This window comes from Curcuma longa, chromosome 15 (genome assembly GCF_044706935.1).
Source record: "Curcuma longa cultivar G26 ecotype Majalengka, Jawa Barat chromosome 15, ITB_CL_G26_1.1, whole genome shotgun sequence".
Taxonomy (NCBI): domain Eukaryota; kingdom Viridiplantae; phylum Streptophyta; class Magnoliopsida; order Zingiberales; family Zingiberaceae; genus Curcuma; species Curcuma longa.
This window is the reverse complement of record NC_133875.1, coordinates 4,312,441-4,570,802: the sequence shown is the minus strand read 5'-3', so window position 1 is coordinate 4,570,802 and position 258,362 is coordinate 4,312,441. Positions and strand designations below refer to the sequence as shown.

General features: G+C 38.6%; 47 protein-coding genes, 1 long non-coding RNA gene, 5 other non-coding genes and 2 pseudogenes across 69 annotated transcripts; 33 read left to right on the top strand and 22 right to left on the bottom strand.

Annotated features, from left to right (window-relative positions):
- Positions 1–2,661: 2,661 nt before the first annotated feature.
- On the bottom strand, positions 2,662–6,695 carry LOC141846202 (ruBisCO large subunit-binding protein subunit alpha-like). The gene is made up of 8 exons (XM_074734199.1): positions 6,527–6,695; positions 6,237–6,399; positions 5,755–5,876; positions 5,217–5,424; positions 4,910–5,055; positions 4,517–4,823; positions 3,827–4,278; positions 2,662–3,242 (listed from the first exon to the last, which is right to left on the bottom strand). Exons 1-8 carry the CDS (start codon positions 6,578–6,580, stop codon positions 2,964–2,966), a joined length of 1,731 nt encoding a protein of 576 aa, XP_074590300.1. The 5' UTR covers positions 6,581–6,695; the 3' UTR covers positions 2,662–2,963.
- A 405-nt stretch (positions 6,696–7,100) lies between these two features.
- Positions 7,101–12,820, top strand: LOC141846347 (uncharacterized). Its single transcript, XM_074734366.1, is given in 9 exon segments — positions 7,101–7,333; positions 8,033–8,301; positions 8,303–8,336; positions 9,152–9,351; positions 9,880–10,230; positions 10,371–10,571; positions 10,682–10,752; positions 11,642–11,781; positions 12,149–12,820. Coding segments are annotated over 9 exon segments (1,674 nt in total). The 5' UTR covers positions 7,101–7,269; the 3' UTR covers positions 12,493–12,820.
- A 2,569-nt stretch (positions 12,821–15,389) lies between these two features.
- Positions 15,390–16,375, top strand: LOC141846660 (LOB domain-containing protein 16-like). Its single transcript, XM_074734701.1, has 2 exons — positions 15,390–15,668; positions 15,965–16,375. Exons 1-2 carry the CDS (start codon positions 15,390–15,392, stop codon positions 16,373–16,375), a joined length of 690 nt encoding a protein of 229 aa, XP_074590802.1.
- A 1,955-nt stretch (positions 16,376–18,330) lies between these two features.
- Positions 18,331–19,186, top strand: LOC141845764 (zinc finger protein ZAT5-like). The gene has a single exon (XM_074733764.1). The coding sequence runs from the start codon at positions 18,334–18,336 to the stop codon at positions 19,108–19,110; it is 777 nt and encodes a 258-aa protein (XP_074589865.1). The 5' UTR covers positions 18,331–18,333; the 3' UTR covers positions 19,111–19,186.
- Positions 19,187–21,619: 2,433 nt separating this feature from the next.
- Positions 21,620–24,092, bottom strand: LOC141846348 (serine carboxypeptidase-like 51). Its single transcript, XM_074734367.1, has 13 exons — positions 23,969–24,092; positions 23,798–23,892; positions 23,589–23,696; positions 23,243–23,489; positions 23,095–23,138; positions 22,942–23,009; positions 22,734–22,839; positions 22,481–22,653; positions 22,342–22,411; positions 22,233–22,283; positions 22,102–22,154; positions 21,878–22,016; positions 21,620–21,810 (listed from the first exon to the last, which is right to left on the bottom strand). Exons 1-13 carry the CDS (start codon positions 24,090–24,092, stop codon positions 21,736–21,738), a joined length of 1,353 nt encoding a protein of 450 aa, XP_074590468.1. The 3' UTR covers positions 21,620–21,735.
- Positions 24,093–28,584: 4,492 nt separating this feature from the next.
- Positions 28,585–30,698, bottom strand: LOC141846349 (aquaporin PIP1-1). Its single transcript, XM_074734368.1, has 4 exons — positions 30,338–30,698; positions 29,568–29,863; positions 28,987–29,127; positions 28,585–28,854 (listed from the first exon to the last, which is right to left on the bottom strand). The coding sequence occupies exons 1-4, from the start codon at positions 30,660–30,662 to the stop codon at positions 28,759–28,761; spliced, it is 858 nt and encodes a 285-aa protein (XP_074590469.1). The 5' UTR covers positions 30,663–30,698; the 3' UTR covers positions 28,585–28,758.
- A 2,063-nt stretch (positions 30,699–32,761) lies between these two features.
- Positions 32,762–43,426, bottom strand: LOC141846153 (K(+) efflux antiporter 2, chloroplastic-like). Its single transcript, XM_074734154.1, has 21 exons — positions 43,280–43,426; positions 41,557–43,146; positions 40,473–40,638; positions 40,253–40,343; positions 39,894–40,030; positions 39,729–39,788; positions 39,526–39,645; positions 39,270–39,338; positions 38,929–38,994; positions 37,972–38,061; positions 37,281–37,385; positions 37,075–37,203; positions 35,827–36,036; positions 35,503–35,652; positions 34,794–34,847; positions 34,605–34,663; positions 34,458–34,524; positions 34,205–34,381; positions 33,973–34,029; positions 33,786–33,860; positions 32,762–33,259 (listed from the first exon to the last, which is right to left on the bottom strand). Exons 2-21 carry the CDS (start codon positions 43,107–43,109, stop codon positions 33,140–33,142), a joined length of 3,555 nt encoding a protein of 1,184 aa, XP_074590255.1. The 5' UTR covers positions 43,110–43,146; positions 43,280–43,426; the 3' UTR covers positions 32,762–33,139.
- A 1,194-nt stretch (positions 43,427–44,620) lies between these two features.
- LOC141846342 (stem-specific protein TSJT1-like) lies at positions 44,621–46,043 on the bottom strand. 2 transcript variants are annotated; one of them, XR_012603332.1, is made up of 4 exons: positions 45,772–46,043; positions 45,439–45,682; positions 44,968–45,337; positions 44,621–44,756 (listed from the first exon to the last, which is right to left on the bottom strand). XR_012603332.1 is itself a non-coding variant. In XM_074734360.1 (3 exons), exons 1-3 carry the CDS (start codon positions 45,987–45,989, stop codon positions 45,026–45,028), a joined length of 774 nt encoding a protein of 257 aa, XP_074590461.1. In that variant the 5' UTR covers positions 45,990–46,043; the 3' UTR covers positions 44,945–45,025. The 2 variants fall into 2 exon arrangements, 1 of the variants encoding a protein (XP_074590461.1); XM_074734360.1 differs by lacking the exon at positions 44,621–44,756 and having other exon boundaries at positions 44,945–45,337.
- Positions 46,044–50,076: 4,033 nt separating this feature from the next.
- On the top strand, positions 50,077–51,662 carry LOC141846156 (NAC transcription factor NAM-B2-like; annotated as a pseudogene).
- A 1,418-nt stretch (positions 51,663–53,080) lies between these two features.
- On the top strand, positions 53,081–58,709 carry LOC141846155 (4-hydroxy-3-methylbut-2-en-1-yl diphosphate synthase (ferredoxin), chloroplastic-like). Its single transcript, XM_074734155.1, has 20 exons — positions 53,081–53,231; positions 53,489–53,751; positions 54,118–54,275; positions 54,762–54,868; positions 54,973–55,073; positions 55,163–55,239; positions 55,489–55,608; positions 55,693–55,923; positions 56,029–56,145; positions 56,242–56,316; positions 56,395–56,472; positions 56,618–56,677; positions 56,759–56,821; positions 56,980–57,124; positions 57,206–57,347; positions 57,438–57,515; positions 57,600–57,759; positions 57,859–57,957; positions 58,046–58,150; positions 58,378–58,709. The coding sequence occupies exons 2-20, from the start codon at positions 53,523–53,525 to the stop codon at positions 58,477–58,479; spliced, it is 2,247 nt and encodes a 748-aa protein (XP_074590256.1). The 5' UTR covers positions 53,081–53,231; positions 53,489–53,522; the 3' UTR covers positions 58,480–58,709.
- Positions 58,710–59,832: 1,123 nt separating this feature from the next.
- LOC141846357 (protein TRIGALACTOSYLDIACYLGLYCEROL 3, chloroplastic) lies at positions 59,833–64,498 on the top strand. The gene is made up of 10 exons (XM_074734378.1): positions 59,833–60,168; positions 61,248–61,376; positions 61,695–61,790; positions 61,947–62,024; positions 63,028–63,089; positions 63,173–63,248; positions 63,532–63,639; positions 63,840–64,015; positions 64,094–64,178; positions 64,278–64,498. Exons 1-10 carry the CDS (start codon positions 59,983–59,985, stop codon positions 64,314–64,316), a joined length of 1,035 nt encoding a protein of 344 aa, XP_074590479.1. The 5' UTR covers positions 59,833–59,982; the 3' UTR covers positions 64,317–64,498.
- A 277-nt stretch (positions 64,499–64,775) lies between these two features.
- Positions 64,776–68,226, top strand: LOC141846587 (GCN5-related N-acetyltransferase 4, chloroplastic-like). 2 transcript variants are annotated; one of them, XM_074734623.1, is made up of 4 exons: positions 64,776–64,967; positions 66,675–66,844; positions 66,947–67,062; positions 67,668–68,226. In XM_074734623.1, the coding sequence occupies exons 1-4, from the start codon at positions 64,835–64,837 to the stop codon at positions 67,954–67,956; spliced, it is 708 nt and encodes a 235-aa protein (XP_074590724.1). In that variant the 5' UTR covers positions 64,776–64,834; the 3' UTR covers positions 67,957–68,226. The 2 variants fall into 2 exon arrangements, with proteins under 2 accessions (XP_074590724.1, XP_074590723.1); XM_074734622.1 differs by having other exon boundaries at positions 66,675–67,062.
- A 4,565-nt stretch (positions 68,227–72,791) lies between these two features.
- On the top strand, positions 72,792–73,818 carry LOC141845762 (GATA transcription factor 11-like). The gene is made up of 2 exons (XM_074733761.1): positions 72,792–73,051; positions 73,114–73,818. The coding sequence occupies exons 1-2, from the start codon at positions 72,815–72,817 to the stop codon at positions 73,816–73,818; spliced, it is 942 nt and encodes a 313-aa protein (XP_074589862.1). The 5' UTR covers positions 72,792–72,814.
- A 1,255-nt stretch (positions 73,819–75,073) lies between these two features.
- On the bottom strand, positions 75,074–81,088 carry LOC141846238 (dolichyl-diphosphooligosaccharide--protein glycosyltransferase subunit 1B). Its single transcript, XM_074734243.1, has 8 exons — positions 80,929–81,088; positions 80,724–80,768; positions 79,943–80,574; positions 78,848–78,989; positions 78,183–78,362; positions 76,477–76,545; positions 75,607–75,696; positions 75,074–75,437 (listed from the first exon to the last, which is right to left on the bottom strand). Exons 1-8 carry the CDS (start codon positions 81,052–81,054, stop codon positions 75,297–75,299), a joined length of 1,425 nt encoding a protein of 474 aa, XP_074590344.1. The 5' UTR covers positions 81,055–81,088; the 3' UTR covers positions 75,074–75,296.
- Positions 81,089–81,688: 600 nt separating this feature from the next.
- LOC141846212 (clathrin interactor EPSIN 2-like) lies at positions 81,689–87,500 on the bottom strand. Of its 2 annotated transcripts, XM_074734209.1 has the most exons (14): positions 87,277–87,500; positions 86,484–86,555; positions 86,333–86,384; positions 86,030–86,109; positions 85,876–85,954; positions 85,631–85,714; positions 85,376–85,521; positions 84,989–85,303; positions 84,702–84,743; positions 84,518–84,613; positions 84,229–84,449; positions 83,223–83,413; positions 82,466–83,087; positions 81,689–82,305 (listed from the first exon to the last, which is right to left on the bottom strand). In XM_074734209.1, the coding sequence occupies exons 2-14, from the start codon at positions 86,516–86,518 to the stop codon at positions 81,935–81,937; spliced, it is 2,334 nt and encodes a 777-aa protein (XP_074590310.1). In that variant the 5' UTR covers positions 86,519–86,555; positions 87,277–87,500; the 3' UTR covers positions 81,689–81,934. The 2 variants fall into 2 exon arrangements, with proteins under 2 accessions (XP_074590310.1, XP_074590309.1); XM_074734208.1 differs by lacking the exon at positions 87,277–87,500 and having other exon boundaries at positions 86,484–86,586.
- Positions 87,501–93,279: 5,779 nt separating this feature from the next.
- On the bottom strand, positions 93,280–95,282 carry LOC141846380 (3-ketoacyl-CoA synthase 12-like). The gene is made up of 2 exons (XM_074734410.1): positions 94,357–95,282; positions 93,280–94,129 (listed from the first exon to the last, which is right to left on the bottom strand). Exons 1-2 carry the CDS (start codon positions 95,203–95,205, stop codon positions 93,605–93,607), a joined length of 1,374 nt encoding a protein of 457 aa, XP_074590511.1. The 5' UTR covers positions 95,206–95,282; the 3' UTR covers positions 93,280–93,604.
- Positions 95,283–99,165: 3,883 nt separating this feature from the next.
- LOC141846071 (uncharacterized) lies at positions 99,166–101,909 on the top strand. Of its 3 annotated transcripts, XR_012603317.1 has the most exons (4): positions 99,166–99,770; positions 99,869–99,907; positions 100,514–100,700; positions 101,749–101,909. It is a non-coding gene; the product is annotated as an uncharacterized LOC141846071 (long non-coding RNA). The 3 variants fall into 3 exon arrangements; XR_012603316.1 differs by lacking the exon at positions 99,869–99,907 and having other exon boundaries at positions 99,166–99,801; XR_012603315.1 differs by lacking the exons at positions 99,869–99,907; positions 100,514–100,700 and having other exon boundaries at positions 99,166–99,801.
- On the top strand, positions 100,905–101,039 carry LOC141846833 (small nucleolar RNA snoR137). The gene has a single exon (XR_012603370.1). It is a non-coding gene; the product is annotated as a small nucleolar RNA snoR137 (small nucleolar RNA).
- Positions 101,186–101,320, top strand: LOC141846834 (small nucleolar RNA snoR137). The gene has a single exon (XR_012603371.1). It is a non-coding gene; the product is annotated as a small nucleolar RNA snoR137 (small nucleolar RNA).
- LOC141846831 (small nucleolar RNA snoR137) lies at positions 101,514–101,645 on the top strand. Its single transcript, XR_012603369.1, has one exon. It is a non-coding gene; the product is annotated as a small nucleolar RNA snoR137 (small nucleolar RNA).
- Positions 101,910–102,622: 713 nt separating the features above from the next.
- Positions 102,623–104,970, top strand: LOC141846070 (protein neprosin-like). Its single transcript, XM_074734057.1, has 7 exons — positions 102,623–102,829; positions 102,912–102,998; positions 103,087–103,332; positions 103,625–103,795; positions 103,989–104,042; positions 104,127–104,273; positions 104,551–104,970. Exons 1-7 carry the CDS (start codon positions 102,623–102,625, stop codon positions 104,968–104,970), a joined length of 1,332 nt encoding a protein of 443 aa, XP_074590158.1.
- A 1,118-nt stretch (positions 104,971–106,088) lies between these two features.
- LOC141846494 (GDSL esterase/lipase At5g33370-like) lies at positions 106,089–107,940 on the bottom strand. Its single transcript, XM_074734533.1, has 5 exons — positions 107,679–107,940; positions 107,464–107,591; positions 107,110–107,352; positions 106,778–107,030; positions 106,089–106,321 (listed from the first exon to the last, which is right to left on the bottom strand). Exons 1-5 carry the CDS (start codon positions 107,938–107,940, stop codon positions 106,089–106,091), a joined length of 1,119 nt encoding a protein of 372 aa, XP_074590634.1.
- Positions 107,941–110,425: 2,485 nt separating this feature from the next.
- Positions 110,426–110,964, top strand: LOC141846571 (uncharacterized; annotated as a pseudogene).
- A 1,523-nt stretch (positions 110,965–112,487) lies between these two features.
- Positions 112,488–117,390, bottom strand: LOC141846460 (uncharacterized). The gene is made up of 3 exons (XM_074734509.1): positions 117,070–117,390; positions 114,340–116,027; positions 112,488–112,836 (listed from the first exon to the last, which is right to left on the bottom strand). Exons 1-3 carry the CDS (start codon positions 117,388–117,390, stop codon positions 112,635–112,637), a joined length of 2,211 nt encoding a protein of 736 aa, XP_074590610.1. The 3' UTR covers positions 112,488–112,634.
- A 527-nt stretch (positions 117,391–117,917) lies between these two features.
- On the top strand, positions 117,918–118,008 carry LOC141846838 (small nucleolar RNA snoR128). Its single transcript, XR_012603374.1, has one exon. It is a non-coding gene; the product is annotated as a small nucleolar RNA snoR128 (small nucleolar RNA).
- Positions 118,009–120,088: 2,080 nt separating this feature from the next.
- On the bottom strand, positions 120,089–123,007 carry LOC141846570 (U-box domain-containing protein 52-like). The gene is made up of 9 exons (XM_074734607.1): positions 122,836–123,007; positions 122,677–122,762; positions 122,478–122,599; positions 122,167–122,372; positions 122,027–122,084; positions 121,672–121,945; positions 121,503–121,604; positions 120,254–121,420; positions 120,089–120,163 (listed from the first exon to the last, which is right to left on the bottom strand). The coding sequence occupies exons 1-9, from the start codon at positions 123,005–123,007 to the stop codon at positions 120,089–120,091; spliced, it is 2,262 nt and encodes a 753-aa protein (XP_074590708.1).
- A 912-nt stretch (positions 123,008–123,919) lies between these two features.
- On the top strand, positions 123,920–126,205 carry LOC141846391 (uncharacterized). The gene is made up of 4 exons (XM_074734423.1): positions 123,920–124,035; positions 124,515–124,751; positions 125,291–125,390; positions 125,695–126,205. The coding sequence occupies exons 2-4, from the start codon at positions 124,572–124,574 to the stop codon at positions 125,949–125,951; spliced, it is 537 nt and encodes a 178-aa protein (XP_074590524.1). The 5' UTR covers positions 123,920–124,035; positions 124,515–124,571; the 3' UTR covers positions 125,952–126,205.
- Positions 126,206–126,739: 534 nt separating this feature from the next.
- On the top strand, positions 126,740–141,982 carry LOC141846803 (uncharacterized). Of its 2 annotated transcripts, none has more exons than XM_074734864.1 (25): positions 126,740–126,882; positions 127,125–127,248; positions 127,416–127,487; positions 128,545–128,646; positions 128,728–128,896; positions 128,994–129,092; positions 129,910–130,056; positions 131,560–131,599; positions 132,205–132,262; positions 134,886–134,968; positions 135,726–135,824; positions 135,907–136,022; positions 136,102–136,220; positions 136,603–136,673; positions 136,894–136,996; positions 137,381–137,520; positions 137,723–137,881; positions 137,951–138,054; positions 138,169–138,344; positions 138,752–138,941; positions 139,521–139,620; positions 140,555–140,723; positions 140,968–141,050; positions 141,128–141,204; positions 141,537–141,982. In XM_074734864.1, exons 1-25 carry the CDS (start codon positions 126,799–126,801, stop codon positions 141,706–141,708), a joined length of 2,856 nt encoding a protein of 951 aa, XP_074590965.1. In that variant the 5' UTR covers positions 126,740–126,798; the 3' UTR covers positions 141,709–141,982. The 2 variants fall into 2 exon arrangements, with proteins under 2 accessions (XP_074590965.1, XP_074590964.1); XM_074734863.1 differs by having other exon boundaries at positions 137,720–137,881.
- A 1,635-nt stretch (positions 141,983–143,617) lies between these two features.
- Positions 143,618–148,728, top strand: LOC141846504 (protein APEM9). 3 transcript variants are annotated; one of them, XM_074734546.1, is made up of 8 exons: positions 143,618–143,911; positions 144,767–144,856; positions 145,698–145,862; positions 146,791–146,868; positions 147,101–147,383; positions 147,868–148,205; positions 148,383–148,512; positions 148,630–148,728. In XM_074734546.1, exons 2-7 carry the CDS (start codon positions 144,804–144,806, stop codon positions 148,501–148,503), a joined length of 1,038 nt encoding a protein of 345 aa, XP_074590647.1. In that variant the 5' UTR covers positions 143,618–143,911; positions 144,767–144,803; the 3' UTR covers positions 148,504–148,512; positions 148,630–148,728. The 3 variants fall into 3 exon arrangements, with proteins under 3 accessions (XP_074590647.1, XP_074590648.1, XP_074590645.1); XM_074734547.1 differs by having other exon boundaries at positions 148,642–148,660; XM_074734544.1 differs by lacking the exon at positions 148,630–148,728 and having other exon boundaries at positions 148,383–148,623.
- Positions 148,729–151,155: 2,427 nt separating this feature from the next.
- On the top strand, positions 151,156–152,112 carry LOC141846808 (uncharacterized). The gene has a single exon (XM_074734870.1). The coding sequence runs from the start codon at positions 151,156–151,158 to the stop codon at positions 151,897–151,899; it is 744 nt and encodes a 247-aa protein (XP_074590971.1). The 3' UTR covers positions 151,900–152,112.
- Positions 152,113–152,681: 569 nt separating this feature from the next.
- On the top strand, positions 152,682–155,181 carry LOC141846101 (protein ENHANCED DISEASE RESISTANCE 2-like). 3 transcript variants are annotated; one of them, XM_074734086.1, is made up of 3 exons: positions 152,682–152,894; positions 153,528–154,496; positions 154,770–155,181. In XM_074734086.1, coding segments are annotated over exons 1-3 (1,182 nt in total). In that variant the 5' UTR covers position 152,682; the 3' UTR covers positions 154,771–155,181. The 3 variants fall into 3 exon arrangements, with proteins under 3 accessions (XP_074590187.1, XP_074590188.1, XP_074590189.1); XM_074734087.1 differs by having other exon boundaries at positions 152,762–152,860; XM_074734088.1 differs by having other exon boundaries at positions 152,796–152,881.
- LOC141846102 (lipase-like) lies at positions 155,121–160,298 on the bottom strand. Of its 3 annotated transcripts, none has more exons than XM_074734089.1 (11): positions 160,160–160,298; positions 159,975–160,044; positions 159,143–159,222; positions 158,293–158,358; positions 158,098–158,145; positions 157,941–158,008; positions 157,401–157,473; positions 157,127–157,288; positions 155,645–155,839; positions 155,437–155,528; positions 155,121–155,351 (listed from the first exon to the last, which is right to left on the bottom strand). In XM_074734089.1, exons 2-11 carry the CDS (start codon positions 160,039–160,041, stop codon positions 155,198–155,200), a joined length of 1,005 nt encoding a protein of 334 aa, XP_074590190.1. In that variant the 5' UTR covers positions 160,042–160,044; positions 160,160–160,298; the 3' UTR covers positions 155,121–155,197. The 3 variants fall into 3 exon arrangements, with proteins under 3 accessions (XP_074590190.1, XP_074590191.1, XP_074590192.1); XM_074734090.1 differs by having other exon boundaries at positions 158,098–158,136; XM_074734091.1 differs by lacking the exons at positions 157,401–157,473; positions 157,941–158,008.
- An 8,446-nt stretch (positions 160,299–168,744) lies between these two features.
- LOC141846030 (nudix hydrolase 17, mitochondrial-like) lies at positions 168,745–169,926 on the top strand. Its single transcript, XM_074734015.1, has 5 exons — positions 168,745–168,827; positions 169,026–169,137; positions 169,234–169,317; positions 169,403–169,522; positions 169,612–169,926. Exons 1-5 carry the CDS (start codon positions 168,757–168,759, stop codon positions 169,756–169,758), a joined length of 534 nt encoding a protein of 177 aa, XP_074590116.1. The 5' UTR covers positions 168,745–168,756; the 3' UTR covers positions 169,759–169,926.
- Positions 169,927–169,949: 23 nt separating this feature from the next.
- Positions 169,950–173,620, top strand: LOC141846029 (ankyrin repeat-containing protein At2g01680-like). Of its 2 annotated transcripts, XM_074734014.1 has the most exons (4): positions 169,950–170,291; positions 171,513–171,922; positions 172,465–172,846; positions 172,972–173,620. In XM_074734014.1, the coding sequence occupies exons 1-4, from the start codon at positions 170,003–170,005 to the stop codon at positions 173,229–173,231; spliced, it is 1,341 nt and encodes a 446-aa protein (XP_074590115.1). In that variant the 5' UTR covers positions 169,950–170,002; the 3' UTR covers positions 173,232–173,620. The 2 variants fall into 2 exon arrangements, with proteins under 2 accessions (XP_074590115.1, XP_074590114.1); XM_074734013.1 differs by having other exon boundaries at positions 172,465–173,620.
- An 842-nt stretch (positions 173,621–174,462) lies between these two features.
- On the top strand, positions 174,463–175,514 carry LOC141846028 (transcription factor MYB20-like). Its single transcript, XM_074734012.1, has 3 exons — positions 174,463–174,631; positions 174,725–174,854; positions 174,936–175,514. The coding sequence occupies exons 1-3, from the start codon at positions 174,493–174,495 to the stop codon at positions 175,258–175,260; spliced, it is 594 nt and encodes a 197-aa protein (XP_074590113.1). The 5' UTR covers positions 174,463–174,492; the 3' UTR covers positions 175,261–175,514.
- Positions 175,515–177,330: 1,816 nt separating this feature from the next.
- LOC141846027 (protein TIFY 6B-like) lies at positions 177,331–178,953 on the bottom strand. Of its 2 annotated transcripts, none has more exons than XM_074734009.1 (7): positions 178,764–178,953; positions 178,466–178,668; positions 178,208–178,386; positions 178,049–178,139; positions 177,813–177,978; positions 177,681–177,738; positions 177,331–177,612 (listed from the first exon to the last, which is right to left on the bottom strand). In XM_074734009.1, the coding sequence occupies exons 1-7, from the start codon at positions 178,849–178,851 to the stop codon at positions 177,423–177,425; spliced, it is 975 nt and encodes a 324-aa protein (XP_074590110.1). In that variant the 5' UTR covers positions 178,852–178,953; the 3' UTR covers positions 177,331–177,422. The 2 variants fall into 2 exon arrangements, with proteins under 2 accessions (XP_074590110.1, XP_074590111.1); XM_074734010.1 differs by having other exon boundaries at positions 178,466–178,656.
- A 4,188-nt stretch (positions 178,954–183,141) lies between these two features.
- Positions 183,142–185,084, top strand: LOC141846404 (uncharacterized protein At1g66480-like). The gene is made up of 2 exons (XM_074734437.1): positions 183,142–183,854; positions 184,777–185,084. Exons 1-2 carry the CDS (start codon positions 183,249–183,251, stop codon positions 184,819–184,821), a joined length of 651 nt encoding a protein of 216 aa, XP_074590538.1. The 5' UTR covers positions 183,142–183,248; the 3' UTR covers positions 184,822–185,084.
- Positions 185,085–187,882: 2,798 nt separating this feature from the next.
- LOC141846337 (protein CPR-5-like) lies at positions 187,883–191,521 on the top strand. The gene is made up of 5 exons (XM_074734355.1): positions 187,883–188,265; positions 189,634–189,690; positions 189,772–189,807; positions 189,914–190,684; positions 190,768–191,521. Exons 1-5 carry the CDS (start codon positions 187,897–187,899, stop codon positions 191,296–191,298), a joined length of 1,764 nt encoding a protein of 587 aa, XP_074590456.1. The 5' UTR covers positions 187,883–187,896; the 3' UTR covers positions 191,299–191,521.
- Positions 191,522–192,279: 758 nt separating this feature from the next.
- Positions 192,280–197,502, top strand: LOC141846772 (uncharacterized). 2 transcript variants are annotated; one of them, XM_074734817.1, is made up of 6 exons: positions 192,280–193,269; positions 193,390–193,494; positions 193,687–194,087; positions 194,173–194,262; positions 196,361–197,092; positions 197,269–197,502. In XM_074734817.1, the coding sequence occupies exons 1-6, from the start codon at positions 193,170–193,172 to the stop codon at positions 197,341–197,343; spliced, it is 1,503 nt and encodes a 500-aa protein (XP_074590918.1). In that variant the 5' UTR covers positions 192,280–193,169; the 3' UTR covers positions 197,344–197,502. The 2 variants fall into 2 exon arrangements, with proteins under 2 accessions (XP_074590918.1, XP_074590917.1); XM_074734816.1 differs by having other exon boundaries at positions 193,390–194,087.
- Positions 197,503–198,626: 1,124 nt separating this feature from the next.
- LOC141846616 (alpha carbonic anhydrase 7-like) lies at positions 198,627–199,978 on the bottom strand. Its single transcript, XM_074734651.1, has 7 exons — positions 199,882–199,978; positions 199,567–199,784; positions 199,354–199,460; positions 199,182–199,284; positions 198,921–199,088; positions 198,786–198,839; positions 198,627–198,710 (listed from the first exon to the last, which is right to left on the bottom strand). Exons 1-7 carry the CDS (start codon positions 199,976–199,978, stop codon positions 198,627–198,629), a joined length of 831 nt encoding a protein of 276 aa, XP_074590752.1.
- Positions 199,979–200,426: 448 nt separating this feature from the next.
- On the bottom strand, positions 200,427–203,222 carry LOC141846390 (galactoside 2-alpha-L-fucosyltransferase-like). The gene is made up of 2 exons (XM_074734422.1): positions 202,997–203,222; positions 200,427–202,077 (listed from the first exon to the last, which is right to left on the bottom strand). The coding sequence occupies exons 1-2, from the start codon at positions 203,178–203,180 to the stop codon at positions 200,657–200,659; spliced, it is 1,605 nt and encodes a 534-aa protein (XP_074590523.1). The 5' UTR covers positions 203,181–203,222; the 3' UTR covers positions 200,427–200,656.
- A 1,678-nt stretch (positions 203,223–204,900) lies between these two features.
- LOC141846667 (BRI1 kinase inhibitor 1-like) lies at positions 204,901–205,928 on the bottom strand. The gene has a single exon (XM_074734707.1). It carries the CDS (start codon positions 205,922–205,924, stop codon positions 205,040–205,042), a length of 885 nt encoding a protein of 294 aa, XP_074590808.1. The 5' UTR covers positions 205,925–205,928; the 3' UTR covers positions 204,901–205,039.
- Positions 205,929–210,823: 4,895 nt separating this feature from the next.
- On the top strand, positions 210,824–211,690 carry LOC141846707 (protein MIZU-KUSSEI 1-like). Its single transcript, XM_074734744.1, has one exon. It carries the CDS (start codon positions 210,865–210,867, stop codon positions 211,579–211,581), a length of 717 nt encoding a protein of 238 aa, XP_074590845.1. The 5' UTR covers positions 210,824–210,864; the 3' UTR covers positions 211,582–211,690.
- A 4,283-nt stretch (positions 211,691–215,973) lies between these two features.
- Positions 215,974–218,718, top strand: LOC141846604 (peptidyl-prolyl cis-trans isomerase FKBP12). Its single transcript, XM_074734640.1, has 5 exons — positions 215,974–216,114; positions 216,722–216,755; positions 216,844–216,905; positions 218,072–218,124; positions 218,403–218,718. The coding sequence occupies exons 1-5, from the start codon at positions 216,027–216,029 to the stop codon at positions 218,502–218,504; spliced, it is 339 nt and encodes a 112-aa protein (XP_074590741.1). The 5' UTR covers positions 215,974–216,026; the 3' UTR covers positions 218,505–218,718.
- Positions 218,719–219,608: 890 nt separating this feature from the next.
- LOC141846261 (uncharacterized) lies at positions 219,609–221,566 on the top strand. Its single transcript, XM_074734272.1, has one exon. It carries the CDS (start codon positions 219,609–219,611, stop codon positions 221,184–221,186), a length of 1,578 nt encoding a protein of 525 aa, XP_074590373.1. The 3' UTR covers positions 221,187–221,566.
- Positions 221,567–224,918: 3,352 nt separating this feature from the next.
- LOC141846262 (zinc-finger homeodomain protein 1-like) lies at positions 224,919–225,796 on the bottom strand. The gene has a single exon (XM_074734273.1). It carries the CDS (start codon positions 225,794–225,796, stop codon positions 224,972–224,974), a length of 825 nt encoding a protein of 274 aa, XP_074590374.1. The 3' UTR covers positions 224,919–224,971.
- A 3,702-nt stretch (positions 225,797–229,498) lies between these two features.
- LOC141846745 (uncharacterized) lies at positions 229,499–235,732 on the top strand. The gene is made up of 8 exons (XM_074734784.1): positions 229,499–229,650; positions 229,770–229,883; positions 231,013–231,239; positions 231,374–231,585; positions 231,696–231,798; positions 231,888–232,258; positions 233,453–233,960; positions 234,587–235,732. Exons 1-8 carry the CDS (start codon positions 229,527–229,529, stop codon positions 235,730–235,732), a joined length of 2,805 nt encoding a protein of 934 aa, XP_074590885.1. The 5' UTR covers positions 229,499–229,526.
- Positions 235,733–237,317: 1,585 nt separating this feature from the next.
- Positions 237,318–238,896, top strand: LOC141846296 (EPIDERMAL PATTERNING FACTOR-like protein 1). 2 transcript variants are annotated; one of them, XM_074734306.1, is made up of 3 exons: positions 237,318–238,161; positions 238,261–238,581; positions 238,659–238,896. In XM_074734306.1, exons 1-2 carry the CDS (start codon positions 238,069–238,071, stop codon positions 238,501–238,503), a joined length of 336 nt encoding a protein of 111 aa, XP_074590407.1. In that variant the 5' UTR covers positions 237,318–238,068; the 3' UTR covers positions 238,504–238,581; positions 238,659–238,896. The 2 variants fall into 2 exon arrangements, with proteins under 2 accessions (XP_074590407.1, XP_074590408.1); XM_074734307.1 differs by having other exon boundaries at positions 238,653–238,896.
- Positions 238,897–239,033: 137 nt separating this feature from the next.
- LOC141846569 (protein CYPRO4-like) lies at positions 239,034–243,853 on the bottom strand. Its single transcript, XM_074734606.1, has 3 exons — positions 243,771–243,853; positions 241,987–243,718; positions 239,034–239,457 (listed from the first exon to the last, which is right to left on the bottom strand). Exons 1-3 carry the CDS (start codon positions 243,851–243,853, stop codon positions 239,176–239,178), a joined length of 2,097 nt encoding a protein of 698 aa, XP_074590707.1. The 3' UTR covers positions 239,034–239,175.
- Positions 243,854–244,327: 474 nt separating this feature from the next.
- On the top strand, positions 244,328–247,914 carry LOC141846131 (cyclic nucleotide-gated ion channel 17-like). Its single transcript, XM_074734126.1, has 7 exons — positions 244,328–244,601; positions 244,874–245,375; positions 245,646–245,849; positions 245,987–246,297; positions 246,412–246,523; positions 246,810–247,046; positions 247,130–247,914. The coding sequence occupies exons 1-7, from the start codon at positions 244,543–244,545 to the stop codon at positions 247,805–247,807; spliced, it is 2,103 nt and encodes a 700-aa protein (XP_074590227.1). The 5' UTR covers positions 244,328–244,542; the 3' UTR covers positions 247,808–247,914.
- Positions 247,915–248,022: 108 nt separating this feature from the next.
- On the bottom strand, positions 248,023–248,949 carry LOC141846567 (tetraspanin-8-like). The gene is made up of 2 exons (XM_074734601.1): positions 248,440–248,949; positions 248,023–248,331 (listed from the first exon to the last, which is right to left on the bottom strand). The coding sequence occupies exons 1-2, from the start codon at positions 248,947–248,949 to the stop codon at positions 248,023–248,025; spliced, it is 819 nt and encodes a 272-aa protein (XP_074590702.1).
- Positions 248,950–249,248: 299 nt separating this feature from the next.
- Positions 249,249–249,321, bottom strand: TRNAK-CUU (transfer RNA lysine (anticodon CUU)). The gene has a single exon. It is a non-coding gene; the product is annotated as a tRNA-Lys (tRNA).
- Positions 249,322–249,566: 245 nt separating this feature from the next.
- Positions 249,567–254,188, bottom strand: LOC141846656 (mitochondrial pyruvate carrier 1-like). Its single transcript, XM_074734698.1, has 5 exons — positions 254,063–254,188; positions 250,711–250,825; positions 250,175–250,229; positions 249,952–250,087; positions 249,567–249,817 (listed from the first exon to the last, which is right to left on the bottom strand). Exons 2-5 carry the CDS (start codon positions 250,801–250,803, stop codon positions 249,781–249,783), a joined length of 321 nt encoding a protein of 106 aa, XP_074590799.1. The 5' UTR covers positions 250,804–250,825; positions 254,063–254,188; the 3' UTR covers positions 249,567–249,780.
- A 377-nt stretch (positions 254,189–254,565) lies between these two features.
- Positions 254,566–255,692, bottom strand: LOC141846140 (uncharacterized). The gene has a single exon (XM_074734133.1). The coding sequence runs from the start codon at positions 255,652–255,654 to the stop codon at positions 254,695–254,697; it is 960 nt and encodes a 319-aa protein (XP_074590234.1). The 5' UTR covers positions 255,655–255,692; the 3' UTR covers positions 254,566–254,694.
- Positions 255,693–256,354: 662 nt separating this feature from the next.
- On the top strand, positions 256,355–258,084 carry LOC141846138 (RING-H2 finger protein ATL13-like). The gene has a single exon (XM_074734131.1). The coding sequence runs from the start codon at positions 256,633–256,635 to the stop codon at positions 257,920–257,922; it is 1,290 nt and encodes a 429-aa protein (XP_074590232.1). The 5' UTR covers positions 256,355–256,632; the 3' UTR covers positions 257,923–258,084.
- The last annotated feature ends 278 nt before the right edge of the window (positions 258,085–258,362 follow it).

Here is a 258,362-nt window from a genome sequence, read left to right as displayed (position 1 = left end):
GAAATGAATATATCGTTTTTCGCATTCGTATGTTCTTCTTACCACTCAGTAGCCATGTTCATTGCTAGTCACAGTTTTCATGCACAACATGTCAACTCCTATACGATAGTTTGCTTCCTTAATCCAGGATGCATCTCAAGGATGCTTCAGGCCAGTTCCGAAAGGAAAAGGAAAAGGAAAGGTGAAAGTGAAACTTTTTGGTGTCACTTGTGAAGTGGAACAGCTTGAACAGGTCTCGAATGTCGTCTCTCAAGGATTTCCAGTGCCCCTTGAAGCATGTTCAATTTTTGAGAACAAAGGCTATGTAGAAAGGAAAACTCTGCAGCACTGCTTTGGAGAAGGCTCATCTTCGTCGCGTTCCTTGTTCGAAAACTTGCCTGAAAACTTTCAGAGGGACCCAACTGAGTGGCAGGAAGAAGAACTGGACTGTCTTTGGGTTGGAGTGAGAAGGCACGGCCAACAAAACTGGAACACTCTGTTAGCTGATCCACACCTTTCCTTCAAGAGGTTCAGGGTCGCTGAGGATTTCAGCAAGCAATGGGAGGTGGAATTGGCAAAGATTCTTAACGGTATGCTTTTCGATCCAAGAATCTTTCAACTGCACTTTTTCTGAATCTAACACAAACATAGAATCTCAACTGCACTTTTTCTGAATCTAACAGGCAGAATGATCCCCCATCCTATTAGTACTGAACAAGAATCTTTCTTTTTTTGTCAACAAACATAGAATCTCAACTGCACTTTTTCTGAATCTAACAGGCATAATGATCCCCCATCCTATTAGTACTGAACAAGAATCTTTCTTTTTTTGTCAACAAACATAGAATCTCAACTGCACTTTTTCTGAATCTAACAGGCATAATGATGCCCCAACCTATTAGTACTAAACCTCCTATAGCTCCTCCATTCGGCCGAGCTCTAGTGAGAACTGCCTGCCCGAGCAACCGACAGCTGAACTCATCCCATGCCCGAATCCAGACGTCTCAATTGGGTTCTTCTTCTCCACATCAAACTTCAACAGGACCTCCGAAGAGCACTCTTCCACATTGGCTCGTCGATGCATTGAAGGCGAAGAAGAACTCAGAGCCTTCACCTTCATCTTCTACTCCAAATGCTGGTGCAGATCAAGGCCGTGGAGACAATAGAAGGAAGCGACCGGTCTCTGATGACCGCAAGGGCAGCAGCTACAACAAATAGAACTAGCCCGGTGAGGCCGCCGGCGACGACAACGGCCGGCCGCAACAGGTCTCTGTTCTAAGTAATTTAAATTTACCATGCTGGATGATGATTGATAGCTTTGACAATTTGTGTTGGAACCTTTGACATTCTGAACTTAGAAATTGTGTGAATTCAACTGCTCCTGAATAAATCATGAACTTTATTTATAACCTCTAAGGTTTCTGGAACTGTGATTCTGACCTGCAACTAGTTCTGCTGGCCTCTGTTCATAAGATCTAGTGTTAATTTCTGAATTTAGCATGAGATTTTACTTACATCTGATGAAGTATATTCTCAGTATATTCTCCCCATTGATGATCCCCTCCAAGCCTTACTCTAAGCGAGCAAGCAATTCACCAATCATCGCTCACATTGCTTGTAACTACAACCTATAAATAACGTCCTCTTCCTGATCCTCCTCATCGCCGCCGCCGCCTCCCTCTCGTCGGAGCATCCGGAGAACAAGAGGCGCATCCCCACCGACGACCCCTCCTCTTCGCCGTGAGTCTACATCCCGCGCCTTCCCCTCCTCCTCCTCCTCCTCTATCTGGTTTTCCTGGATCACTGGCGCCGATCGCCCCTTTCGAAGCTCTCGTCGCCTATTTGGGAGTTCGCTGCCGATTAGGTCTGGATGCGATCATCCGCCCGCTGGCGGACCCGTCGGCGGTGGCGAGCGAGGTGTCAAGGTCCTCTTGAATTGCACCTCGGACATCATCCATCATGCTAGGCATCAAGGTGAGATCATTCATATGCCTTCGATTTTGCGCTTTTGGTATTACAGAGCTGTAGGCGTTTCTGAGAGCAATCACACACCAATTCAACTGCAAATCATCTATACGATAAAAACGCATTTAATGCTGGTGGAGTTTTTCATATCTGTTTCAAGATCTGCTTCGGATCAATCTCCAAGTCACACAATCAAGAATTTGAATGCAAGAGCTTTCTATATTCAAGATTAGTTGAATGATAAAATCCAAAATAAAAAATCAGATGCATGATATTAAGAATCGCATGCACTTCTCTGCGAGTTCAGTGTAGATGTAGTGTTTCTAGAATTAGCGAGCTCTTTACTATCTTTAATTGCAGTAATTGTTTAGGTTTAATAGTTCATTCTCAATGTTGATCAAAGCCTTAAATAGTAGGGGTTATCGATGTTTTTTCTTTTTGGAATAAGAGAAATGTGCCTCCAAAATATGTTTAAATTGATTATTATAAAACAGACTTATTGAAGTAGATAAAAATCGATTTTCGACAAAGTCAAAATAATATCCATGAGACAGATTTATTGAAATAGACAAAAATCAAATCTTAACGAAGTCAAAATAATATTTTCTCCATAGTAGTAACTGTACATTTCTAATTTAACTCTTTATATATTATTATGAAATCGATCGTGTAGGATCACTATGATGACAAATTCCACCTTTAAATGCTGAAGAAGTATAAGAGAAGTGCAAATCAAATTTAAAACAAACTCATCTCATAAGACAACAGTTGGCTAGTGCTAATCAAAATTATGATACCATAACAACCAAGAGGAGACTGATGAAACTTGTACTTCCAGAGCAACAACAGTCGGCAAGTGTTAACCAAATTTATGATCCACGATAACTAAAGGAGACGAAAGAAACTTATGCCATCAAAGGAATAACAGTGGGAAAGTATTAACTGAGCTTATGATCCTCGACAACTGAAGGAGGAAAGACAGATGAAGAAGAAAGACAGAAGTCGAAATGCTTGAGCAATCAGACAGCGGCTTGTGACTTGGCAGAAGGCTTCTTTTTGGGTTTCTCCACCACAATCGCCTGTGTTGTCAGAACCATTCCGGCCACTGAGGCAGCATTCTGGAGTGCACACCTGGTGACTTTTGCGGGGTCGATTACCCCGGACTCGAGCAAATTTTCATACTTGTCTTCCATTGCATTGTAGCCAATCTCCCAGTTGCTATCAAGGATCTTCTCGACCACCACTTCTCCTTCTACTCCTGCATTTTGGGCAATCAGAGCTGCAGGTGCCACTAGTGCCTGGTCGTTCAGGGCAGAACATATCTTATTAGCAATTATCCTACAAATAAGCTGCTAACTCTAACATGATAACAACGTTTATGTTGTACGTTCAAATGACAAGAATATTTACAGGAACAAACATCAGTGGATAGCATCGCAAGCATAGTACTGTTAATTATGGAAGAATATAGGAGATGAATCATGGTGTGTTTATATAAACAACTTCGATAAACCGGAAAATGAACATGGATGAAAACTAAACAATTTTCATAACAATATCTGGAAGATGCACACAAGATTACTTACGATAGATATAAGCATATTTATTACTTGCTAGTATAACTGTGTTTCCTTGAGCAAATGTTATTAGTTAAGTAACTTGTATAAACTAGAGTTCAACCAATTCACTGGCAAATAGGAGAGAAATTAGCCAATCTAAGAAGGTGGGAAATCATTTCGTGCATGCATTTCAAATTGACAAAGATAGAATGTAGAACATGTTATCAAAAGCTACCATGCACGAAAGCTACCAGCTAAAAATTCAAATCACATTCTTGAAGAATGAATTTATAATGTTGTTGTTAGGATATTCAATATCTCACCTTCTGTACAATGTCAGCACCTAAGCGTTCATCATGATCTTCCAGACTGTCCTTGATGCCAGGAACAATTGTTGACAGGTGAACATATGTAGCACCACCTCCAGGTACAATACCTTCCTCTATAGCTGCAAAAGTGGCATTCTTAGCATCCTCTATCCTAAGTTTGCGGTCCTCAAGCTCGGTCTCTGTTGCAGCACCTACTTTTATGACCGCCACTCCGCCAGATAATTTTGCAATTCTTTCAGCTAGCTTCTCAGAATCATAAACAGAGTTTGACTCAGAAAGCTCCTTCTTCAGTTGAGCAATTCTGGTCTGAATCTCATCTTTGGTAGCAGCATCCGAAATTATTGTCGTAGAGTTCTGGGAAATAGTTACTTTTCTTGCTGTGCCAAGCTGCTCAACAGATACATCTTCTATCAATAAACCTAGATCTTTGGCCTGCAATTCAGCACCTACACCAATAGTTGACAGAAGAACTTTCATGTAGAGGAAAGATAAAGTTTGCTAAAGTTTACATGGCTATTTGATTTCCAGACCATATATGTGCTAATAACTGTTGCCTGAAGCTGTATTTTCTAAGCTAATTTAAAATATCCCTAATGAAATAAGTAGCTTCTACAGTTGAAAAAAAAGAAAAATAGACTAACTCATCCTAAATCATTAAGTTGTAAAAGAAACAAATTAGCCTACCTGTCAAAATTGCCAAGTCCTGCAGGATAGCCTTTCTGCGCTCGCCAAAACCAGGTGCTTTAATAGCAGCAACATTTAGAATACCCCTCAACTTGTTTACAACAAGTGTGGCCAAAGCCTCACCAGTTACATCCTCAGCAATGATGAGGAGAGGAGCTCTTAGCTGTGTTACCTTCTCTAACAATGGAATTATTTCCTTAACAGTCGAGATCTTCTGATCAGTAACAAGAACCTTTGCATTTTCAAATTCGACTAGCAGCTTCTCAAGATTCGTGACGAATTGTGGGGAAATGTAACCCCTGTCTATCTGCAAAAGATACATTCTCACTTGAACAACAAAGCATTGAATGAAAAGATAAAACAAGAGGATCAAATATGCCTGAGATGACAGACCTCCATCCCCTCCTCAACATCAACTGTTGTTTCAAATGATGATGATGATTCGATAGAGAGAACTCCATCAGGCCCAACTTTATCGATAGCATCAGCAATCATATCACCTATAAACTCATCATTGCCAGATGAAACAGAGGCAACGGCTGCCCAAGAAAAAAGCAACTCATCAATAATACAAGAGTGAAGCTTACAAACTTGTTCCACTGCATAGATGTTTCTTTGCTGGCTGAACCATATATTATATGAAAACATAAAAACACATACTGGTACGAACACTTTAAATTTGGTAGTAAATAGCCAATACCTTTGATATCTGCACGTCCTTTCACAGGCCTTGCCTTCTTCTCGAGCTCCTCAACTAACTTCTGCACAGTTTTGTCAATTCCCTTCTTAACAGAAACAGGATTTGCTCCAGAGGTAACACTTAGCAAACCTAACTTAATTATCTCCCGAGCAAGAACAGATGCAGTTGTTGTGCCATCGCCAGCTGAGTCATTGGTCTTGCTAGCCACCTTTCACACAAAGTAACAACCATTGAAAATCAGTGCATTTTGATTATGGCACTTGATGTGTTTCCTTGGAAGGAAATAGGATTGAAAAGAAAAAAAAATGTGCTTCTCAATTGCTTCTGTTTTACTTAGTAAGAAGATGAAAGGAGGAAAAATTAATTCCATTCAATTCCTTGATATTATTTCTGCCCAAATCAGGTGAAAATGAAGGGAAAGAAAGTTCAGGAAAGGATGATGTAATTTTGTTGTTCTCATTCCTCTCACTTAAACTACTACTTATCTCTCCTACTTTCTACCCTCCAAGTGAATGAAAAGGCAAAGAAGTTCTATTACCTCTCTAATAAGAGCTGCACCAGCATTCTCCATGGGATCAGCCAGCTCGATAGCCCGAGCAATTGTAACACCATCATTAACCACTTTGGGATTCCCAAACTCGTCCAGAACAACATTCCTCCCTTTGTTTTTGGTACAAAATTGGAGGAAAGAAAAACAAATAGTTGATTAGGAAGTGTAGGACATGAGTAAAAGAAAAGCATGTGTGATATTCAATCTTTAAATGACATCAAAATGACGACTTTGTTCTAGCTAAAAAATAGCCTTCTAATATATATCATAAACATTCTGATTATCTAACTGGTCGCAACAAGATTGATTTTTTTTGTCTTAGATAAAATGTAATTTTTATGATCAAAGCACGAAAATAGAAGTTATTTGCTCTCTTCTTGACATGGAAAGAGCTGTGCCTGCAGAATCCGCGAAACCAACAACCTAATAGTTTCTCAATGGATGACAGACACACGAAGAAGCCGAAATACCTCTAGGGCCCAAGGTGACTCCCACAGCGTCCGCGAGCTTCTCGACACCGGCCTGCAAGGAAGACCTGGATTCCTGATCGAAAGCGATATCCTTTGCCTTCGCCCGAACAACCATCGGCCCGAAGCCGCGGCCGCCACTTGTCCTTCTCCTCATGCTCGATCCCTGCGCCGCCCAAGACCAAACCCAATCACAAAACCAACACCGTGCAAATCGAAGCAAAACACGAAAATCCCAGATCCTTCAGGAGCAAAACAAGAACATGATCGAGACGGGGAAAGTGCAGCCAGACCTGACGAGGGGAGGCGACGAAAGGAGCGACCGAGATCGCGTTAGCCGCCGCCATTCAGCTGAAGTAGAGATCGAACTCGCGTCTTCTCTTGCGATCGCGTCCGAGAGAGAGAGATAGAGAGAGAGAGAGAGAGAGAGAGCAGGGTGGTGGCGGCCTCGACAAGGTACGAGAAGCTTCGAGGCGTCGGCTTTTCAATCCCAAGTTAAAAAAAGCGTCAGTGTGGTTTTTAGGGTTTGGCGCACGCGAGAGAGAACATGAGAGACTGAGCTAACTTGAGCCGCCAGCTGCACATCACGTGACTAATAAAATAATCCAAAACTCTCTATATATTTTGATAATTTCATCCGATTAATTAAAATTATTCTTTTATTATTCTTTTTGACTAAAATTATCAATTTACTTTGACAACATTATTTTAAAATGGTACCATTTTAATTAAAATATTATTTTAAAGTGTAATAAAAAATTTTTTTATTTTTTTTTTTTTTATTTTTGAAAGAAGAGTGTTATATAGATAATTAGAGGTATTCTTTTAATTTTTAATTTGAATAAATTCTGACTGATTAATGATGGTTCTAGAGACATTGCATCATCCCCCTTTTCTCCCATTTCCTACGACACGATGAACTGCTGAAGGATCGCGTTGCCAAATCTCTTGCCTCCACAGTTGTCTCCGCCGCCGTCCTCTCTCTCTCTGTCTCTCGCTCGATCGATCGCTCGCCGCCAGTCGGTTGTATTGCCACATGCGCGATCCCCGGTGCTCGGCGTCGCACCTGGAAATGGCGAAGCGGCTGCTCCTCCAGCTCAGTACGCGCTTCTCTCCTTGCATCCTCTAAAATTTACAATTTTTCGAACCCTAAGATGAAGAATTGGGCTTGTTGTTCTTGTGGGATGTCCTTCCCTTTCAAAATCAGTTTTCAGTTTCTTTTCGAGGGAAATTGATGCGCGATGCGATTAATCGCCAGGCCAGGGTGAAGAAATAAATAAAATTTGTTATTTTCTTCTTCGAAGCTGTGTTTGCTTAGGCTGCGAGTTACAGCCACATTTATCTTGGTGTTGTATCATTTGTGCCACAGGGAGTGAAGTGGGGAGCAGGGCTTACATTCATTATTAAATCATGTATTCAACTCGCAAGTGGCCGATAAATTTTGACCAGGCTCGTGTTAGGTTTTGATGAGGCCGAGGATGCTTCAATTTATATTCTTAATGAGGAAAATGAGCTTTCTTTTTTGAACAAGAAAGCAAAACTCATGGATTTGTTCTAAGTTGTAATTTGAATTAACAAGCTCTAATGTTCACTTAATATGGACTCCATGAACTTATGATACTTTGGAAATGAGTGTAATCTTTGTTTGGTAATCACATTTTGGAAAAGCTAATGAGAATAAGGGAAGTCTACTGCTGTAGATCAACCTTGATTAGGATTCCATATTGGTTGTACCAAGTATATATTTAGCGTCTTCCTTTTCTGGAACTTACAGTCTGCATCCCATTGATTGTCTATAGATTCTGGCATCCGTTCAATGAGAAAAGAAGAATCGTATCTACAATATGTAGCCAGCATTATGAATCGATGCCTTTCACAACATCCTAAAGTGGAGAGAGAGGATAAAGTGTTCGACTCTAATTTGAGCAAAGCTGAAACTTCACCTGTTATCAGTGATGTGAAATTGCATGAGCCTCACGTCTATGATAATGGTAGTGATAAATCTGACAATTTTGCTGGATGGAAGCAGAAACTTGAAGTTGCATGGCTTTCCAAAGCTCTTGAGCCAGGCAATGCAGTTGTACAAGTGGGCATCCTTGGCAGGTGATTTTTTTGCTTGATTACTTTGTTTCAATTATGCATGCAGTATTCATGCTATAATATCTCTGATATTTCCAAACCAGACAACTGTGGTTGTTATTGATATTTGGTTATTGTATTATCTTCTCTACTTAATTTTTGAAAAATCTTTAAATTGTTCTTTTTCCACTGCAAAACAGCCTTTTATAACTTCCAATAGACTCCAGGATCTCTTCAAAATCATTTGCAATTGAATTTCCAATATTTGCATATTCAAAGCTAACTTTACAATCTTTTGTATATGCTTTAAAGGAATTCTTTTTTGTTTTCCATCAAATGTCTGGAATTGTGATCAGGATTGCTTTCAGAAATATTCATGTCAGAGTTGTTTCTTTTGTTTCTCAAAACTCATATTTATGATCCTTGTTTAAGAACAAATCATAGAATATCCATTCGTATACATATTGTGTTTTGATATGACCTTGAATAGTTGTTTTTGTAGTAGTAGTTGTTGTTGTTGTATCTGTGAGGACTTTTACTCACTTTACTAGTTTAAGCTTTTGGGATGAATGTTCATCCAATCATTATAGCAATAGGTTAGATGTTCAAATCCTGCTAGCTCCAATAGCTGTAGAAAATATACTCCGATGTAATTCAATTTACTGCTGGGTTTAGGCTTTTTGTTCGTAGTTAAAATTAGTATTTCTGGGTTTTTTCCTAATATCCCAAGCTTTTATGATAAATTGTCATAAAATCAAACTTAAGACCTTTCAATTGGCCACAATAAGAACTATTTTGCTTTCTATTTGACCTATGGCTTGATTGACAAAATTTTGCAGGCAGTGATGAGAAGCATAATGCACCCTCTAGCAGTAGATCATTGTCTGAAATTTTTACGAGTATACAGAAAAGTAAAATTGGCATCCAGGATTGGAGTTTGAGTGACTTAACAGTTGGTTTATATCTTATATATATCAGTCAAGCTTCAACTAAGAAGGCTGAGGAGTTTGAGGGTGTTCAAATTTTCTCAGATGCTATCGTAATTTCTTCTCTGATTCTCTCATCAAAAGCATTCATATTTGGTACCACATATATTTTAGAAAGCATTTGAATCAGAATTATTGAAATATATGGCTTCATTTGCACTGCCTGGTGGGGATTATTGCATGTACTGCCTTATGTAATCTATGTTGTTTGAAACTTTTTTTTTGTGTAATGTATTTTTGTGTGATAAACATAAACTTTATTTTGATTGTTCTTTTTTGCCAACTCGGTTGATACCATATATATATACTAATTGTAGGGGCCATCAGTTATTTATATTTTTGTGTGGATTATATGGTTGAATTGACCTAAAGTTGTTGATTTCTCATATTCCAATTGACCTATTACCTTCTTTTAACTGAGAATTTGAATCATTCTGTTATTGATCTCCATAAGCACCTGTATATAAATGAAATATTTTAATCTTGATTTCCGAACATGTAAAACATTATATTTTTCTTTGAAGAAATAGTTCTAGTAAAAATTTTATCATTACTAACTCCCATAATCTAACATTTTCCAGGTCCAAGATCTTATCTATTACGTTGAGCTAGCAAAGGGGGCTTATAAAAACAATGCAACTGTTCTTTCACGGATAAGCATGCTCCGAGAAAGGAACATTTTGAAGTTTATTAAAGATTCAAGCTTGCTAAGGCCAGGCTACTATATTGGGATCGATAGACGCAATAAACTAGTTATCTTTGGGATACGTGGAACACATAATATCTATGACCTCATAACCGATATTGTTACTTCAAGTGATAATGAAGTGTCATTTGAAGGTTTCACGACACACTTTGGAACAGCTGAAGCTGCTCGTTGGTTCCTTGATCATGAGTTAAAAACTATTAGGAAATGCCTGGAAAAACACAAGGCAAGTTAAACACTTCTGCAAATACAATGTTACACCTTATATATAGCTTTCAAATAATAACTAGATAGAAAGATTCTGTTTGTTGTTTTATCAATGTCGTTTAATACACTTATCACAGTGGAAAGATTTTTCTCATACAGGGTTACAAGTTAAGGCTAGTAGGTCATTCCCTTGGTGGTGCAGCTGCTGCTTTATTTGCTGTGATCTTGCGGAAACAATCAGCAGATAAGTTGGGCTTTGATCCTGACATTGTATCATCTGTGGGATTTGGAACTCCACCTTGTGTTTCAAAAGAACTAGCTGAAAGCTGTGCCAGCTATGTTACTACAGTTGTTTTACAGGTTAGATTTGGATAACAACATTTATGTGTTGTATATTTTTATTTGGTTTTGTAGTTTGATTTTGTTGCATTGTCTTTTTCAATTTTTGCTTCCCTGACTCTTTTTTACAGGATGATGTGATTCCTAGATTAAGTGTCATTGCATTGGCAAAATTGCGAAATCAAATTTTGGAAACCGACTGGTAAGCATTGAAAAGGGGCATTATTCTAAATACATCAAAGTTGAAGCAGCAGACCTTGCATAGCTGTGGTCGTTGGATAAAAGATATGAGTGCTGAACACATTTGTAGGATATATGCATTGTTTCTATCTACGATAATTCCATAATTTCTATTTGCTTTTGCCCATTGCTCAATACTCAATTGGCACATGGCTATAGTCCAATGTGCATTCGTGAAGGTGCCAATTTAGGTCTGTTTTTCTTCTTTTTTCTAGTATAAATTAATCAATAGGTTTAAGCAAGTTCTCCACTATGTCATCTTCAACCCTGTTATTCATAGGTTTAGATGTCCTTTTATACAATAATGCACCAAATTGAACATTAAGCTAAAAATGCTCTAGTTGAACTTTTGTGTTGACAGATGGTAATACACACACACACACACATATAGTAACGCGTGGAGAACGAAGTCTGTAAATAGGTTGAGCAAGAATGGATGTTATCGACAATAGTTCTTGTGATCTGGTTTTCATGCCTGGCCATTACAACATTCTATTTCTTACTAAATGGAAGCATGTGTTGATCATCCTGTTTACAAGTTTCATGTCATATTTCAGTGAGCTAATTGAATAAGGGAAGACCAAAAGAAACTTATTATCCTTTTTACACTCGAGCGATCACTTCACAGTTCTTTCTTGTTTTTTGTGTGTGAACTTTAAAAAAATTGATTCCACTACGAGCAAGAATTTAATCCTCGACGTTCCTATATTCCTTGTCACTTTGTGGTTTGGGTTTTATTTTGTCGATTGGGTATTCCACGAATCTTACTTAAGGCTCAACATTTTGTTTCATATAACTTTGTATGATGTTTTTAGATGCTCATTTATTTTTCTCTGCCTGAAAACTTGCAGGATGAGTGTTCTAGGGAAGGAAGATTGGAAGGGAATGTTTGATTTGGTAACAAATGCTAAGCAAGTTGTTTCTTCTGTTCAAGATGCGGCTCGGAAGCTTACTTCTTACACCAAGCTTAGGGACGCATCAACTGTTTCTGGTATGCCTTTTGAAGGTATTTTTGTCTCAGCAATCTATACGGCTTTTTAGCGATTAAAGACAACATCATACAATGACAACAACAATCAAGCCATAAGTAGGATTGTCTATATAAATCCTCCTTCGTCATTGGGTTCTATATTAAAGGCAACATATAAACATATAATCATATTCTCTTTATTGTAGTCACTTTGCAAATCCCAACAATCAATCATTGAATACATGAAAGATTCAACAGGACTATAGTTCGTTGACTGTAGCTAAATTTTCATCTTTTTTAGTGTCTTTTGATGGTGAAAATTTTAGGAAGAACTTGATCTCATGTAAACTTATTATCTGAATACTACTTGATATTGTTTTTGCTGCAGAAGCAAAACAACACGAAGATTCAGCTACTTCAACTAAACCCAACACAGATTCCCTATCCATTACAAAACTTGAGGAACAGCTTCCTGAGGAGCTTTATGTACCTGGAACAATTTATTACCTTAAACGCGATATCGACAATATCGACGGCCACAAATGCGGAGAATCATATTCGCTCTGGAAGCGGAACCCAGATCAGGATTTCCGCAGCATAGCAATATCCGGCAAGTTTATCTCAGATCATAGATGTGATAGTCATTACTATGCTTTAAGGGAAGTGCTCAAGAGCCTGGCAATCTCTGAAGGTGGAAGAACAGTTTCAGATCTGAGAGATTTGAAAACTTAGTGATTACATACTGAAACTTTTGGCGTATGGAACCTTCAAATTGTTTTTATTGACCAGGGTGTCGACTGAACTGAACGAGCAAGACACTTGGATTGGCATCCTCCTTCGAAGAACTCATATTTGGTTTGGCATTCAAAGTTTCTTGGATAGACCTCAGGATTTGTAGCATAATGTAATCGGCAAAAATAAAATGGTGCTCCTTATTAAAAGGGTGACCCATCATATTTTGTTATCCTATATCTTTTTTAGCGTTGTTACAGCAGTATAATCATAGTTGCTACAACTTGTAATAGTTACAATCATTACGTGTTAAGTAAATTAATAATATTTTTTTCTAATTACTACACATGATTTAATTGTTCATGTAAAGTTATGTTTCCTTGTGAAATATAACATGGCATGAGTTTTGTGAGATGATTTGTGTATAGAAAGAAATGTTTTCGATTATCGCAGCTACTCTGAGTCCCTTCACTTGCATATACCTCATGGAAGAAAACTCTCATCCTACCACAATTCAACCACTCAAAAAGAACACAAAGTTGTAACTCTCATCCTCAATCATCAAACAATTAATTTTCTTCGTTTGTTCATTCGTTCGTTTGTTCGTTCAATCTCCTCTTGTTTGAGCAAACAAACAATGGCAAACACCTCCATCAATCATCAGTCTGTCTATACCTTCGAAGGTTGCAAGTGTGCAACACTTTTTTGTCTTTCTGGTCCAACATCAAAATCAAATAGCAGAGACATGATTAATTCTTGGTCAAGGCTTCAAGGGTTGGAAGATCTGTCTCCAAATAAGACAGTGAGTCCACATCCCACCCAACTATAAACCACCAAAACCTAAACAAAAGGAACAAAAAGCTTTCTGCATGGAGAAGACCTTGAAAGCAGTCATGTGTTGTATGACCATCAGGCAAGAGGGCCACCATTGTCCCCCCTACCTCAATATCTGATCGAATTGTGCTTCAGAGGAGTGTGTTTTGATTTGTCCTACAAGAATTCAAGATCTTCGATACTAAAAAAAAGGTTCTTGGATGCTCATCTAAGCACAAGGATGAGAGTTTTCAGAGATTTTTTGTTTTCCTTCTTCTTCCTCTTCTTCTTCTTCTTCTTCTTCTGTTAGATTTGGCTTGAAGAAAAGCATTGCAATCCATTTGAACTTTTGAGGCATAAGAGAACCACATCTCTTCTTTTACCGGTTACTCATTCGATTACAATTGATAGGGAGTCTACTAATGATCCCATTACTATATCGAATTTGAACTTTGAGGCATGCACCACTATACAATTGGTCATTTCAATTTAATTAGGTCAACTTGTTCTCCTTTGTTCTTTTCATAAGAACTTCTCTAATCAATGTGCAAGCTAACCTAAGAAATCAATGTGAAGTACAAGCTGATAAGAACTGCAGCTTAACCTAGCTAATCAATGTGCTTGTACATGCATGTTCTTCATGATATCATACAATATTACAAAGTCATTTCAAGGTCAAACCTAAGAAAGTGAGGAAAAGTTTGAACATCACAACACTTTATGTATCTATCAGATCAATTTTTTAAGTAGATTCTGTATCCTACTGCCATTGACTATTATTTCTCAGCATGTGGTTTCCACATACAGCCAAAAACCTAACTAGGGTTTTGTCTCTTGAAGCTCATAAGTTGGCTTTTTGGAGAAAGACAAACAATGGTTAAACCCTAGAATTATTGTGAATCAATCTTGACCAGTCTTTGGAGACTTCATGCTTTTGCTAAGTTGTTAATTAGTTTGCTTAAGCTTAAGCCTCACAAGTTTGGCCACCTAATTAATGATTAGGGTTTGGGTTATTTGTATGCATGAGAAGAAGGTAGCTCTGTTTAGTAAGGTGTTCATTTGGTCCGATCGAATCAAACTAAACTAGATTAAATTTGACATGTAGAAATGATTCATATATATAATAAAGATATAATCCTCCTACCTATAGTTCAATCATTCCTTGTAAGAGTAAGCAACAAGACTTTGATGGCCCTTGTAATTAGTTCTAGTTTCATTCTTTCTTTCTTTTTTCTTCTTCTTTAAAACATAAGACTCAATATGTTACAACATGAAACAACTAACACAATTTCATGAATGATAATCTAATATTATATCTTTCATGATTAAAGACAAAAGTGGGCACAAATCTTTCTTCTCAGTGGTAGCCATTTTGAATAGATTACCATTTTTTTATTTATTCAAGTGCTTTCGGTATGCTCCCCCCTCTACTTCTTTAACTTTCCAATTGTCTTCACCTAAAAATAAACAATTTTGTGAGCCATTTCTTCATGGTTAAGTGTCAAACATCTACAGTTGAAAATAATCACAATTATATATATATATATATCAAGAAATAAATCAAAGAGCCTAAGTTTTCCAAATGATATAGAAGAAGATGAAATACTACAAAGTTAATTCTATATTTCAAATGATCACCTTCTTTTAATGCCTCGAGAAACAAAAACACTAGTACAAGACAATCTAGAAGCCAAAAAGAAAAAAAAAAAACTCTCAATTTAGATCACGAGGAACACACTTACCACCCTTTTCATTCATAGAGTTGAGAATCGAAAAGGGAGGCAGAAAAGGAGCAAGCAAAATGCTGAAGCAAACTGAAATGGGTTGGGTTGTTTCTATCTTCTTTTGTCATCACTCTCTGTGAATTGGCCTTTCGAATTGAGAAGAAGATGATTCTTCTTTTAAAAAATGGCTAATGTAGGCCATTAAGGAGACCAACTCTTGTAAATTATTCCCCAAAGCATGATCTCCACCTCCCCTTCTAAATGTTTATAATGCCATGGTGATTCACCACAAGGCCTAAGATAAGAATTGAATCGAATCGTCGGCCGTGTGGAGTTGAGTAGTAGTAGTAGTAGCTCAACATGACAGGCTTTGGCTCTCCTTGTGGTGCATGCAAGTTCTTGAGGAGGAAGTGTGTGAGAGGATGTGTGTTTGCTCCCTACTTCTGCCATGAGCAGGGGGCTGCACATTTTGCAGCCATTCACAGGGTCTTCGGGGCGAGCAATGTCTCGAAGCTCCTCCTCCACCTCCCGGTTTCCCACAGGTCCGAGGCTGCCCTCACCATTTCCTATGAGGCTCAAGCCAGGCTGCAAGATCCTATTTACGGCTGCGTGGCACATATCTTTGCATTGCAACAGCAAGTGAGTACTATTTTAGTCCAAAGAAGTGATGTTGATACTAAGTATGCAGTATCAGTTTGATTCACTTTCGATCTCGTGCCAAAGAATGTGGAGGTTCGAGTCATCTAGTGAGATGTTCAGGAACATAGTTCTGGACTAATCAGTATCGATGTATCGAATTTCTTAACTTTTGATACAATTTGTATCAGAGTTGATACATTAGTACATGAATCAGAGTTGATCAAAGAAATGAAATGTCAATGCTTTACCATCACTTCATGATACTTGGCACTGATTTCTTACCTTGTTTTGTGCAGGTTGTGACTTTGGAAGCGCAAATTGCTTCGTTAAAAGCTCAAACAGCTCAAAGTTACTCTTCGGCATCAAGAATTGAGGAAGAGGAGTCGACTAACAAGTTCGCGGAGTATGAAATAGGAGAGGACTATTTCTTGCCCCGCGAAGTGAGCATGACCCAATCTTCAGTTTCAGATGCCAATATGAACCCTGAAGTGATGTTGTACCATGACAATGGGCTTCTCAGTTCGAATACTTTCCGATCTTCTCAGCATTCGTATATGAGCCACACCGATCAGTCCTCATTCACCATGGATGACAATTCGTCGTGTGCCATGACCTCACTTGACCTACAAGCAAATGCAATGAGATCAACATATCATGATATGGATGACCTTCACTCAGTAGCATTTGGCCATCTTAATTGTGCATGACAAGCTTATAAGTTGCATAAGTTCAAAGAAGAGTGATTTCTTGGTCAAATATGACAATCCATGAACGATAAATGAAAATGAAACGATAAAGCTGAATCGAATCGAACTTATTGTCCTCATAATGGGAGTGTATAGACCTCATTGTCACAGTTAGCACTCCAATTGAGCAATTTGAATAGTATGTTGCTTAATACAGAAGAAAATTGTTGTTCATAAAACCTTCTTTTCTCAGTATTTTCTCATCAAACACGATCCAAAACTTGTAAAACAAATATTACATTCGATAAACAACGCGATAATCAAACACCTAAAGAACAAATTGTCCCTGGTGCCTCTTTCTTTCTGCATCTTTTTCAGATACCTGATCACTTAGAACATTATACATACACATTTCAGTCAATCCATTTCTGTCCTGAAAACATGTTCATGGACTAAGCACAATAAGATGATACTAGTGAATGCTCAAATTGTCGACACAAAAAAACATATTTTTCTTGCTTGCAACTCTAAATTCAAACAACTAAAGCCATGAAGTACCAGTCAAACAATGGATTAAAGAAAGAGCAAAGCAACTCTAATCATTATTGAGATAAAGAACAAGAAGGTGATCAAATGAGAGTGGCACATTAAAAGTGAGGCTTAAAGAAGTGAGAGTCAATTAAATGGAGTTTAGCTGCTTTAATGATTGCATTACCAACTCATCTGAAAGTTAAGGGCTTCCTGACATTAGAATTAGACAGCCATTAATTTAGCACACTGTTAGCATCATATTAATCTAATCCAAAAAGATCAGAGTCATTAAAAGATTGTTGGGCTCACCAAACATATTAAGCTCAGTTATGCTTGGCCCAAGTCATAAGATTTCGAAAAACTTATGACAGTTTTCTTTAGTACTGAGCCTTCATATAAAAGCATCTGCAACAATGACCTTAAGCATCTAAATGAAGGATGATAAGAACAGTGGTTATGAAGTCTTTTTCCTTTTTCCCCTTTGGCTTGATTATTTGAAAATAAATAGCAGTGTTTATTAAATTATTTGGATATTTGAGTTTGCAATTCATTAATTACATAATTCTGATGCAGAAGAAAAAAGAAATAGCAGCTCAGATGTATTTTTCTCATGAACTGTGGAAATAGCAGACAGGGACAGCAAGAGATGCTTCCTATTTAATGCTGGATGTCAACTAGCACCATCACCTCCACCACTTACTCCACACTTTTTTTTTAAAAAAAAATTCTTTTTTTTATTTTTAAATAAGTTCTATAATTAATTATTTTATTTATTTTATAAAAGATCAAACTCTTTTTAACTCATTCTAGCATTCAGAAGAAGATGAATGCCCCCGGGACATGATTAAATTGGTTATTATGGAACAAATTTATTAAAGTGGACAAAGGTTGAATCTCAGTAAAGCCAAGGCAATGTCTTCCCTTGTAGTAGTCAACTATAGCTTTTTGATTTACCTCCTCAACGAAGCCAAGGCACGATCGTGAGACCGACCGTGAGAGACCGTTGGGAGTGCAGATTCCACTTTTTATTGAAGTAGTATTCAAAGGATGAAATACTATATACTCTTTCTTGTCAAGAATAAAAAAAATAAAAATTGAACTCTAAATGATTAAGATAGAATTGATCAACATGTCTCATTTGTTAGATTTAGATTCAAATTATAATGTGATTAGAATGAATACAAGTCTCGTGAGTATATATAATTGGAGAAGGATTAACAAAATTAATGCAATATTTAATATATAAACACAAATAAGTAATAAAGAGATCACGATGATTAGTTGACGGTTAATTACGTTTTCTACTTCATTTTTACAAATAAACCCCTTGATTTTTACGTCGGGCGTTGGAACAAGTCAAGGCAGATTCGTTCTCCACTCCCTGTAAGTCTATATAATTCCATAACCGCCCTCGCTGTTCCTATGTTTTGGCTGCGGCAGAGAAAGCCATGGAGCTGAGCACCGGCGGCAACATGGAGAAGAGCCATGAAGTCTTCTCGCCGGCGGTACTCAGGCGCAAGCGGACGAAGCGTCTGCGTGCGGAGGCGGAGTCGGCGGCTGCTTCCTCCTCGTCGGCGGCGGAGCCCTGCAGCAGCGCCACGGGCCGAGAGGAGGAGGCCACGGCTCGCTGCCTCATCTTCCTCGCGCAGGGATGGGATTCTTCTCCGCCTCCGGATTCCTCCGAGTGGAAGTCCTTCGTCGCCGCCGCCGCCAGCGGCGGCGGTCGCAGGTTCCCCGGCGGGGAGTGCGCGTACGACTGCAAGACATGCGGCAAGAGCTTCCCCTCCTTCCAGGCCCTCGGCGGCCACCGCACCAGCCACACGAAGAACAAGGACGCGGCCCCGCCTCCCGGCGAGGCGAAGCGAGTTCCGGCGAAGGAGGAGGACGTAGGGCAAGTCTGCAATTCGCCGAAGCCGCTTCGGGTGCATGAGTGCGTCATCTGCCGGATGGCGTTCTCCTCCGGCCAGGCCCTCGGAGGCCACATGCGCAAGCACCGCCCGATAACCGCCGCCGCCGACGAGGCGGCGCTGCCGGGAGTAAAGAATGAAGTGATCAAGAACGCCTTCGTTTTGGACCTCAATCTACCTGCGCCGCCGGAGGACGAAGGCGCCTCCGAGGATCATCATATGGTCTCGCCGCCGCCGTCAACTGTCGCCTTCCCCTTCGAGAACCAGCAACCACTCGTCTTCCCGGCGCCGCCAGCATTGGTGGATTGCCATTATTAACCAAAACAAATCCATGCCACGAAAAAAAAACAGTACCATTTTTTATCGCCTCTTTATGCACATAGAAAATATTGGAATTTTATGGACTTTCTTGCAAATTACATCTATTTTATCAAATTATAATTTATTCCTTTTTATTCTTTTATGCATAATATCATGATCAAATAGACTATACTAAAAGTATAATAATAATTATTGAACTTGACATGAACAAGAATGTTTAAGCAATCTAGCCAAATGGGGAACGCAATCAAAGGATGTTGGGCATTCGGATTGGCCGTCGTATGCACTTCTCGATTTACCTTCTTGGTCGGTGGAAAACTTCTGTGGGACCGGGCCGACCACCCCCAGAGATGTGGCTACTGGGATTATCATTTTTTTTTAAGCAATCTAGCGAGTAGAGCGAACAAGCGAATGGGAGTGATCGAGGGAATGTTTGAGCAATTGAGCTAAAAGTATACCAGTAGTTTAGTCCACACCTTTCTTATTTGTTTTTGTCACATACGCTGATGGTTAAATCATTAGTCAACGAACGATCCGATATGTACTATTTTCGTAAAAACCCTAGCTACTGGAGAAGATGAAGATACACTTCGATAAAGAAATTAGATTGATGCCGAGGAATCCACAAAAGGAAAAGAAGAGACCTCGAATAAACCTTCTTTAGATTTTATATCGCCGTCGGAGAGCATTTCCACGTCGATTAGAATGGTATCATTGTGGGAGCGTACGAAGAGACCACATCCGACAGTCGTTGAACGTTTTCATTTATTTGGCATTATGTGCAAAAAAAGAGATATTCGAGGAAACTAAATTCAACTTCATAACTACTCTTTTATTTTTATGTTGTCGAATGTCTCAGAAATATTCACAATTCTTGTTCATGGACCCATGAAGGTCAGGGAGTTAGGGACTCATACTTACGATATAGAATAAACTTGAGGGTATGTAGAATTGGAACCCGAGGTCGAGATGACATATAAAATCGAGATAATGTCTAGGACCGAGTTGGCTTTGGGATCGGAGCTCGTCAGAGCCGAAATAGCTTCTAGGGCCGAAATGACATATGAGTCGAGATGGCATCGAAAGCCAAGATGATGTATGGGGCCGAGATAACATCTAAGGCTAGGATGGCTTCGCATCCAAGATGATGTCTGAGGCCAAGATGGGTTCGCATCTAAGATGATGTACAAGGCCAAGATAGCGTCTAGAGCCGAGGTAGCATCCGGTCTCGCCTAAATTTCACTGGGATGAAGTCATTTTCTCTTAGGTTATATTGACTCGTGTTGTTAAGTCGGTATGAGTTTTGACCTTCGTCTGACCCTTGACTATCAAGACGTAGTTTATCAAAGAGGCCACCGCATCACATGTCGCATATGCATCAGTACTCAAAGTCCAGTCCATCTCTAATTCTGAACCCGTCTTTTGGTTGGGTTGGGCAATGTTAAACATTAGCTTCTCCAGCACGAAAGCAAAAGGTATGGATGAGGTTTTTGGAGGTTGATTTGTTTGCAAGTATGAAGTAGCCATCTCCCTTTTCGAATTCTTAAATGTGAAAACGAAAAAGGAACAAATTTAAACAAATATCGAGGGAAGAAGACAAGTTTTACGATACCTCCTCTTCCTCTTCCTTCCAAAGAAACAAAGCAATGGAGTGGAGTATATATAACAAGGAAGGAAGGGAAGGACTCTACTTCACTCCATGCTACGAGCCAATGCTCATCTCCTACATCGCTTTCCTTAAAATTAATTGCATGCGACGAGATTACGGAATGTATGGGCCTCCTCCGTTCCTCCATTTAGTTGAGTTGTCCATATGGAGAGAGGTACGAGTTAGAAATTTCATATTGAGAAGACGAAAAATGTATATTTATATCGAAAGAGTTGGATTTCGTTGTTGTCCTAATTTGACAATTATCTCATAGTTAATGTCACATGGTGAGCCTGTCATTAATCCATTATTAATCATATCTAATCATAAAAAGGATTGTAAATGAATCAAACATTCGTGAACAAATTTGATGTTTGACTTTGTAAAAGTTTGTTTATGTTAGTTCAATATATTTGAACACATATGTGTTTAATTTATTGATGTTCGTAAATTATATTCATCAATAAAATTTTTATCAATATATTAAATGTTAAAAAATAAATAAAATTTATATTATCAAACTCAATAATTAACTAAATAAATTTAAAATGTAAAAATTAAAATAATTAAACTTGAATTGAATAATATTTATAAATCAAATTTAAGTTCAATAATGAACAGTTTAATTCATTTTAAATTTGATTTAAAATTATCTTATGAAGAAAGGGAGTTCATTAAGTGGATGTTCAAGTAAATAAATTATAATATCTTTTTGGATAGTTTTCATTTTTTGAGCTCAATATTTTATATGTTTTAAAATAGTTGACTAACATTGGGTTGACCAACTCAGTTTTAAAATATATGTATTAAATATAATAAATTAACGGAGAAAGGGATTATTTCTCTTTGATAATACAGACAAATTAACTACACTCCAAAGCATCAATCTGATTGGAATTGTAAAGTAAATTTTGTACCAGGCACTTTATTCCTGCAATAATCATCATCATCTTCTTCTTCTTCCTCCTCCTCCTCTAGGCGGAAGCAGCAGGAGATTGCGTGAGGTTGGCGATCATCTGCAGGGCAACACAAGGCTGGTCTACTGGAACCTGCACAATTTAAGAAGATTTTTTCAGCTTCAGTTCCATGATCTGTTTGCCTCGTTGAGATCCTTACGAAGTGCCCAGCTCTCAGGATCCAGTAGAACTGCAGGTTCTGATAGGACTTGAAGAAGCCCTTGGTGACCCCTGCTTCCTCGGAAGTGCAATGCAGAGGGCTACGCAGGGTGTTGGTGAATTTCTTCAACCCCTTCCATCTGAGGATTCACAGTCGAAAAGAGAACGTGGTTATTGCACAACAAGTAGCTAGCATTGAAACGTGGTGATGCTTTTCGTGCTCACTTCAGCTTTTGCACCCATGCATGTGTTCCTTTAGTCGAGCAAATCAGATCGAGCTGGGCATGGAAGGAATTCTCTGTCACAATGAGTGAAGGATTCGCCCAAATGTGCTAATTTTGGTGCTGAATTCATACCTGTCCGTTGTAAATAGCCACGGTGATTCCTAGGGAAAGAAGCCTGTCGACCTGTGAAGGAAGGTCATGGCGATTATACATATACACAACAAGAAACAGGATCTACTACCTCTTTGATTCTTGGCTGCATGAAGTCATTCGAAAAGTACTCGAAGACGAGATCAGACTGCTCCTGCCACCTGCAAGAGAAGGCACGCAGCTGCAAGAAAGTTTATGTGGAAGAATTTCAGACAATGAATGGAACATACTTTACATGCTCTGGAATGATCTTCAACTTCTCCCTGATCACACCGTTCATGAACCTGGGGAGGTCGACGGAGGTGGAGAAAGCTTGGGAGCTCAGGTATGATGAATATGTCTTCGTCATCAGCATTTGACTGATGGGTTCCATCCCGGCATCCAACAAGAAATTGTAGAAACTCTGCAAATGTTCATCGTTACTGCTGCATTTGTTACTGAGTTGCATGTTTTGAATTTCAGGTTAGAGGGCATAGCTCTCACGACGCGGTTGCTTCTAGCAGAAATGAAATACTCGAGCTCCCGCCAGGTGTTCGTGGCATTGACGAGCTCACCCTTGTCGATCTCTTCTTTGATCCTTCGAGCCATACTGACAGAGTTAGAGTTAGCATGCAGATTAGATGAGGAGGCGAGAGTCGAGCATAAAGAAGAAGGTTTGTTCTTGTGCAGGTAAAGCGATCGAAGGCTCTACGTGTTTGATTTTTCTGCATCGTTTGCGTCGAGCCTCGACATGTCTCGGAGCAGAGGCCCCCATGAGAGCTGCATATATGGCGATTTGAGGTTCTTTCGTTGCTCAGTTGAGAGGCGGGAAAGAAGAAGAAAGAAAAGCTCTCGAGATGCTCACCACGTAGTCCTCCGGTGACATCCAGCTATTCCCCAGTGCAACACCTGCTCGATCGTATGCAGGAAATCTGCTGAATCATTGCGATCTTTTTGCAATCCTTTTTCTTCAACGAGAAGCAGAGCAGATGAAGAAGAACAATTTCAATTACCTCCGAGCTTGAGCTTCAGTTTTCCAGCTCTGATAGCGCGGACAACTGACAAGGCGGTCGTCACGGCAAACCGGCCGCCGTAAGACTCCGCCACGACGAAGAGGGGGCTGTTCTTCTGCTGCATGGCGGCGTTCCCGTTGTAGAGCTTCTTGAGAAGCGCAGTCAAGTCTGCCGCCGCCTCCCGGTCGCTCTTCGCCAGCAGGCTCTCTTCCTCCACGAAGCTGAACCCTGTGCCCACTGGATTCTCCTGGGTAATTCCCATTTCAGTGGAGGAGCAAGTAGTCAACGGAGGTGCTCCCCCTTTTTCATTCAGCACAGATCGAAAGAGATTGACATGGAAGCTTACCACGAAGAGGAGGTCGGCCTTTTGCAGCCATGTCGAGCTGCGAGGCTTGAGGTTGGTGTCCAGCGGCCCAATCTCTTGGAAATTGCCGATCCCAACTCCGGACGCACTCTGTTTTGTGCACAGATTCCTTCTTTAATTGATAATTCATCTCACTGATTCATAATTCTTGCAACACATAGAACAGTTTATCGAAAGAGAAAGGGACTTACAGGTCCACCCTGCAGCCACAGGATAGTTGGCCATGGAGTCGAACCATCGTCCACTCTTTGAGGACTCCTGTAGAGCCACCAGAACATGTGTGCTCCTGCACCACCACAGCTCCATCAAACAAAGCAATTAGGGTTGCAGAAACCAGAGAGAGAGAGAGCGACATAAATTACCTGGCCTTACTTCAACATAACCCCATTCCTCTGCTCCATCCGAAGTTCCAATGCTACTCGCAACCTCAACAAAAACAGAAGCGAAGCAGAACAGAAGAGGGAGGAAGAACTGAAACGCCTTCATTTCCCTGGTCTGAGAGTCGAGTGAATGAGATCGCTTGGCAGGTCTATTTATGTAACGACCCGGCCCCTCGGCCCCTTGGGACTGCGGCCCAATTGGCGACCTCTTATGTCGACGACCCTTGACCGTGCCGTTATTCACTAGGTCTTTCCACTTCTCACTTGGCTACCAGGATTCATAAACTCTAGTTTTTAACCTGGAGGTCTAGAGTTCGAATCCTGGGAAAGGCAAAAATCCACTGGCCAGGGGTGGAAAGACCTAGTGAGTAACGACACGGCCAAGGGTCGTCGGTTGACAACATAAGGGGTCGTCAGTTGGGCCGCCCAAGGGACCGCTAAGGGGTCGCCAGTTGGGCCGCCCAAGGGGCCGAGGGGCCGGGTCGTTACAATAAAAAAAACCGCTCACTTGGCTACCAGGATTCATAAACTCTAGTACTTAACCTGGATGTCTAGAGTTCGAATCCTGGGGAAGGCAAAAATCCACTGGCTAGGAGTGGAAAGACCTAGTGAGTAACAACACGGCCAAGGGTCGTCGGTTGACAACATAAGGAGTCGCCAGTTGGGCCGCCCAAGGGACCGCCAAGGGGCCGCCAATTGGGCCGCCCAAGGGGCCGGTCGTTACAATAAAAAAAACCGCTTACTTGGCTACCAGGATTCATAAACTCTAGTACTTAACCTGGAGGTCTAGAGTTCGAATCCTGGGGAAGGCAAAAATCCACTGGCCAGGGGTGGAAAGACCTAGTGAGTAACGACACGGCCAAGGGTCGTCGGTTGACGACATAAGGGGTCGCCAATTGGGCCGCCAGTTGGGCCGCCCAAGGGACCGCCAAGGAGCCGCCAGTTGGGCCGCCAGTTGAGCCGCTCAAGGGGCCGAGGGTCCGGGTCGTTACAATTTATCGAAGTGAGAAGCAACAGGAGAGGAAAATTAATGTAGCAGGACAGAGGGAGGTTGATTGCTTGACGTGCATGCAGAGTCTTGGTCCTTTTTCATCAGAACAAACAATTCCATAATTGAGCTGCTCCTGATTCATATTTCTTTGAAGAAAAACAACAAACAAGAACTGGAGATGTCAGTGACCTGTTTTTGCTTCCTCTGGGACGAAGAAACTGAGCAGCTGGAGATGGATAGAGGAGTGAAACACAAGGTTCGCCCCCACTGCCTCCTGCACACAGAAAGAGCTCATCCTGCAACCTCCAAATTTGTGTCCTTGCGTGGTGTTTAGAGTTTCTGATAGACGATCACTGATAAATTAATGTTGGACAAACTGCTGGTCCAGTGCAGCTTTCTTTGTGCACGAAATTAGGCTTTTTTATAGGGCAAGAGAATCATGGATGATGGGAAGAAGAGAGCAAGAAGAAAACGTCAGATTGCTTAAAGCTGCAAGGAAAAACCATGATTAGTCTATCGACTTGCAGACTACTTTAATTTGTCAGTTAAGAGTTGAAGGACAAAGAGATCAATATAATTGAACGTATCTTTTTTAATTAAAGAGCGTTCTATTTAATACGAATTATTTAAAATATTTTTATATTATATGATCATTAACTTTTATAAATTATAGAAGTTAATTATTAAGTTTTACAATAATGATTTTATATCATTTTAATTTTTTCCTAATTATTAACCTGATTAAAATTATATTTCAATAAGTAAAACAAGCGATGAAAACTCTATAATACTCATTACATTTTAAATAAATATTATTTGGGTAGAAGGTAGTATATAGCTTCTATAATGTATAGAAATTAATTGTTAATTTCTACAATGATAATTTTATATCATTTTTATTTTACTTGAGTGATAATCTAATTAAAATAATATTTTAATTAGTAAAATAAATGATCAAACTCCATAACATTCACTATATTTCAAATAATATAATCTAACCGTGATCAAACATATAGAAACTAATATGTAACTTATACCGCGTATAGCAACTACCTGTTAGTTTTTACTGCTATATGAGAGTAAAAGTAAAAATAATTTAGATAATTTCATATTAGATGAGTGTCTATTTGACTTTAATCGAAAATAGAATGTTCATCTAAATTGGTGACTTTCTCTATTAGTTTATATTGAGATTTGAATTCTGATCTTCTTATTTATTTTATTATTGTATAGTATATGTGTTATTATTAATCATCTAGAGGTTCTTAAGGCATCATATTGTTCTTGAACATAGAATTTTTAGGTCTAATCGCGTTTGGGTGAGTGTCTCATGTTAAATTCCTCTTGATCATCCTAATGTAATATTATAATAGACAAGAATTTTAACACTTGATGATATTAATTATGCATAATTTTGGAATGTCTTTCCTTGTCAAAGTCCACTACTATGGATTGTTGTACATCGCCTTCAAGTGTTTATAATTTAAATTTTAGAATATTTTTGGAGATATAAGAAGCAAAATTATATTGCTATATATTTTGTTGAAGTGCATCATTCATAAATAATTCCAACTGCTTTAAGCAAATCAATATTATAATATGACAAGATTAAAATTTTTCATAATATATTTGTGTTTAATATTTTCATTTTGATTCAAAATTATATATATATATATATATATATAAAGGATTAAAAGTTTTTATTTTTATAATTATAAAATAATGCAATTCTTGGTCTGAAATTACACGAGCAATCGCGATCAGTCATCCTTCTTCTTCTTCTTCTTCTTCTTCTCCGACGCCGCTGGTGGAAGCTTTCCGTCGTTTCCGCCGATCGAGCTTCATGTATTTGTCCTTAATTCCTGGTGAGCTCAGTGAAGGTGAAGACGAGCGCTCCGGCGATGAGTGTTTGCACGTGGTTCAGAAATAATATATTACATTAATAAAAAAAATAAATATTTAAAATAATTACATAAATACTAACCATCCAATTATTTTAGAGATAAAAATATTTATCAAATATGCATAATTTAATTGTCAGATTATTTCTTTCCCAATCGATAATATTATATTGTTAGCCTATTTAATCTTTCTTGTGATATTATTGATCGAAAATAATTCTTGATTAATTTCAACTTCGAAAAATTTCTTTCTGTCGATGTAACTGTTACTTATACGGTTAATAAAATCTTATAGACAATATAAGCATTTACGAATAAATAGTTTAGTTTTATCCGACATTGTAGCATATCAATTGCTTTTTTTTCAATTGTTAAATAGCATTGAGTGACCATCAACTAAAAAATTGTTGAAGTTTTATACAAGACTTCATCAAGCTAATTAAAAGCTCACTCTTTAACTTCTCCAAATTTAATAAAAATCAAAAAATATGAAGAAAAGATCCAATTTGATCAATTATAAATAGAAAATATTGAACTCTAAAAAAATTTTCACCTTATTGTATCACATAATCATTGTCACTTTCATCAAATTATTTCTTTCTTCGAATGATGTATTTTTCTTAAAATTTAGGTTCAATTCTCATTTCACTTGTCATTTGTATAGTTTCATTCATGGCACTAGCAAATCCCTCTTCTCTAAACTCATCGAGAAATTGATCAAGTCCTTATATGAGGTTGATCACAATATCAATACCTATATTTTTAGATTGAATAAATTTACTCACAATATTTATTGCTCATAACAAGTTATACCAAATTATTACCATTCCAAACAAGAACTCAAAATTCTCAAGATCATATAGTACTAAGTTCTCAACATCTCTCTTTGTTTTAGAATCTTCAGCAACTTCTCGTCAAGTAAAACATCTCTTATATGTACAATTTGCTCTTTTATGACTTTTATACTTTCAACATGACTTTCCCAATTGGTGTGTGACAATGGCTTAACATTCAAACCAAACACCTTATCTTTAAAAAATTTCAATCTTTTGTAGGGGAAGAAAATAATGTGTAGATGCATTGCACCACTCCAAAAAAGGAATTGGCTTTAGGACAACATTCCATTATATCAACTAAGGTCAAATTAAGATTATTGACAACCACAAAATGTGTAAAAAGCTCTATGATTTATTTCAAACGATCCTTTTTGTACATCTTTGTGTCTTCTACTTATATTAGATTCATTGTCATACTTGTGCCCTCTTATGTCATCAATGTCAAGCCCAACTCTAATTAATGCATTTTAGAAGTTTAGTTGACAACCCAAGACATGATGTATCATCCACTTTCAAAAACTCAACCCAATATTCTTTTAATCTTCTACTTTTAACATGTTTGTTGGATTATCCAAACATCGTAGCATTAGAAACATTTATTCTTGATGACTCGCATCTAAAGTACAATTAAGTATTATTGAAAAATATTTTACAAGTTTAACTTTTACAATGATTACCCTTTTCACTTCATTTGCCAAATTCTCTATCAATTCATTCTGAATTTTGAGAATCTCAATATACATATTTTGCAATAGTTTCTTTTTTTACTTATACACCCTTGTAGTTTATTGGCATACTAGATTGTCCTCTAGTTTTCAAAAATCTCAACTTTAGCTCATTAAATGAGACATCTAATGGTAATGGTAATGGTAATGGTAATGGAGGATTCATTACATGAACACCTCCTATAATTTAATTTATTCAACCATATCTTGCAATACACATGACCATGGATGATCAAAGGACAGAGGAAAGATTAGGAGGATTGCTACAAACAACAACAAAGGCCAAGAGAGTTTTTACTTTGGGGAAGAAGAAGCAAGCTCAAGGCCTGCTCTTGAATGGAATTGCCCTGATGACAACTTGGTGGTACAAGGCAGCAAGAGCAGCTCCAATGAAAGGGCCAACCCAGAAAATCCACTGACAAACAAGATTGAAATAATTGAAATTAACTTCAATTAACAGTTTAAGATTTGAAGGAAAAAAAATGGTTGAATCTCTTGATAAATAAACAAAATTTTCAGAGAAGGATCATCTTGTATCTGGACTTACATGGTCGTCCCATGCGTGCTTCTTGTTGTAGATGATCGCGGCCCCAAGGCTCCTTGCAGGGTTGATGCCGGTGCCCGTGATGGGGATGGTGGCCAGGTGAACGAGGAAGACAGCGAAACCAATTGGTAAGGGAGCAAGGATCTGCACAAATCAACAAAACACATAGATATTAATCGAGCTCAATCAATCCTCCTCAGAATGAATCATCACTTCAAACTGCTTCAAATGAACACTTTTTTATCAAGCATTCAAGTGATCATCATCCAATCAAAACTTTAGCAAACAGCTATAGATCATAAGACTACTTATAGCTAGATTGAGGCTTGATTTAGATCAACCGTAAGGATGGTAGAATCTTAGCTTATTAGACCATAATGTTAAGATATCAGAATCTTCCATGAAAATTTTGATAAAGATAGACAAATAACAAAGCTTATTAGGCCACAAACACAAACAAGATCTTTATCTCATAGTTTAAGCTTTCAAAAATATGTGACCATTGATCGAACTTTTAACAAACTTAGACGAAAAAAAACCAAGACAAAGGAAGATGGAATGGTAGTTCATAGATCAGTACTCACAGGCACATGAGAGTCCCTGGCATTTCTCTTGGCATCAGTGGCAGAGAAGACAGTGTAGACGAGGATGAAGGTGCCGACAATCTCAGCCCCTAAGCCATCCCCTTTGGTGTAGCCAGCCGCCACTACATTTGCACCCCCTCCATTGCTCTCATACACCCCCTTCTGAAAACCCTTCACAACCCCTGCCCCACAGATGGCCCCTAAGCACTGCATCACCATGTAGAACACTGCCCTAGTAAAGGACAACTTCCTTGCCAAGAACAACCCAAAGGTCACTGCTGGGTTTATATGGCCACCTAAAAAACAGTTGAAATGCAAGTTTAGATCACATCGTGTTGATTCACATCTAAGTTTACCAAAAAAGAGCTTTTTGAATTCATTTCTGAAACTTTGATCTTTCAATATGAATCAGACATTTTCAAACAGGATGGCATCAAGCTTTTCAAAGAAGATTGAACTGAGTTGAAACTAAGTTAATACTAATTCAAACTGAACTGAAACTAATTCCCTTTGTGCCAACATAAACATTGAATCAAACAGATTAGGGCAAAGATCATGTCCCCCAAAGAGCTTTTTTGACTAAAAAACACTGAACCAAATCGAAATTTTGAGTGCAAATTTTCAGACTGGATTGAATGAAACTTTTCAAAGAAGATTTGAACTGAACTGATACCTTATTCGTACTAATTCAAACTAACATAAACCTGGAATCAGAAAGAAAGAACTTGTTTCGTCAAATTTAACTCCAAAAAGAAGATTTTTCTAATTACCTGAAATTCCTGCAGTGCAGTAAACTAGGGCAAAGATCATGCCCCCAAAGGCCCAGGCGATGCCCTGGATGCCGACGGTGGAGCACCTGGAGCTGGACTTGACGACGCCCATGACGGTGAGCACGGTGATGTAGAGGAAGAGGAAGGTGGCCATGAACTCGGCGATCCCTGCCCGGTAGAAGGACCAGGAACTGAGCTCGCCAGGCTCGAAGAACGGCGCGGGGGGTTGCTCCTTGTAGTCCTTGTCCTGCGCTGCGGTGCCGATCGGCTGCCTCTCCGAGAACCTGTTCGCCCCAACCCTCACATCCTCCTCCTTCCCCTCCATTTCCAACCTCTCCCTCCGACCTTTGAGCAGAGCAAAGTAAAGTTGGCGAGTGGAAGAAGGCAAGGCGGCACCCTTTTATAGTGTGAAAATAGACAGAATTATATTATTATTATTATTATTAAATTAAGGAAATTGTTTTTTTTTCGAAATTATCCTCAAAACTTTTAAATCATTTCCCCCAAAAGGTGAAGGAGGTAAGAAAAAAATAAAGGGACAAAAATGAGTTCTTTTATTTTTAAATCATTTCTCCGAAATTATTTTATTTTACTGTTTAATTATATATAATTATTTAAATATATTCCAATACTATTCTATATTATTCTATATTTATCTCCCATCTAATTTTTAAATCAATCTGATACATTATAATAGTTATGATTTTATATTTATTATACCATAAATTTATATTTATGTTATAGTAATTATAATTTTATAATTATTATAATGTATTTGATTATTTAGAAATTAGATGAGAGATAACAATACTGAATAATATTGAAGAACTAATTATATATGATTGAATAGTAGAATAGGATATTTCTTGTTGATTTAAAAAAATAGAAGGGCTTCTATGTAATTTTTCTTTGAGAGGAAAAGGAGGTAAAAAAAATTGACGTGGATGATGTGAGAGATAAGACAAGAGATTTAGATTCCCTCGTGGATTAATTCATTGGTTAGATTTGGACAAGATCTAACACTAGTAACGTTGACTAGTTCGATTACACGACATCCTACACCTAATTCAAGCCGCCCCACTTAAAAATAAAATAAAATAAAATCTAAGATAGGAAAAATTCATTTCATATCTTTAAATTTTACAATTTTCAAAATGCATTTTAGGACTGGAAAATATCAGGGGATTGAAAATTTAGAGAAATCACTGTTAAGGTGTTGTTTAAATAAAATAAATGTAAAAGTTTAGTGGAGCATGCGCGAAATGATGACTTGTATTTATATCCTATCTTTGTGGTAAAGCAACCTAGTGATATGTTTCATAATTTATTTAAAAGGCCTCTTGCACCCGATCCTAAAAGATCTCCTCCATCAAAGACAACAAACAAACCCATCATTTCATCACTACTTCTTGATCAATGACTTATTTATTTATTTGTTAAATTTTAAAACAAAAAGTCGGCAATTTAGGGGAACATTTTGCGTGAGAAATAAATAAATAATATCGTTTTAGCTTTGTTTTTAGTGGTGAATTTTGTGAAGTCGTAATCAAGGAAATAGCAAACTCACCGTCCAAGAGAGGAACAGCAATAGACTATGGCATGCTTTTCATAAAATCACCGTCTGGCCAATGGGCAGTTGACGGGTGTAAGGTTTGTAATTGCCATGGGAATAATAATTTGGAAGGGAGCCGTTGGATTTTTGTTTTCAGGGAATTACAAATTTGGAAGGCTGTTGTTTAATTCAGGGCTGAGGTTTACTCTCTTATAATTTTTTTATTTAAAAAAACAAATATTAATCATCTTTAATAGTATATCTTTTAAATAAGATTGATTTCAATATGATAGATTTGTAACAATGATGTAAGATTCAAATCCCTATGGATGCATATTTTAGTAGAATTAATTCCTCTCATCTAGAAGGTACTTCGATATCGTAATTTATCTCTCTTTCACAAAACTTTGAGATAAATAACAAAGGCACCTGAGATGAACACTATCACCTATTTACAACTATGATAAGATGAAAGAGTTTGGTGCATAGACAAAGTAAAGCAATAAGATGTCAAAGTTTGAATCTTAACGAAATCGAGACAATACTTTTCTCTGTCGTGATCAATTGCAACTTCTTAATTTATCTTCTCACAGATGATTATGTAGCCGACCGTGTGAAACCGCTGGAATAATGGATTCCACCTTTCACAGAAGAATTCTAAATAGGATGCATATTCTTAAAATTAATTTCTAAATGTGCATAAATGGTATTTTGAGTTTATCTGATAGATGAATCAAAAATGAAAATCATCTATCCCAGGATTAGATTATCAAACCGTCAGGCGAACTCTAACCATACAGATGATAAAAAATTATAATAATAAGATGAAAGGGAATAGAATGAAATGAGAATACAACAAGTAAATAGACATGTAAAACACAGTTAAACATGGATTTGTAGGCATCCTTTTATTCAATTCTAAACACCTTTCAAATGACAGTTTTTGGAAACTGATAAGAACATTACAAGTGAACGAAAACAACAGAAATTGACTAAGAGGAAGCAAATTGCTCATGTCAAAGTCCAATAAAAAAGGGGCAGACCAATGTACCAAGCTCCAGCTAATCCGGATCCCAAGAAAGGGTTGAGCCACATTAGCTCGTGTCAAAGCCCAATGAATGAGTAAAACTTGGGGGTTTTCTGGGTTCTCCCCTTTTCTTTAGATTTACAATTGGGAAATTTCCCAATGAAAAACTATCATCTATACATTTGTTGAAAATTCTGCTCCTGTAAAATCTGTTGTACGATGACTATATTGCCAATGTTCCTTCGATAACTTCATTCTCGTCGGAATCAGAACTTGGAGGCTTTGGCTTGGACAAAGCCCGTGAAAATCCATATCCAAGAGAGTTTCCGCTTGCTTCAAGTAACTAGAAGAAAAAACAAAAGAAAAGAACGGTGTGAAGCTCACAACCTTCCTGAAGCATAAGAAATGAGTCAGTTCTCACTTTTGAACATATTTTCTGTTATAACATTAATGATATCAAACTATACCTTACCCTTTAATTTCCTTCTAACAACCTACAAATACAAAAAGCTACAAGCAAAGATGAAGACATCGTTTGTTGGGTCTCATAAAGCGCCAGCTGAGAATTTGGGGTCTTGATTGAGCGACAAATTCTAATTTGGTACCAAAAGGAAAATTATGAGCTATGACGAGGAGAGTTTATGAGGTTTAAATAAGTGAACTAAGATTAGCCAGAATTCTGAACTCCTACATTTCACTTGTTTGCTACTCATACACTAATTTCTGAACGATATTTTTGCAGATTGTTAAATTTATATGGATATTAAGAGGTTGCAGGTATTTTATGATCATATTGAGGTATGATTTTAATGAGAATTAAGCAATCTCACCAGGAATCTCTAGGAGGAATATTAAAAAAAAAGACAGACCTCAGTAAGCTCTGAGAGATGACGAGATCTAAACTCATTGATTGTGGCAGCAATCTCTGAAGTTGGCAATTTGGCCTGAGAGGAACCACAAGTTCACTGTTAATACTGCAGGTAGCTAGTTTTTTTATCAAACCTAAGTACCAATTGCTCGGAGATATGAAAGTTCGATCATAATGCACCAATTCACCTGTGCAAGAACAGCAGCTGCTAATTGGAGACTTGGTTCCAAAGTCTCTGGTACAACCTTACAATCCATAACACAACACATGGTTAGAAAGGCAGGCAGGAGGATCTTCTTCCATGAAAATATAATATATCTATAAAAGAAATTGTTCAAGGAAAAACAATAATGCTCAACATGTTTTGTATATTTTACCATGATTTGCAAAAGGAAAGGTGTAAATTATATGATCACTCACCGCACTAGCACCGGCCTTCTCTAAGTTGATGCCATGATCAACATCATGCGCTCGAACAAATGTCTTAACATTTGGAAAATATTTGCTCAGGGCCCAAACTGTTCTATAATTTGCACCAGGAGTATCTAAAGCTATTGCAGCAGCACAAGCTCTATCGGCCCCTACTTTATGAAGAACCTAAAGTTTCATACTTCAAAAATGTCACTTTATTACATACGATATGATCAAATACACATGGTGGAGAAACTCTAACCTCTTTGCTTCCTGCATCACCAAAATATACAGGAAGGCCGAGTGCCCGACCAACAGCTACCCGATCACTGATAATACAAACTACAAGGTTAAAACATGAAACATGGCAAAAAAATGCATTATGCAATGAAGTGCAAGGGAAATTTACCTTCTGACATCAAGAGCAACGAATGGGATTAACCGCTCAGAAAGAAGTTGCGCTATGATCTAAATGGCAAAAAAAGGGGGGAAAAGAGTTTAACTATTCTACATTTAGATCCAAACAAAAACTTCATGATTCAAGAATCCATCAGCTTCATGGCAAATAAGTTAATAAAACAGAGTGCAACAAGAGTACCTGCCCAACACGTCCAAATCCACAAATGATTATATGGTCTTGCAAATCATCAGTCTATACAAGATAAAGATGACAACCGAGATTAAAAGTTGGACTAGACATAATAAATGCAACTAGAAAAGGAAATAGCAAGATTTGATAAACAATGGTGTTAAGTACTGATTTTTATAAAGAAAACAAAAACTAATAAATAAATTTGATGAATTTCTTAATTATCCTGTTTATATGGTTCCTAGATTTCTTTTATTATACTGTCACCGAGTGGGGTACCTCTTGGTGAGTGAGAATTACACCCTCGGAGCATGACAGATGACTTCTAGTTTACTTCAAGACCTCAAGTATAGGGGAGAGAGAGCTAATCAGTTTCTAACAGTAAGGTTCTAAGCTATAACCTTCTTAGTAAAGAATGACTGTAGTTTTCCCTCTTAATAGAGTTGATATGGCATATATCAAGGGAAAGCATGACTGTAGTTTTCCCTCTTGAATACATGTCTTTTTCCAACCACATAATTCATTGTTCCAAATATAAAGGCAAAGCAGATGGAACGAGGTTGAAGATAGATACCATAATGCCAGTTCATGACTATTAATAAAATACAAGACATACAAAATTTTAATCTGTGACCAGTTTTTGGAGGAAAAAATGGATAATGCGATAGCCATGAAAAAGGAATAACCTGCAAAATATCACAGATTAAAAACGTTTTACCTCAGATTCAACAGGCAACAGACTTCTGACATCATGCTGCTCAAATCTAGAAGCAAGCAACTGGCCTCCAGCAGCCAGCCACGGTGTAAGAGCCATTGAAATACCAACAACCAGAAACAGTAATGATGAAAGTTGAGAAGATAAGATGCCCTGCAAAAAAAAAAAAGGAAAGATTAAGTTTCATCTAGCGGTCAAAATTGTGAAACTGTGCAATATAGGAATTTATGCAGTGTTTAAAACCTAAATCCAGATTCCAGAAAGAGTAAAATAAGTCAGTAAATCTTTTGAGAAAATAATGGAACAGGGAAGCTGTCAATAGATCACCTGGTTTACAGCTTCACCAAAGGCAACAAATGCAAATTCTCCACCAGGAGCAAGTAAAAGACCAACTCTTATCGCTGCTATTGTTGAAATACCAAATAATCTACCTAATAGAACAACCACCAGAGTCTTTCCCGCAATTAAAAGACCCAACGCCCCCATAATAACTGGAAAATTTGCAAGAAGAAGCTTTGGATCGATAGACATACCAACCTGAAAAGATGTGATGGTAAGAGAGGGCATGAAGATTGTAAGGATTATATTATCAACAATCACAAAGGAACTCTAGCAAACTATATCTATAATACAATCTAGAAACATCTTTGCAAGAATATTTCAAAATACAATGCGCCTATTTGAATTATTAGTTTCATCATCATCAAGAAATTTTTGACCCAACTTTTTGAGTTCAGCTGCACGAATTATATCCCTTGCTTAGCCACCTTGTGAAAATTAAGATTAACATGATGCACGATTTGAGTAGAAATGATATGTACAACTTTTCATTGCATTTCTTGGTCATCCTTAGTGGCATAAAATGTATATAGAAACAATATCTCCACACACCATGACCACCATTCATCTATCACCAAATAGCCTAAATGCATATAGAAACAATATCCATGCCATGACTACCATTCATCTATCACCAATAGCCTTCTATTTGGCTCAGATTTTCAAAAAAGTAGTTGGCTTTGTTCAGTTTCAAGTCAAGAATACAACAAATATCAGCTAGACTAAGTTCAGAGACTTAATATTGGAGAGTTTAAGTGACCCTTTCTAGATGTTAATCCATATTGCTGATCTGCTTGCCCAATCTGTGCAATACCATTTCTTCAAAGAAGTCAATAGCTTGCAGATTAATATGCAAAAGTTGTGCTTTCTTACTTGAACTGTCAAATCTGAGCTGCCAACTTTCAAAGTGATTTACAGGCCTTAGCAAGGAAAGGAGAAGATTTATCAACCAAATTTTTTGGGTAGTTTTGAACTAGTTAAGGGGAGCAGTATTTTTTCCCTCTTTCAGATCACTTATTACACAAGGAAATTGACAATGTGCATCCTTCATTTAATCAACCTCTACTGGACAATTGTGCATGCTGCAGAATACCATGCCAGCCCTGCTTTTAATGTACCGCAAGATGCCCATGAATACTGATCAAAGGGCATGCCATAGCCCACTTTCTACATTGACCATTTATTTCATTCACTTGCATAACGAAAATATTGAAAGATGAGAACTGATGTACTTACTGTCATGAAAAAGAGGCCCAACAGAAGGCCACGATAAGGAGCAATATCTGATTCAACCTGTAAGGAAAACTCAGTCTCTGCTAGGAGGAGACCCGCTAGAAAAGCTCCCAACGCCATAGAAAGTCCAGCCTGTACAGCAAATTTCATTTGTCATCATTTCAAAATCCAAAGGTTTGTTGGAAATCATGGTAAACAGTTGTACATACCCGTGCTGTAAGAAGACTTGTTCCTAGGATAACAAGGAGTGTATTTGCAGAAAATATCTCAGCATTTTGGTTTTCTGCAATTTGCTTATAAATTGGCCGAAGAAGCTGCCAGTTCATAATACCCAAAAGACAATAAGTACCAACACTGACACTAAAGAATATTTATTCTAGAAGTACAATCCCTATATCCAATGAAAATTTTTAAAAAATGGTATGGACTTTCAGAATATGAGCATAGAAAAAGTTGGTGATCCTATTGCATGGAAGTGAATAAAAATTTGAGAGAAAACAACAATTTATGGTTAAATCACTTAATTCATTGCAAATTTATCATTTAGTCTCCATATACCCTGATACCTTCAGCTCCAATTGATTCAAGTTGTCCGACTATAGAATCTATTGATCTCTTTGAAGATTTCTATACTGTGTTAACTTATTTTTTCTCATTTAATGGAGCTACATGCAATTACTCCCAGATAATAGTACTTTTTATTTAATCCTTTTTAATAACACCATACATCTTAGCATAGTGTTAACAAAAGATACTATTAAATGCAAAAATAAGCAGGCTAGAGAATATGATAACTTTGCTTGTCTTAGGAAGATGGCACCCAATAGAAAGGTCGTAATATGTTTGTTGGTCATCCATTATACAATACAATCAATTTGATTATTATAAGATTAACTATACCAGGCGTCCTCCAGCAATTATGGCAGTAATAGCAACTATTGCTTTTACAGCAGCCAACCCAAGAGCCTCTGCTATTGCTTGAAATCCCACCTATGAAAAGAAACAGTAATCACAGAGATTGTACAAAAACTGCAAACAAAACATATCCACAACAAACTGCCTTATGATGTTTGAAGGGTGTAGAAGTCCCTCAAGTAATAATAAATACAAGGGGTCTGGGGCTAAGAATCACTTGCGATGCAATAATAACTCAAAACAGAAGTTGGATAAGCATAGCATGTAAGGGCACAAACAATAATAAAGGAAATCCATGTCATTTGCTTGCAGATGCCCAGCAAGATGGTCCAGAACAGGCAAAGAAAACCTAAGTTACACTGTGATAACAAACTTCACACTAAACGAATCAGTATATCCACAAGATTTGGCATAACAACACAAAGAAGATTGGCCGTAATTTCTCTACAAAGTGATTGTACAAACTCTTATTAGTCAATACTTGCAGATGATGTCAGTAACAAACAGATGAAGGGCCTCATGATAATTTTTAACCCTTCAAATGCAAATATAATCAATTTTAGACTAATGGACACCAGTATAAACAACTTCTTGTCAATGTTTTATTAGGATTGAAGGAAAAAATTGTTTGCCTTGGAAAATCATGAAATCAAGAGCATAAAGAAAATTGTGACAAGATGACAAAAGATATTGTAGTTTTACCAGCAGACAATAGGAAAGCTTGAGTTGTTAGGAAAGGGACTTTTCGACTATTTGATATATTTATATTCTTAACAGAAACAACTAAAGATCCAGATCTGCTTGTAAAAATCCCTATTTATACTATAGCTTAAAAAGTTGACCATGCAATTAAAAGGTAAATTCTGATCACACTATTACTAAGATTTAAGAATACAAATTCTGCAACATGTGAGATATGTGAAATATGTTATAGAAGACTACCCCTCCTTTTGACGAGTTTGGCGAAATGAGAGGTATCAAAATCAATAGAACCACCACTGCTAGGTCCTGCAAATGAATAAATCATAAACTTACAGATCGAGAGATATAGACAGAAGCACTAAAAATAGACAATTACAAGCCGCATAAACAAGTTTCCTCAGGTGTTGAGAATCTCCTATGTGAAACTACCCTGCTAAATTAGCACTGCAATAGCAGGGCAAGTGTATATACTACAGCATAACTGAAGAGCCTAATATCTCACCTAAGTGGTACTATGACCAGGATAGTGTCATGTTCTTCAAGCCAAATATGAAAGTTAGACCTAAAGAGGAGAGCTATACCTGGAAGAGCAGCACAGAGAAAGTAGCACGTCCATGGCGTGATGTGCTCTCCCCTCGTTCTTGCAACACCTAGAAATATGTGCATGATAAATCTAGTTGAATTGTACAAAATAAATATGGAAAAATATATAAAAATGAAAAAGAATGAGGTGAGGTAAAATAATGGCATTAAAATCACAAAACGTTTAAACAAAGAAGTAAAATAATGAGGTGAGGTGAGGTGAGGTGAGGCGAGGCAAAATGGAAAAAAGAATACCTGCAACACAACTGCTGTAGATGAAAGAGCCAGGCCATTGCCAATAACAATTGCTGCTGGACCCAGTAGCCCAGAGAAAAAATAAGCTACCAACCCAACAACTACAGCAGTGACTAGAACCTTCAAAATTCCAAGAGAAATCACATCTGATAACAGAGTTCTTTGCAACATTCCACTACATTTCAACAGTACAATAGACTCACCTGAGAAGAACCTAATCCAAAGACATATTTCTTCATCGAGCTTAGTCTTTCAACAGAAAGCTGCAATATAAATAAGAAAAAAAATAATGTATGCCCCTTAAACATGACAGATAATCAACCATTAGAATATTCATAATTGATGACAAAAACAAATTGAGACACTACCTCGAGCCCAATATTGAACAGCAAAAAAACAACTCCAAATTCAGCAATGGCCTTTGTCCCATGAACATGATGAATGATAGACAACCCATAAGGGCCAATCAAGATGCCTGCTGCAAGATAACCTAGTACTGGACTACCTAGAAGATGCAAGTGAAAATAGGTAAATCATGAAGGCACACAAAGAAAGCATTTCCACTATTTATGAGGGACCAATTTGATACTAGGCATTAGGCAGAAGATACTTTTCCTCGAAACAACCACCATTAGTAGGCTTTTATGTGTGAGAGAGAGAGAAAAAAAGAGCATGAGAAAAAGAGTAAATTAATCAAATACTGTAAACAGGATGGTGTTGAGCTTACCTCCAGGTATTTTCTGGAATGCTGGTACAAAGATAACACTAGCTAGCAATAACCACAGCATGTCAAAGAGGGAGGCTTCTTCTTCATTTATCTAAAAACATAAGTTAAAAATAAATTTTTACTCAAAAGCTTTATTTATCATTGTTTAATGTTTTTAATGAACACCTAAAAAAATTAAATCAAATTTAATTAGATTTTATCTGCAGTCAAAATGGCATACCTCTTGCTGAGGTAAGTGTTGAATAAGTTTCTTTAATTTTTTAGGGATCTTCCTTATTGCCCGAACCATAGGCTTGGAAGATGAGGCAACTTCCTCAATGGTGATTATATCCGGCTGCTGAAACAGTTGTGAGGTCCTTTCTGCTCGATTACTTATAAAGAATGCCCTGATGCAGTAATGAGAAGAAAATCACTTAACTCCTGACAAAATATTTGTTCATATGAAAAGAGTAGGAAGTAGTATTACAAGCCATATCACATTCTCCAGGATAAATAAGTAATCAAGAAGAAAATCCAATCACTTTAAGAAGAAACAGTTATTAACTAACCCTTCCATAAGCATAATAGCATAATAAATGGTTCAAATTTCACATTAATTTAATGAAATGATGTGTCTGTAAACCCTTCCATAAGCATAATAGCATAGTAACTAGTTCAAGTTTAATAGTAATTTAATGAAATGATGTGTTTGTAAAGTTGCACCATCCACACCAAACAATTCTACTTTCAAGATCAAGAATGGAAACATAATCTTCTACATAATGCAACATTTTAACAAAGAAATGATAACAACATACATATGAAATAGTTGATTTACGATGATCACATGCAAACCTAGCTATTCAATAGGCAACTTCCAAAATCATGCACTTCCTAGGCCTTAGGTGATGTTACAAAATAAAGATAAATGAGTGAACGTCTAACATAGAGGAGCATCACAACCACAGCTGGTGTTAGTATAATCTACACCATCCTATTTGTTTGTAATAACAATCATGTTTAATTTTATAAGATAGATGATTGTCTTCCAAGGAAAATTATTGGTAGTACGATCACATCACTCTTTCCATGTGTAGAGTTCTCAAATATGTCCCACGTGATTCAAAAGCAATAGCCAAAAAAAATGTCATGTTGAAGCTCTATGTTCTTTAGTGTTGATACAAGATCCCCATAGCAACAGGGTACTCTGCATTGAAGAAATCAGAAATGAAGATAGTGACATATTCAATAGCACGTATAACTTGTCAATGTCAATACATATATTTATTAGGATGCGGTGAATGGATTACCATGATAAAACTCACCCCAGCCCAGCAAAAAGTATCCCAATAACCAACTTGGGTGCTTGCTTCTTTGCAAAGTTAACAAGGCCATGGAAGACAGAGGTAGGTGTGAATTTTTCATCTTCTACATGAAAAGAAAAAAATGATGCAGAAAAAAATCTTGATGACTTCTTCAACAATGTCTTGGGGGAATAAAGAGATGGAGGGCTATCCTTAATCAAGTCCTTCTGTTGTTCCTGCTTCTTTGCCTTCGACTTTTCCACCTCCACAGCATCTTTGACAGAATCCAAAATTAACTTTCCATTCTCTTTATCACTCATTTCATCATATGATTTAACCACTTCAATGCTTTTAGCAGTTACATCACCAAGAAAAACATCATCTATTTCAGAAGTTCCAGCATCAATACTAGCTCCTGCTAACTCCACAAAACTTGTCTCTTCCTTAACGAACTGGTCTTCAGAAGGTTGTGGTTGCTGTTCTGAAGCATCAGTAGAAGTGATGGCTTTCTCAGCTCTCTGTAATGCCAGCTCTGCATCATTAACACGTTGAGTAGCCTCAACTTCAAAAGCAACTGCTTTTTCAGCGAGAAGCATAATGTTCGACACATCCTCCTCAGCCTTTAATGATTCCAACTGAGCTTTCTCAGCAATTTCACGTAGCGTCTCTACTTCTTTCTGAAGTTCCTCTTTCCTTATTTGGATATGTTTAAATGTTTCGTTGCAGCTTTCCAAGGTTTCCTTACAGCTCCTGATCTCTTCATGAGCAGATAAAAGTGTTTGTTCATTGTTGTTATCAACAGAAGGTTCTAGCAATATCCTCTGTTCCATTTTGGAATCAGTAGTTCCTTGTGCCAGCTGCAGCCTGGCCTCAGCCATCGAAAGTGCCATGGTAGCCTTATGAATTGCTTCTTTGGCAATATCTTCCTCAATAATAATCTCCTGAATGGCGGAAACAGAAGAATTGACATCATCCCAAGCATGTTCAGCTTTATCTTTCAAGGCAATTGCTGTTTCTGATATCTTCAATGCCTTCTCCTCGAACATGGCACTGTTAAGCCTAGCAGCCTGCAATTCTTTGATAGCTTTCTGGAGCAACTCCCTTGGCTCATCCATCTGGCAGGCATCCTTTTCCTCTGCCAGTGGGCTAATCGACTTAGAATCAGAAGCAGGCTCTACTTCTGATTCCTCCATATGAGATTTATGCTCATCTACAAATTCAACTTGAGTCAAATCAGAATCTTCTCTGCTAGCGTCAATATATGCCATGGAATCATTGGAATGACAACTCAATAGCATGGACCGGTTCAATAGTTTCCGATGGCTAAGGAGATAAGCCTTCCCCTTTTGCTCGGAAAAACTAAACAAGTCCGCGCAACCTCTCTCGTGCGCTCCACCAGGAATGCAACGAAGCCCGCAACGTTTCCTCCCCAAAGAGCGAGTCCCGATATGAACTCTAGACTCGAGAACTGAATAGCGACTCCGCCCTCTGCATCCCAACCTCAAATAACCCGAACCAATGCTGCGATCGAGCGCCATCGACGGCGTCCGAACGCCACAAGCTAAATCCATCATCGGCTACCAGAGCAAGCGAATCTGGCACCTCCGCCGCCTGTGGAACAAAAAGAAACCCCAATCAAGAACACGACACTGCAAGAAAGTCATCCCTCCGCAAAAGAAAATGAACAGACAGTTTTTCGCGAAACACTAAGGCCGGGGAGAAGGATCTTGGAATCGAAACGTACCGGGAAGAGTGACCGAGAGCAGGAGCTACGGCGGATGGGGAGGCCGATTCCGGCGGTGAGAGGTCAGGCGAAGGCGGACATGGCGAGAGAAGAGACGATCATCGACGGCGGAGAGGCCGAGGGCATCGGTGGCAGCAGCTCATTCGCCGTCGTGGACTCGCGGGCGTCACGTGACGAAGCGGCGTCAGGAAGTTGTAGGGCGTCGCAGTCGTCACGGCGAGATTTTATTGGTCCTGAGGTTTTTGGAACGCAACGGCACCTCTTTAATCGGATTTCGGACTCGGATCCAGAACTCCACCCCCAATTTGAATCCATGAAGTGGTAGTGCAGAACTAGCGGTTCGGGTATTTTTGAGTCGTCCATGTGCGTTCAACCCGTTTAAGAGCCAAAGACTCAAGACTCAAGACTCAAGAGAGGTGATTAGAGTAGCTTGAGGTTGAGTCATTAATCGCACGTGCTCGTTTGATAAAGAAGTTACATTGACAATTGCAGTAGCACGTGTTGAGAGATAATTGCAAAATAATTTATTTAGATAAAAATCGAAAAAGATGTTCATTGTTTATAAAATCGTTAGGATATCTTATTTTACGTGAAAGATAATTGAGTTGGTTAGGATGGAATTAAATTATTAATATGGATAAAAAATTATCTCATTTTATTTCACTTTTTTAGTGTAGTTAAAATATTTTATTTTCAATTAAAATTATATTTAAATAAGTAAAATAAATATTGAAGACTCCATAATACTTATTATATTTTAAATAAATATTATTTGAATTTAATCCATAGTATAAAAATTAATATTTAGTTTGTATAACGTGTAAAACCTAACTACTACCTTTTATTATATAGGAATTAGAAATTAACTTCTAATATAGTCATTTTATATTATTTTAATTTTACTTTTTAAAAGTAATAATTAAATTAAATTAATGTTTTAATAAATAAAATAAATGATAGAGACTCTATGTTACCAATAGCGTAGCTAGTGCTAAGCTGTATTGGACTCCAACCCAGTACAACTCATTAACTGAAATCAATACATTATTTTATAATGCAGTTACAATGGAAGGCAATACATTATTTTACAGTGCAATTCAGCCAATCTAGCCCAGTGTAATCTTGAGTCCAATGTAACCCAACAATTGAAGTCCAAGGCAGTTAAAACCCTAACTATGCCATTGCATGTTACTATCGTACAATATATAATAGCTACCTACTAAAAAAAATGAAACTTGCATCTCAATGACTTCCTTATAGTCGCCCCCATGAATATGAAAGAAGGTATGTAGCAACTACCTATTAAAAAAAATATGAATCCATCATCTCAATGCTCCGAGATCCACGAATATAGAGAGAGGTAAATTCAAGTATACAAGTAAAAAAAAAAAGTGAATGGTGAATTTCCATGGAATTCGACCCTTCATTGTTACATCAGAAATATCATATACCCACCATCAACACTACATCATAAGAGCTGCAAAGGATAAAGATAAAAATATTAAATGAGATATCCATTTAATTTTAATTGAAAATGTGACATATCAGACGTCATTTTAATTTTTAGATAAATTATTTTTTATTTGTTTAATTACGTTAGAGAAAAATATTTTTCACCTCTTGTTCTCTACTAGAGTCCCTCTTCATAATACGTTTTGCAAAGGATATCTCAGAATTGGAGAAGTTACATTTTCAAATGAACGACACAATCATAACATCACACGGCAGCTAGATTACATGGAGATTCTAAGCGTCCCACGTGGAGGCCCAGTTGGCGGCGCTCCCGACACGCGGCACGGCGTTGACCTTGTCCAAGGAATCGACCGTGAAGCCGGCGCCGCACACGACGCCCTCGCTGTCGACTCGCGGCATCGCCTTCACCTTGTTCATGGGATGCTCGAAGCTCCTCAGCCCTCCCTCGCTATGGAACATGCACCCCGCGGGGAACGGAGCGTACGACTTGCCGCAGCCGCCCTTCACGATCTCCACCTCGTCGCCGATCACCGCCGACCCATCCGCCGCCACGCCCCAGTACAACGGCACGCCGCCGTCGGAGCTCTGCAGCCACAAAGCGACGCGCCCGAGTTGAAATTAAACACACGGCGTTTCTAGTTCGATGGGAAATTAATACGTCGAACAGGGAGGGGGGATGCAATTACCAGGGCGGCGAAGACGGCGCCGGTGGAGTCGTCGTAGACGACGAAGGCGAAGCTGCCGGCGAGGTCCTTGAGGACCTGGTCGGCCGGGTAGGGCCCGCGGTCCCGCAGCGTGCGGTAGGCCTCGATCACGAGCAGAGCCTCGTCGGCGGACTTGCCGGCGAGGCCGTACTGGCGCACCAGGGAGCTCAAGTTGTGGATGTTCCCGACGAACACGCAGTAAACGTCGTCGTAGCTGCAGAACAATCTGCAAAAATAGAGGAAAAAAGTTTTAATTTCAGTTGATTTCGGATGATTCGCGATGGTAAAATTGCGGATTTCGCTTCGAAATTCGACCTTCGGTGGAGGAAGGAAGGGCGGGGGGCGCGGGGGCCGAGGGAGGCGAGGGCGGCGCCGCCGCCGAATGTGGCGCCGAATGAGTGGCCGGGGTGCGCGGCGTGGAAATCGCGGAGGATCTCGTCGGGGTTCTTGGGGTGGCGCTGGCATCCAGCGTGCTCCGGCGAGATGAGCTCCGGCGGAGGGCGGGCAAAGTTCTTCTGGAAGATCGCCAACATCTTCGATTTCCGGTCTCGGAATCAAATGGGAATGGGAATGGGAATGGAATGGAGTTTGAGGAATGGGGGATCGAGTGAGTTTACTTATAGTAGTTTATGGATCTAGATTTCTGACGAGGATCCAGCGGTGAAATCCAACCGTCAAGTCAAATTTAGCAAATCTAGGTACATAGATTTGAGAGATCCGAGCCGAAAAGAAACAAAAAAGTGGTGGGGCCCACATCCCGGAATCCTGTTGCTTTGGATAAGATTACTATAATTGCTGCGTCGCGTACACGTAAGCAAGCGCTGTCAGGTCGCCACGTCTGCCCTTCGTCGGCTTTATATCCACGCGTGTGAGAGAATCTATGCGTTTCATTTCTTTTTTTTTTTCTCGTTTATTTACGCGAGGAGTTGCCACGCGTGTTTGTGGGTGACGTGGATCAACGAGATTTTTGGACATCGAAAACAAACTGGGCTTGGGCTTGGGGCCATTATCTTGAACCCATTAAGAAATATCCATAGGTTATGTAGTGAATGTCACTCGTCATTATTAATGTTGATCAATTTTGAAGTATTACTATAATATATGGTGAAGCCGAGTAATACCCTTTTCTCGTTATAATTAACTACAGTTTCTGGATTTACCTCCTCACAGATGATCGTGGGACCGACCGTGTGGGACCGCTGAGGTGGCGGATTTCACATTTCTTTTTAAGAAAAATATTACTATAATAAAATCTCAATAAAAAATGAAATGGTTATATTAGGTATGATATTGCTAAATTAGTATTGATCAGAATTGAAATATTATAATAATATGAAAATAAGAATAATTTTAAAAATAAAAAATATATAATTATAATAACCTAACTGCTTCATTATAATATTGGCTAATATTAATAAAAATAAATTTCATATATCATAATAATTATGATTTATAATTACTATAATATAATATTGATAGTCTATATTATAATAATTATAAATAATAAATATTATATAGTATTATTAATGTTAATTAAAATTAAAATGCTACTGTACTATAATGCTATTACTATAATCAGAATTTAAATATTATAATAGTGTAAAAATAAAGATAATTTTAAAAATAAAAATATATATCAATCTAAAATAGAATGTTATTTTGATAATAAATAAAAAATATTTTTTTCCGCTATTTCACTAAAAAAAGTGACTCATTTTTATTTTTTCTTAAATATTGAACGCCAAAAATATTTTTAAAAATACAATACGTATTTTTCAAAAACGGACTAGGCCCACTCTGCTTTGATTATGATGACGCATGCATTACGTCCACATCACCCAAACCGAAAGCATGACATCAAGCGCACAGCAAACAGCTAGAGGCCGTTTCCAGCCTCTTCCTCGTGCCCACCCAAAAAAAAAAAAGTGAAAATGCATATCTAAAACTTTTCAATACTCAAATTGATATATATATATATATATATTTTATTTTATTTGATTCATTACTATTTACCTAAATATTTTTCTCTCAATTTATTCTATTTTATCAAAAGGGCATTTTTTTAAAAAAATATGTGTTACTGCATCATAAAGTAATTTTTTTTTCAACTTATCAAAATTATAACCCAAGAAGCCCTTTGCATTAAAATACATTTTTTATCAATTTATTAAAATTGTTAAAATTTAAATTAAAAATATTTTAATTTAGTTAAAATATAATATTATAGACATAATTGCTACAAATAGTATTAAATTAATTTTAATCAAATTAGAATAATTTTAATAAAATTTGAGTATTTTTTTGTGCTAAGTTCATAAAGAGTATTTGGATATAGTGCTTGTAATTTTGATAAGTTAAAATTATTTCAATTAAATTTAAATAATTTAAATTAATTTTAATGTAATAATGTTAGAGAAGTAGCTATTTTTATTTTTTTAAACAATACATCCTGTTAATTTTTTGGATTTTTTTGTTGACAGAAATTAAAAGATGATCGTCCCTTTTTTATTGAAATTGTCCAACTTTCATTTACTTTCCAAAACTATCTTTAGCAATATCGAATTACAAATTTATAATAGATACAAGTTAATAGTTATTATACAATTATAATAATTACGATTTCATAACTACTCTAACATAAATATTTTAATTTTAATTAATATTAATAATATTATATTTTAACAATTATAATATATAACTATTATATATAAATTTTATTTTTAATTAATATTGATCAATATTATATTATAATAATATTTTAATTTTTATCAACACTAATAAATCATGATATAGTAATTATATAATTATCATAATATAATATGAGAATTTATTTTTATCAATATCTATCAACATAAATTAACATGATCAATATTATATTATAATAATTATAAATCATAATTAATATTTTATTTCTGATAATATTTATTAATATTATATTGTAAAAATTACGGTGGGCCCTCCCTGCCTGTGGCTGGTAGTGTTGATTTGAGGCGGTGCGGGTCCAGGTCGTTTGGGGACGTGTGCTAAAAATAATAAATAAATAATATAGAATGAATTTATAGTAAAATAAAAATAATAATAATAATAAAAGTGTCCAAAAACTGATCGAGTTAACGTCATCATTGATGGTAGTCGCTGATCGCGACCTCAAAATTGGAAGGATCCTTGGGCCCATTTCATTTGTTTACATTCATTAATTAATATTCGATGCTATATTTCTAACCCAACAAATGCCCATTTATTATATTATATTATATTATCATATTACTAGGGATTTTTTTCCACTTTCTTCTCGAAAGTTTTCGAAATTCCCAATTCATTCTACAAAATTAATACAGTATCTAGCTTGAATTTTTGAAATTTTAATCCAATTAATTTAGGATTAGTTAAACTTTAATTACTAAGTTCCTGATTTGTTGACTCAAAGTGCAAATGTACACATCCTTCTAATACTAAAAAGGGGATATATGTTATCATTCTCTTTCTCTCTCTATATATATATTTAACATTAGAAAATTTTATGTTCGTTCACTAACTCAGATGATTATTATATTGGATGAAGTCTCTTGTGATTTACCTCATTTCCATATCGCTTGAGATAGTCCTAAAGGGACCCCGAATGAGAGTTATCACATTTTGCTACAATAAGATTATAAATTTTTATATTATTTATGTGTATATTATAACAAATATTAACCATAGTTTTTTTTTAAAAAATAGTTCATATATAAATAAAATAGGAGAGGTTAGACCCTCAAATGTACAATCAAAAGATCAGCATTATAACCCAGACAACATTTGCCATTGAGCACACACATATGATCTCACACAAGAAACTACATCAAACTCATGACACCACCAACACCAAGACACCATAACCCCGCATGTCTACACATCACAACACTTGCATGCTCATCTACGGACCATACAAATCACCACATACTACAAACTATTAACCATAGTTGATGCGATATTGTTATAACACACTGTTGATCGTTGTTTTAACTTGTTTTAAACAAGATACTACTTGTTTGCATGTTATAACATTATGATTAATTACTACAGCATACTATTGACTTAAGTTAAAATAATTTCTCGGAGCATAGTTGAGTTAGTTATGACAGAATAAAGTTGCTGAAGTAGCACAAGGAACGAATCTCGATGAAGCTGAGATAATGTCCTCCTCTGTTGTGGTCAACTGTAGCTTTCTGATTTACTCCTCATAGATGATCATGAGACTGACCGTGTGAAACCGCTAGGTGGTAGATTTTTTTTTTTTTTGAATAAATGAATAGTAAATGTTACACGTTATAAGTGTCTAGTTTATTTTTTATTTATTTGGATTAGTTGCAGTAATTTGGGTAATAAAAAATAAGAGTGGATATTATTTTGATGATTAGTAAATTTACCCATATATTTCCATATATTATATGCATAAATTCAAATAGCTATGAACTTTGAGAATATCAACGGAGGTTTCATTTCGAATATAATTCGTGGAGTAAAATATAACTTTTATAAATAGAGGGAGTTGAAAGGAATTTAGGAAACTGAAAAGGGGCAACGTGAAGTTTCCCCTCTTATCAGTTATCACATTTGTTGGGCAGCAGAGCCTGTCGCATGACGTCATCCGTCCCAACCGGTCACACCGTCCTCGCCCGCCCCGCCGTGGTCCCCACTCCCCACGCCCTCAACCGGAGTCGGCGTTAACACCAGTCGCGCCGCTCGCCCTCCTCCCGAGCCCTTTATAACCCTCCACCGCCATCGCCTCGACATGGAGATGGAGAGCACCGACTCCTCCTCCGGCGCCGCCATGAAACTGCCGCCCCCGCTGCCGTCACCTCCGCCGCAGCATCCTAACCTCCCCCCCGGCTTCCGCTTCCACCCCACCGACGAGGAGCTCGTCGTCCACTACCTCAAGAAAAAGGCCGCCTCCGCCCCCCTCCCCGTCGCCATCATCACCGAGGTCGATCTCTACAAGTTCGACCCCTGGGAACTCCCAGGTGACTCCGCCCCCTTCGTCGCCTCCTTCCTACTCTCTGCAATTCGCTTGATTAACACTGCAATTGTTGTCGCAGGAAAGGCCAGTTTTGGGGAGCAAGAGTGGTACTTCTTTAGCCCTAGGGACCGGAAGTACCCCAACGGAGCGCGGCCCAACCGGGCGGCCACGTCCGGGTACTGGAAGGCCACCGGTACCGACAAGCCGATACTGACCTCGGGCGGGAGGCAGGTCAAGGTCGGCGTCAAGAAGGCGCTCGTCTTCTACCGCGGCAAGCCGCCCAAGGGCATCAAGACCAACTGGATCATGCACGAGTACCGCCTCGTCGACGACGACCACCATCACCACCACAGCAGCAGACTGCCCCATGTTGCCAGCAAGAAGAGGGGCGGATCGCTCCGGGTAAAACCCTAAAAATTTAAACGCGCTCCATTGCTCCGAGAACGTTCGATCGATCGATTTATTGTACTGTGTTGTAGCTGGATGATTGGGTGTTGTGCCGCATCTACAAGAAGAGCAACACCAGCTGCGTCGGCGATAGGCCGTCCACGGAGGACGGGAGCGCCGATGACGCGCTCGGTGCTGCGTCGGGCGGGCAGACAGAAGGACATCGACCGCCGCTGACCAACTACAACGCCTTGATGGAGAACGACGAGACCTTCTTCGAGGGGCTACTCGCCGCCGAGGTCGGCCTGCCCGCCAACCCAATCGCCCACCTTGCCGCCGCGCCGAGAACCAATCTCAACCTCACCTTCCCCTTGCGCCACTCTCTTTCCTCCCCTTACTGGAACACCGACTCCCCCAACATCCCCGCCGCGCCGCCAACCACTAGACTTCTCGATTCCGCCGACGACAACAACGCCAGCAGCTGTAGCAACAGCAGCGCTGCTGCACACGAAGATCCCGTGCACAAAACCCGGATGCTTCTCAATCAGACTCCCCATGGCACTGCGTACCATGACCAGATGATTCACGGTGCCTCCATCTTCCAGCAGCATCCCTACCAGCTCCCCGGAGTAAACTGGAGCTCCTAATCATCATCATCATCATCGATCAGTTTCAGGTAACTCAAACCAGTGTACATAATCAAAGCCCAATTGTTCCAGTGCGTGAACAGAGGGATCATCAGTATCGCAATACACAAAGTTGGATTCTTTAACAAACATAAGAGAGCTCGAGAAGATTGAAAGCAAACTGGTACTGTAATTCCAGATGATACTAATAATATAATTGATAGTCTTACAATATGGATTGCGTGATTGCAGAGAGATTTGGGCGAGTCATTTAATTTGTCTCTGGACAGTTAACCATAGGAATCATGACTGATACACAGCCAAACTTTCACTGATCTCACTGTGACATGAAGGCCATCAGTAACCAGCCAACTTCTGTTACAGATTCTGCTATCTCCATCTGCACACTGATGGAGAGTGACAGGGAAAGGTTGGAGTTTTCTTCGTACTCGATGGACAATGAACACGACAAAAGGATGTTAGGTTCAACCATAAGAAGTAAGGCAGGAGGATGAGGTTTTTGTGGGGTTGACTTGGGTTTCCATCTTTCCTTCTTTCTATTTGATGCCTCATTCCTTTTGATTAGATAGATAGATAGATATTTGTTGGAGAGTTGCTACTTCTCCCATGCTTTTCTTGTGATGAGAGTGAACTTGAGCTGTTGATGTAGACAAGTATATTCATGCTGTGAAGGAGAAGGGGGAAAGATGAGCAAGTGAAATAAGTGCAGTTGGGTTGAGGCTTACTGATTTGAGAATAGGGAGTAAAGGAGGTCAGTAGGGGGAGATATCCATCAATTTTGAGAATGAAGGTGGTGAGGTATCTCTTTCAAAATGAATGTGGTAATATGAGATCATGATATGTTTCTAAGATTGAAGATTTGATATCTAGGTGGAAATTATGGCTTGCTAGAAGTAATTTGAATTCTTTTGTTTGGAATTATTTAAGCTAATCATGATGCTTCAGCATTCACAGGGCAATATTTGTTCAAAATATGTAAATTATAGAACAAGCGTTGAACAAGTCAATTTTGTGCTTGAAATGAGATAGCATATGGAGAAGAAGATGAAGAGTCCGTTTGTTTGTTTGTTTCATGAAGATTATTATATCTATGTGTGTTTGAACAAGGATTTTGTAAGAAAAAATTTGTTAAAAAAGTGATTTTTAACAAAAATTACAGACAACTGAGATCTTTATAATTTGTTTATCCGTCAATTATGATCTCCGCCACCCAAAGCAGCTCCAGCGCCGTCTCGGCCCGGCGGCGGCGCCACCGTTAGCCGGTGACTACTTAGGAGGGGGGTGTCGATGAAGGAGAAGGTTGGCGGATCGCCGCTTTTTCCATGTCACGATTCAATATCTTTATTTTTATTGCCGGAAGAGCTACGCTGCTTCGTCCGAGTCAAACTTCGCGTGCTGAGTCGATTGAACGTGAGTCGTCAGATCTAGTCCCGTAACCAGGCTGCCGCTGTGAAGGCAACGTTGACGGCTTGACCTTGAATGATTTCGGTTCGGTCAACGCCAAGGGGATGAGAAGCCAATCAATTTTGTATCTCCGTGCCGGAATCCCTACGGCGTTCAATTCGTGCAGGTGGACCAGTTTGGGGGTATAAGAACGCGGCGGGGGCAACAATCGGCCGAACTCCAACTCAAGCGCGCCGGCAGCTGCAGCAGCAAGAAGAGTAAGAGGAGGAAGGAAGGCGAGCGCAAGGAGGAAGGTCTCGTACGCGGTCTGCCTCCTCAGTCCTTCTCCGTTGGAATTGGTACTTCTTCCTTCCTCGGAACTTCTTTTGCTCTTCAGACATACCCGAATCTTTGATAAAGCATTTGCATTTACAGAAAGTTCTCTATGTTCTCCTAGGTTTTCTTAGCTTATTGATAGTCGCTCAGATAAAAAAAGGAACTTCCCCCTCTGGAATTTTGGCTTGATATTTTACTTCTATGCTAATGACAATCTTCTATTTGTTTGCTGGACAAACATCAACAAATTCTTTGTTTGCTAATAAAATTCTCGGCACAGGTTTGAGAAGGTGGGAAGAAAGGTGTCTGGGATCATGGCCACTGGAACTGTTCCTTCATCAATGGCTGGCATGACTGGTCTGCGCACTGTGGACCGCAGCCTTGGCTTCGTGAAGAGTGTAGACTTCACAAGGATTGCTTATGCTCCTGAGCAACAAAGAATGAAGCCTCGGAGAAGAATCGCTTCTGTGATTAGAAATTCTTCAAAATCTGGCTCTGACATTGTAGAACTCGAGCCTGCCTCAGAAGGAAGTCCTCTTCTAGGTACAAATTTATCCTTCTAATATATTGATAGTTGGGCTCTCTAGTCATCCATCTTCATCATGTATAAAAGACTTCTGTCGGTTCAGTAGTGTCTGTTACCGTTGCGACACAATCGATGCACGGAGCATCGATTTTTCATTTTGTGTTAATGTAGCCTAGGATTTGGTCCCCTTTTTGTTTTCCGGTGGGTTTAGTCCTTATTGTGTTGGTGGAATAGCAGACTTTTTATCTACAAAATCAACTAATATTACCCATTATCAATCTGCGATATGTAAATATGGTAGTTAAATGCTAGATGGAAGTATAAAAATGTAATTACACAACTAGTGGAAAGACTTAACTTGTGTTTGTTTTTCATCTCTCCAGTTCCCCGGCGAAAGTATTGTGAATCTGTACACAAGACTGTCAGGAGAAAGACTCGAACTGTGATGGTAGGGAATGTGGCCCTTGGTAGCGAGCATCCCATACGAGTTCAGACTATGACCACTTCAGATACCAAAGATGTTGACAAGACTGTTGAGGAGGTTCGCTTACATAATTTTGGGTTTTTGAACATTTAATTTAGCAATTTTACATTTTACTGATCATATCTTTTCTATGCATTAATTATGAATCTGCAGTATTAAAGTTTCAAGGATAGGCTTATCTGTAGATTGTTCAAACTAACAGTTGGGGATTGAATGACAATAGTTTTTAGATTCTTTTATCCTTTAACTTACTTCGAAATGTTCTAGGTTATTTCATGTCTCTTGACTTTCAATTAAACCTAAGCAATCATGAAGCATTCTTATGCCCTTTAACTTTTAAATGACCTAGAAGGAGGTAGTTGAAGTCTAAGAAATTAGCACCTTCCCATGCAAATGTGAAACAATGTCAGTGTGGTTGAGTTAAGATCAAAGCGAAAACTGTCATAGCAGTCCTTTTACTTTCTTTTTAGGTTCTCTTAAGGCTTTCTACTAGATGCTTTTCTTCGTATAGTGTTTCTGTAACTAATTATGATCTCTTGCCAGGTAATGAGAATTGCAGATAGAGGAGCTGATTTGGTTCGAATAACAGTTCAAGGGAGAAAAGAAGCGGATTCTTGTTTTGAAATTAAGAACAAACTTGTCCAAAACAAGTAGGTCTTGTATTTTTAACTTTGCTGCATTGTGTGACAAATGTACAATCTTTAGAAAACCTTCTCGTATTAGTATATTCATTTTGGTTTCTGATGAAACCCAGTTACAATATTCCTCTTGTGGCGGACATTCATTTCGCGCCTGCAATTGCGTTGAGAGTAGCTGAATGTTTCGACAAGATCCGAGTCAACCCTGGAAATTTTGGTCAGTCATTCTACAGTTTGTTTTTTTTTTACTTTGAAGAATAAAATTACTGTTAATTTTGAAACAATACTGAAACTCTTTCTATGCAGCTGACAGGCGAGCCCAGTTTGAGCAGTTAGAGTATACTGATGAAGAATATCAAAAAGAGATTGAGCATATCGAAAAGGTTCAGAAAATTGCCACTATAGTCTATTTTTTGAATCCAATTCAAAGTCGAAACTTGAATTTTTGTTTTCATTAATAACATTTTCTAGTTGAATTCCTTTTGATACTACTGAATCCTACTATACAGTGAAATTATTTCTTATATGTATCTGCAGGATCTTATCATAGTATTGGTGCTATTCTATAGTTCATATATTCTATATGCAATACTTCACTAGTCAGTTCATCATAAGTTCGTCTTACTGGTCAGGTCTTCACTCCATTGGTTGAGAAGTGTAAGCAATATGGACGAGCAATCCGAATTGGGACAAACCATGGAAGTCTTTCTGATCGTATTATGAGTTACTATGGAGATTCTCCAAGAGGAATGGTTAGCATTCTTGTTTGCGAGAGCTAAACATTGAATATTGTTCTCCAGAAAAATTTATGCTGAAAATCTCTGTTTCTGCGATAGGTTGAATCTGCCTTTGAATTTGCAAGGATATGCCGGAAGCTAGACTTCCATAATTTTGTCTTCTCAATGAAAGCGAGTAACCCGGTTATCATGGTTCAAGCCTATCGATTGCTTGTTGCGGAGATGTATGCTCAAGGTTGGGATTATCCTCTCCACTTAGGAGTTACTGAAGCTGGAGAGGGAGAAGATGGAAGGATGAAATCTGCAATCGGTATTGGCACGCTTCTTCAGGTTTGTACTTTTCGAACACCTTTTTTTTTCAGAATGTACTTGTGTTTTGTCAGGCAGATTGCTATTTTATCGGTGAAACTGATATGCTCTAACATTGTTCAACAGGATGGTTTGGGTGATACAATCAGGGTGTCCCTGACGGAACCACCAGAGAAAGAAATCGATCCTTGTAAGCGATTGGCTAACCTCGGCATGCAAGCTTCAAATCTTCAGAAAGGAACTGTATGTTTCATTTCGTCTGCCATTTTCTATGAGTCTTTGTATGCCCACTGTTTTTTGCACTAAAAACCTAACTTGTACCTCTCAAAAAAACTTTAGGCACCTTTTGAGGAGAAACATAGAAGGTGTTTTGACTTCCAGCGTAGAACTGGTCAACTTCCAGTGCAGAAAGAGGTTAGTTTGTTTGTTTTCTTGGTTCATTCCATAAACATCGATAGGAAGACTTCTAACCTTTGCCAACCCTTTTTATAGGGTGAAGAAGTGGACTACCGTGGTGTTCTTCATCGTGATGGTTCAGTTCTTATGCCAGTGTCCTTGGACATGCTTAAGGTAGACATCTTAATGTCATGCAAATTCAATTCTTAGTTTGATTTAGCTTCTCGATCTCTTAATATGATTATCATCTAACAATCCCATTTGTTTTATTTGCATCCATTTCACCCCTTCACCGCATGTTACTATTTTCTTTTGCCAGACTCCAGAACTTCTTTACAAGTCCCTCGCAGCAAAACTTGTGGTTGGAATGCCTTTCAAGGTTTGTAGTTCCGTATTGCAAATGCTACACTCGAAACCAGTATAACAGCCCGCAAGTACCTTAACCTTTCGATATTTTCAGGACCTGGCAACTGTGGACTCTATTCTTCTACGAGAACTTCCTCCTTTAGAAGATGCTGAAGCTGTAAGCACACCTTATTATTCTCTTAAACATGAAAGCTAGAAGATTTAAGTTATATACTTTTCAGAATCCTATCACCAAAGACTTGTTTTCGACGAATGTAAATACGAAAAATGATTAGGATCAAGGGGGACTGACTCATGTTTGTTACCTTTGACCAGAGGTTGGCTCTCAAAAGGTTGATTGACATAAGCATGGGTGTTATAGTTCCACTATCTGAACAACTGGAGAAACCACTTCCTAACGCAATTATCCTTGTTAACCTCAACGAACTTTCCACTGGTGCTCACAAGCTTTTGCCGAGAGGTGATATAGATTGTCATTCAACTCTCTTTTGATCCCTTTGTTACAATGCTGTACTAATTCAACGATGTGCTTGTTTTTTAGGTACTCGACTGGCTGTAACTGTTCGTGGGGATGAACCATATGACGAACTAGACATCATCAAGAATGTTGATAATATCACAATGTTGCTACATGATGCCCCATTGAGCGAAGAAAAGCTCAGCCGAGTTCATGCCGCTAGGAGGTAAATGATCATAGCGACTATCATTGTTATTACTCTCAAGCCGATTGGTACATCCTTCGGCACTTATACGAATTTCTTTACTACTTTCAGGTTGTTTGAGTATCTAGAAGAAAATTCACTTAACTTCCCTGTTATCCACCATATCCAATTTCCCAAAGGGATCCACAGGTAAGATTGTGATCTCGATAAAACCCATTGAATGTTCAAAGTGAAAATGGTTGTTCATTCACACTCTTGTCCTGAAATTGGCAGAGACGATTTGGTGATTACGGCTGGGAGCAATTCTGGTTCCCTCTTAGTCGATGGGCTCGGAGATGGTATCCTACTCGAGGCCCCTGAGCAGGACTTTGAGTTCCTAAGGAATACTTCCTTTAACTTACTTCAAGGTTGCAGAATGCGCAACACGAAAACTGTAAGCAACCCATACATATCTTCCATTACTTCGAATCCAAATGCGAAAACTAGTTCCACATCTTGTTATTTCTCATCAACTCTTGCAACTTCATTGCAGGAGTACGTGTCTTGCCCATCTTGTGGACGGACACTCTTCGATCTTCAAGACATAAGTGCTGAGATCAGGTCAAAGACTTCACATCTTCCCGGTGTTTCGGTAAACTCTGTTCCCTCTGCTGGCATTGTTCTATGAGTCCTATTAGACATCTTCAGAACTGACACTTCACTCAACTACTCCTTTGCAGATTGCAATCATGGGTTGCATTGTGAACGGGCCAGGCGAGATGGCGGATGCAGATTTCGGTTATGTTGGTGGTACTCCAGGGAAGATTGATCTCTACGTCGGCAAGGTAATTTCTGTCTTCTCCCCATTGTGACTGCATCTAAACTGCTGACATCCAACCAAACAAATTCACTTTCCTTCTAAGCCATTTTCATGCTAGTTCATGCTTTTAGACTCTCATTCTGCAGCCTAATTCATTTAAATATAAATGACGATACAATAGATGAATCAAACTCAATAGCGTAGGAGAATCCATACAGTATCATGATTCTTGTTTGCCTTTTTGTTTATCAGACTGTGCTGAAGAGAGGTATCGCGATGGAGGAAGCGACTGATGCTCTAATTCAGCTCATAAAGGACCACGGCCGATGGGTCGATCCACCAGCTGAAGAGTAGATTCAATCCTCCATGATCGCAAGATTAAGCTATCTTTTTTTTTTTTGTATTTGTTGAAAACTAAAATATTGATAACATAATTTACTTGTTGGGAGATGAATACTTTGTATTATGAGTGAAGCAGGGAGGCCATTAGTTGTGATGGAAAAGGTTTTCCCTGCTCGTTGAGAAATTCGTATGCAAAGTTGTGTGTGTGTTTTTTTTTAAAATAAAGATTTCTTTAATTAACATTTTGTTAGAGAATATTAATAATGCAATATTTTGCTCATATATTATTATTATTCTCTTTATGTATAATTCCTTTTCTTTATGTATAATTCCTTAACACATGGGAAACGTGATCATGATCGTTCTCCATCATTAAAACACGTGCGTCGCTCCCTCATCCGTCCATCGGTCCATGTTTCCCGACTTTATCCACCGTATGATTTTCATCCAACGGTCAATATCGAATTCTAAGCAAATTGGTTGGCTGAAAAGAGATCCGTTGTGGAATTTACATCTCTACTTCGTCCTTTTATAGAATTATTGAGCATGATATCTACCACTATGGAAGGCCGATTATAAATATTTTTTAATATAAATATTTTTTAAATTTTATTTTTAAAAATCGATAGAAAATTTTTGTAGTACCGGACTGAATTTTTAGTATTCATTTTTCTCTACCTTCTCATAATATAGTTTCCATCTATTTGAGGTTTAAATTAAAATAAAATTTTTTTTTCTTAAATCAAATCAATTATTTCATTAAGAAGTTTCATAAAAATCATTGAAGACACTAAGAACTTTAATTTTTTAAAAAATTATGTCGTTAAACTCATAATGATCTCTTAAATTTATCTATATTTTTATTTTTAATTTTGAAGTTTTAAAAAATTTTAAAAATATAAAGGAAGGTTAATAAAAAGTAAATAATAAAATTGATCTCTTAATTTTATTTCACTTTTATTTATTTTCTTGTAGTTAGATATTAAATAATAAAAAATAAAAAAATAAAAAAAATATTTTTAAAGATTTTTTAAATTTACTTTAATCTCTCTTTTTTTTTAAAATTTTTTGTTAAAATTTTAAAAATAAAAATATAGATAGATTTAAAAAAATTTATTATGAATTTAATAATATTTTTATATGAAATATTTTGATGAAATAGTAATTATTTTTTATTAGATTCAATTGAATTCAATTTAAATAAAAAAATTAAATTTTTTATTTTAATTTAGTATGAAATAGATGGGAAAGATATTTTAGAAATTAGATATACTTCATCGTCTTTGTTTCCATCGAACATCAACGCGTCACGGCTCTTAAAGCAACGGGTCTTCAATCTGGACCGTCCGCCTTCCTTCTCTTCGTCGCAGTTCTTCCCTTTCGTCTTTCCCATTGCGGCGTCGGCAAACGTGGGCCTCAAAACCCCCCAATCCACCGACCCCGCCTGCCACCGACCGGCAATGGCTTTACTGTAAGGATCTCATCTCCTCTTCGATTCCCAGATCGGATTCGGCCATGTCGAGCTCCACCGTCGCTTCGGCTAGCTCATGGGCTCCGCTGCTGTCGGTGGGGCGGCAGAGATCTGTTTGCGCCCGGACGAGGTTGTCCGGCGCTTTGTGGAAGGATCGTAGGCGGATCGCCTGCGCTTGCAGCGCTCCTACAACGAATTCGAGGAACGGCCATCCGGCCACTGAAAGCTCCGTGAGTTCGTCAATCTAAATCAGTCGCATCCATTAGTTGTTTTTTTTCTTCTTATTTTGCTATTTGTTGTTTTGGGATGAATAACAAGTTTCTAGATCGAATTCTTCTCTTTGGAAATTGGGTATCGAGCAATAAAGGAGACATCTTGCCAATAAGAGAATTTCATTGATTAACGATGCAGAACTTTACATGAAAGTTGCCCTCGTCTTATGATTAAAAATTTTGTTAAAAATTTTTTTTAGCTAGTTTGCCAAAATGACGAACCTAGAAGTAATTACCCATGCCCTTTGGAGCAAAATTAAATGATGAAAGATAGAGCTCAATGGAGGGAAAAGATTCATATTGCTGAACCCAAATAATTGGGACAAACACCACTTGACAATGATGATTAAATGATGCAAAATAATAAATAATTAGCAAAAACATTCACTTAAAATATTAATACATCTGACATAGAGTCATTGTATGATAGGCATACCTATTTGGCTATTTGTGTCTTCATTATTGTATAATAGCATTTTCATGCTAGTCTATGTTATTGAAACATCATCCTGGGTCTAATATTACTGTCTCGAAGTAGTAAATACCAATTAAGGATGCTATCCTTGCTTGTTAAACTTGAAATTGTCATAGCGCATAGCACTAGGGATAACAGTACAGAGAAATTTATACAGTAGGGGGGATGCACAAAAGTTAATATATTGAGCAATAAGATGAGTTAAGAAAATAGGATTTGTAGACTTTCTTCTTAAAAATTAAAATATCTGAAGTATATAATGTTTGAAATGTCAGTATAAAGCTTATCTATTTATTCTTTCTGATTCTAGATACTTTTTTTGGGAACAAAGGTAGAGCTTGTCAACTTTTGGACTCTGAAACTGGAATCTTCATATTTAATAGCAATATTTGTGTCAATAAACTAGATTTCCAAGTTTGGATATTTTGTTGCATATCTAGTTGGTGTACGAAAATGTAAAATCTTAAACTTGTGATGGAAATATTCTATAGTGCTTATGCTGTTAAATAGATGCTAGCCTCAACTTCAAGTATTCTGATCAGTCACATGATTTTCATGTCAGACTTCATCATTATCAGAGAAGTTAGGAATGGATAAACAGGGAATTGAAGAATCCAATGTCCTCATTGAGTGCAGAGATGTTCATAAATCTTTTGGCGATAAACAAATACTAGAAGGAGTTAGCTTCAAGGTAAAATTACCTTCTTAATGTGCTGCATTCCATCTCTGAGTATACCTTAATGTTCAATGCAAATGGTTTTTACCAATATCAACTGGTATTATAAATTTAAATTTAGTTTATAAGTTTCCAGAAGTTCTTATGATCACCTAGTATTTTGCTTCATTTGTTTTATCAAATTTGTATCTCATTTGATAATATACTGAAAATGGAACTTATACTGTCTTCCAGAGTTTGTTTGGGTGGAAATATAATATATATATATATATATATATATATATTACGAACACTTCTTGAACCGTAGTTGTTGTTATTTTTTTACTCTTTCAGATTAGACATGGAGAAGCTGTTGGGATAATTGGGCCATCAGGAACTGGCAAATCAACAATTCTGAAGATCATGGCTGGTCTTTTAGCACCTGACAAGGTATCAGCTATTTATTTTCTTTTATCTGTTTTTTTAGTTTCTCAACTTTGATTGGTCAAAGAAGCTGTTTTGTTGGTTGTTTTGGGTGCTCCACGTGTTAAAATGTAAGTTGGTTGTATTTGTTATTTTACGGATTAGTTCTGTAATGATGTGCAGGGAGAAGTCTTTATTTGTGGGAAACAGAGACATGGATTGGTCAGTGACGAAGAGATATCAGGTCTTCGGATTGGCCTGGTAACTCCCTTTATGTGATTTGTTGTCTACTCGTAGTGATTAACTTTTCAAAGGATTCGGAAGGCTATATGTATTGATCAGGTCTGGGCGAGATATAAATTAAACAACAATTGCTTGCTAAATATCCAAGTCTTTATTGATTGATAATTTAATTTGCATAGAAGATACAAAGGATTAGTTAATCAGCTAATGAGCAGTCTCATAGGAGTTCCTATTCCATCAATCAGGGATGTGAAATGGTTCTGAAGGAGGGATTGCATGTGATTTGTTTCTGCTGAACTTTATTATTTCACAAAATTTATTCAGATTTATGCCATTCACATTGAAACCAAAACAAATAAAAAAAATTGACAAGACAATCAAAAATGGTTTTAGTTTGACAATGACACACCTTTTAACATTGATTATTTTTGAACAAAAAAACTTTTCTTTTTGAGGCTATGTTATTAGATTCAAATTAATTAACTAACGGAATCTGAAACCTCATTGGTCTCAAATCCTTGGATCACTAATTCCAGGGAGTCTATTCTAAATAAAATTTAATTCAGCTTCTTTTTCTAATTTTTGCCATATCTAAGACTAGGTCTCGGCATTTTATAACACAAAGGTTAATGGTTTAGCCAGTAAAGATCACCAGAAAATGACCTCATAAAATATTACTTACAAAGCTATTGTGCCTAATTGTACCATTTTGAGTTACTTAACCAAACTTGATCTGATCAAGAAATTTGAGAAACTGTCTGTATATCTGAAATTTGAACCATAACTTACTTGAGTGGAAGTTTATCCTTATTTCATTGTTCCATTTGGCTGATGAACGATGCAATACTTACATTGTAGATGAGTAATTATATAAATCATCAAAGAATTACTTTTCTTTTACTGCATTTGTACCTCTGGAAGATATTTGAGAAAACTTAAGTTGATCATTGTGTATGCCTTGTTGCTTTCTAACTTATGCAATTGATTGGATAAACTAATTTTCTTAACTTTACTGGTACAGGTTTTCCAGAGTGCAGCACTTTTTGATTCCCTCACAGTACGTGAAAACGTCGGTTTTCTACTGTAAGGAGTTTCCATTTCTTAAACATTCTACCCATAATATTGGATCCACATTGGCCCTTTCTTATACGCATTAAATATGTTAGATATGAGAACTCATGCATGCCAGTGGATCAGATATCGAACCTTGTGACAAAGACTTTGGCAGCAGTTGGTCTGAAGGTAACTTTGCATTTTGGATATTACTAGTAGTCTCCTGAGCTTCTCCAACAAGAGTTTCTTTCCCTCCATGTATATTATTGTTTTTGTAGATAATTGAAACTACCAAAATACTTTATTCAACTATTCATGTACATCTTCTTTCAACTATATAATGTCAAAATGTCTGTTAGATCTGTATTTTTTTTAATTGACTAATTGTTGTGTAGTTGTTGATTTTTTCTATAGACGCAAAGACTAGAACAATTAGATTATTGTGTTGGTATACTTAAGTGAATTTCGGCAGGGTGTAGAAGACCGTATGCCTTCTGAACTCTCTGGAGGCATGAAAAAGCGTGTAGCCTTGGCTCGATCAATTATTTTTGATGAAACAAAGGAGATAATAGAACCAGAGGTAAGCAAGATGCTTATTGTTTATCTTTATCCAAAATGGAGGTAATTTATGGACGCTAATAGATGCAACTCTGAGCTACTTCCTCCTAGATTTAATTTATAGCTAAAACATATCAAACAAGTTTTTCAAACATCCAATCCATTTCTTTAGAGCTTCATCATCATCATCAAGCTATATTTAATGCAACCCTGTCTTTTTAGGTGCTTTTGTATGATGAACCTACTGCAGGGCTCGATCCAATTGCATCGACTGTTGTCGAAGATCTAATACGTTCAGTGCACAGCACGGGGCAAGATTCCCACGGACATACGGGAAAGGTAGCATCTTATGTGGTTGTAACGCATCAACACAGCACAATAAGAAGGGCCGTCGATAGGTATTTGCTCCCTTGCATCCTTTCTTTTGTTGTTTCATTTCACCTCCACGTCGAATAACTTGTACATGCATTTGGCAGATTGCTATTTCTTTACGAAGGAAAGGTTGTCTGGGAAGGAATGACTCATGAATTCAACACTACATTGAATCCTATTGTGAGACAGGTCCAGCTTCAAATGCTATTGTTTTCTTCAGTATTTCGAAAACTGGCCTGGTTTTTCCTATGCAAATTGTTGAAGTTTTCTGTTTCCTTGAAATTGCAGTTTGCATCAGGTAGCTTGAATGGTCCGATCAGATACTGAAGCCTTTCTGGACGGGATGAGGTCTCATATTTTGTTTCAGTGTCCTGGAATTTCTTTTGCTGTTAAAGTTCAATAATCATGTTCTTAAATGATAGCAAGGTCTATTTGTTTCGCGAAAAATAATTTACAATGACTTTAAAGGTAAACTTTCATAGGGAAATCAATTAGTTTTCCCTCTTTTAGCTGTGAGATATGTATTAATAAAAGTATTAAAAGAATTTAAACTTCTTATGAATAAAAAATTATTTTCCTTTCTAGAAAAAATATTTTAAAAATAAAACAAGTTATTTTTGTTTTGCAAGAAGGCACACGTGCTGGGCTGGGCCAGCCACAACCGACGCGGCCCGATTAAAATTGGGCCGTCATTGTCACAGGACCCGGCCCAATCCAATTCACACCTCTAAAGATTTTTTTTTTTTTGTTCCAATACGACAAATTGATACCCGTTTGATCGTTCCTCTCTTATCCGTAGAGCGACGGCGGAGGCCGCCGGAGAAGGGATTGATATCGGCAGTGCGATGCAGGCAATGACGACCTCCCTGGGGTTGCCCTCCTTCTCTTCGTCTCCCATTATTTCCTCCTCGTTTCCTCTGCCGAGCCACAAGGCGCTCGCGTTCTTCCCTCCTAGGGCTGATCGCTCCACCGCAACAGGTATCATTTTCGCATGAATATTAGTTTTTGAGCGGATTATCTTGATCGAATACTCGGTTCTATTTCCTGTCGTAACGGAATCGTTGTTGTCGATCGAACTAGTGTGACCCTGCGATTGGGGATGTGTTCTTGTTAGCTTGATAAAAAAAAGTGCTCATTTCACCACTTTAGTTGATTTTCTTGCTTAATTTGTGCTTGTTATTTAATCTCTCGTTTGTTCAAATTTGTTGACATTTATCATTTGCCTTTATTGCGGAAAATATGATTGGTTTGTATCTGAAGCTTATGTTCTTGCATCGGCGTGCAATTCTAGATACATAAGGCTTTCGAATTCTTCTTTGGTATGTGGGAGAAGTGACAAATTGTAAACAGTTGCTTTGAGTTAGTAGTATTGATATTGTTCCCTTTGCATTAAGTTGTTGTTTCTTAGGAACTAGATTCTCCACTTTCTTGTGGTGGTGGAACAATATATGGTGTCCATGAATGATTTTGCTTTTCCTTTACTTTCTTCTGATATAGGCAACACCATACAAGTCTTTATATTCTTCCTTGGCCTTTTGGAGGGTGGTTAAAATGTGGACTTTTGCTTCTTTGAGAGGATAGTCACAGATATCCTTATTGCCCAATCTTTTATTCTAGAAATAGGCTGTGAAAGTTGGTTTGAAATTGTTCTCAATTAATTCAAGATATAGTAATTCACTGAAATTAGCCTAATGTCTGCATTGCATAGTTAACTCTTGGATGAGAACTCAAAAGGAATTACTCACAAGGTAGATGCTCTTGACCAACAAGTAATTGTGGTCCTAAAAGATTGCATTGTAGTATACTTTTATCTTCTCATTCATTTGGGAAAGCTTTTATTATTTGACTATTTATGAAAACTAAATAAATAAACTTACTTAGCCTCAGTTTTTGTAAAGACTAAGTTCTTGAAACTAACTTTTTGATTCCCCCTTCCCCCTAAAATATTGCCTCATTTTCATAAGATATAATAATTTTTGTGATCTGACCTACTTTCTAGGTTCCTAGCTAAATGAAATATTTATTTATTTATTAGCAATGTACTTATTCCACAATGAATCACCAAATATTTGGAAAAAATAGTGAAGGGGCAGTACTTGGGACATATTTTTGTATGCATGTGGAGGCACATCTATGTCAATGAAGATCTGTCTTTGTTTTCCAAACTCACTTGCTCATCAATCATTGCTATCTTCACCGGCTTCCATTTCAAGTTTCTTTGGACTAGTGCTGCTGAAAAATTGTATGTTATATGAAGCTTAGCAATAAATTAGGCAACTAGTTACATAACCATGGATTGCAATAATTTATTTTTAAAACAAGTTGAGGTTTTGGCACATTCATATTTCAATCAATTTGAGTTCAACTTGTTTAATTAGCTTAATGTGATGGGTTTGAGAAGGTGTTATGAAATGCTCGAGCATAGTAGTTACCAAGTAGGAACTTGATTTAAGTCGTTGCTTGACTAAAACTCAAACTTGAATTCAGAAACTCTCCCAGGCGTGAACTCTTTTTAAGCTAGATTTTAGTTAAGCCTGTTGTCGGGCTTTAGTCTGATTACCTTGTGAGTGATTTGGTTCATCTGTTGCTCTCTAGTTCAGCATTATACAGATTTTTTTTCCTTTGTCACTTTTTTTTTAATATTTATAAATGTTTAAATATACTCATATATCCACATGGGTATAGGAACTTGCAGGGCTAGTCAAGCAGTCGACTTGTTCCCGACTATCTGGTCCGGCATCATGGTTCGAGATGCGGTGCCGGAGGATTATTGGGGAGTGGCAGATACTCATTGTAGTTGTTTCTTTCCAAATTGTAGGTTCCCGATCAATCTTCTTCTCAGGATCAACCGCTTTGTAAGGTTGCTTTCCGGGTTCCCAGTTCCTCTAGGCAGTATATGGACGTGTCTTGTTGCTGTTACTGGTAGTCCAGTGAACAATAGCTCATTTATTTGGAAGGATGATGTTGAACTAGAAGATATCGGCAGCATTAAGAAAGGATGTGTAGCTGGAATTCTTACAGTTGATACAATGGCTGAGTTCCTTCCTCGGAAAGGTCCACTTCTACAAAGAAGGTAATTTTGGTTTGTAATCATCAATATCTGCATATACCTTCATTGCACTATCCAATCAGATTCACTACAGTTTGATTATACTTGCTCATCTTGCATTATAAATGGATTTGTCATTTGTGTGTCATAAGCCTTCCCAACAAGTCGGCCAAACCACAATGTAAAATGCATAAGTTCATTAGCAACATATTTAATCTGAATAAATTCAGGATATTTTTATGATATAGTAGCCTTGCTTTACAGACAGACGTGCATTAGTTTGTCATGACATAGCTCAATAAGATGTTCAAACCAAAATAACATGGTGTGAACTGCTTAAGTTATTAATAGTCTTGCATTTCGTATAGATTTGTGTTTGACTGTTGCATAAGATGATTGAACCACAACCATATAATGTAGAATGCTCAAGTTCATTGACAATGCATTGATTCTAATAGCCTTGAACATCAATGCAAGACCATAATTATATCGCATAGTATTTACTTGAAATGATGTTAACTGTTGAGAGTGTATTTGTATTGAATTTGAAGCTAATCTTGCATTATTCTTAATCCATATTGGCACCCTACCTGTTGGAGGATACTGAGCATTTCCTTAGTTCTTCATAGAACAAGAATAGCTTACATATCAAACCTTGCGGTTAGGAAGGCACACAGAGGAAAGGGGATTGCCAAGATGCTCATAGCCAACGCAGAGGCCCGAGCCTGGAGTTGGGGATGTCGTTCTATGGCATTGCATTGCGACGTAAACAACCTGGCTGCTATGAGATTATACAAGGAGCAGGGCTACAAGTGCATACAGGTGCCAGAAAATGCAAAATGGCCCAAACCAAGTAGCAAACCAGGTACCCAGTTTAACTTAATGATGAAAATTATAAACCCTAATGCAACCCCTTGATATATATACTATCAAACTGTGAAGGGCTCAATGCAATTGTTGCTTTAGTTGGTGGTAATCAAACCAATCAAAATGTTGTACAATTGTCTCCTAATCTTCACCTAATTAATTTTAGTATACTTAACATTGAATTCTCTATTATGTGAGAGAGAGAGAGAGGAACAAAGACATGGAAGAATTTGTATAAATTTCATGACACACTTGTGTGGATAATTCTTATACAACAAAAGTATAGTTGTAATTCATTAAATCCAATCAAAATTCTTTGTTTGTGATTTTGGATTGATTAGTTGGTTATGGATTTCCTGGTGAATATTTGATGTCCATTTGCAACTTACATAAATTCATCATCCAACCACTGACATATCTATTCAGGTTAAGTCAATATGATATTCAAATTAGTTAATTTATTTTATTATCATAAACATATATACTTGAATCTATTATTGGCCTTTTTTTGATAGATGATATCATTATTTCAATTTAGTCATTTCATCACTAGCTTAAGTTCATAAAATTATGTGTTATGTGTATATCTTTAAAGCCTGTGGATGAGACTTTGGCTATCTTGTATATCATTTTAGTCGTCGCCGGAATACCTTGGACTGACTCGCCGGATCCCTTTCCTTCCTCCAATCAACACCCTATATCTTGTCGTCCCCACCGCACAACTCACTTGTCGATTGCCCCTAACCCTTCGACATCAACATTATTGCATCAAAGATGAACTTTTTTTTTTCATTATTGTATTTTATATATCGTATGAATGGTGGAAGTTGTCATGTAGATAGATGAAACAAAATACAAGGAGTACAACACCTTCTTCTTCTCCCTGCTGTGCCCTAATAGTGATGCTGAAGTAAGGGGAAAGGAAAGGTTAAAGTTGTGCCAAAATTGACCTAAATGACCTTGACTATTATGCAAGGGCTTGTTAGTACCTCTGGGTTAAAGTTGTTTGATGTGTGGTTAAATAAGTTTGAAATTAGATCCTAGTTATATTTGATATGTATGTTTAAGTGTACAGGGATTTAGGAGAATATACGAAATCCAGATGACAATCTTTGGCAGAAGACGCAAGCGAGTAAGAAGGATGATACGTGAAAAGAGTCAATAAGTTTGGTGCATTCGAAGTACGAGAAGCTGTGGAAGAGTATTCTGGCGGAGCGAAAAGGATGCACGGGAGCGAGTTGGAAGGGCTCGGTGCATTCGAAGGACAAAAAGTTGGAAGGAAAACTATACAAGACGACCAAGGTAAAACGGAGGAAGAAAATGGTCAACATTGAATTGGAGCTTGTCTAGGTGCTTGGACTGCAAGCACTGGAGCTTGTCCATGCCCCCAGATTCATTCCGGACGTCCAGATATCCATTTCAGTTCAACGTGAACCGTTGCCGAGATAGATGAGGATGAAAACCACGTCAGCGAAATCACAGCGCCCGGATCGTTTTTAAGCGCGTGGATCATAAGGAGTCATCCAGATCCGTTAGCGGACTATTGTAGAGTGGATTGAATTCGATGAATTCAAGCGCTTGGAAGGCTTCCAAGTGTTCGAAGATGCCATGCCATCACAACGGTAGACTGAAGCTCGAAGAAGAATATACACATTTGATTTTAACCATTTTCTATCAATCGTTTTTTAGTGTTTTACGCTCAACCGTTGTACGAGGTTTTTCTACCTCTGGATCGTTTCCGACGAGGTGATTTTGACTAGTGTTGTTTATAGTCTTGGATTAACAACTCGAAGATTGTAACCAAGTAAACTCTTTATCTCGTATTATTTTATATATTTTATTTCTATTTTAATTAGTACGTTCTTGTCAAAACATTAGCAAGAAAAAAAGATTTTTTTATTTATAAATCGTTATTCACTCTTCTCTTTTTCTAGTGATTCACGAACCATTTCTCCTGTACCTACAGAGTTGACTTGTTAAAAATACCTTTAAAAATACCTATATGAGATAATGTAGCACAAGTTAAAGTGAATCGATTTGTTGAATGTTTTAATATATTTTTAACTTTGCAGTAATTTCTATCAGGAACATAAACATTCAACACCACCACCAACACCTCCAAAATATATAATTCCATAATTCCACTCTTCCTTCCCATTGTCTTCTGTCGGCCACCGACGGCTCTCACTTCATAGAACTCATTCTTTAATTATATAAATAAAAGCAATTTTGTTAATTAAAAAAAATCAGATTGGATCTTAGATTCTCTTTGGGTATTTGTTTATTTATTCTTTGTTTGTAAAACATGTGTTTTAGGGTTTAGATAAGAAATTTTCATGTTTTCAGATTCCCCCTTGGAATTTTATAATTATCTAACTAGCCTTCATAGTTTTAAAATCATTATCATTGTGGGGGCATTTCATAACATGGAGTAAACTCTGAGAAGCGAAATGAATATATATATATTGAAATTTTATTCTTTTTTGTTGTAATATTAAATTTGAAGTCAGAATTTTGTCATGTGGTGGTGCACAACAAAATGGTTGGTGGATCGATCGAGAAATGATTGAAGACAGCTCTCCATGTTTGATGTGTCGAATGCCACCCCATTCAACTTCGAGTCGGTAGCAAGGAGACCTTTTCTTTCGAGAAGAAAAGAAAATTTTACACTTTTTTTCATGTCTTAGAGTTGAATACATAAACTTCAGGGGTAAAAGTTTTAGTAAAAAGAAGGGTGAATGACTTCTATAGGCGTAATGCTAAAAATGAATTGAGGTCACCGCGAAGTCGTAGTTTCTTCGAGATTAGTAAGGTCGAGGCAAGGTTGAGGTTCCGACAAGGTCAAGTTCTTTGTAAGGGCTAGCAAGGTTGAGATTGTGCTAAGGTCCAAAACTATAGGGGGTGTAGGACCATATAGTAATTAGGTTATTTTTTGTCATTTCTTTTTCTTTTTCACTATTTCTCATTCCTATCAAAGTTTATTGCTCCATTATGAATAAAACTTGCCAATAAAATAACAACAATAACAATAATAATATAATAATAATAGAAGAAAATGAGATGTTTGATTTGGTAGAATGAAAAGATTTAAAGGAATTAATGATCCACCAAAACAAAGTGATTAAGGCTTGATGCATAAGCATTGTCATGTCACGTGGTCACGTGACCCAAGTCGTATTATTATTGTGCCCTGTCCACCCTCCATCATCACATGGCAGACATCATCATCCATCAGTGGATTGCACATGACATGCTCAACCCCATCAGTAAATAATAATAATAATAATAAATGTCAAGAGCCAGCTAACAATACGTAAACGAGATGAACGTTGGATGCGATTAGGAAATCTGATCGAATTGACTTTTAGTTCCAAAGTCAAATCGTTGACTACTACTGCTCTCCAACTAATTAAATTTTACTGGAATTTCTAAATCTAAAGCACAAATCCCACCGTACAAATTTAATCGATTAAACCAATTATAATAATTATTATTATTATTATTAAAAAAATTGCATTTTTAGAAACCACATTCTATTACACGGCTGAACTATTTGTTAGATGGATTAAAAGTAGAATATATAAAATTTAAATTAATATTAGATATAATAAGATAATGGTTAATAAAAAATGATTAATTATCTGTAATTAAAAATTTTAAGTATTTAAAATCATTTTAAAAAGAATGAAATAATTAAGAGAGATATGTTACGTAGAATATAAATAAGATTAGGGGTAAGTATTCAATAAAAATCGAATTGAATCAAATCAAATTAATCAAAATCGAACCGACTGATTTTTAAATAAAAATCAAACAAACCGAACCGATAAAAGGCTTAATAATTCAGTTTTGAACCGAAATTCTAAAATAACTGAATTATTTAAATATTATAAAAAATTTATTAATTAATTAAAGATTTATAAATTACTTATTTAAAAATTTAAAAATTATTTTTTATTTTGGTTAATTCAGTTTATTCGAATAAAAAATTTTAAAATAGAAATCGAACCAAATTAATTGATTTTTTAAAAAATAATAATCAAAATTCTAAAATAATCGAATAAAAAGTGATGATTAAATCTATTATATTATATTAAGTTAAATGTTAAATTATAACTCGAACACATAATCAGAAGATAAAAATTGTAAAGATAAGGATGTTAAAGTGGATGTGCAGATATACAAGGATGGATAAAATAAGAAATAAAAATATTAAAGAAAAAATTAGAATTGCACATATTGAGTGAACTCTAAGGGGACATTTGGTTGAGAATTATCATTGATAACCTTAATTATATGTCCAAAATTATCGACAATAGATATTCCAGTTAGACGGTGTGAAATGGTATGGACATGTATGTAGAAAAATAATAGATATTCCAGTATAAAATTATAATAAATATGTACATCAAATAAGGAAAAGAAATATTAAAAAAATAATTAATAATAAAAAATTATAATATATTTTATTTAAATATAAATAATAATATAGTAGGTAATAGAATTCAATGACACATAGTTGATCTCATTTAGTAAGATAAAATTAATTATTGATGTAGACTAAGTTTCTATCCAATAAAATGATTTATAAATCATATGATATTATTTTGATAAAATAACAATGCAAGTGAATAGAGATAAAATAATAATAATAATAGTTTGATAATTTTTTTAAAAAAATAATAATATTTTAAAATATTATTTACTTGGGAGGTGAAATGTGTTTGTCAGTAATTGAATGCATACGCGTCCGGAGCAATGGAACACCTCCACGTCAGCGGCGCCGAATCTTTCAACCTCCGTCTTCGTCCCCGACACCCCGAGCAACTAGCTATTAATTCCCTCGCCCCTTTCGCCTCTGCTCAGCTCTGCTTCTTCATCCAAATCACAATTCCAAACCCATCAGATCATGGCGACGAATCCTGAGGAACAGATGAGCGATCTCTTCTACGAGATCGACGACCTGATCGATTTCCTCAACGAGGAGGAGGAGGAGGAGAATGCCTTAGTAATGGTGAAGAAGCCCTGCCATGAAACAGGGGCTTTCCTTCTCCCTCTCCTAACTCCTCCTCCTCCGGCCGCCTCTCCAGGCGGCGGCGGAGGCACCGGAGACGACTCCCTTGAGTGCTCTAGTAACCAAAAACAAGTACGCTTCTTAGTTCTTCCATTCTATCTGCCATTTGAGGTACTAATTGTGGTTTTACTCAGTTGGATGAGAAACTGGATTACTTGACGCCGGCATTCCTCGACGAATGCGATTCCTTTCTGGCCGACGTTGAGCTTCCGAGCGTCGCCAAGATCGATGCTTTCTTCCGCGACTCGAGTCCGATCTCCGTCCTCGAACCCGCCGCCAATTGCAGCGGGGACTCGTCTTCTTCGTCGTCGTCTCACTCTTCGACTTCGGCTTCGGCTTCGCACTCCTGCGGCCGGCCGTTCCCCGCCCGCGCGCGCAGCAAGCGCCACCGCCGCCAACCCGCCGCCTTCTACCTCCCTTCTCCCCCCTCGCATCCCGTAAACGAGAGCTTCGGCGAGTCCGAGTCCTCCCCTGTTTCGAAGAAGAAGCTAAAGATCATAATAAAGAGCTCGGCGGCCACCGCGGCGGCCGCGACAGAGGAGGAATCGGGTTCGCCGGGGTTGAGGAAATGCGCGCACTGCGGGATACAGAAGACGCCGCAGTGGCGAGCTGGGCCGACGGGGCCGAAGACGCTCTGCAACGCCTGCGGCGTCCGCTACAAGACCGGGCGGCTGTTCCCGGAATACCGGCCGGCGGCCAGCCCCACCTTCGTGCCCGCCCTCCATTCCAACTCCCACAAGAAAGTGGTGGAGATGCGGATGAAGGTTTCCTCCACGGCTGCCGGCGCCGGCCACGACGACGGCTGCGACCTCCTCCAGCATATTCGCCGCCCGCATTGACGCTGTAATTACTATTAAGTAACTTTTTTTTTTGCCGTCAGAAGGGAAATATATTTAAGCAATTTGTGTGTTATCAATTATCATCATCATCATATGTAATTAGAAGTTAGGAAATAGATTATTAATTATTAACTTTATATGTAATTAGGAGTTAGTGAAATGTAGGAACTAATTGGAACCGTTAAGACGATAGGTTCATTTTTGCAAAAGAGGAGTTAGGAAATTAATTAATTAAGTAGACAATTTTTTTATTAATTCTCTTTGTTTTTTGTTATTGACTATATCTAGTTTACACCAACTAATCTTAAAAATAACCGATTCGATTCCATAAAATTCACACTAATCATATAAAATTCACACTAATCATCAGATAAATCAAGAAACACTCGTAGTAACTCATACAGATAATTTATTTTTTCTGACCCACTACTCACTGGAGAAAAATCACTCCAGTAGTTGTAGTGCACCGCAACTGAAGCGGCAACTAAATCTAAATCTTAAACCAGAGATTCTTGAAATTGAGGAATTTTTTCACTAAACCCGCTACTCCCTAAATTTAAAAATCTTAACTGCTGCACCGTTGCCGCACTAAACCGTCGTGTGATTCATCCATCGAATAAATTTTGAAATTATATATAATATGAGTAATAATAGACTGCATAAAAATATAACATAAAATCTTAACATGACACACACACTGCATGAAAGTGGAACCTAAGCCTTGTGTGTGTCATACTGAAATTTTATACTGCATTTTCATGGAGTCTATCATTTTCTTATATAATATATAGTAGACTGTAGTTGAGTCTCAAACTCAAGATTTTTAAGATCTGTTGGAGGACCTTATGGTGAATTCTTGAAATAACACAGAATTACCCATCCTCCTCCGATCTGTTGTTTGCTTTAACTAAACACCTTATGGATTATCAATATCCCGGTTCAAGTTTACCTTTTGTTCATCACTGATATTGTTAGCTTACAAACAGAAGTAATGGTTTCACCTAACGACCATCATACTTTAACTAGTGATTTTCTTAATCCTTCATACCTTATTGATAATGATCTACCAACAAATTGGTTACTTTTTTCCTAAGCCTTGTGTGCTATGACAAATAGATCAGAGAATTGAAAATTAAATCTATTTCAATGAGTTTTCTTCTATACAAACCCTAAATGTCTGCTTTCAATTAAAAAAAGAAGAAAAAAAGTGATTCATCGCAATAATTTAAGAACTTATTCATGAACAGTTGGAAGATATAATAAAAAAGACACGAAATTAAATTATTGCGAAGATAAGCAGCAGCATCCAAAATTGTCAGAGTAGCCAAAAAAACTATTACTACAAAAGGGTTTAGATAAAGTGATAATGAATTCTAGAACACTCGCTGAACTAGTAAAAGGGTTTGGGACTCTTTCTACCTTGAAGCATTTGGATTATAAATGACAACCTCACATCTAACAATTTGTAACAGTCTATTTTATGAGTTTGTCTTCAATGGCCTCCTGATGGATAGATCGATATGAACGTAGGCGATATATGCAACAAAGAATAAGAAAACAGAAGATACCAGCATCAAGGGCTCCGCAAGCATGAAGATTGGGTTGAAATCATAATAGACCTGTTTCGAATAGAGAGTTCAAATAAGTATCATCTTTTTTCAGTTTCGGCAGGTTGAATAATTGCTTTCTTAAATTTAAATTTGCATTAGAACTTCGATGTACTTCTTAAGCTAATGGTAACTCAATGCGTATGTAATGAAGCACTAAGTTGAAAATGAGGAGAATTACCTGGAATGGGGAGTTATGCTCTGGTACAACATTTCTCTTCTGGAGAACCAACGTTGTCCTCCCAACAACATCCAGATATGAATAAGTCATCTGCACATAACAAAACAATTAAACATTACTCTGATCTGGCATAACAGGCAAGAAACATTTAGCTAAGAACTTTTTTCGATCTTCACTCCAAATAACTAGAGAATAATGTTTTGCTGTCATAGGTGTACTGAGATGATACAACTGTTTCATCTTTGCTCAATATCATTCAACATATGCAAATTGAGTTACCATATCAGCCATTGTAGGCAAAATTGGAGGTAAAAGATTCGTGCAGCCCATACACAGTTGAGACATAGTTTGTTCATTGTTGTGGTACTAACCATGATAGTTATAAAATGGTAGTGAATAATCACTTCCACAAAATTGACTGATTCTTTTAAGATGGGCGTGAATTTAAAAGAACATTTCAGTCAGAAATAACTGATCGCAACTATAATGATTGGAAATTTGTTAGGAGAAATAAGTTTACCTCATAAAAATAATGATAACGTAAAAGGAGTTCAAGAGGTTGCAGATTTGGCAAAATTAAGAATTACAAGAATGTTTTTACAAGTAGATATTGAATCTATAATCATGTTAACTAAAAAAAGAATGTTTCACCTATTTGCAAGTTATGTCATGTTAATATCTGATTTCATTCCATCCTGAATAAGATCTTAAACTGAACATATTAGGTGCATCATATCGCATCAGAATCAAGTGGGCAGGAATTTCCCATGCATAAAGAAAAGGAAAAATATACTTCACATGAAAAAGACCTAGTAAATATTGCATTCCTAGTTATTAAGTAAATCACTAATTTTGAGTATAAACATTTACCTCAAGATGTTGATTCACTGGAAAGGGAACTGCAGCTGTAGGATTTCTTGATCCCTCAGGAAGAATAACCTGAAGCAGAAGACAAGTTTCTTTAACAAAAATTCACCAAATCAAACCATCTTCTTTATAAGTTTCATAATTGCAGAAGTACAATGATCAAATAAGATGTAAACCAAATATGAAATAACAGTGTCGATTCTAAGAGCTGGATACCTGGTGCTATACTATATATACACACACACACATACACCCATTTATGGGTAACCTATGGGCACCTACCGATGTGGCAAATTGACTCAATATTTTAAAAAAATTGACTCACTATTAAAAAAAATTAGGATTTAGGATTTAGAGATGAGATTTTATCCAAATTTGATTTTTAATTCTCACGTAAAGGAAGTGAGAATTTAAAAAATAATAATTTTAACATCAGGTGCCCATGGGTTGTCCATAGATGGGTGAGTAGGGTAACCGGCCTCTCTCTTTATCTCTCTCTCTCTCTCTATATATATATATAAAAGAAGCCAGATCAAATACTTCTGCTACAAAACAAATGGTCATCATGAAGGCCAATCAAGTACCTTGAGTCTTGAACGTTAGGCACTACGTATTTTGCTACTCAAACATGCATAAAACACCTGTATCCATACCAAATATGACTATAACATACTGGTTATCCTCATATGCATATATTATATAAGTGAAAGACTTATATGAATTAGGAAGTAATAAAAATGATATGCATTTATAAGTTGCATTTTCGATAAGTATTCAAATTTAAGAATCATTTTTTTTCTATTGTTGTAATTAGTTAGTTCTTAAGTTGTCTAATTCCAACAATTTTATAAATTCACAAACTCATCAGATTCATGCCAAGTAACAACACAGGCATTGGTAATTGTACAGGAGAACATAATATGCCCATATGGACCACTAGTATTAGGTTTTGCTTTATGAGGGTTTAAGTTGTGTCCCTGTGTCTTAGGTTAGTGAGTGGTGATCACTGGCAGAGTAGTGAAAATTAGTTGGGTAGTAATAGTCATTTCTTGAATTATAGTAGCAGTGAAAATAAATCATGGGAGTATTGGGATACAGTTTGTGGAGGAACTGTAATCTGTGTAATGTTAAGACAGGACATCCTGCTAGAGGTGGCAATTATTTTGCTTATTTATCCTTTTCCACTTTTAAGAATGATCATTATATGCTAGATTGGCATATAGGAGCAGGAGCATCACAAGAGAACCTAAGTTGATGTGCAAATGTCAAACAAAGGGATCAATGTTTTCATCAGATGTTTGCTACTGAAATCCATGGATCTTCTTTTAAGAAAATTCCATTGTTCTCATGCATCTATTATTTTCAGTTATAAACTTCTATTCTATTACAAACTAATGACAATGTAACTTAAATAACCTATAAAAATTCAGGGAACAAATGATAACACCATAAAACAGATTCTACAATTGCAGAGACCTAACAAAAGAAAAATGGAGCTTTTTCAAATGACTCCATCATAAAAGTTTTTGAGCCACAACTATGAGGAGAAAAACAGTCTCAAAAAGAAAATATTAACATGGACTGAGAATCAACATAGCAAGGTAATTCATGTTGTGTACTTATATCTTAGTATCCAAGGACTCATTCCAGAGTTCTACAGACTACAGAGTATACAACTTTCCAAAGTGAAAGAGTAGAAGAAGACTTACTTTAACTGTTAGGTCATCAACCACTGTTTCAATCAGAGGGCATCCAAAACTGAAGTTAAGATAACGCCGGCCATCAGGTGATTCAAACAGGAAATCTTGCAACGGTAGCCCATAGCCAATAGTGAAAGTGGCCTTCCACCCTCCAAATAATGGGTACCTAGGTTCAATTTCTAGTTCCGACTGAAATCCATAGCAAAATAAGTTAGCTTGAAGATCAAACAAGAAAAATTATTTAAATACTCTACAATGTACATATCAATTTGAAAATTGAGAGGTTCAAAGGAGACTGCACTCAGTGAGCCAACTGTGTAACAGATTAATTTATCTTTAAAAAAACATGGCATTCCATCTTTCAAACATGTCAAGTTAAAAAGGAAAGTTCAGTAACTAGTCAAATGCCAGATATCATGAGTTGGCTATCTGGAGCATAGCACTCAGTGACATACCAAGACTGTTGATATCGAAACACTAGAAAGTCAAGTGGTAGTGTCAGCAGCACCTATATTGGATATTTATTGTCATCTGATAGGCACTGACACTGAACCAGATATTTCAATGAATGGAAATCATGCATGAGTATTGGTGTTCATCACTGTGCAAAGTCAATCTTTAGAGCAAGAGATATTTGCATCAGATTCTAGAGAATGCATAATAATTATCAGTACCTTTTGAGAATTAATTCGCAAATGAGATGATGAGATGTTCCCAATATCATCACGGTAGTAGACTGAGTGAACTCTAGGTGGCAACATTGCAAGCAGAGTTTTGAAGGAAGCACTGAGTGATTGCTTAAACTGATAATCAAGCCTACATGAATGTTTAGCATAAGTATCATATACCCAACAGAAATAACCCAAAGCAACCATTGTTCTCAAAAACCAATACAATTTCATAAGCACTCTTTGATAATTCAACTGGAGCATTCATTAGTTCATTACTGAGAAATAAAGTAGAGAGACAAAAAAACAATAATACACGTATACAACCATATCTAACACTACAAATGGTTGAAGAAATGATTCAAAAAGAAAGTAACATATTAATAAAAAAATCCTTACATCTTAACATTGATGAGCCCCTGATATCCTATATAAGAGAAATTAAGTTGATAAGTCATAATATGAAACTTTGGACTATTGTCACTAAAAGATGAAACAAAAATTTGAAATTCAATTTAGTTCCTTACTTCTATACGAGGAAGAACAACAAAAATATTATTTATTTAATAAATATATTATTTATTTAATAAATATATTATTTATTTAATAAAAATATTATTTATTTAATAAGATGACAATGGAGGAACATATAGGAAAAGAAGAAAATATGCATATAATTTTACTGACTTAGAAAATGCTTATAATAGAATCACCAAACAATTATTCTCATGGGTTTTAGAGGAATTAGTAGTTAGTAATCACATGAATGTGATTCAGGACATGTATTATAATATAGTAACTAGTGTTAGTGTTAGTGTTAGAGCTACTAGAGATACTTCGAAACAAAAAAATCATGATTAACATAATAGTTATGGACATAACTTTGAGGACCATGATGGACAGGTGTAAATATAAACAATGGTTGGACAACATATTCAGCAGTAAAATAATATTGGAAAGGAATTCAAGCTTAGATGATATCTGAAAAATACTAGTTAATCTGTCACAAAATAAGTACATAGAGGAAGTTTAGACAATTTCACATGCATTACTAGAGAGTCGAGCACAGAGAAATACAATCTTAAAATTTCCTAAACTAACCTTGAAAAAACTCCCTTATGTCGAGCACCAGCATGCTTCAGTCTGTAGTGGTCCCTAATCTGAACGTTTCCCCAGTGTGAAATTTCTATCTCACGCACAAGTTCTTCAACAACAGCAAATGGATTGTTATTCTCGAAGTGTACAATTACTGGAGAGAATGAATATGGCGAACGATCATGGTAAGGTCCATATCTTGTCTCAGAACCAGAACGAGCAGTTGGTTCTACTTTTGTATACGATTCAACCCTACTGCTTGGAGTTTTTATATATACAGTTTGCTCCACAATCGTGTAAGGTGACAGAATAGTTGCACTATCACGGTAGTAAACAAGCTGTGGTTCTGATTGGCTAATCTCAGTTGGAAAGGGCTCGAGGGAATGAGTTAGCACATAAAGCGTTTCCACTGTGGTCGTCTCACCGGACTTCAATGGACTGCGTAACGTAACAGAGTAGAGCTGAGCACCATTAGGTGCATCAGGAGAGGAAACATGACTCACAGAAAGAGGCACGTAAGTCTTCTTCTTGCGTTTCCCTTCTACGGTGGATGCTTTAAGAATCGCCAAATGTTCAGACTCACTCGGTGAGAAAGCAATAAGAATTTCAGGGACTTCAGATGCACCATAGTTTTCCACCTACAGGAGTTCATGGAGACCAATAAATTTTTATTTTTTGGAGGAACACTGTCAAGTGCAGCACCATCAGCTCCCAGTTAATTAGCATTGTGATAGAATCCCAACATTAGGAGACGAAAACAAAATTTTCAAATTTACATCTGAAGTACCTTCAAAGTCAAGAAAACCCTCGCGATTGGCGAAGTCAAGTCGACCTGCAATCACCCACAGATGTAAACCAGAAAGAGTTAGAACGTCATGGAACATAGGTTTCGCTGCAAAACATGCAGATGAAGAAAGGCAAACAAGGATGAGATAGTCGATCGATCTGTAATCTAATCTAATCGAGCTCCCCGTTGAGCGAAGAGATCTCACCCTTTTCTCCGCGCTGAGGACTCGAATATCGGGCGTGCAAGAGACAAATCGGAGCAAATGAAGAAGGGAGAGGAGGAGGAGCGGAACGATCGCCATGGCGGCTGCGGATCTCGATCTCCTTCCCATCCCTTCGACGACGACGACGACTTGCCTCGACTTTGCTTTCCCCTATTTGACACCGAACCGGCTGATCTCGGGCCAAGTTTGAAATCGAACCGGGTCTAGAAACCAAACGCGATTTGTTTTTTTTTCTTCCCATTTTGATTTTATTTTTATTTTGATTTTATTTATTTTAGTAGAGTTTGGTTTCTATCTTCTTTAAGGTATGACATTCTCATTAGTCAACTAAATCTAAGAGTCCACTAAATTTTAAGTGCGTTGACTTTTATTCTTCACTCCAACAGTCCCACACGATCGGTCCCACGATTATATATAAAAAGGTAAATCGAGAAGCTAGTTGACCACAACAGAGGAGAACATTGTCTCAGCTTCGTCAAAATTTGATCCTTATTCACTTCAACAACTCTGTTCTATCGTAACCAACTTAACTATGCCCCGAGAGCAACTTTTATCCATGCTCGATCACATACATATGGTATATCATTAGTAAACGACATAAGAAAAAGCTCAAATTGAGTTCGGGTCAACGAACAACTTCATGAAGAAATCATGTTTGAAATAATGAACCTTGAAAGCTAGTCATAAGTTCCAATAGCCAAAGCCAAACACATCGAGAACAAACTCCTCTTAAAGCCTCAAATGGGTGAGTTTATGATCACGAGTGTAAGAAACAATGAATCTTTCCTTTGTATGAATCACACACACCGTAGCTGCTACAAAGCTGAAAATGTACAACAAGACCACTTGTAATGTTTCAAATACCGAGTGTCATTCCTTTCGATCGAAGTATCGCAAATTCGACATGGGAATTGAGTAGATACAACATATACATACTCACATATTTGACAATTAGTCCTGTGATAAACTTTAGGAATTGGTTGATTCCCTACCTGTAGCCTCCTCCATAAGGCTGCTGAGAACCATAATTGCCCATGATCACAGGGCTGTATCCTCCACCAGGAGCTCCAATGGCAGGTTGTGGAGGCAGTCCTTGGTTCATGGCCATCCCCGTCGATGGACCATAGTTTCCCATTGCCATTCTCATTCCGAAACTCATGCCAGGGCCAATCATAGTGTTGGAAGGGGCTGCGAGAACACTTGCACCAACTCGACCAATGCCAGAACCAGATCCCATAGCTTTGCCCATGGTGGTGGTAGAAAGTGGAGCAGCAGAAGTCTTCTTTTCTTCTTTCCATTTATCTTTCCGGTTTATCGAATCAAAATCTACACCGATATCCGCATGAGGATTGATTTTAGCTGCAAAAACATGAGGGACAAAATGAGGCTCGACAAAGATATATAGCCTCAAAAGTTCTTGTTATCAAGATGTATGGGTACAAACATACTGCGCACTAATTGCATTTGCAGAATAAAAGCATGGGCAAATTCAAAAAAGACCAAGAGCTTGAGCACTTACGTCCAGATATATTCAGATTGACTAGCCCCCTACTCAATGTGTCTGCCCAAACTGTAGATCTAGTTTCGAACCTGTCCTTCGGTGGAGCAGATTTCATAGATGCTGATGCTGATGCTGATGTAGGAGCAGAAACTTGTTTAGTAATGGGGGTATACAAACCAGGCTGTGAAAGAAGATTCAACCGGTTGGTAGCAGCAAGAGTTGCCTGTGACTGAAAAGAAGCAGCAGATTGTGGAAAGTTGTTGCCTTGTATATGACTCAGAGTAACAGGTTGAGCTTCCTGAATAGGAGGAACAAAGGTTGCTGCTCCTGTTTGTGGACCAAGCATATTTGGCAAGTCATTTCTTGGCTGGGGCACAAGGGCTTCAGAAGGCAAAGTTGCAGCACTCGCATAATCACTGTGCTGACTATTCGATATAGGATTGTAGACAATGCCACCAGATGAACCATCAAAGCTGAAGCTTGTTGTCTGTAACATAGAAGCTGCAGGTGCGAGTGTCTCAGCTCCTCCAGATGAAATTGAAGAATTAAAGGTTGCAACAGGAGCAAAACTTTGTTTCTGATATGGTAAACTTTCTTGAGCAGCTTTGAAAGGAGCATCTCCAAAAAGATCTTCATTAGGCTGTGCAAGAAGAAAAAATAGAAAGAATAATCCTGTTCGATCAGAAGCATGATGGAAGATTTCTGCAACAGTGATGAGAGTTTTATGCTAACTTTCAACTGCAATTTGTACTAGTATCTAGAAGATGAGACAGACCTGACTAAATCCAGCAGGCACTGATGATTTGGCCGCAATAACTGTTCCAAAACCTGAATTTTCTGGCAGATCTGTTTTGAGTCCAGTGTCAGTTATCGTCAAGGGCACCAAAGCAAGCGAATAAATCGGATCTGATGCTGATGTTGATCCAAATAAGTCCATCTCAGGGCTACTTGCAGCAGGTGGAGCAACTGATTAGAAGAAGAAACAAGACAAAGGTCATGCTTATTACAAGTTCCACAAGTACAAAAACAAATAATGCTTTGACCATTAATACAAAAAGAAGAAAATCAGTTTTGTCTACACTCATTGAAAGAACTCACTGTAACCAGATAGTAATGCATTGCCCTGTAGCAGGAAACAGTAACCTACTTGTACAAAACAATGATATGTTGCCGTAAATTATGTGTATATGTATAAACATTAACTAAAAAAGACCATACTCTCCTATAGCTTTGGAAATAATAATTTACCTCAGGTTAAAACAGAAACAGACGACCAATTTAACAAAGCTTAACTAGGTCGTGTTAAGTTAATAGCACAAAATTCAAAATCTTCATTCTTGTGAATGCATACAACCTTCAAATAGTTTCTACAGAATAAGATAACATCTAGGTTAAAGTCTTAAAGGACATCAAATGGAATGAGCTTGAGCATAGACTTACACACCAAAGATTTGTAAGAATACCAGTCAGTGCTCGTATGTAGCTTGCAATATGCAGCATGCACAAATTTCAACTACTTGCTCATATATTTTTCACAAGTTTATATTAGAAACTTGGATGTGGGGTATTACAACTAATATTATCAACATCATTATTGTTCAGCTTTTTTTTCCCTTCTCTTTCATTTTAGCTTTTCCCATCTCCCTGTATTCTGCTTATTCATCATTTTTTTCTTGGACTTCAGAAGTAGAAAGGTATAATTGAGCAGCAGACCACACACTTTAATTTAGAAAAGCAAGTAGTATTACTGAACTCTTGAGGATAGCCACAATATGCAATACCTGATGCCAAGCCTCGTGGATCAAATTCACCAAAACCATTGTTCTTGTTGTTGTTTGTTTGTGCAGATACACCAGATGAACCCTGGTTTGCAATATCAACAGAAGAGCTAGCTGCAGGCACTGAAGGTGAACCCCGCGTCACAGTTTGTGGAGGAGAGTTTGCTGTTGGTGCAGAGGAAGAAGGTGCTATTGGTGCAGCTGCTTTAACTTTGCCGGGATTTCTACAAGTGGAGTTATTAGAATTAAAAAAGAATTTCCACAACAGGATATAGCTGTACGCAAGGCATACCTATCTTCTTGCACATGGTTGTGGACATCTCTTGTGGCTTCTTCATAGCTTGGTGGTGCACCACTACTCTGCTCTGAAAGCCTGCGGTCCGGCTGTCTGGCAGCTTATTAATATATGATAGTCAAGAAAGACACACAGATATGATCCACAATTTCTACAGCACCAAAGAATTCAAACTGCTCACCTTTCATCCTGAGGAAGATCATCAACTCTGCCACCAACACTTCTGCATAAAAAGGAATATAAATAGGCATGAATTTTAAAGCATTCTTTAAAGAAGAATGGTCAAGAAATTCCACTTAATGGAAGAGGAGGATACAATATTTGAACTAAGCCAACTAGCACCAACCAATTATCACATCATAATGCAATTAAATCCAGATGATTTACAGTTTTATGAGAAACAATACTTAGAAGTTTAAATTTTGGCAAATAAAATGATATATCAATGTAGTAAGTGTGAAAACTTACCTAATTGAGTGGTTATCATCATCAAGGGAGCGGTTTCTACCAATGCTCATATTTCTTGAACCATAATCACCTCCTCTATGCTCATTATCCCTATAACCATCTCTGTCATAACGGTCTTCCTCTCGGCCATGTGAATCGTTAACCCTGCCACTTCTATCATCATCTTTGTATCCCCAATCTCTATCTTTTCCATTACCATACTGGTAATCATCTCTACTAGCATAACGACTCCCGTAACGGTCATCATCATAATGGTCACCATAACGCCCTGGGCTTGGATGTGAACCAGGCCTATTTGAATATGTACTTTGAAATCTATGCAAGAATAGAAAACCACTTAATATGCAGAGTGAACCATGCCATCATTTTAGAATTCAGAAAGCTTACTTTTCCCGGTTAGCAGCAGCTTTTTGCCTAACTTCCTGTAACCTTTCTTTATCATTAACTAGAGCTACCAGGGCCTGGGATTTCCTTCTGACATTATTTCCCTGGTCTCTTCCACTTGAATCAATATACTGGAACTCGGATAAAGTCTGAAATATAGGCATCATTTCCAGTTAAATAAGCACAACATACAACACCAACATATAAGGTACGTACATTATAGTCGAAGAACAATAAGATGAATAAATATTGTCCTACCGATATCTGGTAAGCATGCTCCCTTATGTTGTCAATCACTTGCTCAGATCCATGTCCAACTAGGTACTCCAAAACAGTCAAGGCCTGAAGCTCACCGAACAAAATAGAAATTTAACTAAAAAACATTTCAAAGAAACACAATGGAAAAAAACACACTGTATTGGTGCATTTCATGGACAGAGTGAAAATTATTCAAAGCAAGAACTCCACAAGATCAAGTAGCACAAAAGAATTGTGTAGACCACCTTGTAAACATGACGCCAGTTTTTTCCAGTATCATTGATCCTCTTCCATATCACATTCATGATCATCTGGTATTCATGACTGTACATTCAAATGATGTATGAGATTCCAGGAAGAAGAATTGCATCAGTATACAGGGGTAGATAAAGTACATACTAGTTCATTGTTGCTTGTGCAATATCTGCCAAGAGTGATCCATGGGGTCCCCAGGGCTCATTGCTGGTTGCATCCAGAATCTAAAGCCAAAAATGTACATAAAAAAACAGTATATGTGTAGATTCACAGTTGACATAGCCAAGTACATTCTGATGCAGAAGCTAATTTTGGAGCTAGGACACCATATATCAATTTAGCATTTTTTATCATTAATATAAATCATTGTCCTCTACTTAAGATGATATGCCACAACTTTGTCGATACACAAGAACTCGAATATAATATTTATGTCACATAACCCACCTTCTGCTCTATTCTAGGAACCTTCAGAACTTTCTTATTTACCCCCCTTTTCCTATAAGACAAGTAAAAAAAACAACAGTTAACAAAATTGAACATTTTTTTGAAGTGCCAGTTTTAAGCAAATAGTTAGAATATCAAGAGAAATTCTTACAGGTCACGAACAGTTTGATCAAAAGCTTTCTTCATGATCCTCAGAGGACTAGTTCAATACTTCCTTGACAAACTATCTTCCAGAACAACAAAAATATTTTAGTAATTTACTAGAAGCTATTAGAAAATAGACAGAATAAGGCACAACTTATCTTATTCTTGAGCTACAATTACAGATAAAACCACAAAAGGCATTGGCAGATAGTGTATATCATGAAAATTGGTACAAATAAAGTTTAGAACTTGGACGTATTTTAATTACAATGTCCTCCAACCCGGATCCAATTTTACAGACGAATGGCCAAGTATTCCCACAGGAAAACTAAACTAAGATAATGAGAAGATAATTTCTGCATCAACTACACTTAAGTGTAGTAGTTTATTCGCTAGATAAGTGGCTTTGCTAAGAAAACCAAAGAAAGAGAATTCAAGAGTCAGGAAACAATATCAGCGTCATTTTAATCTCAGCCTCTCAGGCCTTTAAGGACTAACCATAGTTGGAATATCCTCAAAACAAACAAAAATTTAGATATAATAACTTTACGTTTAAAAACCGATTAAAACAATTGAACTAACAAAAGTCAACCAAAGAAAAGTGCGGTTATCACTTATCAGAACTGCAATTATCGGAAAAATCGAATTGACAACTAAAAGAAGATCTGACAAAATCGAAGGGGACCCCTAACTATAGTTACATTTTTTTTATGCAAAATTTTAAAAATTTCGCACCAATAGTATCAAATCTATCTAAAATTCAAAACTTCAACATCCAAATAAGGAGAGATCTGACCAACGATGCTACAAGCCAATCAAACTAGCAAATGGGAATATTCCTGCTAGGCGACGTTATGGGCGACCCCGAATCGGGCGAGCAGGGGGAACCGATCCACCGACAGTGGAAGGTTCGATTCAATAAGCGTTTCAGGGATTCTCTCTCTCTCTCTCTCTGCGTTCCCGAATGGTCGATAGGAAGACGAAGACGAGAAAGGAGAATCCCTAACCACACGTCCCCCTCAAGTTCGAGTTTCTCCTTCAATTCTACGCCTGAATTCGTTAGATTTGTCAAACTTCTAGATGCGTGTCGTTGACTTGACAGCTCATCGCCACGTCACCCTCCGTCTACCAAACCGGTCCGATTGAATCGATTGAATTTCGGTGCTTCAAAAATATTAGGACGAACCGGACGGCTCAGGAAAATATCAAGTTGGGCCATTTGCAAATTTTTTAAATTGGCTCAAAAAATATTTAATTCACATTGAAAATTATCAAATTCAAATTATGGATCAAATAAAATCAAATTTAAATCATATCAAACTGTAATTCGATTCTATTCGATTCAAAATTCAAACAACTCACAAATCCGTTATATTTTCAATATTTGAATATCATAATTCTCATAATACAAGGGAATTCTTACTTACTCTGAATACTTTAGAACACAATGATGATCTTTCATACCAAATACAATCATAAATATCGCTTGTGATGATCATAGATTCATATATTTTTCAAGCAAATGTAAAACACAAAGTTCATAGGCACTTTGACTGCTACTTGATCAAGATCATTAAGACAATACTGATATAACAAGAGAGGTGGGCTAATCTCTTCATAGATGGTTGTGGAACCGACCGTGTGGGGCTGTTAGGATGGCAAATTTCACCTTTTGCTGATGAGGTGAGTTGATCGAAAATGGTTTAATACTTTGGAGGTGCCATTTGGGTTGGAAGCAGACCGAATCGCTTCTTCAGAAGCACCCGTTACCTTGAAAACTTGTTGTCTGGAGAGAAGCGAGCTGTATCACCACAAATAAAGGTAAGCAAAAGCATGCTTTGTAAATGCAAAGCAGAAGAAAGGAATGATTATAGCTTGAAAGATAGAATTTCTATATTGTGGATGCATTTATGATAGAGTTTACTATATGCATCAGTTTTGGCAAATGATTCAAAACCATAATCAATGATAAATTGCCCTCAGATGAGTGGAAATGACTAGTGTTATGTCTGAAATGCCACCACCCTTCATTAACACACCCAACCAAATCCAAAGCCCTCAACTAATCCAAATGAAAATTTCAAATTTTTGGGGGTTTCAGCTTCTAATATACGGCATTTTAAGATTATATCACAGACCACAATATGGTGGATCATCAATTTGTCATAGGAATGGTACGGTAGTAGAGAAAAGCCAACTAGTTAGTCAATACTCAATACTATCATATTACTATAATAACACCTTTCAGATTTAGATAACTCTTCTGTTTGAGGTGATGTGTCATAGAATTTTAGCACAAGAATTACCTGATATGTATTATTCAATCAGTAGTGAATCATATATGAACATCTAGAAAAAAATTGCTTCTCTAATTTTCTAGTAGTAGTTTGGGTTTTAGATACGTAATCATAGATTAAAATTAAAATCCATGTCAGAATCAACAAAGGCAAAAGCCTCAACAAGAAAGTCACTGTAGATGATGACTGAAAATAAAAGACTGGCCATATTGAAGCAGCATCGTCATCGTCTTCCATCTCAGTATAGCTATGTCAATGCTATCAAAGCTCGGAACTAATAGCCAACGGAGTCAAGTGTTGGTGGTCCTATGTCAAAAGAAATAGATATTCACGTTTCTTGTTTCCTATTTCATTTTAATTCTAAATGAAACTACATCTGCAATATTTTGTATTTTTATAGTAAGGAGGAAATATGTATCTATCTTTCTATTGTGAATCATGGTTGGGGTCAAATGAAATATGCATTTTTGTTAAATAGATTATGTTGTTAAACATAATGTAAAAGATATTAATGCTAACGAGCCAAATAGCAAGATATTAATGGATATTCCATTTTCACTTAAAGAATTCTGAAAGCAGAATAACAAAGCCAATTTTTCATTCGATATAATCATGTGATGAGGAAAATAGAAGATGGTATCATAAAATTCTATACTATTCATGTGTTCCGTCTATAATATATCCATATATACTGAGATTATTATGCTGCAATTTCATCGAATATTTCTGACTTAACTCTTCTAACTCAAATGACTCACTTAAGCCTACACAATGCATGCATGCTAATCTATAGGTACCCAGAGTGTATAGATATATTGCACTGATCTAACCAAACACTATATACTGGTGCATGATATCTACACACATTAAATTTAATCTAGCTCAATTTGTTTATTGAATTTAGCCACTTAATCCATGTATATTGTGAAATTATGTCATTTCCTTAGAGTTTCTTATATTTCTTGTATGTTACTGTTGAACTCTAATATTGTTGCCAATTTTCAAAACCTATCTTCCTTTTTCTTTGACCCCAGTTCTTATGTAGTTGCACAATCATAGACTAAATCTCATTTCATCTTGTTGGAATGGCCAAAATTTAAGATTCTGCTTTGGACTTTAGTGAGGTTCTAGCCCTACTGATATTCCAAGTCCCTGCTCAGTTTAGACCTTTTTGTTTTACAGTTTTGTCAACAATTCAAATTTTTTCTTCTTGTGGACCAATATTTAAATTGGAATGACAGAGAATTATTATACATGTCTCTTCGATCTCATCCAAACTGAAAATAGCAAGTATCTGTCTATTCATGATACGACACTGATACTGAATTTGTATCTTTTTCTCAATCTTGCATAGACATATGCATGTTCAAGCCTCACCACATTAAATTTCTCAATTTTTTTCCTTACAAACCAGCTCTTTTGATTGTTATGTACAAACTCTATTGCTTGCCTACTTAAACGCAGAGCCACTAAAGCACAATTTCACAGCACTGTAGGACATTTTTCAGACATTTTTTAAACTGCATCGCATCTCAGACATGAAAAAAGGCTTCATTTTCCTTCAGTTTCAGTCATAATACTTGCTAGAACTGATTTATATTCATCTGATGCTAAAATAACTGTCGTAGTTTATTTCTGTCAAGATCCTGCTTACCATCCTTGTTGCCAACATTACCACATGATCAGATGCTCTAGTCAATTCTGTTCTTATGAAAGCCACTCCTTTTATTAAAGTTGGTGAAACCCGTGTAGAATTTAAGTGTGTTTGGAAATACAGGGCAACTTCTTGAGCTGTAACTTGGTGTAGGATTTCTGTGTTCCTTAATATATAAACCAACCATGTGAGCTAAGGACAACTTTTCTTAATTATTTGGACGTGATTGAAATGGTTTTTTACCAACATTGATGAAACAGTTGAATGATAGTTCCAAATCATTGATTTTCTTTAGGTTGTTGCTTGTACCTTCCGGCATTAATGCATTCACCTTGAAAGATGCTTTAGAGCCAAAGAATAAGACTGTAGAGTATCCTTTATTTCACTTATTTTGCTAGGACCATACACATAAAAGATGAAAAGAGGTGATGAGATGGAAGATAATGATGTGATGCAAATGTCAAAGGTGTAGCATGTGAGGTTTAATTACCACAATAATTGATCGTTAGCGTTGCTTTGGGCTATCATACGAGTGATCGGAACATCCAAGTGTCGAGTCAACAGAGTATCCAAGGAACTCTTAGGGGCAAGCATCCTCTGCAATTTCTTATGAAGATGTTTGAGAACTTGAGTCCTACAACTTAACAACCTAAGTGTGTAATGAAAGAGTAAAACCCCCAAGACTTTGGATTCTATGAAAGTGAACACATTGTCTCACATCGACTCATCACTTTAGAATTCCTTCCCAACTCACAGGCCTTCTCCTTGACTCATCCACTATGATCATAAAACTCAACTAAAACCAGCTCCCGCGACAACTCGGGTGCATTGAACTCCATCTAGATCGCATCCCAGCTACTTCATCCGAACCAGACTATCCTAGTTAGCAAACTTATGTAAGTTATAAATTTACTATGACACACACATTTTGCATAAGTGGATGTTTAATTACAGAGAAGTGAAAGGGTATAATCCCAGTACCAAACGATGTAACTCTCTTTTATATTCTCACAAATAAACTACATTAAAAAGCAACTAAGATATTAAGATGTAGCTAAAAACTTAGTTGATTTTAATCTATACATTATAAATGTACTTGAATTGCTTGACAGAAAATGTGCATGGTGAAATGAAACTAGTGATAGCCAGTTAGTTTTTTTCTGTGTTTCTTTCTCTTTTTTTTTTTTCCTTTTTTGAATGGTGATATCATGCCAGTTGATCAATGAATCTTTTCTGCTGTAGGAATTTAATTCATGTTTATCTCATGACAAACTTCACAGCTGGAAGAAGTAGCTTTACCCATCATAACTGATGGCCTCTTTGATCAAGAAACAAGGAATGGATCGACAAGGTGGAGGTTTGTCAACTTATGTTTTCTCTTAATAAATTCCTATATTGTTTTGTGGGACAAATTTTCAACTGTTTCGTGTGCTTAGTTCATATTCTGTCCTTCAAAGCACAAGATTAAACCACACCCTGCATGAATGATGTGCATCCAATTCGATGTGTTCTATCTCATTATTGTGAGAGTTCAGTTTCCTCACCAATGGCTTGATCATTAACCGAGTCATACGGTCTTAATGGTGCTCCTCTAAATAGTTAGTGGTTGAGACTTGAGAATCATTCCAATTCATTGCTTAGCGATTAGATAGCAACTTTGTCTGCAAACCATTTAGTGGCCCATGTAAATAATTGATAGATAGTCTCAAATTCATGATCTTAGATCTAACTTTCATAAAGTTCTCAAGTAGTTGGTTGATCATAGATTATAGCAATCTACATCAGTGACTTCTTTGGTTTAATAAGAGAAAACATCCAAATTTGTATTGTTTACTTATTTCTTGTCCAACTTTAGTAGACAAATGCATGTTATAAGTAGATCGAATGATGAACATCTGTGATCACTTAACCATTTTAGATGGAGACTTTGTCCATGAACTATTTGGTGGTCCATCCAAATTCACATTGATGGACAGGCTCATGGTTCCTGAGGCTAAGTCATGTCACACAATTTGGATCTAGTTTAGCTCATTATTTATATAGTCTCCAAATCAGTTGGTTAAACATGGACCATTTCAATCTACATCATTGACTTAGTTCGATTAAGAGGTCAAAACATTGTTTAATTATACAATTAAGATCATAAAAGGATGAATAGAATAGTCAAATTATCAAGATGAGGTCTTTAAGTTATTGAATTGATGTCCTAGACACTAGACACCTCCACCACCACCTCTTCCTTTAAATTTGCCCCCTTGCACATGCAAAGAATAAATACCAACCAATCCTTTGTTTGTTGATCATTTGTTTTCGCGGTCGCTCTCATAAGTGTAGCTCGAGTAAGAGCATCCTCCACGCCATAGAGTTATGTCGATATAAACATATGGTGACGAAGTAAGGGTGACAAAGATAGATAATCCTTCCCTTATCTTGTAAAAAAAAATCTTGCATATGATGTTGTCTTTTGTTGGCCTTTAGTTTCTATAAATGCTATCAGCTAATCCACACCAACCAAAATGGAAATAATGTGACTTGTTTAACTCAAGGTCTCATGCTCCTTCACCAATGCCTTTCAACTTAAAGACTCATGCAGCTGTTCTTAGCTTTAAATAAACAGTGCTGATGAGCTACCATTTAATGCAAGGCTGGCTTGCTAGTGAAGCTGACAAGCTGTTGTCAAGGATTTGATCTCCCATTCAGTGTGCAAAGTTAAAGTTCGATCGTAAAAGGTATTGATTGTTAGATAAAAAGTGTTAAGAGTTTCTTGTTAAGGCACTTACTCACTAGGACAGGGGTAGTTCCAACCCTTAATTGCCCTTCATAATGAAGCTACAAGAAAGCTGACGATGGATTCATGAACCATGATAAAGAAACCCAACATGAACTCGTGCTTCCATGGTTCTATCTTTTGCTTATTTACTTCATTAATACAACAATGAGTAATTACTCCAGTAATTAACAGGTGTTTAATAGGACAATGCATGCAGATACAAATAAGTAATTAAGCTTCTGTTGATTAAGCAGTGGTGACCAAGAATTAATCATCATAATTAAAGCTTAATTGGAAAAGCAGCAACAAGGAAGAAGATGAATAAAACTACCGGGAATGGAAATTCTGTTCTGATCCCGTTCCATGGTAGTTCTGCTGGTAGAAGGAGGAGATAATGGCGGAAGAGACTATTCGTTGTTGATCCAACCGTACTTTTCGAAGTAGGGGTTGGCCAAGGTCTTGGGAGGGTAGCTGTGGATGCAGTCCTTCCAAACCCCTTCGTCGTCGAGGTCGCGCTGCACCTCCCACACGCAGCTGTTGCACTTGAAGCCGGCGCCGAAGGTCACCATGAGCACGCGGTCGCGCTTCCGCAGGCGGCGCTTCGCCTCCATGTAGGCGAGGACGTACCAGAGGCTGCTGGCGGAGGTGTTGCCCCAGCGGTGGAGGGTCATGCGCGACGGCTCTAGGTCGTAGGCGGACAGCCCCATGCTGCGGCCGACGCCCTCGATGACGGCGGCGCCGCCGGGGTGGAGGCAGATGTGATCGACGCCGGCCTTGAAGTTGACGCGCGCTGCCGCAGGCGCCGCGCCGGCCTTGTTCAGCCACTTCAGCCGCTGCTTCGCCGTCCGGGCGGCGAAGAGGATGAGCTCCCGAGTGGGGAGGACTTTGGGGAGGAGCCGCTGGAGGTTCTCGGTGAAGGATCGAACTGCTGCCTGTCGATGTCGGAGCAATTTTTCATTTTACTACCTACATGATATATAACTATACTACGGTCCATGTAGTTTTGAAAATTGCTTCATTATATATTCGGTTGGAGTTGATGCGGAGGGTGTGATAAAATGAATTTTGAAATTACAGGGTTGAAAACATCGTGAGAAATAGAGAGCAATAATTTGAAAAACAAAATGGAGTAAATTGAGAAAAACAGAGTATCGGCTACCTTGGGGAGATCTTTGCCGAGGAAGAAGCCGACGAGGCCTTCGTCGTCCTCCAGCTGGGCAGCACAGTTGTGCGCGTCGTCGTTGGCGCCGATGTGGGTGCGCACGAGGCACTGGAGGCTCATCTTCGAGCGCCGCCGCATCGCTGGATCATTGGAGAGCAGCATCGCGCAGCCGCCGGAGCGGAACAGGCAGTTCCCCAGCATCATCGACTTGTCTTTGCCGCAGTACCAGTTGGGCCCGATCGACTCCGACGTCACCACCAACGCCGTAGTCTTCCCCCTCACCTGGAACACGTTATTGACGAGGTCCAGCGAGATGAGGCTGCCGCTGCACCCCATCCCGGCGAGGTTGAACGTCTTCACGTCCTCCCGCATGCCGTACCGCTTCACGATTCTCGACGCCAGCGACGGCGCCGGCGCGAACATCGACACGTTCACCACCAGCACGTCCACCTGCCGCGGCGTCACCCCCGACGCCGCCGCCGCCCGCTGGAACAGCTCGTCCAGGGTGCTGTCCAGGCAGGCGTCCATTTCCGCCATGCCGTCGCTGAAGGTGCAGCTCTCCTCCCGCCCCTCCACGATGTTCATCGGGCCGTACGTCTCCTCGCCGATCCCGGAGTTGACGATCACCTTGAGCAGGAACTTGTACTCCGGGAACCCCAGCCTGCGGTTCCTCTCCACGATCTTTCCGCTGAACTCCGTCGAGATTTTCCGGTCGTCGGAGGGCTTGAAACACACGTAATCCACCAGGTAGCACCGCCGGTCGCGCCACCGCCGGAAAACAACCCACGCAATGTTTAAGAAGCAGTAGAAGAGCATGAAGGCGGACGCCATCGACAACAACTCCATGAGAAGAAAGAAAGAAAGAAAGAAAGATCTTTTGCTCTTCTTCTTCCTCTCCTCCTCTCGTCTTTCTCTGCGATCGGTGGCAGAGCTCGCTGCGTGAGTGCGTCTCTAAATTTCCGCATAAAAAGAAGAGAAATTTGCAGAAAATTAGTTCCTCGCATTCAATGCATTCACTTACAACTCCCGCAGAGACTTGGCAATGTGGACCCGGTTCGAGCTGGCATGAACCAACCGGCCCAATCAAGTGGACCAAAAAAACCGCTTGAAGTTGGCGAACATAAACACAACTCAATAATACCAAACCAGCAAATTCAAGGCGAAAAATAATAATTCAAGCAAATTCAAAAAATGATAAATCCCACACAGGATATATTACATCTAAAAAATTTTAAAATTTTATAATATTATTTCTTGATTTAGTATGATAATTGATGAATTATTTTGATGATATGATATGATTAATAGGACATGACACATGAACCTTCCCTTCACGCCAGCTTTACTTTGATGGAGGAGTGTGAGTGTGAGTGTGAGTGTGAGGTATGAGCCAGTGGAGAACAGTTGCTTAGCTTGTGACTACTGACTAGTGTGTTGCTGCCCAACCACCATGGAAGAGTTAATGAGCTCTCTCTTCTCGCTTTAAGGGTTTGTGGCTTTTAGGGTTTTGAAATTTAATATTGGTTGAGGCTTCGAGAGGGTTTGTTTGTGTGTGTGTGTGTGAAAAAGTTTAAGTAGTTGATAGACTATTCTTTATCGAGTGTTTATGGTGAAGGAACAAGACTAATGCCGGACCCACTGGCATAGTTGGTTTGGTTGGGTGAGGGGTCCACGGAGGAAATGGAAAATATATTTGATATTTAATTTATGTTCCTTCCCTTTTTATTTTTGAAAAGTGTTTTATCAAATGATAAGGTCTAACCACTTCTAATACTATCAATTATAATTTAGTTTTTCGATTTACCTCTTCACAAATGATCATGATACCTAATCGCTGGCCGGTGGGACCGCTAAAGTGGTGGATTCTATCTTTAAAAAAATAGAAGAAAAATAAAATATTTTTCTTTTGTAAAAGCTTAAAATCCACCACTCTAGCAGTTCCACGTGTTTGGGCCCGACAACCATCTATGAGGAGGTAAATCGAGAAACTGTAGTTGGCTACGACGGAGGAGGGGGCAAACTGTATTGGGTAAACCATATCAGAAAACCTCAAGCAACACATGTCTCCATGCTTACCACTTAAGATAAAGCACTTCAACAAACTCTCGATTGACAGAAGATTATACTCTTTGGTAGAAAAAAATATGAAACACATCTGAGTCGGCCCATAATTGAGTATTTAAATTGGGAAAAGTATGAAATCCCTTATAGATATAGTTGAGTACTCGAAACAACTAGAGACTTGGGTTATCAAAAAAAAAAAGTAATAAAAGCTTCCCGGAGCACAATGCAGTGATAAATGGTAAAGTGGATAACTCATGCAAAATCTCAATTAGTAAAAGATTATGTATGCTCTTTAGTGGAAAAAATATGAAACATATATGAGTCGGGTCATGATTGAGTATTTGAATTAAGAAAACTATAGTGGATCACAATTGAGTACTTGATGGAGCATGATTAGCTTCAGCGAAAGACAAATTATGAATGTCTAGCTATCGGTGTCAAATAACGCGAGCACTATTCAGATTTATCCTAAAGAATAATAAGAAACTTCTATGAGACCGACCGGACTAATCATCTCAGGATTAATTGGTTCAAACAACTGAAGACCTAGGTTATCAAAAAAATTAACAAAAGCTTCCTGGGGCACAATGCAATGGTAAACGACAAGGTGGATAACCCTATGCAACGAGGGTTTGATTCTCATGTGGGACATTTTCAAACATTCATGATACTCGAACTATTGGTGATGTTGACAGTCAAATTGTGGATATTTGCGCTTTTAAAATTTATCTTGATGGCCGATGAGAAACTTCTATGCGACATGGATTATCAAAAAATAAAATTAAGATAAAAAAATTATGTAGCAACTTTATTTGAAACTAAGTGCAATAGTTTTAGCATAAGATGCTATAACAATTTCTAATTGAATATTTGGTCAAATTACAATAATTTTAATTAAGTTGATTGAATTTTGACCGAATTAAAATAAATATTTTGATATATTAATATTTATGTATAATAATTTTGATTAAATAAAAGTAATATCATTGGATTTTTAATCAAAATTACTATAAACAATATCAAAACAAAAGTATTTTTAGAATAAAAAATTAGTATTATTTTTATATTTTAAAAAATCAGGATTTCTTTCGACGATAATAAAAACAAGCGATGTTTTTTTTTTCATTTTTGTCATTCCATTTTTAAAAAATTTGCTTAGAAAAAAAATAGCTCATCGTTAAATAAACTATTGAAGGAAGAAGAATGTTAATCTCGTTTACTATTGTAAATCATCTGCTTGCTGATGTTGGCATAGTTGGAGAATAACTCTTAAATTAGGACCATATAAATGCCAAGTACTAGAATTTCTTATCAATTTTTTATATTTGTGCCTTTTGTTGATTTTTTTTCACTAAAAAATTGTAGAATTTTTGCAATGGTAAACATAAAATAATTATAATTATTCTATAGGTACAGTAAAAGATGAAATCTATTATCCAATCATCTCATACGATCTCTCAAGACCCTCTCTACATCTTAAATCTCATTTCTATTATCTTCTGTATAAAAGGTGGAATCTGTCACCTTAGCAACCCTACATGGTCAGTCTACGGATAGAATCGGTAATTAGGTAAAGACTACAAGTAATTCATTTTTTACAAAATAAACATGAAAAAAATTTCCACCGTGGAAGTCTACAAGTTTCATTTACGTCCTCCTAAATAAACAGAGCCTTAAAGTTCACTTATTACGTGGAACATGATTTGTTAAAATCGAATTAAAGTTTTTTCTATTTTTATTTTTATTTAAAAAAAATATGATAATAAATGCCATTATAGAAGGCTTTCTACCATCACATTGTCCCATTGCAAATGCTAGCCTTCGATTTGCGACGATCATCACTATTTCATTCTTCACTAACAATAACTCCATGTACCGAGATAATAGTGCAGTGGCAAGATATCTTTTAATTTTCGTAGGATCCGATGAATTAACGAATAAATTTTTTATAGATGATTGATTTAAAAATGGTAGATGGATGGTTGTTGAACATTTTTTGATTTATCATAGTAGTCGATGAAAAATTTTTATAGAATCAAATCTAAGTTAGTAGTCAATGGAAAAATATGCCAACTAAAAAAAATAAAATAACAATAACTCCATCAAAATCAAAATGATAAAGTTAACATTCATCACAACAAAAGCTTTTCAATTTTATATTTCCTATAATAGCAAAAAATAATATTTTTTTTCTTCCATTTTATCTTTTTTTATATGTTTTTTTTTTAATTTTGTAACCTAGCACCAACATTGGGACCATGCACCATTATAAGGAAATTTAATCGCTTATATTTTGATTATTGAACTTGGTGAGCATTTAATGTAAATTTAATTATATATATACAAAGGACATATAACAAAAATATTGAAAAATGAAAAATTAATACAATATAAAAACATGTGAAAATTATAGGTGGATAAAAAAATAGGGATAAGGAGAAAAATTACTAGATCAAAATTGATAAAAGGGAAAAATTATGGTTTGCAATCAAATGAAATATGAACTATGATTACATATAAATTAATTTTATCAATAAATTTAAAAGTATTCTCCATTAAATTTCTACTAAACATTTTTTATATTTAGTTGGGCCTCTAGACCTACCCAAAGCCCAAACGCAACCGGCCCAACGGGTTTGGGTTTCGAGGAAGGGCGTTTCGGTAATTTGACCACTTAAAACCCTAGCAGCCACTCTATAAATACGCGATCCTACTCTGTTCGTCGCCTCGCCAGCCGTTGCAGTGTTCATGGCACGGACAACGCTTATGCCGGGGAAGTTGGTCTCTTTCTCTGCAAAGTTTGCATTATGCTCTTGTTTGTATTGTTATGAGCGTTTGAGTTATCTTTGCGTGTTTTGAGTCTTCGTCGATTTACTTACTGGAAGATCCGTGTTCGATGTTTCTAAGGGTCCGGAATCACTGACTGTGTTTGTCCACTGTTTGTCCTGTTGGCAGAAAATTTTAAGGTTTTCAGATAATATCTGACGTAGGGTCTCCTGCCTTGGTATGTTTGGTTGGTACGCCCTTTTAAGGTTTTCACTTCTACTGTAACTTCAGGTTTTTTTTCCTTTTTTGTTTGAAAAGATGAATCTTATGTAAAAATCGTATCATGGTTAGTGATGAAGTTACGGCTGCAAATAAAAGACAAGTCTTTGATTGATTGATTCGTTAGGGTTGTTTTGCATCTTCTACTTGGGTGTATAGAAGTGGAGGAACAGCTGGCAACAAGTTTCACTTGACACTGGATCTTCCGGTGGTCTCCACAGGCAAATGTGTGTTGGACAATGCTGGCACATAATTCATTTCGTCTTGGGTTGGGGACACTGTATTGGTCACAATCAAGAAGGGTAAAGAAGATTATACCAGCTTTTTCCATTGGTAATTTATTCCTATTGTAATTTAAGAATTTATCTAATAATTCCTTTCTATTTTGTCAATGCCTTAGATTCAGCAGTTTCCATGATGATAACTTTTACATGTGAAGGTATTAACATGATGAACAATTTAACTTTGTTTGTAACTTTTATTTTTCAAGCAAATGCTCTAAACAGGCATTTTTCTTTATACTTTATCTCTAGGAAAATATCATTATTGATAAATAGGTTATAGGTAGAATCTGATCAGTGCTATCTTTTAGTATCTATAGTTCTATATTTCTCATTATCATTTCACCGATAAAGTTTTTTATTTGGTGAACATTGTTTGTTGTTTAAAAGTCTTTTTGAGTCAATAAACTTCATTGAAAACTATGGGTGTTTGTGGCCTTTCCGTGAAAAGTTTAACATCCTCTTTCAGAATGTCATATTCCAGCTCACAGAATTATGAATCATTACGTCAGCTTACTGTCAATCAACAAATGTTTTTTTTGGTTATTTGTTCTATAGCTGGTAACTCACCTAATGTTCTATAGCTTAATATTATTGATTTGCTGGGGCAAACCAATGGTTTTATTCTTATTTTTTTAAAAAAAATCTGGGCGAAAATTTTCTTGATTCATGTAGCAGCAGTCTTGCTTGTATGTGATTCTGCTTGTTAATTGTTACTCACCTAATCAATCTACTTAATTTTTGTCAATATTTAATTTGTGTAGGCTTTGAAAGTTAAAATTGGACTTGTTATTAGTTCGGACTCAATTCTTCATGGTTGCTTCTATTCCAAGAAGTGTAGCCTGGTATTTTTATCTGCCATTCTGTTCAGAGAAGCATAGATTTGCCAGTACTGAACAGCTTGATGCTTTGTAAAGACATTGCTTCACCGGTTTTCTGATAAATTTCAATGTAAGTTAGTACTTGATAAGAAAACTAAACCAACGTCCTACTTTATGAAGACATGGATTTGTTTGTTAGTGTTAAACCTCATCATAATTTATAATCGCATAGGGTTACTGTTAACCGGTTCCAAATTTTCCCTGTGAAGGTTATATCTGTTAGGGGACTGCAATTGCTTGTACTACTTTGAAGTCTAATCTTTTGTTCTTTTCAGTTGCTTCTATTCCGGAAGAGTGGCCTAGTATTTCTACTGGGACATTCTGTAGAGAGGAGCATAAATTTATTACTCAGTTTTAAACAGCATGTTGTCTTATAATGGCATCGTGTTACCTGTCTACTGATAAATTTTCATCAAAGATTAAATTACCTGTTAATATAACCTAGCAGATACAGCTTTATCCTGATTCACTTGTGAAGGTTATACCTGTTAGGAGACTGAAGCCGAGACTGCAATTGCTTGTACTACTTTGAAGTCTAATCTTTTGTTCTTTTCAGTTGCTTCTATTCCGGAAGAGTGGCCTAGTATTTCTACTGGGACATTCTGTAGAGAGGAGCATAGATTTATTACTCAGTTTTAAACAGCATGTTGTCTTATAATGGCATCGTGTTACCTGTCTACTGATAAATTTTCATCAAAGATTAAATTACCTGTTAATATAACCTAGCAGATACTACGTGTCTCTGTTCCCAGCTTTATCCTAATTCACTTGTGGATTTCTATTGGAATATATTATTGAGGAAAGCATATTTTTGTTTGCATTCTATTTTCTCCTGATATTTTGTGTATATTTTGAACTTTGATAAGATTTCTTCTGATCTTTAGTTGCTTCTTCTGTAAGAGTGGCCTTCTCTGTCATGGGGTCATTCTGTAGAGGAAAGCATAGATTTATCTGTCAGTATTAAACAGCATGGTGCTTCCCAATGGCATTGTGTTACCTGTCTCCTGATAAATTTTCATCCTTACTGTGTTCGATCACAAGAGATAGGTCAAGTTCTAAACATTACTTGTGCTTGGCTTAGAACTAATATATGTGATCTTTTCTTGTGTTTCCTGTAGGTGGCTCACTGCTCTGTCACTGGAATTGATCATCTGGGGCTTAGATCTTCCAAAACATACATGATTATATGTTTATTGTTACCCTTTACAAAAACTATGCAGATGATGTATGTATTTTTTTTGTGTGAAATTGAGTATTAAATATCATCTTGGCTCAGTTACCACGATATTGTAATGGTGAAACAGTGACTGATTGAATTCAGAGATAGAGAGAGAAAAAAAATTTAATTGCTGGGGCTGATGCAATTAAAAGCCTGTCTGCTGTGGCGTACCCGACAGCAGCCCCCGCCTTAATTATTCGAACCATGACGTGTGTACTACCTGCGGGCGGGGAACAACATGGCGCCATATTTTTGTATATATTATTCTGTCTCAGGGTGGTTGGTTCCCGAGAGGGCACAATTGTAATTAAGGGTGTGATTAGTGAAATCACCTCAAATACCTTTCATTTTATCTATCTTATATCTCATTGTGGGGTTAATGATATTTAACCTTGTATTGTTCAAATAATTCTTCTGATTAATTTCTCATCTAAAGAATATCTCAAATCTAAGCTTTCACTCACATCACATAAACAAATTACAAAAAGTATAAAATTACATCCCCGTTGACTTTTAAATCTGTGTTCATCTTCGAGTAGATTGTTGACTTGTTTAGAAATTAAACATGATTAAATTTATGTGTGATTAGTGAGGTGGCAGTTAGGTCATTGAAGTTGCCATTAAGTTGGTAGGTCAAGCCTTTACAAAGAGTCTTCAATCCCATCATCTTCTCCTCCTCCTCCTCCTCAATGGACGCCCTGGCGCTCGCCGTGGTGCCCACCTCTCGCATTCATCTATAAACCGTCGTCACCGGTCGCACGACAACGAGGACCATGAAGACGATGACGACCGTCAAGGACGCTCACCTCCTCCTTCTTCTTCTTCGTCTTCTTCTTCTTGTCTTTATCTTTTTCAGCAGGGATGTCTTAGCTCTCGCGACGCCGTCCAACCACACGAGGCGAGCTGTGACTTCGCTCGAGCTCGCGAGGATTCAGCGTCACTTGGAGAAGATCAACAAGGCCGGAGTTAGAAGCATCGAGGTATATATGTGTGTGTTTGTATATATATCGAACGAGTTGCGTTCTTGGTGTTGGAGTTTTGATGAGCGCGCGCGATGAGCAGAGTCCTGATGGAGATACCATCGACTGCGTTCCTCGGCACCGGCAGCCGGCGATGGATCACCCCCTGCTGAAGGATCACAAGATCCAGGTGATCACGCTCGATACACGCGGCTTCCGGTCGCGATATCATCCTGATCTCTTCTTCTTCTTCTTCATTAATCCCGCTTTTGTTTCAGAGAGCGGCGGAGAGGCCGAATGCAGTGCGTAATAACTCCGGCGGGAGCGCGGCGTCGCGGAGGGCGTGGCAGGCGTGGCACCACGCCGGGCACTGCCCGCGCGGGACCCTCCCGATACGCCGGAGCCGCGTCGACGATGTTCTGAGAGCCAAATCGCTGTTCCACTTCGGGAAGAAGCCGCCGCCGCCGCCGCCTCTCGCGCCGAGGGCCGCTGCGCCTGATGTGGTCAGTGGCAACGGCCACGAGGTGAGCCTTGTTCCTTAAATCAATGGCGTTCCTTTAGACAAGAAGAGGAAGCCATGACTTAATTTCCTGACGATCGATGAGTGAAGAGAACTCAAAGCAATACTTCAAAAGCACGCATGCACTGATCGAATGAACTATAGAACGCATTCATTAGGGTTGAAGTAAGGGAGGAGGAAGCTATCATGACTTACATGCATGATCCATTCGATCACTAGCTTATCCGTCCAAATAAACAAGCAGGAAGCTTCTTTAATTTTGTCAACTGTTTTTTTTTTTCTATTTTTGTTTGTAGCACGCAATAGCATACACAGTGGACGGCGGCGAGTTCTACGGGGCGAAGGCGACCATCAACGTTTGGGATCCGTCCGTCCAAGTAAACAGCGAGTTCAGCCTCTCCCAGATGTGGATTCTCTCGGGGTCATTCGACGGCTCAGATCTCAACAGCATTGAAGCCGGTTGGCAGGTAATTAATTTGATTAACTATTTATTTATTTATTCATTTATTTTAACAAAATTGGACGAGCATTAATTGAGCCCTTCACTAATTTCCACGACACATATTTCCAAGCCGAGATCATAAATGCCAGAAATAAATAAATAAATATTTAATAAATAATTAATTAATTTCTCAGAAATTCGAAATTTGGTTTAGTCAGGTCAGCCCTGAGCTGTATGGGGACAGCAGGCCGAGGCTCTTCACCTACTGGACAGTGAGATCTCAAAAATTATTTTTTATTTTTTTATTTTTAAAAATTAATTTTATTATTATTATTATTGTTTTATTGTGTAAACAGAACGATGCCTATCAAGCCACTGGCTGCTACAATCTCCTCTGTTCAGGGTTTGTGCAAACCAACAGCAAGATCGCCATTGGAGCTTCCATTTCCCCTGTTTCTTCCTTCAATGGCAGTCAATACGATATCACGATCCTCATTTGGAAGGTAAATCCTAAAGAATTGTAAGTTTTATCGTCGTCGAGTCATCTTTGTAGTCGACTAGAACGGAGACCAGAGATGTAGACGTATAGAAATAGAGGACGAATAAGAAAGTAAATGGAGAGCAACTCCACAATATATAGAAATTTGTTCCAAAATTTATATGGAAAAATTAGGGGTGTTTTGGTAAAATATTTTGTTTTTGTCTAAATGGACCTTGTGAAAATGGTATTTGATTGATTTTGTCATTTTGACCCCGATAGTTTGTGTGTATTTGGATTAGGACCCGAAGTTGGGGAACTGGTGGATGGGGTTGGGCGACGGGGCGCTGGTGGGGTATTGGCCGGCGGAGCTGTTCAGCCACCTGTCGGAGCACGCGACCATGGTGGAGTGGGGCGGCGAGGTGGTGAACGTGCGGCCCGACGGCGCGCACACCGCCACCCAGATGGGCTCCGGCAGCTTCGCCGCCGCGGGGTTCGCCCGGGCCAGCTACTTCCGCGACCTCGAGGTGGTCGACACCGACAACACCCTCGCCTCCGTCGGCGCCATCGCCACGCTCGCCGAGAACACCAACTGCTACGACATCCGGAGCTTCGCGGCCGCCGGAGAAGAAGAAGAGAACGACGACGACGACGACGCCCATGTCGGTTGGGGGACCCACTTCTACTACGGTGGTCCCGGTAACGGACCCCGGTGCCCGTGATTGGCTGACAATCATTTGATTGCTTTAATTTTGGATATATAAATATATAAAATATCTCTCTCGATCGAGATTTCGTGCATGTTTTGTGAGCTCTAAATTGCATAATATATAATGTAACTTAATATTTTTAATAGCTCTTCGAAATAATTTTAGATAAGAGATTTTCATTTATTTATTCCTAAATAATCGTAAATAAAATCGTTTGATCACTGTAAAACTACATAAAAATTGTATTTTCCACGAATAATTATTCGTCCTTACATGACGAATGAAAATATATTTTTTTACAGATTAATGATTATTTAATTTTGTGATAAAAATAATTTCGTAGATAAATTTGACGATGAAAATCAGATTCGTCATTAAATTGATGATGAATAAATATTTTTTATTACATAATTTGACAACGAGTTATTATCCATGAAAATATTTTCGTTGTCAATTTCATCGCCAAATAATTTTGTGATGATTTTTTCCATCACAAACTACCTTCATTGATTATTCAAACTTGCTTAGATTTTTTTTTACTAAACTTGATTTATTTAGATGTTATTAAGCTTTTAGTTTAAGGCTATTTGATTATTTGAAAAATTTATAAATTTTAACTTGTTTGATTGGTTATTAAACTTTATAATACAAGTTTATCTGTTCATAAATTTTTTTTATTATTTATCATGTTTATGAACAATTCATAATCCCTTTTCATGAATATTAACGAGCGAAATGTATTTATGTTTTAGTTTGTTCGTTTAGTTTAACAAGTTGTTTAAACTTGTTTATTTAATTGACTTTATATGTATTGTATAAATATAGTTAAATTTTTACCCAGTCGAATATTAAGTTTGCTCGTGAATTTATAGCGATAAAAAAGTCATCAAAATTAATTTATGGATAAATAAATCATTAATGACATCCTTATTCCTCATCGAAACAAGCACACCACAAATAACCAAGTTGCGACAAGCACATCCAAATCGACCTTATTCCATTAAGGTCCATCACTCACAACTAATCCTCTCTCATTACCCCCAAAACTATACTAATTAATTACTAATTACTTGAGCTAACCAAATCGAAACTCATGATCTTGACCTATTTATCTATCGATCGAGTTCAAGTCAAGTGCGAGCATCCATAGCAAGGATGGAACTCAAATTCATAGGGCTCATGTACTCCTCGGTTCCGAGCATGAATTGGCTCACAATGATCCGACATGCTCGCTCACTCGGGTGGAATGCATCCCAAAAGGCGTAGATGTCTCGGTTCTCACATAGGCACGACAACATAGTGCAAATTCCGATTCCGTTGTAGGGTCCTTGGCCACAACAAGCTATCTTCGATGTGACGAAACCTAGAAGAAAAATATATATTAGAGCCCTTTGAGTTATTTTTTAACAAAACATATATTGATATTTTTTAAAAATTAAGGGAAAAAATTACTATAGAAGGTTGGAAATGGAAATACATCAAACTAAGAGGACCTACACGAATATATGCATATTGTCAGAAAATTCATTTTACCCCGTATCTTATACAAAATTTCAGATCACACCTCTGATATTTTACACTTCATCAAAGTGCTCCTATAAAATTAACAAAATATGCTACTAGCTTTTAACTTATTATTTTACATTAATCCAAATATTTAACTAAAACTCTCTCTAATCATCATATATACACTAAAAACCTTAAGGAAGGAGAGAATATTTCAATATAAAAAAGTTTTGAAGTATTTTGAAAACGTTTGCTAAATTTTAGGGGCCAGTTTAAAAATTGCCCTGGTCAATTAGGGTAGGTTCGTAATTACCGTAAGCCTGAGGGTTGGTTATGAAGTCCATGTTCATCTGGTAGGCGTTGACGGCGACGAAGACGTCGGCGCCGACCTCCGCGTTGAGGTCCTTCAACAGTTGGATCAACTGCGGGTTGTACATGTCCGGAACGCGCATCAGCTCCGGGTCGCACTCGCCCGTCCTGCTCCTCAGCGCCAGCTCCGCCGGCACGCACCCCAGCGGCCCCACCCCCGTCACCAGCACCCGCCTCGACCCCAGCTCATACAGCCTCTGCTCGATCATATCACCAGCATTACATAATCAGCGACGGCGATCTTCCGATCATCGTTCGATGGAATGAGGAGCTTACCCTGAGGACCTTCTTGTACTCGGAGATGACGTAGCGGATGTAGTCGGGGAGGGAGAACTGGCGGGAGCGGAGGGAGTAGGGGACCAGGTAGTAGTTGTTGACGAAGTCGTTGCCGCCGATGGTTATCAGCACCAGCGCGTCGTTCACCAGCCGCCCCGCCGCCTCCGGCCCCACCACCGAGCTCAGCCGCTGCTGGTACTGCTCGAAGTAATGCAGCTGCTTCGTGATCCTGATGATGTTCGCCTGCGCGCGCGCGCAAACAAAAAACAGAGGACGATTTACATTAATTTGATTTTCCATGAAGAAGAAGAAGAAGATGATGAAGAAGAAGAAGTCGTTGAGACGGAGACTGACAAACTGGATTCCGGTGTCGTTGAGGATCCCAACGCCGGCAGACGCAAAGTTTGCACCGACCAAGAGCCGCTCACCTTGGAGCTCAGGGCTCAAGTACGGCAGCACGGGCTCCGATCCAATGTACTCGCCTGAGAATTGACCGATACGATACGCTCGTAAAAACATTCATTTTCTGCGATTAAAATAAAGTGGTCGATCGGTAATCTTCACTTAACTGACTATGTCAGGGATGTTCTTGGCGTTGGAGAAGCGGCCGGTGGCGCGGTGGCTGGGCGTGTCGATGCCGTATGGGGGCTGGTCGGCGCGCGCGGTGGTGGCGAGGTAGTTGTTGTTGCCGTTGTCGACGAGGGAGTCGCCGAAGACGAAGAAGGCGCGGGCAGCCACCGCAGGCGTCGGGAGCGAGGTCAGGGTCAGGAGGAGGAGTACGCCGGAGATCGCCGGAGCCAGCAAAGAGGTGGTCAAGCCGGCGGCTGCCATGGCGATGGCGTACGTACGTCTGGGATACGATGATGGATCAGTTTAGGATGCGAAAGGAACGTGAAGGAAGGTTTGTATATATAATTCGGAGAGCATCAGATTTGAAAGCTGCCCTTTAAATATTCCTTCACCAAATTAGATGGCGGAGAAATTAATGATGGAATACTTTTTCACCATTTTTATTTTTATTTTGCCAAAGTCTAAAAAACAGAAATATTGGTTGAAAAGTAACATTTTGAATTGGATCATGACAATCAAATTCAATTATTAAACATTAGATCTTTCATATATTACACAATTATTATTTCCGCTGGATGTAGTCAATGGTTAAATTATCCGTCAATAATACGTCACTTCAACCGTTGTTGGTCCTGCCAATGAAGGAGCTTGAAAAGGAAGAGCTGAACGAAGGGGTCAGCGAGACACCGAGGATTCCCGACAGGCCACTTCGACACTCAAGTCGAGAGCAAGAAAGAATGAAGAAGAAGATGTAGTATGCGTGTGTAGAGAATTTGAACGAATTTCCTTCATACCTGTGGAGACTTATATAACAATCAGAGAGACACGATTTTCGGGAAGTAACGTACATGATGAGCTGTCAAATGAGCTAATAATGCGGCATTAAAGGCACGATCTCTGATAGTTGTCAATCATCCAACGGCTCAACAAAGATGATTGATTATCTTCATCTGGCGGTTGTGAGCATAAGTGTGTGGGAATTTCGGGAACCAAATTTAGGAACTTAGTAACCGCCCTTATCCTTTTGGCAAAGTTGATAAATTTGGTTCTCTTTGATCTTGAGCCGAGGAGCGATCGGACCATTTAGTAGCCGAGCTGACTGAATTGACTAAACTTGAAGTTGGAGCACATGTGGCCGAGCTATTTGAGCGACCAAGCTGTGAGAGCATGTAGCTGAACTATCTAGGCGGGCGAGCTGTGAGAGCAAGTGACCGAGCTATTTGCACGGCTGAACTGTGAAAGCATGTGGCTGAGCTGTTTGAAGCGTTACTAAGTCAGTCAAAACACAGTTTGCCTATTGATCGTTCGACATGCCAGGTCAGATGCTATCTCGGATCGATTATTGACCCCTTTCTGCCATGGCAGACCGACAAAGACCCGCCATATCAATTATAAAATGGAGAAATTATTTTCCGTCGATCATTAGATAAAATGAAGAAATTAATTATTAGAAACTTGTCCAATTTACAATTTGGCACTTGTGTTTCTCGTAATTACTTGATTGACCTTGCTAGTTCGACTACCTCTTCGGCTAACCTAACCTAACCTAACTTAATTGGGCCGACCAAAAGAAGTTAGTCTCGACTAATCACACAGTAACTATTTACTTTGTTTTCAGTAACAGTAATGGACAGAGTTCACCTACAATTTCAAACAACATTTAATGATGAATAAAATTGGATCAAATCTACTGCTTCACAACTCATTTTTGCAGCTATTTATTTCCCTTGTCGTTTACTTTTTTTCTGAACACTCATCTTGTCCATTGTCCTCTTCCTTTCCATGAGACAAGAACCATGTTTCTCTTGGAACATAACTGATCTCGAGTGAATTACAAGTTCTATAGCAGAGTTCACTGCCGTGAGGTTGATGGGGATGAATTGAATGTGTCGTTGAGCCATAAGTTGGCCAGATGAACTCACCGACCAGAATAACTGAATTGCTGTTGGGAGTGGCAAGCACAAATTGACAGTGTGACAACGCACACGGGAGCCTATCGAACCGGGAGTTTTAACTGTCGATCGATCGGGATCTCAGAGACACCGGAAGTAAGTAGTAACTGATAACAGCCTGTTTAGTACTGACTGACCACCATTCATGCGCTGTGCCCAGCAATGCCACCGACTAGCCCAACTGCAACTTCATGCTTTAAAAGCTCTGCAGTAGGAAATTGAAAACAGAAACATAGAAACAAAAAACAGGTTTGAATTTCATGAGATGTAGATTTCTACTTATGATCAGGGACAGCTAGTGTGTGTGTGTGTAAATCTAGGGATCAAACAGTAAATTCTGTTATGAAATTTTGGTAGTTAAGTTAGTTACCATGATCATCTAAATTTGGTTAATTGAAAATCAAAATTTTGGAATTGCAGGGGTATTTTGATATGCATATTGTCAGGTTCGATAACATTTGTCATCGTATCGTATTCGGTTCGATAGACCGGAGTGTGATCCAAATGACTAATAAGCTATTTTTTGGGGGAGAGAGTTATTTTAGTAGCTAGGAGTCTATGCTCTATTAATTTGGCTAAGGTCAATTGAATCAATCACCATTTTAGTAGAGCTGACTCAATTGATTGACTTGATCATCGTCGGCTGGACCGAATGTTTCAACCCGTTGGACTAGCCTAGCATTCGTCCCAGTCAACTCACTCGCTTTGTCGAACCCACTGAGCTCACTTGGATCTGTAACTCACTTGGTCCACCCAAATCGGATGCAATATAAGGCTTCCTATGTTGTTGGGCAATGCCAGTGCAACCCATTATTTTATCTTCTCCGGCGTCGGCGCCGTCAGCGGCATCCTCAGCGGGTCCCGCTTCGACCTCGATCGACGTCGGCCTCAACGGCGACGCCGACCAGAAGCGAGTCCGCCGCATCGCCCTAACTGTCGAGCCCACGCAAGGCATCGCCGCCTACACCTCGGCCGAAGAGATCCACCTCAGCGCCGACTACATCGCGAGGCACAACAGCGGCGACCTTCGCATGGAAGTGGCGGGCGTGCTGGACCACGAGGTGGCCCACTTGCGGCGGTGGAACGGGCGTGGCGGCGCAAACGGCGGCCTCATCGAGGGAATCGCCGACTATGTGCAGCTCAGGGCGGGGTACGCGGCGGAGGGGAGCGGTGGGATCAGGGTTACGACGTGACGGCGCGGTTCCTGGATTACTGCGACCGTCGGATGGGCGGCGGGTTCGTGGCGGCGCTGAACGCGAAGATGAGAGACGGATATAGCGTAGACTTCTTCGTTGACCTGGTAAGGTAGACGGTAGACCAGCTATGGAGCTAATACAAGGTCAACGTCAACATCAACGATATGTCTAAATTCATTTTTAATTGTCAACATTGAGCAGTCAGAATTGAAATAAAAATCATTAGAAACTTTATCATGCAATATTATTAAAATATTGTAGTTATAATATATATATCGAAGTAATAATATTATTTCACTAAAATTCTTTTTGTGCCATATGTTATTTATATATTGGTATTTGACTTTGACCTCTAAGATGTACTGTCAAGATGTGCTAAAATAGTGTGACTTGCAAAGTGAAGACTTTGACGACCCAACTCCATCAAAATTTTCTTCTTCTAATTTTCAAAATATAAATAAAAATATTTATCGTGGTATCCAACTTTATCATCTTTTCACACAACTAATTGAAAAATATCTAAAATAAAAATAAAACTTATATATGATATCCATCGTCTTAAAAAAAAATTTTACGATAAAGTATTAAAAAATATTATATGAAAAATTCTAAAATATAAAAAGATTAGTATAATATATATTGAACTAATTAATGATATACATAAAAATATAATGACAAGGGTGAAAATTTTAGATTGATTAATTGAAACGTTTCATATAAAAATACGATTACATCAAGAATTAATGTTAAATTCCTAAACACATTTTTATACCACATTGATATTCGTCGTAACCAACTGCACTAGATTTACATCCTCACAGATGGTCGTGGGACCGACCGTGTGGGGCCGCTAAGGTGGCAGATCCACCTTTTTACAGATGATATTATTTTAGTAGATAAAACATATGAAGAAATAAATACTAAATTTGAATATTGGAAGGAAACGTTAAAAGTGAAATGTTTTAGATTTAGTAGAGTAAAAACAGAATATATGAAATTTAAATTTAATAATATCAGACGATAAGAAAATTATTAATTAAGAAATGACGAGTTGTTTGTAGCTACGAGTTTTAAATACTTAAGATTATTTTTTCAAAAGGATGGAAAGATTGAGAGAGATGACTTACATAGAATATAAATAAGATGGTTAAAATGAAAGAGAACATCAAATATTCTATGTGATCATAAAATACTTCTAAAATTTAAAAGAAAATTTTATAAAATGACGATTAGACTCGCTATATTATATAAAGTTGAATATTGAACTATGACTTGAGCACATGAAAAGAAGATGAAGGTTGCAAGATAAAGAATGTTAAAGTGGATGTGCGAACATACAAGGATAAATAGAATAAGAAATGAAAGTATTAAAAAAAATCGAGATTGTACCTATTGAGGGAAAACTCATTAAGACAATTACCTTCTCTTAGACTAGCAAGTAGTGCTTCTCTCCGTCACCAAGTTATTGGCAAAAGACTATATCGATTTTGTTCTTTCATTGAGCCAAATGCAAAAACAATAACACCAGCAATGTTTGGATCAATTTCATTCTTTTTTGTTATGTTACTTAAAGCAAATGCATTTTAAGGTTTCAAAACTAAACATATCCAATCCAACCATATGACTATCGACAGTGAAAACATTTACCGACTACCGTTCATGAAAGCAAGCATTTGAACTTCAAATTTCCAAACTGATGTTTTCTGTAATATAAGAATGGAACAAAATGATATAAAATGCGTCTGACTGGAAAAGGATATGGTGCATGCACCTGTATAAAAGAATTGGTGTGGCACAGAAGAATAGTTTAGTTTTTTTGATGCTTCTCTGGGATTGAAAGCTCATCCGCAAGCATGAATGAAAGATCATGCATCTGTGACACCAACTTCTCCACATTGGATTTAGCGTGCTCTGAATTTAAGTTAGCATCAAAACTTCCAATGTTTTCATTTGCATTCCATAAAATAGAATGAGGATCCAAGGTAGTCTTCTCGTCCACTTCATTGGTCCTGGAAATAAAGAAGATAAATTGAGAAAAATGCTGCAGGCTTCAAGTATGAGTTACAGGCAATGTATATATGCATTGAAGACTCAGCAATATGTTGTTCAATCTCAGCAAAGACGAGAAGAGTACAAACTAACTTTGAATTATGTTGAGCAAATAAATCTGGAAAGATAAAAGAGGAAAAATCAAATGCAGAGGGTAGAGGAACGACAGTACAAACAGGAGACCAGCAATATCTACTAATTAATCACCACAATGCTTAGTTGCCAGACTGCTGGCAGCATGAGAAAGGAAAGTGAAATGTAGAGAATGGAATAGGAAATATATGAAGACTCAAGAAAGGAAGAAAAGGTATTGAGTCAGAAAAATCAAACAGGTAACCATGCAAGAGAACAAGTGCACAGTTAGTTTTCACCATTTTCCCCACAAGTGTAACTCATTTTTTCCTAAACTAAAAAATTTGTAATTTTAATAATAGACTAGAAGAGTTTTTCTTAAAAACCATCAAATATGTTGCTTTTTCATGAAAAGAAACCAAATATGAGATCTAACGCTTTTGTTTTTTTTTCTCACTTGTACTCCCTTTTAACTCCAAATTTGTTTTGCAAGCATACCCTCCATCTCACTGTTTTCAGGTTAATTGTACTGATCCTGATCTCATAACCTTAGTAAATACAGTAACAATTCTGATCCTCCAATCTTCATCTTGAACTAAAGCTAGTAATGCTGGCTACTGGTATATAAAGACAGAAATCATGTGAAAATCTTCAAGCCAATTAATAAATTATTATTATCTATTAAACTCATATACTACTTGTGGATTACCATCATTTCTCTTTCTTCATCCCACCATCATTAACTGTCAAAGACCACATCCAGAATGTCAAAAGCTAAATGAGTGCCCGACACTTTTATGGGCAGATTCAGGATTTCTCATTATGCTGATTCTTCACTAGAATTTTGTTTTGTTATAACAAAAATTTTCAGCTGCAAAGATATATTGTACAACTGAAAACTCTGAAAAAAAAGAAGTGAAAACTCGAGATAAATGATTAAATATATCAAAGTGCTGGCTACAGACCATTCTACCCTCCTCTTTCCTTAGGCACAACATTTACTGCACTTTTCTTCTGTTTTCACTTTTTTCCTTTCTGCATATTCATTTTAATCCAGTTCTGATACTCCATGTAACCGTCAAAGTTTACACAGTGAGTAACTTAACAGATGAAATCAAACAATGTATAGCTTGTGTGGAAAAGGATGGAACAGAAACAAGGACAGAAGTCTGGAAGCAATAATAAGATGATAATCAGAAAGAAGTTTGAACTTGATATGACTGCTGCAGTTTATATTGTCAGCATGAAAGTGTTCTTAAATATGGATAAAATCATGAGACTGCATTTTCCAAATCCTCAATGAATCATTTGCTATTTTCAATTATCCACATTGCGATTTTTTATAATTTAGGTTTTCAGTTAAAATAAACTACCAGCAGGTAAAGGTATACCTATCAAATGTCAAAACATCCAGTTGGCTGTTATTCTCATCAGAGTGGTGCTTTTGGATTTCCACCGCATCAAAAAAGCCATCTGTCTTCATACCTTGATGGTGAATTGAATTTGTTTCTGAAGGATGCACAAATACAGGAACAATAGATTGTTCTCCATGATCAGATGAACTTTCTCGTACCTCCACAGAGCTGGTAAAATCTTGCCAATCATCAAACTCATCATCATGCCCATTTGTGGATTCTTTTTCTTGCAAAGGCCAAGTATCTATTGACTTTGTTTCTGAAGTTAGATCAAGAAATGTAGAATTAGACTGAGACTCCACAATCAATGATTTAGCTGGGACTTCAGGAAAGCTAGCAAAATCTTGCCAATCATTGGAATCATCATCTCCATGAAAGGGCTTACTCTTGTCCAAATCCTTTGTGCTGCTGGTAGGCCAGGAACCAACTGCATCTGTTTTTAAAGAATCCTTAAATGGGAGGATTCCATTTTGTGCTTCTTGATAGATTGCATCTTCCACTGCAGCAGCACCAGAACTGCTAAAATCTTGCCAAGCATCAGAAGAATCATCATGACCAACATCCATGTTTATCAAACTATCAGATCTTGTATTGGAGCTCATATGCATTGGAGTGACAGACTTATTTAATGTTATGTCTGATTGTGTCCTATGAACTATAGAACTTTCCTGCTGTCCAAAGCTAGCAAAATCTTGCCAATCATCAACAGAATCACTTTTTCCAACTACTGTTTTATTACTTTGCAATTCATTTTCACTGCTTTCAGGGAAGAGGTAATCTGACTTTGTTGTAGGAGAATCTCCAAACAGGTTCATTACAGTTCTCTTTTCCAGACTTGATGAAGTTCTCCTTGCTGAGCTGGTAAAATCTTGCCAATCCTCAATGGAATCATCCGTCAGATTATTTTGAGTAGATGTGTCAGATTTTGTGATGCTGCTTGAAGGCCATATATCATCTTGAACAGAAAATCCAGAGATATTCTTTATGGCACTATTCCCTTTATCAATGTGAGTTTCATCTTTGAGTGAATTTGAAGACTCTATTTTTGCACTCACCATGGGCCAAAAATCATCTTGAAGTTCATTGTTGACTGATGTCAGTGGACCTGACTGACTTTGAATTCCTCCAAGTGCTTCTATTTTCTCATGTTGGTCTATAGTATCTTCAGTTATTGCAGCATTAGGAAGACTGCTAACTGAAGAATCCTGAAAAAGTTCAAGTGATTTGGGACTGACAGCAGAAGTGCTACTAGCAGGATGAAACTCAGCATTCCAGGCACCAAATGATCCATCAACATTACTGCTATAAGTGCTTGTTTTCATCTCTGAAGTCTGAAGTTTCCCAAACACATTAAAGTTTTCAAAAGCAGAAGACACATGATTTTTTGCCTCTCTATTCTGCCTTGGAATAAACTCATCATTGACATCTGGAGCAATAGAAGATGCCTCTCCCTTTCTTTGAGGAAAAAGATTATCAAGATCAACTCCAGTCAAGCTTAAAGCATTTGTATTGGGGACAGGTGATCCGCTTGTGTCATCAACATCCTCCTTATCTGAAGGCCATTTTAATACAAGGTCCAAGAGATCAGACAAAACTAACTCACTCTTGGGTGTGTCCTGACCCTTTTTTGAGCTACTTGTCTCCATGTCCAGTAAAACAGCTTCCTGCAGAATGGCTCAAGTAAATATGCTTAGGTGTTACCCGGAAAGTTCAAAGATAGCAGTATAGATATCACTGTTATTAGCTGATCAGTTATCAACAATGTTCAATCCCTGGTCCTTCACTATTGTAGCAAATTACCAATTCAATAATGAATAAGCCAGAGGTCCATTCATCCAGAAGTATATCTGAATATAGTAAAGAGTAACTTTTGATCTACAATAATATTAGATATAATAATTATTGATATTAATACAATTGAGAGTTTGGAATATGATATCATGAGCTAATGAGTCCTTAACAAGGAGCATAGTTTTGTTACACTATCAGAAGGCCAAAAAATACTAAGGTAACATGGAGCATCAGAATAGACTACTAGATACACTTAATTCATTGTCAAAAATCATCATACTAATCAATGCTTCTCACCACAAAAGTACAGATATCCAAGAACTTGGATCAACCCTACATTATTTCAACATGAAAGTTAACCTTCATCTAGGATGCCAAACAAAAGAAAGCATAAACCCAATGACTTATTGCATACACAAACTTTGAGATATCCAATTTGTCGTCTCTTCCACTATGCGTGGTTAGAGTAAGCATGAAACACATGATAAAGATCACAAATTTACAGAAGATATGAGAGCTACAGTGCTGGTCAGAAAATTTTTAATTAAGAAAGATATTTCAGTGTTAATACTGCATTTTTCTACTTGTTGCAAATATGAAAGAATATACATCCATTTTCTTAACTGGTCGATCAATAAGAAATAAAGTCATTTATAAAAATAAATAAATAAATACAATTGTTGATGTTCTCGATCTTAAATAAGAACTGGGTGTAGAACTTTTCCTTTCCTTTCATTATTTTTTCTCTTTCCTGCGAGTCTATAGCTTATCCTTTCGAGTTTAACGAGTAAGCAGAACAAGAATTTCTTCACAAAAAAGCAAATTTCATCAAATATTCATCGATAGGCTCTCGCAGAAAGTAGCTCCTTAGTAAAACAAGAAAGGATTGAGCCCAAAGAAGAGAAATTTACTCACAGATCCATCCAGCCCGAGGAAGTCGAGAAGCTTTCGGCACCCAACGGTGGAATTGAACGAGATCGAATGGGATGACCCTTCCTTCCTCCGATCGTGGCCGCAATAGATACAGATCGTGGACTGCAGGCCTCGGAGGAGGCCGCCGCGGCACCGTTCGCAACGGAGGGAGGGAGAGAGTTCCGGATCGAGCGCAGCAACCGCGTCGCGTATGGAAGGAAGTTGCGGCGATGAGTCGGCGGGTTCATAGGACGGCAAGCCGGCCTCCCGCCGGAGACCCTCTTGGAGTTGCCGAATGCGAGCCGACGGGATCTCGAACGCCATGAATTGAAGTTGGTGAGAAAATGGGTCGAGTTCGGATTCGGTGCCAATATACGCTTTATTTATTTATTAATATGAATAATTATTTTAACTGTTTTCATTTTATTTTTCCTCAATTATTTTATCAAATAAACTTAAATAATATAAAGTTTTAATAATTTTGCAAGAGACCCTTAGAACTATGAGAAATTGAGCTATCGTCCTTCTTAATTCTTCACTCTATAAATACCCTCCCATATACCCAAATAAATTTAGGGTTTCCAGTTCGTTGTTTTCTTCAGCCGCGACGCTTCCTCTTCTCTATGATCCGAGTGCTCCTTGTGATGCTTGGATCAGGGAGGGCGACAGACGAGGATGAAGAAACTGGTTCGCTCGTCGTAAAGGCGTCTACGCCTTGCTGACACACCTATACATCATGGCGAGCCCTCTATTCTTCCTCTCCCTTTCTTAATCGCTCGATCTCTCTCTCTCTTTTTTTTTTTAAAAAAAAATTTTTTAAATAGTATTTTCTCTATTTCGGGATGATTGAGTTGCGGTGATGAATCTAAATTTTCTATCGACGGCATTTTTCGGAATGCTTAATGGGATGGGAAATTAGTTCCTGTGCGGTTAGCTGAGCAACGAGCACAATCAGTCAATTCATGGCGTACTTTGGTGATTTCTTTTCGACGAGATTTTACCGAACCGTTTGAGATCCAGTTCTTTTGTGCGCTGTTTTCAGTTTAAAAGTTCTTCATTTCCCACAAAATTGGTTGATTGTGCAGATTTGTATGTGTAAAAATTGTCGCCTTTTTAAAAAAAGACTGGATTTTTGTGGAGGTGTTCTGCAAAAGGGTTAACTGAACTGAAGCCCAAAGAAATTGCTCTAGTTTCTTTTGAACGCTAGATACCTTTAGAGAATTCTACTACTTAAATTTGAAACTTTTGGAGCTTGGAAAGGGAACTTTCCACTAATTTTGCTTTCAATATCGTTCATATTCGTTGCAGATTATGTGATCTTATAAGTTCTCTAAGCGATATGTTAAAAGAAGGTGAGTTTATGATACTGTGGCTCGATCGATTGAAACAGTGGATAGTTGTAATCGATCTTCAAAGTCTACTTAATCCTGAAGATTTAAAGAGGTAAATTTGATAAAACAAAATGTCGATGACAAAGTAACTAGTGACTATTTTAAAATATTGATATTAAGAAAATACATACATATATATATATATTAATTCATGCTAAATGTATATTTAATATTTTAATGGCTTATGTTTGTGATGTTAATTAAAAAATATTTTTTTTAAAAAATAAAGAGACGGTCAGGTTGTTAATTAATAATATAAAGTTTGAACTGGAAATCTTTTTAATAATTTGCGGTATTGATCAGAACCGCTCGTTTCTGAGTCGGATCTCCATCGCACGGTTGTACGACTGCGGAAGCCTGAGATCACCGTCCACGCATCGGCCTTCGTCACCTGCCACGGCGGCGCCTTTCTTTTAATTTCTTTTATTTCGATTCTTTTTCCATGTCGAGCGGAAAGGGGAGATCTGAGATCGCCTCTTCGCCCCCGACGCTGAAAGCAGAGGCGAGGAGAGGGAAGTGAGGGGCGTGCGCGGCGAGCAAGAGAAGAAGACGCCGGAGATGCGAGGCTCAGGTTGCCTTCTTCGGGCCTGCGGCGCGTGATCCCTCAGAGATCGGATCGCCCTCATCATGTTCTCGTGGTTTGGCCTCTGGAGATCCAGGAACCGCTTCTCGCTAGACGAGCTCCGGTGCGTCAATCCATCCTTTTTTTATCAGTTCATTTTTTGGGGAGTAATTCTGTTCAAGTTTATTCATTTTTAAAGATTATGAACTGAAATTGAGAAACCTCATTGTTTAATTCTCGTGGTTATCAAAGAATCTACTGTTGTTGATTCAAGGTACAGCAATTTTAGCAACGCACATCATTTTCCAGGTGCTTTGCACAATATAAACACGTCATTGAAGATTTCACATCTTGAGAATAAGATCTCAAATCCTCAATCACATTATTGATAATTAACCCAGAAAGCATTAAGGTGATTGTACCTTATGAAGCCTATGAACTGTGGAGGATTTTTCCCTCTTTAAATAAATAAGATAGACAAATATAATAGATTAGAATTAAATGATTGGCACTCCTTGGTTTGGCAACGGTCAAAACTCTGGATCTCACTCAATTACGGCGTATTTGTACAGTTTTTTGGGGAACGCAACCCAAGCCCTTCTTTTCAATTTTCTGGTGGTCAAGGAAATTTTCATAGGATCGAGTCGATCACCAGAAATGTGACTCACTGGGATTATCATTTTTTTTTATCAACCAATTAGACAGTCCATTACATATTGTTTGGTTTAGATGTAAGCCCTTCTTAACTCGGAAATATCATATGAACATTGAAATTATTTCCTATAAAAATGTCTCAAATCATTTGCAGTTTTGTTTGAGTTTGGGCCTAACAAATAATAAAAGAAGCAACAAATAATTCCATTGAAGAATATATTATATGTTTGACTAGTACACAGATTATGTTTCATCTCCCGCATTGAAACCCATGCTGGATGAAGTACAGGAACAGTTGACTTCGACTCTTATTATAATACCAGGCTTAGCAGTTAAATCGTCATCAGGTCACACACAGACAGACACAGACACACATGATGATCGATGAAAAGTACTAACAGTTGTTACCATGATCTTACGATGACTTGTTGGAGTATTCAATGAAATTGTGTCTTTCTTGGGCACCCATCAGTGGATCACTCATCATCACCTACAAGAAATTCTTAACGATGATCAGAACTCCATGTAATAATTCACAATCTTGTTTGTGTTCGATGAAATGGTGAAATGGTTGATTCACCTGATGAGAAAGTTGACTGCTGTGCGAGCCATCGGTGGGAGTCCTGATGGGGAAGAAGGCGTAGTTCTCCTCTCCGAGGGCCCTCAACCGGTTCAGCTCCGGCAGAACTACCTTCTCCAGATCCGGGCGGTCCCTCCGCCGGAGCTCCGTGCACTTGAGCGCTATCTCGGCGAAGCGCTGCGCCTCGTGGACGGGCCAATCGGTCACCTCCTGGTCGAGCATGGATTCGAGCTCGCCGCGCTCGATCGCGCGGCCGACGTGGTGGGTGAGCCCCATCGGCGGCTTGGCGGTGATGATCTGCAGCAGCAGGACGCCGAGGGAGTAGATGTCGGACTTCACCCCGAGCATCCCCGTCTGCTGGTACTCCGGGTCGATGTAGCAGAAGGTGCCGGCGGTGGAGGTGATCCGGTACTGCGTCACGCTGTCGGCGACGGAGGGCGGGACGAGGCGGGCGAGCCCGACGTCGCCGATCTTGCTGACGTAGTTCCGGTCGAGAAGAATGTTGGCCGGCTTGAGATCCCTGTGAACGAGCGGCTCAGGCTTCATGCGGTGGAGGAAGAGTAGCGCGGTGGCGATCTCAGCGGCTATGCGGAAGCGGTGCTGCCAGGGGATCGCCGGCGTGTTGCTGCGCCGGAAGAGGCGGTCCTCGAGGCTGCCGTTGGCCATGTACTCGTACACGATGCAGCCGTACTCCGGACAGGCGCCCAGCAGCAGCACCATGTGCGGGTGGCGGATGCAGCTCAGCACTTCGATCTCCTGGTGGAACTGCGACCTTCCCTGGGCGGCGTCTGGCCGGAGAACTTTCACCGCCACTGGCGTGTGGTCCAGGTAACACTTGTACACCGGCCCGTAGCCGCCCTCCCCGATCTTGCGCCGCTCGTTGAAGTACTCCGTCGCCATCTCGATCTCATTGATCGTGTACTTCCGATACCGCAAATCATGGCGCATTGGTCCGATCGAGTCCGTCTCCGACGACTCCTTGATCGCCTTCATCTCTGCATTCAGTCTCTTCTTCGCTTCCAGCTCCGCGATGCGGTTCTCCGCCTGCACCGCCTCCTCTATGGCTTTGTACCTCGTTTTCTCCTTCTCGGCCGCTTCCTCTGCCACATTGACTTCATGAGCCTTCTTCTCCTCCTCCTCTGTCTTCCACCTCTGCAGCTCCCTCGCCTACTCATTTCGCCCAAATCATGAAGCTTGAATCAATCTTCTGAACAAAAGGGGGGAAAGTTTACTTTGCCCTAAAAATCACCTTTTGATTGGCCGTGTTTGCTTCCTTGCAGGCGTTGTTGTACATCTCCGTCGTGTACTTCAGTTCCAACCTTAATCTCTTCAGCTCTTCTTCCACTTCTTCCTGCAAACCAATCGAACAGATCCCCTTTTCCTCATCCAATCCATTCAGCTTAATCCATTCAGCTTACCATTTGCGACGACGATGAGGTTACGGTGCTGGTCTGCGAGACGTAGGAGAACTCATTTCCGGTGTAGTAGGAATCCACCGACTTGAGCGGCGTACTAACCGACTCGAAGCTGCGATCGAGGCCGTCGGATCCATTCGACAACCTCGGAAGCATGGCCTGTTCTAAGCTCAGCCGTCCGCCGGAGCTGACGAAGGATATGTCGGTGTCCGACGACGACGAGATCTCGGCGTACGACTTCGTCGTGTACCCTCGCAGTCCTCTTGTGAACGGAGATCTATTTAAAAATTAAAAAAATAAAGAAATTCCTCTAAAATAGCAAATATGCATTTTTCTCCCTTCTAGTTTTATTATTTACCTGATCGAATCGTTGTGACGCAAATTGTAACTATCTTTCCCTGGCTCACTCATTGGTCCTGCAAGAGTGAAATTGTTAAACCCCAAAACACACAAAATATTTCAAAATAGCAGAAGACGAACCTTTGGGGGTCAGCAAACTTCGTCGAGGGGTCATGGTATCGGCATTGAGAGGGGGCTTGAGGTTCGGCAAGTTTTGAATTTGAGCCCGAAGGGGAGAGGTGGTCGGAGCCGACCGAACCGCGTTTCGCATCGCCGACACTTTCCCCTTCATTATCATGACCACCGTGCAAAAGTCAGGTGCTTCCTTCGTGATATGGGCTGACAAATCGACACTTTTGAATCTTCTAACATATCACAAAACCAACACACACATAATTCACATAGCAAGATTTTATATTTTAGCACAACACTTTTCTCAAATTAAAGTTGAAGCCAAGTGAGAGTACTACTTCAGAAATCCACTCTTTGATGAAGCACCAACCACCAATTTCTCTATCGCCATTTGTGCTACAAACTCCGTTATAGCCTTGGCCACATCACAGTCTTCGAGCAATATGTCTTTGCACGTTATCTATTTAACGTTTTTTTCATTGTATTATTATCAAAATAGTGAAAAATGAGGGTTTAAAATGTAAGTTATGAGATTACATCTTTGCGAGTGCAAAAGCAACGAAATGGAAGGAAAACCTCCTTCATACGTTGATCGGTTGGCTCTTTGTAGCTACCTTCCTCGTCTGTAGTCAAGTAAGATAAGCGAGGTTTCGATATCTTTGAATAAGCTCAATCATGTAAATTTGAAATACTCACTCGGGGTGTTAGTGATCTTGACGTGGATGAGAATGACGGTTTGGCCTCTGGTGAGAAGATTGTCGATTGTCCATTTGAGAGCGTATTGACTTCCCTTATTCTTGTTGATGGCTACCGCGACCAATGCTCCGATGTCTTTGTCGACTTGCGGTGATTGCTTGTAATTATACATCTTATTCAAAGAAGTATGTCTTGAGTCTTTTTTTTTCTTGTTTTATCTGTGCAACGTTAGAATTTTATAGTTTAGAGGAAGAAAAATTTATAGTGTTTGAACCTACTTATCCGCTCTTCCCTCTCCCTCCTTCATTTTAGGGGCTACTTTTTTACTATATTTAGTTTAAATATTTATTTTACACTTTATATTAGAGTGATTTATACTATAAATTTTAGCTTAAATTTGGAAATATAGTATTTATGGTATCAAATTTTAATCTCCATCATCCGATTTGAGCCATACAATTTATAGATATTAATAGAAAATGAGCAATTTAAAGAATAAATGGGTAGGGTTGAATGTTCTATTAAAATTAAATTGAATTGAATTAATCAAAATCGAATAAATTAAAAATTTTAAAATCGATAAAATATCGATTAATTTGATTAAAAATCAAATTAACTAACTTTTTTTTAAATATTATAGAAGATTTATAAATTAATTAAGAATTTATAAATTTATTTATTATTTATTATTTATTTTAATTTATTCCGTTTATTTGATTTATTCAATTTAATCGAATTAATCAATATAATCAATTTTTTTAAAAAAATTAAAATTCTGAAATAAATAAATTAAAATTTTAAATTTGATCATTGAGTTGTTTAATATCGAATTTTAGCTCATCCCCTACCAACAATGTCTTAATTGAATTTGAATAATTGGTAGAAAAATAAGTACCTTTTAATAAAAATGTCTTTTTTTATGTGATTTAAATAAAATGGATCTAAACTAATTTTAGGAGACGAACTAATTTAAAATACTATACCCGTTAAGAAGTTAGGTCCGAAACCTGTACCCGAAACCCGCCTGGAATAGGAGTCTATGTAATTTTCTCATCCGGCTTCGATGTCCCCCATCTAGGTTTTGGCCAGCGCTTAGGTTAACGGCAGGCGACGGGAAGGCTTCGAGAGGGAGAGTATTTAGACGGCGGCGAGGCGAGAACGGAAGGGGAGGGTAAAAGGGGCGGATTTCAGCGGTCAAGGGTAAGAGGGAGCAGGGCCTGTTTCATACGACGGCGATTAACTAGGAATCCGACTTCGATTGATTTTTATTTTCTTATTTTTTTATTTAATATCTCTGAAATCATCTATCGTGGTAGCCATAGATTTTGCGGTTTGGATGAATCATTTCACTTTGTCTACCGAATTGAGGAGACTAGCAAAATCATGTTTTGTTGCCGCTGATGCTTTATATTGGAACTTTTCATATGTTATAGAATGATTATTTATCTTACTGCACTTTTTGCATTGGTAATTTTCACTGGATACTTAGTTGATTAAGAGAGAGGAAACTTACAATCTATTTGCCAGTTGATTGTTTGTTTCCATTAACAAATTTTAGGTAATATTGATTATTTAATTTTGCATAACCCTACTAAGTTTTTTGACGAATCGAAATTTTGTATCTTCATTGAGCACTTAACTTGAAACTATTAAAATGTGTGAATTTCTTTCCTGAGCAGATTGGTCATCCAAAGAGTATTAAATTGTTTGAATGAGGTTGTGTTAACTTCCTGCAAATGGATGGAGCAGGAAATGGTGGCAAAATAAGGAAAATGGTGTTTGTAACAGTGGGAACAACATGCTTTGATGCTCTTGTTAAAGCCGCAGATTCTAGACAAGTTAAAGAAGCGTTGTCAAAAAGAGGTTACACCGACCTTATGATCCAAATGGGCCGAGGGTCATATGTTCCATCCAAGGTTCCCATCTCGTCTGTTCATTTGCTCAATTTATTTTGTATGTCTTCATGATGCAATGTGTCAACAAAATATAATATTTCTTATTTTGTCTGTCTTCATTATGCAATGTTTCCACAGCTTAAGCTTTACCCTTCTAGATTATTGATAAAAAATGAATTTGTTTGAGCAATTATTTATGATGACTATCGAACTAGATCAAATTCATTGGTTCAGAAGAAATTATATTGAAGTTCATTGAGTTGTGATGTATCATTGTTGCTGTATTCGAGATGCTTCTACAGAATCCTTAATGCTGAACAAATCAGGATATAAAGATAGGAACTAGTTTTAACCTCACCCCTCTGAAACTCAATGGTGTTTTTGACTGAACTTTTTTTCACAGCCGAATGGATTGGTATTGCTTTTTTTTTTTTTTTTTTTGCTGAATGTGGGGCAATACTTGCCACTACGCATTCTATTCTGCTTGATACGATATAATATGTCTTTACTTCTTTTCCTATGAATATAGAAGATCCTTCCTGTTTCACCCAAATTTATAGGTTTCAGAAGAAGATGGGCCTCTTTCAGTGGATTACTTTGCTTTCTCACCAAGCATTGCTGACTACCTCAAATCAGCATCCCTTATCATCAGTCATGCAGGTAAAGTTTACATAACCAATAGAAGAATAACTTATTCAACCTAAAGAGATTCAGATACTTTTTCCTCACTAGAACTCTATAGAAGCATATCATTTGGATTTTTAGCAGTGTGTATGTTGGCACAAACACACTAAGAAATGACAAGAGAACAAAGACACTTTGGGAGAGACAAGTTAGTATTTATTTATTCTTTTATCATTTTCAGCCATGTAATGTAATCACTCACCAACCTGCTGATTCTTACATTACTCTCGCAAACCACCCGTGTTGATTCACGTAGAGATTAACGAAGTTACAATTCCAGGTTCCGGGAGCATATTTGAGGCATTGCAATTGGGTAAATCCTTGATTGTTGTTGTGAATGAGGACCTGATGGACAACCACCAAAGTGAGCTGGCAGAGGAACTTGCAGAGAGGAAGCACCTCTTTTATGCTCGGCCCCAAACGCTGCACCAGACTATCGAAGCCATGGATTTGGAGGCTTTGGTCCCATATGTTCCAGGCACTCCGAAGCCGGTGGTCGACTTGATGAACAAGTTCCTCGGTTTCGCAGCCGATTAAGTGTATGATAAGCTGCTGCTCATAAGCTTTTCCAAACAAAATGTTTCAGATCGGAGGGATTGTAATATGAGAATGGATTTGAAGTCTCTAGTTCCTTGTGCACAAGGTGATCCTGTGCCAGTGTTTCCATCTTATCTGTGTACAATAAGCGGCTCCATAAGTTTTGCCAAACAAAATCTTTCGCATTGTAGGCTTTGTTATATGAAAACCAAGTATTGATATCATTGAAATTTAATTTAACGTTTTTTTTTTGACATTTTGTGTGTAAAGCTTTTTTTTGTTCATGATTTAGGCGTTCGTTTGATTAATTTTGGAGATATACTATCTTTGTTTAATTCGTTTATTAAGTAAATTTGAACCATAGTTTATATATATTTTAAAGTTATTTAGAATTTGAATTATAATCCTTTTATTGCTCATTGTTGTACCATATCTGCTCTTTATCTTTGTCTTTGATCGTGTGATCATTGGATTGGATGGTAGATTTTATTTTTTTGCTATAATAAAATTATTTATTATCAAAATATGTATTTAAAATCAAATAAATTTATAAAAAATATATAAATTTGGATTTTTTATAATAATCTTATGAAAGTTAAAGATTTTTAATATTTTTTTCCACTTTCATTTGACTTCGCCCATAGGAAACACAACATTTGACGTCAAAACGTAGAAGGGCGGATTGGAAATTTGCCAAAGCCTACGTGCTAAATTGTTAAAAACTAAACAATGAGAGGGAAAGTAAAAAAAGTATAACCTCGTCTCGTAATTAGACCTAGGAGCTAGGACGACGAGGCGAAGCCACCTGAGCGATCGATACGGCGCTAGGCACCAGCCGATCCTGCGGATGGATCTCTCCTCCTCCAAACAGCGCACTTCGAGCCAACTTCGCCTCTCCGTTTGTTCTCCGATTTTTATCCTGATCCTACTGGTGAGCTTCCGGTAGACTAAGATTTCTGCCCGCTTATCAAATTACGATCCATAGTTTTTTTTTCCAGTTAGATCCTGGAACAGTCATAAAATGGTTAGACTTAGTCACGGTTTACCCATTTTCTATCGTGGGTGTTAATTCTGGGTTCTGTCACTGACTCTTTGATCTATAATTAGCTTGTTTTTACTAGAATATTAGAAGTTATTCACTGTTCTCATACTTTGCTTTGGGTGAATTTTCAGTTGTTGGTAGTCGAGGTGGGAGCGGTGCCTTCGGAATCGCGAAGAAAGGGAAAATTTTCAGTTTTCTCCTTGTTCAATCTCAAAGGAAAGAGTAAATTTTGGAGCGAATCTGTGATTCGTGGTGGTAAGGAAATAAAGCCATCACTCCTATAATCTTCGAATATATGAATAAAACTGGATTCGTAGTAGTACCCTGATCATGATGGTCGGGATAAATGCATAACGAGTGTGCTGTCCCCTAAGTTCAGTCATCTATATTTTCTGTTTGATGACGTCACTTTGCTATTTCAGATTTTGATGATTTGGAAAGTTCAGTATCTACAGAGTCTGGTAAATTGGCGGTGTCGAATTACACAAATTCAGGTAATTACTTCTTCTCTCCTTTAGGCTTTGTATATTTTTATTTTATGGTAGATATTGAAAAGAACAATTGACATGAAAAAAATAGAAAAAAAAATGTTAACTACCTTTTTTCACAAGGAGCCACTATAAATGTTGGAATATTAAATTTTCAATACATTGCGCAGTGTTCCAAGGGAGTATCATATAGAATCGTTTTCCAAGTTGTTTGTGAACAAAAATAAGTAGTTTGTAAATACTTCACTTGCTCATAAAACTTATGTAAAATGCAGTATAACCTAACACTCATGCATCTGCATGCCTTACACAATTTCACTTGAGGATAAAGACATCAATGATGATAATTTATATTTCTAATGTAGTAGCCATCCACCTATTCCATATTTTAGCACTTGGCTTGCCTGATGGATATGCCTTTTCATTGTTGGAAAGACGACTTCCAGTTCAATTACAGTAGAAGAATCAGATTGATGTTTGGATAATGCATAATTGGTGCCTACGACTAAATATAGGTGATAGAATTTGATTTCCAAATGAATGCTTTCATGTTTTAAAAGTACTCAAAGTCAAATTCCCTTTGCATGTACATGTATAGTACATATTGAAAATTTATATCCATACTTTTGAGTATGCATTGAAATATACACATGCAAATGCATATGCCTTATATCAAAAAAATCCTTATATCCCTTGATACTTGACTTAAGGGAAAGGTTGGCACATTTTCTTATTTGTTCTACAATCATAGAGTTTGATAAGATATCCATGCTTATTTTTCAGTTTTTATTATGTAATCTTGATGTGCGATTGATATATGCTTCAAAAAAGTGAACTACTTGTAAACATAAAGTAATCTAAACAATTAAATAAGGTGGAAATGCTTTTAACTATGGGAATGTTGTTGTTGTGTATTTGTTCTTCAACCATTTTATGTGACTTGTATATCTAACTACATATCTGTTGGTGTATTGGTGATCACATTTATTTGATTAGTTTCTTGGTAATTGCAGTTATCTGAAGATTCTGTATCAAATTTTGCTTTTTTATGTGATATTTTCAGGTAATATTGCAAATTTCTTAAAACTCTCGGAGGTTGATTCGATATACCTCCCCGTCCCAGTAAACTTTATTTTCATAGGATTTGATGGAAAAGGAAACCATGGTATGCTTTTTAGTTATATATTCTATTAGTTTGAACTACATCTTATTTTAATCTCTGGATAATATGGTTGTACTACTACAGAGTTTAAGCTTGGCTCTGAAGAATTAGAGCGATGGTTTACTAATATTGACCACATTTTTGAGCATACACGGGTGCCACCTATCGGTGAAGTTCTTACTCCATTTTATAAGATCAACATTGATAAAGTTCAACGCCATCATCTACCGCTTGTCAGCCACATAAACTACAAGTGAAATGCAACTCTTTCATGATTTGTACAAATTGATGATTTGCATGTTACAGGGATAGTTTCTTATTTTGATCACGATACTTGTATGTGGATGCAGTTTCACCGTGCATGCCATTCATATGGGAGAGCAAGTTACTTCTGTCTTTGAGTATGCTGTAAAGACTCTTTCACGTAAGGAGACTCCCTTGGACTTAAGGTAACATAAATGCCTCTTTTTTTTTCAGATGCCCAAGTTAATAATTTTCTTGAATTTTTTTATTGAAGTATAAAATTAATTAAAAAATATATTTTTTTATTGGAATACAGCCTTGATGTTGTATGTTTGCTTTAATATATTGAGATTGTTCTCACATGAGAGAAAATAAAATGTAATTGAAAAATAAAATATACTTGGGGGTTTTTGGTGTATATTAAAGACAAACAAACATGACCTGATGATAATGAAAGAAGAATCAAATGTAGTTGTGAAGGGAAATCAATGTACAGTCATATCCTTTTTATCAATTTATAGCAAACATGGGTTTTGAAGTTTTATAAATTATCAATTATGTTACTCCAGATAAAACAGATTTTTTGATATTCCCTTCACAAGAAACTTCACAAGCTCATCACGTAGCCATTATGATATCACTATTGAGATTTTAATGAATTTCACAGTGTTTCTTTTTTTAGTTAAAAACAATTAATTAAAAGAACCTGAAGTTCCTTATTTCCCGGAATGATTTCGCTTATTAATTCTTCTTTGTAACTTCCTTAGATCTTTTACCTGGATACTGAAGGAACCTAAAAGAAATTTGGTTGCTGCCACTTTAGTGTTTCTCAGTAATGGTCCTATAGTTCAGTGATCCAATAAAGTATCTGAGAGTTATCTAAGCTCTTCTATTGACTTCTATGTTAAAAAATTTGAGTAGTTAAACATCTTTACTGAAATAAGTGCATATAATTCAGTTTGAAAATGATGATATTTTTCTATGTACTTGGAGCTCTTTTTAGTGTGTTTGCAATCTTCTCAGGGAGGGCAAAGATGTTGTTTGGCAAGTGGATATGGATAGAATGGAGTACGTCTTCTCAACTCTTGTTGATTATCTTCAGATTGATCATGCATATAATGTCTTCATTCTGAACCCTAAGAAGGACAGAAAGCTTCAGTATGGTTATAGGTGAGTAATCTTTAAGCTCCTAATTTCTTCCTGGATAACTATCATTGTTTGTTGTATTTGATTTTGATTGTTAGGCCTTGTGTTTTTTTGAGGCATTTGGAATTGGACCATACTTAGAATTGCAGTTATCCGCCATGTTCACTTGTGATGTTTAGGTTTTGCTTCTTTCAATGTTTTTCTTTTGCAAAAAAGATTTCTGTGTGATTGATAAAAAAAAACTTAGTTTTGCAAAAGATGATTTTTGAACAATTTAAAAACATAGTTTAAAGTTGGAGACAATTACTTCTTCTTCAGTAAAGAAATGTGTTTTGTGCATGATCCCAGTGAAGATTTCTCACAAAGGTTTATTTTCAAAACTTCCCTTCTTATGCATTAGAGATCTGCCAATTCAGGATCTCTTCTAGGGTTTTTAGATTCTTGCCTGAGTTGGGAAACATTTTATGTTCTTCGAATGCTGATACAGTACAGCTATGCCAAATCCTTCTAGGTTTTAATGATAGCTACGTGTGTCTATATTTTGTTTGCAGATAATCTCCTACTTTTTCTTTTGGCAGGGAAATTAACTCAATCGATTGGATTATGCATCATGTTTGTGGAGTTGTTTTAATGTGTTTTCAATGTGTGAAGTTTAAGGATAACAGAAAATTCTTCTAAACCTAAGATTTTATACCCACAAATCTTAAATCTTTCAAAGCATCAAGCTGGGTTAATAAGGGACGTGTGCTGATTTGGTCTTGTCAACAACCTAAGAAACTACTCATTCCCCTATAAAATTGTTCTATGATGTCCAGGCACAACACCTTAAAATTAATAAGTTTATTAGGAAAGTTAACTTCAAGTTAGACTTAAAGGAGATTCCAAGAAAACAACACAATCCTTTTGTAATTGAAGGCTGCTGGCCAGAGTAGAGCTAAATGCTAGAAGGTTATATATCTGCAAAACCAAAGAGTTGTATGGATTAATATTTTATCATTCTTCGTTCTACTTGATGCATGGATAGAATATCTCATATGCATAGATCTGATATCTGCTGCTTTTAATTTTGGATCATGATTAATCTCCAATTTAGATTTCATAGCATCTCTTTTGCAGGAAACTGCTAGGAATTCACTTTTAGCTTTGTTTTGGACTAATTGTAGGGTAGCCATTTTTTGGATTTTTGCATTGAAAATATACACGACCATTATCATCCTACCTCAAATTATGTTTGTTTCGACTATTTTGGATCAGCTAGATAAAATTTATCCAATCGAACTCTATACAATGTTTCATCACTAAAAAAAGATAAAATCAACTGAATATTCATCCTTCATACTACCCCTAATTATTTCCTCTCATGTTATTATCTGTTAAGCTACCTATTGCTCTCAAATAATATTATTTCTAAAACCTACATAATAATCATTCAATTGTTGGTTATTTTCTCTTGATCCTTAGCTATGACATTTGTTTGTGTGCTTCAAAATACCTCTTGTTTGACTAGAACCATTTTTTCTTTTGCAGGAGAGGCTTATCTGAATCAGAGATAAAGTTTCTCAAAGAGGTACAGTGAATTTACTGGGTTTTCATTAAAAGTTATATCATGTGTTTGTTCTGGATGCTAAAATAATCCCTCAAACCTACCTGCTATATTTAAAAGAAAATATATAGTATATATTTTATTTATTTATATGCCATTGTATATTTATAGTTTTATACATCTATATAATCTCGTTATCATACTGGAACATTTCATGAGTACAGCTTTAATAATCATTCAATCTGTATTTATCTTTTTACCTTAGATTTCAACAAATGATAAGTCTTTTTTCAGCATCTTGGATCTAGAAATGTTGGATTTAGATTTGGATCTTTATAGGTCAGTCTGTAATCTTTCATACCTTATAGTAATGGGCCCTTTGCATGGTATAGTATGAAATTTCAATCCATCATTAGGTTATTCACATATCGTTTTGAAATGATCTATATTTTAGAACAGGTAGTCTTGTTGACATAGTTCTATGCTATTCTTTTGTTCTTTCATCTCTTTGACTTCTTATTTTAAGTACATTATTCTAAATCTATGCTGTCTTCTTTTTTCTTCCATTGTGCTCAATGATTCTTTTCGCCAAGCTCTTGACTCCAATTTTCCTTTTTTATTTGTTGCAGAATAAGACACTACAAGACCAAATACTCAAATCAGATAAAGTTTCTAAAATTTCCCTTGGTAAATTCTTTTAGATTTTACTGTTTTTCATGAAATATTCCATGTAGATAACTAGATATATGTTCATCTTGAATTGTTAGTGCCATGCTGATGTGGAAATATGCATATGTAGCATATCACATGTCAAATTGATATGCCTTTCCTTGTGACTTCATTTTAGATGTCAGCTGTGCGCATGAGTGTCTGCATATGTATGATTGGCTTTTGTATGCTGGATTGCATGCTATGCAATTGTATTATTTTGTTCTCCCTGTTGCCAAATGCTGCATCATTGATTGTTGAACTGAAAACTCTAGAAAAACATATTATTAGTTTCATAGTAACTGAAAAGTTCAGTGCTCTATAAATATACATTTCCTGAATATGATGCACTAAGTTTACAAGAAGTGACTGCAGCAGATTATCTAATATAAAGGATGTCATATTTTTTCAACTTTGAGCTTTCATCTACTTAAACCGAAATTTCTGTTGATATTGGCTGTTGCTAAAAGTTAAGAGCTAAGTTATAATTGTCAGTGCAATGATGCTTCTAAATGGTTAGATTCGACCATGTGGTTTTGATGTGTTTGACAAAGAGTTCAAGTTAGATTTAATCTGTGTTCCTTTTTGATGTGTGCATCAAGTGTGCAAAGACTTGACAGAGTGCATATGGAGCACGCAGAGCTTAGTTGACTCGACAGAGTCAAGTTGTTTGGATGGATTATACTCGATTACCTAGAGGTCTGTAATGATGAAGTTGGAGGTTTGTCCCAATACCTCTTGTAACGAGATAGATTAGTAAAATCATTTGAGGGTAGCACTGGATGCGTCATAGGGCATGAAGTAGAGCAGTCTTTGAACCTCTAATGGTAATGTTTAAGCATTGTTTTTTCCCCCTTTATATTTTCCCATACTTGACACAACCAACCATGCACAACTTAACACCTCAATATATTCATTCCTTCCTAACTCATATGTGAACTATTATGTTTGATATGGCTCAATGCATAAGGCTCGTCATTTGGATGGTCAATATCCAATCTTACCTTACAAGCAAAGTGGGAAGAATGTTTTTGCATATAGAGAGGCACTATACAATATTTTTTCATCACTTTTATATAACCTCTGACTTGTGCCTTTTTGCATATTTTATATTGATTTAAATTCAAACTTTCTTTTAAAGTTAAATATTTGGGCATTTAATTATTAGTTAATGGAATTATCTTGCTGTTGTGGATTTTCAAAATGCATTTCAATCCCATGACCATAATCTATATTTAATTTGGTAAGTTGGTGTCATGTGATAAGATGGACGAATTTTGTTTCTTTGTTAAATTGTAGACCTTTTCCGGATCTTTTCTTAGTTAAAGCTTGATTTACAATGGTTGCCCATTGAAAATGCAATGCTCTTATCCATGAGGATGAATGGCATGAGGTCACTAGGACTAGTGAAATGAAAATTATTGTATTTAGCTAGCCAGTTTGCAGCTGGATTCACCTTTCTTGGGCAGGAGGTGATTTTGGTATGATGGGAGGGATAACTCATGAAGGCATCATTAGTAAAAGAAGCATGGCTAAAGTGAAGAGGAGCTCCTTATTAGTCAATTTGATTGAAATGTGCCTTTTGGTGATAACTATAAAGTTAGGGTAGTTAGCTACTATTAATGGATGGGATTATTAGTAACATTGATGTGGTTGGATTTGACTATGGCAAACAATATGGCATGGGTTCATTTAATAGATATGACAGGAATTGTTTCTATTGATTAAATAATAATGAGAGAGAACTATTAAAGGTGGTATATTGATGGAATTTTTTCAAAGGAGATTTATAGGTAATATGATTAAAAGGCAAGTTGGTTAGATTAAGTTGTTAAAAGGGAGGCAAAAAAGGAGAAGATCTAAGAAAACTTTACTGCAAAGAGTGGTGATCTTAGTCTAAGTTGAATGGTATACGATTAGGCTCTCATAGTCTGCTATGAAAATTGATTTGGGTCCAATGTCATACATAAGCTCACATTAGTTTAATACTTGATAACAGAAACCAAGGTGAACACGAAGAAGCTGTTACACACTTTATCAAATTGTCTCGGTCATTGCTGCTGGTTTGATTAGAGTCACAGTCTGAAATCAGTTTGAGTCTATAAATATCTTTTAGTTGATTAATGATTGTAAATGCTGCATCTGGATTAAAAGATAGTTGTACCTAGGAAAAATTTAGTGAGTTCAACTATGACTACATCTTTTTTTTCCTATATGCAAGTAACTTTTATACCTGTTGCTAGGACATGTTGCTTTTGCTGGTGCATTTTATGGAAACTGTGAAATTCTCATGTTTGGCGTTCAAAAAGTGTTGGCATGTTTGTCATTTTATGTTTTTTGGTAAAAACATTATTCCACTTGTATATGTTTATAGACATGCTTATATATGTTATTTTGGCATGTGATTTCTCATTCATTGATATTTACTCTTTGCATCTATGATTAACTGTCCTGAAAATTTATACCTTGATTAAATTTGTCATGTTGCCTTTCTTGACTACTTTAGATAGAGAATTGTTTCTTTTCGTGGCATATCTAGAACAGTATTCTTAACCTTTTCATCATAACAAGTTTTCTCAGAAAAATCTTTTTAGCTCTGCAGAAATTGACAAGACTAAAAAGCCACTGTATTCTAGTCATCCAACTTCAACTTTTGCATGGACTGCAACTCAAGATGCAGATACTGTAAGTTCTCATTAGTATGATGTTTGCATTACATATTCAGATTTGAGCATATTCTTGTTGTTTTCTACATATATTGCATTTATATGGTGTTATTCTATGAAAAATGAAATGCTACATGAAAATGTAGCATGAAAACACAACATGACACACTCCATTGCATGCATGGATGTGGGATCCATTGCATAGAGTGTGTCATGTTGTGTTTTCATGCTACATTTTTCATGTAGTATATCATTGCTCTTATTCTATTTTGAGAGATAAGTTGTACAATTTATTTATTTTTTTACTTCTATAATGTGAAAGCACGAATCAGGTTTAGTTTGATTAATAGGGTGACAATGGATGATTAGAATGGAGATAAGCTTCTAAAATCTTGTGTGATCATCATGCGCTTTTGGGGCTAAAAGGAAAATTTTATAGCCTGTGGTATGATAGTACTATACTTTATGGAACATGTTGGGAAATATAAGTGAAAAGTTGATAGCAGAGATGAGATGCTCTGATAGATGATTAGATGTGTGGAGCTCAATAGATTCTATAATTAGAATATCTGCGTCTATTAGAGTGGAAGGTGCAAAGGTAAAAGGAGAGAAAAGTAAATCCTAGTCAATGTTGACTTAAACATGTTGCCTTTCTAACAACTTGATGTTTAGTGACTTCTCTTCTGGTTGTTGATATGTTTTCTACAAGGAGCTGGATCTATATAGGTTTAATTTGTGAGACTGACACTTGATTGTTTCTTATGTGTTGGTTATAGATAGAATGGTCAAAGAAATGGATTGATGCCTTGACAAATGTTGAAAAAATTAATGAAGGAAAGGATGACGTTGAGATTTTGCAGAGCAAAGCAGTTCAGGTATTGAAGATCTGCAGTTGTCGAGAATAGTTCCATTTGATATTGCATGACATGTTTATTATTTTTTAATGTCACTTATTAGATGTTGCATGAGACAAAGAATGATGTGAATTCCATCTTTGCGAAAGAATTAAAATCGGGTGACTTGATGGGTCTTAATTCTGAATGTCTTACGGATACATGGATCGGCCAGGATAGGTTGGTATTTTTTTTTTTTTAACTTTTGCCCACAAATTTGGTCCTTGGTGATTAATCTGTTGCATGCATCTTTTTTCAGATGGGCATTCATTGACTTGAGTTCAGGGCCATTTTCCTGGGGTCCAGCTGTTGGCGGGGAAGGTGTTCGTACGGAACTTAGTTTACCAAATGTGGAGAAGACTATTGGTGCTGTAGCAGGCATGTCTTCTGAAGTTCTAGTTTTCTGAGCTTTTCTTTGCTGTGCCATTTTCGGTTGAGGCAGTTTATACTAATTGCATGGCTTCTGCAATATTTTCTTCTCAATTGTCATATTTAGTTTCTCCAGATCTAATACAACTGAGAATGAAACTTTACAATAAAACACTTGTGCTGGTTTCACATGTTAATGATGCATGATTTTTTTTTTTGTGAATGTTCACTGGATCAATTTGATATTCAGGTAGTTTGATACAAACAATGCAAAAAATCATTTTCGGATGCGATCTGTTTTATAGATAGAAATAATAAGGAAAAAAAATCAAGTTCATATGTTTTCTATTTAAATGATGTTAGATTAACCTATTATTTTCATCCAATGCAGAAATTACAGAAGATGAAGCTGAAGATAAGTTGCAAGATGCAATTAGGGAAAGATTTTCATCATTTGGTGATGTAATTTTTTGCCCATTGATGAATACAACTGCATTCAATTTTGCCTTTCTTTTCTCATATTTGATTTTAAGTTATTTTACTCACCATCATACATGTCCACTCATTTAGTTTTTAGGTCTTTCTCCTGTCTTTGCATGCTGTGGGCTCTGCAATTCTTTATTTTCTCCTGAGCCATTTGGAAAACTGATATTAGTTTGATGATGTCAAAACTGTGCTGCAGGATCACCAAGCTATTGACATTCTTTTAGCAGAAATTGATATATATGAAGTTTTTGCCTTCAAGCACTGCAAGGGAAGAAGGGTCAAACTTGCTCTTTGTGAAGGTTGGTATCCATATTCCTCTCCTATTTACTCCCAAAGATGTTTTTGCTTGAATTATTTTTAGATAGCCCAAATTTTTTTGTGGCGTCTTATTGGAGATTCATCATTCACTAAATTTCTGGGAATTTTGGGTTGATGTTTCTATGCATTTTATTTTTTTTCCTTTTGTCCCTATGTTTTTGTTATTTGTGATTTGCTTAAACTTGAATCTTTTAGCTGTACTTTCTAAACTCTGTAATTTGATATTGAACGTTATTTCACATGGATACATTGAGTCATAATTAAACTTTAAATTGCAGAATTCTCATGACAGATCATTTTGCTTTTTCAACTGCAGAGAATGCTTTGTTGCATCATTAACTATTAAGTTTTTATTCCACTAACAGAGCTTGACGAGAGGATGCGTGATCTAAAAAATGAGCTGGAAGGCTATAATAGTGAAGAATTTGATGAGACCCACAATAGAAAAGCTCTTGATGCATTAAAGAGAATGGAAAATTGGAACTTGTTCAGCCAGATAAATGAGGTTAACACAGTAACTTGCAAATCATCTTAGCAGTTAATTAGAACCTTTGTATTTATTTCCCTTATTGGGATAAGATATATGCATGTGACTGCCAATAATTGAGATTCGTAGCATGCTATTGCATTTATTTTCCACCACACAAATGGAGTATTTTCATGAACATTCTTCATTTGCAATTGAACCTTGCAATTTTCTTTAGCAGGAAAATCACAATTATAGTGTTGCTCGTGATTCGTTTCTTGCTCATCTTGGTGCTACACTATCGGGTTCTATGAGGCATATAATGGCTCCCTCTATTGCAGACAGGGCTTATCACTACTATCAGAAAATATCATTTCAGTTGTATTTCATTTCACAAGAGGTAGTTGATTAATTTTAGATTTTTGGTTGCTTTTCTGTAGTCTGCCTTTCCAATGTTATTGTTTTACAGAAACTCAGGAGCATTAAACAGTTGCCTGTGAACCTTAAGACTTTGAAGGAAGGACTTTCTTCGCTGCTTCTGGCATCTCAAAGTGCCATGTTTAGTGAGCATCTGTAAGTATTTACAAGGCTCATACAAGTTCTTTCCTGTTCATTCAATCTAGATACACTTTTGAGCAACAAGCAAGATTTGGATTTTGCAGTTATATTAACTTTTATGGTCTGTAGGATATCACTGTCAGATGATCCTTCCATGGTAATGGCCTTCTCTGTAGCCCGACGTGCAGCAGCGGTCCCAGTTTTGCTTGTCAATGGAACTTATAGGTCAACTATTCGTTCCTATCTTGATTCGTCCATTCTTCAGCATCAGCTGCAGAGATTGAGTGACCAAGGTTCACTTAAGGGTATGCTGACATCTCAAGGCTTCCTTTCTAACATTGGGTCAGTTGACAAATTCTTTAAAAAAAAAGGTTACTGTGTCTAGGTTTTTCTTGTTTACAAACAAATTATTCGTTTAGGTTCAATCTTTTTTGTGAAGCATCAATGAAAGCACTGTTTGATTTGGTTCTTGTAGTTGTGCATCAATATTTCCTCTTGTGAAACGGCTTTGTACAATGCTAGTATTTCAGTATCGAAGCAGATCATTTTGCTGAAGCTAGTTAAGAGAATTCTAATTATTTGCCCATTTGCCATAATTTGTTTGGAGGTAGTAACTGAAACAACTCTAGTTTATAGCGATACTCTTCACCAATCAGCAAAAGTCATAACCTATGACTTATTTTTTGCTGATTCTGTGTAATTGTATGTGCAGGTACTTATTCAAATATTAGGTCAACCTTGGAAGTTCCAATATTTTGGTTCATACACAGTGATCCATTGTTGTTGGACAAGCACTATCAAGCAAAGGCCTTGTCTGACATGATCATTGTTGTGCAATCTAAGGCAGCATCGTTGGAAAGCTATTTGCAGTGTAATGGTCGGTCACTGGTATGGGACTTGAGGTCAGTCGTGCGCATTGTTAGATCATCTTTGCTAATCCTGTAAAAAAAATTTAAGCTGGGCACTTCATTAGTTTGTCAAACTTTTTAAAAGGTTGTCACCCAATGAAATGCTAACATTGTATCAAAGCTAACGTCATGAGTTCAAGAACTACATGTACCATTTCTCCTGGCCTTTAAAATTTCTCTCTTTGCTGTATCTGTGATCTTGATTTGGTCTCTGCTCCCTCAACTCAGTCCAAATTTAATCAGTTTGCAGGGAAAATGGTGTTAGCTTAGATCATGATCCTATCTCATGAATCATAAGTATATAAAATCACACCTTTCCTAATAACTTGAGCTTTTAGGATAACAGTCAGCCAATCAAACTTCAATATACCAATTATTCAATATAAATCACAATCTGTAGCATGTATACAGACTGTTTTGCATCCATTGAAGCTAAAAGTATTACGGAACTTTGAATGGCAACTTTGATGAAAATTTTGGTTTCAATCTTCTCTGATAGGCTGATTAAAAGTAGTGAATACTGCAACCTATTTTTGTAGTTGTTCATATATGTATGTTTCACTTTTAATGAAGGTGGCCCACAAAAGCTGCTATTGCTGCTACTGCTGAACACCTGGCTGGTTTGCTTCCTCTTCATCTGGTTTACAGTCAGGCTCATGAAGCTGCAATTGAGGTTTGTCCCTTCTCCTTTCTTTGTGTTTTCATGGTGAAGCAAGTAACAAATATTTCTAAAATTAGGTACACGTATGTAATAGCTGTGAACAACATTAATGAATGTGCTTGGGTACTATCTTCATTTGAATTTGCTATACTTCACTCAATAAACCAATTTTCTTGTAGATTTTAGGATTTTTCTTTTTTCCATCTGAACTTTGCTGGCATATGTTTCTCCTTCCTTGCATTGATTAAACTAGCCAACCACATTGTTAAGTAACTGTATTATTAGTTGATTGATAGAAGATCATTAATTAGCCTGACCAATTCCATTTAGCTCTGTCCTGAATTTTGAGTTGCTGCTAACAAAATATAGCTGGTGAAAAATCTGTGCAGTTTGCTCTTCAATGATAATCTGAAAGATTGTTTCATGATGGCAATCATTTTCATGTTTCATTTTTTTTTTTGTATTTGATAGTTTTTCACTGAAACAAGGGTGTAATTCAATAGGAAAACTTCCTTGCCCATTGTTCCATATTATCCCGGTGAAAAGATGATGGTCCTAATACTGAGCTAAAGACTTGAGCAATTTATATGAGAAATAGAAACTTTATCTTGTTTCTCTTTTTCAAGGTTTGCCACTCAAAATTACCAATACATTGCCAAGTGATTATCAGTTTTCTTGACTTGTTTCTACTTGTGGGGTCATTGTGATGTTACTTTGAATGATACAATCTCCTTTGGTTCTCTCATCATTCGTAAAGTTTTTGTTTTTTTTATTAGGTTTTTGCATATGTTGTTGAATCCTCCTACATTCAGTATGATACCAAAACTTTTTTTTTATTATGTTAGCTTCTTCCTATACATAGAAGTGTCTTTTTTTGTTTTGCATTCTTGCGTATTGTTTTTCTTAATCAACTCTTATTCTTTTTAATTGCTTTGAAATCTCATAGGACTGGACATGGTCTGTTGGTTGTAATCCACTGTCCATCACTTCCCAAGGTTGGCATCTTTCTCTGTTTCAATCCGATGTCATTGCCAGGAGCTATATCGTCACTGCCCTTGAAGAATCTATACAAGCTGTTAATGCCGCTATATATCGCTTGATTATGGAGCGAACAAGTATCCTCTCTTTAGCCATTTCTTTTTTTGCCCAAATGCCATGTTTTTGATGGGGAAAGAACAGGCATCAGTTTTGTATATATTCTTTTCATTCCAATATTTTACCTGTGAAACTTTGATAATTATTTCATCATCATTCACCAACTAATCCTGTATCCTCATATCAGAATTCCCTTACGGCTTACGATTATCTTCTTTTCTTACATCAGAAGGTATATTTCAAGTGACCTTAACAGAAACTTAGCTGCACAGAGTTTTAAGTTATTCAAGACTAGGGAACGGAACTTGGTGGACAAATATAACTCAATTGTCGGATTGTGGAGAAGAGTGAGACTATAATCTTCTAGCATCCTGCAAATATTCATGCTTTTTAACTTCCCATCTAACATTCTTATTCGCTTTAGATTTCCACAATATCTGGCGGGCTTCGGTATCATGATGCTGTGAAGCTTTTAACGTTGCTCGAGGATGCATCTTCAGGGTACATTTTCATGTTAATTTCTTTTGCGTTACAATCCAGAATATCCCCCACTTTTTGATGTTTTGCCATGTTAAAATGTTAATTCTGTGTTCGATTTGCTTTTAAACATTGGTTTAAACTAGTGATGAACACATGAGCTTACTTAATTTTTTTCTATTTTGTGACTTTGTTCCAAGTAACGCCGCCAAATTATCGAAATGACAGGCGAGTTATTTGATTTCTCTAGTCAATAAGATCTCGTTCTATAATCTTCAACTGCATACCTTCTAATTTCAACTGAAGTTATTCCTTTCCCTTCAGATTTTGTTAAGTTGAACCATTATCTGTTGCAGGTTCACAGACTATGTCAATTCAACGATCGCTGCGCTGCATCCGATTCATTGTACTCGCGAAAGGAAAGTTGGCATCGAGTTCCACCTTACTACAATCCCCGCCTTCGTTGTTGTTTTTGGAATCCTCTGGTTCGTGCTAAGACCGAGGCGGCCGAAACCGAAGATTAACTAAGGAACCGAAAGAGCGAGCAACGAAGAAACAGCGAAACTGAGAGCAAGTTGGAGTTGCAAACTCTTGTCGTCTTCGCTCGAATATGAATCTATGAGAATTTAAATGTTGTAATCCTTGCAAAAAAGCTAGATGCCCCGGCAACCGGCACATGAAGTTTTGTTGTGGAAATTGAAATTTGATCTCTGGAAGGTTTTAACGATAACGACAAAAATAGAAATCCTGATGTTTATGCGACTGTTGCTTTCTTGAATGCATGGTGAACCCAGTGTTTGTGCGTGCGCGTGTATATATTTTGCTATCGGAACAAGTTTCTGAGATAATGGCCGTTTACTTCGTTGACATGTGTAATTACTTTTTTAATTCTGTTTTAACAATTTTTAATGTAATAAAATAATGCAAATATTGTTCATTCGGCTTTAACACACGGAGGAATTGAGAAGGAAAGACAAAAAAAATAGAAAAAGAAAAACTTAAAAGATATATTTTGTATTGGTTTTATTTATTTTTTTAACAAGGGGGAAAAGGAAGAAAAATTAAGGGGCGTTTGGTTTGGATTTTTTTTTTATTTTCTGTTTTTTATTTTTATTTTTTTATTTTCTGATTTAGTTTTTAAAAAATAGAAAATATGTGTGGTATGATATACTGTTTTTTATTTTTTAAAAATAAAATTAAAAATATGTTTGATTTATTAATATAAAAAATTATAAATAAAATAGATTTTTTTAATAAAAATACCATCTTATCATGAAAAAAAAATCATACAAGAAAGGGATCACTCATATTAGAAAGGGATCAAATCTGACCATCTAATATAGCATTACATAACTTTAAATAAAATTAATAAATTATATTTATTAATTTAATGAAATATTTTATTAAAACAATTATTTTAATGAATTATTTTATTAATATATATATAAATTTCTTTTAAATTAAAAAAAATAAAATTAATAAATTATATTTATTAATTTAATGAATTATTTTATTAAAATAAAATTATCAAAATAGATTTATTATTTCAATAAATTATTTTATTAAAATAAATATAAATTTATTTTAAATAAAAAAATAAAATTAAAGAATTATATTTATTAATTTAATGAATAAAATGATTATTTTATTAATATATATAAATTTATTTTAAATTTTTTTAAAAAAATTATCAAATTATATTTATTAATTTAATGAATTATTTTATTAAAATAATTATTTTTAATAAATTATTTTATTAAAACAAAATTATCAAATTATATTTATTAATTTAACTAATTATTTTATTAAAATAAATATAAATTTGTTTTAAATTTAAAAAAAATAAAATTATGGAATTATATTTATTAATTTAATGAATTATTTTATTGAAATAATTATTTTATATATAAATTTATTTTAATTTTTAAAAGATAAAATTAAAAAAATTATATTTATTAATTTAATAAATTATTTTATTAAAATCATTATTTTTAATGAATTATTTTATTAAAATAAAATTATCAAATTATATTTATTAATTTAATAAATTATTTTATTAAAATAATCGCACGATGAGGAGGTATACGGCATTGTAGCCGTCTTTTTTCATTTTCTATTTTTCAATTGCAGTTTTCATTCTCTATAGAAAATGATAAAAATATTTTTATGATTTTCTGTTTTCTTAGAAAATGAAAAAATAAGATTGAAAAATACAAAGCAAACAGTAATTTTAACATCTAAATACTTTTCAAATTCCTATTTTAAATTTGGATTAATTAATTAACATGTAATAAAGTTTTAAATTCCTCTAAAATAACTCTACGTTGTTTGAATTGCATATATATAAAGTTTTTATTTATCAATATATTATATATATATATATATATATATATATATTTATTTATTTATTTATTTAATTTCCTCTCCGGTAGATGGACCGGCAGCCCTAGATTTCTCCCCTCGCGCCGTTCCCGTTCTCTTCCCCGTAGCAGCCTGCCGCTGACGGCCGCGACTTGCTGTTGGCGACGCTTCCTCCTCCCTTGTCTCCGTTCCCAAGTTCGGTGCGTTGTTCCGGTTCTATACCCCGTAGCAGCCCGCCGGTGACAGCCGCGACTTGCTGTTGGGCACGCTTTCTCCTACCCTGTCTCCGTTCCCAAGTTCGGTGCTTCCTTTGGATCGGAAGGCATCGTGCTTCATTTGGATTGGAAAGCAGCGACTACGAATGGTTTAGGTAAGGATTTGGACCTGGACTAATATTTGTTGTTTAGGTTAGATTGGTCCTTGTTTGTTTTGTGGAATGATTGCCTATTCTGGATTAATACTTGTTGTTTATATTAAATTGGTCTGAGTGTTCCGTATCATCAGAACACTTGTATTTGAGGGATTTGAATAGGGATGTTAGTGAACTTTTACTGCTTAAAGATTGGGATTTATTAGGGGATTTATGGACCAAGATTGGATCTATTGATCCTAGGAATAGGTGGAGTTCAAGATTGATTCTTCTATCACATAATAGCTGTATTTGATTTTTTTTTTTAAGCTATACTAATGTCAATTATTCAGACTCATCCAGGCGAGTAAACTTTTTAAGTGGGTAAATCTATTCTTAATCTCTCTTATTGATCCTTGTGCATGAATTAAATGTGTTAAAACATTATATATGCTGCTACAAATCTTGAAAATGGTCTCTCTTATATGATCCTTGTGCATGAATTAAATGTGTTAAAACATTATATATGTTGCCATAAACTCTTGAAATTGTATTGAAAAGATACTCCTAAATCGTAAAGGAGTTTAAAATTGAATTAAATTGTGGGTTAAATTTTTGGACGAAATGAATGCTTATTTTCTCTCATGTTTATCTATCATGTGGGGCATCTATTAAGTTGTTTTAGTGAATTTCCAAAGGAGTACTTCCTCATGCATGACAGAATACTTTGGGGTGAATATATATAGAAATATCAATGCATCATTGAATTAGTTGCAATAGTACACACTGAAACATTTTATTCTTTTCCCTTTCATCTTTTCGTTTCTAATGTACACTTCCACAAACAATCTTTTCTCGCTTGACTGGTGATCTCAGTTGGGAGGCATAGGATTAGCGAGGACACAGAAAAGTGATGGCTCTTCTTTCTGTCTCTGCAATGTGGGACGAAGTTGAGATATCTGAGAGGTAAAACCATCTTAGGATATATTCTTTCCAGCTTATACACTGTTTTTTTTTATATAATAGGGGTTTTGAGTTTATCCTCAATTTGGGAGGAAATGTAAAGCTATTCATATGTATTTGTATACATATGCATACACGTGTACATGCATACAGAGATATACGGCGACCTTAGTGAGCATAAAAGCTTTGGTTACTTTGTAATTTCATTTATGTGCCTATCTCTAAATGTCTATGCTAACCGTGTCCTATGCGATCTCTGTGGAATGGTGAGTAGAAAGTTCCATGCTTTAGATTTTACTTGTAATCTAGATGCCTTAACTGAAGTCCTTAATGCTGTGGCTTTCTTGGATACCAGATCAGGTCTACTAGGCGATTAATCATAACTATAAAACCTTTATTGAAACAGCTCAAGACTATTCTGCAGTAGTTTTAGATATCTAAAATCACCGAAGTCTTGAATTTCTTAAATTTGAATGGATATGTTTAGGGATCATTAATCGTTGAATATAATATGTTAGTTTGTTCTTCAAGATGTCTATTGTTCTCTTCTTCTTTTACATTTTCTTTATTAATTTATCTGCAAAGTTGTACATGAATGCATTTAGCTATTTATCAGCGGTGTTATTCTCAAAAAAGATTATTCAAGTCTGTTGGCTGATAAAATATCTGATAGCATGCTGCCCTAGCAAGTAACCCCTATTTTTGAGGTCATCAGCAATTGAAACTCAATGCTTGGTTCAATGTTACTTCTTTGCCAAATTTTTTATGCTATTATTTGTTCATCAACATAACCCAATTATGATATTGTTAAACTGTGCTCATCATTGTTTATTTCATGGACCAGCTATCTTGTTTGTTGCATGTTTGAGGAGGCAACAATCCTTGCTGCTTCAATTCTTCATCGTGTATTATGTACTCCCTTTGAAGATGCAATAGATGATGTTCAGTCAGATGAAATTTTGGTATCAGCCAGTATGGTTTTTATCCAGTCAATGAAACAATTGAAAAGGTTTGTAATTGTTATCCTAAGAAATGTTGTTGCAGACTTGTATTTCATTTTAGTTATAAATAAATATAATAATCCTAAGATATTCAATTGTCAAGCAATCACAAATTGTGGAATGGAATTGACAACCCATTTCTAAGATTAGTCTTTTCCTATACCAATTTAGGTAATTTCCATTTTCTACTCCCACTTGTTCTTGCAATACAATGCCATTTGGACTTAGTAAACCATGCCTTAAAAGTACAAAAATTTAGTTTAATTTGAACTAAGAATGATTAATCGTTATATGTTGTGTGATTTTAGCAATAGCGAATGGAGAATTGACAGAATAGGAACAGGTTTAGATGTTCAATGATATGGGCAACAATTTGGAGAGATGGATATGTTCAGTGACCAATAAAAATCCATAGATAGAGTGAATCAATTTCTTCCTGTAGGAGCAAAGGTATAAAATTTACTTAATGGCAAAAATGACCCTGACATTCTATTTTTGTGGCCTTTTATAAGTAAATGATGGGATAAGATCCATTAGAATACTTCACATTCTTGGGTGACACCTGGCATGTACTTGTATGCTCATTTGAAATTATCATGGTCAAGCATAACATGTGTGAAATAAATTTAGTATATATATCATGTCCAAGGATAACTGACTGGTTATTGTTAAAGTACAATAAGGATCCAAAAATAAGAATTTGGAGCAGTATTCGACTCTGGATGGATATTAGATGATAAAATACAAGAGAGACTGTTTCCTACTTCATTTTATAGGCAAGTGCATTCCGCCATGAGTCTGGTCTAACCATGGTACTCGCAGCCGCCACATTAGTATATTGTTTCTTTTTCCCTTTAAGGATTATATGTTTTCCAAATTATTCTATCCTTCATACATCGACTGATTCCTGTGCATCCTATTCCCATAATTCTGCAGGACAGAAGAAATATTTGTTGAGCTTAGGACATTGTTTGGCTCAGTAGCAGCTATACCTGTTCAAGTGTTTCTGACAGGGTAAAGTTCTTTGTTCCACCATTCATACTTTGCGAAACTTATGTTGGCTTTGTCTTTAATCTGTTGCTTCTCCTGATTGTTGTAAATATATCTGATTTGTGCATCTTTGAACTTGGCTGAGCTGGTTTTCTCAATACTATAAACCATTTGATATATGGTAACTTCATTAGACAAATTCCCTTGTATATATCTAATATGTATTATCACAAAGTGATATAGCAATGATTTGTAGGGCGTGCATGCAAATTTCTGAAGGATATACATCCAACCTTGGGCCAATCTTTGAGGAATTCCTCAGCAAATGGAAGCTTGTGGATGACAAAATGTACATTTTGACAGATGCAGAACCTCAATGTTCCGATAAGGGAAGCCCAAAGCAGTTTGTGATGAGTCCTGAAAAGTACTTGGCGGTTGCTGAAGTTTATACCATAACAGTACTTGGGCAAGTCTTTCATAATCTTAACCTTGCAATTTCCTGGACAGAGAAAGCAGAGTTGCCTGAAGAGAGCCGTCAGGTAAGATTTACATCTCAAGCCATATTGGCCTTCTGCATGTTGATGCAATTCAGTAAATTCTTACATCCTGTAATCTAGTTGATCTTAAAAGTTAAAACCCAAATGATATCGTACAAATCACTAATTTTATTCAAATTATGGTCCTATTTATAGAGATTACATGCAGTGCAGCAGTCTTTATAGTTTTATATGCCCATCCGCTAATGTATACTTTCACCACCGGCGAAAGGATATTGGGTGTATTAATTCTACTAATTGTTCTCATGAGATCTTTCCCTATGTTTTTCTAGATTCATACTTGGAAGGCCCTTTCCTGACTCATTAAAATTGAATTACGGCATAGCGAGGCAAGATATGCCTCTGTGAAAAGTAGTAGTTATTTCTATTACAAATCTCTTATCCATGATCAAATGTTTATTCACTGTGTCATCTTTAAGTTTCTTTAGAAGATCCATTAAAGTTTTCATTATTCATCCTTTTGCAGGTCTTGCATAGGAGGTTACAGTCTTTGCTAGGTGCTCAAAAGCTAGAGCATGCGCACTTGTCTTCTGCCAATGGATCCGTGCAAATTGGAGATGAAACCTACCCTAAAGCAAGAAGACAAGAGCTGCAATCTGACGAGAACAGATCGATAGCGAGTTCTTTAAAAACTGCTCATCCAAGCAAGAAAATCGTGGATCAAATATTCTGGTGGTTTGATTCAGTCCGTATCAAAGTTGTCAATGTTCAGCTGGTTCTTCCTCGTGGGAAAAAGTTGCTCTTTGGCTCCTTGATCATTCTAGCATACTACATTCTCCGTCGCAGAACTACTACCCTGAAGCGGTAAGGTTACTCGTAACTTCACATCAATTGCTAGTGAATTTTTACCTAATAGATTTGTTTGTTTTTTTTCTCATCACGAAACATAATGCTGTTGTGCCTTGTGCATTGAATTAGTGTATGGGTTCGACAAGTTCATTCGTGTGCCATCACTAACTCTCGCCCTTGCGAACCACACAGGTTCGTCGCTAGACAAGCTTCGGCTGTTAAAGGGGCTCTGCTTGATGCCTGGCAACTGGCGTTCTCTGTCCAGCTGAACCCACTGGCTGCTATCCAACAGCTTCCCTCTGCTCCCCAATGAAACCGCCATGTATGTATAATGGAATTGATACTATTCTAATTGTCTACACTTCATATAGCTTTTTTCTGTAATTTTCAAACTCAATATTTAATTTATATTTATATTTTTTATTTTTAAAAATAAAAGAATACACTACAGGCTTCATTGTCGTCATCATGGTCATGTATCAGGCCTGGTTGTTGAAAACAGGCATCTTTCCTGAATACAGGAATTGGAGAGAACATTTAGGGATGTAATCGAACCGAGCCAAGCCGAACAGTAAGAGGCTCGAGCTTGAGCTCGATTCGTTTTTCCGAAGCTCGAGTTCGGCTCGAGTTCGATTCGAACTTTAATTCTTAAGCTCGAGTTCGGCTCGTAATGAAATTAAATAGTTCGCGAACGGCTCGAGCTCGGCTCGAAAAAGGCTCGTTTTAAAGTTAAATGAATTCAGTTCGAGCTTGGTTCGAAAATAGCTCGTTTAAAAGTTAAACGAGCTTAGATCGTGCTTGGCTCATTAATATATAATATTTATAATTCATGTATATATATATATATATATATATATATATATATATATATATTCGTGTATCTCTTAACAAACACGTTCGTGAGCTTTTAAACGAACATGTTCGTGAACACGTTCGTGAGCCTTTAAACGAACATGTTCGCGAGCTCACGAACCAAATACTGTTAAGCTCGAGCTCGGCTCGATAATATTTTCGAGCTCGAAATCAGGCTCGAGCTCGGCTCGTTAACTTAATCGAACGAACTCAAACGAATTTTTTTTCGAGCCGAGACTCGAATAGCTCGTGAGCAGCTTGACTCGTTTACACCCCTAAGAACATTGAACAACACATTACAACAGATTGAAGATACACTGTAGAGTTGATTATGACGGAATAGAGTTACAGAAGAAGATGACACTGTAGAATCCACAGAGATCATTGCCTCTCAAGTAGTAGGATGGAGCTCAGATTCAGCTTGCTGTCGTGCTGGTGAAATGGCTTGCGCGGACGACATCGAGGCCGATGGCGATGACACTGATGAGGATGCCCATGACCAACACAAGCTTGAGGAATGTATGACTATGAGTTGTGGCCGCAACTAGAGAATGAATTATAGGCAAAATGAAGAAGCCGAAATGGAAAACAAAATTAGGGAAGTAGAGAATGCTGCTGCTGTCTTACAGACACCAAGGAGTCACGGAGATGCGTGTAGAGTGCAAGATTGAGATTTTCTTGACGGCAAGGTCACTCTATCGGAATCTGAGGCTCTCACAGTCAGTGATCAATGACCATTACATGTCGATTTATAGAAGAAATATCGAACAACTGATCAGTGTTCTTGAGAAAGATTGCCATGGTGATGAATCCATATTGTAGCAAATGTAGTCGGAGTGGGCGTTTCCAGTACCCCTAATAAAATAAAATGTAACATATATATTTTCAAATTTTTGATAAAAACTATAAATCCCTCTTCTATAAATATATAAATACGTAGCTTTATACATTACGTATAGAATCAATTTTGTCGTTTTCCACAAATAGAAACCAAAGCAAAGTCGGGATCTCCTTTGTTTTTATTCCAAAATGAAGCTGATAAATCGACAAATTATTTTTATAAAACATGTGATGCATGCATCTCTTGAAAAGACAAGAGACTTCATAAAGAATATTTATTTATCGGATAATTGAGCATGGGAATTTTATAAATAAAGAAAGAGAAAATTTAAGGTAAAACATTTTTTTTCATTTTCTTTGATGGAATAAAGTTTTTTTAATATATAATTCTCTAATTTTACTCTCTTAAAACTTACTATTCATGCAAAGACAAAGATTCAAGTTTTTTTCGAATATTTTTAGATATTCTAACCAAATAAAAAAATTAAAAAATACTCTTTTTTTATCGATTTGATCAACAATTACACTCATTAAAATTCAAGTTCTAGAATACCTAAGCATAGCATTGCGTGGAGGACTCTTATCGATCAATGTCACTATTGCCATCCTTTGACATTCTTTTTCTCATTGATTGATTCAAATGTGTCTCCATGAAATTAAATTTGCACTTTTAACATGTGTTATTTAGCTCTAAATTCCACGCCCTTCCATGACCCACCAACCCTAATTATACACCACTTGCAATGCTATACCATTTGCCCCAATTAATTGCTCGACAAAGGAATAAAAATGATGTAAAAATTTCAAATAAACGAGAGGGATAGATTAAAATGAAACCATAACATTTATTGTGATATAATAAATACATATATAAATTATTCATTCATTTTAATATTAATACTCATATTAATTTAAATATTATAATATTCATCCTTCTAGTACTATTTAGACATTAATATCATCAATCTGTGTATTCTTAGTCAGTTTTCTCGAACCATATTTGGAAACAAGCAAAGCAATTAAAGCATGCGTCTACCGGTTTCAGGATTGGAAAAGAAGGCGGCGTTCCCTGGGTCCCACGAAAGGAGTCCTGTACGCGTAGCCCTCTCAGTTTCGCACGAGCACATCGTTGCTAAAATGTGAGACTCGAGGACAAGTGTAAGCGTGCGGGCCCCGCCTGATCCACGCGGTTGGCCTGTCCGGTATAAATTGGGTCGGTACTGCTGTGGGACGATACTCAGGAAGAGGAGCCGAGCGATTTATTTTGTTGTTGATGGAGTGGCGCGAGGGAAACGGATCGGCGGCGGAGGGGCGGCGGTACAGGGGGGTGCGGCGGCGGAAGTGGGGGCGGTGGGTGTCAGAGATCCGCCGGCCCAACAGCCGCGCGCGCATCTGGCTGGGGTCCTACGACGCCCCCGAGAAGGCGGCACGGGCGTTCGACGCCGCTTCCGCCTGCCTCCGCGGCCGCCGCGCGCGCCTCAACTTCCCCGACGACGCACCCGCTCCGCCAGCCTTCGGCCCCCGGCCTCTCACCGTCCTCCAGATCCAGGCCGCCGCAGCCCGCCACGCCGCCTCCGCGTCTTGCACGTCAGCGACGCCCTCGGATGGGCCCCGCTCCGAAGATACAGACGATCATTTCCCTGGATTCTGCGTGGACAGCTGGCGATCCTCTTCATCTCCCACGTCACCGTCGCCCTCGGGCGGAGCCCACTTCATCAGCCACGCGGAGGATATAGATTGGTCCACGTTCGAGCCGCTGCTCGCCCGCGATCATCTCCTGGGACTCGGCGTCGACAGCCGGCGATCCACGTCCCTCTCGCCCTCGGAGGCGGCGCACTCAGACGAACACGTAGACTGGTCGATCATCGAGCCGCCGCCCGCCGTCGCTCATCTCCCGGATTTTGCGGCGTCGATGGAGGACTTCGCGCACGACTTACCGTTCTTGGCGGCGCCGCCGCCGGCGGAGGAGCAAGACGGCATTGACTTCGAGTCCAATTCTTTCCTTTGGAGCTTCTGAAGGATCACGGCTATAAAAGCAGCACGAGGTGGAGCTCTTGCCGCCATTTCTCATAATAAGAGAAATAACATTCATTAATTAATTCAAAATATTTTTTAAATTATTATTCGTTGGCCATTTTTTTTACTTGTTTTTTTTTTGGTGAATTTCTTATTTGTTAATTTGTCCGCAAAAAAGCCGACAAATTTTTTTTTGATCGGTTGTGAAAGAGAATTATGTGAGAAAAAAATTTAGACGTTTGATAATATTTGATAATTAAGTTCAAATAATACTTAAAATTAGCACTTGTAAGTTTTGTCTATTCCACCCATTTAAATGGGGCACTCACGTGTTAAAATATTTGTCTACCATACCGTCTTTATTTATATCAACAATTTTGCACGAATTATAAATAGTGTTTATAAATAAATAAATATATTTCTTATTTAAAAAATAAGAAGTCACGTGCTATAACTTAAGCGAACACACTTATATTCTAATTAAATAAAAATACATACTATAATCATATAAATGCACCTACTAACACTAAATAAAGATATTTATTATACTAAAAAAGAAATAAATATATTTTAAAAATTAGTGTTATTAAAATTTATAGTCAATTAATGTTTTTGATTGGTCAAATTAATGGGTATTAATATGTCTTCTTGTCGGCCCATTACAAGTTCCACTTAACGGACTTATAATGGGCTTGTGGCCCATTAAAAGACTGAAGAGTCAACTTCCATTCCGCGGGGAACGAGTCGCTGTGGTTGTCTTCTATTCATTGCGTGCGGACGGGAGATGCGACTGGGCGGCGCACGCAAAGTCCGATCTTTGGCCTTTGTTCCCGTCAAATCTTATTCAACTACCAGTTGGATTACAAGCGTACGCTATCTCCCGCCGTTTCATCACGGAAATCTGCGCAATCGAGTCACACGCCGCCCTTCTTCTCTTCGATTTTCGCCTCCCGGCAAAAAGGGTAAAGTTTCTCTCCGTTCGAGTAATCTTCTTCGGTTAGACCCTTCCATTGTCTTGAATTTTCATTTTTTAGTATGATTTTGGTTGTGATCTGATGGAAGTTACCTTTTTTTCGTCACGAGTTTTGAGATTTTCTTTTCCCGTTGTAATGATCGATTTTCGGGACTTCGGATGGAATTTTTAGAGATGCCACGCCGTGCGGAACTCTTGATTATTCGATGCGATGTAGGGATGGCTTGAGGATTCAGGGAAAGAGATAGAACTCAAAAGTTGTGAACAATAATAAAACAGTATTCATCGTTTTCTTGATCTTAGTTTCCTAGTCAATTTTATGATCAAATAAGCTTATGCCAAGAACATATCCTTGTGTTCAACACTTGAACCCTATCCGTATCCATCCAAAGAAGTATGAGCAAATGAGAATTCTGTATATTTTAGCTCACAACATTACTTGAGAAAGGGAAAAAAATAATCCAGGTAAAAAAATGGCACTGTTATCAGCTGTTACAAGCTTGTATCCCTAAGATTTTAGCTCACAACATTACTTGAGGAGATTATTCATTTCTTGCTAATGATCCTTCTTCTTCCAGAAAATAATTGCTAATTTCTCACAACATTATTCATTTCTTGCTACTTCCCTAACACAGGATCTTTACTGTTCTTTGTAGGATTCCAAAATTGCATTTCCTGGACATGGCTGGTTATGATGGTGAGAAGGATTATTCATGGATAGAGAGAGTGAGATCTGGAGGTGCAGTTCCATATCTTGAACCAGAGAATTGCTCAAATGGTTGGGCGACTCCTGCGAGTGAAAATTTCATGGTTAGAGGTCCCAACTATCTCTCAGACAAGATAAAAATACAGGGTGGTGAATACTTACTAGAGCCTCTTGGATTTGATTGGATAAAAGGCCCTGCAAAAATTAGTGAAATACTTAGAAATGCAAATCACCGTGTGAGAAGAGCAATGGATGATGAAATTGCAAGGGGTAATAGACCTTTTGTTTGGGCCTTTAATCTACAACTTCCAACCAAGGATAATTATAGTGCAGTTATGTTCTTTGTAGCCCTCGAACCTATCCAAGATGGAACTCTTATGGATAAGTTTTTGAAAGGTGATGACAGCTTCCGTAATTCTAGGCTTAAACTGATAGCTAATATTGTTCAGGGTCCATGGTTAGTGAGAACAGCTGTTGGCGAGCAGGCTATATGTATTCTAGGGAGAGCTCTTTCTTGCAAGTACTCATCTGGGTTGAATTACATGGAGGTTGATGTGGATATTGGATCTTCAATCATTGCAAATGCAATTGTGCACTTGGCATTTAGTTATATCACAACTTTGACAGTGGACTTGGCATTTCTTATCGAGAGCCAGACTGAAGAGGAACTTCCAGAGCAAATTCTTGGGGCTGTAAGGTTCTCAAATCTAAATCCAGTTTCAGCTGGCCTCTGTGATCTAACATCTGATGTGGATGCTGCAAGCCTCCCACCCTTGCTTCCCACAAGATTGTGGAGATCGATTGGGTTCGGTTTTACTAGCCCGCCACCGCAGGGGAGCTTAGAACCTTCATCCTGCAGGTCAGATCATGCCAATGGAAATCTTCACGGAGAAGATGATGCAAACAAGGATGAAAATTGGTATATATTATTAAACTCCTTTTCTCTTGTCTATTATGTTTCTTGTAAGCATGATACAGTTATCATCCTCCTAATGATCACAATTTTTGAATTTCAATCTTCTTTTCTGAAAGTTTTTCTATATTACAAGTGCCTAGTGCAATCTCATAAGAATAGGTAGTTTAAATTAGTTTTTTCAATCGAACATGGAAATATTTATCTCATGAGAATTAGTAGAATAATTATTCTGATGCGTACCTTAACATAACTAACTAGATGCATTGTTACTTGCAGAAATCCCAAATGCATTCTATTGTCCAAGACAACTTCGTCGTGTTTATAGAAGACACCATAGACTTCAAAGGATGTTCTGCGAGTGCCGACGAGGGTTTTAATATCATGGTGGCAGCAGTATCATCACTTTGCTGAAGCCCAAGTTGACCTGACACTAAACAAATACTGACTGTTAATAATAATGTAAAGACCACAAAAGTGATTTATCATCTGAAAAGTAGTATCAACTGAAAGATCTCACCAATTCTCAAAATGAGTTTTCTGTTCTTTTCTAGGTTCTCTTTAAAACCTAGAGTAAAACATGCATAGATATAATAAATGTATAAATGTCACCAACATTGAATAATAACTATTTACAAGCAATGCTACTCCATGTCAGTAGACACATCTACATCTGTAGTTGTTTGTACAACTGATGAAACTATTGGTCACTTTGATAAGACAAAGTTTCCTGCAATATCTTCATGGCAATGTAACGTTTCATCGTTGTAGAACACAATTCCACAGGAGTCTGAACTATCTGCCCGCATGTCGACCCCCATGTAGGTGAGGTGATCCATGATGCTGTTCCCAGTTACGGACCTTCGATGGGAAAGATGAATGGAGCATGCCTCAGCGAAGAAATCAAACTGAACCAAGGCAGGAATATCAAAATACTATCGCATACCTGCTGCAGGAAGGATCTTCGCCAGATTCGTCACAAATCTTCTCGGCCATATAAACAAGAGTACTACTCACTCTGCTGTTATGGATCCATACCTGATAAAAATTCACAAAACATGAATTGAAATGTAGGTCAAAGTATGTTAATCATAACACATTTCTAGAATCAACGTTGGAAGGAAAATGAAGAACTACTCATTTGAACTTCTTACCTCTCTTGGAAAGTGATGGTATGTCTTATGGGGAAAGTAAGAATAGTATGGAGGTAAATGTGGCACAATATCATGCCCATTGGTAACACGAACTGTGCGGGGTACATGTTTGCTGAAATATGAAGCAAAAGCAGCATTGCCAACCCGAGGTTGTCCGAATGTCATAAGTTGAACATTGTGTATTCCAAAATTAATCTATGAGAAAGATACCTCTTCTTAGAACAAACCCATTTAAAAGACATATCTGTATATATATGATGAAATATAAATCAAACTACCAAAAGAACATTTTAATAGTGATAGTAAATGTCTAAACAGAGTTGAATTGCTTCAAGGTTTAAAGTTTCATACACTCCTTCAAAATTTAAAATTTCATACACTTTCAAGATTTTAAAATTCATACACTCCTTCAAGGCTTAAAATTTCATATACTCCTTCAAGGATTAAATTTTCATATACTCCAACATCTAAAATTCAGCACACCCCTTCAATGTTAAAAATTTCATACACTCCTTCAAGGTTAAAAATTTCGTTCCAAGATGGAGTTTCAGTCTCTAAGCAAAATTATATAGTACCAATGTCGAGTTAGTGTTCCAACACATGTTGCCTATGGCACAATGAGGATGCAAAGTTATGAGGAGGCTAGAATTGAGGAGGAGAAAAAGAAGAAATACAAGAGGAAGAAGGGGAGGTGACTTACAACTTACCTCATTGAAACAATGTGTCCCACCGAAATAAAGAGCCCAAAACAAAGGGCCAGAACCCTAGCACACAAAGCCCTCACTACCAATCATCTTACAAAGAATACTCTAATGGCGGCTCAAGAAACTAAGAGTGATGCTTGCCCTTCTTAATTCTGCACTGTGTCTCCCATCACAAATCCAAGATGCTTACCCTTCTCAATTCTGCAACGCATCTCCCATCACAACTCCAATGGCCGTAAGTTGATTTGCATATCATCTTGTGGTAATATTTAAAATTTGAAATATTCAACTTGGGTTGTCTCAGAGCTATACATGGGATAAATTTGTGATCACAGGGCAAGCTAATTTGAAACGCAATTTGCACTATGAAAAAAGGCATAGAAGACATTGCATTGCAAATTAGCTTGCAGCAAGATTTTAGGACCAAAAAATGTCTTTTTACACCTGAAAGTACAAAATGTTTAACTTAGGATGTCTTAAACTATTTGAACATTTATTAGTTTTCTAGTGCAAATCAGCTAATACCTTTTAAAGGGCAACAACCATTACAACAACAACAACCGCCAAGCCTTTTAAAGGGCAACAACTATTATGCAGAAAAATAAATAAATCTATGGTGCTTTTTGGTAAGGGTATGTTTTGGTAAATACCAACTATGAAGGGTGGTTTTTGGTAAAATGCTGAATGTAATATTTAATAGGAGAGTGAACTAAATGCATCAGTAGAACAGTATAGAATAATAAATGCATAAAACCATACAAGAAATGTAGGAACTTACAGTCAGATCAAGTGCACAGAATGAAGCAATAGCCCCTCCCATTGAATGCCCAGTAATGATGACTGGAATATCCCCGTATAATTCCTTAGCCCTTTGAACTGCACTAACAACCCCAGGACGAAGGGTTGTGTTATGGTAAGCAGCATAAAAACCATGGTGCACCTTTAGTTACACAAAAAATATATGATTAGAAATTATTAGTACACATTTTCAAGTAGAAATTTTAAAAGTCTTCCTTATTCGTTGACACAAAATCACATTTATCTTAAAATACCATAGCATCAGGCATGTCTGGATAATTCAGATCTAGCTGTTTCCACAGGAGGTCATCGATCCAGTTGCGAATGCTAGTAATAAAATTCCATCAAAATACAAGGGAATTCAGAAGTAAAATACACTTGTTATGACAAACAACTTGACTATGCAAAAAATCAGAACCTCAGAAGCTAGAAGTCTGAGTCTCTTCGAGAAAGCCAAAAAAAAAATCATGACTAAATTAATGGAATCAATTACAGAAAATAATTTTGGTTCATAACCTGCTTCAGTCAATTAAGATGAATTTTCAAGCTAAACTAAATCCACATTACAGACAAGTAGAAAGAAAAATCCCAAAGTCAGAAATCTTCTAGGAATCTAGCATTAAAGTGATAGTTAGCTAATAAAGTTATCGTGCATCATCCTAATAGCAACATTTTAATACAATGGCATAATTAACAAGTTTCTTAAGCAGGAACAAAAAGATATCCATTTTGCGGACCAAGTTCACCTATAACTGATTTGTAAGTAATCTAACAAACAATAATTTCCTAAATACCTGAGCTTTTGAGTTCCTCTGAATGCAATTATAATAGCATTGAGACCGTGATCAATACCAACAAATGACTGTTCATAGTCATAAATATGGTAAGTTCATACATCGAATGAAAGTGATGAAATTAGTTATCAATCATAGTAATGTAGAAGGAACACACCTGCAAACAATTCTGAATATCAACAATCAGTTCTATCACCTGAAAACCCTGTTATAGATTTCTTGTTAGTTTCATCAGTTATTGTGTGAATTTTGTTTTTTAGAAACCCCTAATAACTGCAGGTCTAAGCTATTCATGGATCCCAAATACTATCAAAAAAACAAAATTAAAATTATCAAAAAAACCCCTACAAACCTCAGTCAAATCTTTACATCTGGAGCAAGTCCATGTAATTAATGCATTTAGATCTGACAATTGCACCTGCAGGTGTTATTCGCATGAAAAGGTCAAGATTGACTTAGAACACTGTAATAAACAATAAGGTGGGTAGGTGTATCTGAAAACTTGTGGTTCACTGATAAGCATCAATCAATAGAAGAAGTTAAATGAAAAGTTTATTAACACAGTAAAAAACTACATATTCTGGACCCTTCTAAAATTAAAAGCAAATTTTAACACATGAGGATAATTAAAGTTACCCAAGAATTTAAAGAGTGTATGCAGGTGAATGCAATCTAATTATTACATTGTGCCTATGTAGTATCACCCAAAACGTATACAACAAAATGCAACATCAAGATCGATCCCACAAGGACCCTTATATTTTAAATCATCGATAAGACAACAGTCATTTTTATTTTTTTTGCAATATCACAAATTTGAGGCCAAGGGCATCCCTTGTCATTTTCTTGATAACTATGAGTGTATTAAATTGAATGCAAACAATATAACTACATTGAATTGAATATGAAAGATATCATATACAAACCTTGTGTAGTCGATTTGTTAAGGTCATATCTTGCTTCAATGATTTCAATCCATCACATTGGTATGATCTAGAAACTAATTGAAGATTTGACTACACATGCGGTATGAAGTCACCATATCATTGCATATCCATATAAAGCTAAATTCTACAATAAAATGCATGTGCAATATGTAATGCAATGTAGTACTGCATAGAACCTCTATGAATCACTCTAAAAACAACAGTGCTTATTGATTTCATAATTACTAGTAGAAAGAACTTGGATAACAGACTTACAGCAGAAGCATATTCAACAAGTATTGTAGCAAGAGTATGGTTATATACATCGCTGTTGTCTTGTTGACCACTCCTAAATTCTGTAAAGTCCAAAACACAAAATTTGACAACAACCAAGAACAAGTATACAAAAAACAGAAGCTGTGAAAATCATTGACAGGTACATAAATACACAGCAACAGCGTACAATTTCTTTTTTTTTTCTTAAAAAAAAGTCCTTTATAAAACAAGGACCTATTATAAACTTCAACTGGAACACAGCCAATTACTGTCTCGCTACTTGGATGGATGAGTTGGGAGGAAGAGGGGAGGGAATGGAAAGCCCAAGATAAAAAATTAATGACAGACATATTAGTGTGCAGCAACAGTTTACAATTCACTTTTTTATTTCAAAAAACCCTTTACAAAACCAGGACCCATAGAAACTTCAACTGAAAGCTTAATTAAAATTGAACACAATAAACTTGCATCCTTGTTACTTGGATGGATGAGTAGGGAGGAAGAGGGCAAGTGAAGGAATAGGAACAAGAGAAAAGCATGCACAGATGGTCATCGTGTCAATTGGATGGATGAATCAAAGGTAAACATATAAGAAAATAAAGCCGAAGAATGTCGCTGCTAACAGTTTGTCAGCTCGGGTTCACCAACATAATTTGCTTCCTCTCTTTCCTTTCCTTCAACAACGTTGACATATAATTGAATAGTTCAATAAGGGGTCCAATAAAATGGAATCTTTTCCCTACTCAAGATCACTAATCTTCCATAACATCCAGAAAGTAAAAAAAAATCACAAAACCCTAATCGTCAAGTAGGTCGGAAAAATAGGGATTACCTCTTCCTTGACAAGAAGGTACAGCGATCATCAGAATCAACAACGCCAGAAAGCGTGACCGATCCATAACCTATCAGAAAAGCAACCCCAAAAACACATACATAAGTATTCCGCAGAGCAATCAACACACCACACTCTAAAATTAATATCAGCTAGAAAAGAGGAAGATCTGGGATGAGTAATACCTTCGCGGGATCGAGATGGTTTTCGCATCCACGAATTACAGCAAAGATTCGGAGGAGAATTGGATTGAGAGGGAAGAAGAGGTTGTGTACAAGCAAAGCCACTGAGTTGCCTCAATATTTGTGCTAGAGAAGACGCCGTCTCTGCTGTTCAAGATCTATCGTATCCAATGAAAAATCAGAAAAAACATATATCAATTATTTTTAACATTATAAAATTATATACATATTAATTAAAATTTCAAATAAATTTTTTTTTCTAAAAAAAAATAAATCTCAATTAGTCTTATCGACTATCCTTGAGGGTGATCGACTCCACTGAAACGATCAACCTAGACGGTTAACATCCTTTGATTACGCTCCCTATTTAAAAGAAAAATTCTACAAATATACCGTAGTTGAAGATCGAATCGTAAATGTTTAGATGACAATTTGGATGTCTTATTGTGGCATCATATCCTGGAGACCTTAATTTCTTTTCTGACGATCACATTCATGGTAGAAAACAAACTTTAATATTTTGAATTTATGTGAAATCGAATCAATATTAATCTACCTAAGTCAGATATTATAGATATTATTATGATATAATTTCTAAAGGCTTATTTGTTAGGTGTAAAATGTTTTTTCTTTGTTTTTTTTTTGGTCTTTTAAATTGAAATAAATAAAGAAAATCCAGCACAAAAGAAATTAATTAATTAAAGAGAGATGCCAAAAGAAATGCTGAAATCATTAAATATTAATTCACAAGAATCTCCTTAATTAATTGCATTGGAGCAATTCCTGATGAAGGAACGAGGGCATTGACTGAGAGATCAGTTCTCTTATACAGAATAATTAAGATCGACGACGACAAAGAAGCACAAACAAAAGCAAATCGACAAGAAATTTTTTGTTTCTTGTTCTTCAGTAACAGCGGCCGGGGCAGACTGCCACCACTCTCCGGCGGCGAGGTTGCGGGCTGAAGAGAAGCATGAGCAGCAAAACGACGACCACGATGACGAGGAATCCCATCATGTCGATGCTGAGACCGCCGCCGTCGTCGTCGTCGTCGGAAGCGCAGCAGATAAATTTCCCCATGGCTGAGAGACACAGAGACAGGCAGAGGGAGGAAGGGGTTGAGGAGGAAGCACGGAGCTTAATCGATATTCTTTACTAATTTTATAGAAATCTCCTTTCAGATTTAATTTAATCAAATTAAATGAATAAACAAAATGGGATTGAATAGACTTATGACTAATTCGTTGTCAAGGTAGACTTTGGGTTGTAAAATAAAGCATCACGATAAAAATAGTCCCTATGGCAATTGATTTAATTAATTGTTAATTGTGTGATTTGGTGAGTTTAGATGTGATCATTGCCATTAAAGAACAATGGCAATAATGCAACTGGCTGTGCATCAACGTGATGTGTTGTGCTAGTTAGGTAGTTAAAATAAAAATTATTATTAACATTGATGGGGAGGTAAGTAGAGGTGCATATAATAGATCCTTAACTTGGTCAATAAACAATCCATATAAGAGTCCTTTGACTTTGTCAATATAAGAGCCGTGTGACATGATTCAGAACTTGATTATCTTATTCTTCTGCAAAAGATGGAATCTGTCATCTTAACGGCCCCACACGATCGATCCCATGACCATTTGTGAGGAGGTACATCGAGAAACTATAGTTGGTCACGACGAAGGTATTACCTGGCTAGAACTTGATTATCATAAAAATAATAAATCCCAATTAGCCCCATTGACTATCTCTGAGGGTGATCGGCTCAGCCCCACGGAAGTTTCCCACCGGTCACCAGGGTAAATCGGGAAGTGCACGCAGCGGCTAGCCCAGACTTCCAACATCCTTTGATTGCGTTCCTCATTTGGAGAAAAATTCCTGCAAATACACAGTAGTTAGGGATTGAACCGCAAGTGCCTGGGTGACAACTTGATGTCCTACCACGGCACCATTGCCCCGGGGACAGAACTTGATTTTATGGGACATGTCAACAGTCTCCAATCGCCCTAGGTGATCCAATTTGTCAAGCACTACAACTTGTCGACCTCTCGACTTTCTGACTTGTCATTGGCATGCGAAGGGACACAATAATTACCAACATAAAAGGACACGAAGGTTACCAATATGAAAGCACACAAATAATTATCAATATGATTGATTAATTAAGTTATGTTATATTCTTGAAGAAAATTACTTTTGAGATTAACGGATCATTATTTCAATTAGAACTAACAGCTAAAATTAAACATTTTTTATTATAAATTTATTTTCAACTCTTTAAATTCAAAATTTAGACTTTTTAAAATCAAAATTTAGAATGTTGGATTGTGAAAATCAATCTACAATAATGTTTTAAAATTTTAAAAATTTTAATTTATATTTTAAAATATGTTTGAATTTTTAAAATTGAATCATTAGATTTTAGAAGTGTTAGATGCATTATAATTATGAAATATAATTTTTAAAAAATATTGTATGTAGTTATAAAGTAAAATGTAAATTTTGAGATTTTTGAAATAATTATTTGATATCTAGATAAGATCTATTTAATATAATTAATAATAAAATTATTATTTAATATTTTTAAAATATGAAATATTAAAAGTATTATTATAATATATATATATATATATATATATATATATATATATATATATATATGAAATTAACATATAATTTTTATTATATATTTTATATTATATTATATTTTTAATTTATTGAAGTCGTCTCCATTATTGAAAATAACTATGTCACTCGCAACGGCGAACCAGCATTCACGGCGGACTCGGAGATCGCCGAGGAGTTCTCCTCCTATATCGTGATCGTCCTCAACAGGGCGCTGTCGGAGGAGGTGCTGGAGACGAGGACAGAGGACTGCGATGCCCTATGAATGACGACGCGAGAGGATCCGTAATCCGTATCGATAAGCCAAGCCCAAACTTGGCGGGTAGAAACCGCCACGTCAGGCCCAATTCGCTGACCTGGCATCCAGTCATCCATTCGAATCCTTTCAATTCGTCCTACGCTGCATCCACCATCTCTCTCCCATGGCGGCGCTCGCGATGCTCCTCGCCTCTTCTCCTTCCCTTGCGTCCTCTCCCGTTCGTTCTCCCCGCGTCCTCTCCCGTTTTGGCTTTTCATATTTTCTTGTGTATTTTGCTTCATTTTTTTAAAAAAATTAAAAAGTACATAAATTGATAAATTAAAAACTCTTTAATTCAATTTGATTTATTTTTTTCTACTTTGCGTACGGACCAGAAGAATAAGCTGGACCCAGGCGACGGCATCTTATTTGGCGTTATTCTCGCCGCCCCTTCTCTGCGCTCCGCCGCCTTCTCCTCCGCGCCGGTCGGAGTTATTCCCATTTTCTGCCTCCTTTCTTCCTCCTTTCATTCTGTCGATCACCAGGTAGAAGAAGCTTACTTCAGTTCTCGAATGCATAAAAGCTCCAACTTTGGTGCAAAAATCCCACCTTCCGGTACTTACGCGCGGTCGACCCCGGCGCCCAGCGGCGCCGGAAGGCATGGTGGCGTCGCTTGGCGGGATCGCCAAAGATGCCCATAGCCTCTGCTTGACGAGGATCGCCATCGGCAGCCGCAGCCACCACCACTACAAAAAAACAGATATTTTGCGACGAATTTTTGGGACGAATAGTTTTCGTCGCCAATCAGCAACGAATTTTGGGATGAATAAAAATTTCGTTGCTAATCTGCAACAAACTTTGCGACGAAAAAAATATTAGTTGCCAATTTAGCAACTCAATATATTCGTCGCAAAATTCGTTGCAAAAACTTATTCGTTGCTAAATTCGTCGCCAATTTGGCGACGAAATAGAAGTTCGTCGCCAAATTGGCAACGAACTTCTATTTCGTCGCCAAATTGGCGACGAACTTCTATTTCGTCGCCAAATTGGCGACGAATAAGAAATTCGTCGCTAAATTTTCGACGAATTAGACAACGAATAAGGTTTTCGTTGCAAAACTTCACTAAAATATGAATTTTCCTTTTCTTCTCCCACGCGACTTTTGCGACGAATACACTATTCGTCGCCAATTCTGCAACGAATTCCATGATTCGTCGCAAATTCTGCAACGAATTACTTGATTCGTCGCAAATTCTGCAACGAATTTAGTTTTCGTCGCCAATTTGGCGACGAATGTCATATTCGTTGCCAAATTGGCAACGAATTTTCATTTTCGTCGCCAATTTGGCGACGAATTTCATATTCGTTGCCAAATTGGCGACGACATTGTTTTTGTTGCCAAAAACCCTAAAATCGGAAAAATATTTCATTATCCCGCCCAACTTTGGCGACGAATATCATGTTCGTCGCCAATTTGGCGACGAATATAAGAGTTCGTCGCCAAATTGGCGACGAATTTGGCGACGACTTTTTTTTTGTTGCCAAAAACCCTAAACCCGAATTATTATTTTTGTTATTCCACTCCAAGTTGGCGACGAATCGTCTTTTCGTCGCCAATTTGGCGATGAAAACTTATATTCGTCGCCAAATTGGCAACGAAAAAATTATTCGTTGCCAAATTGGCAACGAATTTTGCGACGAATTTTAATTCGTTGCAAAATACTTAGGTTAAATCCAGCTTATCTCCTCTTCTCCGCCGAACTTGTTTCTTTTCTCTGCACGCGAACGCGCCGACTCCCTCTCGCCGCCGCTCGCAACGCCTCTCCTTCTCTCCCTCTTTCCCTTGCCGGAGTCTCTCCCTCGCCGGAGCTCTTCCTCGCCGGCTGTCTCCCTCACCGAAGCTCTCCCTCGCCGCCGGATCTCCCTCTTTTCGCCGAATCTCACTCATTTCGCCGGATCTCCCTCATTTCGGCGGATCTATCCCTCGCCGAAGTTTTCCCTCGCCGGATCTCTCTGATTTGTCGCCGAGATCTCTCCGAAAGCTTGTGGTAACATTCCTCCTTCGTTTTTCCTCTTTTGGAGGGACATTGCCGGACGTCGGGCGGCGAGTTTTAGCCGCTCACGCCGTTGGAGGGACATTGCCGGACGTCGGGCCGGCGCTGGTCAGCCCTTGACAAGGTTAATTTTTAATTTTCCTATGTTAATTTTAGCTGTTAAGGTTAATTTGCCTATGTTAATTTTCATGATGCTTATCAAAGATATATAGTTTCTACCTCAGATGCTTAGAAATGTTACACTTAGGGTTTAGATTTTTGGTAGAATACATAGTATTTTTATTGTGGTAATGTTGTTATTTAGATTGTAATCTGAGTAGATTCATATATGAAGAATATCTTATTACCATTTATTGTATCGTATAAATGTGGTAGGACAAGTGTACAAGTTATCACTCCCTAAACCGTACGTAAATCCTAAATCTAAATCAAAAAATCCTAAACCTCCTAAACACTAAAGACTAAACACTAAACGACCCTAAAACTTACAACTAAACTCAAAAATCCTAAACCCTCTAAACCTTAAAAATTCACTAAACCATAAAAACCTAAACTCGTAAACTCTTAAACAAAAAATGTTAAACTCTTAAAAAATCATAAATCTTAAATTCTAATTCTTAAATCCTAAACATAAACCCAAAAACCCTAAACCTCCTAAACCTAAAGACTAAAGACTAAACCCTAAAACCTACAACTAAACCCAAAAATCCTAAACCTCTTAAACCCTAAATCCTCCTCCTAAATCCTAAACCTCTTAAACCCTAAACGTTATAACAAGTGTTGATGATTTAAAAAAAAATTATTAATGAAATATATGTTAATATGTTTGAATTTGTGGATTCAGGAAAAATGCAGAATGCAAGAGGATGGTAACTGATGCTGCAGGTCAGAATATTTTTCGAGAAACTACAGGAGGGTGAAAAGATAACGGAAATACGGTCCAACAGGAGGGTGAAGAACTTAAAGAAATTGGAGTCAGATATGATTTTATGGATGCATCAGAATATATTGGCACCCTCACAGAGAACCAATTCAAGGGGATTATCAAGGATAACTACTATATATACACCTCAACACTTCTGGTTTGAGTTGCTTGACCATTCTCAGACAAGAGCTTTAATTGAAACTTTTGTGCCTTTACCTTCATCCTTCGACACCAGAGGAGTTCCTATTACTGTTTGTTTTTTTGTTACACAGGTTTTTATAAACAAATCAAAAAAAAAAGGTTAGTCTTTACATATTTAATTTATAGATTTTAGTATTAGTTTTAATTTGAAGAATGATACTTTCTCTTTATCTTATTTTTCTATGCAGGCGAAGACAAGATAGTGATGGAGAATCAAGCGGAGTTTCTGGCGGACTACGATGATCTCTTCTATCTTGTCTTCATATATCTTCTGATTTGTTTGCACCAGTACTTTGTCTCTTGCCTTCCTGTATTATGATGCTGTGACTTGGTTAGACTTATAGACATGTACATACATGTCTAATGTACTTATTTGTTGGATTGTATTATGATTTTTATGGATTGTAGATGTTATGGATATTTGGATGTTATGGATATGGATGTTATGGATATTTGGATGAAATGAATGGATGTTATTGCTTTATTTGTATTAGATTTGATATGCTTGTTTGTTACAGGTTACATGTATTTATGAATCGATCCGATTGGATTGATATTGTTTGTATATACAGGATAATAACCAAAATGAATATTGCATTGAGAAATTTTTTTTTTTTGCAACGAAATCTGCGACGAATTTAGGATTCGTCGCCAATTTGCGACGAAATTAGCAACGAATATCAGTTCGTCACAAATATATCGTAAGTTTACTATTTATCGTAATTTGCAACGAATTCAAGATTCGTTGCCAAATTCGTTGCCAATTGGCGACGAAATCCAAAATTCGTTGCCAATTGGCAACGAATAAAGATTCGTTGCCAATTGGCAACGAATCATTGTTCGTCGCCAATTGGCAACAAATCAAAAATTCGTTGCCAATTGGCAACGAATAAAGATTCGTCGCCAATTGGCGACGAAATTTGGATTCGTTGCCAATTGGCAACGAATACATTTTCGTCGCCAATTGGCGACGAATCTTTATTCGTTGCCAATTGGCGACGAATTTGGCAACGAATTTTTATTTTCGTTGCAAAAAATGGCGACAAATGTGGATTTTTCGTTGCAGATTTTTGGCGACGATTTTGTTGCGACTAATTGTTTTTCGTTGCAAATTTCGTCGCCAAATTTTTTGGGACGAATTTTTTATTAAAATTCGTTGCAGATTTCGTTGCAGATTGGTTATTTTTTTGTAGTGCACGGGGGCCCCGAGTTGGAGGCGGCGCGCGATCATTCGAGCAAGTAGCCACGATGATCGCTCGATGGGTACTGCAAGAGCGCAGAGCTCGTCTTCGCGTGGGCCCGCGCCTCCCTGCCGTACTTCCTCGGCACCTTGATGTGGTGGTCGCTCTCCCGCCGCGCCTCCTGCATGCACCTGCTCCTGTGTCGTCGCCGTCAAATCGCTCCTCCTCATGTTTCTCAAGTTTGAAAAGGTTTTGAAACTGAAAGAGACCTGAACTTGATGAGTCTCCATGGAAAATGAAATATAAAAATTGGAAAATGAAATATAAAAAGACAAAAAAATAATTAATTTATATAATATGTATACATATGTACACGCAGGGGGAATTAATGTGAATGCAATATTCAAGTTATCAACTTTGAATTAATGCACCAAACAAATAATTAATTCACACGAGTTTTCTTCCCCACAATTATATATTCACACGCATTAAAATTACCAACCGATTAATTTTCTATACATACTACAAATTAATAATAATTTGGTTGGTCGATCAATTATCATCATATTAATTTTTAAGTAAAGAGTAGTGGATAATGACCTTTGTATTTTCCACAAGTACAAGTACACATGTTTTGTTGAGGGTTGACCAGGTCAAAACGGTGTACTTGCTCTAGAGAATTAAAAGCATGATTTTGCGCATGTGTTTTTCTTTAAAAAAAATATACCATTTAAATATAACTCTCCTATATTATTATCATCTATATTTAAATAAATTTAATTATTATTAATTAATTAATTTTTATCTTCTTTATATTTTCATTCCCCTAAACCCTATAGAACTTTGCCTTTAAAATTTAAAATTACTTTGTGATCATAAAAAATAATCCCGTTTATATTTTTATATTATAAAATTTAATATTAAATATATGTCATGCCAGATACATAAATTAATATAATTTAATGATCATTAATTACATGTTTGCTCCTTATTCTTCATTTCCCACCATCTTGGAGTTTCAAATACCATTTTAAAATATTAAATAAATATAATATAAAAATATTAATAAATTCAAACAAACTTTCTAGAAGTGTTCGACGGTTGAAGGAGCTCCTGAAAACTTCAGGCGATGCCATGGATCTTCTGCTCTATAAATCAATCCATGTCCGATTGCAATCCCACCGGATCCAATCAATCCCCTTCCCTGGCCAATTCGTCGCTGGATTCCGCAATTGGATGGTCGGAAGAGAGGGCATCGCAGCGGAGCCGCCGTTGGTTCTCGCCCCCTTCCACCGATTTGAATCCCAATCCACTGTTTCATCTGATTATTGTTCCATTTCATCGAGCGGGGATTCCTTCGACGGCGCACAAAGATGGTCGCTTTGGTCTCTCGCCATGGAAGGACGCTGCAGAGGTACAGGGCCGGCCGCCGCCTCGTCGTCGGGTGAGTTTTCCGATCTTCGAAGGCATTCGCGAGGTTTTCTCGCTCTACAGGATCGATTTGAGGAGCTTGAGTTTGAAAAACAAAACCCTAGTTCGATGCTGGCGGAAAAATTGGGGGCGAAAATGCTTCTTTTTCTTTGGTTTTAGCTTATCGAGGAATGCTCCGATCTGACGATGCCTTCTATCCTTGTTGGAGCAGATGCATTCCTTACAAGTTCAAGATCGACAAACCTTGTTCAGAAAGCATCGACCGAGCGATCGAGGTGCTCGTCATAAGTTCTCAGAAAGGACCTGAGCTCATGTTCCCGAAGGTTGCTAACTATTTCTATATCAAAATCAAATCAAATCATTTCATTTCTTTTTTTGATTTCTCGTTTTGATCTTACAAACGATCGTAACTTCGATAGGGCGGTTGGGAACTCGATGAAACTTTGCCAGCAGCGGCTGCTAGGGAAGCATTTGAGGAAGCGGGCGTGAGAGGAAACTTTGAGGTGAGCTTCGGAATCATAATTCAAGCTAGCCAACCCTAATCGATTACAGCGAACGAACACCTCACCGATCGGAGTAACTGAACAGGGCGAGCTGCTGGGGAAGTGGCTGGGCAAGGAGCAAGATAAGATCCACTACATGTTTGCCATGAGAGTCACCGAGATGCTGCAGCAGTGGCCCGAGATGAACAGGAGAGAACGCAAATGGGTAAGTACTGGAACCTTCATCATCATGCAAGTTGCAGATCTAGAAGCCCTTCAGTTCTCTGAATCTTTTCCGTTGACTCCATGTGGCAGGTGACAGTGGCAGAAGCAAGGCAAGTTTGCAAGCATTCGTGGATGAGAGAAGCGTTGGATAGACTGGACGAGCTTCTTCCTAGTAGAAGCGAGCAAGAGGTTGACTTTGATGGAGACAGCGTTGACTGTGAGAACGCTCTGGTGTAAATAGAAGCTGCAGGAGACCGGGATCGGCCTCTTCATTTTTTTTTCGGGAAATAATTAATATTCAGTTTGAAGATAAAATAAAAATAAAAATAAAAATAATTAAATTAAAGCAGAAAAATAATAAGTGCGAGATAAAAGATTCCCTGTCGTGAACGCGACAGCGATCACTTTCTTCTTCTTCTTCTTCTCTTTCTGGTTTTTAATTCGATCGGAGGTTTGGGAGCGTGGACTTCGATCGATCGCCATGGATCTGCGGCTACGCCCGCTGCAGCAGCCCTTTTTCGAGTCCGTCCGGGCGGGGGACGTCGACGCCGTCCGGAGCGTCGTCGAGGGCCTCGAGGACGCGGCCGCGGGCACCGCCCTGGCGATCGCTCAGACGGAGGCCGGTGAGACTGCGCTGTACGTCGCAGCGGAGGGAAACTCCGTGGAGCTCTTCCGATACCTGCTCCGCTTCTATGACTTCGACGCCGCCGTCATCCGCTCCCGCGTCGATCTCGACGCTTTCCATGTCGCCGCCAAGCTCGGGCACACGGGTGAATTTCCCTTTCCCTTGTGCTTAATTTCCTGTCGGTCTATTACTAATCCATTTGATGCTTTGTAAATCAAAATAGAGAAGGTTTGGACTTATGCACGTGGAAAATAGACCATTTTCTTTGAAAAAAGTCGATCGAATGGAAGTTTTCTGCTTCACTCTTTTATGCTACTCAATATTTAGGATCAGTAGCAAGAAAATTTAGTCATAATATTTCTTGGGAAAGTGGAATCTGTGATGAAATTTCTCTCTTTGGATGTCTGTTCGAGTTCCTAGTCAACAATTGACCCAATCCTTCAGGACCAGTACAAAGTCAATTTTCCAAACTAAAAGGAACCAATTCATATGGTTTGCATGATCAAAGAAGATTCTTCTTTTCTGAGGGAAGCTTCCCTTATATCTATTTAAGAGAGATTACACATGGAAATGGAAGAGACAAAAGGGAAGTGTAGAAAGAGGCTTACCAAGAAAGACCAAAAGGTGAGAACACGGGAAAACCAAAACTCACCAACCTTGTGACAACGAAAATTATGACTTCAACCTTTTAAGACTCACTAGCAGAGGATACTAATATCAGGATAGTCCTTAATATAATCAGATTGATTCTTCATGCCATGTGAGGGAGATTATGAAAAAAAACATTTCAATAGTTTTGTGTTCATATCTTAGCACTCACCAAGAGACAGTTAAAGCCAAATTGCTTCAGAATGGAGTCCTATCCTTGCTTTAGAATTGCATAACTTTGCAGAATGTGTCCAATATCTTCATCATTTTTAAATTCAAAAGATACAGATAGTAGACTTGTTGCTGGGTTTGAAATTTTTCTCAATAGAAAGGGTCGTGTCTGCAGATGACTGGCAGAAAATCTAAACCATAAGGAGATTCTACACTACCCATAATTTCCCTTTGTGTTCTTCTAGTTTATTGAGTCAAGTATAATGGTTTGGTAGTGTTAGCACACTAGAAGACTACTTCTGACTGATGTCGTTGAGTTCCTCTCCAATATACTGAGAAGTGATAGTCTTATGTAGCTCATGTACTCTATCCATCCCCATTACACTCATAAATCCAATATTCTAGTAGGAGGTCTCAGAGTTATTTTATTTGGGGATAATTAGTTTGTCAATTTTATTTCGCATGACTGTAATGAGTTACATCACATCTTTTCTGTATTCATTTGGCATGCTATTTAGTGTCTGAGATTCTCTAATTTCTACTTCAGGAATTGTTAAAGAGCTGCTGAGCAACTGGCCTAATGTCTGCAGGCAATGTGATTCATCAAACACTACTGCCCTTTATTCAGCTGCAGTCATGGATCATTTGGAGGTGGTGAATTCCATACTAGATGTGGATGAGAGCTCAGTTAGAATTGTGAGGAAGAATGGGAAAACGGCACTGCACACTGCTGCTAGAGTTGGTTATCATCAAATTGTGAGAGCACTTCTTCTGAGAGATCCAGGAGTAGCTTCTATAAAGGATAAAAAGGGACAGACTGCATTACATATGGCTGTAAAAGGTCGCAGTCTAGATGTTGTCGAGGAGCTACTGCAAGCTGATATTTCTACTCTCAACATGTGTGACAAGAAGGGGAACACCGCTTTGCATATAACCACCAGGAAATGGCGCCCACAGGTATTAGTAACAGTAGCCAGGTCCATTTGCAGTTTCACCTCTGTTAATATTTCCAACATTTTTCATAACAAGTGTCTTGCGTTAATGGAGTGACAAACTATCTATGATAGTTTTTTTACTTGAAATTGAGTATCGTTCCTGCTATGCTTGCATGCTGTGCATGACAGACTTTTTTTGCATGCTTGAAATGTGGTGACAATTAATAACCGAAATGTCAGAATCAACTAAATAATGATGAAAACTTGGAGTTCTAAATGACCTTGATTTTATGACTTTAGAACTTGCTGATGGGGAAAAAATAATCCAAAATTATTTTATGGATATTCTTGTCATTGCAAGAGTTTATTTTAGATGTTGAAATTGACATTGATGCATAGTCCTGTTATGTTTGAAAACTTCTAGTATGTCATGTCCTTTTACTGCTATAGTTTGTATGACAAGTAGAGAAAAGTATTCCTGTTGGTCTTGGCTCAAACTAGGGTATTTTGGGCAGCACATTGGATGAATCGTGAGCATGATTTTTCATATACTGTTCTCTGCAGATGGTTAGACTTCTTTTGTGCTATGAGGCTATCGAGGTGAATGCAATCAATGGTCAGAATGAAACTGCAATGGACTTGGCTGAAAAGATCCCTTATGGTGAATCTCAGATGGATATCATGGAAAGCCTTTCAGAAGCTGGTGCCAAGCATGCAAGGAATGTTGGCAAGAATGATGATGAGCTGCGAAGAACAGTCAGTGATATAAAGCATGATGTCCATACCCAATTCATCCAAAATGCTAAAACAAACAGGCGCGTGACAGGCATCGCACAAGAGCTTAGGAAATTACATGACGAAGCTGTTCGGAATACCATCAACTCAGTGACAATGGTGGCAGTTCTAATCGGATCCATTGCATTCATGGCCATATTCAATTTGCCTGGTCAGTATTTCCAAGATGGAAGTGAAGTGGGCAAGGCTCATATAACCAACGATATGGGCTTTCGTGTGTTTTGCCTCTTAAATGCCGCTGCATTGTTCATTTCGCTTGCTGTTGTTGTGGTTCAGATCACCTTGGTTGCATGGGAAACCGGTGCTCAGAAGCAGGTTGTTTCCGTCGTAAACAAGCTCATGTGGACTGCCTGTCTCAGCACCTGTGCTGCATTCCTCTCTCTAGCTTATGTGGTCGTGGGGAAGCAAGCCTTCTGGATGGCAACCGCGATAACAGCAATTGGAGGTCCTATCATGGCGGGCACGCTGTTGACGATGAGTTATTTTGTACTCCGGCAGCGTTTTCGATTCGGCGAAGACTCTCAAAGGCGTATTAGGAGGGCCAGCGGCAGCAAGTCCTACTCCTGGTCCCTTCATTCTGGTTTTCCTGATCCAGATGCCTTCTCCGATCATGAGAAGAAGATATATGCACTTTAGCTCTGACTTGAATGTGTAAGGATATAGCATCTACTAAGATCTGCTTGTAAATATTCATGTGTGAGTTGTGCTTTAAGCTTTCCTCTTGAGTTAAGATATGTAGTGCAAGCAAAGAACTATTAATTATTACAATTTACAAGGTCTCTTTCCAGGCAGCCATTGTGATCGGTTAAGAAATAATGAGCTTCCTGATGCACAGCTTAGTCTTGCATCTAAAATGAGGTTGCAATGGTGTTTCAGATTGCTGTAAAATCACTGATGTTAATGTAATCGTGCTTCAGTGTCCTAACTTTTAGTTTTGATGTTTGATACCAGATTTTGCATGGGATTTCTGTATAAAGTCATGCAAGGATTAGATGAATACACTAGAAGACTCGTGGTGCGACTAAGGTTGGAGATTCACTCGATGACTTGAGGTTCTCTAGAGATCAGAGAAGAATATTACAAGACATCTATCAGCCTATTGACATCAACTAGGTAGGTTTGCCAAATTTTCGATAGTTTTTCTGAAAGCAAGTTGGTAAATCACCATCAAAGTTTTATTAACTTCTCATGTCATTGGTGAAATTCCTTATCTTCTAGATTGAGGTGGTGGGTCCTCAGGAGGAAAATATAGTTTCATTTCACAGATGGAGTCAAATCTGATACCCAGTGGAGCCAAATCTATATATCACACATGCCAAACAAATTAAATATTCTAGACAAAACTGTATGTATTATCATCACTATCAGCATTCTGAGCTGTGTTTCTTCAAGACAGCTGTTCAGACGAGTCAACTGCTTGAATTATATCTCCATGAGCCACATCAAATCTGCACTCCTAGCAATTTCCAGATCATTATTAATCTTTGAATTGACTATTGTTTAAGAGTGTCGAGGCTTGCTGATTGGACACCTTAGCTTGAGGAAGAAGATGAGTACGATAAACCACACATATCTGTTCATATCATGATATGGGGTCCAAGTAAACTCATTGACTGAGATACTCCTACTTGTGTAGATTGTAATGAATTTATATTTTTTTTCCAATTAATTCACTTAATAAGAAATTTTGAATGGTCTTTGCAGGAAAAATCTTATAAACGAAGGTGCTAGAAGAAGTTGGTGAGTGGAGTCTTTATATATAGCGTTATGAATTAGTTAGTATTCGATCGAGAAGAGATGGTGAGGAAGCCATGCTGTGACAAAGTGGGATTGAGGAAAGGATCATGGACAGAAGAGGAGGACAAGAAGCTGAGCAACTTCATGCTCGCTCATCAAGCCTCAGGTTGCTGCTGGAGAGCTGTGCCTAAGCTTGCAGGTCTGCTGGTTTAATTCAGAATATATATTATCAACGATGAGGAAGATGATCGATTAAGATTGTTTTTTTACAAGGGTTTTTGATTTGATGCAGGATTGCTGAGGTGTGGGAAGAGCTGCAGGCTGAGATGGACAAACTATCTGAGGCCTGACCTCAAAAGGGGTCTACTGTCAGAAGACGAGGAGAGAACAGTCATCGACCTCCATTCCAAGCTCGGAAACAGGTAGCTAGCTTGCAGAGGCTTATATTATATATGGAGAACTACTGACCACTGAGTTCATGCATGGCTTGCTTGTGGCTGCAGATGGTCTAAGATCGCGTCGCGTCTGCCTGGAAGAACAGACAATGAGATCAAGAACATCTGGAACACTCACCTCAAGAAGAAGCTCGACAAGATGAGCAAGGAAGAAGAAGCTGTCCCGTCGACAGCAAATGCTGTGCTGATCATGGATGCAGAGTTTTGTATCGACGAGGTGCCGATGATGGAGCCACATGAGATCAATCAGATCATGATGTTCTTGTTTCACAACTCATCTTCATCGTCTTCGTCGTTGTTGTCTTCTTCTTCTTTGGACCCTTCAGATGAAGTGATCAAGGAGCTTGACGATGTCTCATGTTCGCTTGTTTGAGCAAGAGTCGTCGTCAGCTTACCAGTAACTAACTATTGTTAATTAAATGAGATTAAGCTAAGCCATCTCATTAATTCAACCGTTTTCATTAAATAATGTATAAATTCATAGATAAACCACTCATTTATCCACTTCGTCGAGCGCGTAAAGTTTTCAGCCAAAGAGCTCGGACGACTTTGACATTAAAGCCTTAAGGACTTTGACTAAAAGATGGTCAACAATTGTGTGCCAGTTGACTCAAATATAAAGTCCACTGCGAGTACTGTTTTCGTAGTGGATTCAGCTGTTGAGTTTATATACAATGATCTATTTAAATTTAAGTTTGAGCGAGTGTATATTCTCTTCATTAAATTATGTGAATGATTATGTTAATAATACAATTTAAACCAATTACTTATTGACTATTATTATATTTAACAAAGTTTATACTTTTATCACTAGTAAAATTAATCTAATTGGCTGATAGTAGAGATTATAAATGAAGAAAATTAATAAATTATATAGTTAAAAGAGTTCGAGCACAAAATACAAAAGATTAAGGGGGAGTTTAGTTGGAAGTTATCGTCGATAACTTTAGTTATATGTCTAAGGTTATCAATGATAATCTTATTTGATTCAAATTATGATCGATTCTTAAGTAATACAACATCATCGATATATCAACAAAAATGAGTTATAATCCGGAAATATAATTACCTTGTTAGCCTAAGATTTTCTACTGATTCCGAAGGTTAACAAATTTTTTTTTATGATTATCCTCTGATTTTAAAACTAAATTAATTGAATGTACCGTGAAATTTAATTGAAATTAATTTAATAAATTTTAATTTAAATATTTATAAATTTAAAAAAGATAATTTATTTTAAATTTTAAAAAATAAAATTAATGAATTATATTTATTAATTTAATAAAGTATTTTATCAAAATAATTATTTTAATAAATTATTTTATTAATATATATATATATATTAAATTTTCAAAAATAAATTTAATGAATTATATTATTAATTTAACAAATTATTTTATTAAAGTAATTATTTTATTAAAATAAAATTAATAAATTATATTTATTAATTTAATAAATTTTTTATTAAAATAAATTTTTTATTAAAAAAATATATATTTATTTTAAATTTTAAAAAATAAAATTAATGAATTATATTTATTAATTTAATGATTTATTTTTTTAAAATAATTATTTTAATAACTTATTTTATTAAAAATATATAAATTTATTTTAAATTTAAAAAATGTAAATAAATTATATTTATTTATTTTATATATTATTAATTTATTATCATCATTAATATTATTAATTTAATTTATTTATTTAAAAATTAATTGAATAAAAAGTAATATAGTAAATGTTAAATTGATTATGTTTTATTCTCTCTAATAAATAAGTTGAACCAAATAACATTAGATTATGTTTTATATTTTATAATTTTAGTTATGATTATCTTAACAATGACATAATCATGATTATATATGATAATTTGAATCAAACTACCCTATTAACTTCTAATGGGCTTTGAGAAGTGAAGTCCAAGTTTCTAGATTCATGCTCACTTATTAACTTGTATTTATTCATGAAATGCATAAATTCTTGACATTTTATTTTATTTTATTTTATTTTATTTTATTTCTCAGTACCAACTTGCATGAATTTGAATCGACGAAAAAGTCCTTTGAGGGCCCTTCAATTGCCTCACAATTCCAACTGTGCTCACAAAAGAGGAGACCATGAAAAAATGGTGGAAGGTGGCTGCAGAGAGATCACTTTCAGTGTTTCATTTTCAGATAAGAAGAGTTCCCTTCAGTTTGTCCCACCACATGCGGGCAATTAATGGACTGCCTTCTTCACCAGGACACCTCTCTTCTCCAGCCTTTCCCACATGATTTCTCGATGGCACCATCGACCACTCACATCACGTCCTTTCTTCTTTAATTTCTTCTAGCACACTATCATGCACTGATGGCTAAGAGCATCTTTCTAATTCGAACACATGATCCATGTGTGTGTGTGTTTGTGTTTTTTACTTCACTGTGTAGCGAGGAAGAGGTTTGAGTGCACAAACAGAGAGATTCTCGATTGATGATGACTGAACAGCTACACAGCAGTGCAATTTTGGCAAATTTCTGGCACTAAAATGATGCTAGACTATATTGTTAGCTCGGTGCTGATGGAGTCGGTGCTGTTCTTGAGGTGTCCGGCGAAACACGAGGCCTTTCGGCGGCGGCGCGAAAGGTCGGTATCGTCGGCGGACGAATTGGAGGTGCTCGACGCATTGCATCCGCTGTCATTCTCCGAGGATATTTTGGAGCAGGAGTAAGGCATGGCACTGGTCAGCCTGCAAAAGGAACAAGACACCAGTGATTTCGCTGCCCTTGCAATCGAAAGCTTTACGCGAACTCACACCTCTGTTTTCGCTTTTCCACGAACCGCGCTAAGGATGCCTTTCGAGCTTGAGGTATGGCTGCCGGTGTCGATAGCCAAGGTTAGTTGAAACATGGAGGAGATTAAAGGATTCAGTTATAAGAAGTTGATCACCTCTTGGATTGGCTTCTTGTTGGAGCCTCGTCGTTGCATCGTCGATCTTAGAACCGGTAGGCACATTAGAGAATAGCCAGGAAGAAAGGCCTGAGGAAGGTGACACAGCATGAACAGATGCTTCGTTTGGCCCCCGATTTGCCAAAGACGACATTATTGATTGAGCCTGGAAACAGAGGTACTCCTGAGAAACACTACTGATTAACCATATCTATGCGAAAAAGATGCAAGAATACCTTGTCCGATGGAACATCATCAAAAACTTTCACACAGCCACCGTAGAATACCGTCAACTGAGCAGTCCTGTGGTTTTTCTTGGCCATGTTCCTGAAGTGAACGATCGACAGTTACTGACTGTCTTACTGATATCTGAACTTTCTGAACAAAGTGTATACCTGTGGCTGAAGGATCCAGCTTCTGATACTTCCACAAAGGGCTGCTTCTCTGTCAGCTTGAAGGATGATGAACTAGCAGCGGAATTGGGAGGATTCTGAGCTTTGAAGTAAGGAGTTCCAGTTAGAGGAACCGTGCGATGCGGATTCAACTGGTGAGTTGAATGTTGGCTGAAAAAATTCTGGGAAAAAAAAGACAAATGAAAAGATGAAGAAACAGACACAGAAGATCACTGATCCATTTTGATGATTCTTGCAAACCTGAGGAGCTAAAACAGGGTAAGCCATTTGATTGGGCTCGAACACAGCCACGTTTAGCAGAGGTTGAGATCTAGAAGAAGGGTGCTTGGGCAAAGCGTGGTTTCTTGGCCTCTCCTCTTGCGAAGCCTTGTAGAGCATGAACTGCTGCATGGCTGACGCCTTGTTTGAGAAAGGCCACTGCAGCGATGGACCTGCTAAAATAGCTTCAATTTGAAGGGGAGAAACACGAACAATCGATTGGTAAGAATCAAAAGAATTCAAGAAAACGCTCCAAAATCGAAGCTTTAGAGAAGAACACCTGCATCTTGGCGGATTCCACGGGAGTCTCCTTTGGCTGCATGAGGATGGAGAATTTTGGAGTGAATTCCTAAGAAATCCCTCTCCATCTCTCTTCACCGAGATTCTTCTCTTCGCTGTGGCCTGTGGGTCGCTATGGAATCCTTGCAAAGCTCTGTTTTTGTGCATTTACTGCTCTTCTTCTTCGACTCTTCCGGATTCGATCGCGTTCTGTTTCTTCGGGAGATGAAGGATGAGATATAGGGGACGAGGAACCGGCAGGGCCACCGGGCGGCGCCACCACGTGCGAGAATTCTTGCCGCGTGGGGTCCACCGCCGCACCGGATGGTGAAGGCCCACGTGCTGCAGCGGGACCTTACGCGTCACTTCGCGGCAAAATAATTGATCAATAGATTTGGTGTGCGAACGAGGATATTTATTTTTTCCCCTTTCACAATGTTATTCTTTTGAGTAAAATAAAATTAAAATTTTTAATTTTTTCAACGTATTTAATCGTAAATACTCACAAATTAAGTAAAATTCATTGAAAAAAAAAAAAAATATTGTTTGGGAAATTTTAGTATCAAAAAATATTATTAAACTACATTTATTTGAATGAAAATTTAAAGAGAAAAGGGGAAAAAGTCTCATAAATCACATGTAAAAAAAGTTTCATATGTACCATTTTCCTCCAGAATCTTTCATCTTCCATGGAAATATATGTATATATTTTATATAAATAATGTATATAGTTTATACTAAAAAGATAAATAAATATAATTAACTTTAATTCGCATCCCATTTTGAAACATTGCTCGTGGTTCACTCCAACAAATTATCATATATAATTTATAAGTATTTAAATTAAAATTTATTGCTCATTTCAATTAAATTTTATAGCCTTTCTTAAAAAAATCTTAGGGCTAAGGTAATCACATTTTCATATTATAACTATTTGTTGATGATAATATTATAGAATAGTTGAACCAAACAAGATTATCGTCCTTTAGACAGATAACCAAGGTTATCTGATAACCCCCAACCAAACGTCCCCCTTGGATAACTGAGTTGACACTCAAATGGTAGATTACCACACTAAAAGAACAATCTTTCGAGAAATAAAATTCCTCCCATCAAAAAAAGACCTCTCAGTTATTGTGATTTATCTCTCTTTAAATCGTTGTGGAAAATCAACGTTGAGGAGCACTTGAGGTGAACGTTATCACCTTTGGCCAAAAAGACTCATACGAAGTCACCTTTAATTCTCAATTAAAGCACACAACAACAAAGGGGAAGAAAGATTGCGATGGAGGCATGTGATGGAGTTCTATAAATGGGACTCGCAACCCCACTAGCATCGAAAAGTTAAACTCCATCCTCAAGTACATTATGATCTAGAGCACGAGTTCAAAAGAGTCTACAAAACATAAATATCAAAGAGGGCCCCTTCATAAGATTTACTTCCCGTCTAGTAGAAAGCATATATAAATGCTAGTTTCGTCCTCCAAATTCCCTTTAGACTAACTTGAGTATCGGTCCAAACACGATCTTCAAATGTGTATGCATAACTCAAGCGGAAAGGATTCTACTTTGCTTTGAGTGCTTTCTTGACGAAATCCCTTATGTGAAAGATTACTATGTTATGCTTTAGATTAGGATGGTTTTAGAAAACAACTAAATTTCTGGGGTAAAATGAAAATTTTGATAGTCAAAATTGGTCAAAATTACCAAAACGCCCAAATCGATGGGCCGGTCCATGGCTTTAAAAGGAGTGGCCCAGTTGGGCCACCCAACTCGAGAACCTTCCAGTCGCGTTAATGGCGGTTTCGAGGGTTTTTCTCCGGCGAAAGGCCGCCGTCCCCGGCGTTTCTTTACAGGTGCGCTTGTCTATTCTCGCCTGCTTCATTTCTCACTTCGTTCGATTGGGGTTGTCTTGTCCGATGTCTTCGTAAACGTCGCGCTACCCATTGGTTGATTTATCGATGCCGATCGTTTAATTTCTCGCCGCGACTCGTGGTGGGTCGTCGCTGCCGCTGGATCGGCGGTACCCTAACATCCTTGCTCTGCTAATGTTCTTCTTGCTTGATAGATGTTTAGCGCAACGCCTAAGGGAGGATTTTAGATCCTAACCCTAATCCTTATCCTCGGTTTCAATAATTTCTCTCTTGTCGTCATAGATCACAATGCTTTAAGCCAATAAGTTTGAAATACTTAGTGGAAGTAGTGGAAAATATTGGTTCTCGATCCTTGAGTTCTGTTTCTCCAATGTTCAAAGATGCGATACTGGTTTGCCCCTTCTACTTCCATTTGCGCGAAGCAGTGAGATTATCACTAGCCTTATGTTGATCTCCCTTGTTGATGGAGTCAATCTTTCTACTGAGTAGTCTCCTTAAATTAAGGCCTGCTATTGATCTGGCTGTATCCTTGTTCTTGTAAATCTGACTGCGTCATCTGTGATAGTTCCTCCTGCTTTCATTTGCTAAGAAATCACTTTGGCCAATCAATATCACCTAGGTTGAATGCCGCTCTGAGTGAGAAGGAGGGGTTGAATAAGTCGTCCATCGGAAAGTTCATCGCCGCCATGTACTCGGGACTGCCGGAGTCGCACGCTTCCCTCCTCGCCGCGCAGCGGCTGTTCGTCAGGAACAGCTACGTGCATTCGGCCGCCGGCGAGCGCTGAGTCAGGGGCTGGTGGGGTTAATGTTGGAGGTTTAGTCCCACGTTAGTTGAGGAGCAACTTGGTTAGTTTATAATGTATCATAAGCATTAATGTTATGAACAAATACATAGGGAGAGACTTTTTTTCATGCGTGGGTGTGCAGGGGTGCAAATCTAGGATCCGGATTGTACTATCCGTAAGGTAACTTGTGTGCGAGCGCGATCTGCGCACGTCGAATGTCGGGCCTGTCAGGACATAATTTGCCTAAGCAGATCAATCAACATTTTGTCATTCCGTTCCATTTTTTTGTAACGGTGGCTACGGTGAAACGGACGAGAGTTATTACTTGGCGTTGAAACGGCTAGAGTTAATTACCTACTGTTTCGAATCAAGCCATCAATCATACTATTAATCTCCAATTAATGGGAGATATGGTGCAAGGTTATAAAAGAGGAAGCGATGTGAGGCCACATAGGAGGATTCTCGATCCCTCGCTTCTCTTTCCTCTGCTTCCCTACTGATAGCTTTTTGGTGTAATCGGTTCGTCGGTAACGATCTGTGCTTGATCGTCTTATTGGTCCAGTCGTTGTATCCTGGGAAACAGACGTCCGTCGTGACCTTTAAGCAACGTCGGAGGGGACGAATCTATTTTAAGGAAACTGCATTGAACGCAGGCCTTGACCACTCGTCTCGGCAGTCGGCCACTCAACTCGGCAATTCGGCGACTCGTCTTGGCAGCCGACCACTTGGCTCGGCAACTCGGCTCTCGGCTCAGCAGTCGGCTCTCGGCTTGGCAATCGACAGTAGCCACTCGACTCTCAGCACTCGCCACTCAGCCACTCGGCTCGGCCACTTGTCTCGGTAGTCAGCCACTCGGCACGGTCACTTGATTCGGCCGTCGACCACTCGGAACTCGGCCACTCAGCTCAGCAGTCGACGACTCGATCAATTTGCTCTCTCCGGCAAAGATTGACAGACAGTTAAGAGATCTAGGTAGAGGTTGGCCATGGCCGGTGACGGCGGCCGAGGAGAAAGCGGGAAGGGGAGTCGGCAAACAGGTCCATAACCATGATCTTGCGATGAGTCGGTGGTGGCGAGGCCATGGTTGACTGTGCACTAAAGTCGACCGACGGACGGGATTAGATGGTGTTGACGTTTTGTATGTCATATTTGACTTTGTAGAAAGAGTTAAGACGGAGAAAACTCCAGAAAATGAGCGACCTGTTTGTTTCAATTGCTCTCATTGCTGCCGCAATCCTCAACCTCAGCGACAATTGTCAACCGGGGCCCACAGTCTCGGGATTGACTGTTTTCGGCCGGCCTCGTTCAGGCCCATGGGCTCAACGCGTCGTGCTTCCGTCACGATTACGTCACTGGAGATTTACCATCAATGCAATGGCGGTTACGCCCCACAAGTAGACGACGAGAACATGGGGAAGCCGCCGGAGACACGAGGGGCACAGCAATTTGATGTGGGAAAGTTTCACTTTGCTCCTTGGTAATGTTCAAATTTTATTTTCTTAGATATTTGTGAGCTTTGAATTTAAGTTTAATTTGATTATTTAAAATATTTATATTTTAAAAAAATTTTATTTACCTTATTGATGAATATTTTAGAGTATCCTTTTATAAACATTAATAAGTCAGTCAAGCATCTATATATTATTAAGTTTATTTATTCATCAATATTTAATTCATTTATAACCTTAAAATTAATATAAAGGTCTTATTTAAAAATTATATTCATCTGAGGGCCTTCTACCGGAGAAATCGGTGAATTTAATGCCCACCCATTTAATTCCACCGCCTCCTTCTTCCTCCCAACGATAACGAGAGAGAGAGAGAGAGATGGGGAATACTTTGGGAGGAAGGAAGAAAATGGCGAAGGTGATGAAGGTGGACGGCAGCACCTTCAAGGTGAAGCCTCCGGCGCAGGCCGCCGGGGTGCTCAGGGACTACCCCGCCCACGCCCTGCTCGACGCCGAAAAAGTCCACCGCGTCGGCCTCCGCGCCCGCCCCCTCGAACCTGACGCCCCGCTCAAGCCCGGCAAGCTCTACTTCCTCGTCGAGCTCCGCCCCCTGCGCCACCGGGCCGGCTCCCGCGGCAGCCGCGGGGCCTGGTCAGGGGAGCTCGGCCAGTCGGGCGCCAGGGAGCGGCTCGAGAGCCTCCGCCTCTCCCGGCGGTCCGCCTCCGACGTGTCGAGCCGCCTCGGAAGCGCCTGGGCACCTGCCACGGTGACGGGGGCCAAGGACGGCACGTTGCGGATCAAGATGAGGCTGCCCAAGGCGCAGGTGGAGAAGCTCATGGAGGAGACTGCCGGCGACGCCGCGGAAGTGGCGCACAGGATCATGCAGCTTTGCGCTGAGGAAGACAAAGACGGCGCCGCTCGCCCTCCCATTCTCTTGTCGGCGCCGCCTGCCGCGCCGTCTTCTCTGACGGCCGGTCGGAAGGAGGTGCGTCTGCATTACCTTTATAAATAAATATAATTATCATTTTCATGCATAATCCATATTGCTAAATCAACATCGATGCCTTGAAGACAAACATATCTAAATCCAACGTTAAAACTATTTTCTTATAATACTATATATTTTCTACTAAGATTAAACTAGTTAGAGGATACGAGAGGAGAGTATTTTTAATTACTGAAGGTAGGTCAAGTTAATTACTTTGATGTCCTAATCAATGGCATTGTGGCAGCATGTGGAGTTGCTTTGGGGTATTGCTAATAATTGTGTGGGTCAAGGAGCACAGCATGTGAGCATATCGTGTTTGTTGCAAGATCAGAATCATGGACTGGGTCCAGTTAAGTTGCATGGTTGTTTCAATAAGGACTCATCTCTCTCCTATGATTTTCATTTTCTATGGAGGTAGGGTCCCTTGTTGATCAGATCGAATCTTGGCTCGATCGATCGGACGATCAAAATTGTGTATGCCTAATTTAGGCTACTAGTTTTAGACATTAACTACTCAACCGGCCAGTACTACATGAAAAAACAAAACACTTTTGCAATCTTAATCAACAGTGACCTTGTTTTATTGTAGGAGTAGTAGGTAGATGCTTCCAAGGTTGGAGATCCATAATCCAATCCGGAGAACTTGCTTAATTATGCTAGTTTATCTTGTATGAGTCTTGGCTAGCTAATTTCTTTTTGTAAATCTCATTTCTAATTACTCCTTTTCCTTTAAAAGCTTAATTATCTTGGGTGAATGCCTAGCTATTTTGTCCGGTTGAGTTTGAGTTGTATTTTTAACTAGTTCACTTGGCAAGGATCCTAACTTGATACAATTCAGAGAACAGTGTTTATATGTATTTGACGAAAAGTTGATAGCCCAAAAAATAGATTTCCTGACCCTTTTCTCAATTTGTTGCAGAAAAGAACAAGATTTCTTACAACGCCACAGGAAATCATTCTGTGATTCGTCTTCCAACCTCCTGCAAAATTTGAAAGCAGACATATTATATATGTATTACTGGTCGATCTGAAATATAGTTTAGTAGTGCGTTGTGATTTTAACACAAGTTCAAAAAAAAAAAAAAAAAAGAAGAGAGAGAGAGGTGTCACCATTAATGTAGCATTTTTCATGTTCCTTTCAGTAAATATAGATTAATAGTTGTTGGTTGTAATTAACTAATTATTATGAGAAATGGCACTCCCTTGATTATGTATGTAATTATATAACTTCTATTCCTTCTCATGTCGTGTTTTAGTGCGTGGAGTACTTCAGTCCTGTTGTTTCTCGAGGTGTATTGTGAGTGAATGAACGCTACAGCACTGTGATTAGATTATGCTTAAGAAATAGATCTCTTAATTTTATTTTTAGCCAACCTTTTAACTTGTTTTCCTTTCAATATTGTGCTCTAGCAAGATAAAGTCTTGATCGAACTTAGACGACGGGAACCAAAACAATATTTTCACTTTGAGAATTTGACTGAATTGGCAACAATTGCCTCAAAGAAACAGATGAAAAGCTAAACAGGCCACATCTAACTGTAATAGTGATTAAATTCTACTATACAGTTTATTAAGCTATATATATTTTTGAATCTACTACAATACGCTTAGATTGCAGTGTTGAAGAAGAAGAAAAAAAAGGAGTATGGTTTTAATATTATAATTTAAAACATTGTAAATGGCTTTAAATGTAGTGATCAATATTTAGACAATGCAATAAGATATATACTTACCAACACTGGACGGAATTTTATGTCAAAGTGCGATGGCAAAGAAGGCATGTGGTAGGTATGAGAAATAAACATGATGAGCCGAAAAAGGCTATTCTTTAAATTGCAGTGAGGAAAGCCCAGGCCAGCAGGAAAAGCAGGAAACACGGGTCACGTCGTAGCAGTAGGTATATAATTATGGGTCACAGTATTTGTCCCAGAAATGTTCAGCTGCGTGCCGGTTTCCTACGTGCCTGTGTGCGACAGCGGATCACCGTCCATCACGCGATCGCGAGCCCATCGGACCGTCCAAAACTGAGAATGCACAGTAAACATGCCCCCCGACCCCCAGCCACTGTCGCTGCTGCCGTCTCGCCGTCCGGCCATCGCCGGCCGTCGGACTGGGCCCGATCGACGTGTCATTCGCCGGCGCGCCGACCGGCATCGGATTCCGGCCAGATTGTGGCCGGAATCCGGCCGGAAACTGCCGCCAGTGGCACGTGGCCACTGTGGACCAAATTGTGGTCGGAGACCGGCCGAGGAAGGACCGCCGGCCGAGGAAGGACCGCCGGCCGAGGAAGGACCGCCGACGGTCCTTCCTCGGCTGGTCTCCGGCCGCGATTTGGTCGGAAATCGACCGCAATTTGGCCCACAATGGTCGCGTGCCACTGGCGGTGATTTCCGACCGAATTCGGTCGGATTTCGACCACAATCCGATCGAAATCCGGTGCCGACTGGTGCGCCAACGAGTTGACCTTCGATCGGATCCGGTCCGGCGGCCAACGGTGGTCGGATGGCGACGCGGCGGCGGGAATAGTAGCTAGGGTTCGGATGTCGTGGATGGGTCGCAGAAATACCCATCGTGCAGCGGAGCATTTTCGGCATTTGTCCACTAGTCGGAAGATGAATACAAGCACATTTTAATAAAGAAAAAAAATTTAATAATAATAAATGCATGGAAAGGAGAGACAGAAAAAAGAGAATGATGAAAGAGATTTTCTTTGACTGCCTTTGTCAAAAGTAAGCCACTCATTTCGTTTTTCTCTGCTAATTATCACTCGAGTAAAGGAAAAAGAAGAAAAGAAGGAACTGGAATTGTCTTTGTACGAAAATTAAGGTTTTCAAGAAGGTAAAGAACAGCATTAAGCAGCAGCAGCACAAGTGACTACTACACAGGCTTATTAACTTCCCGGACACGCGCAGAATTGAACACTCAAATAGATCAATGTTATGGGTGTTATAATCGTATCAAACTGCACCGTTCGAATCCTATCCACTTGGTCAAAACTCATATTTTGACGCTGATTAACTCGGCCGAACACCGCAAGGAGTCAGTCAAGTTAGGAAGGACTCAAACTCCTCAAGTCGAATCCGAGCAAAATTTTCTAGGCCGAATCCGAGTCCTACAACAGACTCCCCAAGTCGAGTCCGAGTCCTCACTCAGGCCGAATCCTTAGCAGACTCTTGACTCTGGGCTGACTCCTCTTCGTCAGTCAGATTCCACCGTCTCAACCCAGACTAGACTCAAACGAATTTCACCTCTCAGTGCCCTGCTTCATCACTCCCATTCTTTCTTCTAACAGTCTCATACCTCTTAATATGTTCATCGTCCTAACATCCACGTGTGAAGTGACAATTGTAATTTCTCGATGAGACTTACCATGCTATATCTCATAAATGATCGTAATCGATCGGACAACCACCTTAATTAAGATGGGATGTGACTTCCTTTCTCTCATACATAAAGATCACTCCCTCTCTGTCCTCAGGTACGCGCACGTTCACATACATACAATACATCACTGCAGTTTCTTCTTCTTTATCTTCTCCAGCGGCTGACTTAGACGTCGGAGTGGTCGTCCCAACTCCTGACCTTCCTCCTCACGCTTTCTTTGTGTTCTCAGGTCCCTCCTTTCATGTTGAAGACTGATGAATAGTGATATGTTCGGAAACGAATTTCAACAGAAACAATCTAACTTACCAGATTATTCCTGAAACTCGAGCACATGATCCAGAAGATAGTCGGCGGCGAGCTCCTCGTTCCTGTCGCAAGCAAAGAACGCCTGCAACACAGCAGCGCGACTGAAGCCCAATAACTCGAGCTGAGAAAATAAGGACGGGCCAAGTTAGTAACAATACGTAAAATTTCCTAAAATATCATTTTGGAAATATCCTTTTTCCACGTGGCACGATCGGGTCGAATAGCAAGATTTTCCACGCCCGTTCGATCTGATTTCGCTGGAAATTACAACCGTGCCACCGTCCCTCTCGTGGACATTTTCCCGAGGCTTCGTGGAATGCCTCTCCCTCCCCTTCCTCCTCCGCTTCGCATGGATCCCGCCGTATCCCACGGCCGAGCAACGGTTGACGGAGGTGGTGGAGATAGCGTCGGCGATGGAGGCGGAGGTGTGGCTTGCGATACCGCCGGGGGCCGGCCGTCGCAGCCGCCAAGGAGTGGAAGGGGCGTGGCTACCTCGAGAACCAGGAGGAAGGAGAGGGATGACGCCTCTTCCTCGTCATCCTCGTATTCCTCTTCCTCGACCTCGCGTTTCACGAGGAAGCGGTGTAAGATCAGAGGGGTGCGTTTGCGGAGCGGGGGAAGCCGTGGCCTTTTGGTGTTTACGCCCGATCGCGGCAATGAGTGTCTGCAGGAACTCGCTCTTCCGCTCGGCATGTCCTTCGCTGCGGTTATGGCTCAGGTGCTTTGGTTTGTTAGGCTTAAATTTTATGTTTTTATCCGTGAAATCTGATATGTAATATTTTACTTTTTTTATGTCAAGTTTGGAAGAGAATATTGATGGAACGAAAGTGTGCCATCTCAGTCTGCATTGTTTTATTGGTATCTTCTACTCGGATTTTTCACGAGTGGGCACTAGAACTTGAATAGATAGAATCTAGATTCTGGAGTAATATTTTTGTAGAACGAAGTGAAACCAAGTCTTACGACAATGTTTATTAACATGAAGTGAATGATAATTCACATGAGAATTAAACTAACCACTTTATAGATTAACACTTTAATGCATATCACTATCTACACGCTAATTCTTCATGTTAAATGTTGCTGCCCTATTTGCTAAAAAGAGTTACTTTTCATCATTTGTATCTCAGATTATTAATCTCCATGCAACCTGTGATTGAATCTTCTTCTTCTTCTTTTTTGATAAGGAAAGGATTGTAAGAATATTGCACAAGTTGAAAGGGGGAATAAGGATGGTAAACCATCCTTTTTTGGCCTATTAATCCGATAACTAGTTTGAATGTAGCTTTGTGCATGCCTTTGCTATCTGCGTACACTTAATTCTATACACTCTAGTTAGAAACAAAGAAAGTGTCTGATTTCAACTTTTGACTACCATAAAAAATTCAGCTTGGGTGCATATTGTACCAGTAGAATTTGGTGCTTGTTTTTCAAATGTGGCACTGTATCACACAAGTTGATAGAATAATCCCCCGATGAATCATTAATTACCAGACCACTCATTAAGTAGACCTCATGTGATTATATCCTCCCTTAAATAACAAAAATATATCCCACTTAAATTTTATGATTAGTTTCTTTGGATCTTGATCAGATTACCTTTTGATCTCTATTTTCTGTTCTATGTTTTACTTGAACTTGGAAAATCATTAAATGTTGATCATATTTTTAAGCGTGAGAAGCACTTCCCCTCCATCGCTAATGTTTCTGAATCTGTCTTGTGTATGAATACTTTCATTTATAAGATTTTAGCTGTCTGTTCAGATAACAGGTAATCACTCTAATTTTCATATCTACTTTGTAATTACCAAACCCAATTTCTCAACGAGTTGTTATGTCGCATAATTACATCAAATAATCAATGAGTAATTACAATGAGTTGTTGTTATGTTTAAGTGCTACTGCTGTGACTTATGAGTAATTACAACTAGTCAATTACCTTTTCAGATATGTTCATGAACAGAAATGACAGTGATAGTTATTTTTGGAAATTCTTAGTTATTTGACCATCATTTTTTCTTTCCATTGTACTTCTAGCTTCTAGATAGTCACAATATGTAGATGCTTGAAATACCTTATTTTCCAGGTTGTGTTTGGGAAGAGCATTTCAAAAGAGAGTATAGAAATAGATCATCTTTCCAAGGTTAGCCTATTGTTTCTTCCATCTGTTTTCATATCGTTAGTTTTTTATATACATCTAATTTGGATATACTATTTGCCACAGATGTGTAGTTCAGCAGTCAAGGAATCAATAACAAATGTAAGTCCATCTCTAGTTCACATGTATCTTTAGATTATTTTGCAGCTATTGTTATATAGTTTTAAAATGCATTCTTTTTCTTTTCTTGCTTCTTTCATTCGGACAGATATATGGGCAAAAATTTGATTATTTCATAAGAAATTTTGATAAGTCATTCTCTAGCTCATTGAAGACCCTTGGTTTGATCAATAACATGTCTGTTAATAGGAAGGAAAATGTTGTTGCCCCTGGTTTGTGTTCTTACGACAGTCATGAAATGACACCTGACTCGACCAACTCTGAACTTATTAGAACCATCAAAGATCCTGTGAAAAATGCTCTTTCTTCCAATTTTTGTTCTTTGAGTTATGAACCTACACCTGACATGACCAATGCTGAACTTATCAGAGCCATTGAAGGTCCTAAGGAACATGCTCCATTTAAATCATCAGACAATCAACTCATTATCCATCAACATACAAACCAGCGACTTGCAAATATTCACAGTAGCACACACAGTACTGCATTTAGTCAGTCTATTCTGAGTACAATGGAAAGATCTGTTATCGAGCAGGCTCGCTCTAATGACCTCAAGGCTGTTGAGATAGAGCTAGTAATGAAGAAGTTGCAGTTCAAGCAATCCCAGTTAATCATTAGTTCAGATGCAAATTTGCTAGAGAAGATTAAGATATCTTTAGGTATTTCCAAGTCTTCCTTCAAGGAAGAGAAATTGAGGAATCAAATGCAGGAGACTAGACATGCACAACTTTTGCAACAATGTATGGACCTTCTAGTCGCTGGTTTGATTGTCATGTGTATCTTGCTTACATACGGAGCTTTCATCTTTTCATATCAACGTGTTGCAGAGGTCACATCTGCCTGCATGTCTGTTACTGAGGTATGAGATACTTTCGATGTTCTCGACTCTTTTTTGCTGTTGGTTTCCTAAGCTTAGTGGAACTTCTGTTTGTTTGTCTCCAGAAATCCAACTCCTGGTGGATTCCTAAAGGAGTCCAGTCTTTCAATTCAGGCATGCACATGTTGAGGTGCCAGTTTGTGGTCCTATCTCGCATGTCTTTTGGGATATTAATGATTGTAGCGATAGCTTATGTGGCTTTCCAAAGGTCAGCAAAGTCAGTGGCAGCCATGCCGGTGACGTTTATTGTGCTGCTGCTAGGTGCTCTTTGTGGCTTTTTCGGAAAGGTATGCATAGATACATTAGGCGGAAATGGATATCGCTGGCTACTTGATTGGGAAGTTCTGTGCATGCTCCATTTCTTCGCCAATGCTTTCCCATCTGTGTTATACAATCTTCTTTACGGCCCCATAACCGTATCCCAAGGAGCAAATTCAAGTATCTTTCCTTACTGGCTGAGAAGATATGTATTCTACACACTACTGCTGCCTATTCTTCCAATATCAAGCGGGTTGCTGCCATTTGCTTCTTTCTTTGAATGGAAAGTGCACTTTGTAGAGAAATTTACTTTGTGGGTTTCAGATTCAACATCTTGAGAAATTTGTTGTATTGCACAAGATTCTACATTATCTTTGCTTCCCTAATCCGCCTTGTTGTACCTTAATTAAGCTATTTGTCTATGAGCATGTTTATCTCACCTCTTGAACTCCTTGTCCTAACTATTAGGAGGGACATGAAGAATCTTATTTTAGGCAAGTGTATGTATATCTTAAACTTTAAATGATTGCTAAAACTATTAGGTGGTTCTTATATATAAAATGGTGTGTGACATGAACACTTATGATTCTTTGTAGTAGCTTTGATCAAGTATCAACTTTGTGTTCTTCATTTTGTCAATGATTCAATTGGTTTAGTTGGGAAAATGGGGCGATTTGGTTTGAGCAATTCATTGTGGAAGTTCTAAGTGAACCAGAGTTTTCCCTGTTAAATAATGCATATTGTTGTAAGATTCCCAAAGAATTAGGATTTTTCTTCTTCTTGAAGTCTTTGATGTGAAGATTATTTTATATAATTAATTTAGAATTTTTTTTGAAACATTTTAAGCTACTATACAAATTTTAAATAAAAATCATTTCACCAAATTATTGATATTAGCCAATAGATTACACATAAAAATATTGTAAAATCCAATAATTAATTTTATTTTCAAAAATATAAATTATAAATCTAATTTGTTTTGTTAGACATATTCTCAAGTTATTCTAATTTGTAAATTTTAAAGAAAACACCACACGATTAATTGTTAAGACTCCAAAAAAGAGGAAACATCAAAAGAAAAAGTTAAAAATGGAAATTATTCCTTTAAATTAGCTAAAATGTGTCCATAAATAAAAAAAAACCAAAATAATATTTAAAATTTAGAATTTTAAGACCGAGACAATCTTTCGCCACCACCACACACGGATCGAGTGATATTTATTTCCGGATAAAATATTTAATTTTTTTAAATTAATTTTATTTTTGGTATTATTTCGTAATTAAATAAAATAATAAACCACAAAGAGCAAGAAGCCGAGAAGGAGAGCGAGTTAGTTGCATCCTTACCCATCTCCTCTCATCGTCATCATCGATCGTAGGTTTTTGCCCAGTCGAGACCGCAACGATCACAGCGAGCAATCTGACCACGCCACAGGATTCTCACACCCAGCGGCTTCCGATTCCTCGATTAGAGAGGTCCAAATCGATCTCTTCGCCCCGGCGGTGCCTCTTTGAATCCCTCGCAACTACCTTTGTCCGATCGAAACCGGATTCCAGTTAGCAGGAATCTGTCTCGCTTGGGCGCGGAGACTCGCGGGCAATCTTCGCCGTCTTTCTGCTTGTTATCAATTTTTTAATGGGCGGAATTAGGGTTTGAAGTTTGAAGGTCGTCGTGGTTTTTCTCAGGTGCTTTGAGGTGAGGGTGGGATATTTTCCCTCTTTCGTTTCCTCGCCCTCGGTTCCTCCTTTTGGGGCTTGCTGTTCCCGATTGGGAGCGCTGTTGTTTTGGGGGAGTATTGGGGTCGTTCTGCTAAAGAATTGAGGTGGTTTTATGGTTGCATCTTTGCTTCGTTTCAAATCCGAGTGCCCTCCCATGGGTGTCTGATGCCGTGAGATGCATGCATAAAGGTTGAAGCTTAACCATCTGAGCAAAAATAGGTTTTTTCCCACTCCGCTGACAGTTTAGATGTCTTGCCAGACAAGTCCTTTCAATTTTATGATGCAAACTTAGAGGCTGTGGTGGATGCACGACTTCGAGATTGGCTCTTCATTTAGGAAACTTCACACTTCGTCTGGGCAAGGTAGTGGGATGGGCTTCTATTGTTGATGTGTTTTGTTTAGGAAATAACATTGGATGAGTAAGTTGGTTCAAAATTGGATGTAGAGGTAGAGGATCTTAATTGTATATTGATAATGGTCTGTGTGGAAAATGGAGCAAGGTGAGCCAGCATTGGTTCCGCAGTGGTACAAGATTGCAAACGGGAGCACTTCAACCAATGGCCTGCGAACCAGTTCTTCCAAACGTTTTGGTACCCCAACTATTTCACATTAGATTCGTTAACCTTTAGTTATTGTTGTTATGCAAATTGTGTTTGAATTTGTTCACGAGTATAATTGTTGCTAATGCAATGTTTGTTTGTTTTCCTTAGATGAAAATGTTGCGGGACTAAGCCCAAGGAATAGATTACTAGAAGACCAAGAAAGGAACCTGCGCCGGAGCTTGAGCTCAAATGGTTCTGTAGTTCGTGAGAAAGGTAATTCTGGTAGATCTCAGACTTACAGTAGTTTCAGGAGATCTCGGGATAGGAACCAGGATAAGGATTTTGATTTCCGTGACAGAGAAAACAAGTTGCATTCGCTTGACAATGAATTTGAATATCATGATTCAGTAATAGGAGTTAGGTCTGAAGAGCATGCCTTAAGGCGGTCTCAATCTTTTGTAGCAGGAAGGCAAGTTGAGTCTTGGGCAAAAAAGCATGGAAGTAGTGGAAATAACAGTTCTCCATCTAGGGGAAGTACTATTGCAAGTATCGGCAAAACCTCATTTGACAAAGAGTTTCCATCTCTTCGAGTTGAAGGAAAGCAGGGCTTCTCAGATGCAGCTGTTGTGTCACCTCTTGGTCTTAGAACTGCTGTTCAGAGTCTTCCTACTGGCACTCCTGTCATAATTGGAACTTCAGCCCTGGCACAAGTACCAGTCAAAGTTGAAACTGATGGAAGTATAAACTCACCTGTTCTACAGGCTTCTACGGTCAATCATGCATCTACACCGGGAAGCAGTATGCCAGGATTAAACATGGCAGAGGCATTGGCTCAAGCACCATCTCAAGTTAGTGACACTCCGCAGGTAATTCATTGAATGGAATTATTGTTGCATGTTTCTTTAACACTGAGACAACATTTTCATAAACTAATCTTCCATTTATTTGCAGTTGCTCATAAACTCTCAAAGGATTGAAGAACTAACTCTTCGGAAATGCAAGCAGTTGATACCCATGACACCTTCATTGCCTAAAGCCTTGGTATGATAACCTCCTTGATTCTTGGCAAGTTCATTTTTTTCCCAATCTTTTATATAAAAAATATTTACTTCCTTCCCTCATTCTCTATTGCTCAAATCTTCTTATGAGAAGAAATTTTTGTAAGGACAAGCTTCTTGATGCACTGCACTTTTACTGCATACATTACATGAGAAAAGTCGTATCATCATAGTTGGTATTACTTTCTGATACTAGACAACTAGTATCATGCAAAATAAGTTACTGTTTGAATAAGATAAGTAGGGTGTGTGGTAAAGCTGAATAAATGTGTTTCTTAACTTTTAAAAAGTCAGTTCTGTGTGATTTTAGGGTGCATATTAGCAGTGCCTGTAACACGCTGTCAGTTGGTATCTTTTACCATAATGGGATGTCTTGTAGTAAAAAGTGAAGATGATTGTTTGCTTCCTATACATGTAGAGAGAATAAAATGGAAAACTATCTACGATTTTGTATAAAGTCCTGCAACTCAGTTCTAGTTGGGTGCAATATATCTATGTTCTATTCATGCTTCCCCCATTTTGATTATGATTTTTTGTGGTAGTTTCTATCTCAGTTGTTGATCTTCCTCTTCTTTTCCCGTTTGTCAACAGTTAGTGAGAATATAGATTCCAATTTTCCTACTCCTTAACTTACAATAGATAACCCAAAATTTCATTATGCTCAATGCTTTAGATGATGGATTCAGTTACAATATCTATGATAACCAATAGAAAAATGGCATGTATTTAATTTGACTCCATGATTCTGAAAATTTTACTACATCTTAAATGCATCCTATAAGAAAACTTGACCAAGTTAAATGGTTTATTTATGCTTCGTGTTCATGCAAAAAAGCCAGTTTAAGATATTTATGATACATTAGAGGATCTCCCTGTAGAAGGCAAAAAACCCCCTCAAATGCTTGTGTCTGTTCAGGTCCTTGCTCAACTGTTTATTCAAGAAAATAAACGAGCATATTTCCTTTTTTTTCCTTCTTTCTATTTGATCAGAAAAGATATCCATCTTCTTTCTTTTATATTTTTGTTTATAATGGAGATTGAACTCTGCTTTTTCTTTAAATTTCTGGCCTGATCATTGGTTAACAAAAGCTTCATCCATTTGATGAAAAATGTTTTTTTAGGAAACTTAGGCTGTCACAATGTCTACACATAGATTGTATAATTAAAAGGATTGAGTCTATTTGAGTGGAAGACACAAATGGTAGAGGAGACCAAATAAAATATTAGTTGTTGGAATAACAACAACAACAACTAAGCCTTATCCCACTAAGTGAGGTCGGCGTTGTGAAGAATATAAATATGTAAATTGGTTTTTCTTAACAACTCAAGCTTTTGTGATAAGTCATTAACCAATTAACTTTAACATGATATGAGAGCAGGGGTCCAGCTTTAAATCCTACCCATGTTAAAAAAAAAAATCAACAATTTATATATGGGTTTGTACCAATCAAGGAAAGTATATGCACCCACATATGATGGGAGAGTATTAAACTCACACATGTGGAAGAGTATTAAATCCACACATGAAGGGGCATGGAGAGTATTAGATCCACACATAAAGAGCATGTTAAGAACATAAATATATAAATTGGTCTTTTTTCTAGACCTCAAAGTCTTAGGATAAGTAGTTAGCCAATCAATTTTAATAAATTTTAGTATTACTAGTGATATATCTTGCATAAGGCTCGGTAGAGTGAGAAGATTCATCCCTGCTATTTGTTGCTTGTCATTACCTCTTTTTCTCTACTGCATGGTGTAGGTTGCAACCATTTCTGAACATGTACTGAAGTATAAGCCTGAAATGCTGTTCTGTTAAGTGCCCCATTGGTTCGACTTATTATAGACATTTAGGAGAGAGATCTGTGAAGGCAACTATCTGCCTAATTAACATGATCTACAAATTTGTCCACATCTGGATTTTTATTTGTTTATACACAAGCAATTTAATGGATAAAAACATTGTGTTCAAGCTTGACTATTGGAGTGATTCACCTTTTATAGATCTCAATTAGATAAAAAAACTGTTTTTCCCTGTTCATGTTTTTATTCTTCATTTGTTCACAATATTTTGTTGCTCTCAGAATGGCAATCTATCAGATAAGGCAAAATCCAAAGTTGCAAGAGGTGGGGATTTTACTTCTCTTGTCAAGGCTGGCCAACTGTTGCATGTGAACCAAACTATTCGATCGCCAACCAATTCTGATGTTGCAAAGACATCTTCAGTGGGGAATTTTCAGGTTCTTAACCGAGAGAAGAATGGCATCACCTCCATTGCTAAAGATGGTCAAGGTCTAAGCAAGGTTGTGAACCCCGTTGGTCCCATGTTGTCTTCTGCAGTTCTTCCTTCAAAGATCTCAACTGACCAGAATGTTAACATCGACAAGAATACAGGGGATAGAAAAATCCTTTCTCAAGCTCAAAATAGGAATGCCTTCTTCAATTTGCTAAGGAAGAAATCTTCGAATAGTTCAAGTACTATTTCAGTGCCAAGCTCACTCGAACCACCACTGAGTGCGGAAAAGTCAAATGGAGAGCAACAGCACAGCACCTTCCCTGTTAATATGATGAAAAATAGCCTTCCATCAGTATCTGATGGTTTTGATGAACCAACAGATATTGGAAGTATGAATCTAGATTTTTGTGCTTCTGATCAATCTGAGAGATCTTTTGCTGATGACAATGTAGAAACTAATCCCAACTCAGACAATGTTGTCGATCCTGAGGAGGAAGCCTTCTTACGGTCCCTTGGATGGGACAAAAATGGCTGGGAGGAAGCTCTGACTGCGGAGGAGATTGACGACTTTCGTAAAAAGGTAAAGTTCTTCAGAATATTATGTTCATTACTTTGGCCTCCAGATCCCTGGTTAACTAGTTAAACTGTCGATTCTGAAACCACTGCCTTTGTCCTTCATCATTATTCCTTTTTCTTTGTTTCTTTGTTTGTTTTTGTATGTTTCACACATGCTGCTTTGCTTCATTCTTTTCCCAGTATGAGAAGCAGAGACCACTGAAGATTGTGCCCGAGTATATAGACGGAAGCAACTCGTCTGGCGCCGAAACTTGAAGACCGAGACCAAGCATATTTTGGTTCGATATCGAATGCCATTAGTTAGCTAATTTCTTTTTTCCTGGAAGTGTTTTCTCATTGATATTTATGGGGACTTGAGATACGAGTTGTGAAAAATATAGATTGGTGAAAAGAAAAATCAATGAGTTTTGTTTTCCTGGTCTTTAGCTGCCGAAATGATTTTGAAATGCTGAATAAGATCAAACTGGAAGTAATGGTAAGTTTTTGTAAAAATTTCTACTACTCTATCCACTATATGCAATCTCAAACCATATGCAAAAGGATTATGATCTTGCAGACAGTGATACTCTTTTATTATGACATTAGAACTCCTTAAGCACGCCAAGTTTAATTACCAGATCAACAGAACTGATAGAGAGCTGTATCGTATAGTTTACACAGTCTTCTGTAAAGGTGGAATCCGTTATCTTAGCAGTTTCACATGATTTGCTTCACGAATATATGTAAAGAGGTAAATCGATAAACTGTAGTTAACCACGACGGAGGAGGGTATTGTTTCGGTTTCGTTGAAATTCGAACTTTTATCCTTTTCTGTAAGTTTGTTTCGTCGTAACCAGTTCAGTTATGCTCCGGGAGCATAATTTATACGGTCATGGTTGATGTTAACTCAATCTAGATGATCAAGTTCCTGTATGGTATAGTTTACACAGTCACGGTGGTTGATGTTTTTTGTCGAATTTTTTGGCCTTTTTTAGAATTTTACTCTCTGCATCGATCTGATGTTATAACACAATCAAATTTAAAATATAATTAACATTAAAAAAATTGGAAAAAGTTTTTCCGTTTTTCAACTGCCAACGGTCTAACCCAGGCCGACCCCTAACCCAGGAAAAGACCGACCCGAACCCGGCCCATCATTTAGGCGGGTCGAACCGAATTCAAACGAACGGTTCGACGACCACCCGACTCCGATTCGCGTGGTCTCTACCTTCTTCTCTCTTCTCCGGTCGCCGTCGCCGTCGCCGTCGCCGCCCCATGCTCGCCTGAAGGCGCGTCTCCCAACCCTTCCGTTCCGTCGATGCGTTTCCCATTGCACGCTTCTTCGACGCCAATTCGTTTTCCAGTCTATGTATCGTTGCTATGTGATCTATAAATCATCAGTTTCTCAATTCAATAATTGTATTCCTTCTCATTTTCACGATATATAGAGGATTAATTAATTGCATCACTTCTTCTCATTAACTGAGTCTAGATTCAAACACAAAGATGAGCAAAATGCTAGAATCAAGCATTTATTCATCGAACAAAACACAAGCCCATCAGTATCCTTTTCGTCGTGGACGAAATAAACCGATTCCCCGATCGTTGATCTCCTGTGTTGGCCTTGCATTCCTCGACGAGTCCTGCAAGTGAATTTAACAATGCTTAATTACTTTATGCATCTTCAAACTAAAATGAAGTTTCGTAGTATTACTTACATCATCAACAGCTTCTCTCAGCAGTCTTACTTGTTCCCTTGACACTGTTCTCACCTGCAAAGCCACACCTTATTGATGAACAGTTTGTCTCAGCAGTAAGAAAGAATCTTATCGATCGCAATATCGACGACTAACCTTGTTGATGATGGTCCAAACCACACCTTCAGTGCAAGGGGGTGTGGTTAAAGAGCCCATGTATCTGTAGTACTTCCTGCTCCCTCTCCTTATCTTCCTTGGATCCACCATGCCCACCTCTTCCTCTGCTTCATGTTTGTCTGTGATCATCTCCATGTATCTCTCCATCTGCATCAAGAAATTTGTTTTGTTTTTGTTATTGAAATACCAATGAAAAAATTTTCAGTTATGTATGTATGTATATGTGAATGAATGAATGACCTCGCCGAGGAAGGGTTCGCGGCGGCCGAAGGTGTAGAGAATGCCGACGACGGCAGTGCGGTTGTCGGCGCTCTGATGAACCATGTGGAGCTCCATATCGAACCTGCGAAAAGACAGCCGATCGAGATTTGTTGAATTCGAAGAGTTTGGAGATGAAGGGAGATCGCCGCACCTGCGTCCGTTGATGGTGTGCTCCGACGGCGAGTGCCAGTGCAGCTGCTTCAGAGCGTACTCGCTCCCGTAGATTCGCACGCTTCCGGCGTCGCCCTCGAACCGGAGCTGCCAGATTGAAGATTCAGGATCAAAATTGTATCTTTATCTTTTTGGCGTTACCAAAATCGATTTTTTTGACAGGTAGAGACTACGATTTCATCAGATCACTCGCCATGATGTCGTGGCCGCGGTTCCTGAGCACGGCGGCGGCGGGGCGGTAGGAACGGCGGAGGCGACCCAGGAGGGGCAGAATCCGGACGCGCTCGTCGGAGAGATCCACCGGCGACTGCATCCGGCCGTTGCCGCAGGCTGCCCAATCCTTGTGGATGTGCCCCCAGTGCTCCGGCCCCGCCTCGCTCCCTTCCTGGTAGCTGAACTCCAACTCCTCGTCTGCAAATAACCAACGTACCACCGCCAATCAATCAAGCTTTTGATCATAAATCCACATCAAGTTCAAATTTTTAAGCTGCGAAGCTTGCTCACGTACCGACTTCTTGAGAGATTGCGATGTGAGATTGCAGGAGGAGGACGAACATGACGACGAAAGCAGAGTGGACCATGAGTCTGATGCTGTGATCCGCCATTGATGACCGATCTTTGAGCTCAGGAACGAAGAAGAAGAAGACGCATACATATATACAGATCAGCGGAACGAAGAGAGCAAGTGAATCAAAAAAAGTAGCAAGCAAGGGAGATTACTATCTTTCTTTTTGCACATGATTTCTTTCTATTTTTTTTATTGAATGCATTAGATTTCTTGCTTACACAGCGAGTGCAGGAAGAATATTTAATTTGCTTACATATAAAACTGCTGGATGAGTTGTTCTTGCGCTGGGAAAGACAACCATTACATGGCCATTTATTCTTTGCAGGACGAGACGATCATTTCTTTTTCTCCATTTCCATTTTCTTTCTAATATATTCAATTTTAATCGATCATTTCCCTTCTGTCTCCAAACAATTAGGAAATCAAAAATAAATAGAAAGGGTTTAAGATGAGGCAATAAGATGCAGCAACAAACATTTGACAACTATCACACACAATGCTATAATTATGAATTGTCTTATGGAAAGATATTGTAATTAATGTACAATGTAATTAGACTAATTCCATGCTGCTGTATGGAGTTTTTAACAAGTTTCATGAACAAAATCCCATGAACAGATATGTAAAGAGAGGATCTGAGGAGAGTTCTTCCAAATTTCCATGAGCAAAATTCATCAAGTAGGAATGCACACTGTTTTTCTTCAACTGAAAATAACTAATCGAATAGCTTGATGCCGCCGCCTTCATCTTCGCATCGCCTCACATTCCTCAAAATGGCATGCCCGCCGCCGCCGTCTCCGAAGCACTGCTCCGGGCGCGGAGGCATGAGGTAGCACGGCTCCGGCGACGCCGCCTGGCGGCACGCGTCATGCGACTGCGTCTGCCGCAGCAGGATCCACGGCCTCAGCCCCCCGAGCCCCTGCGCCACGTACCCGAAGGTGGACCACGCCGTCGTCACCAGCGCGTCGCTGAGGCTGAGTAGCTCGATCTCCGCCAGCGCCTTCACGTTGTGGTCCCGATGATCCGTCCGCTGCGACTCCTCGTGGCTCGGCTGGAATACCCCGACGACCTCCCCCGTCGTCGTCGCCCGCCGGTAGTACACGTCCCTGATCTTCTCCGAGTACCCCGGTTTCAAGTACGTCACCAGCACCGCCTTCACTTTGGTGTCGACGGACGTTGCCGCTGCAGCATTTTTCTCATCGACCTTCGGCAGCAGTCTCTCGCCCATCAAACAGCTCATAATCTGCTCCAGCATTTTCTCGAAAGGGATCGGGAAGTTGTCGAAGACCCTGATTTGGACGCCGACTCTCTCGTCGGCTTTTTCCAAATAAGCTCTGTAGTACCTGGTGACGCGGCCCCATACCTCGTTGCTCGGGTGGATAAGGTACCGGACGAGGTGGTGGAAGACTGCGGACCGCTCCGGGAACAGCTGGCGGAGCTCGTCGGCGTACTCAGGGACCAGAAACAGAGACGGCACGAAGTAGTGGTCCGACTTCAGCAGCAACCACGGCACCTTCCGCAGCGTTCGCTGCGAATCCTCGCAGAAGAACCGCTTGTCCCAGTCGCCGTAGTACCACGGAAGATGCAGGTAGACGTAAGATCGAGAATCAATCGAGGTGCTCTTCGACTTGAGCAGGTTTCCGAAGCTTTCCGGCGACTCGGTGTCGAATCTGAAGAGATCTCTGATGGGGAAGTCGGCTGGGAGGGCCCACGTTGCGCCGGGGAAGGGCTCGCAGAGGAGGTCCGTGAAGTCGTCGGGGATGTAGAGGAGGAGCACCTTATTGTTGAGCAGGGCGTATAAGAAGGCGGAGACGATGGTGATGACTCTGTTCCCGATGCCGTTGTGGGGGATCCAGACTACGTACTGGCACTCGGAGGCGGCGGAGGCATTGCCTGCGGCGGAGCTGAGCACGGCGGCGGAGCGGTTGTAGAGCGCGGTGTGCGGGGCGCACTTGCGGTGGAGGGCCTCATACTCGCGCAAGCGGCTGAGGAGGTAAGCGGAATGAGAGTACGGCGACGGATTCCTGTAGATAGCCGCCTGGTATCGACTGAGGCAGGTGCTTGCTTCGAAGTCGGGGGAGAGGAGACCACCGAGAAGCGGGTCAGCGGAGGAAGACGACGAATAATTTTTTGGACCTTAAAGAAAATATTAAATACTTAACGATCTAATTGAATAAAAAAAATAAGAGCTTCAAAATTCTTGGAGTGGAATGCAATAAGTATTTTTCATATTTATAGTTAGTAGTAATTTTATAATATATAACATAATTTAGATCTAAAATATTTTATTTAATTTATCTACAGTTAAGATTTGGATAATTTGAAAAAAAAATAAATCATGATATTGAATTGACCTCTTCAAATGGAAAAAAAATTATTTCCCAAAAGATTAATTTGTAAAGATTCTATTCGGATTCTAGTGATAATCTACCACTTTAGTGGCTACATCAACCTTCTTTAATGGTTGATTTGACTTATTAATTATTTTTAAATAGTCCATCCAATTATCTTTAATTAGGATTTATTATTCAAGCCAATTAGTCATTATCCACTTCATAATTCCTCTATTATGACAAATCAACAATGCACCTGATTCATCCAATTGAATTATCAAATTCAATCGCTCAAATCAATCTAACAAGTTGCACTTATTATCGTATGGCTTATTATCTAAGTTGCCTTTCTTGACCCGTTTAATTCGACAAGCATAGTTAATCCAATCTTGAAGATGTTTATTATTTGGATCAATTAGCCAATATTATCCAATTAATTACTTTTCTTTCTTAGTCAAATCGATCTACTAATCCTATATATTTGATCTCTTTAATTAGACAATACACATAGAATTACATAGAGAGTTATAATTCTAAATTTATAAGAAATTAAATACTGAACTAGAACAACCGATTGCATGAAGAAATTAACGCACCGATAGAATTATATTCATGCAAAAACTATTGCGACGACGACGGCGACGTACGGCGAAGCACAAAACAAATGAAAGAAAGAAAAGAAAATCAAGAAAATAAAAGCGTAGTATTAATTAATTAATTACCCGATGATCGGAACGCTGCACCGCCGGGATGCGTCTCCGGCAAAGCTAGTCGGAGGTACGTCCCGACCCAGATCAGGACCAGCACCGCCGCCGGAAGCAGCAACCGGGCGACCGCGCCGCCGCCGCCGCAGCCGCCGCCGCCGCACGGCCTCTTCAAGCTTCTGGAGACGCTCTCCCTCTCCATCCGTCTGCTCCCTCGTTTGGAAGTCGTCGCCGTCTACCAACTCGCAAGCGATTCTCTTATTCAACTTGGCCACTTTGCACCCAATTAATTAAGCTTCCGGGAAGGTCCTCGGTACTAATATTTTAATTTGAGGGGGTTTTAAGCGCAAATAAATCTATTAATTAATATGTTTTTCCGTTGACTTCCAACGCACACACATGTATAGATTCACAGGATCCATCCCAAACGGATCGCGCCCCAGGTGTGTAAATAGTGGAAAAATTAGAACTAAATTGAAATTTATACGTTAGAAAGATTAATTAAGTATTTTAGGATAGTTGATGATGAAAGAAAATATATAAAATTCCTTGATAGGAGAAATTTCTTCATTTAGAAATATAATATTTTAGGATAGTTGATGATGAAAGAAAATCTATAAAATTCCTTGATAGGAGAAATTTCTTCATTTAGAAATATAATATTTTAATTGATTTTTTTCTATTTTTTAAATTGATATCTATATAATCAACGTAGATTGTATATATCCATTATTATACCAAATAAAAAACATGAAAGTGAGAATTTCATTGCTGACAAAATATTCCATTTTGAAAATTCAAGCCTATTTTTTTACTTAATATCCTAAAATTTTATATTAATACATTCTTTTTATTAACACACATTCACATTCATTTTAACATTCTTACTATTATTATTTGTGAGGTTCATGTTTACTCATTCTATCTTTATTCATATTTAATATTAAATAAATAAAAACACTCATCCATATTAACTGTGTTCAAAAAATTAAACATTAATATGTGTGGATATTATAACATATATTTATATTAATTGTAACATCATTCCTATATTATAGTACCCACACATTGATACAAATGTGATGCTCTTAAAAATAAGTTAAGTTATTGACGAGTTGTACTACTTGGCTTAAGTTGACCCAAATCTTTAATGGATCATGATTAGCACTACCACGTAACTAATTTATGAAATGTCGTCGAGCATGATCCGACCCATTTGACACTAAAAAATTCTCAATGAACTATTAGAATAAGAGATTTAAGATAATCACCAACCTCTAATTATTGGAATGACCTCTGTAATATTGAATTAATTAAGGAATAGTGGCTGGACTACTAATGAGGGACCATTTAAATAACAAATTAATTAAACATATTTAGTTCTTAAGAATATTGATTACAAAGCAAATTAACCTAAATTGAAGCATTCGGTTCGATCAAATTAAACCGAACCAAACCCAACCGGTTCATGCAAGGGCATATAGAATTTATAAATATAAAAAAGGAAAAAAAGGAAAGAAAAAGGAGTAATTGTTAATTAGTCCAAAACAATCACGTAAGCAATTTAATTCTCTCATAATTCCAAAGAAACACGGCAAGTGCATTGACTGCCGTGCACGATCTGTGGAATAAGTTTGATTAAGATATTACAAAGATAAAAAAAATAATTTTCTATTATTTGTACTTAATTTTCAACAAAGATATATATATATATATATATATTTTATATATTGAAAGAAAGAAGAAAAAACTGATTCTCATTCTTTTACGTGCCTAAATATTCTTAGTCTTTGTTGAAAATTTCCTATAAAAAAGTCTAAAGAAGACTTTTTTTTATTTTTTATGTGGATTTCAATCATGAAAAGTGGAAATTAGGAAGGAACGATTGAAAAGAAAGCACAATTGGTTGAATATAATTATGATTGATCATAAAATTCTTTTCAAAGGATAAAAATTAATTATACTTAATTTCTTTTTCTATTTTTTTTGGTTCTGCTCTTGAATTTCTACAGATTGGTACGTTGACTTCCTGCCAACGCAGCGTCCTCCTCCGGCTCCACGTCACGTCTCGCCGGCTTTCTGCTTCGCGGCGACGGCGATGGAGTTCTTGCAGTGCGCGATCGCCGCCTGGATCGCGCTCTGCAGCTCCTCCATCGTGCTGCTGTCCGACGTGGAGGTCGAGGAGATGGTCATCGAGGAGGCGGAGAGGAGGCCGCTGTTGGTCGGCGACGTCCTCATCGACGCCGGCGCCGACATCTGCCCCTTCCTCCGCCGCCACCACTCTCCCTGCGTCGCCGCTGCCGCCGCCGCCGCCGCCTTATTGTTCCGATTCGAGTGCCCCGAGAAGGAGCACGGTCGCCGTCGCAGGTCATCGTCGCGGCGGCGGCGCTCCCTCTCCCCTGTCCTGAAGAAGAACAGGAGCTCCATCAGGCTCGCGTACTTCCGCAGCAGCCTGCTCACGTCGAGCCCCTTCCTTTTCCTCTTCGTCGTCGCCGTCGGCACCTCCTCCGCCGCCTCTTTTTCGTTCCGCTTCCTCAGCCTCGCGAGGCCGAAGAAGGACGCGAACGCCGACGTCGGCTTCGCGGCTCTACTCTCCTCCTTGGCGGGCTTGCTCGGGCTGAAGTAGTCGACGTGGCGGTCGCTGTCGGTGTGGCCGAGGGGATAGGTGAAGTTGTCCAACGAGATGTCGGAGGCGCGCGGGGGGCTGCCGGGCTGGGAGAGGAGGTGGAGAGGCAGGAGGTGGCCATGGAGGAAGATATCATCGGCGGGGGCCAAGTCGAAAGCGGCAGAGGAGGCAGAGGGCGGCTCGGTGGCAGTGCCCTTGAGGGTGGCCGGCGAGCTGAGAGTTTGGAAGGAGATGGTGAAGGAGAAGTCGTGAGAGGGGGAGGCGGTGGCCGAAGATGTCGGCGCCGGTGGCGGTGAAGTAGCCTTATCTTCTATCTCCATGGACCAGAATGATGCGTGTTAAAACATTTAGGTTTGGAGCAGATATAAATATACATACATATTTAATTTCACTTTATATATATATATATAATCCTGCAATTATTTTTTACTGTAATGAAACTACGAATTAAGGTACAGAAGGGAGTCAATCACAAGCCCTACAAAAAGGGCGATGCAGTAACCATCACCAAAGTCTTCCTCGTGATTTGACTCATAGAACTGGGACGACACCTCCAAGCCATGCACGAACCACCCTTCATCGCCCCCACGGGCGGAGCAGCTGGTCAGGGCATGGGAGCTTGCAACATGAGGTAGGCGGTTCGAAGGCTCATGGCGCACATGCGATAACATCAAAATGTGTCATGTTTCCAAATCCTTCAACCACTATGCCCTGGCCAGTCCCGCATTCACCGTGATTTACCTCCTCACAGATGGTCGGGGGGCCGAACCACTATGCCCTGGCCAGTCCCGCATTCACTGTGATTTACCTCCTCACAGATGGTCGGGAGGCCGATCGTGTGGGGCCGCTAGGTTGGCGGATTCCAACCTTTTGCAGCACGAACCACCCTTCATCTGCCCTTCGACACGCTTGTGCAACAGAATGTGAAAAAAAAAACAGAGGAGAATCCATGGCAGTCAGTCAGTCAGTCGGATACACAGAAGAAGGGGGGGCCTGCAGCATGGAGACGTGCCAACCTACTTTTGTTTTGCTCCAGAGGGACGCGATGAGGGCAATGATAGGAGCAGAGGGAGGTGGTCCTGCGAGGAAGAAGACGACCCCATTCTCACATGGAAACAAAGTGCCCGGCCGAACGGAGTTGGGGTGCATCAATCACACATACCTTGGGTGAGCAGAGCAGAGCAGAGCAGACTGCAGAGGCATGGAGCCACCATTTGTCTTTGGAGCAATCACACATACCTGAGTTTTAGAAGGTTTTATATATATGTGAGTCGAGAGCTTCACAATCACGAAAACAATGAAGAAAATCAGAAATTCATATTCTGCAAACAGTTCGTTAGGAGGTTTGAGAATGACAGTTAATGAATTTAATCACCTGAAAGTAGGCTGCATCATGAAGGCTTAGCTTAGCTGGGACAGACAGTAGATACAAAGTGTTTTAGAATCAGTCATGCTCCACGAGCAACAAACACACTGAGCTGTTCCCAATTAAATTCTACAACAGCTGTAGCAGAGCTCCCTAAAGCTTTTATGGTGGGCATGGACGCGTGGTCCCTTGGTTCCCTTGGGCAGTTGAATATAATGCTCGATGCGAGTTCAACATCAATCGGATGGAAGAGGAGAAAAGGCTTTAGCTTCCTTCCTCTTCCTTCCATTTTCATCCTCAGAGGCGTTTCGAATTGAAAGGCAATAGACAAGTTGATGGAGGACCAGAGGAAGAGAATTATATAGCTTTTGGCCTTTGAGAGATAAGGAAACTCTGGTGGAACATGCACATCCACTGAAGTGATGGATGAGCTGTTCTGTCGTGTGCGATGCAGTCCTTTCACCTGCGTTCATGATCAAATCTGTAATCATGATGTTTAATAAGTAATTGATGAAGAAAGAACAAAGAACAGCACAGTGATCTTTGAGTTAATTCTGCAAAACTTACTAATTAATCTTCATCCTAAATGATTAATGATTCCGCTGTCAACTTGCCTTTATCAATTATAAAGAGGCACGACACTGGCCTTCTGTTGTTACTCCTGCTCATAAGCAACGACGATGCCACTCTTCTCTCTGTTTGCTTGTGCCAAGTGCCGCGGCTGCTGCCTCAGGACGCTCTCTCCTTTCGGCTCCGCCGACGAGAGTGTTTACCGCGAACTAGACCGCGAAGATGTTCGGAACCGATCGACGGAGGAGGGCGAGTCTGAACCTGCAGAGGAACACCATGAGACTGAGAGTGGCTCATCGAGGATGAAGCAGTTCGGAAGGTGCCAAGGCCACGGGTGGCCTTTCGGTTTGCGACGCAGCGAATTGACCGTTCCACCATTGCTAAGCACCCCTGCAGATTCTTGGATGTGGCATAAGAAAAACCTTGTCACTTACAGAAAGAAGTAGACAAATTTCAAGTGCTTTGCTTCCTCTATCTCAAACCTTGTCGTCTCTTACACAGAGAATGTACAATTAGGCTTGTGATCGATGATGAGTGCTTCAAGTGCATGTTGGATAACATCTCTGTTCAGATGAATGATCAGTGTGTAAACCATTGGCACATAGTTAAAACATGGCAGCATTAGTGTAAACCTAATCACATGCCATTGTCATCATCATAATGCATGACATAATTGAGTAGATGTCATCATTAACCCCAATTGACATTATAATTATGGAATTTGTAGTGGACCTCTTTCAGTGTAAATTGGACTGAAAGGGATGGATGGCAAAAGGATGTCTTGTGAATGAATGCCTACAGAACCAAGAAAAAAACATTAGAAAAATAGAATTTCAAATGATCTGTTTGTTTGTGAATAATGGGAGGAAAGGATAGTGGGATGGCTTTGAATAAAAATAAAAGGATAATATCTCAAATTATCTGTTTGTTTGTGAATATTAAGAATTTTTATAAATAAAATAAATGAACAAGTTTGATGAAAACTCCTGGGCTGAAATGCAGGCCCGCAGTTCTCTCATGGGCCAAAATTGGGTGGGTTTATGGCCCAACTACCTTTGAGGCCTTTCTCTTCTAATAAATAGAAGAAAATCAAACAATTTGGTACTGTTTGTTTTGAATTTTCCAACAAAAAAAAAAGGTATTTAAGTTAAGAAATATAAAATATACATTGTGTCTAAAATGAGATTGATATTTTACAAAAGAAATCTATATTGGAAATAATACAATATTTGCTTTAGATAAAGAGAAGCAAATCATTGGTTAACCAATCAAACAAAACTCACAGATGCATGAATTGCAAGGCCTTGAAAAGCAAGAAAACATTAGATATGGAAGGAAGGAAAAGGCACACACATTCACATGGCTTTTGGTCCACAACATTTTAAAGGTCCTTTTCATGTGATGATCAAATATCAAATGAAATGAAACCCTTTGATTTTAAGGTCCCTTTTCATGGTGATGATCAAATGAACCATTTTTTTTTTAAAGAAAAAAAGAAGAAAAAAAAAAGAGCTTGCTTGGAAGCTTCATTTAATTAACTAAGAGGTGGGGGTTCTTGGACATGTGCTATGTGTTCCCTTCTCAAGAACCATATTAGCAAGTTCATTGTGTTCTACGTTGCACCTAACTAGGTCCGCTATTTTTTTTCAAAGAAAATAGTTTTTGAGGCAAAATTTATTAATTTTGGATTATAGATAGATAAATAGATTTATATTGGCTATCTTTTACACAATTCATATCAATGATTACTTAAGTGTGATTTAAGCAACTTCTGCACGCTTTAAATTAACATTGACTAAGAATTGTCAACTTCAACTATTTTGCGGATCTAAAATAAAGCATTGTGTCAATATCTAGATTGATTTAGTGATATCTAGATGCTCATTCCTAATCACTCCTTAATATGCAACTTGAGCGAGCTAGCTTTGATAATGCTTAGCTTAATTTTGTTGTAATTTTGTTTTTGTGTGTGATATACGTTAGGGCAAGCTATAAGTGAGATCACTTCTTGGCATTTAATAAACTTGTCGTCCAATTAATTAATAACTATAGTTAGGCCCTATGTGTTCCACAACCAACAAGACATGCCATCCAATTTAATGTACTTTTTGTTTTGTCATCATAGTCTAAACTATGGTAGATGTTGAAGTTTGTTAGTTGTTCAAATTAGCTCTAACTCGACTAAAGGTGATTGAACGAGAACAATTCAATGATATACTTGTGGATTCAATTTTCATAGGCTACTAAGTTGAAGACTGACTTTGCTATAGAAGAATTGCCAAGGAGATTATTTCTTGTTCCAAACTATAAACCATCTCAAAGTGCTAGTGTTTATCATCCTAATCCCCAGCTGCAATCCCCAGTGAGCAATGATGCAGTGGTAAGATGTTCAGTGGACTATCTAAGTGTCCATGATTCAAATTCCAACTACGGTATACTGTAGTACATCTCCAAGATTAATCAGATTGCAAGAGTTGGACAGTTAAACTAGCTATACATTCTCATTATTAATTCTATCTCACAAGATAAATTGGCAGAAAAATGATAGGACAGTGAGGCAAATATATTAGGCATGCGCAATTTGTCCTCCTCTCTAATCATCCAACAACCACATGCCAATGCCATTGTACCCCATCAAAAACTAATATATATATTTAATTATCAATCTTAAAATATTGATTAATTTTTGTTTCCCTTTCTAATTGGCTTTTTATTAAGTCGTAGCTTGTGGTCCAACCTCCCTACCCTTATCCCATATCCCTCTTCTCTACCCTAGCTAATCTTCTTCCCATGGTCACACTCACATCAACTAGAGTTGGCCCTCCTCCTTTCCACTTTGATAGAAAGCTAAAAAAGAATTCCATTGACAAGACTTTATCATATCCACTAGTTCAATGGGCTACTAAATGGTAACAAGCTAATTAAATTGAATTGACTTGATTCAGTAGAGAATTGAATCATAAATAAACCAAATTAAGGAGAAAAGAATTGAAGATTAATTCAAATGAAGAAAACGAAAGGGAAAATGTTTGTGCTTGTTCCATTCCATAGGGCCGGGCCGGCCGGGCCGGCCGGGTCGGGGTCAGTAAAATTATTATGTTCGTTTGATTTGAAAGTTTGTCGGTTTCTATTGGATTTGAAAATTTCACTTTAAAATTATCTAGAGATAAACTTACCCAACGGTGTCCCCACACCCTATGCCCTAGTTGCCTAGCTAGCTAGTTTTTCTTTCTATATATAGCCCAGTCAGTTTGATTCCCATAGAGAAAAAGAAAAAGAAAAATTAAATTAATTGATTAGTGATCTTACCTTACACAGCGACAAATGCCGTCGATGGTGGAGTCCCCGGCCGGAATGGTGTCTTTGCTCCGGCGAGCTTTCGAAGACCGGCAGCAGTCCAGCAAGGCGTCCGCGGCCGGAAGGGGCGGGGGCGGCGGGGGAGTGTTCAAGATGTTCAAGCTGATGCCGATGCTGGGTTCCGGTTGCAAGATGGTGAAGCTGCTGGCGGCGCGGCCGAGCAAGCAGGCGATGCTGGCCGACAAGGCCATCGCCGTGACCCTGTTTGGCCCCCGACGTGGCCGCATCAGCCTGGGGATCCAGGAGGACCCCCGGTCGGCGCCCTTCTTTCTCATCGAGTTGCCGGTGCCCACGTGGGTGCTCCAGCGGGAGATGGAGTCCGGGCTGGTGAAGCTGGCGCTGGAGAGCGAGACGCGGACGCCGCGGCGGAAGGTGGCCGAGGAGTACGTCTGGGCCGTCTACTGCAACGGCCGCAAGGCCGGCTACGCCATCCGCCGCAAGGAGGCCTCCGATGAAGACCGCCGCGTGATGGGGCTGCTGCGAGGGGTATCCATGGGCGCCGGCGTCCTGCCGGGATTCTTCACCGAGAAGGACGCGGCGGCGGACGGCGAGCTGACGTACATGAGAGCAAGGTTCGAGCGGGTCGTGGGATCCAAGGACTCCGAGTCCTTCTACATGATCAACCCCGACGACAGCGCCGGCGCCGGCGGCGAGCTCAGCATCTTCCTCGTCAGGTTGAAGTAATAGTACTTTTGTAATATCAAACAAATTAAACACGAATTAATAAACAATTAAACCTGCTTAATTTTTGAGCTCTACATATGAAATAATATTATCGTTGTTGGCACATGGATATATACTCCAGATTGTAAATAATCAATAATACTTCATGATTTTACAAATATACGTGATAAAATATATGTGGTAATGTAATTACTACCTACATAATTAATTATTTCCCGTGAGAGGATTTTTCAGCGTTTACGTCTAGTCATGCTTGTATCTATCAAATGCATGTGATGTTCCTGTATCAGTTTCTCTATAATTAATGAATTATTTCATATTAATTATAATTAAGTTAATTATATATGTAGTGAACAAAATAATAATTGACTTGATGTTTATAATTAAGACAGAAACGTAGATAATTAACACTAACGAAGCTAGAGTTGCAGAGTGAAAGGGACCTTAATTGAAACAGTCATGTACATCTTGGATGTTAGTGCCACCCATTAGATTTGAGCCACGTGTCCCTTTGTGAGTGTGCCATGATAATTAAATACAAATAAAAAAACTATAATATTGATCATGGGAGATACTATTCATCATTGATTTTCAAATTGCATATGAAAATGGGAATCAATGAATGGGCAAAGATTCAAGGAACTAAAAGCGAAAAAGTCAAAAGTGAAGATATTGTGAAGTTGGAATATTGGATATGGAGAGAAGCTTTGCTAGTGATGATGAATGGTCAACCTTCATACCCAAAACAATATTTGTAATGCATTGTGTACATTGACGTACCTGTATTAGAATTGGGTGACTGACCCTCAAAACTTGGATTGGTGGATGAGGCACTCACAAGCTCCCCATGCCTAAAGGTCGTTGTTGCTTTCTTTTTTTACATATCACCCATTTGATGTTTCTTCCATGCACCTAAAGGTTCTGCCTTTATTGATGATGCTCTTGTGGAGGCTGCTCCACAGAGCTCACCAGGCACTGGGATAAGACCTGACAACCTCCAAAGGGCAAAGACATGGTCCTTGATTTGCCACCACGCTGTTGTTTCTCCTTGTTAAAAAGAAAAGAGACCATTGATTATGGATCGGTCACCCTCAAGGCTTGCTTTAATCCAGCTCATTCTTTCAAGATCAAGGCACTGTAAAAGGATAAACACAGTTAGCTTGCACCAGTGTGCCTGATAGATGTATCAGGAAAGCAAACAGTTCTCCTTGTTTCCGAGTCAAATAAACAATTCAATAATGGCTTTAACAATTCAATGGGACCAATTTCAATAGCTGTTTTGTTAAGCTATTCACACTTTGTGTGTGTGAGCTATTTCAGAGCTCAAACTTGTTGAGAAATTCCATATCCTGCAACAATATCTTCAGATGCGACCTGGCAGCTGATGAAAAATCTAGATTTGTGGATGATTTCCCCTCAAACTCTCAATTATTTTAAACTGCAGGTCAAAGAAATGTAGAATGTTTCGCTAGATGTTTCGAGAAAGAGACAACAGTTAACCTAGTTTCACCATGTGATTTGACAGAGGTTTGAATCATTCTCAGTTAAGCCCAGAATCCTGATCTTAGCAACCGAGATGAAGATACTATTTTGAATTTATGACTTTAAAAGGTTCTAAAACTAATACTTAATTTATTTTGTTTGCAGCTGCTAGCTCTTTCTTTGTGCCTCAAACAACACAAACATGAGTTAAAATCTTCTAAATCAACAGGCAAACGTTTGCACAATCAAGAGATCACTATACGATCATTAGACTCGAAACCTAGTGACTTATTGAATCCCTCTACTGCAGCGTCCCTGTCTTTGAGTGCTCAGCTAATGGAGTTTCAAAGTATAGCTTATGGCCAATAAAATTTAATAATGTCAAACAAATAGATGAATACATGAAATAATCACCTAATTCATGACAAACAGATACAAAGAGAATGCAGCATCTATTTCGCCTAGAAATTATTTTAGCTATATTTCAATCAATAAAATCATTAAAAGGCAAACATTTCACGTCATCAACAGTAGGAACATGATCGAAAAAGACTGAAAGATGTCTTGAGCTCTCGACAATTAATGTGTCTATGGGAACTGGCAGCAATGAGGAAACACGAACATAATTATACATTAACAACGAAAATGATAACTTAGCTAGGAACTATACAACTTGGCGCATTACAAAATATACATATTAACTATTCCATGAACTACTTGAGATGATATTCAGACAACATAAAGCATAACATAGTGCAAAAAAATAAGCGTTTTCACAAAAACAGATAATTGCGGATATGGGCAAAAGGTCAGCTAAAGTTATTTTATATGAATATAAATTGCTGCCACTCTCAATGATTCCTAACGTGTGACGAAATGCTATTGCAAACATAATATTTAGGGGCTATACGTTACATTAAGTGTTGCTACAATATGCAGTAAGCCTTATTGCAGAGTTACCACAAAAGCAGTGAAATTACCAACTCATTCCTGAGAGCACATATCTCTTCACAATATTGTTACAAAAATAAAATAAATAACTGAAACACCCTTTATCCATCTCGAAATCCAACAAGCCCTAAACATAAAGAGTAGGGAATTCTAAGAATAGGAGAACTTAGACTCAACCGAACAGAACTAACCTGATGTTGAAACTAAGCTTTACCATTATCATCTCTACTATATTACATAATCATCATCTAGTAAAACACCTCTCACATCTCTATGCTTCAACTTTAAGGAACAAGAAACAAAATCACAAGCATGGATTTGGAAGAGTATAATAGTAATTGTTGGAACTGAAAGCACCATATAATAGAGTTACAGATTCTCTTCTATCTGATAAAAAAGGTGAAATTATGCTGTCTTAGGAACTGAATCTATCTTCTTAATGTATTTTCCCGAGTAGTCCAGTTCAACCTAACATTCTACTCTATTTTCTCAAGATTATTTGCTACCTTTTTACTGTCGATTGCTTACGATAAGCATATCTATTTGACTATTTGTTCCTCTTGCATAATGTATAATATGTGGGCTTATACTTTAATTGAAAATTTCATTTTGTAGTTTCTCTAATTCATTAGTTGTGGAAAAATAGAGATTCTAAATCAACTAGGAAAGGAAAAGGATTCCATACACCTTCCTCTGAGAACTAGAAAAATTTGGCAGTGTAACATCAACCAGCAGTCCAAATTAATCTATCATTGAATCTTCAAATTGCGGGCAGCGTTAGGTAATAAGTGGTATTTGGGGAATTAGCCTGACTTGTGTCCTAATTCTCTATCTCATTACCTAATATTTTTTCCTATATTTTGTCGTTGATCACCTACCATTAACAATGTATTCTCGAAGGAATTTTCTTTCTTTAGGAATTCAGAATATTTTTGCTGAAACCATCAATAACTCAGTGGCAAAATGGAAGTAAGAGTAATATAAAGGAAAGAAAAAATAAAAAGGTAACATCTCCTGGAGTTTAGGGAAGTACTTGGGTTTCAACTTGAGCACAAGCAGAGCTTCAAAAGAAGTGCACAGTAATATCCTTGAGAAAACAAAATGCAAATTGGTGGGTTGGGTAGAAAAAGATCTCTCATTGACCGGATGTATCACCCTCACGTAAACAGTCTCGAATGTCATACCTACCTACTAAATGCAAGCCTCCAAGCTTCCTCATACCTTCTTGAAAGATATAGAGGGACATTCTCGAGCTTTACATGGGGACATACACGCGACACCAAGAAACTCCATTTAATTAATTGAAGAAGACAACAGTACATCTGGATCCGCTCCAGTAACTGTCGACATCTCCAGAGGCAAACAATAAACAAAGACATAGGGGCAAGGGAACAAATGAGAGCGACGTCGGACAGAAGTGATAGAGATGAAGGGAACAACTTGAAGCGAGGTGGGTTACCAGTGCCGGATCTGATATCCTTCTCCCCGGTGCTCGCCCCAACATTCTCCGATTTTCCCGCCACTGCATCGAAAAGAGTTCTTCCACGATCTTCCCTCCACCTCCATCGTCGCCGCAACTGCCGGGGATTTTCCCCCGAACCCTAACCAGATTCGCCTTGCCAACGAAGGGAAACTTCGAACGATTCGAAAATTAGTTGGAGCGGTTCAAACTTCTTGGTGCGACGTAACAGTCTTAACTGGATCGTTATTGGGCTGGACCACCGGTCCAATTAACTTATAAACATGAAAGGCCTAAAGCCCATTTTATGAGCCACTTGGCCCAACTTAATTTCTATTTTTTTCTAATATTTTTCTTAATTTCCTCATTTTAAAGGAACATTTTTTTTAAAAAATAGTAGAGCAATTGTCTGTTTTTTTAAAATTTATTTAAGAGTAAAATAATATTGAAATAATAGTGCTGGAAAATATTAAAGACTGATAATTCAGAAATTACAGAGGACTTGTATAAGATCCAGTCGTGGATTAGGGTTAGCATTTTTGTGGATCCGGAAATGGGCGTGGAGAAGCAGCTGCTGAAGGAAGGCCACGGCCCCAAACCTACCAAGGGCCAGTCTGTCACCGTTCACTGCACCGGCTTCGGTCAGTAGCACACCCCCTCGCGGTCTTCCGTTTCTCTTACTTTTCTTTTTTCGTGATCTATGATGAGTGGGCGATTTTTTTTTGGACTGTAGGTTTTTGTGGCTTGTGGATCAATTATAAATCTCAAGATGATGTAAAAAATTGACTTTTTTGTTGTTGTTGTTTTCTTCTTCTGTTCTTTTGGTTTTGTGATTACTGCCGGAGGTTCTTATGCTGTCTGCTTGTTCTTGATGAAACCATTCTGCAGTAATCTAAGATCGTTTGAATTAATTCTTAGCGCTGGCCGTACTATAGTCGTTGGTTTGCTCTGGTGGAAGGATGAGGTTCTGCACGCATTAAGATAAACTTGCAGCACAGTAATTATTCTGTTTGATGAACCTTTTTTGACTGAAATGTTAGGCTCGTTCGATACTTTTGTAAATTCTGAATGTTGTGATTCCATATTTACGAAAGAGACGACATCTTATTTAATATCTGATATATCAAACTTATGCTTCAGTTGAATCTCATCCAGAGTGGTTGCTTGTGTTCTTTGAATATTGTTATATATCATATTCTCTGGACTCTGATTAATTCATTAGGATGATTCCTTAATATTAACCTGTAGGTAAGGATGGTGATTTGTCAAAGAAATTCTGGAGGTACTTTCTTTTCCTTGTTGTTATTCCTACCCTTGTCCGATTCCCTCTCTAAAACCAATTATGAAAAGCACTGTTTTTATGGTTTCAGCACTAAAGATCCTGGGCAGCAGCCATTCACATTCCAAATTGGCCTGGGTTCAGTAATTAAAGGTATTTTTCAATCTCATTCAGCCATTTTTTATTTTATTGCAATGCTGCTGAAATTGAAATGGATTCCAACGGAAAATGGTAGCGACTAACTTTCTTAGTGCTTTGATTATACTAACTTTGGGTTAGATTATATAGTTTGGGTTCATCTAAACCCTTTTAACACATTGAGGAGCATCATGAAAGATTGATTAGTCAGAATTCTGATTGAGCTTCATTGTATCATCTGATCCATGTTAAACACAGAAGAGATTGACTACACAGAACAGGACATTTAAGGACATTGAATAAACAATGTATTTGGAATTGAAGATGGAGTTCATAGTTCTTGATCATTTATATAATTTATACTTGTTTTATGGAAATATGAATGGCTAATTTCACTGCTTATTTTACCTTCCTAGTAGACCCGACCACGGTTCGGAACCGCCGGTTCGACGGTTCGGAACCGCCGGTTCAACGGTTCGGAACCGCCGGTTCGACGGTTCGGAACCGCCGGTTCGACGGTTCGTGGGAAGTCGACCCTTAACCTTAACCGCCCAAGACGGTTACGGTTCATGGTTCGGAACCGCCGGTTCACGGTTCACCACGGTTCGTGACGGTTCGAGATTATTATATTAAAAAATTTAAAATTTAAAATTTATATTAAAAAAATATTGAAAAAAAGAGAAAAGTCGATGTAATTAGTGGTGCATATTTCAAGACCGGTGAGAATTGCGTTCGTTCCCCATCAACAGCGTCTTAATATGGATTTGAATTAAATAAAGTATATATATAATTATATTAATTTTATTAATAAAAAGTGTTGTAGAACATTGGTGAGCATGTAAGCTTGTCTCCCGGAGTGTCTTGGTTCGATTCCCAACTGTTGCAATCGGCAGGTGTTGATTTTTGAAAAAAAAAATAAAAAAATCCAGGAAAAATCCAAACCGGCGGTTCAAACCGCCGGTTAACCGGCTGAACCGCCGGTTCAAGAGGGCTTGAACCTTAACTGGCCCGGCAGCCTGCCGGGCCGGTTACGGTTCGGCCCGGCTAACCGGGTCAACGGGCCGGGTCCGGGTTTGACCCGGTCTGGTTCCGGGCCGGGTCCGGGCTGGACCCGGCCCGTGGTCGGGTCTACTTCCTAGTAGCAACATTCTAAATCATGTTTGATGTTTCATTGCTTACAGGGTGGGATGAGGGAGTGATGGATATGAAAGTTGGAGAAGTTGCTCGACTCCAGGTACTTTTTGTCCTCTAATCTCGTTCTCATGTTCTTGGCAAGGTTGTTTTTCTTGTTATAGCAGCCCAAGTCGACCTTTGTAAATGCCTTCTAAAGATATCCCTTTTGATGCACCTAACATCTTTCTCTTCTCATCTTTCTTACAATTTTGTTTGAAATAGCTGGTTTATAGTCCTATAATCTGAAAGTGTCCAACCGATGAGTTTCCCATCTCAATGAAATAAAATGGTACCTGAAACCCCATCACTTTCTAATCTCTCGTCTTGAACCATATGCAGTGCACCCCAGACTATGCTTATGGAGCTGCCGGGTTTCGCGATTGGGGGATTCGTCCAAACTCGGTGCTGGTGTTTGAAATTGAAGTTCTTAGCACAAAGTAACAATTTAAGTTTCGTTAACAGTGAGTTGTAGAACCTGAAAAATAATTGCTACTTTGAAACAAACTATTTGTCGAATTCCTGTAATGGTTCAGATACTGACTTGTTGCCTTTGGAATTCAAATTTATCTATGCATTAAGATCTGATGGTTGTCCTTTTGGAGAAGGAATGTATGTCAGATTTGATTGCAGACATGATAAGATATGTTTTCCTCTATGGTCTTGCAGTTTGAAGTATTCAATCTATATATTACTAATTTTATTTTATCTGATGTTATTTTTTTTCGACTGCTTGATGATTCAGTTGTTTGAGTTATGATATTCTCAGTCTGTTTGTGTTGGGCCATATTTGAAATTCTCAAAGTCTACATTTTGACATATCTATGTGGTGGGTAGTTATTGAGTCGGTTTTTTTTTAAAAGAAAATATAAAGAAAACTATTTTTTTTGACATATCATTGTTTTAAATTTGATAAAGCTAACAATGTTATAATCCCATTTTGTTTCTTAATTGCTTTACCAAAGTAAAGGAATTATTATATTTGATATTAAGTGTATATTTAATAATTCGATTTCAAAGACTATATATTTTATATATATATAATTATTTTATATCTTGCGTGATCCGTGTGTGATACTTCCGACTCATATTGTTGTGCCGCCTTGTCTGGCCAATGGTCGGTGCTTGGATCACCGTTCGAGTTTGGATTCATTTGGACGTTTATTTAGTCGAATGTTGCACACACAAGAAGGCGCGTAATATATGTATATATATATTATTTAATATTATAATTCAACTTTAAATATAAAATCTTAAATAATTTAATCATCTAAAAATATATTAGATTCTAATCCTGTATTGTTAAATGGATTCGTATGGAAGAGTTTTTTTTATTGATTTAAGTTAATTGTTGAATTATTTATAAAAGGATATCAGTTCTCTCTTTACAGATATATATAAATAAACTATTTTTTTAAAAATAAAATTAGATCAATAAATACATTTAAATATATAAAAATTTATTTTATTTTATTAAAAAAACACTTAGGAAATGTTTTATTTTTTCCTATATAATTTTAATTTAACCTTACGAAGGATACTGAAGCCATGAGGCCTCAACATCTGACCAGAAAACCCGCTACTCCGGCGTCCGCCGCCGCCGCCGCCGCCGCTTCCTCCTCCCTGCAATGGATTTCTCCTCTCCAGTATCTCAAATCCCCTACTTCTAACCCTTCTTCTCCTACCACCACTCCTCTTTTGCCGCCGCCGCCTCCTCCCGAGTCCGGCCGGCGTCGCTCCCGATTTATCTCCCACGCCGACGCCGTCCGCCTCATCAACCGCCAGACCGATCCGCAGCGCGCCCTAGACCTCTTCAACTCCGCCGCCTCCCAGCCTGGCTTCGCCCACAACCACACTACCTACTCCGCCCTCCTCCTCAAGCTCGCCCGCCACCGCCGCTTTTCTGCCATAGACGCCCTCTTCCACCGCATGTCCCTCGAGCCCTGCCGCTTCCATGAGCCCATCTTCCTCCGCCTCATCCCCCTCCTCTGCCGCGCTTCCCTCCACGACAGAGCCCTCCACATCTTCCGCTCCACCATCCCGCAACTCGTCCGCCGCAAACCCTCGCTCAAGGCACTCGCCATCTGCCTCGACGGTCTCGTTGAATCCCAACGCTTCGAACTTGCCCAGGAGCTTCTTTCCGACGCCAGGTCCCGTTTCTCCATCGTGCCCAACACCTGCGTCTGCAACATCCTCGTTAAGCACCATTGCCGGAGGGGAGACACCACTGCCGCCTTCCGTATCCTTGAGGAGATGAGGGCGTCAGAATCGGCGAAGCCCAATCTTATCACCTATTCCACGCTGATGGGCGGGCTGTGCAGAGACGGCAAGCTGAAAGATGCCTTCGAGCTGTTTGAGGAAATGATTGACAAAGACAAAATCGTTCCTGATCCATTGACATACAATGTGCTCATTGATGGCTTCTGCAGAAGTGGGCAGGTCGATAAGGCGATAAAATTCTTTGCGTTTATGAGGAACAATGATTGCGAACCGAATATGTACAATTACGCGACTCTAATGAATGGCTACTGCAGGGAAGGCAGAGTGGAGGAGGCCAAAGAGTTGTTTGTGGAAATGGGGAACATTGGATTGGAGATTGATGCTGTCACATACACAACTTTGATCGGTTGTCTTTGCAGAGAGGGGAGAGTTGATGAAGGGATTCAATTGGTGAAAGAGATGAGGGAGAAAGGGTGCAAAGCTGATGTTGTTACTTACAACGTGGTGCTCAGAGAACTGTGCAAAGTGGAGAAGTTTCAGGAGGCAATGGGTTTGCTTGAGTGCTTACCGTATGAGGGTGTGAGGCTCAATGTTGCGAGCTATAGGATTGTCTTGAATAGCCTGTGCGCTCAAGAGGAGATAGAGAAAGCAGTTGGGATTCTTGGTTTGATGCTTGGAAGGGGATTCATGCCACATTTTGTGACCTCCAACAAATTATTGCTTCAATTATGTGAGATTGGAAGGGTAGCTGATGCAACTATAGCATTATATGGATTGGCAGAAATGGGTTTTATGCCTGAGATTGCTACATGGGCAAAATTTGTCGAATGTATCTGTGGGGAGAGGAAATTTAAGAAGGTTATAGAATTGCTTGATAGCATAATTACAGGACAGCAAGTTCTGTGATTTATTTTGTGAAGATGCAGTTTACTTTGCCATCCTGTGATCCAGATAGGATAATTTGTACAGCAAAAGAATGAGTCGCGTTATAGCATTCACAACTCTGGCTAGTAGATCATTGAAGAATTCTCACAAGTGATTTGATTCCTTATGATGGTTAACTTCTTTGTGTGACTGGAAGAAGAATTTGAGATTGTGTACCTTATCAGTTTTCATTGTAAGTGGTGAATGCACTATTCAATTTCAACACCTTGACAACTACTTTGCAAGCTAAACTACAGCCTACATAGCAGCACCATTCAGTTTTGAGATATGAAGAAAATATGGATCTATTAATCATACATTGTTGCCCCCTTGAACTCAATAATGGATATTGGATATGGCAAGACAGCGTTTTGATGGAATATTTCCATCAGAGATGTGGAGCAGGATCGAGCCTTTGCTTGTTCTTGAGGGGATATGACAAGTGAAATTGGTGAACGAGTTGATAATTAGCCTCAATTTATTTGTTGTTGATGCAGAGTTCACAAGCCTCGCGTGGATGGTGGAGACGAAGGTGAAGCTGGTGCGGAAGCGGATGGAGCAGGTGAGGAACCAGCATGTGGTGATCGTCGACCACCGCTACATAGCAGAGGAAAGGCCAGCACGGCCGGCCGTCGCCGGTGGTCGAGAGGGAGAAGACGATATTGGCGCGAGCGAGCGAGAGGAGCTTGATGTTTGATTCGCACAGGGAACATGGTGTTCGATGGTTTGTCTGAGTAATTATATTATATGGTTTGATAGGCCCATTTGGCCTACATGAACCTTTAATATCACTTAGACAGTCTACCCTGTTCCATTTGTTCATACCATCAATCTTGTGCAATCCATAATTTAATATAATGGTCAATTGTAGTTTCTCGATTTACCTTCTCATAGATAATTGTGAGACTAACTACCATGTGAGATCGCTGGGTGATGAATTTCACAAGTTCAGTAGCTAGGTTCATTTGTGGTCATATATATATATATAGGTAGAGCAAGATAGAACTTCAAGCATACTACCAAACTAAATACTGAGAGAGTTCTGAAATCTTTGTAATTCTTTCTCCTTTTTACTACAACTAGATGTTAAGGGATGTAAGTTTTTTTTTCACTATTCTTCCTTCCTATGCAATGTTTAGAAGAATCACTGAATATTAGTGCACAATTTGTTGGAAAATCAAAGAAACATGTTATGGTTGGAGACAAATGTTATATTTTTAAGGGCAGAAGGAGACATCTGATACTGTCTGTCCTTAGCTAAACCAGATATTAATGTAAGGTGGTGGGTCAAGCCAGAATTGAAATAGTTATGGCTTGGTGCCCAATTAAGATCCTTAACCATTCCCTTGCAATCCTTTCCCTCTCTGATAAGTCACCATCAGTCCTGAACCACACTGCAAGCTGCAGACCCCACACCACACCCCATTCATGATGCATCATTCATCACTATTATTTTAATTGATTCATCAAGTGACCACCCTTTTACATGATCGAGTTTTGAACAGTGAGGAAAGGAATACTGTTTTCCTCAGAGACATGGTGTTAATTTAGGTGATGAGCAGCTCTAAAGCATTGGCATGTAGCCAAAAGAAGCCTCACTTTCTCAGATGACAGAGGTTTCACATGCATGCAAGGAGGTGAGGTACAGAAACCTCCTATCTTGTTGTCAGATACAAGAATCCATGCTTTGAATTGATGATCATAATTAGATGAATCCAAATAAATTCTCATCACTCATAATAGATAATAATTAGGTGATCCATGCTCAATTGTCTGATCACTTATCAGTAACCCTATATACAAAAAACATTCATATATATCTGAACAAAGGGTCTGTCACACTCTCCTTCTCTCTACATCTCTTTAAATCACTTTTTATTGGAACATTTCATCTCTCTACGTCTCTTTAATTCACTTTTACTCCAAGTATATTGTACCATGCCAAGTTAAAGCAATGAGGACACAGGATCACTGTTTAGGCATGCCAACCTCTCTCTCATTTCCTTCTTGCATCCATGTAAAGTAAACAGCTTTTTCAATCGCAGTGCGACTTTAAAGAATACTAACTCAGGAAATTAATGATTCAATTTGTATTTTTTATATGTATTTGACATTTGCATGCCAAGTTCCAACTGAGCAGTTCCCTATATTCAGAATATAGGTATATATCATGCATGCATATATGATATTAAATACTTGCCCTAGCTCACTGGTTGATTAATTAGTCTATGCTCATCTAATTGTAATGAAGATTTTCAATAAAGAGAAGGGTTCTCACACACAAATAAGAAACTTACACACACACGTACACAATCTATTAATTATTGTGAGTAATTAATCATGATTATCGATCAGCGAGATCAATAGCCTTTAAATAGCAGTGATAGAGATGAACACATGCATGCTTGGCTGCTTTAGACGACCTAAAGCACCACTGTTGAAGAACATGCAGCTCTGGGCCTCCACGACCCACCTTCAACCTCCCTTCCTACCTCATGGGAGACAGACAACTACAACAATTCCCTCTTCATCTTTTACCTCCTGATCTCCATCAGGAGACCAATTTCTCCTATATATATATATATATATATATATATATATATATATATATATATATATATATACAAGCACACACCAATGCATGATGCATGCATGCAATTGGAACATACACCAGGCATCTCCTTTGGCCTCCCTTTCCCTTGCCCACACCATCCATGATCCACTCTCTTCTTATTCTTCCTCTTCTTCTTCTTCTTCTCCAGTACTTTGCACCCACAGACTTTTAAGTGGTGGTCCATGCACATTACCATGTCCACCCCTCCATCGAGCGGCATGTCCATGCGTCCCAGAGGACAGCACTGGACTGCACTGCACTGCACTGCACTACATGAATATGAATATATTGGAGTCACATGATGCAGAGGGAGGAGAAGGAGCAGCGGCCGGGTCCATGCACGCTTGGGGAATTGTGTTCTGTCAATTTATGTTCATTTCATCTCTGAATCTGAATTTCGGTCAGGGTACAGACCCGGATCGATCCTATAAACTCCACCATCCACTTAGCTATTGTATTCCCATGCTCCATGCCAAAAGACAAAGATCCACCTCTCTCTCTCTCTCTCGCTCTCTTTCTTTTGTCCAGTTGCACGTATAATTAATGAAGAAGAAGAAGAACAAGCCTCTAGCTTTCTCGACTATAGATCGAATAACAGGAGGGGAATATGAAGTCGATCCTCCTATGAAGCTCATGAAGTCTGCTTGATGCTGGTGGTGGAGGTGGTGGTGGTGGTGTAAATTAATGAGACAAGGTTTGATCTGCTGACTGCTACATGGTGGCAATCAATGCGAACGATTGGTTAATGGAAAACCACGAAGGTCCTGCGACAAGTTAATTAATTCTAACTGTGTTCATTAATGGCTGGCTAGTAAAACCACAAAGGTCTTTGTTCTTTTGCCTCTCTTCATTTAATTCCAGCTGAAAAGTCTTAGAGGAGGAGGAGGAGGAGGAAGAAGAAGAAGATGGACGCGCGCAAGCATTGCATGGAGGACACGTTTAATAAGTCGAAGTAGCTCATGAAGGAGAGAAGAGAGAAGATGAGGGGATGAATCCAACAGTTACAGTCTTCATAATTAATTAACAACACTAGTACAGACTACAAGGCTACTAGTACAAATCGAAGAAGGAAGAGATCATGGAGGTAGAAGATGGAGGAGGTTGTAATGGCGATCGAGGCAGTATTACAATGAGATCCTAATGAGGGAATTAATCAGGTAGGTTTGTTCTTACCGAGGGTGTGCTTGTTGTTGTGCATCCAGACCTTGAGGACATGGCGTTTGATGGAGGTCTCGTCGCAGAGCTGCTGGACGGCGGCCTCGTCCTGCTTCTGGATGCGCCACCCGACGCGCTCCGCGAAAGCGAGCATCTTGTCCTTCTGCTCCTGCGTGAACTTGGTGCGGAACCGCTTCCGGCCGCCGCCGTGGCTTCCCGCCGACGACGGCCCCATTCCCATCATCGCCGCCGCGTACGGGTCCTCCATCCCGTGCTCCGCCTCCCGCTCCCCGCGCGACGTCGACGGCAGCAGCGCCAGGTGGTGCCTCTGCGGGGGCGCCGCCGCCATCGCCTGCGGAGGCGCCTGCACCGCCAGCGGCTGCTGGTGGTGGAGGTACCCCGGCGCCGCCGTACGGTAGAACGGCGAGAACTGATGGTGGTAGTATCCAACCGCTCCTCCTCCTCCTCCTCCTCCTCCTACTCCGCTCCCTGTTTCCCGGCGGTGGAAGTTGCGGTGGCAGTTGCAGGCGGCGCAGCGGAGCGCATCCAGCGTGCCCTCCTCCCCCGCCGCCAGGAACTCTCCGCACCCGTCCACCGCGTGCCCTCCGATCCCCACCGCGTGGTTCTTCAGACACTCCCTGTACCTCCCCCCTCCACCTCCCGCCTTCCGGCCGCTACTCCCGTTCCCCTGCTCCCCTCCTCCTCCTCCTCCTCCTCCCTCTCCTCCCCCTCGAGGAGGCGAATTCGGGCTGGGCGCATCGTAGCTGGAGCCCACCGGCAACCCCATCTCCTCCTCCGTCTCCTCATGCTCGTCAAAATCCATCACCTCCACCCCCTCACCTCACCTCCCTCCCTTCGACTAGCTCCCTCACTTCATTACCAACCTTAACTCGCCTGGTTTAAGGGGATAAGACCGAGACGAAGAACAGCACACGCCATCAACCTCTCTTTGTGATGTCGTTATAAACCCCTCTCTCTCTCTCTCTCTCTCTCTCCGAACTGCATTAAATTAATGGAGGAAGGAGCTTATTAAGCTCCATCTCTGCTTAACGAACCCACGTCAATGGCAAGTTACGTAAATTTGACCAGTCTTTTTACAGTTTCACTCTGTCCCTGAAATGACTGCAACCCTAAAAGCAGTAACCAAGAACCAAATGCTTTTACTTCAATTTAATTTAATTTAATCTAATCTCCAAAATATTCATCAACATCAATTATCAAAGTAAAAAAGACATATATTTATATATTTTTTTATCTTTGCAAAAGAAAAGACAATGTGGGATAGTAAGTTTACTCACTATAAGTCATTTGTTTACCCACTTAACTTCTTAGTTTGTTGTTGTACTCACTATAATAATCATTTAATTTGTTTACCCACTTAACTTTATAATTTACATGATTATTAATCTCTTTTACAAGCTATGCTTTATATCGACAATTAATGAAAAAGTACACTTGGAGGAATATTTATTTTTGCAAGTAAATTATATAAAAAATAAATAAATAAATCATTTTTGTCAGTATGAAAATAAATGGGAGAAGAAGGGAATGGTGTTATCGCCCTTTGACCAAGTACCACAAAAAAGGACCATTTGTATTTATTTCCATTTTAACCTTTTAGTCCTCGGAAAATTTCATATTTCGGTTTCAAGACGCAAACAACTAATTTAATTTAAAAAAACCTAACCACTCCTAATGCACAGGGCAAATTAATTAATGTTGATAATTCAATTAGTTGGAGTTGAAAACTTGATTCCATTGGCTTTTTCCTCCACCCAACTTAACCTAACCGGGTCTGTTCTGTTCACTTGGTGGGTCAAGTTGTTCGACTTGGTTCCGGCAATCGAGGCGATTAGGTTGTGTCGATCGGTCCGGAAACTCTAGTCGGCTCGACAACATGGGACAAACGGATATCAGGTTAACTTGGTCGGGTATATCCGATTGAGTTCAGTGAGGGTGGTTAATTAGCCACCAAACTTGTGGTTTATTCTATCTAACGTGGCCCGGGCATGCACATATGCATGCATGAATCGTTGCTACTTGGAATTTTATTAATTCTTTTTCATAGGGATTAATGCAATCTGTATTAATCTTGAAAATATATTTTAATAATCAATAATTTTGTCTAATTAATGGGAGAAAGGTTGAGGTGGTTGTCTCGGGACTTGGGAGCATGTTAAACTTCCAAATTACACCAAACATACTAACGAAATCACAAGTCTATATATAAATGAATGAATAAATGTGTACAAGAAAATTAATAATTACTTGTGATATATTATATATTATGAATGAATTTCCCACTTCCAAGACTTGTCATTTGTCAAGGACTTGGATACGGTTCCTTTCTTTCCATTGCCAAACACTTTAAATTTATTCTTATATTGGGCAAATCAAATTTGGTGATGTGACAATTCAAATTCTGTATAAAATTCGAGAGATAATACTATAAAACAAAGCAAATAATTTCTTTTTTTTCTAGCTAAGTGTCAAATCCTTGATGGGACGCATGAACCATGAGTCGATCAAGTATGTGCGTGTATATATTTAAATGAATTTTATATTCACGTGATCAAAATGATTATAATTAATATCTAATTTGTATTCATTGTTATATTTTACGATGTTGTTCATGCATGAATAATACACAATTTAATATACATTCGCAGATTAACAATAGAAGTAACAAAGTGTTTATAGTTTATTCCTTGTTTGTTAAGTTGTTTATGTTCTTCAATAATCTCTTTATTAATTAGACAATAAGTAAATAAAATGGAGAGAAATACAGAAAGGCTCAGCCTCTAATTTTAGAGGAAATGAAGACCAAGAAAGCAGCTTACCTTTGTTCCTTTTCTCCTCTATCCACTTGCTTTCCTTTGGCATTTCTTCCTACTTCACTTTCAATAATGGAAAAAAAATTACTGTTAATTCAGAAGAATGTAGAATAGCAATTCTAAATATCATAGCTGAAATTGAATACTCTTATTCAGTGAAAAGCATACTTGTTAATCTCTTCCCTCCAAGCCCTACTTCTTCTGCTTGTTGTGGAATGATAAAATTGCTGCAGAAACACAAAGGAATTGTACTGTGATTGTTTGATGCGACTCCACCCTTTTACTTTGCCGTACCTCACCTGTCTATTAATTGAAACCAAACACCAACTCCCTCATCTAGTTCAGCGCGCGCGCGCACACATCATCATCAATTAAATGTCGCAGCTGGTTGATTTCTATTTGATGCAGATTAGAGCAAACTGGTCTGAGTGAATCAGATATGAGAGATCTGATAGATGATCTACACGCTGTGGTGGTGCAGACTGCAGAGCATCACTGTAGCTGCAGCGCAGCGCTGAAGCAGATGGGTGCTCCTCGTGCTTGCTCTGGAGAATGACTGTCACAACCTACACCCACAAGCAAACCAGTGAGTACTGTGCAGGGAGTTATGCATTGATTATATTTAAATATATTAAGGATGAATATATATAATATATATTTCAAACCATGCCCTGTTAGAAAAAGAAAGTATTAATAGGGTGTAATCTGGTGAAATGATACATATTAAATGGCTACTTTGTCTGCATGCTTGACTAAAACTCTTTTCTTCTTCAGTTTGAAATTAAATTTCTAGGGCTTGTTTTTTGTGGGGAGAAGAGAATGATGTTGGATGTGGACCAGACGAGAGGAGAAAAAGGCATCGACCGTGAATTCCATCTCTCTTCCTTGCAGCCTTTCTTTCCCCCCTCTGCTTTTCCTATTTACCCTTTAGTTTTCTACTCTCTCTCTCTCTCTCTCTCTCCCTTTGTCTCTAGTTGGATGGATGATGCTTCCATATTCCTCTTTTTCTCCCTCATGCTTTCCCACTAGCCACTGTTACTTGATGAATTATCATACTTTTTGATCACTTTATATTTAAGCTTCTGGCTGAAACAATTAATGGGGTGATCAGCATTCAACCAGCTTCTTTGAATTTGTCTCCTGCATGCATGTCCTCCATGCACGTACGTAGGTACGTACGTCCCAGCAGAGAAACAAGATCAGAAGCATGGGCATGCAATCCCTGAAACATATTCACTACCTATCCGCTTCAATGTACTGCTAAGTGAATTAGTGTGTGTGAGAGAATTAAATTTGGTGGCTTGAGTGGCCAGTGCCAAGTTTGGCTTGGCATGCTTACCTTACCGTGTGCTTTCCACTTTAATTTCCAGCTCCATCGAAACTTACTGATTCCAACGTTGCCGCAAGAGTACTGATCACTGGGGTGTTCCTTTATTTGAAACCTGAAATAATGATTTTAACGTATTAGAATGAGTATTTCTGAATTTGACACGAGAACAAGTGTGGTGGGAATTGGTATTCAAGCACCTATCTGCACTTCTAACTCAATCCAACACACCAAACAAAGAAACAAAAAAATGTTCAAGTCAAAGCGGAACCTAACAGTCAAACTTATGCATGGTAGTTGGAAAGCACAGAAAATAAGCTTAGTTCTTGCATTTTATACTACCGTTCAATGCTGCGCTTCTTTATTTGCATCAATCAATCAAATAGACTGCCATGGATGCACCAAACTCCATGGGAGAGAGCCTCTGGGGCAAGCACCATCCGCGGAGCCGATCGAACAGTAAACGAGGCATTTTACAAGTTGTCTCCGGCTGCTTGAGAAAGCTTCTTGAAGCAAGTAATTATCACAAATTCCTGCGAAAATAATTCTTGCTCGTTGAGTTTCATTTTCTTGTCATGGTTGTCTCATAGTGAACATCAGTTTGGTCATGGTTTTCTTTGCTGCTAAAAATTCAGAGAAGTATGAGTCTGGACCGTCGGAAGCAGAGGAGAGAGTCCAGTCATGGATCTATGCTCTGGCTCAATCTGAAAAGGACCTAACATTTGAATATGTTCAGTCTACTGAAAGAGGTAAGTTGTGTGGAGAAAAACATACCATGCTAGATATAATGAACAAACTGCTCCCCAAAATGAATGTGATATACAATGATTTAAATAATTCTATTTTCTGATATATAATATATATACACATATATGTGTACATATGAGTATAAAGATGGATAAACAAATTGAACTTGTTAGCAGATTAAGATAGCAGAATGTGTGTATTCATTTTGCATCAGTAAAATAACAGGGGAAAAAAATATGAATCAACTGAAGGAAGAGATTAGCAGGTTTTATGCTTTTAACTAAGCAGACATTCTTTTGCTCAAAGCTTGACTTGTTTTCCTTATTTTGTGGTTGCTCTCCAATAAAAGAAAGGAAAAAAGTATTTAATTCCCAAGCTTAACGTATCTTCTTCAATGGAGAGGGAAGACAACTGATTTAACTCCAAATTAGATCCACTAAATTTAGATGATTTCTTTTCCTTCAAAAGTTTTAGTGGGGTAAACGAAAGAAACACATCAAATGAATTTCTACTAAATTTCATCACAGTAACACCAGCATTAGTGTAAACGAAATCATGTAATCTAGAAGAATTCAGTACTGTGTTTAATGGCAACGAATTTGTCTCTGAGTATTATTTGCCACGTCTTACTGCAAATCATTTTTCTGCACAGATCTACCAGAAATAGAAAATTTTAATGAGCAACCAATGAGGCAATCATCTTTGATGCTCAAGATAATAGTTCTTGAAGTTATAGATGTATGTACCAGGAATTAGATTTGATCCAAATGATCTTGGCTAGATCATTGCTCAATGACAGACCTTTAACAATTTAGCTAGTTCTGAATGGTTTCCATTCTATTTATTACATTTCGACATCTGGCATCAAATTGTGTAATTCTATTTATGAGTAAATGGTGCATTCAGATTGAATCTGCACCTATTATAAACAGCATCTTCAAGAGGATAATACACTGCATTTTTTTTTTCAATTCCTCTCTTTTACAAGGTTAGTTAATGAAAGCAGCCCTGACCTAAAAGTTTATCTATCAGTTTCTTACAAATAACATAATAAAACATAATAAATCACAAGTTATCTGAAGAAAAAAATTGATTAGCAATTTTAAATACTGAATGTCAATCCTTATGCAGGTTTGAGCTTCAAGGAAGCAGAAAGTAGACTGAAGGAAGCTGGAAAAAACATCCCTATTGACCATAATTTCTCAAGCTGGTGGCAGCTCTGGTGCATGGCTTTTATCAACCCATTTAATATGATTCTTGTTGTCATGGCTGCACTTTCATACCTAGCATCTGATAATGGTAACGGAAGCATTATGCTCATTCTGGTTTTGACTAGTGTAGGCATCCGATTCCAACAGGTACATAACATAACCTTAGGAAGTATGTCAATATCAATCTCCTAGAGCACTTCATGCAAGAAAAGTCTGCTGTCTTTCATATATTGCATTAATACTACCAGATTATAGACCAAATGAAACAAGTCGTATGGCAGGACTATAAGAGTTCAAGAGCAGCCATGCAACTCTCTGAATATTTGAGATCACAAATCAGAGTGCAGAGATGTGCTGGAAGAATCATTCAGAAAGAGCTAGTAGTACAAATTGACTACAGAGACATTGTACCAGGTGACATTATCCATTTTAGCCCTGGGGATCTTTTTCCCGGTGATGTAAGACTACTGATATCCAAAGATTTGATTATAAGGTAAAATAGGTCAGATTATTTTTTTTCAGGATTTATTTACCAAATTATGCTATTTATAGCTACCCATCAAAGCTACCACATTACATGATACTTGCCTAATCATTGAACAGTCAGTCCTCGTTAACAGGAGAGTCAGGAACCATGGAGAAAATAGCAGATATTACAGAAGTTAGGAGCACTCCCTTGCTAGAGCTAAAGAATGTATGCTTTATGGTAATGTTTGACAACTCTCTACATGTTATTGCATCTTCTAATGCCAAATACTTCAGACTGTATGTATTAACAAACAAAACCAATCCTAGGGAACAAGTGTGGTCTCTGGATGTGGAACCGGATTAGTTATATCTACAGGTTCAAGGACATATATGAGTACAATATTTTCCACAGCATGGAAAGAGAAACGAGAAGATGCCTTTGATATTAGCATTCGGTCTGTATCGTATGCACTTATTTGCCTCATGGTTGTGGTAGTTCCAATAATGGTCCTATCTGATTATTATGCTTCACATAATTTGAGCGAGAGCATCATCTTTGGGATCTCTGTGGCAGTAGCACTGACTCCACAAATGTTTCCTCTTATTGTAAATATGAATCTTGCTAAAGGAGCCATTGCAATGGCCAGAGACAGATGCATAGTTAAGCGGCTATCTGCCATAAAGCACATGGGAGCTATGTAAGTTTGAAATTTCAATGATTCGTAATTCCACCTAAATGCACACAAGTCTATATATGCATTGTAGCATGTTAAAGATTGTTTCAACATGTTCTACAACTGCTTAATATTGAATATTTATTTTTCAAATAAAAAAAAGAAAAACAATGATGCAACACTAAAAAGAGCAAGTTTAGTTTCTTTTCTTCTGTTTCCAAATATTAGTATATAAATATGTGACTCATATTTGTTTTCTTGAGTGAACTTTTAACCTGCCTTTCCAGTTTTCACAATATGCTCTTAGTCAATGTTCTTGAACAAATGTAAAGATCAAATAGCATGTCCAACAGGTTGCACAGGCTAAGATTTTTGTGTAGATATATTTTTAGGTTTAGTGAAATGTTATTTTACTGCTGCAAACCTGGTACCAGCGTGCTAGGCAACTGCTATACAAGTCTGTGTGCATTCAACTGCACAGGATTAACTCAAAACCAAAAGCAAGCCAGCAAACAATCAAAGTGTGGAAAGAAGAAAATCTAAAACAGATCAGAAATGCATAACCAGCAATAAGTTAATTTTCTGTATATGCCAATGACATGACAGCTGAAAGAAACAAAGCAATAACCATTTAGATGAAGAAAACAAACATCAACTTGACTTTTCCATGCTGTAACGAGCTAATTTTCCATTTTACACCATCTGACATACAAACATTTCCACCATATATTTCTTATAGATCTATGGGTCATTTCTTATAGATCTATGGGTCAGAAATTAACTAGTATGTCTTCTTATAAATCACATAAAGGGAGAAGGTTTCAATTGCTCGCAATTGGTTCTCAAGATTGTTATGTATGGACTTCTGTTTTCAACCAGGCACATGAACAGAAGAATGTACATGCATGAAGAAAAATTTGAGTTGATCATCCTCCATTGTAATATTTGTGCTAGAACTTCACAATTCGCTCCTGTCCTCCCCATATCACGACCTTTATCATGTTATAAATTGGTTTAGCAACTAGTACATGTTTTATTTTGTAAGTTATCATGGTGAAATTTGAGAAATATCAGCACAGGCATTTACCAAGTGTAGAATTGTCTATTGAAAAACAGGATAGATTATGCATTTATACATAAGGTATTATCAGTTATTAACCATTGCTCTCTTGAAATGTGAAAGATATTAAACTAATTCCACCTCACGATTTTTTGCAGGGATGTTTTGTGCATCGATAAAACTGGAACACTAACAACAGATTGTGTGCTAATGGTACATCATTTAAATAGTTTTGGTTTTTCAGATGAAAGGGTACTGAGATTTGCGTTTCTAAATTCCTTCTTCAAAACTGAACTTAAAGGTCCTATAGATGATGCAATTCTTGCGTATGCATATATGAATGGCTACAAAATCCAAGTGTCCAAATGGAGAATGATAGAAGAGATTCCATTTGATTTTACAAGAAGAAGGATGTCTGTGATCGTTGAGGGAGAATTAAACAGCATGAGGGATCAAAAAGGCTCCTACTTGGACACAGCCAAATACATCATAACAAAGGGGGCACTTGAAGAAGTATTAAGTATCTCTACCTTAATTGAGCACAATGAGAAAGGTGTAACATTGATTTTGACTTCAGAAGAGCGGAAAAGAGTTCTTCAGAAAAGCGAAGAACTGACCAATGATGGCTTAAGAGTTTTGGGAGTAGCAATCAAGAGGACAAGCACAGTATGATCTCATCTCTCCTTTCTAGTTGACATATAATTTGTTAGGACAACATTTTGAAAAGTTTGACAGACTGTCAGTTTGTTTGAAACATCCTGGACACATTGTATTAGGCTCAACATTTAGGAAAACTTAAGTTCCTGAGTAACAAGCTTTGAATGGGTCATAATTAATATTCAATATTCATGTTAGTGAGAAAAAAGATTGTGATCCACTATCTATAACCATCATGTAGCTAATATCATTTTGAAACCATTGTTTAGGGTAAGGGACTTTCTCCAATTAACTAATGAGGCATCATAAAAAAATCAATACAGGACCATGTAAAATGATATAGTTTTTTCTGTCATTTACCAAACATTTCCATAAAGAATAATAAGTCATAAGTTGCCATATACTAGCGGAGTAAGAAACCAAACACTATTGTATCAGCTTAAGATTTCTCTTCTCCAGAAGTGGGTGGAAGTCATAAAATCGATAATTTGATAGATTAACTAACCTTATTCATGACTATGATCTCATGATGCCAGATCCGACCTCAATAAAAAAAGTTGAGGGTTATGATAGGCATAGACAACTAGTGTCAATATTTGTCTAAACTTATGAATGAGTCGTAACTCTAATTGCAGATGACTACAGATGAAGAGATCAGTCATTCATTAGTAGAATCAGACATGATTTTTCTTGGCCTCATTTCCTTCTTTGATCCACCAAAAGAATCAGCTAAGCAAGCACTCTGGCAACTAGCTGAGAAGGGAGTAAAAGCAAAAGTGTTAACTGGTGACTCACTTTCTCTAGCCATCAAAATTTGCAAAGAAGTTGGCATCAGAACTACTCACGTGACAACTGGTCCAGACCTTGATGTTCTTGATGAAACTCAATTCCATGAGGCTGTCAGAAAAGCCACATTATTGGCCCGTCTTACTCCAACTCAGAAGCTTCGAGTAGTTCAGTCACTGCAGAGAGTAGGAAAACATGTTGTCGGTTTTTTAGGGGATGGAATAAATGATTCTCTTGCACTGGAAGCTGCAGATGTTGGTATCTCAGTTGATTCTGGAGCAAGTGTAGCCAAGGATTTTGCTGACATTATACTGCTTGAAAAGGACCTAAATGTTCTTGTCTCTGGAGTCGAACATGGTAGGCTGACATATGGAAATACAATGAAATACATAAAACTGTCTTTGATTGCCAATATTGGAAGTGTTGTCTCATTCTTTATAGCAATTATGTTGCTGCAATTTGAGCCACTCACTCCCAGGCAGCTTCTTACTCAAAATTTTCTGTATACTCTAGGCCAGATAGCAATTCCATGGGACAAGGTAGATGATGGATATGCCATGGTTCCTCAGGGTTTATCTGCTAAAGAACTGCCAGTTTTCATTATGTGGAATGGCCCAGTTTGTTCACTGTTTGACATTGCCACCTTGTTATTCATTCGATATTACTATGACGCCAGTAAATATTCAGATGCTGAGTTCGTTCATTCGGCATGGTTTGTTGAAGGCCTCCTTATGCAGACTCTAATCATCCACATGATTAGAACAGAAAAAATTCCCTTTGTACAAGATACGGCATCTTGGCCAGTGGTTTTGTCAACTTTAACAATTTCTGCTATTGGGATCGCTATCCCATATAGTCCAATTGGCAAAGTTATGGGACTAAGTAAACTTCCACTATCATATTTTGGTTTCTTAGTTGTGCTTTTTCTTGGCTATTTTTCACTTGGTCAGGTTGTCAAGAGGATATATATACATGTATACAAACGATGGCTATAAAAGGGAGTCCATTATTCTTCAAAAGCAATGGTTGGTATTTAGTTTCCTATATCTTCAATGTGGATAATTTTGTCGTAGGTAACGATTGTATGGGGTATAAATAAGATTTTGTGTCTTTTATTGAGGACATAGAAAGCAATCTTAGTTTTAGTCCATCTATCAAACATGAGAAGAAAGTCATACTCTGAGCAAGGACTTGATCAGGTGAGGAGCTTCATTGAAAAAAAAAATCTTGATCACTATTAGTATGATGTACAATAATAATCATGCCACTGACCATGGAGTGTTGTCATACCCAAGTAAACCCCCTTTCCATGGCTGGGAACAATCACTTTGCGGTGGGACAATTCAATAAGCACAACTCATGCCCATCAAAGGAGTTTGGTACAGCAGCACTAGACAATGCTCATACCACATCCACACTCAACATCATAATATAACAAGAGCAGTAATATAAAATGATATTACAAAACAGCAAGGCTGTGACTCTCTGTTGTGCCTGGAAGAACTCCCCATTCCTGAGAAATGCACAAAGAAGGCAGAATGCCAATTTTGTGTAGGCCTCTCCATGGGGATATTTAGAGGGTGTCATATACTACAGTCTACATCACATACTATGACTTTTTACATAATAAACTATTATTTTCTGTATCATATACTACAATTTTTTACTTAATATACTACTATTTTCTATGTCATATAATACATCATATGCTACACTTTAGAACTTTCATTTACTATGTTTTTAAAAATCGTATACCATGGTTTTCTAAATCATGTACAATGAAATCAATAGTTGTGATGATTTTGAGCATGATAAATAAGGTGCCCTCTATAAAATATGTGGTATCCTTTCAACAGATAGTGCACTTTTCAATATGTTAAAATGGAATCTCTTCTAAACATATATGTCATAGTTCCTTACTTTGACGAAGGTGAAAATATCTAAATTTCACAAGCACCACCAAAGGATATCAGAATTTCGAAAACTCTTGCTACAATTGATAAACTCTTGTTATCGAATCACTGCCATTGAGAAAACCAAACTCAACAAATCCCGCGAATTGACGCTTCGATTCGGTCCAAACGATGGTAATTAATTACTATCGCAGTAGTCTTCTATGCTTTTCTATCAAAAGTATCCCTATGTCACATTTTACTCAGGCAACATCGCCCTGAAAAATCTACAACTTACATCAACAAGAACTCATGAAAAAATAGCACCATCGATCAAAAACGTGGGAACTCGAGAAAGCTTACCGAAAGAGTACCTTAGGAACGTGCGAAAAGCAGTAGACAAGCGATCAGGAGGTCGAACGCTGATCTGCTACGCTGAAGCATCTCCATTGCGCCCTTTGTGTCGTGTGATCCAGAAAAGAGAGAGAGAGAGCGCGCGGGGACGTTTAAGGAGGAAAATATCGTGGGCCCCAGGACATATGGTTTCGTCGGCCCAGCCTTCCGGCCCACCGGCCCAATCGGCCCATTAAAAGAGAATATACCTATTTCTTAATCAGCTCTTCTTGTTTATCGTCTTCTCGTTTTGTCTGAAAGGAGCCACACGAAGCCATGAGCAATCATTCAAGAAGGTCGCAGGAGTCGCAACCAAGCCATGTGCTCGCCATGTGCGGCCCTGCGCCATGGATGTGTACCTTGGAAATTATGCACCTGCTCCTGCTTTAATGGCCGCTGTCTTCTTCCTTCTTCTCCTGGATTTTATTTATTCCCCTCTGAAATTAAACCAAAAGCTCAAGAACAGCTCCATCGACCTTTGTCAACCAACCTAATGATGGTTAGCGAAAGAGGAAACAAGGAGAAAAAGATAAGCGATCCTTTCTTTCCTCTCCTGCTCATCTTTCCTTCTCGTCTAACATCTGTTTGACTAATCTGAAACTTACCAGTACAGCGGTGAAAAGGCCATTGCAGTCTTGCAGAAGACACCTCTCTCTCTCTCTCTCTCTCTCTCTCTCATTCTCACATGCCTGCCTTGCTCACTTGCCATGCATCATGTGTCACTCATTCAACAACAGTCAAACTCAGATTCCCAAACCGGCGAAAGAGAAAGGGAGATTGTTGTCTGCTAATTAATGGCTTGATTTACTAAGCGGAAAGCACAAATGAGGCCACGGCAATTTACTTCTTTGTTTCTGGCATAGCAAGTGTGGTTGCTTTTCACTGGACTGCGTCTCCTAATACGGGCACGATCCCCCATTTAAAGGCTCTAGTTCTGTGTGCGTTGCTGAAGAAAGGCGCTACAAGAACTTTGGAAGCCGTCGCCGCTGCTTTTTGCTCACGCTCGCCGCGCTTGGTTCATGGCAGAATGAGATGGTCGTATTAAGATGAGAGCACTGAGGGATGTTTTTCTCTTCTTAGCTCTTCTCAATCTCCTCCCTGTTTCCTCCGTTTATGAGCCCCTGCTATCGTCCCCTGAGGTATCTGTTCATTTGTCGCCGGAAAAACAAAAATCGGTTAAAGATGCGGTGTTTCTGTGGAAATTTGTTTGAAGTTTTGATTTTTCTAACGGCGAACAGGCGATGGCGATGGGGGAAGAGAAGATCCGACTGGGCTCGACGCCGCCGAGCTGCCACAACCGATGCAACCGGTGCAGCCCCTGCACGGCAGTGCAGGTGCCGGCGCCGCCAGTAGGCTCTGGCGGCGTCGGGAGGCGGGCGGGGCCGGAGACCGCCCCGCCGACCGTCGGCAACCAGCTCTACTCCGACTACAAGCCGCTCGGGTGGAAGTGCCGGTGCGGCAGCCGGATTTACGACCCGTAAAAGGTTGCTCTGCGACTGATTCATCCACTGGTTCTGATCAAATCGTCAAGATGCCAACTTTGCTACATGAACGCCAAGGTTCTTCTCTCGCTCAAGTTCTAGTTTCTCTATCTCTTCCATGATCAATGAACTTTTTTTTTTTTTTCTAGATGCAGGTTCAATCGCGGAACTGGTAGATGCAAATTGTTGTAAGAATTTTTGAACAGACGGAGTGAGAGGTGAAATCGATCTCTCTCAGAAGTCACAACACTGTAGATCGTGCTGTCTTTTTTCTCGTTAATTTTTGCTGATAAAGAAAGAAACAAAAAAAAACAGATCCCGCAGTTATCGCAATGTGATTGATGGGGAGGATCATATCTATGAATTATGATATGCATTTATGTTTTCGGATTCCTACTGTCTCTCTCAACCTTCAAATGCTGACACATCTTTGCTTCAAAAGGTTGTGGTTGTGACTGGCAAAATTTATTATTTTACTGAGAGTGGAGGCTGCAGTGAAAGATAAAAAAAAAAAGGAAAAGTAGAGCTCATTCCCTAAGTTCAGAACTTATCATCAAACCCAAAATTCAAATCATAAAAAGAACTTGATAATCGTAAGCAAACGAGTCATTAGTGTGCAACTAATGCAGCTTCAACAACAGATAGTAATGGAAGTATGTTTGATTAGCAAAGTTATCGCCTACCTGAGATACTGATGGAGCTCACTTTCATGGGCGTCGCGACAACGAGAGGAGCCTCGGGAGAGTTGGACACTGCGAACTTCTCGTGCATAAAGCGACTGTCAACAATGGATTCTTCTTTGGGGACGACCTTGTAACAGTAGCAGCTCTTCAGCCCTTGCTGGTTCTTGTAACATTCGTGGTTGCTGGTTTTCACTTGCTGGAAATCCCAAATGACACTAAATTTACCCACGGTCGCAACCAGATGCCTCTCTTGCTTGCCGTTTTCAGTCACCTGTCGGATGGTGCAACACAAACATGTCAAGCAAAATAGCTGTAGAAATTCAGACTGCATGATAAAGGATAACAATTGAGTTTTCTTTTTGATTTTTCTGTTTTTGAAGAAAATCAAAGCTGAGGTAACAGATTGTATGAGCTTGAAATCCTAATGATAAAATTCAAAGTTCCTTAGCCAGGAGTTTAATAACCCATCCCATCTTGAGCCACAAAAAAAGGAGACAAAGTCAGCTCATTAAGAATGTTGAAGGACACCACTTGATGAAGTTGAATCCTAATATACTACAAACTTATAAATGAGCTCTAATAATGATTAGAAAATAGAACATTTCACAATTAATTCCATTCCAGAGTTCAAGCTAATCCTTCAGTGCCATTAAATTGCTATTGCGCAGACTAATGAATGTTCTAAGATTATACTTAGAACAACTCCAATTTTCACAGGATCAAATTCGAAAGATTGAACAGCCAGAAACTAGCAAATTGCTCTTCTTTGACTAGCTAAAGTTATATATATATAAACTGACTTAGGTATATATGTTGATTAATTGGTTTTTGGTAAAACATGCTCCCTTTTTAACCGTTTAATTTAAAAAACCCTTCCAAAATTTACTATCACTGATTTCCCAATTTGCATGATTTTTACTCAAAATTGGCCTGTTTGAGTCACTTTGCACAAAAAATGTTGAGTTTGGAGCTTGTGATATCTAATGCATAAATATAGCAGAATATCCATGCAAACTTATTTCAAAGTCAGCTTGCAGCATGCTTTTCACTCAAACTTGTTTGAGTTCATTTTTGGCAAAATAATCATTTTGGGGGCTCTCAAATCCTAAAGTGCATAAACATAAGAGTTTGCCTCAATTATGTCCCTCCTACTAATTGGAATAAAAGAAATAGTAAATATGTTCCGTGCAAAATGGGAATGGATAGAGGTTATGAGCTTATATAAACAAGGAATCAACTTGATCATATAGGTTCATTAAATATCACATAAGACAGGAGTAAGCTTATGTACATTCTTATTATGAGAATTGATCATTTGAGCGTATATAAATAGATACTATGCACTATATTCACTTCTTTTGGGGCTTCTAGTGAATTAAGAAAGCTTGATCATACATTATTTTTTATGTATATAACATATCGTCTGGATAATTCAAATCGAAGCAATTTGATGTTTATGATAGGAACAAGATGATCCACAAGCTGATTGATGTGATTTCAACACTAATTTGAGTTGTTTAAGTTCTTTTACACCTTAAATTATTACTTTTGAATCTCCCTAATGAAGTATTAAGAAAAAGAATTAAAGCTTCCATTGGCATGTGGTTTACGCTGAGAGTGAAACAGCAAAAACAATTGAATAGTGTGATTTAGTATACAACAATTAAGGGGTATTATTTGGTAAAAAAAGCAATTAGAGGGGCATGTTCAAGTAAATTGTCCATAAAGAATAAACATAAGAACAACAGGGGAAAGATAAGGGCACATAAATAAGTCAGTTTTAGTTGAGATATCTCAGCAGAAGTGAATTCTATTTCATGGTTATCAATTACCATAAGAAAGAGGAAGTTCTTTGTTCAAACACTAATATCAATGGAAATGCTACCTATGGTTGTAAACATTATTCCACAGAATAATAAAAAATAAAATTTACTATCCATGGAAAAACTTACTAAGATATCACCTACTTCTTCCAAATCCAAATCCAAATCCAAAGATAAATATATCCTGAATTATTAATTATTTTAATGAAAACTCAACTCTAAACTAGATTGAAAAACTAAGCCTGGGGACATGAACTGCAGAGAAAACTAGATAGACAAGGGTAAAACTTATTCTTAGTCTTTGTGTCTCAAAATGCAGGAAAAAAGGGTTAATCTGAATCTATATAAAGTTGGTCAATGAAAAATAACAACAATATTGTAAGCCCACAGAATACCAGCAATCCAAAAGAACAGACATATTGAATGCAACAAGTAGAAAATATTTTCAACTCAATAATGAGAAGATTGGGTTAAACAATTGCACAATTAAAAATTAAACTTTCACATTAATGAAAAATCTCTTGAGAAATCTAGAGCCTCAAATATAAAGCTACGGGTCCACAGGCAAAGATATGCAAAATAAATGCCTTTTAGGCTTTTCTACAAAGCTTCATAAGAAAATACTAAACTCGAAAGTTATGGTTCACAAGGATCATTTTAGAAGATTGATTTCAGTATCTGTTTTTGCCAAAAAAAAAAAAAAACTGGAAAACCAACTAAGATCATTACTAAGAATGTGTCAACAAATAAGGCATCATAGAAACTTTGGTTAATTTACAAATTTAGATACTATATCATTTGAGAATTTTTGTTGCATTATCCAAACTTTCTATGAGACATGACAAAACAAAATGAAGAAATAGCACCAACCAGCATTTTTATCATTCAGATCAATTACTGAGTAGGACAAAATAAGAACAAAAAGAAAAATGCAGTGGAATATTGAGTAAAGGAAAGAAGGATGAAGTCAAGCATACCCATGAGAACTGTCCTCCATGGAATTTATTGTCTTTACCAGCCAGATGAGAATCCAGTGGAGTAAGCTTCAACAATCTTGGAGCAGCAATCCTGTGCCCCATTCTCCCACTAAAACCAGTCTTCTCTTTTCCATCTTTGTCTTTGAAGATTGTGCTTATGAGGATTAAATACGTGTCTGTTGTGCCCAATATCCATTTCCCATCAAAAGTGACATCCACATGAGTGATTGGCGACCCAAGGCCCGGAAATGCAGTCTTTGCCATTCTCATAGAAGTCTTTGAATAAAGTCGTATCTTCCCGTCCAAAGACCCAACAACAATAGAACCATCTCCTGTTGAAGCAAAGCATTGGAAATTTGTTCCCCTAGAGAACTGATGTCCTTGTGTCCACTCTAGAACTGGCGATTCCATGGCATTTGCAAGGTTCTGAACTATACCTCTGCGGTCCCTCATATCCCAACGGCATAGCCTATTATCATCCAACCCCAAGAAGGTTGACTCTGATGGATCTAGCTGAGCTCCCTTGCTGTCATTCGTAATGTCTCTCATAGTAATATCAGTTCCATCCTTCTCAAACTTCCACTCTGTCACGACTTTACCTGTCTCGATATCCAGATGATGAACCCCAGTTGCATGTGGCTTACCAGCTTCCGCAGGGCTCATCAGTAACATATTAGTTTCTGCTCTCATCAAAAGTGCCTTCTTGGGGGTTGAATATGCAACAGCTCGGCCCCCATTACCCGAAATCTTCACAGACACACCCTTGCCATGGACCCCGTGGCTAAAGTTCCTGAGGACCTGAATCCCTGAATTGCTCACCAAAAAACTATTGTCGAGAGCGCCAAGTGCGAGGCTTTGTATCCCTCCTTCATCAGCCTCCTCCTCGAACTCCTCCAGCAGGTCTTGTTTCATCCTGGTTGGAGTAGCCAACCGACCAGGACTCTTTTCGAAGCTTTCGTCTGCATCCGCCCAAATACTGTCATCTTCTTCCTCTGGTTGTGCCCACGCCGTAAAATCCTTCCCAAAAATTTTGGCTTTATTATTCTCGTTCGACTCAAATCCATAAGTGTTCTCAAAGAGGCAGCTTTGGAACCGATTCTGAAACTCCCGGTAACTCTCCGGAGAGGGGAACTTGATCGCCCAGACCCCGTCTGCCACGAAATCAACGCGGCGCTGGTTAGGAAAGGACTTGAGCTGCAAGTTGGGGCCGACCCCGGCGCGGACCTTGGAGCCGATCTGCAGTAACCAAGGCGAGGAAGGACTCTCCTCGCCATCAGATTCATCAGATCCCGAGTCGCGGACGAATTCGTAGGAGGCGAATTTGTCGGAGACGACCCATCGTGCGGCGGGGGAGTTACCGCCGATGTGAAGGTAGAGCTTGACCGCGTTTCTGGAATTAGGCTTCTGGGAGGAGGAAGGGGAGGGGGAAAGGGACGAATTAGAATACTTGAGCTTGAGAGCCTGGAGCTTACGATCGACCTCGTCGATGGATGAGGCGGGAGTTAGGGTTCCTCCAGATCCAGGCGCCGCTTCATCTCGATTTTGCCGCTCCTCTTCCTTCTCGTTTCCTTCTTCTTCTTCTTCTTCCTCCTCTTCCTCTTCCTCGGAATCTGAGAGCTCCAAGTCCTCGCGGCTTTGAGACCCCCCATGGCGATCGAGCAAGCGACCCGATAACAGAAATGCAGCGAGAAATTGAAACAAAGAGATTCGAATTGGTGACGAACAGAATCGGCTTCGATCGGGAACCTAATGCTAACTACCTCTTACCTCTTTAGGACGGTTACCTTACCGGCGGTACGTAGACTCGCCTTTCGTGCGGGCCAGTTTTCCAGTCGTTTACGTAGGGACCCACCACATCCAGCGACATTATCGTCCAATGACATTTCTGGTGAGTCAGCGGGTAACAATTAAAAATAATCTTGATCTGGGACCGTTCAAAATCAACCTCTTCCCTTTTTACATATATAATAAAGTATTATTTAAATTAGCGATAAAGCGCATAACTATGTTTTTAATGAAAATCATAATTCAAATTTAAATTTAAATTTAAATACGCGAGTGCAAAACATCCGCCCGTTTCTGACGTCTGCCCTTCGTCATAACTGCTGCAGCCTAATCGCCAAACGAAGTTTACCTCAAGGCTACATGTGGGGCTCGCGCAGTGAGGGCACCACAGACCGGGTACGAAATCGAGTATTAATCTTTGCGTAGACACAGGATCATTGAAAATATAGAGGGGAAGCTGGGCATCCAACTGTCTCCTTTCCCATTCCGACGCCGCCTCCACGGTTTTCACTTCATATCACGAGATGGAGTTAATAATTCTACCACAGATCTCGATCGAACTGCGAGTTCAATCGGCGATCCCTAATCCTTCCTCCAAGTGGAGGCGACTCCGTCTCTTGCCTCTCTGTCTGCTTCTGGATCGAAGTCGGGAATCCAAAACGATCCCTCTTTGTCCGTTCCTGCGGCCGGATCGAGCTAAAGATCCGCCTCGGTGTCTCCGGAAGTGAAAAGCTAGTTTTTGTTGTCTCCTGTTATTTATTTGCGTGATCCATGTTCGGATCGAGGAGGTTCGACGATGGGATGGAGGTCAGGAAGGAGAGGCCTGTAAGGTCAGTTCACGTGCTTTCTTTTTTGCGCTTGATTTGAGGTGTTTCGAGTAATACGATCCTGATCTTGATTTGATCCTCTAATAACCTGGATGCATTCCGTTTAAATCAGCATCAAGAAGCTACTTTTTGGCTGTTCCTGATGTGTGTTTATATTTCGGTGTTTGTTAGTTGATACTAGCTTCATGATTGGATTTATTTGATTTTGCAAATACTGTGTAGTTAATTTTTAGTTATGTTAGATTGTTAGACTATTTGATTTATTTGGTGCACAGGATCTATACCGATGAAAAACAAAATCAAGCTAAAACTACATTCCAAGGCTTGAAGCCGTGTGTGTATACCTCCAATGGAATTGGTAAAGTCGGCTCCTGGAAGTCCATAGTTTTCGCTGAGGACCATAAGCCGTGGAGGACACACATTCTTGATCCGGGAAGCGACACTGTATTGAACTGGAATCGTGTTTTTCTCATTTCATGCTTGCTTGCACTGTTTATAGATCCATTGTACTTCTATTTGCCGAAGGTCGAGAAGGGCGATAATACCACTTGCATCATGATGGACGACCATGTTAGCATTCCTGTCACAATTTTTAGGACACTTGCTGACCTTTTGTACATAGCACATATTGTGGTGAAGTTTCGAACTGCATATGTGGCTCCAAGCTCGAGAGTCTTTGGCCGAGGGGAGCTTGTTATGGACCCTAAGATGATTGCTAGAAGATATTTGAGATCAGACTTCATTATAGATCTCGCAGCTGCTCTCCCTCTACCACAGGTTAGCCTCACATTTCTTTCGAAATTGATTTTGTAAGATATGGTTTATCTCCTCTTCAAACATACGGTTTGTTATCCTCATAGAGAACTTATAATTTTAATTAAACTGTAGAGAAAATCATATTGATACGATCCTTTACTCTTAATTTGTTCTTCTTAACAATCCCAGACCTCAGTTATCCATTACATGTTTGCAATTGAACATTTTATGCTTATCTATTCTAGTTTTTTTTATTGGAACAATTATGGGAACCATCTTATTTTATTTCAGCTGCTCATTTGGTCGGCAGTGAGGAACTCAAGAGTTGAACATAACAATAATGCTCTCGCACTAATTGTCCTAGTACAGTATATACCAAGGCTTTATCTCATATTTCCTTTAAGTTATCAAATTGTTAAAGCTGATGGTGTTGTCACAAAGACTGCTTGGGCTGGCGCTGCATATAATCTACTTCTCTACATGATCGCTAGTCACGTAAGTAACTGAGCATATTTTTCTGTGAATCAGTCGTCTGTAATTTTGGTTGTAAACCTTAATTCTCTACTTGCTTCAGTTTTCTTTTAAAATTGTCAAATGGTTTCTAATCATGAACTTATAGATCCACATTACAGGTTCTAGGAGCTTCATGGTATCTCCTATCCGTCGAAAGGCAGACTACATGTTGGCGATCAGAATGCAGAAATGAAAATGGAACAACTGGGCCACTATGCAGACCTAAATATTTAAATTGTGCTCAATTAGGTCAAGCAGATCACGAGGCATGGGCTCAGGCTACTCAGGTGTTCAGCAATTGCGACGCTAATAACCCCAACATCACCTTCAACTATGGCATTTTCGAAAATGCATTAACCAATGAAGCTCTCTCGACAGAGTTCATCAGGAAATACTTCTATTGCCTTTGGTGGGGTTTACAGAACCTGAGGTATGTTATAGTAGCTTCCTTCAGTAATACGATTTCCATGTCCATATTGAGTGCCTTGGTGAAACATATTGATCTTTTCATATGCATATATTTATATTCCATTTGTGCTTTCAGTTCGTATGGCCAGACTTTGGAAACAAGCACTTTCATTGGAGAAACTTTGTTTGCTATACTAATTGCTATTCTTGGCTTGGTCTTGTTTGCACACTTGATCGGAAATATGCAGGTACCATCTTAAGGTTCTTTCTTCTGTTCCTTACAAGTATTTACTAAGATGAGTTTTCATTTACAGATTTACATGTAGTTTTTTTAGTGTTCTTCGATGTAAAACTTAGTAGGGAAAGGGAAAAGTAACAGAGGAGGTTGCAAGTGTGAGAAGTAGTTTAAGGGAGGAAGAAAGAGGTAGGACTGGAAGTAGATAGTGAGATGATGATACGAACAATAGTTGGGACAATGGTGGATTTATTCCAAAATGATATTTTAACCAATCAAACTCTTTTCTCATAACGTAGACCTACCTGCAATCAATCACTGTGAGACTGGAAGAATGGAGACTCAAACGCAGAGACACAGAAGAGTGGATGAGGCATCGGCAACTTCCCAAGGATCTCCAAGAAAGGGTTAGACGCTTTGTTCAATACAAGTGGCTTGCTACGCGTGGAGTGGACGAGGAATCCATTCTGCGTGCTTTACCTGCAGACCTTCGGCGAGATATTCAACGCCACCTGTGTTTAGACCTCGTTCGACGGGTATGAAGCTGCATTTCGTTTCCAAGGTTCATAATTGACTTTGCCGGAGCAAAAAAGGGTTGACTTTGGATTGGGAATTGCAGGTTCCTTTCTTCTCGGAGATGGATGATCAACTTCTAGATGCAATTTGCGAGCATCTGGTTTCTTCACTGAGCACAGAAGGCACGTACATCGTTCGGGAGGGAGACCCTGTGACTGAAATGCTTTTCATCATTCGGGGGCGGTTAGAAAGCTCGACGACCAACGGAGGCCGGACGGGCTTCTTCAATACGATCACACTGAGGCGTGGTGATTTCTGCGGCGAAGAACTGCTTTCCTGGGCGCTGCTTCCGAAATCCATGGCGAACTTGCCTTCCTCCACTCGGACCGTAAAAGCGCTCGTCGAAGTCGAGGCCTTCGCGCTGCGGGCAGAGGATCTCAAGTTCGTCGCGAATCAGTTCAGGCGGCTCCACAGCAGGAGGTTGCAGCACACGTTCCGCTTCTATTCGCACCATTGGAGGACATGGGCCGCTTGCTTCATCCAGGCAGCTTGGCATCGCTACAAGAGGAGGAAGATGGCGAGGGATCTGAGCATGAAGGAGTCATTCAACTCGCGGACAAACGATTCGGGTCAGGAGGAAGACGAGAGCAATTCGTATTCAACGAGTTCATCTCGGCCTGTTCCAGCTTCCAAGACCAGGAAGGGCGCCCAGAAGATCAAAGGCATGCCCAATTTACAGAAGCCGAGTGAGCCCGATTTCTCTGCTGAATCTTACGATTGATTCAAACTGTTAAATTGCAGCAATGAAAGTTTCAACCCTGTAAAATATAATACGGATGATGTACTCTTCGTTGAACACTTGCCTAATCTAATTATGAAGTTCTGTAACTATCCTGTGTTCCTCTAATCTTTTATTTCTACAATGCAAGTACACGAACGAACAAATGAATCGAGATATCAAAGATGCAGCCACAGTGTGATTGAACTCGACGATGATCAAGTGTGAGCTCCAGTTACGTGACGCCGGCGTCTGTTGTTGCTCAACGCGCAGCAGGAGAGTGAGTAGATGACGATGACGACGATGAGGAGGACAAGGTTGGCAATGATGAGTTTCTTCCATCCGCGTCGAAGAACTGCGACGACGCCAGCCTTGCACGAGCTGCAAGAGTAGCAGAGCTCGTGCAGGTCGTTGCTCCACGCTAAGCAATCAGGGGCCGACGAAGCCGTTGCAGAATCAGGGATCGTCCATGTTGCGTTGTTCATGTTCTTGAACTTGCAGTACTTCGGGGGCTTGCAGCAACCGGACTGCGAAAGTGAAATCGTTAGAAAATCTTCCTGATGGGAGTTGTGATCGGATTGTTCGACCAAATTTGGTTCCTTTTCGTCCGATAATCAGGAGACGTACGTACGGACCTGCATGGGTGCCAGGTTTTGCCGGAAAAAGAGCCCGGCCATGATTCCGGCGAAGATGCTTCCGCGTCGGCAAAACTTTCCCTCCTTCAAGCACGACGCGATCACCTTCCAGTTCTTCCACTCGTGCACCCACCTCCGCAACCAATGAGAGTAGTGCCCTAGACGGTACTCCTCGTAGCCCTTCCCCGACAGCGCCCGCCCGATGCCCCTGTTGGTCACCACCAGCGCCATCACCGCGAATGCCAACGCCGCCACGATCACCAGGGAGAGCACCGCCAGGTAGGCCCACAGGAAGCCGGAGACGCGGAAGAAGGAGCCGACGAGGCCGAGCAGGGAGGTCACGAACAGGGCAGCGCCCACCGCCAGCAGCGGCAGGTGCAGGAGCCGGCCGCACTCCGACGAGGCCGCCGCGCGGAGGCTTAGCCACAGCGCGGCCCCGATCACCGGGAGCGATAGGAGAAGAGTGAGCGAGTTGAGGACGCCGACCACCGCGTTGCTGATCTTTCTCATTACCACGATGGCGACGGTGGTCTCGGATCAGGTGAGACGGAAGCAGAGGAGAGATGGTGAAGAGGAGGAGGAGGAAGAAATGAAATATGATCCATACAAATTCCATGAAATGTGATCGAAGGGGAAGACAATCCGGAGTTGCTATTATTAGGCGGCTAAAAGATCGTTGACTCAATCTATCGATTCAAACTGTGCGTGATCGAAGAAAAAGGCAGGAACAGTTCTAAGGCATCGCCAGGAAATTGACCGTTTCCGGTAAAAAAATAAACTTTGCAAAAAAAAAAAAATTAATGCAACGTCGCCCACCGTGGGGCTCGAACCCACGACCACAAGGTTAAGAGCCTTGCGCTCTACCAACTGAGCTAGACGGGCTTTGACGTTTTAATTGTTCATATTATAAAATTTATAGATAAAATAAATTAATAATCTATAAACTATTTCACGAGAGTTGTTCGTTCGCACGATACCCATGTTCATTTTAAAAATAATAAATGAATAAGTTCATAAATTATTTACTTTTATATATTTTTTAAAATTATTTGATAAAAATAACTTTTTGCTAGACCATATATACATTTGCATGCATCCACAAAAAATCACAAGGTCTCTTGATGGAATAGGAGAGGAGGGTGAGATCTGAAGACCATTTTCAAGAGACGAACACAATCAGAATCAATTCAAGAATTTACAGAGCATTTAGTGCTCACAATTCCATCCAAATCCAAATGAACGATCATATCAGAGCATTTAGTGCTACAATTTTCCTGTTTTTTTAAGCACCCAATTACACAAATCCCTTTCTTTCTTACTGAAAATCACAAGCAGCTCAGCTCATTTCTGCTCTTCAGGCTCTTTCTTCTCCAGGTATCTGCAACAAAAAAAGCATTTCATCTCAGTTCAATCGATCGTAATGAGCTAGAAAGAGCTGAACAAACATATTTGCTTTTGACAGTATCAATCATGGACAAAAACAATAGGAGGAGAGTTCTAAAACATCCCTACCCTTGAGCTCTTGCCCAGCGAGATAACTGATAGAGCTGAACAGATTCATTCGATGCATGAATTGCAATAAGCAAGTAGTTACGGGGCTGTACCATCCAGGAAAACCTCATGAATAATCCTGAATAGACACACATAACTGCAGCAAAAGTTCTTCATGGTTTTAGGTTCATTCTGAGAATGATCTCAACCTGTAGGAATGTAAAGTTTTTGATCGAAATAAAACCTGCAGTCATGTTCCTCGATATCACCTCGGGAGGCTTCTGAGTGTCTACCATACCCTGAAACAGACCAAAATCATAAAGAAACAAAATAGAAGAGGTTTTCCTCATTCTCTAGGAAAACCTGCTGATGAACAGACTTATAATTGTGCCTTTTTGATTGTGTATTGGAGGTAGATCCACCATGATGAAGATGGTAATCTAATCCAAGATCTGAAGATTTAATCCATAGATCTTTCAAAATGATAACTTCAGGAGTCTCTAGCCTTAAAGTTTTTAAAATACACCACTCTCCTTTGCTTGGTAGTTAAATCTGCTAAAATTGATCAGATTTGTTTTTGAGGTTCTTGAGAATTCAAGGGACTAGAGAACTCTCTCTACGGTATGTCGAATATATCTGAAGTTGCATCTGATGAAAAACGGAGGTCGAGAAAATATTGTGGAGCAGAATTTGTGAATTCATCAACAGGTGACATGGTTACCATCCAGTAAACTCTATATCAGAGAAAACAAAATTAAACATCCAAGCAAGGAAACTTACAGCAATAACAAAACCCAAATTGGAAATTGGACCCCAAAAATGAGTTGTTTTTGGACCCACAGGGCTATTCAGAAATGCTCTGAAGGCTGACATTGCAAGGTTTCAACTTTTCAACCTGAATTTTTATAATCTGAGCATTACAAGGGAGATCAAAATCAAGAAAATTCAGCAAATAAATTCTCATAGAAAGTACCAATTCCATGTATAAATGGAATTAAATAGCCATTCAATGAACAGAAACAATCATTTGGCACCATCTGAAACTAAATGTCCATTTCAGAGATAAATCAACAATAACTACTCATTGCTTAAAGTTCAATGTCAAACTTGCCAGTAGTGCAAGATTAAAGTTAAAAAGGCATGATTTAACTTTGTGTAGATTTAGGGCATATCATTTGCATATGGAAGGACTCAGCATTTCATTGTGATATTGTATCAAGAAAGGATTCATTTAGGTGCTGCAAAACTAAAATCGAAAATAAACTAGATGAAAATACTAAAAAAGTGGCATAAACATACTGTGAACAGCATACTACAATTTAATATCACAAGTACGGATACTAATTCAGCAATGACAATTCATCCATGGAAGGTCATGTATCAGAAGTTCATAATCATATATGCAAAGTCATAAATGCTTTTGAACGGTATGGCCAGTTGATGAACTTTCGATTGAGGACTTGTTGGTCTACTTCGATGTAAAAGTTCTGTCCAAGTGCAGCAACATATATAGGTTAGACACCTCCAGTAGATGGAAAAGGAAAATCCTCTTCAATAAGATTGAAATCATTGAACATGTGGGAGGGAGGGCAGATAAAGATACTGGCTTTACTTCTCCCATCTTCAAAATCAAAGACTTATTCATGGAATCTAGTCTTTCTCTAGAGTCTAGACATAAATTATTTGGGGGTGATACTCCATAATAATTTGCAATTGTCACGGTTGGACCGGTTGAATTAAGCCCCTAAGGAAGGAGATTGGATTTGGTGTTGGGGTCTTGTAAGGTAACACTCGAGAAGTGGAGTCGGAGTCCTACAATGTTCGGGAACCGGATTCAGAATTATAAGGTGCTCGGGAAGCGGAGTCGAAGTCGGAGTTAGAAGGTGCTCGGAAAAATATGTTTAGACCCATAAGGTGTTCGAGAAGCATGTCTAGACCCAGAAAGTATTCGGGAGGCGGGCGCAGAGCCAAATAATACTTGGAAAGAGAAGCATATGTTTCGTTTGGTTCAGGGGGCAATAAAAATTATTGATAATGGTCATTATGGATAGTGATTTTGGGTGATTATTGCTAAACAAAAAGGTAACGATTGTGGTCGACGACCGTTGTGGCCAAAGAAGCGCTCGGCCACCAACGTTCCAAAAGCACTAGGAGCTTCCAAATTTTGTTGTACGCCTCCTCCATGACTGTTCGAGGACGGTCTGAGTTGCCCCTTTGGCCTCCATGACTATTCAAGGACAGTCTGAACCATTGCCCCTTCGGCCTGGTTGAGCGAAGATGGCTCTCCCTAGTGGTCTCCGTGTGCGCACATCCTCAACCCTAGATTCGTTATTGTTAGAATCGATGGAATACACATATCTCCACAGTAGTATGATATTGTCCACTTTTGACCTAAGTCCTTATGATTTTATTTTTGGACTCTACTCAAAATGACTTATACCAATAGAGATATCTTCTATCTTATAAACCAATGATCTTTTCCATGTATTTTCAATGTGGACTTTAATTGTATCCCAACAGTTATCTCCTCGCACACCTGTATTTCGATCGCTCCTGACATTGATACTCGGCATTTCATAGAGGAAATATGAGGCTTTTTGCGAAGGACCAGATGAAATTAAAGGAAGGTCACGTGTCAACAACTTCTTGTGATGGTGTTTGATATTCATTAGGTGGAATCTTGCAACTTATATGTTGTCCAGAACCATAATAACGATGTAGGGGTGACTCACAAAGGAAACATATTATAGTGTAATAACGATGAGTATTGTCGCACTCGAACGGTTGAGCAAGCAGAATAACTTGTAGCTACTGTGCTCGTAGCGACAGAAAAAATGAGATAAATGTTGTAGTTATAAGCTACTGAATCATATGGGATCCCAAATGTATATAGTAATAAAAGAGGTGGGACCCTCATGAAGGTGGGACCCGCTTAATCCAAAGAAAGAAATGACAACATTGTCAAGCACTTCATGCATTCCAAAGTGGAACCGCCCACTGTGAGAGCATCATAGCTCACTTCATGCATTCATCAAAGGTGGGACCCACGTTGAGAAAATCAACAATGTTGTTGAGCACCATGACATTCACCCATGTAAACCGTCCTCTTCTAGGAGCATCCGAACACTAAACTTGAGCATGACAGTGACAATTACAAAGGTGGAAGAAGAACAACGATGATACAAATGCATTTTTTGAGAAAAGGCAAGAGAAGAACAAACAACGATACAAGTGTGACATATAATTTTTAACGTTCTTCTCATAATTATTAGGTAACAACATGTCGACATGAAAAGGTACGTTATTCTATGCAATCTCGTTTACTTGTTATTCTCTCCTTTAAAGTTTGGCTTGAGCATCGAAGGGGTTTTCATCGAGGACCATCTCAGTCCCCGTATAACCTTCTTCTAGTGAGCACAGGATATCAATATCGTGAAAGTCCTTGGCTACAAACATCCAAATTTAGATCGATCTTTAGACACTTAATCGATGACCAGTAAGTGTCTAATAGGGTGAGGCAATTCAATCGAGTGACAAGAAAAAGAATGTTAAAACACAAAGATCAAAAACAGAGAGAATAGAAAGGAAAGTAAAGAGAAAATAATTACTTTATTGATGATTATTTTCGTAGCCTAATAAATCTATTATACAGATTAACTAGATGATATATGAATACTAATATGACAAATATAGTGATGGATAATCTTAATAGTTATAGAAATAATAATAATTATGATATGACTGCAATATTAAATATGTTCAGAGCCAAAGCGTAGGTTTAATTTGGTTTGATTCAAGAGTAATAAAAAGTATCGATAATAGTCGTCATGGATGGAGATTTCAAATGATTATTGTTAAATGAGCTGCCGGAAAAGTTGACTTTGAGCTGCCGTTGACTTTGAGCTGGGGGCTTCCAAAATTTTGGGAAAAAGTGTTCGAGAAGAAAACTAGTCTCCAAATATGAAGCAAGTGTAGGGTTTATAAGATCGACTCATATCCTTACAAAAAATCTCGACTTTCGATCCGAAAACCACATTCAAGCCTATTCTAACTCGATCGCAACGTAAGAACCAGAAATTAACAACTCGAGCGCGACGAAGACGCTAGGTAAGGAGGCGAAGAAAGATCTGACCTCGCTAGGAGCAGAGAGACGGTAAGCTGGAGGACGCGACAGCCAAACGAAGTCAACCTGGAGCTACAGGGCGGCCGCTCACTCCGCAGAGATTGGAGGGGACAGATCGAGATCGACGACTATATTGCACGTGCTTTGCGCGTGTCACGTGATGGCTTTATCCGAGCCAGGCCGCCAGCATTAAACAGGCCATTACGCCGATATTTTTATTAAAATATCGATGCTAACTATTTTTTTTAAATAAGAAATCTAAATTTTCAAAATACATAGTATCTTAATATTTTTTAAAAATATTTAAAAATAAAAAACAAAAGCAAACTGAACTCGGCTTTCAAAATTCTCAGACCCTGGCCCACCCATCCGAATCCACGGGCCACAGCCAATGGAAAAGTTGGGACCCAAATCAAAAGCTTGCACACAAAAAAAGGAAGCGTCGTCTCATGAGTCGTGCCGTGTCGGAGACGGCTCGATGCAAAGCTTCTCGTATGGAAAACGCAAGAACAAAGTTGAATTTTTATAGTTTCATTGGAATTCGATAAGAGTTTGTATCCACAGATCGTTATTTACTTACCGTGATTTCCATATCACACGCTAATCATCGCTCCTCGCGATGTAGATCGATTCCAGCAGTTTCAGATTAATGCTTCGTATTTGATCTTATCGAGTTCCAGTCCATGGCTCTTCCTGCACTCGTCGTAGAACACGGCGTACGCCGCCATGGAGAACATCTCCCACAGCGCGGTCGCTGCCGCCGCCGCCGCCCACAGCAGCATCTGCTTCTCCGGCGGAGGAGGCGGAGGTCCCGGCGGTCCGGCCGAGGCTGTTGCCAGCGCCACCCCTAAGGCCGCCAGGATGCCAAGCTGGACCGACTTCAGCAGCAGCGTGAGCGCCGTCCCCCGCTTTTTGTTCCCGATGAAGAGCTCCACGGACCACGAGAGGGCGCCGATCCCCCAGGTCTCCTCGACGGCCGTCACCACGAGGCTGATCCACCACCGCGTGGAGAGGTAGAGGTAGAGGAGCGCGGCGGGGACCGCCACCGCCCCGGCGACGGCCTCCGCCGCGGCGTCGAGGGCGAGGACGAGGGCGGCGAGGGTGAGGGAGGTGAGGAGCGCGAGGCCGAGGGTGAGGATGAGGACGTAGAGGCGGGTGATTAGAGTTTGGTACCAGCGGCGGGCGATCCGGCGGAGGAGCTGGGAGGGGGAGACGCCGCTGTGGGAGGAGTAGGTGATGGCGAGGGTGTAGAGGACGGCGAGAGTAAGAAGTAGGGAAGCGAGGAAGAAGAGGACGGCGGAGGGGGCGGCGACGCGGGCGATGGCGCGGAGGTCGGCGAGGAGCGCGCGGCGGAGATCGAGGAAGGCGGGCGGAGGGGGGTCGCCGCGGAGGAGCGGGGAGAGGCGAGAGAGGAGGTCGAGCAAGGAAGGGGAAATCGAGTAGGCGGAGAGGAAGAGGAGGGAGGTGGAAAGGATAGTGAGGAGGAGGAGGGGGAGGAGGAGGGAGGGAGCCACCGCAGAGGGGAGGAGGAAGGCTCGCCAGAGGATCTGGATAACCGTGAGGCGATAATCGGAGGAAGAAGCAGCGGTTACGGCGGCCATAGTAGCGGAGGTTGGGAGTGGATCGGAGACGAAGTGGAGGGTGGTGGTGGTGGTGGTGGTGGTGGGAGAGGAAGAGATTAGGTTTTGTCTTCACTCACGTGACAGTTGCGCTGTCGCAGACTTGTGGACACGTGACAGCGACCACCCAACCGCCAAAGAAAGAAGAGAGAAAACGGACCCATTGGACGGACGGAGCGGAATTTATCTTAGCGGCCTCGACCATTTATGAGAAGGTAAATCGGGAAACTACAATTGGTCACGACGCATGTTGTCTGACTTAGTCAGGATTCGAACTCTTACCCTCTTCTGCAACTCTGCTATGTCGTAACCAATTCAACTATGGCCCCAATGGCCCTATCGAATCTGTTTGAGTGTTTTTTTCCGGCTCAATAATCAAGGCTCAAATCTTAATCACCAAGTCCAACTCCAATCACATAACAACAATTAACTCTTCATCATTTCCAAGCTCTCACTACTCCACAGTCCACAAGACCACAGGAGACACAAGGAAGGACATGTTGACCTAGTAAAATAAACGGTTTAGAAGTTCACAGATGATCCATGGAGAAGTGTGTGCTTGCATGCACAATTACAGAACTGATCTTATAGTTCTGTCCTGTTGCGTGGTGCAGGAATTTAATGGCGGCCCTCGAGCCTGCTGCGGGAAAGGCTTCCTGGGAGTCAAATGGAAGAAGAGTTTAAATTAACTTCAGTACTATCTAATGACCTGGGTTATTGTCATTAGGTGCCAAAAAGTATCGAACGCCATTCAATTCAAAGTTCACCAATCTGTCCTCGATATTTATATTATCTGACTCCATCAGCTGTCAAACCCCCATCATTAATTTTTCGGCTCCCTTCATTAAGAATCCCACCTCCCCATCTTCCCTCAATTTGACCTCGCAATTCAATTCCCTTTTTTTCCACTTCTTCCTCCTCTCCACCATCATCTTGCTCGCAGTCACAGGTGCTGAAGAGATGCGTGAGTCAATTCTTTCGACTCCTCCTCTTTCTCTTCATTCAGCGCCTGTCGTCAACATCGAAAACAAGATCAGCCCCAGCGTCTTGCTCATAATCGTGATCCTAGCCATCATCTTCTTCGTCTCCGGCCTCCTCCACCTGCTGGTGAGGTGCTGCCTCGTGAGACCCGTCTCCCGGGAGCCGGAGGAGTACCTTGACGGCGTCACGGCGTTACAGGGCCAGCTCCAGCAGCTGTTCCACCTCCATGACGCGGGGGTGGACCAGGCGTTCATCGACACGCTCCCGGTTTTCCTCTACAAGGCGATCATGGAGCTCAAGGACCCCTTCGACTGCGCGGTCTGCCTCTGCGAGTTCGAGCCCGAGGACAAGCTCAGGCTGCTGCCCAAGTGCAGCCACGCCTTCCACCTCGAGTGCATAGACACCTGGCTCTTGTCCCACTCCACCTGCCCTCTCTGCCGGGGCAGTCTCCTCCACGGCTGCTGCTCCCCTCGCAGCCCCGTGGTCCTTGTTCTTGAGTCAGCAAGCGAGACAGCTTCCGAAAGAAGAGACTCGGTCCCGGCTGACGACGATGATCGCGATGAGGGTGATGCCTCGACGGAGGTTGCCGCCAAGGAAGAGGTGCCCGTCACGATGGCCGTCAAGCTCGGCAAGTTTAAGAGTGTGGATGCTGGTGGTGAAGAAGCCACGAGCAGCACTGTCGATGCCGGTAGTTTAAATCAGAGGAGGTGCTTCTCCATGGGGTCTTATGAGTATGTGATGGATGACACCACAATGCTTCGGGTGCCCATCAAACCTCCAAAGAAGAAACCTTCTGCCAAGAAGCCAGGCCACCGAATCGCGATGTCCGAATGCGATTGCCATTCAACAAGGGAGGGGTTTCGAGGGCTTGCTAGTGCCATACCTCGACGAGAAAGTGATGTCGGTGCCATTACTAGCCGTGGTTTACATCTGAAAGAGAGCTTCTCAGCTTCCAAGATCTGGCTTCAGGCCAAGGAGGAGAAGAGTGACTGCTCTTCCAGGAGGGCCATCTCTTTTCGGTTACCGTTGAATCGATCGGCGAGCGATCAGTTGAAGCTCAAAGCCAATGCCAGCCCTGCCATCACCATCGCTTCAGAGTTCAACGTCTCTTCATGGGGAAAAAGTTCGAGCGAAGTGGATTTGGATGTGGAAGTTGGAAGCTCCAACTACAGTGTAGGCTCTCGGGTTAGCGAGGTTCCTTCATTCGCAAGAAGAACATTGCTTTGGCTAGTAGGAAGGCAAAACAGAGTGGGTAATAATCACCTTTGACATGGATGTTGGTGTTGTCTTAGTATTCATTCATTCAACCGTGGATTTACCTACACATGTTTCTCAGAGAAGACTAAAGCTGATATGTATCTGGAAGTAATGGTGCTTCTGTTGTATTTGTAAATAAAACTAGCTACTTTATCTCCTGCCGAAAATATGATTAGGATGTTGCAAAACCAAACTGAATTCTCACTCTGAAAGGTTTTCCTGTGATACAAACACTCTCATCTAATGACAGACTTCCATATTCTATTTTAGAGAGAAGAAATTAAGATAAATGTAGCTTCCAGTCACTTGAACAAAGTTGCCGACAATTCAAAGAGGTAATAGAAAAAGTAGTTCAAAGAGTAGTTTTGGTATAAATAAATTGGCATGGAATTAATGATGTGGATGGTGAATTCAAATTCAAATGCCTGGCCAGTTTCCTTGTGATGTTTGTT

What these genes read in the sequence shown, in the direction of transcription:
- LOC141846027 (XM_074734009.1), bottom strand. Translation starts at nt 178,851, where the DNA reads ATGGAGAGGGATTTCTTAGGAATTCACTCCAAAATTCTCCATCCTCAT. An exon ending in GCTGGATCCTTCAGCCACAG is followed by an intron (nt 178,140 to 178,207) that starts GTATACACTTTG and finishes CGTTCACTTCAG; the next exon opens with GAACATGGCCAAGAAAAACC. An exon ending in ATGATGTTCCATCGGACAAG is followed by an intron (nt 177,979 to 178,048) that starts GTATTCTTGCAT and finishes CTCTGTTTCCAG; the next exon opens with GCTCAATCAATAATGTCGTC.
- LOC141846140 (XM_074734133.1), bottom strand. Translation starts at nt 255,654, where the DNA reads ATGGCCGCCGTAACCGCTGCTTCTTCCTCCGATTATCGCCTCACGGTT.
- LOC141846029 (XM_074734013.1), top strand. Translation starts at nt 170,003, where the DNA reads ATGGATCTGCGGCTACGCCCGCTGCAGCAGCCCTTTTTCGAGTCCGTC. An exon ending in CGCCAAGCTCGGGCACACGG is followed by an intron (nt 170,292 to 171,512) that starts GTGAATTTCCCT and finishes TTTCTACTTCAG; the next exon opens with GAATTGTTAAAGAGCTGCTG. An exon ending in CCAGGAAATGGCGCCCACAG is followed by an intron (nt 171,923 to 172,464) that starts GTATTAGTAACA and finishes TGTTCTCTGCAG; the next exon opens with ATGGTTAGACTTCTTTTGTG.
- LOC141846616 (XM_074734651.1), bottom strand. Translation starts at nt 199,978, where the DNA reads ATGGCGGATCACAGCATCAGACTCATGGTCCACTCTGCTTTCGTCGTC. An exon ending in CGCAATCTCTCAAGAAGTCG is followed by an intron (nt 199,785 to 199,881) that starts GTACGTGAGCAA and finishes GGTTATTTGCAG; the next exon opens with ACGAGGAGTTGGAGTTCAGC. An exon ending in GCGAACCCTTCCTCGGCGAG is followed by an intron (nt 199,089 to 199,181) that starts GTCATTCATTCA and finishes TTCTTGATGCAG; the next exon opens with ATGGAGAGATACATGGAGAT.
- LOC141846030 (XM_074734015.1), top strand. Translation starts at nt 168,757, where the DNA reads ATGGTCGCTTTGGTCTCTCGCCATGGAAGGACGCTGCAGAGGTACAGG. An exon ending in GGCCGCCGCCTCGTCGTCGG is followed by an intron (nt 168,828 to 169,025) that starts GTGAGTTTTCCG and finishes TTGTTGGAGCAG; the next exon opens with ATGCATTCCTTACAAGTTCA. An exon ending in CTGAGCTCATGTTCCCGAAG is followed by an intron (nt 169,138 to 169,233) that starts GTTGCTAACTAT and finishes TAACTTCGATAG; the next exon opens with GGCGGTTGGGAACTCGATGA.
- LOC141846202 (XM_074734199.1), bottom strand. Translation starts at nt 6,580, where the DNA reads ATGGCGGCGGCTAACGCGATCTCGGTCGCTCCTTTCGTCGCCTCCCCT. An exon ending in TCGTCGCCTCCCCTCGTCAG is followed by an intron (nt 6,400 to 6,526) that starts GTCTGGCTGCAC and finishes TGGGCGGCGCAG; the next exon opens with GGATCGAGCATGAGGAGAAG. An exon ending in ATGTTGAGGAGGGGATGGAG is followed by an intron (nt 4,824 to 4,909) that starts GTCTGTCATCTC and finishes TATCTTTTGCAG; the next exon opens with ATAGACAGGGGTTACATTTC.
- LOC141845764 (XM_074733764.1), top strand. Translation starts at nt 18,334, where the DNA reads ATGGAGCTGAGCACCGGCGGCAACATGGAGAAGAGCCATGAAGTCTTC.
- LOC141846380 (XM_074734410.1), bottom strand. Translation starts at nt 95,205, where the DNA reads ATGGAGTTGTTGTCGATGGCGTCCGCCTTCATGCTCTTCTACTGCTTC. An exon ending in TCGGCAAAGATCTCCCCAAG is followed by an intron (nt 94,130 to 94,356) that starts GTAGCCGATACT and finishes CGACATCGACAG; the next exon opens with GCAGCAGTTCGATCCTTCAC.
- LOC141846212 (XM_074734209.1), bottom strand. Translation starts at nt 86,518, where the DNA reads ATGAAGAAAGCTTTTGATCAAACTGTTCGTGACCT. An exon ending in TTCCTAGAATAGAGCAGAAG is followed by an intron (nt 86,110 to 86,332) that starts GTGGGTTATGTG and finishes TTTTGGCTTTAG; the next exon opens with ATTCTGGATGCAACCAGCAA. An exon ending in AGCATGCTTACCAGATATCG is followed by an intron (nt 85,522 to 85,630) that starts GTAGGACAATAT and finishes CCTATATTTCAG; the next exon opens with ACTTTATCCGAGTTCCAGTA.
- LOC141846567 (XM_074734601.1), bottom strand. Translation starts at nt 248,949, where the DNA reads ATGAGAAAGATCAGCAACGCGGTGGTCGGCGTCCTCAACTCGCTCACT. An exon ending in AAAACCTGGCACCCATGCAG is followed by an intron (nt 248,332 to 248,439) that starts GTCCGTACGTAC and finishes TCACTTTCGCAG; the next exon opens with TCCGGTTGCTGCAAGCCCCC.
- LOC141846460 (XM_074734509.1), bottom strand. Translation starts at nt 117,390, where the DNA reads ATGGCGTTCGAGATCCCGTCGGCTCGCATTCGGCAACTCCAAGAGGGT. An exon ending in TCCTCGGGCTGGATGGATCT is followed by an intron (nt 116,028 to 117,069) that starts GTGAGTAAATTT and finishes GCCATTCTGCAG; the next exon opens with GAAGCTGTTTTACTGGACAT. An exon ending in GATGTTTTGACATTTGATAG is followed by an intron (nt 112,837 to 114,339) that starts GTATACCTTTAC and finishes CTTTATTTCCAG; the next exon opens with GACCAATGAAGTGGACGAGA.
- LOC141846262 (XM_074734273.1), bottom strand. Translation starts at nt 225,796, where the DNA reads ATGGATTTTGACGAGCATGAGGAGACGGAGGAGGAGATGGGGTTGCCG.
- LOC141846296 (XM_074734306.1), top strand. Translation starts at nt 238,069, where the DNA reads ATGAGAGCACTGAGGGATGTTTTTCTCTTCTTAGCTCTTCTCAATCTC. An exon ending in CCCTGCTATCGTCCCCTGAG is followed by an intron (nt 238,162 to 238,260) that starts GTATCTGTTCAT and finishes AACGGCGAACAG; the next exon opens with GCGATGGCGATGGGGGAAGA.
- LOC141846349 (XM_074734368.1), bottom strand. Translation starts at nt 30,662, where the DNA reads ATGGAGGGGAAGGAGGAGGATGTGAGGGTTGGGGCGAACAGGTTCTCG. An exon ending in CTGCACTGCAGGAATTTCAG is followed by an intron (nt 29,864 to 30,337) that starts GTAATTAGAAAA and finishes ACTGTTTTTTAG; the next exon opens with GTGGCCATATAAACCCAGCA. An exon ending in AGCACGCATGGGACGACCAT is followed by an intron (nt 28,855 to 28,986) that starts GTAAGTCCAGAT and finishes CTTGTTTGTCAG; the next exon opens with TGGATTTTCTGGGTTGGCCC.
- LOC141846391 (XM_074734423.1), top strand. Translation starts at nt 124,572, where the DNA reads ATGGATGGAGCAGGAAATGGTGGCAAAATAAGGAAAATGGTGTTTGTA. An exon ending in GGTCATATGTTCCATCCAAG is followed by an intron (nt 124,752 to 125,290) that starts GTTCCCATCTCG and finishes CCAAATTTATAG; the next exon opens with GTTTCAGAAGAAGATGGGCC. An exon ending in CCTTATCATCAGTCATGCAG is followed by an intron (nt 125,391 to 125,694) that starts GTAAAGTTTACA and finishes TTACAATTCCAG; the next exon opens with GTTCCGGGAGCATATTTGAG.
- LOC141846238 (XM_074734243.1), bottom strand. Translation starts at nt 81,054, where the DNA reads ATGGGAAGGAGATCGAGATCCGCAGCCGCCATGGCGATCGTTCCGCTC. An exon ending in TGCGAATTAATTCTCAAAAG is followed by an intron (nt 78,363 to 78,847) that starts GTACTGATAATT and finishes TATGGATTTCAG; the next exon opens with TCGGAACTAGAAATTGAACC. An exon ending in TTGATGACCTAACAGTTAAA is followed by an intron (nt 76,546 to 78,182) that starts GTAAGTCTTCTT and finishes CTTCTGCTTCAG; the next exon opens with GTTATTCTTCCTGAGGGATC.
- LOC141846772 (XM_074734816.1), top strand. Translation starts at nt 193,170, where the DNA reads ATGGAGCAAGGTGAGCCAGCATTGGTTCCGCAGTGGTACAAGATTGCA. An exon ending in CTTCATTGCCTAAAGCCTTG is followed by an intron (nt 194,263 to 196,360) that starts GTATGATAACCT and finishes TGTTGCTCTCAG; the next exon opens with AATGGCAATCTATCAGATAA. An exon ending in TTGACGACTTTCGTAAAAAG is followed by an intron (nt 197,093 to 197,268) that starts GTAAAGTTCTTC and finishes TTCTTTTCCCAG; the next exon opens with TATGAGAAGCAGAGACCACT.
- LOC141846102 (XM_074734089.1), bottom strand. Translation starts at nt 160,041, where the DNA reads ATGGATCGGTCACGCTTTCTGGCGTTGTTGATTCTGATGATCGCTGTA. An exon ending in TCTGTGCACTTGATCTGACT is followed by an intron (nt 155,840 to 157,126) that starts GTAAGTTCCTAC and finishes TCTTTCTCATAG; the next exon opens with ATTAATTTTGGAATACACAA. An exon ending in GAAGATCCTTCCTGCAGCAG is followed by an intron (nt 155,352 to 155,436) that starts GTATGCGATAGT and finishes TTCCCATCGAAG; the next exon opens with GTCCGTAACTGGGAACAGCA.
- LOC141845762 (XM_074733761.1), top strand. Translation starts at nt 72,815, where the DNA reads ATGGCGACGAATCCTGAGGAACAGATGAGCGATCTCTTCTACGAGATC. An exon ending in GCTCTAGTAACCAAAAACAA is followed by an intron (nt 73,052 to 73,113) that starts GTACGCTTCTTA and finishes GGTTTTACTCAG; the next exon opens with TTGGATGAGAAACTGGATTA.
- LOC141846138 (XM_074734131.1), top strand. Translation starts at nt 256,633, where the DNA reads ATGCGTGAGTCAATTCTTTCGACTCCTCCTCTTTCTCTTCATTCAGCG.
- LOC141846153 (XM_074734154.1), bottom strand. Translation starts at nt 43,109, where the DNA reads ATGATGGATTTAGCTTGTGGCGTTCGGACGCCGTCGATGGCGCTCGAT. An exon ending in AACACTTACCTCAGCAAGAG is followed by an intron (nt 40,344 to 40,472) that starts GTATGCCATTTT and finishes TTATGTTTTTAG; the next exon opens with ATAAATGAAGAAGAAGCCTC. An exon ending in CTACAGCAGTTGTGTTGCAG is followed by an intron (nt 39,339 to 39,525) that starts GTATTCTTTTTT and finishes ACATATTTCTAG; the next exon opens with GTGTTGCAAGAACGAGGGGA.
- LOC141846261 (XM_074734272.1), top strand. Translation starts at nt 219,609, where the DNA reads ATGAGGCCTCAACATCTGACCAGAAAACCCGCTACTCCGGCGTCCGCC.
- LOC141846570 (XM_074734607.1), bottom strand. Translation starts at nt 123,007, where the DNA reads ATGTATAATTACAAGCAATCACCGCAAGTCGACAAAGACATCGGAGCA. An exon ending in CCTCATCGTCGTCGCAAATG is followed by an intron (nt 121,605 to 121,671) that starts GTAAGCTGAATG and finishes ATTGGTTTGCAG; the next exon opens with GAAGAAGTGGAAGAAGAGCT. An exon ending in GCAGTCAACTTTCTCATCAG is followed by an intron (nt 120,164 to 120,253) that starts GTGAATCAACCA and finishes AATTTCTTGTAG; the next exon opens with GTGATGATGAGTGATCCACT.
- LOC141846745 (XM_074734784.1), top strand. Translation starts at nt 229,527, where the DNA reads ATGGATGCACCAAACTCCATGGGAGAGAGCCTCTGGGGCAAGCACCAT. An exon ending in ATAAAGCACATGGGAGCTAT is followed by an intron (nt 232,259 to 233,452) that starts GTAAGTTTGAAA and finishes GATTTTTTGCAG; the next exon opens with GGATGTTTTGTGCATCGATA. An exon ending in CAATCAAGAGGACAAGCACA is followed by an intron (nt 233,961 to 234,586) that starts GTATGATCTCAT and finishes CTCTAATTGCAG; the next exon opens with ATGACTACAGATGAAGAGAT.
- LOC141846337 (XM_074734355.1), top strand. Translation starts at nt 187,897, where the DNA reads ATGGATCCCGCCGTATCCCACGGCCGAGCAACGGTTGACGGAGGTGGT. An exon ending in TCGCTGCGGTTATGGCTCAG is followed by an intron (nt 188,266 to 189,633) that starts GTGCTTTGGTTT and finishes CTTATTTTCCAG; the next exon opens with GTTGTGTTTGGGAAGAGCAT. An exon ending in AAATAGATCATCTTTCCAAG is followed by an intron (nt 189,691 to 189,771) that starts GTTAGCCTATTG and finishes TATTTGCCACAG; the next exon opens with ATGTGTAGTTCAGCAGTCAA.
- LOC141846101 (XM_074734086.1), top strand. Translation starts at nt 152,683, where the DNA reads ATGCGACTGGGCGGCGCACGCAAAGTCCGATCTTTGGCCTTTGTTCCC. An exon ending in CGTTCGAGTAATCTTCTTCG is followed by an intron (nt 152,895 to 153,527) that starts GTTAGACCCTTC and finishes TGTTCTTTGTAG; the next exon opens with GATTCCAAAATTGCATTTCC.
- LOC141846348 (XM_074734367.1), bottom strand. Translation starts at nt 24,092, where the DNA reads ATGAAGGCGTTTCAGTTCTTCCTCCCTCTTCTGTTCTGCTTCGCTTCT. An exon ending in AGGCCGACCTCCTCTTCGTG is followed by an intron (nt 23,490 to 23,588) that starts GTAAGCTTCCAT and finishes GGAATTACCCAG; the next exon opens with GAGAATCCAGTGGGCACAGG. An exon ending in TGGCTATTTACAACGGACAG is followed by an intron (nt 22,155 to 22,232) that starts GTATGAATTCAG and finishes TTCCATGCCCAG; the next exon opens with CTCGATCTGATTTGCTCGAC.
- LOC141846342 (XM_074734360.1), bottom strand. Translation starts at nt 45,989, where the DNA reads ATGTTGGCGATCTTCCAGAAGAACTTTGCCCGCCCTCCGCCGGAGCTC. An exon ending in CCTTCCTTCCTCCACCGAAG is followed by an intron (nt 45,683 to 45,771) that starts GTCGAATTTCGA and finishes CTATTTTTGCAG; the next exon opens with ATTGTTCTGCAGCTACGACG. An exon ending in GCGCCGTCTTCGCCGCCCTG is followed by an intron (nt 45,338 to 45,438) that starts GTAATTGCATCC and finishes TTGTGGCTGCAG; the next exon opens with AGCTCCGACGGCGGCGTGCC.
- LOC141846070 (XM_074734057.1), top strand. Translation starts at nt 102,623, where the DNA reads ATGAAGACGATGACGACCGTCAAGGACGCTCACCTCCTCCTTCTTCTT. An exon ending in CCGGAGTTAGAAGCATCGAG is followed by an intron (nt 102,830 to 102,911) that starts GTATATATGTGT and finishes CGCGATGAGCAG; the next exon opens with AGTCCTGATGGAGATACCAT. An exon ending in GGCTCTTCACCTACTGGACA is followed by an intron (nt 104,043 to 104,126) that starts GTGAGATCTCAA and finishes TTGTGTAAACAG; the next exon opens with AACGATGCCTATCAAGCCAC.
- LOC141846028 (XM_074734012.1), top strand. Translation starts at nt 174,493, where the DNA reads ATGGTGAGGAAGCCATGCTGTGACAAAGTGGGATTGAGGAAAGGATCA. An exon ending in AGCTGTGCCTAAGCTTGCAG is followed by an intron (nt 174,632 to 174,724) that starts GTCTGCTGGTTT and finishes GATTTGATGCAG; the next exon opens with GATTGCTGAGGTGTGGGAAG. An exon ending in CATTCCAAGCTCGGAAACAG is followed by an intron (nt 174,855 to 174,935) that starts GTAGCTAGCTTG and finishes TTGTGGCTGCAG; the next exon opens with ATGGTCTAAGATCGCGTCGC.
- LOC141846803 (XM_074734863.1), top strand. Translation starts at nt 126,799, where the DNA reads ATGGATCTCTCCTCCTCCAAACAGCGCACTTCGAGCCAACTTCGCCTC. An exon ending in TGCAGAGCAAAGCAGTTCAG is followed by an intron (nt 135,825 to 135,906) that starts GTATTGAAGATC and finishes GTCACTTATTAG; the next exon opens with ATGTTGCATGAGACAAAGAA. An exon ending in GATTTTCATCATTTGGTGAT is followed by an intron (nt 136,674 to 136,893) that starts GTAATTTTTTGC and finishes ACTGTGCTGCAG; the next exon opens with GATCACCAAGCTATTGACAT.
- LOC141846504 (XM_074734546.1), top strand. Translation starts at nt 144,804, where the DNA reads ATGGCTCTTCTTTCTGTCTCTGCAATGTGGGACGAAGTTGAGATATCT. An exon ending in GAAGTTGAGATATCTGAGAG is followed by an intron (nt 144,857 to 145,697) that starts GTAAAACCATCT and finishes TTCATGGACCAG; the next exon opens with CTATCTTGTTTGTTGCATGT. An exon ending in TCAATGAAACAATTGAAAAG is followed by an intron (nt 145,863 to 146,790) that starts GTTTGTAATTGT and finishes ATAATTCTGCAG; the next exon opens with GACAGAAGAAATATTTGTTG.
- LOC141846707 (XM_074734744.1), top strand. Translation starts at nt 210,865, where the DNA reads ATGCCGTCGATGGTGGAGTCCCCGGCCGGAATGGTGTCTTTGCTCCGG.
- LOC141846155 (XM_074734155.1), top strand. Translation starts at nt 53,523, where the DNA reads ATGGCCACTGGAACTGTTCCTTCATCAATGGCTGGCATGACTGGTCTG. An exon ending in CAAATCTTCAGAAAGGAACT is followed by an intron (nt 56,146 to 56,241) that starts GTATGTTTCATT and finishes AAAAAACTTTAG; the next exon opens with GCACCTTTTGAGGAGAAACA. An exon ending in CACATCTTCCCGGTGTTTCG is followed by an intron (nt 57,958 to 58,045) that starts GTAAACTCTGTT and finishes ACTCCTTTGCAG; the next exon opens with ATTGCAATCATGGGTTGCAT.
- LOC141846569 (XM_074734606.1), bottom strand. Translation starts at nt 243,853, where the DNA reads ATGTCGCTGGATGTGGTGGGTCCCTACGTAAACGACTGGAAAACTGGC. An exon ending in GTCTACGTACCGCCGGTAAG is followed by an intron (nt 243,719 to 243,770) that starts GTAACCGTCCTA and finishes TCCCGATCGAAG; the next exon opens with CCGATTCTGTTCGTCACCAA. An exon ending in ATGGAGGACAGTTCTCATGG is followed by an intron (nt 239,458 to 241,986) that starts GTATGCTTGACT and finishes ACCATCCGACAG; the next exon opens with GTGACTGAAAACGGCAAGCA.
- LOC141846131 (XM_074734126.1), top strand. Translation starts at nt 244,543, where the DNA reads ATGTTCGGATCGAGGAGGTTCGACGATGGGATGGAGGTCAGGAAGGAG. An exon ending in CTGCTCTCCCTCTACCACAG is followed by an intron (nt 245,376 to 245,645) that starts GTTAGCCTCACA and finishes ATTTTATTTCAG; the next exon opens with CTGCTCATTTGGTCGGCAGT. An exon ending in TGGGGTTTACAGAACCTGAG is followed by an intron (nt 246,298 to 246,411) that starts GTATGTTATAGT and finishes TTGTGCTTTCAG; the next exon opens with TTCGTATGGCCAGACTTTGG.
- LOC141846667 (XM_074734707.1), bottom strand. Translation starts at nt 205,924, where the DNA reads ATGGAGATAGAAGATAAGGCTACTTCACCGCCACCGGCGCCGACATCT.
- LOC141846808 (XM_074734870.1), top strand. Translation starts at nt 151,156, where the DNA reads ATGGAGTGGCGCGAGGGAAACGGATCGGCGGCGGAGGGGCGGCGGTAC.
- LOC141846357 (XM_074734378.1), top strand. Translation starts at nt 59,983, where the DNA reads ATGTCGAGCTCCACCGTCGCTTCGGCTAGCTCATGGGCTCCGCTGCTG. An exon ending in GAAAACGTCGGTTTTCTACT is followed by an intron (nt 63,090 to 63,172) that starts GTAAGGAGTTTC and finishes TAAATATGTTAG; the next exon opens with ATATGAGAACTCATGCATGC. An exon ending in TGAATCCTATTGTGAGACAG is followed by an intron (nt 64,179 to 64,277) that starts GTCCAGCTTCAA and finishes TTGAAATTGCAG; the next exon opens with TTTGCATCAGGTAGCTTGAA.
- LOC141846660 (XM_074734701.1), top strand. Translation starts at nt 15,390, where the DNA reads ATGACAGGCTTTGGCTCTCCTTGTGGTGCATGCAAGTTCTTGAGGAGG. An exon ending in TCTTTGCATTGCAACAGCAA is followed by an intron (nt 15,669 to 15,964) that starts GTGAGTACTATT and finishes TGTTTTGTGCAG; the next exon opens with GTTGTGACTTTGGAAGCGCA.
- LOC141846404 (XM_074734437.1), top strand. Translation starts at nt 183,249, where the DNA reads ATGGGGAATACTTTGGGAGGAAGGAAGAAAATGGCGAAGGTGATGAAG. An exon ending in TGACGGCCGGTCGGAAGGAG is followed by an intron (nt 183,855 to 184,776) that starts GTGCGTCTGCAT and finishes AATTTGTTGCAG; the next exon opens with AAAAGAACAAGATTTCTTAC.
- LOC141846390 (XM_074734422.1), bottom strand. Translation starts at nt 203,180, where the DNA reads ATGGAGAGGGAGAGCGTCTCCAGAAGCTTGAAGAGGCCGTGCGGCGGC. An exon ending in TGCAGCGTTCCGATCATCGG is followed by an intron (nt 202,078 to 202,996) that starts GTAATTAATTAA and finishes ATTTTCTTTAAG; the next exon opens with GTCCAAAAAATTATTCGTCG.
- LOC141846604 (XM_074734640.1), top strand. Translation starts at nt 216,027, where the DNA reads ATGGGCGTGGAGAAGCAGCTGCTGAAGGAAGGCCACGGCCCCAAACCT. An exon ending in TTGTCAAAGAAATTCTGGAG is followed by an intron (nt 216,756 to 216,843) that starts GTACTTTCTTTT and finishes TTATGGTTTCAG; the next exon opens with CACTAAAGATCCTGGGCAGC. An exon ending in CCTGGGTTCAGTAATTAAAG is followed by an intron (nt 216,906 to 218,071) that starts GTATTTTTCAAT and finishes CATTGCTTACAG; the next exon opens with GGTGGGATGAGGGAGTGATG.
- LOC141846494 (XM_074734533.1), bottom strand. Translation starts at nt 107,940, where the DNA reads ATGGCAGCCGCCGGCTTGACCACCTCTTTGCTGGCTCCGGCGATCTCC. An exon ending in ACGACACCGGAATCCAGTTT is followed by an intron (nt 107,353 to 107,463) that starts GTCAGTCTCCGT and finishes GCGCGCGCGCAG; the next exon opens with GCGAACATCATCAGGATCAC. An exon ending in AACCAACCCTCAGGCTTACG is followed by an intron (nt 106,322 to 106,777) that starts GTAATTACGAAC and finishes TTTTTCTTCTAG; the next exon opens with GTTTCGTCACATCGAAGATA.
- LOC141846656 (XM_074734698.1), bottom strand. Translation starts at nt 250,803, where the DNA reads ATGTCAGCCTTCAGAGCATTTCTGAATAGCCCTGTGGGTCCAAAAACA. An exon ending in ATTTGGGTTTTGTTATTGCT is followed by an intron (nt 250,230 to 250,710) that starts GTAAGTTTCCTT and finishes GGTCTGTTTCAG; the next exon opens with GGTATGGTAGACACTCAGAA. An exon ending in CGCTGGGCAAGAGCTCAAGG is followed by an intron (nt 249,818 to 249,951) that starts GTAGGGATGTTT and finishes TTTTTGTTGCAG; the next exon opens with ATACCTGGAGAAGAAAGAGC.
- LOC141846587 (XM_074734622.1), top strand. Translation starts at nt 64,835, where the DNA reads ATGCAGGCAATGACGACCTCCCTGGGGTTGCCCTCCTTCTCTTCGTCT. An exon ending in TGATCGCTCCACCGCAACAG is followed by an intron (nt 64,968 to 66,674) that starts GTATCATTTTCG and finishes ACATGGGTATAG; the next exon opens with GAACTTGCAGGGCTAGTCAA. An exon ending in GGTCCACTTCTACAAAGAAG is followed by an intron (nt 67,063 to 67,667) that starts GTAATTTTGGTT and finishes AGTTCTTCATAG; the next exon opens with AACAAGAATAGCTTACATAT.